Raw genomic sequence first — 288358 nt, forward strand, 5'->3', positions numbered from 1 at the left:
GAGTCTATGATTCTATGTATGGCAGTAGCTAACTCCCCTCTCTCCACTCAGAATAAATGCACGTTCAGAGAAACTGAGTGTGCATGTGCATTCAAAAAGCATGTGTCCTAAAACTATTAAGTGTGTTTGGTCACTTATGAGAGTCTTGTCACATATGAAAACCCAAGAGATAAATTTATAAAGAAAGAGACATTGAAAAGGCAATATCATTAAGAGATCTTTTACTGTTAGAACCAAGCAATTATTTTACAATACTGCTATTTACAGGCATTAACATCACTTGGAAAACAAAGCTGGGTCTGCAATAAGGCACGGGACAATAAATACGCAAGGGGTGGGACAGCCAGGCTTTGTATGAGGGTTCCAAGGCTTTCATTTATCCCTCATAAATAATACAAAGCAAGAAACAGGGGACCTGCCCAGGAGAAAGAATTGTAGGAGGTTGGACAGATGGAGAAATAAATGTGGACAACACAAATCACAACCCAAACAGTACTTCAATGCTTCATCTCACACGGACAGAGAGTGGCTTCTTGCGCTCCTCATGGGAAACATATGACGGGGCAGAGGCCGCTTCCCGATTTCTTAAAGTACCTATAGAAATGTAAACAATTATTTGATCCTTGGCCAGAGTGGGGGGGTCACAACGGTCTCACCGCACCTCTGGATTTTACAAACAGTCCAATAAAACCACTGATTACAACAGCTCTACGCTACGTCAAAAATGCTCTATACACAACTAAAAATGTACAATCTCAGCCTGAGGAAAAAAGCATATATTAACACATATTACAAAACGCCACAGTCTGACATGTTCAATAACTGTGTGGAAGGAACAGGTCAAGCCTCAAAACGGTTACCAAGATCTTAAAGTCTTTAGGCAATGGAGAGTAGGTGAGCCTCTCTGAAGATATCTACTGCGCTCACTGTCTGGCAGCCACATAGTGCCTGTCCCAATCCACACGAGGTAGCACGTCAAGGAGAAGGACTTCTACAGTCACAATTGGCTTCTAGCAGCAGCTAGAAGAACATCTGGCTTCAAAAGTATCCAGTAAGAAAAAAAAAAAAAAGATTCAAGCCCTTGGCTCATTCAAGACATTGATATACCTAGTCTATGACTTGCAGCAGTAATTTCCAGGGCTCATTTTACAACTGGATGGTGGGATACTTGACCGGCGGGAAAGGATAACAAGTTTCATAGCTGGCCACGAAGCTCGATGACTTCTGAGACTAGCTGCTGTTACAGAGCACTGTGCTCCAGTAACCCCAAGAACCTGTGCAACATGGTAATCAAGGGTCACCCCGACTGGGCCACACAAGCCGAGAAGACAGATCCTAGTCCACAATGACAGGAGGGGGGTTCAGCTCTCGGATGGCATGGAGGATCCTCTTCATGTGGCCCACTTTTGTCACACCCAACTCCTGCAAAAAAACACCCACAGATATTATCTGAGATATAATGTTAGGTGATGGTCCAATGCAAAAACAACATTATGGAAGCAGAGAAGCGCACACCTTTCAACTAGCTGCAAAGCACAGTAACAGTTTTGTAGCTTCCAATGAATATTCTTGATAAAAGGCTGGGACGTATCCCATCATATACAGAAGAATACATGTCCCATAGGCTCCCATTGTAAAAAAAAACAAAAAAAAACAACTACATAATATGCTTTTATATGCTTTTTTTCACAAAATACCTCTGTATGGAATAGTCTAAAAAAGATCTATGATGTCTATGGGCCTGAGGTTATAAGGTTATGTCATACTATAGCTGTTAACAGGGCCTATGTATTGACTTTACTATGACTTGAAGCATATATCGGGAGTGACTTGTAACTCAAGGTTTAAAGTGGTCGTCCATCTTTGGAGACATATTAATTACTTAGAAAAAAATGTATTTTTATTACTTAAATCAGTGTATTTAAGGCTAAAAACCATTTTTTACATTTGGGTTTCATTAAAAAAAATTGCACAATTTGCCTTTTACAGGTTGTTTTTCTGCATATTCAACTTTGATGTGATCTGTGGTCATACATCAGCAGAGAGGAGCTCTGCAAAAAAAAGCTAAAAGAGTTTGGTTCGCTAACACGAACAAATACATCTGATAAGTGCTATGTAACATTTTATCAGATAGTACTCGGCCCAAAGTTATACTATGGGGCAGTGCTGATCTGTGATTTACGTAACAAAAAAATCCCCAAAAGTGTTTAACCTCTTTACTAAATGCCATGAGGGTGACTGGATGCGACTCTCGCTCCCAAACATGGCGGCCAAGACTATCTGCAACCAGATGTAACTTGAAAGTTTTACTGCTCAAAATGTTCTGCATTTGCAACAAATTGAAAGCAATCACATAGAAATAATAGAAATACTGCTGTGTTAGCGGGAAGATAAGTGCGTTCAATGGTAGTAACACCGGCAGACAGAAAATCAGCTGCCTGGTGCCATGCATGTGACTGTGTGCATGCAGCGCAACAATGAGCGAGAGGGTGCAGAAAACTGGTAATGTAAAGTCATTAACATACAGGACGTGATAATATTAGACATGCCATAGCGAAGGAGTGAAGACATGTTAACATTCGATATCATGAACTTACTGAAGAGCAATGACCAACAGGAATGACAAATGGACAAAGGTCACATAGGCCTAACAGTCAGAGATGTGCAAGGACAGGAAAAGCACTGGAATGCAGCAGAGCAGCAGAATGTTAAATGAATGGACATACGGAACAAGTTGAGGTTAATGTCAAGACACAAGGAGCCAGGAGAAGGTGCAGCACTCAGAACATGCAGGGGATGGTTGAAAGGAGGGCAATCGACACAGACTAAGCTAGCGAGAGGTACGGGCTGCACTTTGGGTCTGACATCTGTGAGAGATACCTTGAGGTCTCGGCGCTCCAGGTGTAGGAGCTCACAGCCTCGGACGTCATGGCGAGTAAAGACCTCCTTGTACTCAGACAGACTGAGACGCTCCAACCAAAGAGACACCTCCTCCGTCCCCCAAAGATAAGCTGTCAGAAAGAGTCCCTTAGTAAGACACCACATCCCAAAGCAAAGAAAAACCACTTCCCAAGATACAGACAACCCACAGTTCAGAGCAGAGGAATCCAAGGGCAAGGTACAATGATCACGGAGGAGCGCACATCACACGACTGTCTTTTACACAATTTCTATAGTCATGCATAATTCCTGATGGTACATGGGTTATATATCAGGTTGGACAATAATGCAGTGAGCCCACCACCCCCCGGTGGCACAAAACCAGTTCTTTCTCCATGATAATGTTTGGCAATTATACTCATAGAGCCATCCAGTTTTGATTCGATACTAAGTCTTAAAAATGACCTGTCAACAGGTCAAAAAAGGTCAGTTTTTGCCCTTAGTTTATTACCGCTGATCCATGAGTATTTTTTTTCTTTTAAACATCCACCAGAGATATGAGCTTTTATTTAGTAAAATTTTTATGCTTTTTATTAGGGGGCGTGGCTCACAGAATAATTATCCTGAGCACTCTAAAGACACGCCCCAGAGGATCCTGTGAGCCACACCAGCCTTGTAAAGACCATAAACTTATCAATAACTAAATAGGCCCATATCGCTGGAACCGTATGGCAGATTTAAAAAAAGAGGAAGACAGAATACTCAGGAGAGAAGCAGGAATAAAATAAGAGCAAAAACTGCACTCTCTTCACCAGATGACGGATCCTCTTTTAAGAGTTAGATTCTAAGGGCAAACAAAGATTAGCTTATATAAAGATACCTGTATATTTTGGAATATAATTACTAGTAACAGTAAAGTTATTTTATGATTAGGAGGAACACCAACTATATGCTACAACTATGAGTTGATGATTGATCTACAAATATCAGCACTATAGAGAGTATAGTGTCCAGGACTTACTTGACAGATCGAATATATATATATATATATATATATATATATATATATATATATATATATATATATATATATATATATATATATATATATACATACATACACACATACACACAGCTCTGGCAAAATTTAAGAGACCACTTTCAAATGTTCAGTTTGGCTGATTTTTTTCTTTATAGTTATATTTTTGAGTAAAATGTATATTGTTCTTTTAGTTTATAAACTTCTGGCAACATGTCTCCGAATTTCCAAGCAATAAATTTTGTATTTTTTTCTGACAAAGAAAAATGGACAAAATTACCCCCCCCCCAGTGCTTTCAGACCTCAAATAATGCAAAGAAAACAAGTTCATAACAATTTCGAAACAATACTAATGTTTTAACTCAGGAAGAGTTCAGAAATCAATATTTTGTGGAATAACCATGATTTTTAAAAACAGCTTTCATGTGTCTTGGCAGGCTTGCCACCAGTCTTTCACACTGATTCTGGTGCAAAAATTTAAGCAGTTCTTCTTTGGTTGATGGCTTGTGGCTATCCATCATCCTCTTGACTACATTCCTGAGGTTTTCAATGGGGTTCAGGTCTGGAGAATGGGCTGCCCATGACAGGGTTTTGATGTGTTGGTCTCTTAATTTCTGCCAGAGATACAGTATATATATATATATATATATATATATATATATATATATATATATATATATATATATACACATATACACACACACACACTGTATATATATTTCTCGATTATCACAGTGATCTCAGATACGTTATAGTTAACCTACAAAGCTTCTGCCTCAAGGTGCTAAAATTGGAGAGTAGACAAACTTTTAAAACAGAATAATATACCAGCACACAATTCTGATTTCTGTAAATAACAATATATGTGTCCATGTTTAGAAGATTAGTAAACCATTAATCAAATATACAACCTTATTTGCTTGATTGTATTTGAGTTGGCTACTCTAGGTAAGCACCTGTTCAGACCTTATTTATGTTTGGATGTGACGGTCAGTTTTTTAATATTTGTATTAGCCTTCTGACTGAGCACTCCGCCCCTTAGCCTCAGGCGTTTTTAATTGCAACAGGATCCTACCCCTCCATACAGATATAGACTTTAGTCCAAGAGAGGATTCATATTAGGTTCCAAGAGAGATGTAGACTGTCTAAGAGAGGATTGGCATTAGGTCTTGGCAAATGAGAATCGCCTTAACGTGGCTTCCAGGTACACATGAATTGGCCAATTTATGCGCTAAGCATTCTCAATTTTTCATATTTCTATTGCAGTAATGCAATTCAATTTTCATATTAAATGTTTGCAGGCTGTGGCGCTACAGAGTGCTACATTATTTGTTTAATTGTATTTGAGTTGGCTACTCTAGGTAACTACCTGTTCAGACCTGATTTATGTTTGGATGTGACGGTCAGTTTTTTTTATTTTTGCACTGAGGAGAGGCTTTATCAGGCCACTCTGCCAAAAAGGCCTGACTGGTGGACGGCTGCAGTTATAGTTGACTTTGTGGAACTTTCTCCACTCTCCCTACTGCATCTGTGGAGCTCAGTCACAGTGATCTTGGGGTTATTCTTTACCTCTCTCACCAAGGCTCTTCTCCCACGATTGCTCAGTTTGGCTGGACGGCCAGGTCTAGGAAGACTTCTAGTGGTCCCAAACTTCTTTGCTCCTTTTGTTTTGCCCTTTGTATGTCTCTAATAAAACAATTTAAACCTATTCCTAACCCTTTACCCTCTCCTCCCTTTGTCTCATATTTAAAAATTCTCAATAAAGTTATTTGGAAAATGGAGGCCACTGTGCTCTTAGGAACCTAGAGTACTGCAGAAATTCTTATGTAACCTTGGCCAGATCCGTGCCTTGTCACAATTCTGTCTCTGAGCTCCTTGGCCAGTTCCTTTGACCTCATGATTCTCATTTGGTCTGACATGCACTGTGAGCTATGAGGTTTTATATAGACAGGTGTGTGTCTTTACAAATCAAGTCCTATCAGTTTAATTAAACACAGCTGGACTCCAATGAAGGAGTAGAACCATCTCAAGGAGGATCACAAGGAAATGGACAGCATGTGACTAAAATATGAGTGTCTGAGCAAAGGGTCTGAATACTTATGACCATGTGATATTTTGTTTTTTCTTTTTTAATAAATTGGCAAAATTTTCTACATTTCTGTCTTTTCCCGTGAAGATGGGGTGCAGAGTGTACATTAATGAGAAGAAAAAAAACTTTTTTGAATTTACCAAATGGCTGCAATGAAACAAAGAGTGAAAAATTTAAAGAGGTCTGAACACTTTCCATACCCACTGTACATTTTGATTCCTTCTTCTTATTTCATATTTTTGTGGAATTGTTACAACTGAAAAATGGGAATTCTGGAATTTTAATTTTTTTTCACAAAGTTTTTACCGATTGGGTTAGTTCATTTTACATTTTCATAGATCAGACTTTTGTTGATGCAGCAATATCAAATATGTTTATTTTTAATATCTTTATAGTTATTTTTTTTTTTTTTTTTTACTGTATTTTGTAGTCTCTTTTGGAGACTTGAACCGGCATTTGCCTGATTGTCTATATTATATTCTTTGATACAGCTGTACAGCAGCATATAGTAAAAAAAAAAAAAAGAAAAAAATCACCATATCCTATGAAAACCAGACACTGGCTGATTTTCAAAGGAGCACCAACAAGGTAAGAATAGGAAACTTCATCAGACCCCCAAGCTGCAATGGCAACCAATTTTGCGTTCGACTCGCAGTGAGTGGGTGGGGGTCGCATATAATACACTGTAAATGCCGCTGTATCAGATGCAATTAACATGTTATCAGCAGTGAGCAGAGCTCAGGTCCAGACATTGCGGTTACAGGAATATTATAACTCGGTGACACAGGGAACATCTGCAGGGAAAGATGTTGGCTCAGGACTTGAGCCTGCTTCATACACGTGCTCCAGACAAGTGCCGTATATGTTACGCTTAAAGCAAACACGTTAGTAGGATTTTGCTAAATAAACTACAGACACTGTCAAGGTGGCAGTGTTAAACTGATTAAAATGATACCTGCGGTGAAGAAATCCATCTTGAGGTTCAGGGCAGGCTAAAAACCTCTAACAGTGATTACACAAGAACCACAAGATGGATTTCTTCACCCCCGGTAACATTTTAATCAATATAACCAGTGTAGCGGCAACCTGACAATGCCTGTAGTTTACGTAGCAAAATCCTGTTGACAGATTCGCTTTAATGGTAGACACTGAATTTGGTCTTTATTTTTTTCATTGTGGATTTCAAAATGGACATAAAAAATGAAAATACAGAACAAAGTGGATTAAAAATAAAATAAAAAATATGATGCTTTTTCATACGCTTGTCTGACCATAGACTAATGTGACTATAAGGTTATGTAACATGTTTCTGAGATCCTAACAGAAAGCTTCCTACATTATTTTTGCAGAAATTCTTAAAAAAAAAAAAAATATATATATATGAAGACAGAAAAACGCAGCAGTGTGGCAGAGCTCCAAATTTTAACGAAAGTGTGATCATTTCTAGCAAGTTTTTACAATATTTAATTTATTATTAGACAATTGCCACACTATTCTGACATAATATCTCAGTGTGGCTGCCTTTCCTATGAATGCCGCCTGCTGTAGACATTTATATCCCATGGAAACTACACATTTACCAGCTGGCACTGTGCTGCTCCGGGTCTCCTTGTTCCTAGTGTTTTTCTCCTTCTTGAACTTGTTCACCAATCTAAACCGACTGCTACGTCTTAATTTGGAGTAATCGAGAGCACCCTAAGGAGAAATCACAACCATCAGCTACAATCAAAACGAAGCAGCAAAGTGAAATGCCTTCAATGCACAAATGACTGCAAGAAAGAAGAAGACGACTATACTTTAACTAATAAAGTAAAGGGATTGTCTAGCAGAACAAGCTATTACCTATCAACAGGATAGGTGATAACGGATTTATCATTGGGGCTCCACCACGAAGACCAGCACCAGTCGGCAGATCGGAGAATTTTTATCTCCGTGACAAATTGGCATGGAAGTCAGATGCATGGATTGCAAATTCATTTATTTTCTACAGGGCTGCCAGAAAAAGCTGAGAGCAGTGCTCGGCAGCTCCATAGGGAATGAATGGAGCAACGGTTGAGCATGTCACTGTCGCTCCATCCTACTGGTGATAAACATGCCCCAACGGGAATAAAAATCCCCTGTTCTGCCGATCAGTGCGGGGGCCAGCGATTGGATCCTATGGGTAGGTTATAACTTGTTTTAACAAGACAACTAGAATGATGAAAGCTCCTTATTAAAGAAAAATCATAAAGTACAAAATGACAATACTCACTTCTTCTTCTCCCGGCTCCGTGTTCTGGCTCAGCCATGGGATGTCAGCAAGTTTCTGCAGCTCTTGCTCCGTGTTACTGAGGGACGTCATCAGCTGCTCTTTCTGAGGGGGATCCAACAGCTACAAGAGACAAAGCAATCAACATTGCTGTTTGTTGAAGACTGTATTTTAAGCTAGGACTAAAAAATAACATGTGGCACAACAGCAAGTCTCAGACAAGTCATGCACCCCAAAAAATATTTGTGCTTTCCTGTGGTTAATTTAGAGCGGTGATTTGGTTGCAAAAAAAAACAAAAAACAACCAACCAAACTAAAGACAGGGTGCATGCAAATCAGAGACGTAGACAACTTAAGCTGAAATCTAGAGAAGGTAGATCATATGCATTTTGCAAACCTGCAACAGATTCATTTTATTTATTTTTTTTTGCACGGGATGCTCCGTGACCCCACCAGCTATCATTAGATGCCTTGCCACAATACGACATCGTGATATTAATGTTATGCAGTACATGTCACAGGTAGCCCTAGCCTTATGGTAAGTAGCCCATAACTGTAAGAAGTGTCCTTAAAATCAGGTGAGAGTTTGAAATCTAGATGAAAAAATTAAATTATTCACATGAACAAAATGTGGACATTTCAGTCTCCTACTCACCAGAGCCATCTTTCCAGTAAGCAGCAGATCGGTCTCGTTCAGTAAAGCTCGAACATTAGTGACCATTTCCATAACATGTGTGCAACTCAGTCCCTGAAACAAGATAGTACATGAAGCGACTAGGAAATAGATGAACACTATTGCTAATAATAATCATTTTTGGCATATTATTCATTATTGTCTTTGTACAATACCAGGAGAAAAGGGGGCTTCTTTTCAGCTATACTTGTACCTCCCTGCATAGCAAGTACTGACACTGCAGGTCCATTTCCTGAAAAACCATGAGCCGGCTGCAGATCACAGAACGAGTATTATTGTGCAACCCTGGGGTACACAAAACGTTGTGACTCTTCAAAGCATTTTCTGCCAGTATTCTGATGTAAAATCTCTGATGAATCGCCCCCCTATATGTTATAAGGCCCCCTCAACACAAAGAAAACACTAAAGGCCCATCTCCCCTTATTGGGAATATCTATGTCCTCTTTTATGTTTTGAAGATAAAGTTACGAGTAGAGAAGACATTATAGCCCCCTCATTCAGCAGTCTGGAGGTGACGTAGACAAAGCATATATAAAGAGCCGTCTGCCCATGAGAAACATGGCAATAACTGCAATTACAGGCCGTCTATGCGATAGCCAGTAGTACACAAAATGTACCACAAGGTGGCTGCACCGACCCCCAAAGACAAAGCCCAAAAGAAGCAAATTTTTTACAGTGCCTTTTAACATCCTTGCGGGATTTATGTTGAGTTCTGATATCTGATGCTAACAACTCAAGGCCAAAGTTATACAGGAACAAATAACAACCATGAGAGCCAGCATCATGCTGTGTGGCTAAGAAATTTCACCTACAGATACCCTATTAGGAAAATATGGGAAATAAAGGTTGGTCTTCCTTCAATAAACTTCTACTGCTATAATGAATGAAATCTGGCTTCAAAGAGAATTTCAGCACTGGACCATTTTGGAAGGTACAGTTTTTCCTTGGTGAGATTGAGCTGGTGTAGGGAGTTTTACAATGTACCCTGGAGAAAAGATTACAAAATAAGCTCTTTTCCAGAAAAGTGGGCATATAGATCGATCTATAGAGCCTAGAAACATAGTTAGGGGTTAACGTTCTGGTCTGGCCTATATCCCTAGTCATGTTTCAAGGATTTAGAATGGATCGGACATTGACTTAAATGGGTTTTCACACAATATACATTTTCACTAATAGATCTTGCACTAAGAATACTTTCCACAATTGGATGTGTTATTAAAATGTTCCTGTGCTGAGATAATTTTATGAATGCGTCCCTGCTGTGTGATGGCCGTGTCTGACCGTCCAACAACATGGTCTGATCACACCACAGCTCCTGGGCAGGGGAGGACGCAAAATTCACGTATAATAAGTAAGTATACACATGACACCGCAGAGACTTGCTGTTGCTGCTTTGTGAGGTCCCAAATTTCCTTGTTTTATCACAGGAGTGAGTATTTCTGCCACGTCTCCAGTCCTGTGAACTCATCATCAATCAAGTCAGTGACATATAAGCTCAGCGGCCACTGGAGATACTAACCCACTGACTTATGATAGACTTGCATTGGTCAGTGAGCTGTCAGTATGCAGACAGCATACGGACCGATTATAAACTCATCTGAATGAGCCCTAAAGATGGTTTTTGGCAGAAAACGAAATTATTTTTTAAATATTTCCCTAACTCTAAGTATGATAAAATACTTCCTTTTAAATAGACAACAAGAAAATAAATTTTCCAACTCCAAATGTTATACATGCAGGAATTTAGGGACATGGACAAGTGCCTTTAATATGGCCGATCAGAAGAATTCATCATATGTCAACACATGATTTTGGGCCAACAGAGACCCAGCTAACCTGGACAACAAGAACATAGCAGGAATAGCCTACGATTCAGACACAAGTATTGGGCTGTTAATGAGAACATGCGGCTGATGGACAGTTTACCTCGGGGTTCTTGCTGTAGACCTTTTCCATGGCCTTGGAGCTTGCATTCACTGCGTGGGCCAGCTCCTGCTCCATGCTTTCATGAGAAACTGCTATTTCTTTAATGCTGCAAAAATAGAGGCAAGTATGTTTCTTCGTCTATTGACTCTTCTTATGATAAAGCACATTGTAAATAATGTGTAAAGGTTTTGATTGAGTGTAAAGTATGTGAGAGGGCATACCTTAGTTAGCTTCTGTTACCCATCTTGCTTAATTTATCTTTTGCCGTCGAACAGCGAGTATAAACTAACCTCTAGACATCACTGATGCCTTACATATGGGTGAGAACCCATCGCTGACCGGTGTTTCCAGCATGACACGCCAGAAATGCTGGAAGAACGGCCTATGTAATAAGACGTCGCAGCTCAATACCCAGTGGATAGGTCTACAAAGGTGGCGGCTCAGCTGGAGCAGTTTCTCAGTTTCACTGGTTGATGACCAAGGCAAGCGAGAGGAGAACTTCTCCAATTTTAAACCTGGTTTTACTCCAGCTACAGCTGCATTCTGGTCATCTATTAATGATAATATTCAGAGTGCATGAAGATCATGGATGTCTCAATGGTTCTTACCTATCCAAATTACAGTGCTGTGCAAATTGGGACAAAGCATTTTTTTAAGTAAAATCGTAAGTTGGTTACCAGTCAGTGATTCAAACCAGTTTTAACTGCTTTAAACTGGCACTCACACCTGTTTAAAGCAGTTAAAACTGGTTTGAATCACTGACTGGTAACCAACTTACGATTTTACTTAAAAAAATGCTTTGTCCCAATTAATTTGCACAGCACTGTATCCTGGTCTGATGTCCCAGAAAATGGGAGTTCTCTGCTATTGAAGTACATCAGAGATGAGAACTCAGAGATAAGGTGCAGATGGGTTAATGTTGGCCTATTAGTGAGCGCTGATCTCCTACATACAAGTCATATGGCACTCATTTAATGGCCTGACTGCACAGTACTGATGGGAACAGAACGATCATTAATAGGATCATCCTGACCTCATATTATCGCCATCAAATCCCAAATTAGATAATCCAACCATCTGAAGATGAAGAACAAGCGTTTTGCTCATTCATTAGGCTGTTAGCGCATTTCTGTATAAGAACCGCAGTGCCCAGACTGACTTCGAGTTTCCCAACCCTAACTTACACTTCATAGACTAATATGAGGCTGTAAGCTTGGGTCGGAAAACCTGCTGCCAGGATGGGCATTGCAGTCTGTATATGGACCGTGAAATGCGCTCCTTCGATCCCGGGCACAGGGTGATCACCTGCATGTTTAGACAGTGCAATAATTGGGAACAAATGTTTTTATGATCACTTTTATTACTGGATCTTAGCTTGTCTAAATACTGGGCCTATATGGCAACTTAAGCAGCACCAAACTTCACGTGACAAAAAAAAAATCACAGTATGGTGATGCTATATCCCAATATAATGGAAGTGAATGTGGTAGCCTTGTAGCCCACAAGTCATTACCGCAACACACACACTGTAGGTTTGTACTTTTTGTGATTTGTGAGTCTCAGTTATGGCAACTTGGTGGTTTTAAAGCTACCACATTCACTATATTATGACACTATGATTGCCATAAAATCTCGGTGTACCCTGAGCTTTATAGTGGATAATACTTTGCAACTTTCCTTTATACACCAAATGCCACCCAGTGCAATTCTTACCATTATTTTATTGCTGTGTTTACAATACATTTAGTTTTTTGCAGTCTGAGTAATAGGCACCTTTACCTGTGAATAAGGGCACCAGCAGCCTGGCCGAACCGTGAGACCTGAGCAGCTTCCTCTTCAGACAGAGCTTCAGGGCGTAGAGAGGTTGGAGACAGAGCAGTGGACGTCTGACGCAAAAGTTCACACTTCTGCTTATCTTCCCAAGATTTTAATGTACTTTCAAAAGCCTGCCAGGAAAAAGACCTGAGGGTTATGGGTGAAATAAAATAAAACAAATAAAAAAAAAAACATGATATATTCGGGCAGCAGGCACTCGTAAAATTCCTCCCTCATTATCTTTGATCAAAAACAAAGTTGAATTCCTCTTTAAGATGGGCTGGTCTGAGACTTTATCGGACAAAGAAGAAAGCCCAAACTTTTTTTCTTGCGGTTTGGGAGAAATTCATCACAATGAAACATGTAGCCATGAGACCGCATTTGCGGCAACTCCTTTATTGACCAAATGAAAAGAATAAAAAAAACCCATAGGAGTGATGTAATCACATGGTAATATACACGGAGACTTTACCCTGTCCCTGGTGAGGGTCTGAGCTCTGTTCTTATGCGCTATACGGATATAACCAGGGGGCTGGATCCATGCCTCTCCATCCACTTGTACAGGAATGCCTTCATCTCCGAGAACTGTGATTTTTACTGTCCGACACTAGTGGACAATATGACAAAATCAGTCCACAGAACAATGATATGTGGTGCATTTTTAATGATCAGAGAAAAATCCTTCACATCAAAATCATTGAGAAAAATTTGAGCAATCTGGTAAACTTCAACATCTGCAAACTGTGAAACAGATGAACTGTAAACCATTAAAGGTTATTGCCAACCGTGGAAGTCCTCACCTGTTGATAGTACAGGTCATCACATACTAATTACTGAGGGTCTCACTGCTAGGACCCCCGCCGATTCAGAGAATGGTGCTCCTCAGTACCACCTTGCATGAACATAGAGATGGCCAAGCATGTGCACCACCTTTCCATTCATTGTCTATGAGACTGCTGGAGCAGAGTACAGCACTTGGCTATCTCCATCAGTCTCACAGACAATGAATGGAGCGGAGTCACGTTAAGCATTGCCAATGGTCCTCTCAAGTAGGTTTTTTAGGAGCCCTGTTCTAGGGATTGATGAGGTCCCGGCGATCTGTACATTATCACCTTTCCTGTGGTTAGGTGAAAACGTGATAAATTGGGAATAATCTTTTAATTAGGGTCCACCTAATCACAGTAATAGCCTGGACGGTATTGAAGAAAGCTTCTTTATTTTCTTCTTTAGCCAAGCTGTTTTACACATTCATTCACTGACAGATTTTCCCTGGCACTTACTATATCAAGCATTGAGAAGGCTGCTCCCGTCTCACTAAATGGTGGCACACACTGTATTCCTCTGCATGGTGATGCTCTAGGCCCTCTGGATGTGCAGGAAAGAACTATGATGGCAATCAGTGTTGTGGCCCCTTCATTTTCAGGATCAGTGGGGGTCCCAAAGTTCATTTATTGATATGGTAATGCCCAATTAATACTTTAATATGGCACATAAATATATAGAAGACCACAGAAGTAAATAAATTAATGTAACTTTGGCTCTTTAAACCAACACCCTGATACCAATTATTGTATTATTCATTTGGGACTATTTGAGAGGTCTTCTGACTCTGCACAGCAGCGATATTCTAGTATCATATCGCTATGATGAGCAGTGCTCTGCACAGCGCCCATCTGTAAGCTTGCTGATGTTAGATCTGACATCAGCATTTTCACGCATGCGCGGCTACCGTGCTATGTACATAAAAAAATTTTGCTTTGGACGCCTGGCGCATGCACAGTGGCGATGAGGACGAGCTCCCTTGGTCTCCATCTAAATGCGCTTGCGCAGCTATACATACGAGCGCCGACTTTGGTAATGATAACGTCATTCTGGCACGCATCTGGCGCATGTGCAGCTCAGTTGAGCCGGCTGATGAACTATTCCAGCCTACACTAATGCGCCTGCGTGCCCTTTTCTCTGAACACCGTTTACATCATATCCGGCCAAACGGTCGGAGTCTTCTACAGCTGATATTGATCCTCTAATCTAGGTATGTGTACTTAAAACTGGGGTATACGATAGCGGTCACATCTGCTCCTGACGAAGCCACCATGTGTGGCGACACGCATTGTGCTGTCCTGCCTCACGGACCTTCTTGACACTTTGACTGAGATTTCCTCTGGTCTTGTTCAATAGGTATTGTAGGTACCTTCCTTCCACGGGGATGGCACGTCTAGCAGGGGTTGCTCCTATATCTGTGGGCATCTCCTACAAGACTGACACCAATTGTTTATAATTTGGATATACAGGCTTCATTTGTATAACTGTCGGTGTGCTTCTTGGTAGAGGAATAACTATTACATGATGAAGAATGATATTCTCACTATAGTGCATACTACCTGCACCTACTGAGGCTATTTTTCTATTATAATTGTGCCTGGCACCATTTGGAGCTCAGTCATGTATTTGTCTTCTGTACTCACCTGTATTTGAGTTTTGAACTTTGGTACATAGCCCCTATACTTTATATTAGAGGCCATCTCAAGCAGATACAGCTCATATTAAGAAAACAACTCTCTCCGAATATAAAAGCAGCTTGTATTTGGCTGCCCACTCTTCTGCATAAATACATTGATTGCCTAATCTGCACTGTGACTATATTCATTTGTCAGGGAGTGAATTCTTATTGACTTAGTCCAACCATCCGCTATCAGGTTCCAAATTACCATACATATAATATATTGTTTTCAGGTCTGTGGGGCCAGGTCTTCAGGTCTTTTTCAATTGGGCATCCTTGTTTTTAAATGGTTTTAAATTGGTCTGTTTTGTATATCCTAATAAAAATTTGTATTTTTGTACAATATTATTGTTCTGGTGATCTTCATTATAGCATGCCTTTTCCACTTTTTTATACTAACGGCTTTCCATGCTTCAGGTAGACCCTGGTTACTTGTGAGATATTTATGTGATGGTTGCCCTCCAGCTTGTTCTTTATTCTTGAATATTCCATGCCGTGTTACCTGTGCAATGCGATGATGCTGCAGTTTGATGACCCTGGACACCGCCATCTGCATACTGCCAAACACAGCCACAACCTCCAGGATCTTGTCATCAAAAGAAGGAGCAGCAAAGGTCTAAAAACAAAGAAGATATAGTGAACGACTGAAACTACCAAGCCACGATCTTGACGACTCGGACTCACACATGAAACTTACATCATCTTCTTTGTTGCCTCCCCAGAAGTTGGTGCCTCCAGCATAACTGGGAATGTTCAGGACGGCAACACCTTGCAAGCTGGGCAGGGGAATGGGGACCCCATCACACTGCGGGGGACATTGGGGTAAGTGGAGGTAGACACGCACATCCACTGAGAAAGAAAGAGACAGACATCTAAAAGAAGAGAGACAGACACAACCAGTGTTAGGGACAGACAGAGACATGCAAGATGAAGATACACATTGGTAACAAGAAACCAAACAACATAAACCAAGGAGCAAACACAGACATGCAGCGTATACAAGACGTGGAAAGGGGATAAACCTGCCCATCAGCTCCGCTCGCTGCCACACAGTGAGGAATAATGTGTGTGGGAAAGTCACAGTACAGCGGAGTGACGATAAACAAAAATGGTTATAAGGTCTTTCATCGCTGTGAGAAGATCTCAAGAGTGCTTGATGGGGTGACTTGAGTCGCAAATAAAGGTGGAAAACCCCTTTAAGGCAAGGGAGAGACCTATCAGTTAAAGGGATGGGGACAGGAGGAGTACGTTTTCTCTGAAAAGCTGCAGCGTTTCAGAATAAAACATACAGTTAGGTCCATATATATTTGGACAGAGACAACATTTTTCTAATTTTGGCTCTAGACATTACCACAATGAATTTTAAACAAAACAATTCAGATGCAGTTGAAGTTCAGACTTTCAGCTTTCATTTGAGGGTATCCACATTAAAATTAGCTGAAGGGTTTAGGAGTTTCAGCTCCTTAACATGTGCCACCCTGTTTTTAAAGGGACCAAAAGTAATTGGACAATTGACTCCAAGGCTATTTCATGGACAGGTGTGGGCAATCCCTTCGTTATGTCATTCTCAATTAAGCAGATAAAAGGCCTGGAGGTGTGGTGCTTGCATTTGGAAGGTTTTGCTGTGAAGGAAACATCCGGTCAAAGGAGCTCTCCATGCAGGTGACACAAGCCATCCTTAAGCTGCAAAAAGAGAAAAAACCCATCCGAGAAATTGCTAGAACATTAGGAGTGGCAAAATCTACAATTTGGTACATCCTGAGAAAGAAAGAAAGCACTGATGAAATCATCAATGCAAAAAGATCTGGGCGCCCACGGAAGACAACAGTGGTGGATGATCGCAGAACAGTCTCCATAGTGAAGAGAAACCCCTTGACAACAGCCAACCAAGTAAACAACACTCTCCAGGAGGTAAGCGTATCACTATCCAAATCTACCATAAAGAGAAGACTGCTTGAAAATAAATACAGAGGGTTCACTGCATGGTGCAAGCCACTCATAAGCATCAAGAATAAAAAGGCTAGACTGGACTTTGCTAAAAAAACATCTAAAAAAACCAGCACAGTTCTGGAAGAACATTCTTTGGACAGATGAAACCAAGATCAACCTCTACCAGAATGATGGAAAGAGAAAAGTATGGCGAAGGCTTGGTACAGCTCATGATCCAAAGCATATCACATCATCTGTAAAACACGGCAGAGGCAGTGTGATAGCTTGGGCATGCATGGCTGCCAGTGGCACTGGGTCACTAGTGTTTATTGATGATGTGACACAGGACAGAAGCAGCCGAATGAATTCTGAGGTATTCAGAGCCATACTGTGTGTGTTCAAATCCAGCCAAATGCAGCCAAACTGATTGGTCGTCGTTTCATACTACACATGGACAATGACCCAAAACATAAAGCCAAAGCATCCCAGGTGTTTATTAAAGCAAAGAAGTGGAAAATTCTTGAATGGCCAAGTCAGTCACCTGATCTCAACCCAATTGAGCATGCATTTCACTTGTTAAAGACTAAACTTCAGACAGAAAGGCCCACAAACAAACAGCAACTGAAAACCACCGCAGTGAAGGCCTGGCAGAGCATCAAAAAGGAGGAAACAGAGTCTGGTGATGTCCATGAGTTCAAAACTTCAGGCAGTCATTGCCAACAAAGGGTTTTCAACCAAGTACTAGAAATGAACATTTTATTTTCAATTATTTAATCTGTCCAATTACTTTTGGTCCCTTTAAAAACAGGGTGGCACATGTTAAGGAGCTGAAACTCCTAAACCCTTCATCCAATTTTAATGTGGATACCCTCAAATGAAAGCTGAAAGTCTGAACTTCAACTGCATCTGAATTATTTTGTTTAAAATTCATTGTGGTAATGTCTAGAACCAAAATTAGAAAAATGTTGTCTCTGTCCAAATATATGGACCTAACTGTATGTGGCTGCAACCTCGTAGCCAGGGCCTCATTCATGGTTGCTCGTCATTCAAGCACAAAGAATCTGATGACAAGTTCCCTTTAAAGCAGATCTATCACCAGATTCCCAATCCAAGCTGCATGCTTTATTACATACATCTCTTCAGCCCAATAAGGTTGCTGTAATTTACTTTGAAAAGTTATGTCAACCTGCCTATCTCATTCTCTGCTCAACTAGCCTGAATGACAGCTCCTCAGCAGTCCTCCACCCTGCTGCAGAGATCTCATACAGATTAGTGCAAGCTGCAACTGTCAGGCTGGGTAATTAGGCAGAGGCCGAATACACTTGGACTCACATGCTATTTCATATTATAGCCGGACTCATAACTTTCTCATCTGAAGCTCAGGATTATACATAGCTATGGTGATATGGATTTTCAACATAAGTATACCAGTCTCACCAGGACTAAGATCTGTATAATAAAGTATACAGACTGGATTGAGAAATCTGATGACAAATCCATTTTAATATGGTAGTGTCTAGAAAAGTGTGGATACATTATGCTTTGTTTCCTTGCCTCTTCTCTACTCGCCATCCTGGGTAATCTGAGCCAAACTGGTTGAAAAGATTTTGCTAATACAGAAAAGTAGCATTACACTACCCCATATGGCTGGTGTTGTAGAAAAAAAGTGGTAGGGCATGTTGGATTCAATGGTGTTTGGTTAAGGTAATAAACATGAATGCTCAAGCTAGGAGAAATTGTTTTCTTCCAAACGACTATTTCACCCATATTTATAGAATGAAAAAGGGGGGGGGGGGGTGAGATCCACAATGCTGCACACAACTATAGAATGAAAAAGGGTGGTCCCATCCACAAAGCCAGACAAATCTATAGAATGAAAGCTGGTGTCATCCACAATGCCGCACATAGAGCTCTGGCAAAAATTTAGAGACCACGGCAAAATTTTCAGTTTGTCTGATTTTTCTCTTTATAGGTATATTTTTGAGTAAAATGTAAATTGCTCTTTTATTCTATAAACTACTGACATGTCTCCGAATTTCCAAGCACTATATTTTGTATTTATTTTCAGAAAATGAGAAATGGTCAAATTAACAAAATAATGCACTGCTTGCAGACCTCAAATAATGCTAAGAAGTTCATAATCATGTAGAAATAACAATACTAATGTTTTAGCTCAGGAAGAGTTCAGAAATCAATATTTTGTGGTATAACCATGATTTTTAATCACAGCTTTCATGCGTCTTGGCATGCTTTCCCCCAGTCTTTCACACTGCTTTTCGGTGACCTTATGCCACTCCTGGTACAAAAATTTAAGCAGTTCTTCTTTGTTTGGTGGCTTCTGACTATCGATCTTCCTCTTGATTACATTTCTGAGGTTTTCAATGGGGTTCAGGTCTGGAGATTGGGCTCGCCATGACAGGGATTTGATGTGATGGTCCTTCAGTCACATATTGATTGACCTAGCTGTGTGGCATGGCACATTGTCTGTCCTGCTGGAAAAACTAGTCCTCAGAGTTGGGGAACATTGCCTGAGCAGAAGGAATCAACTGTTTTTCCAGTATAACCTTGTATGCGGCTTGATTCATACATCCTTCACAAAGATTAACCTGCCCAATTCCAGCCTTGCTGAAGCATCACCAGATCATCACCGATCCTCCACCAAATTTCACAGTGGGTGCAAGATACTGTGGCTTGTACGCCTCTCCAGGTCTCCGTCTAACCATTAGACGACCAGGTGTTGGGCAAAGCTGAAAATTAGACTCATCAGAGAAGATTACCTTACTCCAGCCCTCTATGGTCCAATCCTTATGGTCTTTGGCAAACTTCAGCCTGGCTCTCTTTTGCTTCTCATTGATGAAAAGCTTTTTTTCAACCTTTACATTGACTTGAGCCCTGCCTCTAGGAGCCTGTTACGAACTGTTCTTGCTGTGCACTTCACCCCAGCTGCCATTTGCCATTCCTTTTGTAGGTCACTTGATGTCATCCTGCGGTTGCTGAGTGACATTCTAATAAGATGACGGTCATCCCGCATCCCGGTCAGTTGAGAGTTATTTTTACCTTCTGCAGGCCTGTAGCTTTGTTGTCCCCAATGTCTGCTGCTTGACCTCGTTGTAATGGACTACCGTCTTAGAAATTTTAAGGATTGAGGCAACATGATACTCACTGTATCCCTCTGCTAGTAAAGCCAGAATTGAGCCCTTCCTTTCCTCACTCAAGACTTTTCTTTTCAACTCCTTTGGCATGGTTTAAAGTTATTTTTTCATTCCTATTACTTTTGGGATATTACTAGCACTTGTTTTGCCATCCAGCTTGTCCTATTGCAAGAGGATTGTGAACACCACAGCAGGATTTTTTATACTTTCCTTTGTTAAGTAAGATTTGGTTCAGGTGATCACCTAATCAGAAGCACATTAAGAAGAATGAGGTGTACTCTGGTTGGAATTCAACTGACACTGGAATGGAATGGATGTCAGACATGTAGAGAAGCTGATTTTTATAAAACTGTGCAGTGGTCTCTTAATTTTTGCCAGAGCTGTATCTATAGAATACAAGTTGGCCGTGTCATCCACATGGCGGCAAATCTATAAAATATTAAAAATGATTTTAAAAGTTTTGATGTTTTCAACTTTTAAACATTTGGGGGAGCAGTTGCCCACATAAGATATGAAAATCAATCGAAGTGCCAGCTCACATAACGACTGCAGTAAATGTGGACAGGATATGATGACATGTCTGATGTCACTTCTCCCATCCATTTCTGGGTGTTTGCAAAAGGAAGAAGGTGTGGAGGATAAAGTTTAGGATCACAGTGGAGAGCCTTTTTGGTGGTGTCTGCAATGTGATGCTGATTTGTCCACTGTGTCACTTTTATGGATGCGGCAATACTAAATATACTCATTTTTGTATTTTTAAAATGTATTTATTTTTAATTGGGAAGAAGTTAGGCAAAGTACTACATCGCTCATCAACCATGCTAAAAAGCTATACGTCTCTCCACAGCCCCCTCCTGTAGTAGATCACTCATCAGCCCTTTCCTGCAGTACATTGCTCTTCAGCCACCTCAAAAAAGCAGTACATTGATCACACATCCCTCCTGCAGTACATCACTCCACAGCCACCTCCTGCAGCACATCACTCCACAGCCCCCCTCCTGCAGTACATCACTCCACAGCCACCCTCCTGCTGTACATCACTCCACAGCCCTCCTCCTGCAGTACATCACTCCACAGCCACTCTCCTGCTGTACATCACTCCACAGCCCCCCTCCTGCAGTACATCATTCCACAGCCCCTCTCCTGCAGTACATCACTCCACAGCCGCCCTCCTGCAGTACATCACTCCACAGCCCCCCTCCTGCAGTACATCACTCCACAGCCCCCCTCCTGCAGTACATCACTCCACAGCCCCCCTCCTGCAGTACATCACTCTACAGCCCCCTGCTGCAGTATATCACTCCACAGCCCCCTTCTGCAGTACATCACTTCACAGCCCTCCTGCAGTACAACCCTCCACAGCCCCCTATTTCAGCACATCACTCCACAGCCCCCTCCTGCAGTACATAGCTACTTACTAACAAAGCACAGTTTCCGGCAATGATTTGACTGTTGTCCTAAGGGGTGAGAGGTTAGAATAGCTTCTTGTATCAGTGCTGCGGCGGCGACTTCTTCCAGTGGTGAGAACAGTTCGGTAGACTGCCATTAGTAGCCAGGCTTCCTGACCTGTTCTCACTGTCGTTGCTCTAGTGCCTGGACCTGCTCTCACCGTTCACCACTGAACAATGTATGTAGCAGTCACAAGAGGGAAATTACAGCTCATCGCATAGCACTGGGATACAGCACAACGGCACCTGGCTCCCACCATAGCCATGAACTGCGTATGACAAGGGGAGTGCGCAGTCTATGGCAAATGCGGATACAGCATTTATTACCCTACATGCCTATGTCTTTTTGTATGCCATATTTGCTGTAAGAGTCAGATGAAAAAAAAAAAATCACGCAGGTTAATTTTTTACAGTTTAAAATATACATATTAACATATTCAAAAATCATTAATAGAGAAAAAAATTGGGATAGACCCTCTAAGTTTTGGGGTGTCTCACACAAACAACTGAATAGTGCAAAGGTTACAGGATCAGAAAGACAATAGGGACAGTGAGAAGAGGAGACGGACAGGTGAGGATGTGCTCCCACATACGAACCTCCAGTAGAACTCTCTGCTCCAGGTTCTTGTACGTTCTCTGTACTAGCTCCTTAGTCCCAAGCACTCCATACCACATCATATTCTTTGTGCGACTTCTGTCAATGATGAATCACATTAAAAAAAATACAACACAAAATCCATTTCAAGGGTCTCTGCTGGACGGCAATATCGCCTTACAGCTAATTCTCACCTACACTTCTTCGGGTGCTCATCCCTTTTATTGTTAAAATCCAGGGATATTTTTGCGTCCAGACCAATCCCAAAGTAATTATTCATCACACACTTTTCTGTGAAACAATCCCTGAGGAACAACATAAAAGCATGGAACATGACCCAAATCACTTATTTTACTGATTTCTTGTTGCCTGTATAGTCCTAATATATTACACAGTCCCATAATCCATTGAGAAAGTCCCAGAGGAAATGTAAATGTCGCAACATGGTGCAGATAAAAGGGATTTTTACAGAAACACGATCAATCATTTTTCTAAATGGATGTAAAGATTTAGGTCTAAGGGGTAACATTTCTCCATGCAGAGAGCGACATACCGGCTCTGGCGTACCAAGGTAAGGAGGCTGATTCACCGTGCAATGCTTGCTCCTCTGGGAAATTTAATATGCCAATTGCCTCTCCAGAGAGGAAGAGGACTTGAACTCTATAGCCCCACCTGTTGGAAGCAGCGATCCTACAAGTCACTATCAACCATTTAATACTGATAGTGCCCTGTAGGATCGCTGCTTTCAACAGGTGTCACTATAGAATTCAAGTCCTCTTCCTCTCTAAAGAGGCAATTTGTAAAGGTTTAGTCACTTAAAGGAGTTGTCCAGCCTTAGGTTACAAGTCTACAGTCACTCTAGGATCTGTGTTAGAGCTGTGAAGATTCTCTCGTGCCGGTGCTCGGCGCTGTGGGCTTATGGCCACAAGTAAGTGATTTGCATATATGGGGCCACATGCTGACTAGACATTCCGCGGCCTTGCTCAATGCAAGTGTATGGTGCCAGGTCAAACACATCTAGTCGGAATGTGGCCGGAAGTATGCAACTCGTGTGTGATGTGAGGACTCACAAGTCTGAAGTCACATACAGTGACTACAGACTTACACCACAATGGCCAGACAACCCCTTTAAGGAGACCAGTTAGCACGTTTTAACAAAAGGAAGTAGTGGCACGGCTGTTTAGGAGCTTGTCCCCCTATAAAAATGACATTTTTTAATGGAGATCTGATGTGCCAGTCATGAGAAATCTAGTCTAGAATCAATACACAAATCATGCTGGAAGTGCACTAAGGGTGTGTCAAAGCACTTGAACTTTTTTCCAAGTGCACTGACACGCCCCTAGTGCATATCCAGCCTGATTTGTATATGACTTGCAGACTGGATTTGTACAAAAAAAAAAGTAACATTGGATGAAAAAGCACCTGTACAGCCACACCACTAGTGTCGTATGTAAAAACTTGCTGATATGTTCCCTTTAAAGTTGTAAAAAATTTTTCTATAATTATCAGTGGCTTTAAGTGGGATCTGAAGCAATTGAACAACATCTTCATGAACTGATATTTGCAATGAAGATGTAAAATTGATGCTAGACTGGGTAAAACTACAATAACGGAAGATAGATTGGAACATTGATCCCATCTAGCAGCCAACAATTATCTAACGTCTAGCACCATGTGGAGTTTGCTACCATTATGAAGCGAGGAGAAGTTATCAAAAATGACAGTTCAAAGATAACAAGGCAGAAAAGATTAAATAAAAACTTCAGCTTAATGTCTGGCTTTATCTGGACACTGCAGTCATTTATCTAATCTCTTGCGGCTCGGTGTCATGACCTCGCTGGTGACAGATATTATGGCAAGAGTGGATCAGGATAGTAAACTTAGTAATCATCCTTCTGATATTCTTATCAGCTGCACTTACAAGTTATCAGGTTCAGAGCTAAAGGAATCCGCGTTAATCAGGAGACGGTTCATGAGAGCGTTCACTGGTAAAGATGTAGTCATTCCCGGTCTGATACCTGAACATAATAAAAGAAGACGTATGACTGCTGGTAAATTCTATGGCCATATAAGACTCAAAATACTTTTCTATTAATGTCTTACCGGGGTACATGTAGTCCCCTTGAGAGTTGGAATTAGGAAGCGAAGCAGTGGCTCCTGCAGACAGACTGACTTTGCTGGAATTTTTTTCTGGCTTGGAACCTGAAATTACACCCAAAATATTGCATCAACAGCAGCAAAAGAACTGGAATCATACTATATTTTAATATCATCAACACTTTCCCATAGTACAGACCTGTATTTTTTCCTAGCTCCTGTTATAACAATATATACTTTGCAATAGAAAAAAGCTTATACATTTCATCAATAAACAGGGATTTTTGTGTACTCACCATAAAATCCTTTCCACTCATTGGGGGACACAGGACCATGGGTGTATGCTGCTGCCACTAGGAGGCTGCCACCAAGTGAATACAAAAAAGTTAGCTCCTCCTCTGCAGTATACACCTACCACTGGCTCCAGCCCAAACCAGTTCAGTGACAAAGCAGTAGGAGATCATAACCATCAAATACAGGTACAACATGTCAAACCAAAGAACAAACATAGCCCTCAGGCCAACAGGGTGGGTGATGTGCCCCCAATGAGTGGCTTGGAGAAAAGGATTTTACGGAGAGCACACAAAAATCCCTGTTTCTCCTTCGCCTCATTGGGGGACACAGGACCATGGGACGTCCTAAAGCAGTCACTGTGTGGGAAAACCAACATAAGATTAAACCCCACGTACCAACTGTCTAAAGAAGCGCTACCGCTGCCTGCAGAATCAGTCTGCCCAGGCCCGCATCTGCTGAAGCCTGAGTGTGGACATTGTAGTGCTTTGAGAATGTGTGAAGGCTGGACCATGTCGCAGCTTTGCAAACCTGTTCCACTAACACCTGGTGCCGAATGGCCCAAGAAGCGCCCACCGACTGAGTGGAGTGTGCCTTGATCCCCGCTGGAATAGGCGCCCACCGACCGAGTGGAGTGTGCCTTGATCCCCGCTGGGATAGGCTTGCCTCTGACGTGTTAAGACTCTTGAATAGCCGAGCGAATCCACCTGGCTATTGTAGACTTTGAAGCGGCTAGTCCCTTCCTGCGGCCCTCGGGGGAGCACGAACAGCGATTCTGTCTGACGGAAAGATGCTGTACGTGAGACATACCTTCTGAGAGCTCTAACGAGATCTAGAGTGTGAAAAGCCTTCTCCACATGGTGTACCGGCGCCGGGCAAAACAAGGGTAGGTCAACGTCCTCGTTAAGGTGAAAGGAGGAAACGACTTTTGGCAAGAAGGGCGGGGACGGCCTGAGAACCACCCTGTCCCGGTGAAAAATCAGAAAAGAGCACGACAGGACAGAGCAGCCAACTCCGAAACCTGCCTGATTGACATTACCGCGACAAGGAAGGCGACCTTGCATGAAAGATGCGTTAGCGAGACGTCCTATAGCGGCTCGAAGGGAGACTCCTGTAGGACACTTGGACCAAGTTAAGGTCCCAGGCGTCCAAAGGCGCTCTATAGGGAGGTACCACGTGGGCGACCCCCTGAATGAAAGCTCTCACCTGTGGCTTGGAAGCGATCCTGCGCTGAAACAAGATGGACAAGGCGGAGATCAGCCCCTTGAGGGAGCTCGGCGCTAGGCCCGAGTCCAGACAGGTCTGATGGAATTCCAAAATAGTGGGAATGGAAAAGACCAGAGGAGGACGACCGTGGTCTCTGTACCAGGCAAAAAAGGCTTTCCAGTTGCGGTGACAGATGCGAACCGATACAGGCTTCCGAGCGTTAATCATTGTGGTAATCACCTCTTGGAAGAAACCATCTTGGGTTAGGACCCAGGACTCAACGGCCCGGCTGTTAAACACAGAGCCCATCAGTTCTGGTGGCAAATTGGGCCCTGGGACAGCAAGTCCGGTCGATCCGTTAGTCGCCAGGGGACGTCGGAGAGAAGTTGCACTAACTCAGCGTACCACACCCGGCGTGGCCAGTCCACAACGACCAGGATCACTGGGACCCCTTCCGTTTTGATCTTCCTGATGACCCTCGGAAGCAACGGCAACAGGGGAAACATGTACGGAAGACAAAACTTACTCTACGGAAGAACCAGTGTGTCCACCCCGACGGCTTCTGGATCCCGGGACCAAGCTACTAACTCGGGCACCTTGGCGTTTAACCTTGAAGCCATTAGATCCACGTCCGGGGTCCCCCAGCGATAGCAGATCTGCTGGAAAACATCCGGATGGAGAGGCCACTCTCCCGAAGCAAGACCTTGACTGATGGCTGAAGAAGTCTGCAGCCCAGTTCTCCACACCCGGGATGTGAACAGCCGAAATGACTGGGTGGTTCCTCTCAGCCCAGCGGAGGATGTGTGCCACCTGGCGCATTGCCACCCTGCTGCAGGTACCCCCCCTAATGATTGAGGTAAGCCATGGCCGTGGCGTATTCCGACTGAATTCGGATGGGGTGACCCACCAGGAGATGATGGAACCGCCGCAGGGACAACCGAATCACTGAAATCTCCAGGACATTGATCAGAAGGAGTGACTCCCAAGGTGACCAACGCCCCTGAGCAGTGTGGTGACGGAAGACCACTCCTCAGTCAAGAAGGCTGGCGTCGGTAGTGACCACCAGCCAGTGGACCGGGAGAAAGGATTACCCCTGAAGAAGGGAAGACTGTAACGTCCACCACCTGAGCGCTTGCTTGACCCGTGGGGAAAAACGGCACAGTCGGTCGAGGGAGAACGGGCTTCTGTCACAGCCTACCAAAAGTGCATGCTGCAGAGGACGGAGGTGTAGCTGTGCGAAGGGATCAGCTTCCATCGCTGCAACCATTTTTCCCAGGACCCCCATGCCGAATTGGATGGAATGAGGAAATGGGCGACGAACTGCCTGGGCTCCCTGTTGAAGGGTTAAGACCTTGTCTCGAGGGAGAATCAACAACCCTTGGGAGGTGTCCAGGGTCATCCCTAAAAAGGAAATCTGCTGAGCTGGAACGGGGGAAGACTTGTTCAAGTTTATCAGCCCCCCCATGCGAGAAAGCGTATTCAACATGATGCGGACGCACTCCGTGCAGGCCTGGAGGGACGGCCCCTTGATCAGGAGGTCATCTAGATATGGCAAAACAACCATTCCCCAAGAGTGCAGAATGGACATGACGGCCGCCATGAACTTTGTGAACACCCTGGGGGCGATGGCAAGGCCAAAGGACAAGGCTGTGAACAGGAAATGTTCCTCGGGGACGGCGAAGCGCAGGAACTTCTGGTGAGAGGGAAAAATCGGAATATGAAGGTAAGCATCCCGGATGTCGATGTAAGCTAAGAACTCCCCCTTCTCCATCGAGGAGATGACGGAACGGAGGGACTCCATCCTGAAGTGCCAGACCATGATAAATTTGTTTATGAGCTTTAGGTCTAGGATGGGCCTCACTGTTCCATCCTTCTTCAGAACCACAAACAGGTTGAGTAGAACTCTTCAAACCTCTTGTTTTCTGGAACCGGAGTAATAACCACGTCTTGACGGAGTGAATCGAAGTCTTGGTAAAAAGACCGAGCCCACGCCTCCACTTTGGGGGAGACGAGAGGGGAAGAACCGTGTCGGGGAGCGAGAAGCAAATTCTATTTTGTATCCAAAGGACACCAAGTCCCTGACCCATTCGTCGTGAACGACAGAGAGCCAGACAAGGTGAAACCGGAGTAGACAACCGCCTACTCTGCTAGTGTTAACAGGACAATTCCACAAGTCATTTGGCCGAGAATCTCTGGGACCTGAATCCCTTGGATCTGGACTGCTTCCACGACTGGTTGGTTTTGTACGAGACCTGAGGACCCCTGTGTGGAGCGTCCCGAACCAGACGAGTTGGCCATGGAGGACCAACCGGGATTGCTGCGAAAAGACCGGAAACATGTCTGCTGCTGGCGGCGAAAAGGTCGCCTAACTTTCTGCTGGGGGGAGACTTACCCTTCCCACCTGTGGCATCTGAGATAAGCTGATCCAGCTTCTCTCCGAACAAATGACCGCTCTGGTAAGGCAGAGAGGTTTGGGACTTCTTGGATGTAGAGTATGCTCTCTATTCCCTGAGCCATAGCGCCCGTCTGATAGATACAGCGTTTAATGCCGCAAGCGCAGTGCAGTTAGCCATGTCCAGGGATATCTTTACCAATTAGTCCCCGGCCAAAGAGATCTGATTGGCCAGATCCGCTGCCTCCGGAGGGAAGATCACTACTCTGTATGGCCCTTTTCAGAGAATCTGCCCAGAATACCATGACTTTAGCTACCCATGTCGTGGCGAAGGAGGGAGAGAGTGCCTCGCCCAAAGCCTCAAAGACCGAACGGGCAAGAATGTCTATCAGGCGGTCCATGGGATCTTTAATGGAGGATCTGTCTGGCAAGGATAGGAGGGTTTTGGAGGCCAAGCAAGATATGGGTGGATCCACTGGAGGGGATTCCAACCAGTGGTTACGGAGAACAGAAGAGAAAGGGTATCTCGCTGCTGTGAATTCGCTTTCTGGTCTACCTCTGGTTACTAGTGAAGGTAGTGGAGCTGGTTATATTGACAGAGGGGTCGCGAGTTCTCTTTCCGGGCTCCCTCTGGAGGTTACTGGAGGTAATGGAGCTGATCTAATTAACAGAGGCCTGCCACCTGATAATGAGGAGGATGACAGGAGATCTGGAGTTTCTGACTGGATTTAAGACAGCGGACTACCTCTATCCCTGCTGGTGATTTTTTTCCTGTCTCCTGAGGTCTTAGTTTCCAGCTCAGTCCCTGCATGCTCAGCTAAGTGTTCTTTTGATATTGTTCACATTTGATCTGATCTGGTTTTGTCTATTTCAGTTTTGTGTGTTCAGCCAGCTCCGGCTGGGGCTGTGCTGAATTTCCATCCTTATGTTACTGCTTGTGCCAGTTTGTTTTTGTCCCTTATTAGATTGGCCTCTTTTTCCTCTGCTTTCAGAATATACCAGAGTGCTGATATAGTGGACGAAGTTTAGGGACTTCAGTATTTTTCTATCAGAGGTGTTGGGCATTTTTTGCAGGGTTTCCTGCGTGATTGCAGACAGAGTCTTTCCTTTCCTGTCTAGTTAGTGTGGGCCCCATCGTTTGCTCAGTCTATTTTCCTACCTGCTTTTGTGTTTTCATCTTGTCTCACCGACAATATATGTTTGGGGGCTATCTATTCCTTTGGGGACTGCTCTGGGGCAGTTTAGATTTCCCCTTTCTTGCTTTAGGCCTATTTAGTTCTCCGGCTGTGTCGAGGCATCTAAGATCATTGTAGGTACGCTCCACGGCTACTGCTAGTTGTGTGGATAGGATCAGGGGTCTGCAGTGGCAGAATTTTTTTTTATATATATATTTTTTCCTCTTTTTCTCTGGGGCCGTAGGATTTTTTTCTTTAATTGAGATTAAGCAATTGTCTGATCATGTTGAGCAGCTCGCTGCTGAAGTGCGGGGAATTTCCACCTATCTCGCTCAATCATCTGCTGTTGAACCAAGAATCCCTACTCCTGATGTGTTTTCTGGGGATTGGTCTAAATTTTTGACTTTTAAGAATAATTGTAAACTATTTCTTGCCTTGAAGCCTAACTCATTGGGGAGCTCTGTGCAGCAGGTTAAAATTGTCATCTCCTTGCTGCGCGGCGATCCCCAGGAATGGGCTTTTTCTCTGACACCTGGAGACCCTATTCTGACTAATGTGGATGCATTTTTTCAAGCCTTGGGGTTGTTGTATGATGAACCTAATGCTACTGATCAAGCCGAGAAAACCCTATTGGCATTGAACCAGGGTCAGGATTCTGCAGAGTTATACTGTCAAAAATTCCGAAAGTGGGCGGTCCTTACTACATGGAATGACGGTGCCTTAGCAGCGTTCTTTCGGAAGGGTTTGGCAGAAACTGTAAAAGATGTTATGGTGGGATTTCCTGTTCCATCTGGTCTTGATGATTCTATGTCGTTAGCCATTCAAGATGATAGGCGTTTATGTGAGCGTAAAACTACACGAGAGGCGTTGCCTCCTTTTGAACGAACGTCTGAACCCATGCAATGTGATGGGGTTTTGTCTAGGGCACAACGTCAGGAGTTTAGAAGGCGAAATAAGCTGTTTTTTTTCTGTGGAGATGCCTCTCATACTATTTCTGTCTGCCCTAAACGAGAAAAACGTTTTGCGCACACATTTGCTGTGGGCAGTGTACAACCTAAGTTCCTTTTGGCAATTACTCTGATCTGCTCCTTGTCTACATTTTCCGCAAAGGCTTTTATAGATTCAGGAGCAGCTTTGAATCTGATGGATTTAGACTTTGATAAACGTTGTGGTTTTCCCATGATACCCCTGCGGACTCCTATCCCTTTAAGGGGTATTGATGCTACTCCTTTGGCGGAGAATAAACCCGTTTTGGACCCAGGTGATAATGTGGGTCGCCCCGGACCACCAAGAAAATTGTAAATTTTTGGTGTTGCACAATTTGCATGATACTATTGTTCTGGGTTTTCCCTGGTTGCAAACTCATAATCCTGTTTTGGATTGTAAATCTGTGTCTGTGGTGAGTTGGGGTTGTCAGTGTGTTCTTAGTGACACTCCTGTTTTCTTCACCTCTCCCCAGTCTCATGATAATCCTGATTATTTGGCTGATTTTTCTGATGTATTTAGTGAGAGTAAGTCTGCGTCTTTGCCTCCTCATAGGAGTTATGACTGTGCAATTGAGTTAATGCCCGTTATAAATTTCCCAAGGGTCAGCTTTTCAACTTATCGGTACCTGAACATGATGCTATGCGATCTTATATCAAGGAGTCGTTGGAGAAAGGTCATATTAGACCATCCTATTCACCTTTAGGTGCTGAGGGGTTTTTTTGTGGCCAAGAAAGTTGGTTCAATAAGGCCTTGTATTGACTATCGTTCCCTTAACAAAATGACTGTTAAATATCAGTACCCGTTACCCCTGATTTCTGATTTATTTTCCAGAATTAAAAGTGCCTGCTGGTTTACCAAGCTTGAGCTCAGGGGGGCGTATAATCTTATTCGCATCAAGCATGGGGATGAATGGAAGACGGCGTTTAATACTCCGGAGGGACATTTTGAGTACCTGGTGATGCCTTTTGGGCTCACTAATGACCCTTCTGTCTTCCAATCTTTTATGAACGATATTTTCAGGGACTTTGTGGATAAGTTTTTGATCATTTATCTGGATGATATTTTGATCTTTTCCAGTGATTGGGATTCTCATGTGGAACATGTCCGGACTGTGTCCCGGATTTTGAGGGAAAATTCCCTGTATGTTAAGGGATCGAAGTGCCTCTTTGGTGTACAGAGGATTTCATTTTTGGGATTTATTTTGTCCCCGTCGGCTATTGAAATGGACCCGGCCAAGGTACAGGCCCACTTCTTTGAAGGCTCTCCAGAAGTTTTTGGGTTTTCCTAATTTCTATCGTAAATTTATAAGTAATTTTTCTGGTATTGTCAAACCACTGACGGATCTAACCAAAAAGGGCGCTGATGTGGTGAATTGGTCTCCAGAGGCAGTCTCGGCATTTCAGGAGCCTAAGCGGAGATTCACTTCTGCTCCGGTTCTACGGCAACCTGATGTCTCACTCCCATTTCAGGTGGAGGTAGATGCTTCTGGGATTGGTGCAGGAGCCGTTTTGTCCCAAAAAGACCCGGTGACTTCTAAAATGAATCCCTGTGCCTTCTTTTCTCGAAAATTCTCCCCATCTGAACGTAACTATGACGTGGCGAATCGGGAATTGATGGCCATGAAATGGGCATTTGAAGAGTGGAGACATTGGTTGGAGGGAGCTAGACATCAAATTGTGGTCCTCACCGACCACAAGAATTTGATTTATCTTGAATCAGCCAAACGCTTGAATCCTAGACAGGCTAGGTGGGCCTTGTTCTTCACACGGTTTAATTTTGTGGTCTCTTTTCTTACGGGCACTAAGAATGTCAAGGCGGACGCCCTTTCTAGGTGTTTCTTTGCGGATTCTCTTATTGTGACCGAGCCTACTACCATTCTAAATGAGGGTGTAGTTCTTTCTGCCATCTCACCCGATTTGAGACGTGACCTGGAGGAATTTCAGGAGGACAAACTTGAACGTTGCCCTATGGGAAAATTGTATGTTCCTGATCAGTGGAGGAAGAGAGTAATGTCTGAAATTCATTGCTCTGCGTTGGCTGGTCATCCAGGTATTTTTGGTACCAGAGATTTGGTGCGTCGGTCTTTTTGGTGGCCTGCCTTATCTCGTGATGTCAGGAATTTTGTGCAGTCCTGTGGGAATTGTTCTCGGTCTAAACCCTGTTCTCGTTCTAGTGGGTAGTTGATGCCCCTGCCGGTGCCCAAGAGGCCATGGACCCATATCTCAATGGATTTTATTTCTGATCTTCCTGTCTCTCAGAGAATGACTGTTATCTGGGTGATTTGTGATAGATTTTCTAAGCTGATCCATCTTGTACCACTCCCAAAGTTGCCATCTTCTTCAGAGTTGGTGCCCTTGTTTTTACAACAGGTGGTTCGGTTGCATGGGATTCCTGAGAACATTGTGTCGGACAGAGGAGTCCAGTTTGTTTCCAGATTTTGGAGAGTTTTTTGTTCCAAACCGGGAATTCAGTTATCTTTCTCCTCTGCATTTCATCCTCAGACCAATGGGCAGACTGAGAGAACAAACCAGACTTTGGAGTCCTATTTGAGATGTTTTATATCTGCTGATCAGGATGACTGGGTCTCATTTTTGCCCTTGGCCGAATTCGCGCTAAACAATAGAGCTAGTTCTGCCACTTTGATGTCGCCCTTTTTCTGTAACTGAGTTTCATCCTCGATTTTCTTCAGGGCAAGTGGAATCTTCGACCTGCCCAAGTGTGGACACTGTGGTAGAGAATGCAGCAGATTTGGGACCAAGTGATGGATAAGTTGTCCCTCTATCAGGAAAAGGCCCAACGGTTTTCCAACCGGCATAGGACCATTGGTCCCCGGTTTAAAAGTGGGTGATGTGGTTTGGTTGTCGTCAAAGAATATTCCTATGAAGGTTGCATCTCCAAAGTTTAAGCCAAGATTCACTGGACCTTATTAAATTTTGAAGATTCTTAATCCTGTTTCATTTCGATTGGCTCTTCCAGTTACGTTTAAGATCCATAACGTGTTTCATAAATCTCTGTTGAAGAGGTTTGTGGAGCCAGTAGTTCCTATGGCGGCGCCTCCTGACCCTGTATTGGTTAAAGGCAATGTGGAATATGAGGTAGAGAAAATACTGGATTCTCGTTTGGCTAGATGGAGACTCCAGTACTTGGTCAAATGGAAGGGTTATGGCCAGGAGGATAATTCTTGGGTCTCTGCTTCTGACATTCATGCCGATAGATTGGTTTGTGCTTTTCACTGGGCCCATCCTGATCGGCCTGGTGGCGTGGATGAGGGTTCGGTGACCCCTCCTCAAGGGGGGGTACTGTTGTGAATTCGCTTTCTGGCCTACCTCTGGTTACTAGTGAAGGTAGTGGAGCTGGTTATATTGACAGAGGGGTCGCGAGTTCTCTTTCCAGGCTCCCTCTGGTGGTTACTGGAGGTAATGGAGCTGATATAATTAACAGAGGCCTGCCACCTGATAATGAGGAGGATGACTGGAGATCTGGAGTTTCTGACTGGATTTAAGACGGCCGACTCCCTCTATCCCTGCTGGTGATTTTTTCCTGCCTCCTGAGGTCTTAGTTTCCAGCTCAGTCCCTGCATGCTCAGCTAAGTGTTCTTTTGCTATTGTTCACGTTTGATCTGGTTTTTGTCTATTTCAGTTTTGTGTGTTCAGCCAGCTCCGGCTGTGCTGAATTTCCATCCTTATGCTACTGCTTGTGCCAGTTTGTTTTTGTCCCTTATTAGATTGGACTCTTTTTGCTCTGCTTTCAGAATATACCAGAGTGCTGATATAGTGGGCGAAGTTTAGTGACTTCAGTATTTTTCCATCAGACGTGTTGGGCATTTTTTGCAGGGTTTCCTGCGTGATTGCAGACAGAGTCTTTCCTTTCCTGTCTAGTTAGTGTGGGCCCCATCGTTTGCTCAATCTATTTTCCTACCTGCATTTGTGTTTTCATCTTGTCTCACCGACAATATATGTTTGGGGCTATCTATTCCTTTGGGGTCTGCGCTGAGGCAGTTTAGATTTCCCCTTTCTTGCTTTAGGGTTATTTAGTTCTCCGGCTGTGTCGAGGCGTCTAGGATCATCGTAGGTACACTCCACGGCTACCGCTAGTTGTGTGGATAGGATCAGGGGTCTGCATCCGCTTAGTTACCAACCTCTCTGGTTTTCTGTGGCTTAGCTTGGTCTTACTTTCCTCCTTGGTGACCCAATCATAACATCTCGCCTCAAGAGGCTTCTGACCTGTGAAGCGTTTGTCTGGCCACTCCCTATGACGCTAGACTATGTCCTGGAACTCGGGTGATTGGCAAACACCCTATGAGGACCTTTGGTCTTTTTGAAGGACACCGTGTGATCCGGGGTACAGGTAGATTCCTCTTTAACCTTTAGAGTCTGGTTGTCGACCTCTATGAGACAATCCACTGTCGCCTGATAACCCGGTGAATTCATGTCGAGGGGCCCGTCAGACTCGTACTCAGAGTTCTGTTCGCTACCAACCCGATGAGGGGTGAGCAAGAAAAGAAGCTCACAGATGCCAAGGTGCCAGAGGGACCGGGAGACGTTATGGGTCCGTTTTCTAGATCCCTGTGTCTGCTTTGACTGAGAACGGCTCCTGGGGGCCAACGGTTCCTGTGATGTAGAGGAACCCTCTAAGACAGGCAGACTGATGCCCCTACCCCTGGAGACTCAATCGCTTTAAATAGGGAAGCCATGGACTGAGACAGTGACAAAGACCACTCAGGGGGACTAGGTACACTGGGATTGGTCACGACGGAGGGCTTCTAAGCACGTTCAGGGTCACAGGCTTCGCATAGTGGAGTATTCTGTCCCCGCGGTAATGCAGCCTGACAGGGGGTACATGAAGTGAACAACACTGTATGTGTTTTGTAAGACCTTTTGCATGCTCTTTAGGGAGAGACATGCTGTACCCGTGCCCAATATGGGACAAAAATGGCTAAATGTCCAAATATATACTGCAGGGATGGCTATGGGTATATAGTAGCGCAGTTCTATAAGGCAGCACAGCTCTGCCAGCGCAGCTCTGCATAAGAGAGCCAGTGGGTATATGGCAGTGCAGCTCTTTTCCAAGGTCCTGTAGCCCTGTGAGCGGTCCTCTTGGGGTCGCAGCCTTGCTGTCAGGTAATCGCTTGGATTAGGCAGCGCTTGCGGTGGGGATCCGGTGCCACAGGTCCAGAGAGTCGCTTCTAATGGAGGTGGCCTGGAAGATGGCGCAACCCTGCCCCACTAAAGATGGCCGCTAGAATACAGGAAGTCACTCTTGAACTGAGCAAGAAGCGCCAAGCAGGTGGGCGGGGCCGCAGGCATGACATGCACTTGTGGGCAGAGCTACCAGTTTGCAGCCTAGAACAGGCCGAAGCCTGGGACTAAATTTCCAGCGCTGGCCGGGGCCATACTCAGGAGCCGCGACGCGCTGTGGGAGCCCTCCCAGCCCCCCAACCAACCCATATACTCACCTCCGTAGAAGAAGAGCAGCGGAGGAAGAAAGAAGCAGAGTTACCGCTATGCCTGCAGGTCAGGGGCTGCAGAATGGACAGTGCAGGCACTCTCAATCCACCATCCCCTTGTCAGGGAGGTGGAGAGGGACTGTCCGCCTCCTTCCATCATCGTTGTTCTATCAGTGGTGATGCAGTGGGGTCTGCATGGACACCAGCGGTGCCTCTGTACATCCTAGGGGTTAACTCCCCAAGGATGGGACAGGGCTGTTGTCCGGCTGTAGCCTGGCTTCAGAAGGGGGTACACGGAGGCGACACTCCATGTTCCCGTCTGCTGCTGGTGCGGGGAGATCAGTGTCCTGAAGAGAACCGTCGTCCCTAAAATAGGCCAGGCCTGGCTTGCACAGTGCAGAAGGGGGTCGATGCAGGCGAATCTCCACGTTCCCGCCTGTTGTTAGTTTGGGGAGATTGGACCCTTGAAAGGATCCGTCACCCCTGTCATCCTTGGAAAAAGTAGTAAAAATAAAAAAAATTAAAAATTAAAAAAAAAATAGAATCGAAAATAAAATAAAAAAATTATGGTCTGAAGACCAGACCCATGTGCCTCCTACGGACACCAAGCATGAACTGGTTCGGGCTGGAGCCAGTGGTAGGTGTATACTGCAGAGGAGGAGCTAACTTTTTTGTATTCACTTAGTGTCAGCCTCCTATTGGAGGAAGCATACACCCATGGTCCTGTGCCCCCCAATGAAGCGAAGGAGAAATTCCCACTGAATAAGATGGGACTTTAACAGCAATCTTTGAGAGTACATTTTCTGGAAATCAACAGCGCTCTTGTGATGATGATGATGATGATGATAATACAAACGTGTACAAAACTATGATGTATGTAGGGAACACCTAATCATCACTTGGCATCTGCAATTTTATCTGCTCTGTGAGTAGGAAGAACCCTTCTAAGACATCTATATGGGCATGTAGTACATAGGAAACTGAGTAAAATGATTGCTTGTTATTTGCGATCTCATGTCTAAGGCCTCTTTCACACTTCAGTTTTTTAGCATCAGTTCAAATCCGCCAAAAAGTCAGACAAGCGGATCCGTTCTCAACTGATGCGAACGGATGGCACAGGATCCGCTTTAAAAGGATCCTGAAAAAAGGAGTTTTTGTGTACTCACCGTAAAATCTCTTTCTCTTAGCCTTTAATTGGGGGACACAGAACCTTGGGTGTTATGCTGCTGTCCACTAGGAGGCGACACTATGCATAATCTGAAAAAAGATTAACTTTGGCTCCTCCTCTGCAGTATACACCCCTGGACGGCGTCAGCCTTCTCCAGTTTTGTGCCAAAGCATAAGGAGGAACGTAACCAAATAACATAACCATGCCTGTAAGAAGGCTACTATGTACGAGCTCAAGAACAATATGAGAACTCAACAGGAAACAACGGCCCGTAAGGGCAACAGGGTGGGAGCTGTGTCCCCCAATTAAAGGCTAAGAGAAAGAGATTTTACGGTGAGTACACAAAAATCTCCTTTACTCTGTCGCCTAATTGGGGGACACAGAACCTTGGGACGTCCCAAAGCAGTCCTTGGGTGGGAAGCAGTGGACGAATATTGTGCTGACAGTCCCCTAGACTTGGGGTACTGCCGCCTGCAGAACCAGTCTACCCAGGCTCGCATCCGCTGAGGACTGGGTATGAACACTGTAGTGTTTCGTAAACGTGTGTAGGCTAGTCCAAGTGGCCGCCTTGCACACTTGTTGTGCCGAAGCCTGATGCCGAATGGCCCAGGAGGCCCCTACTGCCCGTGTAGAGTGTGCCGTGATACCGGCCGGAAGAGGGGAACTTTTAAGTCGGTAGGCCTCATGTATGGTGGACTTGATCCACCTGGCAAGGGTAGCCTTGGAAGCCGGCAACCCCTTGCGACTACCTTCCGTAAGAATGAAGAGGGAATCGGATTTCCGGAAAGGTGCAGTCCTGGACACGTAAATCCGCAATGCCCTGACTAGGTCAAGCGTATGCAGAGCCTTCTCCACTCTATGTACCGGAACCGGGCAAAGGGAAGGCAGTGAAATCTCTTCGTTAAGGTGAAAGTTGGACACAACCTTCGGAAGGAAGGATGGTACCGTGCGGAGAACCACCTTGTCCTGGTGAAAGGCTAGGAAAGGTCGTCTGCAGGAAAGTGCTGACAATTCCGACACTCTGCGTAACGAGGTGATAGCCACTAGAAAAACCACTTTCTGAGACAGAATGGAGAGTGGAACTTCTCTAAGAGGTTCGAAGGGTGGAGCTTGCAATGCTGTCAGGACCAGATTGAGGTCCCACGTATCCATCGGACGTTTGTAGGGAGGAACCAATCGGGAAACTCCCTGGATGAAAGTCCTTACTTGCGGTTTAATAGCAATGCGCTTTTGAAAAAGGACTGAAAGCGCCGACACCTGACTCTTAAGCGAACTTAAGGATAGCTTGGCATCTAGGCCCGATTGAAGAAAACCTAGTACCTTCGGGAGGTAATAAGGGAGTGGGACTTGTCCATGAGATTCGCACCAAGAAAAGAAGGCTCTCCAGGTACGATAATAGAGCTTGGCAGAGGCAGGCTTCCTTGCCCTGATCATAGTTGCAATGACTGCCGGTGAAAAACCTGCCTGGGTTAGAATCCAGGTTTCAAGGGCCATGCCGTCAAATTGAGGGCCCCTGAATTCTGGTGGAAGAACGGACCTTGAGACAGAAGGTCGTGGCGGTCGGGTAGACGCCAGGGGGCGTCTGCCGTAAGTTGGCCGATGTCGGCGTACCAAGTACGTCTGGGCCAGTCTGGCGCGATGAGGATGGTCGGAACTCCCTCTTGCTTGACCTTCCTCACGACCCTGGCTATTAGGGGGAGGGGTGGAAAAATGTACAGGAGTCGGAACTGGGACCAGTCCTGGACCAGGGCATCCGCTCCGAGCGACCGCGGGTCGTGTGTCCTGGCCATGAAATTGGGAACCTTGGCATTGAGATGGGATGCCATTAGGTCCACATCCGGGGTTCCCCATCGTTGACAGATCTGGTAAAAAATCTCGGGATGGAGAGACCACTCCCCCGAGTCCATTCCTTGCCTGCTGAGGAAGTCGGCTTCCCAGTTTTCTACACCCGGAATGTGTACCGCAGAAAGAACCGACCTTGTGTCTTCCGCCCAGCGGAGGATATGAGCCACTTCTCTCATTGCCTGGGCACTGCGGGTCCCGCCTTGGTGATTCACGTATGCCACAGCCGTGGCATTGTCCGACTGTATCCGTATGTGCGAGGCTGCAAGCAAGTGATAAAAGGCTCTCAGTGCCAAGAGAATGGCCCTGATTTCCAGAACATTGATGGGCAATGTCACTTCCCTCGGTGACCACTTGCCCTGTGCCCTGTGATGTAGGTGTACCGCCCCCCAGCCTGTCAGGCTTGCATCGGTAGTCAGGATCTTCCATTGTCCTGAGAGGAATGGCTTCCCTCGTGTAAGCGAGGTTGGTTTGAGCCACCAGTGCAGGGACCTCCTGGTCGATGACGTCAACCTGAACTCCCTGTCGAGGGAGAAGGGGTTCCTGTCCCAAGATCTGAGTATGGCTAGCTGAAGGACCCTGAGGTGAAACTGGGCAAATGGCACTGCCTCTATTGCTGCTGCCATCCTGCCGAGGATTCTCATGGCAAACCGGAGAGATCGAGGAGGACTGCGAAGGAGTGTGCGAACTCCCAGACGGATGGCCAGTGTCTTGTCCTTGGGAAGGAGCACCAGGCCCCTGGTGGTGTCGAATACCATTCCCAGGAATGTTAGAGTCCGAGTTGGGATGGTCGACGATTTCTGTAGGTTGACTAGCCATCCCAGGCGACTCAGAGTGTCTAGAGTGATTGAGACACTGACCTCGCAGTCTTTGAAAGTGGGAGACTTGACGAGGAGGTCGTCCAGGTACGGGACGACTAGAATGCCTCTTGAGTGCAGGACGTCCATGGTGGCCGCCATGACTTTGGTGAACGTTCTTGGAGCCGTGGCGAGTCCGAACGGAAGGGCGACAAACTGGTAGTGGTTTTGGTTGACCGCGAACCTGAGAAACCTTTGGTGGGCGGGAGCAATTGGTATGTGGAGATACGCATCCTGTATGTCTATGGAGGCGAGGAATTCTCCCTGCTCCATGGATGCAACGATGGACCGGAGGGACTCCATGCGGAAATGACGGACCCGTACGTAATTGTTGAGCTGTTTTAGGTCCAGTATGGGTCGGACGCCGCCTCCTTTCTTGGGGACTACAAACAAATTTGAGTAGAATCCTCGGAATCTCTCGTTCGCGGGAACCGGCACCACAACTCCTGATTGAAGGAGAGAGGAAACCGCTTGGTGGAAGACACGAGCCTTTTCTGGTGGTGTTGGAGGAACAGAAAGGAAGAACCGGTTCGGTGGAACGGAAGTGAACTCTATCTTGTATCCGGAAGACACTATTTCCCTGACCCACCTGTCTTCTGTAATAGGCAGCCAGACTTGCTGAAAGAGTAAAAGTCGGCCGCCTACTGGTGGGGTGTCTTCCGGAGGTCTCGAGTCATGATGAAGTGAAGTTCTGAGGTTTTCCTCCCTTGGGTTTCGCTTGGCCTGCTTTCGACTGCCAAGCCCTGTCCGGTCGCTGCTGCGTCCGTGGGTTGTCTCTGCGTGGAGAACGGTTGCGGTTTTGCACTGGGCGCGAAACGGACCAGCCCGAGGAATTCCGAAAGGATCGGAATCGCGTCTGGTTTCTTCGTTTGAACGTGCGTTTCGGTTTTAGTTGAGGGAGAGAGGTACTCTTACCCCCGGTGGCATTGGCTATCATGGTGTCCAACTTTTCGCCGAAAAGTCTACCAGTAGAATACGGAAGTCGCGTGAGGGACTTCTTTGAGGCCGCATCCGCTTTCCATTCTCGCAGCCAGAGGATGCGTCGGATCGTGATGGCGTTTGATGCTATTCCCGCTACACCTCTGGCGGAATCCAGGGCTGCATGAATCATGTAGTCTGCTACCACTGCCATCTGGACCGCATGGTCCGAGAGTTCAGGATTTGAAGCCTGAAGACCCTCCTGTAGTCTTTTGGCCCAAGCTAGGATGGCCTTGGCTGCCCAAACTGAAGCAAACGCAGGGCCCAGAGAGGCGCCTGCCGCTTCGAAAATAGAACGAGCCATGCGTTCTACTTGCCGGTCTGCTGCGTCCCTGAGGGTTGAGCTATCCGGCAGAGAGAGTAAAGTCTGCGCTGCTAGCCTAGAAACCGGAGGGTCCACTTCAGGTGGACCTGCCCATTGTTTGGTGTCTTCCTGTGGGAAGGGGTACTTCGCTTCCAGATATTTGCGATTAGCGAATTTTTTGTCAGGCTGCGCAAACTGTTTGGTAAGTATTTTCTCAAACTCATCGTGATTAGGGAAGACCTTAGGTGGTTTTTGAACACTTTCGAAGCAAATCCTATGTTTTGGGACTTCCGGGGGCGACTCTGGAATTTTTAGCACCCGATGAATAGAAGAAATTATGTCCTCAACTAGCGCTGTATTGCTAGGGGGAGAAGGTACCACGGACCTCACCGTTTCATTATCTGAGTCGGAGTCACAGATGCCCTCCGAATCCTGTGCCTCACTAAGGTGATCCCTGGAGGGCGACCTGGGGCGGGGGTCTTCTGTGGTGGGGGATCCCTGTGGTAAATTGCACTGTCTGTCTGTGGCAGGGGACTGCCCAGGAGACCTGGAATGACGCTGTCTCTCCCTAGAGGGGAACGACCTTGTGCTATAGTGCGACTCAGGTGATCGAGACCTGTGAGTCCGCTTACGTCTGTGAGAGTCGGAAGCAGCATGTTCCTGAGACAAGCTGTCCGTTTGCTGTGTACCGTCCATAGCCGGGGTCCGACTCTGCAGAGCTTGCAGCAATGTAGCAGTTAGGTTGTCTATGGACTGTGACATAGACTGAGACATCTGAGTTGCCCATTCCGGCGTGGCCTGTGACACTGAAGCGTCAGTAGGGACTCCCTGGGGTTCTGACCCAGAGTTCTGGATGCAGACCCGGCAGTGCGGATACGTGCTGCCAATAGGGAGCGTGGCTTTGCAGGCTGTGCAGAATGCATAGAAACATTCCTGCCTGGTTCTCTTCCTTGAGCCCGGCATAGTGCACAGAGGCTGGCTATAAGGGATCGTACAGGGGTGGCTACGCAGAGGGAACCCACAGAAAGCCTTATAGGAAGTATAGATTCACAGCTGAGTAATGAGAACCCAGCTGTGAGCTTACCCCACCGGTGTGCCCCTAGGTCCAGCGCCGACAGATCCAAGTTCTGTGCCCCCCGGAGACCGCTGTGATGCTTCTCTCCTGGATCTCATCCAGAAAAAATGGCCACCGGGGCTCTGAGGAGAGGGAGGAGGGGGAGGAGAGCTGAAAAGGGCGCGCTGGGCTGTGTAAAAACGCGCCCTTTCTGCCTCAATCCGCCCCTTCTATGACACTCCAGTGTGTCATTTTGGTCATCCGGGGGGCGGGCCGGGGGGCGGGGAAAAGGCGGCGGCTTCAGCTAGGCCGAAGCCGCGGTCTAAATTTGAAGCCTGATGCCCAGGAGGGCTCCAGAGCGGCGCGGTAGTCCGGGGGGGGGGCGGATTTGTACCAGACCCCCCCAGAACGGTCGACTGGATAGCGGTGGGGGTAGCAGGGGTAGCGGTTTTTGTATGGGGGGCCCCTGAAGGGCTATGGAGCCGCTGCTGCTGCAGAGACAGGGACGCAGCAAAAGCCCTGTTTCTGCTGTGCCATCCAGTCCGCACCCTCCCCCGGCCCCCACAGGATCCCTCAGCCGGCCTGGGGTCCCTGGAAGCTGCGGAATGCTGCCTGATCTCCGACCCTACCTGAGGCGTCTCAACCTAATACCCCCTGCGGGGGATTAGGGAGGGTGCGTCTGTCACCGTCAGGGGGTCTTCATCCTCGCCTCGACCTCAACCCAGACCCCTTAAGGGTGTTGGGGAAGGAGGGGGGTCTCGACCTCAAACCAGGACCCGAGGGACTGGGGAGGGAGCGACATGGGGAAAAAAACCACCTCAACCTCAACCGGGTACCCCTAATAGGGGACCGAGGAGGGAGCCATGCCGGGAGTCTCGCTGGAGACCCACTTTTCTTCATCTGTATTTCCGTGAAAAAAGGAAAAAAACGGAAGAAAAAAGGTGTACCTCCTTGCGACACTAAGCAAAAACTGGAGAAGGCTGACGCCGTCCAGGGGTGTATACTGCAGAGGAGGAGCCAAAGTTAATCTTTTTTCAGATTATGCATAGTGTCGCCTCCTAGTGGACAGCAGCATAACACCCAAGGTTCTGTGTCCCCCAATTAGGCGACAGAGTGAGAGAGAGAGAGAGAGAGAGAGAGATTGATTTTGTCCGGCACCCAGAAAGAATTTCGGGTTAAATAAGTGTCTGGAGGATCCGCCACAGAAAAAAACGTTGCAAGCTCCGTTTTGAAATCTTTGAGGATGGTGACGGACAGCAACTTTTGCCGGATCCTCACAAAAGACGGATGCAACGGACAGCAATCCGTCACAATCCGCCATTAATGCAAGTCAATGGGGAAAAAAACGGATCCTCAAAAGAAAATTGAGGATCCGTTTTTTTCAAAACCTGGCGGATTGTGACTGATTGTAAAAAACTGAAGTGTGAAAGAGGCCTTATTTCAAAGAAATCCACATTTTTCTTACATGCAAATGAGCTGTTAAGATCTATGAGCCGGACATAGATCTCACCAAGTATCTGCCTCCAGAGATTATATTAAATGAAAGGGGTGTTACCAGTCTGAGACATGTAATAACGGACAGTCTGCTCTTCTGATCTACATGTCTCCCTCTGCTAATGTCTATGATTTATTATAAGCTCCGGAGGCAGATTCTCAGTGTCTGGCCCATATATTCTTAAGTGCTCATTTACATATTTTTAAAAAAGTAGATTTCTTTGGAATAAGACATCAGATCGCAGATATCAAGGAATCATTTTATTCAGCTTCCTATGACCTACATGCCCATATAGACGGCCTAGGAAGATTGAGCATACTGACTGATTCCCTTTAAAGCGTCACTTTGGCTTGCTTTTTTATTTAACCTTTGGAGCGGTATCACGAATGTCTGTTCCCTGCCTGTAGTAAAATACTTAACAACCGCCATCTTCTGATCTTCCCGGGACCGCTCCGCCATCCGGTGATCGCAGATCATGAATTACCAGGAGTCAAAGATAAACGGTCACTAGCTCCCAGTATAAATCTATGAGAGCTTCAATCCGGCTCTTGCATTGAGAAGTTACTTCCGGTCCAACCAGCAAACACTAAAGCGATCCAGCAGGTCGCAACTTGCAAAACGGGACTGAAGCAGCACTTAGAACAGCAGAAGACGGAGACTGGTGTTTTACTACAGTCAGGGAACACACATTACCACTCCAGGGGTGAAATAAAAAATAAAATACTGGAGTGGTGCTTCAATTACCCTAAACAAGCCAGTGCAAAAAACATTTAGATTTGAGAGTCCTCAGTGGTTGATACCTTTTAATGGCTAACTGAAAAGATGGTAACAAATTGCAAGCTTTCAAAACTACTCAGGTCTCTTCATCAGGCACTGACTAATACAATATCTGAAGAATCACATATTTATACACAATATGGCAGGGAAATAATGCAATAGGGCAAAAAACATTAACCATAAAAGTAAAAGAAATACCTCTACTCGATCCTCTTATCCTTGGCAACGCGTTCCCGCTATGCACAATCACAGTACTTGTAATGATGTGTTCCTTGCCATCCTCAGTAGCAAAAGGCAAAAGAAAATCTTCACTACTTGGAGTCTGCGCATTCTGTTCATCAACAGCTGAAAGGAAAGAATCCAACACTGTGAACGTGACAACCTCCGAAAATAAATAGCACAAGAGACCTGGATGCACAATGATAAACTTCAACCATAGACACAAGATCTACTCGACCACATTCCATAGAGAATGGACATATTACTTCTATGTACCAGATTTCCACCCGTTGTGATTCTAGATATTTCTGATTTACCTTTCTCTGCCTGCTCTATTATCTGTCTGATTGCTTTCTTAAGGCTGTTGGCTCTTAGCATAAGCTGCTCCCGTGGTCGAAAAGTCAGTTGTCGTCCAGGGGAAGGAGAGATAGCCGTCAGGCAGGCCACGGTTTCGGAGGATTCCTCTACCTCCTCACTAATTGTAGGTGGGGGCTGAGAAAGAACTGATGTAGCCTGCGACTCCTCATTTAAGGTGTTCAGGAGAGAATCTAGCTTTTCCCTCAGAAGATTGCACTGCAGAAAAAAAAGATGTCTTTAGCGATCATGGAAACCCAGATGATGGACTGGTCGATGTGTGGGAAAACTACAAGATTAGGATGTGGGCTCATCACCAAACACGACTTTCTCTGGTCAGTAACATTATAGGATGACGAGGTCTTATGGTAGAACAACGACGTACCTTTCCTGCCATGGTTTCCGATTCTTCACAGCTCTCGGTCATTCTCTCATAGGCTTTCCCGACACGTGCAACAAAATCTTTTACCGTTTCACACAAGACTCTAAAAGAACAAATAAGTTTAGCACAATAACGTTGTTAATAAATAGCATGAATGCCATTTCTATGAAAGAACTAGCTAAAGCTTTTCCCATTTACCTCATACCAAAGACGAATCTGAGATTTTATGGTCAAGAACATATCTGATAGCTCCTAACAGAGAAGCACTTCAGAGGTCGATATGCAAGTATGTGATACGTCTTTGGTACGAAGTCTTTTGGCCAAGACTATATCAGTGATCTAGTCCAAGTTACAGCAGGTTAAAATGGAAGCTGCATGTGTTAAAGGGGTTTTTGGCCTGAAAAAGAAAAATGTTTGCAATCTATGTGATTGTAGACTACTGAATCTTTACAGTGTGTAATGATCACATTGTCACGCTTCTGATGTATTCACAGTGCGAATGTGTGGTCATGTGACTATACGTACACGATTTACAGACCTGATGTCCATGCTGACTTGTCTCATTAGAACATTTAGGGAAGCACAGGAGAATCAAATCAGCATGTGACCACAAGTATGCAAATCGTGGACATGCTGTGATGTGCACTGGTGCTGTGATTACAGGGGAATCTCAAAAGTGTGTTGCACACTGTCATGATTCAACAGCCTGCAGTCACACAGAGTGAACTCAGACTTTCTGACACCTTTACGAGCCCACACAAAATAGATAAAAGCCATCGAAATTGCCAATTTCTACTGTGCATGTGGAGTCTCCCACCTTTAGATAAGAATTTTATTAAAGAGAGTTTTGACTTCTTTTCACGCGATCCCTTTGCGCCCCTGCCAGTATCTCCCTATAGAGAACATATGAAAGCTCAGCCAAGCAAATCGTTCATGTGTAAGGTGAAGTCGAGAGAGATAGTTGTTGAGCTGACAGTAAGGCTGGGTTCACACGTAGCGGAACTCTCGCAGAAATTACAGCGAGAATTCCGGAATTCCATTCCGCGGGAAAATCGCATTTTAAATTCCCGCGGAAAAACTAGCATTTGCAAGCGTTATTAGCTTGCAGAATTGCTAGTGTTTTCCAAGCGATCTGTAGCATCGCTTGGAGAACTGATTGACAGGTTGGTCACACTCGTCAAACAGTGTTTGACGAGTGTGACCAACTTTACTATTGAGGCTGCCTATGCGGCATCAATAGTAAAAGATAGAATGTAAAAAATAATAATAAAAAAAATATATTGTTATTCTCACCTTCCGACATCCCGCGCAGCCTTCCCGCCTCTCTCCACGCTCCTGGTCCCAGTAAGCCTTTGCGAGCGATTACGTCCGTTCTCGCGGGATCACGAAGTCTCGCAGTCATTCGCACGACGTCATCGCGAATGACCGCAAGAACGGACGTCATCGCGGTAATTCGCGCAAAGGACTACTGGGACCGGGAGCGTGGAGAGAGGCGGGAAGGCTGCGCGGGACGCCGGAAGGTGAGAATAACAATATATATATTTTTTTTTTTATTATTATTTTTTACATCCTATCTTTTACTATTGATACCGCATAGGCGGCCTCAATAGTAAAAAGTTGGTCACACTCGTCAAACACTATGTTTGACGAGTGTGACCAACCTGTCAATCAGTTCTCCAAGCGATGCTACAGATCGCTTGGAAAACGCTAGCAATTCTGCAAGCTAATTACGCTTGCAAAATGCTAGTTTTTCTGTGGGAAAATCACGGGAATTTAAAATGCAATTTTCCCGCGGAATGGAATTCGGAATTCTCACGGTAATTTCCGCGAGAGTTCCACTACGTGTGAACCCAGCCTTAGGGGAACCTGTATTTTAGCATTTGTGGAAGTGCAACTGAAGGCCAGTTGTGGACAAGCGGAATGTGACATAGACTATGGGGCCGATTGTTAAGCCTGGCCTAGCGCACACCAGTCTTAATGAAGGGCTCTCTGGAGATGGGAGTTTCAGATTCATAAAGAGGAGAGCTGCAATTAGTGAATTTGGCTCTTCTTCTCAGTGGTGTGCGTCTCCTTGCGCCTCGCTTGAAACGTTATTCTAGTTAGTGACTGCAGAAACATTTTTTGGAGTCCAAACACTGGCATTCTTCATGAATTGCATGAGCTGGTGCGACCACTCTCTGTGCTGACTCCTGTCCAGCTCTGCCTATTTCAGCGTAGTCGATTCAAACTGAGTTAAAAAAAAAAAAAACACACACCAAAAGTCACATTTTTGCACAAACATTGTGTGGCGTTTCAAAATTTTAATGCCAGTTTACTGGCGTAAAAGCTTTGCTGAATTGGCTCCGTGCACTTTAAATCACTGTGTAAGTCTGGCCAAATTTAAAACTTCCGTACAGATTAGATGACAGTTGGCCAAACCCGCCAAATTCGGAGCCACAGTCAGACTATTTAATGTGTCTGGGGTTCTCTCAATGCTCCCCCACTCATCGACAGATAATAATGGGAGAAGAATCGGATCACAAGAATTTCAACGGCTGATCTTTTTCTTTCAGGACAGATAAAGCTGCTGCCAGAGTCATCTGGCAGCAACTTACCCCTTTTGCCCTGTTGAAATCACATGAATTTTTGGCCGAACAAAGTGCTCATGTGTATGAGGGAGTTGAGAGGGAGATAGTCGTCTGCTGAAAGAGCATTTGCCTGTTAGTTATCTCAGGTGCATGGCCAGCTTTAATGCTGTCTTGTGTTTATTTTGATGATATTCTTTCATATTGGTACCCGATGGTTGAGCATGTGGCGGTTATAAAGGCCTGCCTTAGTTTATCAGCTCTTAAACATGACACTATCTGGCATCACAATTCTTTAGTGACGCTTACTTGGCTGATGAAATCACCACCGAATGCTGGTCTGAGCTGAGAATCTGTGATAAATGAGCAGCAACAGAGTCTTCATAGCCCAAGATTTGCTGCACCTGGATAGAGTAAATGAAAGAGAGATCGAATAATCCATACTACAGAGAAGAACCACAGGACAACAGTGAACACTCACTTCACAGTCCTCACTGGACTCTGTGGCTGTACAAGGATCGGGGGCCTGAGCTGGAAGTTTGGTCTCATACACCATGATGCTCCACCTACAAAATTCAAACCCATAAATGCCTTACAGATTGAGAATCTGTTAAGGAAAACCAAAAGAGAAAAACAAAAAAAAACACAACACAATACAACAAATTCCTCAAACTCACCTATCCAGCATTTTAGTGCCAGCTCTTTCAAGTTTCTCCAGAATCTGGGGGAGTTGAGTGTCATCATCACACGCAGAGCCCCAGCCAAGGACACGGGCCAAGTCATTTCCAGTGCCTAATGGCAAGACTCCTAACTGGCACTGAAAAATAACAATAAGGACTATGTCATCATGGCCTCTTCTTCGTAGTAACAGAATGGATATATATATAGACAATTTTGTGCTTTCCATGAAAACTCATACTTTTATTAATCAAATGAGTTGCCAAACGAATTTAAAATCTAGTCCAGACATTGACAAGGTTCGAAAAAAAAAGTTTTTTATTTGAAATAATAATTTTCTCCTTCAAACTTTGCTTTCGTCAAAGAATGCTCCTTTGCAGCAATTACAGCATTGCAGACCTTTGGCATTCTAGCAGTTAATTTGCTGAGGTAATCTGGAGACATTTCACCCCATGCTTCCAGAAGCCCCTCCCACAAGTTGGTTTGGCTTGACGGGCACTTTTTGCGTACCATACGGTCAAGCTGCTCCCACAACAGCTCAATGGGGTTGAGATCTGGTGACTGCGCTGGAAACTCTATTACAGATAGAATACCAGCTGCCTGCTTCTTCCCTAAATAGTTCTTGCATAATTTGGAGGTGTGCTTTGGGTCATTGTCCTGTTGTAGGATGAAATTGGCTCTAATCAAGCGCTGTCCACAGGGTTGGGCATGGCGCTGCAAAATGGAGTGATAGCCTTCCTTATTCAAAATCCCTTTTACCTTGTACAAATCTCCCACTTTACCAGCACCAAAGCAACCCCAGACCATCACATTACCTCCACCATGCTTGACAGATGGCGTCAGGCACTCTTCCAGCATCTTTTCAGTTGTTCTGCGTCTCACAAATGTTCTTCTGTGTGATCCAAACACCTCAAACTTGGATTCTTCTGTCCATAACACTTTTTTCCAATCTTCCTCTGTCCAATGTCCATGTTCTTTTGCCCATATTAATCTTTTCCTTTTATTAGCCAGTCTCAGATATGGCTTTTTCTTTGCCACTCTGCCCTGAAGGCCAGCATCCCGGAGTCGCCTCATCACTGTAGACGTTGACACTGGCGTTTTGCGTGTACTATTTAATAAAGCTGCCACCAGTCATCTGTTTACTTGACTACAGTAATTACATTTTGCTTACTGCATGTGACCACTGCAGCCAATCACTGGCCTCAGTGCCAACATGGGGTACACAGGAAGAAATTACTGCAGTCAGGTAAAGATATGATCATCAAGAGGACCGGAGAGCCAGGGGAATAAAACGGTCAGAACAGCTTCTTCTGTCATTATTCCTGGATGTATGCATTTTATGACACGACTCAGAAAACCCCTGTATGTATACATACCTGTTTATGAAGATTAAGGGTATCTATTTCAGAAAGGACCCAGCCCACGCTACCATCACCGCCACACACCAATATTCTGAAGGTGTCAAACTTTTGAAACAAGCGTAAACTAAAAGGGGAAAAAAAACAGCACATTAATTTATATATATAAAAAAATCTAAAGTAGAAAAAAAAAGTATGAGAAAAGGGTTAAAAAGTTACTTATTAGACTAATGTCAGTCAACCACACTGATATCAGTAGGTTCCTGCTGCAGTCTAATGTGTTCAGCGACCCCCGACTCTCCACCCCCCCAAATGATGGTGTCAGAGGACAGAAGCATGGGGCACGTCTGATTTCAGACGGCTATTGCTTTAATTCTCTAAAAGATAAGCCACTGCCAGAAATTTCTAGAAGAGGCTCTCTTATAGGAAGCAGGGCACAGCAAGCCCTTGCTCCTGTGTATGGGAGAGTCAGGGGTGATAGCTCTCACCCGAATGATTGGCTGAACTATCGTGGGGCTGATAGCTATCTAAAGTGTATGGGGGCTTCAGTCTCACCCTAGATGAGGCCCTCCATTCATCAGGTCAAACACTTGAGCCGGGTTGAGCAGCTGTTTGAACCGTCGCAGGAATTTCACTCCTTGGTTATCTCCACTCTTTGAATTTACAAAAACAAGCAGAGGACTAGTGCAGGACGGGGGACACGTGGCCTTCCAGAACCCTGGAGATGACAATATCAAAGAGCATGCTTTACGGTGACATATTAGATACAAACTCCAATCCAATGTACGAGGTGTAACACACATACCATCGGAGTCAATGCTGTTGAGGGCCGTTGGTGGAATTACTGACACTTTGCACTGTCCAAGCGGACACCTTTTTGGCAAAAGTTCTTTACAAGAGGAGTGTACCTACAGTACATAGAAACATGAAAATAACAGCAAAACATCAGCTCAATAAAAAGGACACAACTCTGCTGCGTGGCCATTCATTGTATGGACTCACTGACATCTGTGGAGACATCTTGTTTGTACCCTGTGGCTAGAACCTTATAGTGTACTGCACAGACGTGTGAATCCGTCTAGTGCAAAAAAAAAAAAAAAGTAGTCCACTGTTATGAACAATATATTATTTTTTCTTTAAGCTTAAATACATGTAATTGGGGCTAAAAACTATTTTTGCATCTGGGTTTTGTTGCAAAATTGTGCACCGTTTGCCTTTGCCTTCTGTAGCCTCTGTGTTAGGAATCGCTCACACGAGCGAATAGTCGGACAAGTGCAATCCAAATTTTTATCAATGTGATTCAATGAGGCAGAGCACATTTTTTTCTCATGGTGATTCAGCATGAGAAAACAAATGCAGCATGCTGCGAGTGTGTCACTGGGATACTGCAACAGAGTGGGGTCAGACGATCGCAGCGTCTGGTGACACACACCTGTGGTAGGTAGAACGGTGTCACCATCCTATTAGCAGTTCTGGCTTTCTTTGCTCTGGTGCTGCAAGGGGTAAACTGCTTAGTTGGCCTTCTGGAGTTCTCTGTCCTTGGTGGTACCAGCTGTTCTGAGTATGTTACTCCCAGCAGGTAAAAGAACCTTCCTCCTTGCTTCTGATCTTGCCAGTGATAGCTACCACTACCTGTTTTGGAGTTGAAGAAGAGAGTTCAGTGTTTGGAGTAGGTGGCTGGAGAGTTTTTCAGGAGATTGCTGCGTGGAATTGGTTTCCACGTTTATCCTTATCCTCTCCCATTTGGTTTCTTCCTTCCTATTCCTCCCGTTTCCCACTCTGTTGTTTTGAGAGACTATCTGTATGATTGTAGTTTCCTCTTATCCCTGTCTGGTTAATATATTTGCCTTTACACTTCAGCCTCATACATCCCTTAGTGGGGGATGGAACAGATAAGGGTAAGATAGCAGCATAGCAAGGTACAAGACCCCAGCATCTCGACCATCCGGGATAACCCAGGGGAGAGGGATAGCGTAGGGCACTCCTAGTTTGAGGGATCGGGTAGGCACCAACAATCCCTTGTCACTTCATGGCAGAGTAAAACTGATGATCGTATCGCACTTGCTCATTCAAGTCAGTCAATGGAGAACATGGAGAAATGTTGTTATCCATCTTCCCAGCACCTGTGCTGCGATTCTCTCACACTAAAGGCCCCGTCACACACAGCGAGATCGCCAGCGAGATCACTAATTTTGTGACGCCACAGCGATCTCGCCAGCGACATCGCTGTGTGTGACATGTATCAGCGATCGACCCCCTGCCAGGTATCGCTGATCGCACTCGAACGTCCTGGGCCATTTTTTGATAGTTGGTCTCCCGCTGGCCAGCGCGCATCGCTGCGTGTGACAGCGAGAGACCAACGATCAGCGACGCTGGGAGCTGGTTTCCAATGTAAACAGCGGGTATCTAAGAGCCGCGCGGCTCTTAGATACCTGCTGTTTACCTTGGATACCAGCGTGCTCGCTGGTCCTGATCGCTGGTGGGTCTGTCTATGTGACAGCTCACCAGCGATCAGCTAACTATGTCCCAGCGATCCCATCCATGTCGGATCGTTGGTGGGATCGCTGGGACATTGATATGTGTAACGGGGTCTTAAAGCGACACTTGGATCAAACTTTGATGAGCGTTTGATCAGAGCGTCATTAGCATAATTGGCCCAATTTTCTCGCTTCTGTGACCCTGGCCGTACACTGTCTATTGCTGGCTGCAGAATGACTTACCCAAGAGTCCGTCAATCAGCTCTAACTCTTATCTGTCTTTTTCTGAGCCCCTCTCAGTTGATTCATGACCACACACCATGTCAAAGTTTAATATGCAGGGCAACAAAGCACCTGTAAAATCCGAACGGTGCAACATTTTTGATGAAACCCAATTGCAACATTTATTTTTAGCCCTGAATACATGCATAGTATGAAAAAAATATATATTTTCTACAAAAACGGACAGCCCCTTTAAACTATCTGAAATTTCCCTGATGACACCGTCAAGAATAATCTACAATTGTATGCAATCTCACACAGCACCATGCATTATACACATCTAACAAAGAGCACAAGCCACAAAAGAAAATTCTACTTGTCTTGGGCTCTGTTCACAGTTCCAACCTCGTTTGGTGTATGTGTTGGGATATGCAGTGCATACACTGAATGTAGCCACAGGCCCTCATCAGCAAACAGAGGTCAGAACCATGACCTTACCTAAGACTGTGTTTCTCTATTAAAGGACTGTTCTATTGTCCTATCTTCTGGAGCTCACCGATCTTCTGCCTCCCGGATTCTTGCTTTTCTGTAGGGCGGTGCACTCTGGGAGATTGACTGTTTGGTGGAGCGACAAGGTTATGCCGCTGCTCCGGACTGTGCACTCTCCCCAGCTGCTGGCAGAGGCAGCTTTGAGTTTGCAGCATAGGGGGACTGAGGTGCGTTGGATACAGCGATCCAGAAAGCATTCAAGTGGCGAAAGCAGGCTGTAAAGTATACAACCTGCCTAGGCAACTGGCCACTATCACACTACAAGGTGGCTGGTAGCCTAGGCAATGAGCCCGACATTACAAAAGTAAAAACCCCACCATTCTTGAGCACGGAGAGAATTTTTAACACAAGTCAAATTGCAATATAACCCATTTAAGAGCATGAGACACAAACCTTTTATAAGGAGCTGTGCATATAATTTTTAATTGGTAATATAATGTTGCTACAATTAAAACATTAATAAGTCTGAGAACAATTCATTTTTCAGAATCTTGCTTTACTTAAGTCAGGAGTGTTCCTTTGCAATGTACAGGCTGGCCATGTAGAGGATTAGCTGTGTACACAATGTTACTTTGCTCCTGGGCCTGGATAGAACATGCATTTGGCACCGCAGCCAACACGAGACTGCACCTGCACACGGTCTCTGCCATCTTTTTTATATACTGAAGTTTTCAGTTTAGTCATCTTATAAGTAATTTCAAATATCAATGTGGTATTTGTAGGACAACTTATTATTAAAGTGGGTCTTTCACAAATTTGTGCATGTTAAATTGGCCACCTCATGGAATAGTGGCTGCAGATCTGGGTAAAATGTTTTCTTCATTTTTTTAATTTCTCCTCCCTGTTGGGGAAATATGAGCTTGTAAAGTTTAGGCTATAATTCATTTTAATTACATAGGGCATTACCCGAGCTTCTTCTCTGGGGGGGTGAACTTCTGCACCTGCAAAAGGTTGACCAATCATAAGCAGTCAGCAGCATAGTGGGGAAAAAAGAGTTTGCCTCCCACAATAGGTTAGAGCAGGCTAATCAGTGTCAGACTTGTAATGACAGTCTGATCTTTGCACTGATCTGAATGCAGAGCTGTGTGTGATTACAAAGCGTCCGGAGCAAAGATAAGTGTCATTAGTAACATGTTTAAGTTTTCATCTCACATCAGTGAAATGTGGGGGAGGGGCAGTACAGCAGAGCTCTGCCTCATTCAAACACTTCTAGCAGCTCTCCTCTCACAGCACTGTTAGGGTTAGCTATGCTTAATCCTCATCCCCACACACTGGCTGCCATGAGATGAAAGCAAAGAAGTGTTAGTAATGCCTCTGCCCTGCTCCGAGCAATTTGTAGTCACACACAGCCCTTCATCAAGTTCAGTGAGAGCAGACTGTCTGTTATTACATGTCTCATACAGAAGTTAGCCTGTTATAAGTTATTGGGGGCATGTTTTTTCCCCCAGCAAGTTGCTGACTGCTTATGATTGGTCAGCTGCATGCAGGGGAAAGAGTGTGAAGTACAGTATTCAGATGTACAAGACATCTTGTTCTTCGGGATCCATTTTTGTGCTTGCAACGCCATTTTGTTGTTTACGAGTTAAATTTTGTAACTTAACTAGATGAAAGTTCACGGCTGTTATGAAACCAGACTGTTCTAGCTTGTACAAGATATGAGATATGAGATGAGACTCTAAAAGAATGTGCTATTGTTCTATATTCTACGTCATGCAGCTGGGGACATATTCTGATTTTCTTGCAATACTATTGGCTTAAATGTATTACGATTCTATTGGTAGCTGTATACTTTGCATAATTAAGCAGAATGCTATGTAATGTGAGATTCAGTAAAGGGGCTCAGTGATCTGCCTCGATCCTCCCGTACAGAGACCCCCGTCTCCGTGTGGTCATTCCCAGTTGCTAGCAACGCCCTGTAAATTAATTTGGAAATCACTGGCTCAACCGTGAAGGGTTAATTTACCCCATACCTCAACAGCTTGGCGCCCAAACGTGGGGCCCCCGAATAGGGACGCCTCTGCCCCCGGAGGACAACAAGACAAAGGACCCTCGGAGCGGACACAGGTGTTGGAAAATTGGGACTGATCACCCCCCACAGCCCCGGTAAGTTGGCAGTTATACTGTTCAGACTGGCCGTTGGTGTGGTTTTCCTGTGCTTGTTGCTGCAAAGAGGATCTGAGGTTTGTCCCCGTGGTGGGGTGATTCATGGGTGGAATCATATAGAGGTGTAGTCCCGTTGGGGGCCCAGTGCTCGAACCGTACCTCATAAGGGACGGACACCCCGGATTGGCCAGTGATTGTGACTCTCTTTATAGTCAAAATATCCTGAAATCCTGAATTCACTGTTAGTAGTCAGGCGTGGTCATGTGATCGAAGATGGGTAGGATACGTAACTCAGGTATATATATATATATATATATATATATATATATATAACCAGAGGTGTCCGGAGGGATAGTCTGAGACGCCCTACTCCTTTCACTGAGTACCGCGAATTTTGGGCAATCCCAGAGGGGGATTATTGACCCTGTGGAACAGACTGAGACGGCCGCTCCAGTATTGTGCACAACTGAAGTACGGATATTTAGCTCGAAATGAAAGAATCTGTGGAAGGAAAAGAAGAATTTTGTGGCTTGGCACATGAATTGTGTGACGAAGGTGTTAGGAAGAACAGAGGAAGTGAATTCTGATTGTTTCTGTTACTGCTATGTTGAAGAAGGAAAAATTGTCTATTATTATGGCAAGGACGGGATTGTTTGTGGTTCAAGCAAGTGACTGTGGTGTGAGAATGTGATTGATTAAAGAAGGAACTAAGATCCAGACAATGTGTCAGGCAGACGAATAGTTAAAAGTGATGATTTGAAAGAAGAGGTCTCCCTGCTAGATGACAATTGTACAAGGAGACAGAGAGTCGCAGCCCCCACCTTTTCTTTGTTAAACGCTCACAGAATCTCTTATGAGCCACCGCTGCCAGCCTCAGTCCCCGCTAAAAAAAAAAAAAAAAAAAAAAAAGTTTTCAGAAGAATTTAACCCGTCTGTTCAGCGTACAGAGAAAAAAAAACAAAAGCAAGCTAGCAGCCAGCAGCTGCTCCAGCCCCCACCATTGTGCCCAGCGAGGCTGCGAGTTCACAGTCCCTTATCAGTATCAGTGTGCCCTTCATCCCACACAGCAAACTCTGCCCCCCCCAGTCTTCAGCTACTGAGAACCTTATTCCTCAGCCCCTCCCTGCTAATGCTGGCACTGTGCCAGACTCGAACATTTTCAGAGATTGTCATTCCCCTGCTATTTTAATCGGAGTAGATGGTAGACCCAATTAATATTCTTTCATAAACCCTATTTCTGTGGGACCTTTTCCCAAGGTTACTGTTCAGTTCGTAATCTCTCCCACATGTCAAGTAAATTTACTAGGGGCAGATTTATTATCACAGTTCCGCTCTGGAATACCAAGATGATGGTCAGATGGTTCTTAGATTATAAAATCCCTATGTAGATGAAGACAGTGAAGATAAATCTGTATTTTGCATGCCCTTCCCACAGTTATGATGGCCCTGATAGGCTCAGATCCACCCCCAATATTGCCTGAGGATCAATGACTCACCCCATAACTCTCAGAGATACTATCTAAAATCTGGTAAAAAAAATGGGCAAATGATATAGGGAAAATGCCCGTAGAACCAGTAAAAGTGTTTCTCAAACCTGGTGCCTAATCCTCATACTCTTTTGTCCCAAATACCCCAGGATGCTGCTTGGTTTACAGCTATTTATCTTACCAATGCCTTCTTTAGCATTCCGTTTTACCCAGATTGCCAGTTTCTATTTGTATTCACTTTTCAGAGACGACAGTTAATATGGACAGTTATGCCACAAGGGGCCCAAAACAGTCCCAACCAGTTTGCAAAAAAAAAAAAAATATGAGCAGGTGTCTTTAGCCATTTCTGCCATTGTTAGCCTCCTTAAGTATCTGGCAGCACTGAACTGTCGGGTTTCGGCCTCGAGACTTCAGTTCTGCCTTGGTCAAGTGATATTCTTGGGTCACTGTCTCCTTCAGGGTGCCAGACACCTCGCAGAAGAAAGAAAAATAGCTGTCAGCTCCCTTCCTTTCCCAAAAGATGAAACTGAACTCCAGTGTTTTCTTGGACTATGTACCTACTGTCGTCAGTGGATACCGGATGCATCCTGCATAATGTAACCCCTTCACAACGCCTTGAAAGACGGTATAATGAACTATAAGGAAAGATGGCAGTGATGAGGATTACCTCCAATATGATTGTTCCCAACTTCTGACTGAAGAAACAGCTACTCCATCAAATGTCAGTGAGAACCCACTCCCAAGTCCTGATCTGGTGTTATACACGGATGGATCAAGATATGCTGACGAGTTTGGTAGATTCCACACGGGATATGCTGCTACCACAGAGGACATTGTAGTGCACGCAGCTGCGCTCCCGTCCTCACAGTCAGCACAAGAAGCAGAACTCCAGGCTCTGTCTACTGCATGTACTTTGGCCAAGAACAGATGGGCTAATATATACACGGACTCACGGTATGCATTTGGTATTGCTCACGATTTTGGGGCTCTATGGGCCAATCGAGGGTTTATTACTACTGCCGGAACCCCAGTGAAAAATGCTGAAGCTGTTAAAACCCTCATGGACTCGATCAAATTACCTACTCAGGTGGCCATTATCAAAGTTAGGGCGCACGGTCCTAGGAACAGCCCACAGACTGTTGGCAACGCATTTGCGGATATGCAAGCAAAAGCCGCCGCTCTCTTACCCGTTGAACCAACTATGGTGACCACACGCTCTCAGTGTAAACAGTTACAAGAAGCATTGACCCTACAAGAACCTGATGATCTACAACAGACTGAAGTTTTCTGTCGGACCCTGCGAGACCGCTTAATGACGATGCAGAGAATGTCTCCAAAGGAAGAGGTGAAGCAATGGAAGACTGATGGGGCACGTATGAATAATGGTCTCTGGAAAAAGGACCGACTCGTGTGTCTCCCTAAGCGGATGTACCCTGCTATTGCCATATGGGCACATGGGCCTACACATCGAGGAAAGAATCAGGCCCTCGCACTGGTGCAAAAATTCTACTGGGCCCCGGTTCTCCAGTTGGCCGGAAGCATTCCCTGTTACCAACATGACTGCAAAAACCACAGCAAAGAAACTGGTGATGGAAGTCATATGCAGATATGGGGTTCCAGAAGTTGTTGAAAGTGACCAAGGTCCAGCCTTTTCTTCTCATGTGTACCAAGAAGTTCTGACAATGCTTGGATCCACTGTAGCCCTCCATACTCCGTACCACCCACAATCCAGTGGGAAAGTTGAGAGGTTAAACGGCACACTGAAGGGACAATTGACCAAAATGATGCAGGAGACTACGGCTCCATGGCCAGAGCTCCTACCCATTGTACTCTACCATATCCGTACTACCCCTATTGTAAAATATGGCCTGTCCCCATATGAGATATTGTTTGGTGCTAGGCCCCCAGTTGCAAATTTCCAGCTTCAGCAGTTATCAGAAGAGACTGACAGTGCTGTTCAATGAGTTATTCAGCTTAGTAAAAATCTTGCTAACACCCATGTTCTAGTTTCCTCTTCTTTTCCAGATTCAGCAGAAACCGACACTTGTCATAACCTGAAGCCTGGTGATTTGGTAGTCGTGAAGAGGCATGTCAGGAAGCACGGACTAGAACCCTTGTATGACGGTCTCTATCAAGTTCTCCTCATCACCCAACAAACCAATAGCAAATGAAAGGGACATAATGTTTTGGTTTTCCGCATTTTTCATATTATTATTATTATTGGTAGAAGATAAAAGTTAAAGTCAGAAGATATTCAATAACTCAGAGATTAATACGATAAAGACAATGATCGTAATAAGGACAGTTGGTGGTCAGACACCTTCTCCTTTCTCAATCCAGCCAATTGATTTAAGGGAATTGGGGGCTGGATAGCTGGGATCTTATAAAGCTTGTTGCACATTGCTGCCTGTATCCTTGTTGTATATGTGATACTAAAACTTGTTCTTTGGTGTATTTCTGTATGTATTAGGAAATTCTGCACTAAGACAGCTAATGATGATACCAAAGGCGTCGTTGCCCCTGCTCTTCTCTGCACCGATCTCAAAAGGCTACTTGATGAAGATGTTGAAGCCAAGCACATGGCTACCTACAAAAGATCCCCATCACCGTCATCAAAAATTGTTATTCGTAAATTGTAGTATATAGGGGGGACGGGTGCGCCGCGACAGCCATGACTGATAACACGGCATCAGTCATGTGAAGACCAGTACCCCTCGAGCTTATGGCTTGGGATAGCACCTCTGATGCTGCATATGTGTTATCAAAATTTATCTAGGGGGGAATTGTGAAGTACAGTATTCAGATGTACAGGACATCTTGTTCTTCGGGATCCATTTTTGTGCTTGCAATGCCATTTTGTTGTTTACGAGTTAAATTTTGTAACTTAACTAGATGAAAGTTCACGGCTGTTATGAAACCAGACTGTTCTAGCTTGTACAAGATATGAGATATGAGATGAGACCCTAAAAGAATGTTCTATTGTTCTATATTCTACGTAATGCAGCTGGGGACATATTCTGATTTTCTTGCAATACTATTGGCTTAAATGTATTACGATTCTATTGGTAGCTGTATACTTTGCATAATTAAGCAGAATGCTATGTAATGTGAGATTCAGTAAAGGGGCTCAGTGATCTGCCTCGATCCTCCCGTACAGAGACCCCCGTCTCCGTGTGGTCATTCCCAGTTGCTAGCAACGCCCTGTAAATTAATTTGGAAATCACTGGCTCAACCGTGAAGGGTTAATTTAGCCCTACCTCAACAAGAGTACATGCCCCCAGTGAGAAATCTCTGGTAAATCTCCAGAGTCCATAAATTATAACCCAAACTTTACAAGTTAATATCTCCACATCAGAGAGGAAAAAAAAAAAAAAACTATGTTATACTCAGCTCTGCAGCCACTATTCCATAATGTGGACAATTTAGTATGCTCAGACTAGCGAAACATCCTCTTTAAATGTGACTAAAGGGGCATGTTAAAGCTCCTTACACAGCAGGCAATGAACACTTCCTCTGATATTATCACCCAAGTTCAGGGGTTCATAAGCAGCACCCCCCCCCAATGATCAATAAGTCATTGGGGACCTGGGAATATACACTCACTGGCCACTTTATTAGGTACACCATGCTAGTAAGGGGTTGGACCCCCTTTTGCCTTCAGAACTGCCTCAATTCTTCGTGGCAGAGATTCAACAAGATGCTGGAAGCATTCCTCAGAGATTTTGGACCATATTGACATGATGGCATCACACAGTTGGCGCAGATTTGTCGGCTGCACATCCCTGATGCGAATCTCCCGTTCCACCACATCCCAAAGATGCTCTATTGGATTGAGATCTGGTGACTGAGGAGGCCATTTGAGTACAGTAAACTCATTGTCATGTTCAAGAAACCAATCTGAGATGATTCGAGCTTTATGACATGGCGCATTATCCTGCTGAAAGTAGCCATCAGATGTTGGGTACATTGTGGTCATAAAGGTATGGACATGGTCAGCAACAATACTCAGGTAGGCTGTGGCGTTGCAACGATGCTCAATTGGTACCAAGGGGCCCAAAGAGTGCCCAGAAAAAATTCCCCACACCATGACACCACCACCACCAGCCTGAACCGTTGATACAAGGCAGGATGGATCCATGCTTTCATGTTGTTTACGCCAAATTCTGACCCTACCATCCGAATGTCGCAGCAGAAATCGAGACTCATCAGACCAGGCAACGTTTTTCCAATCTTCTACTGTCCAATTTCGATGAGCTTGTGCAAATTGTAGCCTCAGTTTCCTGTTCTTAGCTGAGAGGAGTGGTACCCAGTGTGGTCTTCTGCTGCTGTAGCCCATCTGCCTCAAAGTTCGACGCACTGTGCGTTCAGAGATGCTCTTCTGCCTACCTTGGTTGTAACGGGTGGCAATTTGAGTCACTGTTGCCTTTCTATCAGCTCGAACCAGTCTGCCCATTCTCCTCTGACCTCTGGCATCAACATGGCATTTCCGGCCACAGAACTGCCGCTCACTGGATTTTTTTTCTTTTTCGGACCATTCTCTGTAAACCCTAGAGATGGTTGTGCGTGAAAATCCCAGTAGATCAGCAGTTTCTGAAATTCTCAGACCAGCCCTTCTGGCACCAACAATCATGCCACGTTCAAAGGCACTCAAATCACCTTTCTTCCCCATACTGATGCTCGGTTTGAACTGCAGGAGATTGTCTTGACCATGTCTACATGCCTAAATGCACTGAGTTGCCGCCATGTGATTGGCTGATTAGAAATTAAGTCTTAACACACAGTTGGACAGGTGTACCTAATAAAGTGGCCAGTGAGTGTATATATTTTTTAAGTAATTAATTTTAAGTAAGCTTATGATCCACATGTCTGACTGTCTTCTGTTTGATAGTTCCATTTACTTAGCGGCTCAAAAGCCATTGAAGAAAATAAGCCCATGATCTAAATTAATTTGCCTTTATCAAAGTACAAAAGTGATCAAATGGGAACCAAATCTACTGACTAGGAAGAGTTAAAAGGTGGAAAAGTGGGTTAAAATGTAAGCAAATGATGGTGTGATGCAATGCAAACACGAAAAAAATATAATCTTGTCACCTGAGAAGGTATGTATAAAAGACGGCAGCTGTGGATGTACTTTTATTTTACTTTGTTTACATAAAAAAACAAGAGACTCACAGATATAATACAGATTCAGCTGGTTTCTGACTGCTGTCTATAAGCTAAATTTATAGGGCTGGTACTCCTGTGACCTCACCACCCATCATGCTCCTAACTGTGACACCACCCACAGCGTTGGAGCTGTAAAGGGGACACGTCAGGTAAGTTATAACAGTGCCTCTTATGCGGTCACCGCGTTTAGGATTTCGGAATTAACATGTGAACAACTGACCTATATCCTATATCCTTAGTCATGTCATGAGCAGAGCCAACAGCAAGACAATGATGCTCTTCCTGAAGCTGAGCTGGCAGCATCACCACTCAGACGATGCACCACAGCTCCGGCATCGGCCATTCTTAACCCCAGAACTACTTTGCCTGTGTATCTGTAGATTCCAGTGATCAATTTAGAGGGTTGGTACACCTGTGATGTCACTGCCTGCCAAACCATCACCTGTGACATCATCAAATATGGCAAAAAAACTAGGGCTTTAAAAAGAGACATTAGTGATAAGGTTCCCATACACACTAGATGGCTGTCACATGAAGTATGCTGTGGGCCAATCATTCACACGACAGCCATCTTGGCCGCCTCTCCCATACAGAGGAGAGCTCGTTTGGCCAATCGCTCCTATGTTCTCTATGAGAAAACTGTTGTCAAACATCCCTGCAGGTGGCTTATCTCTGGGAGGACAAAGCGATTTGCAGTCCAAAATTGGACATGCCCAATTTACATCTTCTCCGATTCCCCCATGTCGGCCGATACTAGTCTAAGGGCAGAATCAGACTGCCGTATAACGTGTGTGAGAATCGCATCGCACTACACGGACTGGCCAGCACCTCTCCTGACCAAGACAGCGTGATGGATTATTATGCAGCTGTCAAGCTCAGGTCAGGAGAGCCGACAGCCAGTATGAGGTTTACGATGCGATTCTCGCCCAAGAAATACGGCAGTCTGTCTCTGCCCTAATGTATAAAGGGCCGTTTACATTTAGCGATGCACCAGCGATCCGACCAGCGAACTGACCCGGTCAGGATCGCTGGTGCATCGCTAAATGATCGCTAGTGAGCTGTCACACAGGCAGATCTCACAGCGATGCAGCAGCGACGCAGCGCACGATACTCACCTTTCACACACAGCGATCCTGACATCCTCCCGCCCGCCTCCACGCGTCGCTCGTCGTCACAGCAGGAAGCCTCAGCAGGAAGCTGACGACGAGAAATGGAGCCGGACATTATCGCACGATCAGCGATGGACAGCGGGGGAGCCGGTCGGAGGTAAGTATCACACATAGCGATATCGCTAGCAATATCGCTGTAACGTCACAAAATTGGTGACGTTATAGCGATATCGCTAGCGATATCGCTATGTGTAAAACCCCCTTAAGGGAGCTGTATACACAACAACAGAACACAATATAGCACAATCCTTCCTTGTACTGGGATTTTATCCCATAGAAACTTACAACGGAAGTAAATAAAGATATCCGGTCCTATGTAGAGAAAGACTTACCGCTGCCTTGCACCAGAGGCATTGCCAGTCTTGCAGACGGAGCACACTGCCACACGTCTTCTCACACACAGTGCATTTTGCACTAACCGGTAAATTGCCTTCAAGCCATTGATGTGGCATGGATACCTACGGGAATGCGAGAAGCATGATCATTAATAACGTAAAAGACATTACAACAGCCATTATATCCATGTACTATATACTCTGCATTCTGAATAGAGGGAGGAGAACTATGAATTACCCCAAGAGTGGCCATAATTTATCAAGAAACCTGAAGATGTACAAGCATTAATCCTTAAACAGGGTAGAGAAAAAGATTAGACTAAAATATGGTATGCACAACCACAAGTAAAAAATGAAAAAACCTTTATTACACCTCAAACCAAACAAACATTAAAAACAATTAAAAACAATACGTGATGGTAAACCAGCACCCCCCTATAAACAGTCAATATGTGGAAATCCACCCTAAATAGCAGTTTTTGCAGGCTAATGAAGAAAACACGTGGACACCTAGATGGCTCATATGATGTAATACATGCATGAACAATTATATGATACAATCAATATGATAACAATGGCTGCTATAAGCAAATGTTGTATCTCATCAATTGCGCAGACCTGGCAATGATTAGCAAAATGAACAACCACATGTAATTAGCCCTCAAATATGCAAAGCCTGGAACTGTAATAGAGAAATATAAAGCCGCATGAAAATACTATAGGTCTCAAGCTCCATAGCTGAAGTCAACTGTGTGTGAAAATGGACCTAGTCCCTCTATGTGTACAATCAGCATAAAGTGAGTCACTGGAGTCTATAAGAAGCTGGAGTAGACCTGATAATCACGAGGAGAAAATAACCATACGACCTGATAAATGGCGATCTGATCCAAGTGAAACATAAAAGGCATAATAGCCCAAGAGGAATGCAGACAAACCCAGTCACAATGCCGGTTCTGAAGGCTTATAATAAAGCCATATGGATGCGCAACTGTTGGAAGGAAGAGGGGGTGTGGGGATAAAGCCCCATGCGTATCGCTGAGCTTGGCAGCTTCGTCAGGGGAAGTTACTTTATGCTGTCTGTCTGTCTGTAACAGAAATCCCGCGTCTCTGATTGGTCGCGGCCAGGCGGCAGCGGCCAATTAGCGACAGGCGCAGTCCAGAATTTGAAGGACGCACGCCACCGCTACCGTTGGGAGATGACCGGCGCTAGCCGGTACCCAAGGTCCGGAGGAGAGGAGACTCCTCCGGACCCTGGGTACCATAAACCTGTCAAAAATAGAATTAAAATAAAAAATAGTGATATACTCACTTTCCGACGGCCCCCAGACTCTTTGTTTCCTCCTACCACGCGCTCGGCATTTCCAGCTCCCAGTAATGCTTTGCGCGAAAGACCGCGGATGACGTTGCGCTCTCGTGAGAGTGACGTCATCTCCGATCCTTCGCGCTAAGCATTACTGGGAACGGGAGATGCCGGGCACGTGGAGAGGAAGGAAAGAGTCCGGGGGCCGTTGGAAGGTGAGAATAACCTTTTTTTTTATTCTTTTTTACATTCTATCTTTTACTATTGATGCTGCATAGGCAGCATCAATAGTAAAAATCCACACTAGCGGACAAAAAAGATTACTCCTTTTTCTCCAAAATGAAGCGAACCACAATTATATTAAAAACGTGTAACTTTATTAAACAAAATACAGACATTTAAAATTGGCTACATATTCATTGTTTCCTGATAACATACCCCAAAAGGGGAAAAAAACAGCAGACAATAACAATGGAGCTTCTAATCCATACGCATATCCAAAAGAACCTCCATTGTTATTGTCTGCTGTTTTTTTTCCCCTTTTGGGGTATGTTATCAGGAAACAATGAATACGTAGCCAATTTTAAATGTCTTTATTTTGTTTAATAAAGTTACATGTTTTTAATATAATTGTGGTTCGCTTCATTTGGGATAAGGAGTAATATTCATGCGAATTGGCCATATTGTAGAATACCCGATGCGTTAGAATCGGGCCACCATCTAGTACATCATATGAGCCATATAGGTGTCCACGTGTTTTCTTCACTAGCCTACAAAAACTGCTATTTAGGGTGGATTTCCACATATTGACTGTTTATACGAGTTGCTGGTTTACCATCACGTATTGTTTTTAATTGGTTTTACTGTTTGTTTGGTTTGAGGTGTAATAAAGGTTTTTCTCTCTACCCTGTTTCAGTACTGTTCTACAGACTAGGTTTTGCACGCCATTCATAAATTATTCTAATCTATTGATAGTAGTGCGCCCCTATTTCATCACATTTGAAGTATTAATCCTTTACTAAGAGTCCTGTAGTTTTCTCCTGTAAAAATCAAGGCGTCATTTCTTACACTGTATAATGCTTCACTACCCTATAATATGGAACTCCTGTCAGTCATAAAAGGAATCTGTCAGAAGGTTTTTGGTAAGTAATCTGAGAGCAGCATGAAGTAGGGGCTGAGACACTGGTTTCAGTGATGTGTCACTTATTAGGCTGTGTGCAGTTGTTTCAATACAATGAGTGTTTTATCAGCAGGAGATTATCACTGCGGGACTACAGCTTGGGGGCCAAGTAGTCCAGCTACACCACCAGCGATGATTAGCAGCACAATGTCAATAGATAATGTACACAGAAAGCTGTGGTGGGGTTGGGATTAGATTTTTGAGCTCTTCTTCATGCTGCTTCTAAAATTTCTGACTGTATCACAACGGCTGCACCCAGTAAACTAAGTGACACATCACTGGAATCAGATCAGGGTCTCTTTTCCTACATTATGCTGCTTTCAGATGAGGTAGCAAAGATCCGGAGAAAGATTCCAATTGAAGATGCATATATGGGTCCTTCCTCACAAGCAGATAAACTACCTATAGTAAGAGCTTAGCACAATACCAGGTGAGTTTGGAATGAGCGATTGTTTGTTCCATGCGGTGTTCAATAATCTTGGTGACAAATGCCATGTAAACAAGAGAGCAGTGGGGGATGGGGAGCTATGGCTGACCAGCAATATTTTTAGGGTCACATAAAAAATGTGATCATTGCCAAACCAGCACTTTGCCGATTGATCGCTGTGCCGATTTACACTGTGTAATGATGGGAACAATTCTTTATCGGACTGATGATCGCTGTCCTGTGTAAGAGGAGATATCAGATTGATAGCTACCGACCGCCTTCTGGGACATGATCTATCCTGAGAGCGGGGCCCGGACTCGCCCCTTGTGAGTGGAGAGGTGACCGTGCAGGCACAGCTCTCTGCCTTCACTTCTGTGGGAGTTTTGAAATAACATGGCTTCTACTGACCGCAAATAATACTCACCCCATCCTCATCCTCAATAATGTCCTTTCCAATAGAAGCCAAGGTGGTCCATTTGCAGTTATTTGTGGCCCTCACTGCGCAGCGTCGGTGAGACTTAAACTTGCAGACTGCTCACATGGAGAAAACAAAAATAAAACACACATAATAGGCAGTACAACCAACATTTCACAAGCTCTAAAGTATATGTGCATAGACAGTGGCTTGCAAAAGTATTCTGACCTCCCACCACTACTCACTTACACCCTCTTGGCATTTTTCATGTTTTGCTATCTCACAACCTGGAATTTCACGCTTTTTTGTTGTTTTTTTAGCATTTGCATCAGTTCCTGTAGACAACATGCCTACAACTGTGAATTTTTTTGTTTTCTTTTCACTGTGAAACAAACAGGACAAAATAACTGAAAACTTCAGTGTGCATAACTATTCATCCCACTAAAGTCGGTACTTACAGCTGTAAGTCGCTTTGGATAAGTCTCTATGAGCTTTCCACATCTTGCCACTGGGACTTTTGCTCATTCCTCAAGGCAAAACTGCTCCAGTTCCTTGAAGTTAGATGGTTTTCTCTGATGAACAGCAGTCATCAAGTCTGACCACAGATTCTTAAATGGATTAAGATCTGGGCTTTGACAAGGTCACTCCAGAACATTTACACGTTTCCTCTTAGGGTACCGTTAAGGTACTGTCACACTTAGCGATGTACCAGCGATCCCGACCAGCGATATGACGCGGTCAGGATCGCTGGTACATTGCTAAGTGGTCGCTAGTGAGCTGCCACATAGGCAGATCTCACCAGCGACATCGCTGGGGACGGGGATCGCTACTTACCTGTCACACCAGGCGATCCTGCGTCCTCCCGCCCGGCTCCACGTGTCGCTCGTCCTCACAGCAGGAAGCGCCACAGGAAGTGGACGACGAGGAATGGTCCAGCAGCTTCCCGCGCGACCAGCGATAACCAGCGGGGGAGCAGGTCGGCGGTAAGTATCACATGCAGCGATATCGCTAGCAATATTGCTGTAACGTCACAAAATCGGTGACTTTACAGCGATATTGCTAGCGATATCGCAGTGTGTAACGGGGGCTTTAGGCCGGGGTCACACTGCGTTATGGCAGTCCGTTAACGCAGCCATTAACCCCCATTATCGAGCGCATCGAGACGCATGCCATAATCGGAATGCGCTAGCGATGTGCCTTCGTTCAGTGACAGAGCCTCGAACGCGGGCTGCAGCGTCCGAGGGTCCGTCACCGCTAGCGCAGATGAAGCATCTGCGCTAGCGATATAGCATAACGCGATCGCGTTATGGTATATAGTGTTAACGCAGCCCGTCGACACTATGCGTTGAACGGGCTGCCTAACGCAGTATGAACTTGGTCTTAACCCTAACTTGTTTGGAGATCTCCTTGGTCTTCATGATGGTGTTTGGTTAGTGGTGCCTCTTGCTTAATAGTGTGGCAGCCTCTGTGGCCATTCAGATAAGGTAAAGTGTATATACTGACAGACCAAGTGACACTTAAGCCCCCATTACACACTGCGATATCGCTAGCAATATCGCTGTAAAGTCACCAATTTTGTGACGTTACAGCGATATTACTAGCGATATCGCTGCATGTGATACTTACCTCCGACCGGCTCCCCCACTGGTTATCGCTGATCGCGCGAGAAGCTCCTGGACCATTCCTCTTCAGTCACTTCCTGCGGCGCTTCCTGTGGAGCCGACTAGCGACGCGTGTAGGCGGGCGGGAGGACGCAGGATCGTCGTGTCTGACAGGTAAGTAGCGACCCCCGACCGCTGCTATGTCGCTGGTGAGATCTGCCTGTGTGGCGGCTCACTAGCGACCACTTAGCGATGCACCAGCGATCCTGACTGCGTCATATTGCTGGTCGGGATCGCTGGTGCATCGCTAGGTGTAATGGTACCCTTAGATTGCACACAGGGGGACGTCCTGTCACTAAGCATGGGACTTATGAAGGGAATTGCTTGCACCAGAAATTTTTAGGGGCTTCATAGCAAAAGGGGTGAATACATATGCACATGACAATTTTTAGTTATTCAACTCAGGATGTAATATAATAAAATAGGTTTAAAAAAAAAAAAAAACAAGGGGGTGAATGCTTTTGCAAACCACTGTATATACACACAGTTTATAGACAGTATATAAGCATGTCGTAGGTCAGACAGCCACGTCCTTATCATGGAGAAAACATGTTTCTTTTAAAATGAGAGCGCCCCATTTCATAATAAAAAGAAAATGATTGCCACCATCTATTTCAAAAGTTTTAGACAGGTGTGGAAAATATGCTGCTAAGTAATAATCCTGTGAAAAATAGAAAACCTGCTCACAGGTAGTCCTCCATATACATGAGCTCTGTATAACTCTGTCCCCACCACTGATTGGCAGCTTCCTGTGTACACTGTACAAGGGCAAAAAGCAGCCAATCAGTGGTGTGGGCAGAGCTATACACAGCTAAACAATCAGAGCACTGCTAGATCTGCAACAGGTAAACAGTGATTGTGTCAAAATGACGGCAAGCAACCCAGTAAGTGATACATTGCTGGAATCAGGGTCTCTGCCCCTACATCATGCTGAACTCAGATGTGGTAGCAAAAACCAGGTGACTGATTTCTTTTAGTGATGCGCACTGACCAATTATATTCTGTGCACACAATCTGCCATTGTTCTGGGAAGCCAGATTTAGAGGGCATGGCTGTCAGGAAACAAACGTTTCTAGGAACGCATGTTAGTAAAAGTCTTGCAGTGTACATGGCCCATGCTGCACAAAGTCATTGACTTAACGTACAGTCTTTTATGACAGACACACCTCACATAGCTGTGAAAACGAGAGCTTATCTTAGCAACGGCGGGCAATTAACATCCATACTGATAGCAGTTAGATACACATCAATACGGCTGCCATGGTAGTGGGGATTATTGTATTTTACAATACAACCTGGGCAATCAGTCCCATTATATGTTAAATTCCTGTACTCAATGCCGCAAAGCCGCCCACGTTTGCTGGATTCAGCAGAACTGTATGACTACCGTATGTGTATCAGGGCCTCACAAAAGATCGGGCATGTTGACCCAATCAGGGAAGAGAAAGCAATGAAAAACACCATCAAGTAACAGGTGGCAATTATACCCAATGCACCCCAAGTCACATGCCCCAATATACATCTAAAAACTACTTTAAAGGCCCCCACAGACATTAGACCAATGTCAGCCATACTAGTTGATATTGACAGGATTTATGGGAGATGATGATCACACCAGCCCCTAAGGAAACAAATCTACATGGCGAAACCTGGGGTCATTGGTCTAACATACATTCCTCCAGAGCTACTGCACCCTGGTGAACTCATTACCTCCTGTAACCTGGGCCATTCTATAAAGGATTCCCTTTATACAGTGTATTCCTATGGACTGACGGAGCAGCTCAATAGTTAGAGAAATCAATCAGTAGTGCTACAAGAAGTGTCCGTGTAATCCTGGTCTTATACTGGAAAACCTCACCTTCTGAAAGTCACAGCGATCTGATAATTCTTCCGGAAATAATATAACACGCCATTGTCCTGCAAGTTTATGAGCAGAATAAAGGGCAACTTTTATTGCCGGCCAAGCTCTACCTAAGGCGCTGCAGACACAAACCAGGGAAATCAGTTCCTCTCTCTGTGAGGCCGCTCATCGTGAGTCATTCAGATTTGTAATATAATAGACAATTGTTGCAGAACACCTCTAGGATAACACTGATCAGATTACAGCTGGATGAAGATCCATCTATAAGGGTGTGTGCACACGCTGCGGATTGTGATGCGGAATATTCCGCGCGGATTTGGTAAAACCGCAGGTCAAAAGACCTGCGGTTTATCTGCAGATTTTTTGCGGTTTCCCCTGCGTTTTGACTCCTGCCATGGAGCAGGTGCCAAACCGCAGCGGAATCTGCACAAAGAATTGACATGCTGCGGATTTGAAACCGCAGCAGCACATCTGTGCGGAAAATTCCGCACCGTGTGCACTGCGGATTTCATTTTCCATTGAATATAATGGTACTGTACACCGCAGGACCAAATCCGCTGCGGATCCGCAGCAGAATCTACAGCAGAATCCGTAGGGTGTGCACACACCCTTAAGGCTAAGTGCACACGTAGATTGTCCTCCTGCGGATTTTTCCACGCAGATTTGAAGAAATCGGCAGGTCAAATGACCTGCATTTTTCCTGTGGATTTCTTCCTGTTTTTGTGCGGTTTTCTTGCGGTTTTCTACTTCGGTTTTCCCCCTGCGGATTTGGAGAATGGAGCAGGCGGAAAACCGCACAAAAGAAGTGACATGCTGCATTTTTTGTACCGCACAAAAACCGGGCGGAAAAAAAAACGCAGCTTCTGCACAGCGGTTTTTTTTTTTTCAAATTTATTTACATTGTACTGTAAATCACTTTGCGGATCCGCAGCGTGTGCACATGGCCTAAAGGGGAGGTTACACCACCCGATTTACAATGATAAATGACTGCTAATCGGTAAATATTTACCAATCAGTGTACACACAGGCAGACCGCACTTCACACGCGCACTGAACAATCTGTAATAGATCGCTCGGCCCATGCAGGCTGCCACTATTCTCCACAGTGTGAGTCCTGTTTACAAAGGACAATATGATTTTGAAAATTACTTCTTTTTTAAAAAAAAAAAAAAAAAAAACAAGCTTAAAGATCATACCAGCTGACAAGCTGGCATTTTGTACGCATGTTGGGTGATTGGCAGCCTGTTTACACTGCTTGATTGTCAGGAAATCGAGCAGTCCTAGCTATATAAGGCATATAGGAACCACGACACATTTATAATTAGTAGGTCGACTGTTCAATAATGGCTAAATGATCGTTCTGCAGAAGCAGACATATGTGTGTTAGCCCACGCTGGTCACTACACTTGGTCAAACTGGTCATACATGTTCAATAACCGTGAAGAATAAACGATTTCTGCCTCTCTCACAAAGAACTTTTGTGCACAAGCAACTATCGGATTGAAGTTTTAAATCTGGTTGACTTCTTCCCAGATGATGTCACCGGTTGTCTTGAAGACTGTTAAATGTCACCCAAAGAACAATTGTTTTGGTTCAAATCAACCATTTTGCTGAAATTTAGATTTGTGAATACGGGCACCTAAACAAGGTGTACTGACATCCGAGTCACTGTTTTCTCCAGTGGTAAGTGGCGCCATGTGTGTGGCAGTCACTCGTCTCCCTTACCCAGATATCACGCACATTAGGTTGAGCTCAGTATGTGTGTAAGGCCGGGATCACACATGCGAGAAACTCGGACGAGTTTCGCATGTTAATACCTGGCACTGCCGCCGGCACTCAGATCGGAGCATGCGGCTGCATAGCAATACATGGAGCCGCACGCTCCGCTCCCGAGTGTCAATGGCAGTGCCGGGTATTAACATGCAAGACTCGTCTGAGTTTCTTGCATGTGTGATCACGGCCTTACGAGTAGTAGTGTTCGTTCTGTTGACAGCTATGTGAAGTCTATTGCTAATTTTAGTACTTTCTTATGTGGGTTATTATTTTACTATGTGGCATGTTGTGGCAATTACCACTGTGGATTATGGTGCGTCCGCAGGACACTTGCCAGCTTATAATTAACATATAGTTGCAGCAGTCTCTGTAATGTCCCATTACTGCTGCGTTCTCCCATCCCTGGCCTGTGGCAGTGACTACACCACTATACACACAGTAATCCCAGCTAATTACACAATGCTAGATAAACAGGGCTCGTTATAACTGCATAATCATCAATGATAATTACCAAGACCCTTTTAGGAAGTTAATATGCTAAAAACATGACAGCCAGAGACACTTCCCATCTGACACCGAAGAGCTGACACTTCGAAACCTCATAGTAACAAGACAAATCAACATTACAGAAGGGATTAAGGCTGACATACCTTCACAGGAGAGTCCATGGGAGGTGACCCCGGAGAGGGCTTCACGGCACACGTTGCAGTAAGTGGGTCGGGCATGGGAACAAGCGTACCAGTTGTGCATTCCGGAGAAATGGTCCATACTGTACTGGGCAGACTGGAAGCATGAAACACAAAGAGCAGTTGATCCTGCAGGCAGTGTGCACTGGCAGGCACAGCAGGTCAGATCAGTGCCCAGGGGCAGGCCTGCCCACCAGGATTGTTATGCAAATTACAAGTAATACTACCAAGAGGGAAAGACACTTCCTGATTTTTACAGAAGAAAAATGTAGAAGGACAGACCAAAGACTGACGGGCATGATTCTGACGTATGAGGTCCCAGACAGCCACCCGTACATATAAATTCCCAAGATGTCGTCTTCTGTCAGGTTATTACATTTCCTATATTTGCTAATTAGATTTGCTTCTGAAAAATCCTAGGGACAGCTAAATTCTCCTTCAATTTAATCTGTCACCAGGTTTTTGCTAAGCCATCTGAGAGTAGCATAATGTAGGGGCAGAGACCCTGATTCCAGCGATGTATCACTTAGTGGGCTGCTTAGCACAGTTTTTTATAAAATCACTGTGTTCTCTGCTGCAGATCAGATCTCTGAATTCTCTGCAGACCCGCCCACAACACTGATTGTCAGCTTTCTGTATATACTGTGCATAGGCAGAAAGCTACCAATCACAGAGCTCATTAATGCAGAGGGCTTAGGCTGAGTTCACACGTGGCTTTTTTTCGCGTTTCCGCGGTGGTTTTAACCGCGCGATTTTGCCGCGAAAACGCGAAAAATAAGCATCCCATGCATTCCTATGGGATTCTGCAATGCTGTGCTAATGCTGCGGTTTTTACCGCGGCGGAATCGCTTCGCGGTAAAAAACGCAGCATGCTCATTATTTTGCGGAATCGCGGCGATCCCGCACCCATAGGAATGCATTGTTCCGCTTACTTTCCGCATGTGGCTGTGCACACCATGCGAAAAGTAAGCAGAACAATTGCGGATGGTACCCACGGTCCGGAGGAGAGGAGACTGTCCTCCGGGCTTTGGGTACCATATTCCTGTAAAAAATAGAATTAAAAATAAAAAATATTGTTATTCTCACCCTCCGACGTCCCGCGCAGCATTCCTGCTTCTCTTCACGCTCCCGTTCCCAGTAGTCCTTTGCGAAAATGCCCGCGATGGCGTCCGATCTCGCGGTCATTCGCGCGACGTCGTCGCGATCCCGCGAGAACTGACGTCATCGCGGGCATTTTCGCAAAGGATTACTGGGAACGGATGCGCGGGACGTCGGAGGGTAAGAATAACAGTATTTTTATTTTTTTTTTACATTCTATCTTTTACTACTGATGCCGCATAGGCGGCCTCAGTAGTAAAACATTGGTCACACCCGTCAAACACTGTGTTTGACGAGTGTGACCAACCTGTCAATCAGTTCTCCAAGCGATGCTTCAGATCGCTTGGAAAACGCTAGCATTTTGCAAGCTAAATACGCTTGCAAAATGCTAGTTTAAATGCGATTTTCCCGTGGACTGGAATTCCGGAATTCTCGCGGTAATTTCCGCGAGAGTCCCGGTACATGTGCACTTAGCCTTAGTAGTTCTCTAGTGATATAATCACTGTTTTATAAGCAGGCAATTATCAAAACGGCAGCAAGTGATACATCACTGGAATCAGGGTCTCTGTCTCTACATTATGCTGCTTGGAGATTTGAAGGCAAAATGTGATTGACAGTGTTCACTTTATTTTAACATGATTTGGAGGCACTTACTAATATATAGTACAGGTTCTCTTCCTGTATTTGTTAAGGCACCCTTTCTGATAAACCCCTGAGGAAGCCCCCTCCTGTGACGATACGCATTGGTCTTCATTCCCATACGATGCTTTTCATATGAGCCAGTTCACACTATGACTTATGCAGAGGGCACATTACTGCAGGGTCACCGATTACTTCTTTGTACTCTTTTGATACTGCATTATCTATTATCTGTACTCGTGCATTGCTGCATTGTACCTCTTCATTACTCCACAATACTTGACATCACTTTATGGGCAGATTTTGGCCTAAAGGCCCTGTCACACTAAGTGAGATCGCTAGCGAGATCGCTGCTGAGTCACTAGAACTGTGACGTTATAGCGATCTTACCAGCGAGATCGCTGTGTGTGACAGTGACCAGCGACCCTGCCGGTATCGCTGATCGTGCCCGAAATGTCTGGACATTTCTTTGGTCGCTCATGTCCCGCTGAGTCGCTTGTATCGTCACGTTTGACACCTAGCCTAACGACCTCGTTAGCAACTCAGAAGCAAGACAAGGTGGGGATTAGCGTTCCCGACATCGTTACAAAGGTCGCTATGACACGCTAGATCGTTGCTCCGTTGTTGGGTAGATTGGACTGTCTGACATCTCAATAGCGACCACATAGCGATGCGGCAACGATCCCTGTCGTGTCGTATCGCTGTCGAGATCGTTATAGCGTCGCTAGGTGTGATGGGGCCTTAAGAAACAGGTTGACAATACGAGCATCTTGAAATCTTTTTCGTCTTTTTTATTTGCTATATGATAAAGAATCATACTGTTAAAGTGTAGGAAGTGTGACCGATCTGTTGTTTGAGTCCTTCCATTTTTTTTTAAACTGGGTATTCTATGAATTTTCGTTAGCGCTTCATCAATACACAGCTCCATTTGTATTTTTTTCTCAGCCTTCCTCACAGACTGCACAGTTCTCCTGTTCTCAGACTGACCGCCGATGGAGGATCATGTGACCAGGCCTGTCCATCAGCCTGCTCCAATTGGAAAACAGCTTCTACATGTGCAGCCTTTTCTAATTGGAGGAGGCTGAAGGACCGGTTCGGTCACATGATCCTCCATAGGCGGTCATTCTATGCACCTGAAAGCTGCGCACACGTGAGGAAGGCTGGATTAATAAACAGGAGGAGAACCTGGAATACTTAATTAAGTGCCACACAATAATGTCTACAACATGTCTTAAAACAAATTGGTCAACCCTTTTAAGGCCCCCTACAGAAAGATGGAGAACCTGACAAATATCTGATATATACAATTGCCTCCTGACTCCCAATAGATAATGGGAGGAATATTAGGCAGCTGAAATACCCGTTTATTCTACTAGGAGATAAGCGGCCATCTTATGTGTGCGCCAGCGGTTACCACTATTTCCCCACTTGAAGGACAAAAGCTCAGCGAGCTGCACACAGATGTACGCTCCCACGTGCACGCTCATGTCAGCTTGTCTTCTCAATAGTGAGAGGGGAATGATCCTCTGACAAACACCTGTGGCGACAGATTATCTCCTCTGAGATCAACGGATCGGGCATTTTGGGATCTTCAACAGCCCGAATTTTCATCCTCTGAAGATATGTTGTAGGGGGAACTTAGGACACCACCATATATATCAGAGGTCATTGGCACCTGCCAAAATTGGCAGGTTGAGCCCATATTTGTGTATGGCCACCACTGGATTTTGTTCCTAGCTTCCCCAAACTCCTAAATCTGTTCAGGTATTAGGAGATATGGAAAAGAAATGAACACATTGAAAACTTTACAGATTTAGGAGCTAATAATAATAATGGGTGACCATCTATTTTTGTGGCAGTTATAAGGGCAGTAATATTAGTTATCGTTCAGTTTTCCCAGAAACAAGTGCAACTAAAATCCGTCTACGGCTATGTTCACACGCAGCGTTTTGATCTGTAGCGAAAAACGGCTCTTTTGGCATTAGAAACGCTGTTTTCAAATTATTGTGTGTCTTTTATTTTTTTTACATGTGTGATTTGTCTACATGTTAAATAAAGTTAGTTTTATGCAGCAAAAAAATGCAGCAAAAAACACTGCAAAACCGGCTTGCTGTATTTTGTTGCAGCATGTTTGCATTTTCTCATTGCTTTCTATGGCTGCAAAAATGCTGAAAGAATGGACATGCTGCAGATATATAAAAAAAAACATTACAGTTCTCAAATTCAAACTAAGGCTATGTTCACATGCAGCATTTTTGCAGCTTTTTATGCAAATTAAAAGCTGTTTGTTTCAGGACCAGCAAAAACTATGAGATTTCAGAAATGTCATGAACACGCTTGTATTTTTCCTGACTGAGCAAGTGAACAACGGCGTTTTTTAAATCTGCAGCATGTAAATTCTTTCAGCATTTTTGAACCATAGAAAGCAATGAAATAATGCTGCATAAACAAAAGATTTTAGTGAGCAAAACTAACCATTAAACCCTTACTGTAGACAAAGCACGTGTAATCCGCACCCATAAATACCCTGCAAAATACGCTTCAAAAACAAAGCGAAAACTAAACAAACGAGGCGTTTTGAAGGCAGCGTTTTTACTGGCATAAGAGCCAATCTTTGCTGTGTGTGAACACAGCCTAAGTGTATGCAGGAGACTTCTGAAATCGGAAATGCTTCTGAAGGTATTGTACAACGCAGATGTGCATGAAAAACACAGCAAACAAAATACTGCAAAAAAGCTGCGTGTAACATGGCCTGAGGAGAATGTCTGACAAACTGACAGAAGAGAAAACGGCACTAGTGTAACAAAGGTTGGGATGACTTGTCTCTTATCTGTTTATAATCACTACTGAATCACAATAATGAATGTGTCCTGGGCAGGTGAACGACCCAGCGTCACGTGAAATATTCCTGCAACGTACACATCGTTTAGACCATGTTCACACGGTAAGTATTTGGTCAGTATTTTACCTCAGTATGTGTAAGCCAAAACCAGGAGTGGAACAATCAGAGGAAAAGTATAATAGAGACGCGTCACCACTTCTGTATTTATCACCCACTCCTGGTTTTGGCTTACAAATACTGAGGTAAAAAACTCACCAAATACTCAATGTGTGCACGTGGCCTTAATCTGGGCTACATGGTGACACCTGTCGCGCGACCAACGTTCGCCAAGTGTCCCTGCTACATTGCAGAGCAATACAAGTGATTGGGGTGAGCTCGAGGGTATGGCAACCGAGCCAAGCAAGTAGCCAAAACTCTCACAAGGTTGGACATCTTACAACTCGCTCGTCGTGGTATACTCGGGATCGAAGTGCAGCGCCGTTCGTTTGTATTCCTGTGCGATTGCGACTTAGCAGCGACAACTACACAACTTTGGTCACATGACAGGTGTAGTGGCCAAAGTCGCCGTGTAGCTCCAGCCTTAGGAAAGCTGCTGACACATCAGTACCTCAAACAGTTCCCGGTTTTGCACAGACTTCAGCGCCGCCATCCATTCCTCCATGTCTTTTCTGTTGTCTGCGCTCAGTATCAGCTTGCGAAAGGGAGTGAACACCTAAGAAATAGAAGACAACGGAGAATAACAGACTGAAGTCGGGCAAAATGCAAAGGTGAAAAGCGCAAAGTAAGGAAGGAGGAGACAGCAATTGAAGCCACTGTTTGCTAAGGGCATGGAAGCCCCATGTGCACAGTGGCGCTGGAAATACAAACAAGGGCTTGTCCATAAACCTAAAATGCGGAGTGAGTGTGCGCCCGTGTGTGTGTCAGCACCAGTGTGCTCGTTCACTGCTACACACAAACTCTCATTACTTCCCATGCTACTTGTTGTGCTTCCTGCATTTCACTCGTCCAACTTTAGAGTCACAAAACCACACACAAAAATAGTAATGGAAAATTGTAAAAGGGGGGCGCCGGATCATTTCTTACTAATGCACTATATCACCGGGATGAATGTTAACCCTTTAAGGATCGGGACAGTTTTCCACTTTTGTACTTTTGTTTGCGATCCCATACACAATGTCTTCAGCTCCTTCTGAAATCAGCAGGATCGGACAACTTTAGTCTAATGTTTCTGGGAGCCGTAAGTGTGCTAGTTTCTTTGACAATTTGGGGAAGATTATTGAGGGTGTTGTAGAGTATAAAAAGGTCTGACATTTAAAATCTGTCACCAGGATTTCACCCCCCCTCCCCCCACAAACTGTTTGTCTGTGCATGTAGATCTTACAAAGACAAGGCCAGCAATACCTTTACATGGCCGGCCTGTTCCTCCATTACTGAGAAATCAGTGTTAGAATTGATATGCAAATGAACTATTTGTAGATCTGAAGCCTCTGTCACTCCAGCTCTATTCCCTGTCCAGCACCGCCTCCTCCTGCTTGACTGAAGGCTACTTTTCCTGATGTCCTGAAGTCATACAGCATAGAGGCTAACAGTCAGCAGGAGGAGATGGCACTGGGCAGGAAATAGAGCTGGAGTGACAGATGCTTCAGATCTACAAACAGTTATTCAGCCTCATTTACATAAATACAAACACTGACTGCTCAGTAATAGAGGAACGGACAGGTCATGTAAAGGTATTGCTGGACTTGTCTTTGAAAGAGCTACATGCACATGTAAACATGATGACAGATTACCTTTAAATTGGTACAACATACGGAAGAATTTATGGACAGTAAGATCTAAGAGAAAAGAATGACAGAACACACTTTTTTAATGTATTAAAATCATATTACTGTAAAAGGGTAGGGAAAAATATGTTTAAGTCTAGCAAGACTGTAATCCTTGTAGTTAAAACAAAGAGATCCTTGCTTCCCCACTCTCTAAATATAGCACCAAACACACAGGATTTACAAGAAGTATTTACTCATGTCTTATTACACAAAGGAGACAGTATGCCCGGTGGGAACCTTTCCCAGTAATTGTCACTTACAAGAATAGAAAAGGCAGCTCGGCTTTGTGTCCGCAGCATGCAGGGTGAACACTTCAAAATCAACCAGGTCCTACACCCCGATGGATCTGCCGCTCCTGACAGCAAAGCAGAAAATCTCAACAGGACCCCCGCGCACCCAGTTATAAGGCAATGGGGTGACTCTGGAGCCATTGTATGTCAAATTTGGCAAATCATTGTGAACTCCATGACACTAATGTGAACAGAGCATTGATGGCATACATGGGCAAAAGGACACTACCAATTCTAAAGGAAACATGTAACTTGCCAGCTACAAAAGTGAGCAGGCAAGTTAGAGGCTTTCTTATTGTGCTTAATAAAAATGTAAAACATACCCTTCCTCTTACACAAAACCTGTAGAAAAGCATAGTCTTACTGACTTCAACTTCTAAAGGGTAAAACTGCTTTTGGTTCACATATCAGTCTAATATATCCAGGAATTGTCCTGATTCTGATGCTCTTTAACTTGCCATCCACTCTTTTTGAGTGGAGGTTCCTCTTTATCAGCATTGTAGGAACTGGAATTCCTTCCACTCATTTTTCAGCATGTGTAGGTCTGACCAATTCACAATGGCTTGCCTACCTCAATCTAAAAGGCTGCCTCACTAGCCTGTATGAAATGTGACAGACAGGAGAGCAGGAGCAGAGACCAAGTCTCGCTCCCACTTCCTGTAGAGACAGATTACACTTAACAACAGGCAGTGGACAACAAGTTATAGAGAAGAGAAACACCTACTGCTTGGCACTTGGGCATTATTATTCAGGAGTAAGACATTGTTAAATTAAGTGGTTTGCAAAATGTCTACTTATTATATCTATCAAATAAGATCAAATCTGAAAGGACAGACCATTTACTGCAAAGCATATCTACTTACTGGGGGACACTGTATACATTATTGATTATTCATATATGGGGAAGTCATCCCAGTGGTAGAGAGTGTGGCTTCATCTTTTACTCAATTTATTTTAGGAGCAGTATATTTCCATAAAACATTTTTTTTTGTATTTAAAGGGAACCTGTCACCATGAAAATGCAGTCCAATCTGCCATTTTGGGTCCAGTGGGTGGCCCTGTTACAGCTTTATTTGTAGTGTAGGTACAGATAGCTGTCAACCACTGATAGGACCGCCCACTGGACCCAATATCCCAGAAAAAGCAGTATACTAATGATGAAAACACAGGTTATAGTGAATATTCTCTCACAAAACTATATAGATAGATCTGCTCCGCCCTCCCTGCTCAGTAACATGGGGCCTGCAGAGTGGATAGCATTTTCATGGTCACAGGTTCCCTTTAAGAATTTTCAACCCTTGACCCAAAAACTAAACACATGAATTATGAAACACATGTTGGTCGCTTACTTCTACTAAAGTCTGGTTTTACATGTCTATTTTTGTGGTCTGAGGAAGAGAAGTGTCTTCTACAAGTGCATGACCAACAAAAGATTTCCAACTGAAGATTATAGCTCCTCCGCTACAAGAGACACGTAACCTCCCATCAGCGAACAGATTCAGTTTTATTAAAACATAAAGTAGAAAATCTGTGTGTTGTGTGACCGGACCCTTCTTCAGGATGAACTCTAGTATCAGGATGGGAGCAGTAATCACCTAAAAATACATATAAACAAGCGCCAATTCCAGCTAAAATTCAGTTCTGGGGGAGCTCAGAGTGCATCTTTTAGCATAATCCACTAAGGTGGGCACATAACTATTAGTCCCCCCAATTTACCATTACACCTGCTTGCTATATGGAGTTACACGATGCAGCGCTATTCTTCTTTTCTCTAAGAAACAAGTAGAGATAGGGTATTGTCAGCTACCCACTATTATCATTTATTTATATACCGCCAACATATTCCACAGCGCTGTACAGAGATTGTCATCACTCACATCAATCCCTGTTCCTACTAAATTCCAAATAACCTATAAGTTTAGGAGTGAAGGTGTAAACATATGCAAAGGAAACCACTGAGCCCCTCACCACCATCTATCCCCCCACGGAGCGCCGATAGGCTGCCACGGCAGATGGCGACCTACTGAATGCCCAGTGACAACCCTGGTTGGACTTAATAGGAGACCACGGTTTTTATTATATTGCAATAACGTGGTACTGCAGTATGCCATATAAGCAATCAAACAATCACAAGTTCAAGTCTCCTAAAAGGACTAAAAAATAAAGTTAATTTTTCTTTTTCTTAGGCATGCTTGAAATGTGACCATCACTGCTGTTGGTGAGAAGTGTTTTCCCGAGCAGCTGTCATGTTACTACTGTATGGGACAACAAGGAGGTTTAGAAGACGGCGCTCCATCACAAAGCATTATGTGCGCACATCCTGAACATAGCTATGCCAATAGGTCACATAAGCTACAAATCTCTCTAACAGAGGACCCCAGTGCACCTCTCCTCCACTAATAATGGCCGATTGTACCACTATGTGAATAATTAGTCCCCTTATTACCTACGGGTGGGTGGACCGGTCACCAAATATTACAGCATTTTACTTGCTAACTGTACCCGCTCAGTTCTGGGCACCAATTTATAGGAAAGATGTCCTTGAGCTAGATAGGGTACAAAGAAGAGCCACAAAACTGATAAGGGGCATGGAGGATGTTAGTTATGAGGGAAGATTAAAGGGGTTGATCAGGCTTTGAGTACAAATCTGCAGTCACTGTGTCTGCACCTGTGAATCCTCACAACAAGCATAGTGCGCCTCGTCAGGATTCTCCAGTGGCGGCACCAAGAGCTGCAGGAGGCTGACCACAATAATGTGATTTGCATAGATGTGGTCACATGCCAAATAGACCTTGCTCAATAAACGTCTAGTCGGAATGTGGCCGGGGGTATGCAAATCCCATACTTACAGTCACATGACCGCCCTCTCCTAATGCCAGAGAATCTTGACAGAGCACATTGTGCATGCTGTGAGGATTCAAAAGGCTACAGTCACAGAGTGCCAAACCTGGACAACTCATTTCAAGAATAAAGGTGCCGTCACACTAAACGATGCACCAGCTATCCCGACAACGATACGACCTTGTCAGGATCGCTGGTGCCTCGCTACATGATCGCTGGTGAGCTGTCAAACAGGCAGATTTCACCAGCAACCAGGAACAGCAAGGACGCTGGTATCCAAGGTAAATATCGGGTAACTAAGCGCGCGCGTCACTTAGTTACCCGCTGTGTACCTTGGATACCAGCTCCCAGCACCAGCACGCAGGTATCCAAGGTACACAGCGGGTACCTAAGCGACTGCTTACAGTGCTGGGAGCTTGCTGATCGTTCTCCCGCTGCCACACACAGCGATGTGCGCTGGCCAGCGGGAGACCAACGATCAAAAAATGGCCCAGGACATTCGTGCACGATCAGCAATACCCGGCGGGGGGGGGGGGAGGCGGTCGCTGATGCGTGCCACACACAGCGAGATCACTGTTGCATCACAAAATCAGCGATCTCACTAGCGATCTCACTGTGTGTGACGGGCTTTTACACTTATTTAGTTTAAGAAGGGACCTTTTATAGGGACATGATTAAAATAACAAATAATTAAAAAAATAAATTTCTGAAGGTTTGGTTTGGTCCACTGGATCAACAATTGGGATCACGAAAAAAAGTTTCACTCTTTTGGGGCAAACTGGATCATGCACTTTTTCTTCATATACCCCTTCCCTTCATCCTTTCCTATCTCCCAGTTGAACTTGATGAACATTTGTCTTTTTTTTTCAAATGTATGTAACACGCGGCCTCATTGTCCTAATATTTCCGCAAGAGAAATTTCCAAAGATAATATATGTTAAATATATAAAATGTATTTAAGTTTAATTGCTGCTCAGCTTGTAAAAAGTTCTGCAATTACTGTGAGATTTATAGGCAGCAGGCTTGTGAAGAATGCCCTGCTATGCAGTCCTGTTACAACCTAGCTATTAACCCACATCCTGCCCTCCAGAGCATCGCTCTGCTAACCACACGCCGAAAGATATACCAATGGTGTGTACTGACGAGCTTTAAAAATAGCAATAAAGCCGCTCCCTTAAGTTCCTTCACCACTACTAACACAGAAAAATTACTAGCGTTCCGGTTATATAATGTTTTATTCAGTTTATGTGCTATTTTAGGATATATATCACTATACCTCACCGGACGGCATTGGCATGTTGAATTTTAGAAGCTTTTTTCATTTTACCAAAAAAACAACCAGCAGCAACATAAGTGACCTTCCTCCTAAAATAATTCACTAGCAAATGCCTTCACTTTTGGATGAGTGGGGTCCAAGCTTTGGGTGACAATAGGCAATTCAGTGCTGTGGCCTCTTTACTCTTATTACTGCACAGCAGAGTTCTCAGCCACCGAGATGTGGAGCCCCATTTATGTGACCCAGGGAAGGCCTCCACCCTTATGATAAAAGCACTACAAAGGGACACCTGCAATGACCCCATACCCTTTTACTGGGGCTTGGGAGAAGTAGGGCTGTGGAGTCGGTAAGCCAAACCTACGACTCCGACTCCTCAATTTCCCTTACACCGACTCCGACTCCACGACTCCAACATATATTGCTTATATTTAAGTGAAAAATGTATAGTACAATGTGATCATCAGACATTTAATCATTTTTATGATACAATAATCAAGACATTTAGATAGAACATAATATATATTGTGGTGTAGTGACCACTGTGTCCGCTAGAGGGCGCTGTGTGGGTGTCCCAGGACGAACGGATAGCCTTGTCTAGAATGGTAACAGGAGCAGGGTGCTAAAGGATCGTTATGTATCTCAAGGTGGGTGGCCTTGGGATGGAGGCTTGCTTATGTTCTGATCAGCAGAGCTGATCTTTCGTTCCAATGTGTCAGGGAGAAGTCTCCAGGTAACTGGTGAGACAGGCAGGACCAGTTACCTACAAACCCACCCAGGGGGTGTGTTTAAGCACGCTATTGTAAAGCGTGTATGAGTGGTTGAAGGACCTGTGATGAAGGACCTGTGATGAGGTCATAGCCATGTGACCCGGTGGGCATGGCTACGGACCATATAAGGTGGCCAAGGTAGGTCACATGGAGTGACTGCAGGGACCCGGTTGGTCCGTTTTGGAAGGTCCCGTCTGAGAGAGATGGGGCTGCCTTCCTGACAGCAAGTGAACGCTGTGTTTCATGGCTGCACGTGCCTGATAGTTCCCTGGAGGGAATGGACGTCTGCAGCGTGGTGAACCGGCCATGACGTAAATCCGGAGAGGGGATATAACTGTGAGGCTAAGAGAGCATGCGTATGGCATAACCTGTGTGACCACAGGGATAACAGAGGGAAGCTCTGTCATGGACGCTATGCTGTTGATATGAACTTTATGTTGCTGGTCATGGCTTATGATGCCTAAATAAACCGCATGGACTGTGATTGTTTTTATGTAAAACCTGTGCCGGATGTGATTTATTGGATGACAAGAGAGTATCCCCTAGCCGAATGACAGCGCTACCTTACAATATCTATTGGAATACAAATTTAGAACACAAAAAACTGTAATAAATTGTAAATATGTAATACACTATATAATACTGATTACACATATACAGTACAGACCAAAAGTTTGGACACACCTTCTCATTCAAAGAGTTTTCTTTATTTTCATGACTATGAAAATTGTAGATTCACTCTGAAGGCATCAAAACTATGATTTAACACATGTGGAATTATATAATTAACACAAAAGTGTGAAACAACTGAAAATATGTCATATATTCTAGGTTCTTCAAAGTAGCCACCTTTTGCTTTGATTACTGCTTTGCACACTCTTGGCATTCTCTTGATGAGCTTCAAGAGGTAGTCACCAGAAATGGTCTTCCTTCAACAGTCTTGAAGGAGTTTCCAGAGATGCTTAGCATTTGATGGCCTTTTTGCTTTCACTCTGCGGTCCAGCTTACCCCAAACCATCTCGATTGGGTTCAGGTCTGGTGACTGTGAAGGCCAGGTCATCTGGAGTAGCACCCCATCACTCTCCTTCTTGGTCAAATTGCCCTTACACAGCCTGGAGGTGTGTTTGGGGTCATTGTCCTGTTGAAAAATAAATGATGGTCCAACGAAACGCAAACCGGATGGAATAGCATGCCGCTGCAAGATGCTGTGGTAGCTATGCTGGTTCAGTATGCCTTCAATTTTGAATAAATCCCCAACAGTGTCACCAGCAAAGCACCCCCACACAATCACACCTCCTCCTCCATGCTTCACGGTGGGAACCAGGCAGTCCATCCGTTCACCTTTTCTGCGTCGCACAAAGACACGGTGGTTGTAACCAAAGATCTCAAATTTGGACACATCAGACCAAAGTACAGATTTCCACTGGTCTAATGTCCATTCCTTGTGTTCTTTAGCCCAAACAAGTCTCTTCTGCTTGTTGACTGTCATCATCCCCTGAGGAAGAAGTAGTCCTTACTTCGAAACGCGTTGGGAATAAATAATCAATCTTTCACCGTAAGTGGGATTCTGTATTTTGTCAAGCAGCGCATGGAAGTCCATAAATTATTTCCATAAGAATTGATGTATCAGCCAGGGCTGTGGAGTCGGTAAGCCACAGTTGCGACTCCGACTCCGACTCCTGGATTTTATCAGGCTCCGACTCCTTCATAAATGGCCAATTCATAACAAATTTACTGTTGTAAAATATTAAACATCGTGCTTATTCAGTTTCTCACCATCATATAAGTAATCAGACCACTTAGAGCAAAAACTACATTTATTAGAATACAATTAGAATATAGCAAATAACTTTTATAAACTTTTCTAAACTGTAAGTAAATATGCAATAAACACTTTTATGCAGTTAATAAGAAGAAATCTATAAATTTGTCCTCAGAAAAAGTATTGCCTCTGTCAGATCCTCCTTCATGGATGCCCTCAAATCTGATCTAATTATTTTGAGAGCAGAGAACAACCTCTCTACACTAACTTGTGTTGGTGGCAAAGCAGTAACCACTCGGGCAACATCTCTGACAATGTCAGGATACAGTGGAATCGCTTGTTGCACTGTTATTTTTGATGAACGGTCAAATTTCTCAATTTCTTTTAGTGCACATGAAAAATTCTGCTGAAATGTACTGGCTGTGTTCCTTGATGGGGATGACTCTTCTTCTATGCGGGAACGCTTTACACGGTCCTTGTGATCCAAATATTTTTCGAAATTAAATTCTTCATCAGTTGATGATGAGGGTGAAGATGTGGCAGGACGACCAAATTCTTCTTGTTCCTCCTGACTGTTCTGCAACCCTTTCATCCTTACTGCTATTTCAAACAGAGCTTCTTTTCCTTTACTTAGCTGTTGATCATCTAGAAGAATCCGATGCATTGGGTCTACATAAACAGCTGCCAAAAGAATGTTATTTTGTAATAGTAGCTCCTCTCTCCGTTTCATTGATGTAGCAATGCCACTTGCAATTAACCCTCCTCTTTGGGACAGGCGAAACATCAGGTTCTTCCACTCCTTTAAGAAAATACCTGGAGTTAAGTCCTCTGCTTGTAATTTTTTAGTCACTGTAAATGGGTGCTCTAGCAATTTTTCCAGCTCAGTCACCTGATTCCACTGACTTTCATTTAGCGTCAGTTGAGGGTTAGCCATGTCTACAAGAAAGGTTTTCAGTTCAACCAAGCGCTGAATCATTAAGTACTGCCCCATCGTGTGGCTTGATCAATAATTGCCCCTTTTCCAGCACGTCTCTTCAAAATTGAGTCAACTTTAGGGGTTCTGGCAACAGTAGCCAATTTTCTCACCTTGCCAATCAGTGAAGCAGCATGTCCTTCTTGCAGACTGTCTCTTATAGCCAGCTGTAGCGTATGCACAACACAGCGCATGTGATGAATGAAAGAACATATTGACACAGTTTCAACAAGATCATCTAAACTATCATGTTGCTGTTCATCTGAAGCAACTTCAGTTTGCTCCTCAGTTACAATACTGTGTTCCTCTATTTCAAACATTTCTGTGTCAGTGGACCCAGAATGTTCTTCTACCTGCTGGTCACCATCATTACTCTCATTCATTAGCTTAATAGTACTTATCATATTTGAAGCATTGTCAGTTACAACAGAAAGAACTTGCTCTTTTTTAAGTTCATAGTCTTGCAGAACCTTTTCCACCAAGACCTGGAGAAACTCACTGGTGTGATGAGCTTTGGTTTCTTTTACTGCCAATGTCTTGGTAACTATTTCATTTTTGTCACAAACAAATCGGACATTGATGGCAAAATAGTTCACTCTGTGACGTGTGCAGGCATCCATTTTAAGAAACAGAAAGCGTCCCTTGAGAGTTTTTTTAAGTTCTTCCTTTTGTTTAAAAGCTTCTTCGATTACTAATTTTCTAATACTCTCTCTCTCCAGAGAAACACCAAGCTTGCGGGCCATTTCCCCATTCAGACACATAAAAGCTGGTCGTGAAAATAATGAAATAGGCACACTATCCTTTACAACAAGCTCTATGATCTGTTTTTTAAATGTATCTACTGTCATTGTCACAGTAACTTTGTCACTGACAAAATATCTTGCAACTGATGGCTGCAAAGTTCTCTGCTCCTTTGTTTGGCTGGAAGAGCTGGGCACTGGTTCATTGGTTTGGATGCAGTCTTTCTCATCCACTGCTTTCAGTACTTCTGGATGAAAGCGCTGTAAATGTCTCTTTAGATTAGAAGCTCTGGTAGGAGCATTTTTATCTTTGCCTGAATATGCACTCATCTTGGCTTCACAGCATTTGTTTTCGTCTGGATCATTTGTCATACACTGACAGACATAATGTTTTCTATCTTGAGTGATGGTGAAATGTTCAAATACATCTGATTTAATGTGATGCTTCTTTGACATTCTCAGGTTTTTAATTCTGCATTCACAATCCAAATGACAATTGTTTTTCCTAAAAACAATTGTACAAAATTATTGCCAGGTCGTACAACTGATATAGTGGTCAGTAATACTGTTATTATTCCTCATGTACTCACAGTTAACTGATGCAAAGTTTGTTGAAAGGATAATACTTCTTACAGTCTTCCTCTTCTGAGTAGCAGGCAGCTGTGAGATGCTTGGAAGACGCACACCTAGTATGATCTAGTCTAGAGGAGGAGCTTTACTACTAAGAATTTGCAACACATTTTCACTTTCAGTTTCATACATTGTAAGTAGGGGGTTTGGGGCAGCATGAGGTTAACCAAGTATAAGATTAGATAAGGGCAGTGGAGAACAGTGACACACAAGAAGTAAGAAATGTCTCTATCTCCAGCAGAACTGCTTATCACTGTTGTTCATAGTTTGATAGAACATACAGTGCCTACAAGTAGTATTCAACCCCCTGCAGATTTAGCAGGTTTACACATTCGGAATTAACTTGGCATTGTGACATTTGGACTGTAGATCAGCCTGGAAGTGTGAAATGCACTGCAGCAAAAAAGAATGTTATTTCTTTGTTTAATTTTTTTTTAAATTGTGAAAAGTTTATTCAGAGGGTCATTTATTATTCAACCCCTCAAACCACCAGAATTCTGTTTGGTTCCCCTAAAGTATTAAGAAGTATTTCAGGCACAAAGAACAATGAGCTTCACATGTTTGGATTAATTATCTCTTTTTCCAGCCTTTTCTGACTATTTAAGACCCTCCCCAAACTTGTGAACAGCACTCATACATGATCAACATGGGAAAGACAAAGGAGCATTCCAAGGCCATCAGAGACAAGATCGTGGAGGGTCACAAGGCTGGCAAGGGGTACAAAACCCTTTCCAAGGAGTTGGGCCTACCTGTCTCCACTGTTGGGAGCATCATCCGGAAGTGGAAGGCTTATGGAACTACTGTTAGCCTTCCACGGCCTGGACAGCCTTTGAAAGTTTCCTCCCGTGCCGAGGCCAGGCTTGTCCGAAGAGTCAAGGCTAACCCAAGGACAACAAGGAAGGAGCTCCGGGAAGATCTCATGGCAGTGGGGACATTGGTTTCAGTCAATACCATAAGTAACGTACTCCACCGCAATGGTCTCCGTTCCAGACGAGCCCGTAAGGTACCTTTACTTTCAAAGCGTCATGTCAAGGCTCGTCTACAGTTTGCTCATGATCACTTGGAGGACTCTGAGACAGACTGGTTCAAGGTTCTCTGGTCTGATGAGACCAAGATCGAGATCTTTGGTGCCAACCACACACGTGACGTTTGGAGACTGGATGGCACTGCATACGACCCCAAGAATACCATCCCTACAGTCAAGCATGGTGGTGGCAGCATCATGCTGTGGGGCTGTTTCTCAGCCAAGGGGCCTGGCCATCTGGTCCGCATCCATGGGAAGATGGATAGCACGGCCTACCTGGAGATTTTGGCCAAGAACCTCCGCTCCTCCATCAAGGATCTTAAGATGGGTCGTCATTTCATCTTCCAACAAGACAACGACCCAAAGCACACAGCCAACAAAACCAAGGCCTGGTTCAAGAGGCAAAAAATCAAGGTGTTGGAGTGGCCTAGTCAGTCTCCTGACCTTAACCCAATTGAAAACTTGTGGAAGGAGCTCAAGATTAAAGTCCACATGAGACACCCAAAGAACCTAGATAACTTGGAGAAGATCTGCATGGAGGAGTGGGCCAAGATAACTCCAGAGACCTGTGCCGGCCTGATCAGGTCTTATAGAAGACGATTATTAGCTGTAATTGCAAACAAGGGTTATTCCACAAAATATTAAACCTAGGGGTTGAATAATAATTGACCCACACTTGTATGTTTAAAATTTATTAAAATTTAACTGAGCAACATAACTTTTTGGTTTGTAAGATTTATGCATCCGTTAATAAATCCTGCTCTTGTGTGAAGTTTGAAGGCTCTAACTTATTTGCATCTTATCAAACCTGCTAAATCTGCAGGGGGTTGAATACTACTTGTAGGCACTGTATATATTTGAGTAACATTTATAAAATTCATATGAAAGTTCAATTATGAAATATTAATACATTTTTTTTTAACGCTGGAGTCGGTACATTTCTACCGACTCAGACTCCGACTCCGACCAAAACTAACTCCGACTCCACGACTCCGACTCCACAGCCCTGGTATCAGCGGTCACTCGGTTTGACCTTTGGATGTGCAGCAGATGACCACGAATCCTATGTGCTTGATCTCTCCTACAAATAGGTGAGTGAATTTCTTTCTTGGATAAGACCCTATTGCGCTTTTCTGTTCCTTTAGTATATTGCATTGTTGACTGTCCTTAGCAGTGTTTTCCTAGCAGCTATTTTACCATGAAGGCCTGCTGCACAAAGTCTCCTCTTAACAGCTGTTGTAGAGATGTGTCTGCTGCTAGAACTCTGTGTGGGATTGACCTAGTCTCTAATCTGAGCGGCTGTTAACCTGCGATTTCTGAGGCTGGTGGCTCGGATGAACTTATCCTCCGCAGCAGAGGTGACTCTTGGTCTTCCTTTCCTGGAGCGGTCCTCATGTGAGCCAGTTTCTTTGTAGTGCTTGATGGTTTTTGCCACTGCACTTGGGGACACTTTAAAAGTTTTCCCAAATTTTTCGGACTAACTGACCTTCATTTCTTAAAGTAATGATGGCCACTCGTTTTTCTTTACTTAGCTGCTTTTTTCTTGCCATACCCATAATACAAATTCTAACAGTCTATTCAGTAGGACTATCAGCTGTGTATCCACCAGACTTCTGCACAACACAACTGATGGTCCCAACCCCATTTAGAAGGCAAGAAATCCCACTTATTAAACCTGACAGGGCACACCTGTGAAGTGAAAACCATTTCCAGTGACTACCTCTTGAAGCTCATCAAGAGAATGCCAAGAGTGTGCAAAGCAGTAATCAAAGCAAAAGGTGGCTACTTTGAAGAACCTAGAATATAAGACATATTTTCAGTTGGTTCACACTTTTTTGTTAATTATATAATTCCACGTGTTAATTCATAGCTTTGATGCCTTCAGAGTGAATCTACAATTTTCATAGTCATGAAAATAAAGAAAACTCCTTGAATGAGAAGGTGTGTCCAAACTTTTGGTCTGTACTATATATATACATATATATATATATAGATATATATATATATATATATATATAACACTGTGACTTATCTCAGCTAAGACAAAGCCTAGATCCTCAGGCTACATTCACACCATGGGCGTAGCCAGGATCAAACCTAAGGGAGGGGGCAGAGTCTCATATTGCTCCGCAGAACCTCATACTGCACACCTCAGCTGCTGCAGAACCTCATACTTCACACCCCTACACTTGAAAATAAAGCCTGCACCTTAAGAAGATGTGGTGATGAATGCAGTCTATTTATTCCAACTATCAATTGATGTTGATGTGTTACTGGGTGTCCTTCTGGGCAGCTATGAGGTGTCCCTGACTGGTGCTAAAAAAAAAAAAGGAGTGTTAGTCTGTGTGCTACCCGGTTTTCATTCTTTTTGGTACAGATAAGATATGGATAGATAGAGCAGATTTCTAATCTGCTTTTGCTATTGAAAACATTATCTATGAGCTCAAAAACCGATCAGGTGATGCGGTTTTTTAAAAAGCTGATCGGCTTTTGCAGCTGAAAAACGTATCCTTAAAAAACGCAGGAAAAACGCTGTGTGTGAATGTAGCCTTAGATCAGGAATAGAACAGCCATTTATAGGACATTTCATAACTTTCCCAAATTCCTATGAAAAAATATTCAGCACATTCTGCATTGAACTACTGTACCCAATTTATTATATATTTTGGGAGTCTGAGTCGGTCTATTTTATACCAACTCCAACTCCACCAAAATGAGCACCGACTCAGACTCCACCACTCCGACTCCACAGCCCTGGGGAGAAGGGATTCTTTTTGCTTTTTATCTACTTATCTGTATTAGCTATTGTTATGTTATGTGATCAATAATAAACTCTTGTCTCTTATACTATACTCTGGTTTGGTACTCCAAGTCTCTTTTAGGATACATATTCTAGTGGAGTGTCCAGTATTTGCTTTTTTGGTCAGCTATTGGCATATAGATATGAGATACCCTGGTATCGCTAAATCATGATTTCAGTTTGGATGATAATGATAGTATATATGGTGCAGGAAAGATGTATATCTTTGTACCGTGTTAGCCAGTAGATAGAAAAATATTTAGAATTGAGAGTCCTCAGTGGTTGATACCTTTTAATGGCTAACTGAAAAGATGGTAACAAATTGCAAGCTTTCGAGACTACTCAGGTCGCTTCATCAGGCTAGACTAATACAACATTATTATTATTATTATTATTATTATTTATTGTTATAGCGCCATTTATTCCATGGCGCTTTACATGTGAGGGGGGTATACATAAAAACAAGTACAATAATCTTAAACAATACAAGTCATAACTGGTACAGGAGGAGAGAGGACCCTGCCCGCGAAGGCTCACAATCTACAGCGGGATGGGTGATAATACAGTAGGCGAGGGTAGAGCTGGTCGTGCAGCGGTTTGGTCGATCAGTGGTTACTGCAGGTTATAGGCTTGTCGGAAGAGGTGGGTCTTCAGGCTCTTTTTGAAGAATCACATATTTATGCACAAAACAGCACAGAAATATCACAATAGATAAGACAAGTGACGTAAAGCAGAACTATCATTATGGGGGAGTGATAGACAGTTATGGCAATAAATATTGGACCAGTTCATAAATAAGGAGTGAAAGTTTTATTGTCCTCTGATTGGGGTCTGGTTCTGTGTTGTGTGATGCCCCCTCAAGGTTTTAGGAGCAAATTCCTTAATTGATTTAAAAAGACAAATCCTTGGGACACATTCATTCCTGCATTGAGCGTGTCAAAGGTCGTCATGAGTTTGTACTCACAGACTCTTCTCTCTCTCTGAGACTTGAAGTTACCTTTCAATACCAGTAATTTCATGCCCATGGTGCTGTGATCAGGCATACAAAAATGTTTGGCCACAGGTAGATCCATTCTTTTTTCTCTTATTGTGTGGCGATGAGAATTCATCCTTGTTCTAAGCTTTTGCCCTGTTTCCCCACATACAGACCCCCAGTTGGACATTTAGTACAAATAATTAAGTACACCACGTTAGATGTGATCACCATTTAGCCATTAAAAGGTATCAACCACTGAGGACTCTCAATTCTAAATATTTTAGTATATATGGTGGGAATGTCCATTGGTTTGTGGGTTATGGAAATCAATTTTCTCACTGTACAATAGCCTCACTGGTAGACGAGTCACCTCCACCAGAAATAGGCCTGCTTTCCATTAGTCTAGATTCAATCTCAAAGGTAAAGAAAGATATCCTTAGGCAATTTCTAACAGCTTCTCGGCTAGATATGAATAAACCAAATTAAAGTCCAAATTATAAAGACTTAAAAAGTTTTTATTAATTACACAATAAAAGGAAAACCAGACAAGTTGGACATAATACAATACCATAAAATGTCATAATATAAGGAGATAGTTACATAGTGAACACATAAGCCATGAATAAATACAGTGATCATAAAAATTCCATCAGCAAAAAAAGTGCATTTAGTAAGCAGACACGGGGTCTGAAAACTCAAATAGAGTGCATAGGAAATGTAATAAGATCATAAATACCCGTGATCAGTGGCTCAATGTGTCTCCAGCTCCCTCCAACGTACGTTTCGCCTACCGTGGCTTTCTCAAGGAGTCACTCCTTGAGGAAGCCACGGTAGGCGAAACGTACGTTGGAGGGAGCTGGAGACACATTGAGCCACTGATCACGGGTATTTATGATCTTATTACATTTCCTATGCACTTTATTTGAGTTTTCAGACCCCGTGTCTGCTTACTATATGCACTTTTTTGCTGATGGAATTTTTATGATCACTATATTTATTCATGGCTTATGTGTTCACTATGTAACTATCTCCTTATATTATGACATTTTATGGTATTGTATTATGTCCAACTTGTCTGGTTTTCCTTTTATTGTGTAATTAATAAAAACTTTTTAAGTCTTTATAATTTGGACTTTAATTTGGTTTATTCATATCTAGCTGAGAAGGTTTCTATTGTCTTTCATGAATATCCATATATGCTATATAGTGAGTGATTCTCACTGGTTGTTGGCTTCTTAATTTCGAACAGCTGTTAAGTCAATTATTCCACACCACTGGAAATCCACATAAACGTCCACTTTGGGTGAATGGGTGGAAGAGGTTAACAATATTACGAAAATGGAAAACATGATAAAAATCGCCTCAAAGCTATTCATCGCCAATGAACATGTTGGACATTATTCAGTGAGGGGAAAGACCTGGCAATTTGTTACAAATAATACTTAATGACTGCTGATACGCCTTTTAACGGCGGCAGTTAAGGGTACTTATTCTTATTCTTCAGAAATAAGTGCATAGCGCCCCCTAGCGTTGAAAAATCTCCGGGGTCTTGGCTACATGATTCGGGTCAGTTTTTACCGTCCCCAGTCCCCAACAACCATTAGCTTTTTTGTTATTAAAGAACATAATTGGAATGTTCTGTTTTCAGATCAATGTTGTTAACCCCTTAATGACAAGCCAATTTTTACAAATTTGACCACTGTCCCTTTATGAGGTTATAGCTCTGAAACGCTTCAACGTATCCCGCTGATTCTGAGACTGTTTTTTCATGACATATTGAACTTCATGTTAGTGGTAAAATTTCTTCGATATGACTTGCGTTTATGAAAAAAAAACGGAAAATTGGTAAAAATTTTGAAATTTAAAAACTTAATTTTTGTGCCCTTAAATCAGTCATATCACACAAAATAGTTAAAAAAATAATATTTCCCACATGCCTACTTTACATCAATACAATTTTGAAACAATTTTTTTGGTTAGGAAGTTATAAGAGTTAAAATTTCTCATTTTTCCAACAAAATTTACAAAACCATTTTTTTAGGGACTACCTTACATTTGAATTGAGTTTGGGGAGTCAATATTACAGAAAATACCAAATACCACTATTCTAAAAACTTCACCCCTCAAGGCGAGCAATACCAAGAAGTATATTAACCATTCAGGTGCTTCACGAGAACTAAAGCAATGTGGAAGGAAAAAATTAAAATTTCACTTTTTCCACCAAAAATTTACTTCGGAACCAAACTTTTTTTTTATTTTCACAAGGGTATCAGAAGAAAATGGTCCACAAAATTTGTTGTGCAATTTCTACTGAGTATGCCGATACCCTGTATGTGGGGGAAAGCCACTCTTTGTGTGCATGGCAATGCTCAGAAGGGAGGGAGCACCATTTGACTTTTTCAAAGCAAAATTGGCTGGAATCAATGGTGGGCAGCATGTCGCGTTTGGAGATCCCCTGATGTACCTAATCAGTGGAAACCCCCCAATTCTAACTTCAACCCTAACAGTCCTAATCTCAACCCTAGCCCCAACACCACAACCCTAACCACAATACCACAACCCTAACCCCAACCTTAACCCTAGCCCAATCCTAACCCTAGCTCTAACCCTAACCCTAGCACTAGTCCCAACCCTAATGGAAAAATGGAAATAAATACAGATATAATTTTATTATTTTTCCCTAACTAAGGGGGTCATAAAGTGGGTTTGAATTACTATTTTTTTTTATTTTGATCACTGTGATAGACCCTATCACAGTGATCCAAATGAACCAATAGGAAAAACCTACTATTGTTGCCGGGTGCAGGCCGATAGATCTCAGCAGGTGCACTGCGCGTGCGCCCACCATTTTCTTTGCGGAAGAAGTCGCCAAGGGTAGGGGAACAGGACCGGGGGATGCCGGAGGTGCCTGAAGTACCGGAGGGGAAATCAGGGAACCTTATTTCTCTCTCCTTTGATGTGCTAGATCATATCAGAGGAGAGAGAAATAAATGGGAAAACAAACTTTTTTTTTTTTCGGCGATCACAACACTGGGGACGGTAAAAACCAACACGAATCATGTTCTCCGGGGTCTCAGCTACCCCTGGTAGCCAAGACTCGAGATTTTCCGAAGCTGGGGTGTGCTATACCTTTATTTCTCAGCGTTGTTAAAAAGCGGCGCTAAGGATTAAGTACCCTTAACTGGTTAAAACCCCATAAAAATATTTAAAATAAAAAAGGTGATGTATTACAGAAGGAGACACTTACTGTGAAACTGTTGTTGAGGTTTTTGGTGCTGGACTCTGCCACACTGGCATCCGTAATGTCAATTTCCTCGAATATGATAGACTGTCATCGAGCAGAAGAAAAGATTAGAACTCAGAAGTCATGTTATTTCTTATTCCTAAACACTGTAATGTCAGCTATCTTTATTGCATGCGTCGCTCTATAGCAGACTGTTCTTACAGGTAGGTCAAGCAAACGTCTCTCTCGTACTAGAGCAGCTCTCTGGTCAAGTGCATGACAGATATGCATCCTACTTATTATCTGTGAATGCCAATCAGATGTGCAGGAGTGAGGCTGCGGCTACTCGGACCTATAAAATCAGAGGTTTCTATTCTGTATTCTCAGGCTGGGTTCACATGCTGTGGTCGGATGTGTCTGAAACCCGTGCTAACATGCAGCTTAGTGCGGTAATTGGTTAACTGTTGCACGGTTTTTGCAGAAAATTAGCTACGCCCTACACCACCAATAAAGAGGGTCTGTCACCCCAAAAATCAAATTAATCACTTGTACATTCGTGGCCAAAAGTTTTGAGACTGGCAGAAATTTTGGTTGTCACAAAATTTGCTGCTTCAGTGTTTTTAGATCTTTTAAATCAGATGTTTCTATTTGTCAGCATTTCATAAGTTTTTTACACTTTAGTGACAAATAAATCAAGTTTATGTAAAGACTCAATATTTCTTATTATTTTTCATGACTTCTGCCCCGAGGAAGCCCTGCCGGGCGAAACGCGTTGGGTACAAGCGAGGCTCCCACATGGGTATGAACTTGCCATAGCAACTGTACTGATAAAGGCACTTTAAGAAATGATTAACTGGGTGTTTTTTCTAAGTATGGAAACTCTTTCTGGGACTTTGCTGTCTGCATAGGTTACGATGGTTACAGTGACATTAGTCAAATTCCAGAGAATGCCGAGCATCTGAGAACTTTACCATATAATACGAGACTATTTGCATCTATGCGTCAGCTCCCAGTTATTGTACTTAATTGATACTGCACTTCAGGCGCTGTTGAAATTTTCTATTTTTTGTTGCTTTGACACTCTTTGTATATCTCTTTTGGGTTTTATTTAATGGAGAGTCGCCTATATTTGATATTCATGATCAACCAGTGATCATAATTAGGTATGATATCCCTTGTTGTATTAATTGACAGCACTGCCTGAAATGAATTGTCAGCCCTGCACACACTGACACTGCAGGAGCTGCAAGCACAGAGTCAGCTCAGTGTGTGTAGGTGCATTCTCATACTGCTCACCTGTTTGCAGCGGCCGCTCACTGCACAGAGGATGACACAATATCGGGTTGTTGATGCTGAAAAGACTAGGGGGGCTAGAGAAAACTGACACTGAGTGCCCGTACTCGTTGGGATTCTTGCAGGGTCAGTGCAAGTGCTCTCTCATCTCTCTCCCATCAGCATCGTCCACCCGCTACTGTAAGATCCTGTGTACTGAGTATGCACTCGGCTCCTGCAGTGTCAGTGTGTACAGGGCTAAGAATTTAATTCAGGAAGTGCTACAAAGTGAGAGCTGTCAATCAGCATAATAGGTTTGGAAGATGGTTCAGTACAATGAAGTGACCTCATTTAAATACCTACTAAAACATTTGTTTTTTTTTTACGTAAAACAAAATAAGTAAAATCTACAGTACAAGAATTATTACTATAGAGGCTTTCTTCCATATATGAAAGTATAGGAGGCTTATTTTGACTTTTGGGGATGTCAGGCTCCCTTTAACAATGCAGATAAGACCCGAGCCTGAATAAAGCGGCCACATATGTGAAGTCCTCACTTACTGACATGGATGGAAGTTCTAAAAACTGACTTTAGATTCCAAAACAGGCTTCTTGCTGAAAGGAGCGATCGGTGTGTCACTAAACTAGCTTGTACTCATATCAGGGATTATTGCACAGTCTTCCAACCTTAGTTACTGCCTAGTGAGAATCTGCCATGCACATGTCTGTAAAAAGTATGTAAAAAGAGCCCGAGGCCTCAGGAACCAGAGGAAGCAATAAGTCAAGCCTCAAACTGCAGCACAGGTGCACTGAATCGCACGGATCTGTAATATTGGCCCGTCACACATTTACATACAGTGGGGAAAAAAAAGTATTTAGTCAGTCAGCAATAGTGCAAGTTCCACCACTTAAAAAGATGAGAGGCGTCTGTAATTTACATCATAGGTAGACCTCAACTATGGGAGACAAACTGAGAAAAAAAAATCCAGAAAATCACATTGTCTGTTTTTTTTTCATTTTATTTGCATATTATGGTGGAAAATAAGTATTTGGTCAGAAACAAAATTTCATCTCAATACTTTGTGATATATCCTTTGTTGGCAATGACAGAGGTCAAACGTTTTCTGTAAGTCTTCACAAGGTTGCCACACACTGTTGTTGGTATGTTGGCCCATTCCTCCATGCAGATCTCCTCTAGAGCAGTGATGTTTTTGGCTTTTCGCTTGGCAACACGGACTTTCAACTCCCTCCAAAGGTTTTCTATAGGGTTGAGATCTGGAGACTGGCTAGGCCACTCCAGGACCTTGAAATGCTTCTTACGAAGCCACTCCTTCGTTGCCCTGGCGGTGTGCTTTGGATCATTGTCATGTTGAAAGACTCAGCCACGTTTCATCTTCAATGCCCTTGCTGATGGAAGGAGGTTTGCACTCAAAATCTCACGATACATGGCCCCATTCATTCTTTCATGTACCCAGATCAGTCGTCCTGGCCCCTTTGCAGAGAAACAGCCCCAAAGCATGATGTTTCCACCACCATGCTTTACAGTAGGTATGGTGTTTGATGGATGCAACTCAGTATTCTTTTTCCTCCAAACACGACAAGTTGTGTTTCTACCAAACAGTTCCAGTTTGGTTTCATCAGACCATAGGACATTCTCCCAAAACTCCTCTGGATCATCCAAATGCTCTCTAGCAAACTTCAGACGGGCCCGGACATGTACAGGCTTAAGCAGTGGGACACGTCTGGCACTGCAGGATCTGAGTCCATGGTGGCGTAGTGTGTTACTTATGGTAGGCCTTGTTACATTGGTCCCAGCTCTCTGCAGTTCATTCACTAGGTCCCCCAGCGTGGTTCTGGGATTTTTGCTCACCGTTCTTGTGATCATTCTGACCCCACGGGGTGGGATTTTGCGTGGAGCACCAGATCGAGGGAGATTATCAGTGGTCTTGTATGTCTTCCATTTTCTAATTATTGCTCCCACAGTTGATTTTTTCACTCCAAGCTGGTTGGCTATTGCAGATTCAGTCTTCCCAGCCTGGTGCAGGGCTACAATTTTGTTTCTGGTGTCCTTTGACAGCTCTTTGGTCTTCACCATAGTGGAGTTTGGAGTCAGACTGTTTGAGGGTGTGCACAGGTGTCTTTTTATACTGATAACAAGTTTAAACAGGTGCCATTACTACAGGTAATGAGTGGAGGAAAGAGGAGACTCTTAAAGAAGAAGTTACAGGTCTGTGAGAGCCAGAAATCTTGATTGCTTGTTTCTGACCAAATACTTATTTTCCACCATAATCTGCAAATAAAATGAAAAAAAACCAGACAATGTGGAACTTGCACTATTGCTGACTGACTAAATACTTTTTTTCCCCACTGTAAATAACATCTTCAATTGTAATCAGCAATAAAGTATGGATTTGCTATAATGTTTAATGCAATCTATTGTTCCCTGTTATCAAGCTGTCACAAATTAGACTTACTACGGGGTTGTGCATATTTGGTCCTTCTTAATGGAATTGTAATAGCTTTTCTATTAAAATAAGGAAAAAAAAGAGACCTTAAAGTCCCCACAGCTGCCCATCAACATAGTGCAATGGGTGCGCCTGCATTCAGCCCAGACAGGGAGCAGGATTTCCAGAAAATACGTAAAGCAATAAACACGTAGACTGCCCATATCCATCCATCACCCAGAACAAAGAAATGGTTGCTTTGCAAATCATAACTCCCACGCACATGGATGTAAAACACAGCCGCCCAGCAGGTACATAAAGTGGCTCCAGACTCTACATCTGCAGCTCTGCGCTCCGTCCTCATTAGATTACTTTCTGCACACGATGCTATAATGGCGCTCACTGCTGCTTCATCATTCACTCTTTGATCTGAGGAGCCTTCACATGTCCCTGTTGACCTTTCTGTGAAATGCACTTTGCTTCTTTGATGGGTTTAGCTGCCACTTTTACTGTGTCTTGCCCTTATTTATGACAACTATTACCCAGTTACATTTCTGCCCAAGCACTGCCGCACGGGATGTTCATGTGTATGAGGGCAGATTTTATGCTGCCATTATTCTTCCTAGAGGACAACAACCAGGATGCCTGAAAAATCACAACTGTCTAAAGCATGCAATTAGGGGTTAATTTCTTTATTTTTGGGAGTTGAGATTTTAATGGTCAATTGTCTCCTAAGTCTTATAAATACACATCACTTATTAGGCCATGGGTATACACACAGCTTTGTTAGGCCTCTGACTGCCATGGTAAACCAACAGCTCCCTGCAACCACATTGCAGAGGGGCGAATGGGCTGAAAGAGGGAACCTCCTTCCCCTGTTAGGGGTACTTCACACTAAGCGAGATCGCTGATGCGTCACCGATTTTGTGACGCATCAGCGATCTCGCCAGAGATCTCGCTGTGTGTGGCACACATCAGCGACCGGTCCCCCCGCCGGGTACTGCGGGTCATTTTTTGATCGATAGTCTCCCGCTGGCCAGCACGCATCGCTGCGTGTGGCAGCGGGAGACCAACAATTAGCGAGCTCCCAGCGCTGTAAGCAGACGCTGGGATCTGGTATCCAAGGTAAACAGCGGGTAACTAAGCGCCACGCGCTTAGTTACCCGCTATTTACCCTTGATACCAGCGTCCTCGCTGGTCCTGATCGCTGATGAGTCTGCCTGTTTGAGAGCTCATCAGCGATCATGTAGCGACGCACCAGCGATCCTGACCAGGTCGTATCATTGTCGGGATCGCTGGTGCGTCGTTTAGTGTAATGGGACCCTAAATCTCCTTAGGTGCTGCAGTCTTTATTAACCAGAGATTATTTGTATAGAAGTTTTACAAGAATCACCTGCGAACCATGGCAGGCTCTAACAGTGCAAGACAGAAATGGGTTAAAAGCAATAAACTACAAGACATCTGCAACCCCAATTAGAAGCTTGTCACCGCTTTTTCCAATATTTGTAGAACTGTAAATGAAATTAATCATTGTAAATTCGGTTATTAGCAAACTTTACTAAATGTCAACTGCTTTTGATAAATCGATACAACAGGAATAATTTATATCTAATATCTAATGTAACAAGTGGTTTCTCCAAACTCAACACAAAATGCCACCATTAATGACAGCTGCAGTCTCAGAATTATTTATCTCATTCATGACAAGCGTCTTCTGCACTTAGTAGTACATCTTTGGCTGTTATGACCTGCTGCAAACATGATACCAGCTTCTGGCAGTGTCTTGGCTCCTGAGGAGTCCAAGCCCAGTCGTCATGGCTAATGGCCTCCAGTTCACGAATCTTCAAGGGATTATAGTGGGTTCAATTCGGACAACTATGAAGGTCACTCCAGAATCTTTTGGGACTTTGGCACATTTCTGGAGCATGATGTAGCCCATGAGGTCATGACCATTTCTGCCAAGCCAGGCCACTTTTCAGTGAGGCCACACATCTTTTCGGACCTGGCACATAAAGGCCTGATTATTCTGTAAGACTGGCACTGTGCTCACCTGTCTTAATGAACAAGGCTGCTGAACATTAAGAACCACACGCCACTCAATGAATTTAGGTGCCTTCGGCAGAAAAGAGGGATTTTGGGTTCTTACCGTAAAATCTCTGTCTTGGAGCCTTCATTGGGGGACACAGAATACCATGGGTGTATGCTGCTGCTGCTAGGAGGCTGACACTATGCAAAACAAGAAAATTACACCCGGCAGTATACACCCACCGACAGGCACCAAGCACCTCAGTTGGTGAAAAAGCAGTAGGAGAAGCAACCAAAAACAATGAACATATGTACCAACCCAATAAGGGACTCGAAGACCCAGCACGGTACAACTTAAACAGGGAGGGTGCTGTGTCCAACAATGAAGGCTCCAAGAAAGAGATTTTACGGTAAGAACCCAAAATCCCTCTTTCTTTATCGCCTTATTGGGGGACACAGAATACCATGGGACGTTCCAAAGCAGTCCCGAGGGTGGGAACAGCAATAAAAGGAACGACAGAAGGAAGGGCTTAGGTCGGCCGGTGTGCGACCGCCGCCTGCAGAACCTTCCTACCAAGAGCTGCATCAGACGAGGCCTGGGTATGAACCCTGTAGAACCTCGCAAAGGTGTGCAAAGACGACCAGGTCGCGGCCCTGCAAAGTTGTGAGGCCGAAGCCTGGTGTCGCACAGCCCAAGAAGCCCGAACAGCCCGGGTGGAGTGGGCTTTCACTCCCGGAGGGGGCCGTTTCTCCTGAAGTCGATAGGCTTCCAGGATGGTAGACCGAATCCAGCGAGCAATTGTGGATTTGGAGGCCGGAAGACCTTTCCGGCAACCCTCAGAAATGAGAAGCAGGGAATCAGATTGGCGAAAAGAAGCGGTACTGGCAAGGTAAACACGCAAGGCTCTCACTACATCCAGGTTGTGGAGCGACTTTTCCAGAGGATGAGCAGGCGTAGGACAAAACGATGGAAGGACGATATCTTCTTTAATGTGAAAGGGAGATACCACTTTTAGAAGGAAGGAAGGAACTGGCCTGAGAACAACCTTATCTTGGTGGAGGATAAGGTACGGAGAACGACAGGATAAGGCCGCCAGCTCAGAAACTCTCCTGATGGAAGTAATGGCGATTAGAAAAGACACCTGCCATGAAAGAAAAGACAGAGGGATGTCCTGGATTGGTTCGAATGGTGCCTTCTGGAGGGCGCCAAGAACAAGATTCAGATCCCATGGATCTATCGGAGAATGATGAGGAGGAGCCACATGGGCGACTCCTTGGAGAAAAGTCTTCACTTGCGGTAAGGAAGCTAGATCCTTCTGGAAGAGGATTGCTAGGGCAGACACCTGGCCTTTGAGAGTACTGAGGGATAGGCCCGCATCCAAACCAGATTGGAGGAAATGAAGAATGGATGGAATGGAGAATGACAGTGGAAGAACCTCGTTATCATCGCTCCAACGGAAAAAAGCCTTCCAGTACCTATGGTAAATGCGGGAGGAAGCTGGCTTCCGAGCCTTGATCATGGTCTGAATGACCCGGCTGGAAAACCCTGAATCCTTCAGAATTGCATCCTCAACGGCCATGCCGTTACACTCAGAGACTGAGAATTCTGGTGGTAACGAGGGCCTAGCGAGAGAAGATCTGTATGGTCTGGAAGCCTCCAGGGGACGTCCACGAGCATGTTCACCAACTCCGCGTACCAAGGGCGTCTCGGCCAGTCTGGAGCCACTAGGATGACTGGGATGCCCTCTGACTTTATCTTTTTGACCACTCTAGGAATGAGGGCAAGGGGAGGAAACAGGTAAGGCAGCTGGAACTGGGACAACAGAATTACTAGGGCGTCGCAAACGACGGCTAGAGGATCCCTGGACCTGGCTACAAAGTGAGGAACTTTGTTGTTCATACGAGATGCCATGAGATAGACGTCCGGGGTGCCCCAACGCTAGCATATCTGACTGAAGACTGTGGGATGAAGGGACCATTCGCCTGACGCTAGACCTTGGCAACTCAAGAAGTCGGCTGCCCAATTTTCCACCCCTGGAATGTGAACAGCGGAGATCGCCGGAACGTGACGCTCTGCCCAGCGCAGCATCCTTGCCACTTCTGACATTACTTGCCTGCTGTGAGTACCGCCCTGGTGGTTTTTGTACGCCACAGCCGTGGCGTTGTCTGACTGAATGCGGACTGGTTTGCCTACGAGGAGATGCTGCCAACGAAGGAGAGCAAGGAGGATTGCCCTGATCTCCAGAAGGTTGATGGGCAGAAGAGTCTCCTAGGCGTTCCAGCGCCCTTGGGCCGCTTTCTGATGGTAAACCGCCCCCCATTCTAGGAGACTGGCATCGGTGGTGAAGACCTGCCACCGAGGCGGAAGAAAAGACCTTCCGCGGAGAACTGACGCCGGCAATGCCCACCAAGTCAGCGATTGTCTGACTCTGAGCGGAAGAAGAATGGGGCGGTCCAGAGAAAACGAGGTCTTGTCCCAGACTGACAGGAGGAACAGTTGGAGAGGGCGAGAGTGGAATTGTGCGAAGGGCACTGCTTCCATGGAAGCTATCATCTTCCCCAGGACCCTCTTGCAGGACCGAAGGGACTTGATCCTCGAGCTTTGTAGGGACTGGATCCTTTTGGAAAGGGTTGAAAACTTGTCCCTCGGTAGAAACACCCGGGCTAGATTCGTGTCGAACTCCATGCCCAAAAAGGTTAGACGTTGGGTAGGGCGCAGGATGGACTTCTCCTCGTTGACTATTAATCCGAGGCGGCTGAGGGCATCCAAGGTTATCTGAAGACTGTGAAGACAGTCTTGGCGGGACGAACCCTTGATCAGGAGATCGTCCAGGTAAGGAATGATAAGAATCCCTCTGGATCGAAGGATGGCCCTGACTGTTGCCATCACCTTCGTAAAGACACGGGGAGCGGAGGCTAGTCCAAAGGGGAGGGCCGTGAACTGATACTGATTGTCCTGAATCGCAAAGCAGAGGTATCTCTGATGCCGCAGAGAAATGGGGATGTGGAGGTAGCCATCCTGTATGTCCACAGAGCAGAGAAACTCTCCGGATCTTCACGTGGCGATTGAGCAACTTGAGGTCCAAAATTGGACGAAGAGAGCCGTCCTTTTTCGGGACTACGAAGAGATTCGAGTAGAACCCTAAAAACTGTTCGCTTGCAGGAACGGGAACGATGACCCCTGCAGAAAGGAGGGAGGAGACGGCCTGAAGGAACCCTGGAATCTGTGATCGCTGTCTTGGGGATCGAGACAGAAAGAAGCGACTGGGGGAGAAGAAAACTCGATTTTTTATCCAGATGTGATGATTTCCCTGACCCAAGCGTCGTCGATAATGGATAATCATGCGTCTTTGAAAGAGGAAAGTCTGCCTCCCACCCTGGAAAGATTTCCAGGTGGGGGTGACCCGTCACTTAGATGAAAATCTGCCGGATCGGGAGCCTGAGGACCTGGTGGGCTGACCTCTGGATCTCCAGCGGGGAGCTGGCTTATAAGAAGGCTTTCTCCGGTCTCTGGAAGCAGGATGCCGGTACTGCTGGGATGAACCTTCTGCGGGAGAGGAGGGGCGAAAGGACCTAAATGGCCGAGAAGCCTTCCTGTTAAAGAACCTCTTAGGGCGGGACTGGGGAAGGGAAATGCTCTTTCCACCAGTGGCATCCGAGATTCGCATTCCACGACTTCAACCAAAGAATGCGGCGTATGGCTACTATGTTGCTGTTAGCTCTTGCTACGCACCCAGCCGCGTCCAAGGAGGCAGCCAAAAGGTATTTGCCCGCATGACTAAATTGGTCTGCTAAATCCGCCAGCTCGTCCTGAGGGGCTGCTGCTGAAATGCGTTTGCGCAGAATCTTTGCCCAAGCCGAAATAACCTTCGCCACCCAAGCGGAGGCGAAGATAGGACAGAGGGGAGCGTCGGATGCCTCAAAAATTGACTTAGCCAACAACTCTATTTGCCTGTCTGTTGGATCTTTAAGAGAAGCTCCGTCCGGAAGGGAAAGAACCGTCTTAGAGGAAATCCGAGAAACTGGTGGATCTACGTCGGGAGCTTTGGTTCATTTCGTGACTAGATCTGCATCGAAGGGATATAGTACATCTGAGTACTTGCGGCCTGAAAAACGTTTCTCAGGATGTTGCCAGTGATTGGCTAAGGAAGAGTCGAACTCTTTGTGATTAGGAAAGGTTCGAGATGGAGGCCTCGCTTTCTTAAAGGAAACAGGGCATTCCTGAGGGGGTGCCTTATCCTCCTTTATCTTGAGAGTTTGGAATATAGCCGATATGAGACTATCTACCATATCCCGAGTTCTAGCTATGTTGTCCGCTTCTGAGTCAGATCCAGATTGGGAATCATCGTCTGACCTAGGATCGTCTGTTGAGGATGGAGACAAAGAGCGTAGCCTGGGAGAAGCGGAGGGACCCTGCGAACTGGAACAAGAGCCAGACAGGACCCGCTTCCTAGAGCCCCTACCCGGCTTGTCCGTCTGAGGGTCGCGGTCAGGTGCTGGCGACTCACCGTGAGAGGCGGTCGGCGCACAGGTGGCTGCAGATAGCTGGGGTAACCGCTCTAAGACCTGGACCAGAGATTGAGACACTTTTGTGAGATCAGAGACCGACTGAGACCGCTACGGCCCACTCAGGGGGTGGGGTGCTCTCAACCCGGGGCTAGGAGTGCTCCTGAGGGGCAGACATGGAGGAAGGGCTGCAGGACGGACAGAAGGGAGACGACCGACCTGATACCCACTTCTTTTTACGGCGCGCGCAGGCGTAGTGAATAGCGGTGGGTCCTAGAGCAGAGAGCCCCTGCAGGATTGGGCATATGTCAAAGGGGTAGAAACACTGCCTGATGTGGAACTGCGGATGGGAGCTAATTCTAGCGTCAGCTGAAGCAGCGCCGAGCCTACCGAGGTTCAGATGCAGAAAAACCAGCGTTGTGTCCCCCAGGAAGAAATCTTGTGAAGAGAGAGGCAGGAAGAGACGCTAGCGGTGGGCGGGGCTTAATCGCCAAGCCCTGATTGGAAGAGGACCGAGGAGGGGGCGCAGTAAATGTCCCACTGACAGGGCTGAAGTTAAAGCAGCCCTGTGATATGCTGTAAAAGTGCGCGAAGAAAGCGCGCGCAGGGAGAGGGGAGAAGCTTCCTTAACTTTTTTTTTTTTTTTTTTAAACGAAAGTGAAAGTGCTCCCTCTGCCCTCAGGAGCGACGGCGCGCCCGGAGCAAAGAAACCACAGGGACAGGACCCACAGAGACCGGGAGGCCACAGGGATAGGAAAGTCACAGGGACAGGGCAGCCACCGGGTAGGATGCTGCCTGTGGAGGCCACCGCTGAACCCCCCGATGATAAGCGCGTCTAACAGCGCTTGGAGAAGGAAAACTGGCGGGAAATTCAAAAAGGGGTACTGATCCTGATAGCGTGGTGCAGGGCTGTATTTTAATACAGCGCAGTACTGGCTGTAATGCTGCAGGGCTAGGGTCCATATTTGAGAGCGGGGCTGGAGGGGACATCTGGATCCGCTTACCTGACGTCCTTGAGGAGGATGACTGCAGGGGCCCACGATAGCCAGCAGGCCGCTGGGAGAAACGATCCTCAGTACCCGCACTATGTCCGTATGGTGCAGAAGACGGCCATGGTAGGGGAAACGTCACCGCTGGCGACCGCCGTCTTCCTCTCAGCCCTGTCCCGGGAGAGGGGTGAGGAGGGTACTCGGCTAGGACCGGCCACCGTTATAAGCCCATAGCACCCGAGGGAGATAGGGGAAGGTCCTGCCTGCGGTCCCGAGAGTTGCGATGTGGGCAATACCACATTGCTCGCTCAGCCGCATTAATAGGAAAAGCAGGATGAACTCACATCCAGTTTCATGATGCTGTATCTGAAAAAGAAAGGGGAAATCATTAAAAACACAACTAAAACCTGAAAAGAAAAGGATTAAATGCGGATCTGGGGAGATCCCGGTCCGCCTCCTTAAGACACTAAGCACAAACTGAGGTGCCTAGTGCCTGTCGGTGGGTGTATACTGCCGGGGAGGAGCTAATTTTCTTGTTTTGCATAGTGTCAGCCTCCTAGCAGCAACAGCATACACCCATGGTATTCTGTGTCCCCCAATAAGGCGATAAAGAAAGTTACTCCAGTTAGGGAGTTGAGCAATTTCCGGCGCAAGTTAAGCCACTTTCTCATGGGTTTGTAGGATTGGCTATATCCTCCATGCTCCACCCATATTAGTATATAAGAGCCAAAGTGTCTAAAATGTATATTAAAGATGGTGCCAGTCATGAAAAATTGTTTTGTTTTTGTACACAAAGTACAACAGAATTTGGCGTATTTACGCTTGAAAAATATGCCCTTATACAAAGCCACTGTCCACGACGACAGGGCTAAGCCTTCTTAGGGAAGTTGTCAGAAGCTGGTGTCTAGCTATACATTATGGGCAGCACGGTGGCTCAGTGGTTAGCACTGCAGCTTTGCAGCGCTGGAGTCCTGGGTTCGAATCCCACCAAGGACAACATCTGCAAGGAGTTTGTATGTTCTCCCCATGTTTGCGTGGGTTTCCCCCTGGCTCTCTGGTCTTCTCTCACACTTCAAAGACATACTGATAGGGAATTTAGCGCTGTGTAATATGATGGCGACATAGAAATAAACATCCTAAATAAATGCATCATGTTTGCAACAGGTTATAACAGCTGAAAAGGCTCTACTAAAGACGCCAGTCATGAAGGTGGTCTGAGTCTTCTTAAGTCTGAATTTGGAGAAACCAAACATACTAGATGTTGAGCTATATAAACTGCAGAAAGTTTATTTTCAAATAAACCGAATCTAGAATGGGGTTGAATATTTTTTTATTAAAACTGTATCTTATTGCATAAATCTGAAACATGAAAAGACTTAAAGCTGGAATGGTTTTCATGTTACAACAGTAGATACGTCAGCAATGCATTTGCGCCTTTCTTCCTACACCCCCTGCATTTCTCACCTTTGCAGTCTTGGCATAGTATAGGGTTCGGCCTCGCAATTTGAAGTAGCGCCTTCTCCATCGCTGAAAGGAGCTTGTCTGCTTTTGTAGGTGACCTTCTTTCACAATGGCCTATAAAAGTCAAGGAGACATTGTAAGAACAATGAGACAGCTTTATCACTGCTGACTAATCCTTAGACCAAGCTCAATTAGTCTAGATAGTCCTATAATGCGCCAGATTTATCATAATGGCCCAATCTGTTTAAAGGGAACTTGACAGCTGACACATGCTGCTCGATCCTACAGGCAGCATGTATCAGACTGCGGCTGCATGATTTCAGCCAGGTACGCTTAACTCTCACACGCTGCGGCGGGAAGCCGCCATGGGCCCACCTGTCTGACCGGTCTCCCGTGTGGCTCAGTCCCCAGCTCCCATTACACTCTGTTTTTCGGTGATACACTGCAGCGTTTCAGAGTTAAACATACCGGTCTGTTTCTATATCTTAAGCATTTTCTTGGCTAAATTAATAGTACTTGTGAAAATATGAAACTTTGTAATATATCTTATTAGAGCAATCCGCTTCTTTCTCCTCCGGGACTGAGCAATCATTCTCAGACTTCTCTATTTACAGGCAAAATCTGTCCCCAGTTAAAAAAGACTTTCCCATTACCGAGAAAGGAGACAACAGTTGGTGCTGATAAAGTTCTATGGAGAACTGTAAGTTTCATGAGAACTTGCAGCGGAATGTCTGTAGCTCCTCCCCTTATCGTCCATAGAATTTTAAAAGCTCCAACTGACTTGTACAGTCACCTAAATGTGACCTCCACTCTCCCCATAGGTCACCTTTTAAGACTTCTTGTGGACATGCCAGAAATTTTACAGATAAGACCCCTTTATCTCACATGAGGTTCCACATTTGAGCCAGTTGCAACATAATTTAAGTGAAGTGCATCTTCAGCAGTTCCCGTACATAAATCTAGCACTTGAATAGTTCTTTTGTTCAGTGTGTAATCAATTAGGGTATGTGCACACACTGCAGATTCACCTGCGGGTTTTTTCCTGCGGAACCGCAGGTAAAGTGACCTGCGGTTTTGCTGCGGTTTGGCCTGCGGTTTTGCCCTGCGGTTTGACACCTGGACAATGGAATAGGTGGCAAACCGCAGCAGAATCCGCAGAAACAATTGACATGCTGCGGAAAAAAAAACGCAGCTTTTCCGCAGGTAAAAAACCGCAGCGTGAGCACTGCGGTTTTTAAAACCCATAGGCTAACATGGTAAAGTACCATGTTTGCGGAAATGCTGCAGTTCTGCAGGGCCAAAACCGCAGCAAAACTGCAGCGTGTGTACATACCCTTAGACTGCAGAGAATTCAGCAGATCATGTCAACTTCTGGTTAACTATAGGTTGTCTCAGTCCTAACAAGAATCTGTTCACCGCTGCTTACCTCCAACGTCATGCCAACAAGTATCCTGCATATACATAGCCACAGTCCATGATCAGGTCAGATACATGGCAGAAGAGAGTCTCCTTATGACACAATTCTGGCCCGAATGCCAATAGGCAAGGCTGTGGCATAAGACTTCAGGACGCTTACCTGCCAAGCGCTGATCTTCCAATGCATGGCCATGCCATAAAAATACAAGGAGTTAATGGCAGATATATGTAACCCTATGGGAATTCTTCTTGCATGTAAGCCCATAATGCAGTAAGAACAGAGGCTTAAATGGGTTTTCCTATGTATCAATAGATCTTGGAGTAGTAATAATTTCCTCATTTGGATGTGATGAAATAAAATGTTCCTGTGCTGAGATAATCTTATAAATGTGCCCCTGCTGTGTACTGTGTAATGGCTGTGTCTGACCATACAGGAACATTGTCTGATCACACCACAGCTCCTAGGCAGGGGAGGAAGCAAAAGAGGATACAGACAGGACAGCACCGGATCACAGCTGATTCTTTTGGAGGCAAAACATTTCCCTGCCCGTTTTTAGACCTTTACCAGCCTGAGAATACCAGCCCCCAGCTTTGAGCTTTAGTAAGGCTGGCCGTCAAAAATGAGGGGGACCCCAGGCCGTTTTTTTATTTATTTAAATAATTAAAAAACAGCGTGGGGACCCCTCTATCCTTGATAACTAGCCTTGCTGAGAGCTGAGGGTTGTAGCCCTCAGCTGTGAGTTTTGTCTGGTTGGCTAGCAAAAATAGGGGGGACCCACGCAGTTTTTTCTTTAATTACCGTATTTATTTACAGCGCAGGAGCGACTGATGAATACTCTCATCCACCGCGCCTGCTCTCGATGTAATTGCGGCAGCAGGTGCCGGATGATGGGATCAGTAGTCCCATCAGCTGACACCAGTGACCGGAGGTAAACTTTATACCTCCGATCACAGCTGAGCGCTCTTGCTGTCTTTTGACATCGTGGGAACGTCGGCTCTCTGACCGGCGGGAATGATTTCACCGCCAATCAGAAGTGGTATTTGCCGCGCTGTCAGCACATAACAGCGTGACAAACACCCGGTGATCGGGCAGACGAACTCGAACAGTAACACGGACTTCCTGGTGAAGTCTGTGTTCGATGTCCATGCCCGAACAGTAGGTGTTCTGTACGGACACCGAATTTTCTCTTCGGGTTCGCCCATTTCTACTTATTACTAATATGTTCTCCCCATCTTTGCTTGGGTTTTCTTCGGGTTTTCGGGTTTCTTCCCAAAGACATACTGATAGGGAATGTAGATTGTGAGCCCTAGTGGGGACAGTGATGACAATATCTGTAAAGTGGTGTGGAATTAATGACACTATATAAGTACAATAAATGAGTTACACGTTATTCTGCTCCTGACATTTATTTAAGACAAAAAACACGAAGACGACTTTACTTTCTACGTGATCCTTGTATGTGTGCCATCTAGCACAGACGGATATTAGCCGGCTCGTCACTTGGCGATCCAAGGAAGCAGCTCTGCCTGTGTGTCCCCAGCAATAAACGCTGTCATCTGTCCAGCTATAACAACAAACATGGCCGCTGCGATGACAACGACAGCAAACAATCATGTCCTAAATGTCCCAACAGCAAACATCCTCTGCCTGACAACACCCACTCACTGCCTGTTTCTGACAACCCTTTCTGCATAGCTTTTCCTGTAAGAATTCATTGTCGATCTGTTCCTGACAACACCCACTCATGGTCTGTCACTGCCAATCCCGCGCCACGCTCTGCGTCCCCATCCACCTGGCGGATACTGGCGGCGCCTGTCACAGAGCTGTCACAAGCCTCTCTATTCTTGCATGTCTTAGAAGTGTTTGCCCATTTCTTCCGCTCCCCTATATTCCCTGTCGTGTCCTCTCCTCCCCCGCACGCCTCTGTATTCCATCTTGATATGACAAGAAGCAATGCACATCCCGCGGTACATTTCCCAGGATATATTGTAAACTAATGAAGTAAACAAATGACATTGACGGCGGCCTGCGTTCTCCTAGATGTTCCTTCCTCTATTTAGACAAGTCTGGGAGCTCATACATAAGAGTTCCGCATTTTACACTCTGATGTATGGACACAATGGGCGGTTACATAGTTACAGGGGTTACTCCAGTCCATCAACCCAAACACTGCACGCTCCTAGACCCAACTGATACAGAACGAAGGCCAAACACACCATAAAAAGGAACATTAAACATAGAAAATGCAAAAAGAAATATTCAAGAACTTCTTCCCTTCATAGATTCCATTTCTTTTATCAATAAAAAATAGATGAAATTTTCTGTGTTTGTTTCAAAAGCTCAGTCATCTCCCCTCCTCCTTCTCACTGTCCTCAGTGTGGCTGTAATACAGCTGGCTGCAGCAGGAGCCTCCCCCTCTGCTTGGTGTAAAGATTGCTAAGCCCCACCTCTTGCCTAAGTGGGCAGGGCTGAAAGGGGACCTGTCATGTTGAAAATGGGATCTGATCTATGGGCAGGATATTACAGAGCAGAAAGAGATCAATCAAATTGATAGACATTTATTGTGGGAAATTATTTCCTAAAACTTTAAATTTATTAATTGAAAGCCCCAGTTTTTGTAAGTGTGTGACTCCAGTAGGCGGTCCTACTCCATGATTGACAGTCTTTGCTGTATGATTGTATGTGGGGATATCTGTTAATCACTCAGTAGGACCGCCCACTGGACTCATATACATACAAACACCAGGGTTTTTAAACAAGAAAATACAAGTTATGCTTAAACCTTTCTGACAATCCTATATATGATTCTGCTCAGCTTCTCCTTCTCTGTACCGTGCTGTCCCCAGATCAGACTGCATGTACAGCACCACAGGTTCCTTTAAGACAGCCACCAGCTGAAGATGGAGCTCATCAGCAGGACTACTCTTGTGCTTTCTGTAGGATTTTGACAATACTGACTCTTCCAAGATCCTGCAGTGAGCACTGTGTGAAATTTACACACTCACTTCCAGGTTTACTGTGTGTGTACATGAGAAATAATACTACTTCTGCCAATTATTACGGTATACTATATTTCTCACTAGTTTTCTCATCTGCAAACTTTTTTGGCTGATACATCAAGACTGGCAAAGTGAACACTCGCGCTACACTAGACTTGATGGAGTAAACGTGGCACCAAATTCATTAAAAGGATTACAACATAATTAGTGGTATTTGCAGCACCAAAGCTTCTACTCCGGCCAGAGACTGGAGTAGCATTTCTGGAGCAGAAAAAAAAAAAGGTGCCACTTTTCATAAATCAAACAGACATGATCGTGGTCCATTCCAGCTCCTCCTATTTTGGCAGAGCTGATCCAAAGTGGCGTAAAAATGCCAAAACTAATTTTTTTTTTGTGCAACGCAGCTTAAAAAAACTTGGCTATTCTTCAAATTTTTTGCGCCACTTTTGTTGTTATCTATTGCAAAATCAAGGACAAGATACCTGAATGTAAATTCTTATTTCTATTACAATAAAAATCAAAACAGCATATGTTCACATGTACCAAAAAATGTTTTTGCTTTGAGACTGAAGCATCTAACTGCAAGATCTGCTCTAAAAGGGAGCAAGACGTCCGAGCTCACATAACAGGGCTGACAACCAGGAATACATCACAGTTTTAATGTGGATTTGCAACATTTTTCTCCATTGATTTGAACAGAAGAAAACAATGGTAATAAGTAAAAAAACTCCAGGTAATAAACAGAATTGTGACAGCCTGAGGCTGAGGGAATGACTGAGCGCCAACCACCAACCTTCTCAACAAGGCAACAGTGTGAACCATTTGCTGCAGAAATCTGTTGCATTTTGAGCTGATAAACCCCCTACTTTACCAATCTGTTGTTTTTGTCCACGCATCCACGTCACATTATATATTATTAGGTTCCAATGTTAATCTGTGGCAGTTCTCACATAATGCTACGAACTATGCGTGATTGAAATACGCGGGTACAACTTTTAGCAGTTTTGCACCCAAAGAAATGTATGAAAAAAGGGATATTACTTATATATACCCTTATTCTAAATAACCTTTATATATCAATGCACGCCTGCGCTGGGGGATCGCTTCTGAGTTTCTGTTGTAGATCCAGGGAAAAGTACTGGACAAAATATTTCATCATGGACAAACACTGTCGGAAAACCGATAAATCCTCTATTGGGTCCACCAGGTGCAAGCGCTGAAAAGTAGCACAGACAGGGGCGCAAAAAGGTTGTGACTTTGATGCCAGTTTTAATCAGCTCCAATAAAATAGGTGGAGTTGAGGAAGAACTGGGCCGGGACGTGACTGCGCCCATCAAAACTTATGAAATGTGGCGGCATTTTGACCACCAGAAATGAGAAGCCAGTCTCTCGCCAGCGCTTTTCAGACCTGGTGCACGGAGACAACTCTTAATGACGTTGGTGCCTTCTAGTCTGGCACAACAGGCATAGCACAAGCATGGGCTTCACCAGTTTGGATTAATTAGCCCCATTATGTTTGTCTTTATACTGGACTATCTCTAAGGACCCCCATTATTATTTACACCCAATCCCCTAAAGCCTCATTCACACATCAGTTTTTCCTCACACGTGCTGTGTTTTGCACCGACACATTATAATCTATGGGGCTATACACGTCAGGCATTTTATTTGCTTGCCGATGGTCTACATTATTACACAGAGATGTGCCTCCATTTTGAACTGATTAGCGGACTAAACTCCCCCAGTCTAGAAAATGAGTCCATGGAAAAGACGGAGGGCACAAGGATGTAATCCGAAATCCAGATTTTCATGGACCTCTTGTCAATAAAAGCTTGAGAAACCTGCATCAGGTTTTTTAAATTCTTAGTAGAAAAAGAGGATTGGTACAGTAAAAAATACAGTACTGTGATCGGACTTGCCCTCCGGCTGATAGATGCGGTAGTGCTCAACTTCAACATACATGAGAAATGCATAAATCCTAAGAATCCAGGTAAGTGGCACTCACCATCCATAAAAAACTTTATTTCATAACACCGTTAAAAATACAATGCTGTGGGGCCTCCCATGGAAGCACTTTTGAGAAGCGCAAAACAGTCTCCATCTGCTTGCACCCTGCTTTCCCAAAAGCATTGTATTTTTTACTTCTTTTTTTAATAGAGGTTTTTATGGATGGTGAGTGCCACTTACCTGGATTCTTTGGACTCCATGAGTTTTTTGGGGGGTATATGAGAAAACCTGATGACAAACACATGGTGCCAATTCCCTAACAGACCTTTAACATTAGCAGATAGTCTGCCACTAATGTGTGCCAATCAGCACTCCTCACACTTCCATTTACATGTGGAAACCATCTGCATATAGTTCATTTTCTCCTCAGGTCATCCCTGTTCACATGAGGGATGCTGTGACCAACAATCATTATTAAGCAACCATAAAATATGTGATCAGCAAATGATGGCTGGCATTAATGGATTAGCCAGGCTTAAAGGGGCGGTCTACCTCCTGGACAACCCCTTCTCAGTCACTATGTTTCCCCTTATAAAATATTAACCCCTATACTCACATCCAGACTTACATCCAGTATTGGCACCATTCCAGTGGTGTCAGAATTGGCTTTTCCAGGTCTCGCGTGATATAAGAAAGCAGCTGTAGCTCAGACTTCCTCCGGATGTCTGTTACATCTGAAGGATGAGACAGTGAAGCGGCAGCTAACTGGCATGTTACACACTCCCTGCAGCCAGTGTCAAGAGAGCCCTGGGAGAGCAAGTGCCAACACTGCTGTAACGACGCTGGCACTAGAGGCAAGTTTGGGTGTTACTTTATAAGGGGGCAACATAGTCATTGAGAAGGGGTTGTCCAAGCAGTGAAAAACCACTTTAAGGTATCGCTGACCCATTCCTGTGGATAGGTCATATATGTCAGGTCTGACACCCGGAACCTCCACCGATCAGCCTTTATCAGCTACTATAGTGAGAGACGTACCAGAGGTAATAACAGATGTTGGATCGGATCCCACAGATTTTATATTGATGACCTATATACAATGGATAGGTGATCAACATTATAGCCTGAAAAACTTTTAAAGAGATTGCAGGCATTGGGAAATCAAACTCTGCCAATGTTTTGAGAGAAACATTCATGGGGAATTTTATCTCTCTCTAACTTAATCCCCCCGTTACACACAGCGAGATCGCTAGCAATATCGCTGAAACGTCACTGGTTTTGTGACACAGCAGCGATATCGCTATGTCTGATACTTACCTGCGACCGGCTCCCCCGCTGGCTATCGCTGATCGCGCGGGAAGGTCCTCGATCATTTCTCGTCGGGCGCTTTCTGCTGGGCTTCCTGTGGCGCCGACGAGCGACGCGTGGACGCGGGCGGGAGGACGTCAGGATCGCCGCGTCTGACAGGTAGGTAGCGACCCCCGACCGCTGCTATGTCGCTGGTGAGATCTGCCTGTGTGGCAGCTCACTAGCGACCACTTAGCGATGCACCAGCGATCCATATCGTTCTCGGGATCGCTGGTGCATCGCTTAGTGTAACGGTACCCTAATTCTCACAAATATTTGCACCTGTGTAAATAATACTTACTGTACATAAACCTCACATATACAGAGATGTGCGACGTTACAAACGTCTTCTCTTCCCGGAGGATCAGACTGATGCTTATCACTTTTGCAGGATGCTCCCTCTCCTGTGCTAGCTACTATCTGACCCCCGTGTAGTGCACCCTCTTAAAGAGGCTCTGCAGCAGCTGTGGTATTACTAAGCTACATCTGTATCTCTGCTGAAAAAAAAAAAAACATAACGCACACCTTGGATGCTGCAGAACTTTTTTCCTTTTTAAGGATGTTTACAAATCAGTTATCGAAATTTCTCCTTATTCTTTATACAAAGGTTCTTGCAGTGTAAATGATAGAGGAACACGGTAATTACAGAATATTAGATGTCACCTTGTGCCTTTATATGGTGACTTATAATTGATAGTAGGGGTATATTATCCTATATATGTAACAATTTTCATTTCCCTTACATACCTGACATATTATATAAGACACCCCCTTCTCATTCAGCAGTGTAGACTATGAATAGAACAGAGCACAGACGGCGAGCTCGACAATCTGTGCTGTAAATGAATTAATCCTGTACTGAAGATCTGGAGTGACTGATGAGGGGTGTCACCGCACGCAGACCTAAGACCTAATCTACAAAATTACTTAATAGCTATAAAACATGGAAGGTGACCTAAAATGTCAACATTTAGTACAGGTCAGTGACGGTGGGCATTGTGCGGGACATAACAGACAAATATTCGCTGCAATCATTACTAAGGTTACTTATACTCGGCTATAAAGGTCTGGCCTGATAAATGCAGTTTATTATATGTGAACATGCAGCAGCTGATTGTGCAGGGAGAACATTCAGCCACCTATGCTATGCCTGTAGTATCACGGGATTTTCACACATGCTTACACCAAATCTGGTCCATTTACTACAGGATCCACAGCAGTATCCAAAACTGAAATTCTGCTGCAGATGAGATTCACATGAGTACTCGATGGGGCTTATTCACATATAGCCATTCCACTGGATTTTGTATGCAGAATTAGTGGAAATTAGTAGCATGCAGCAGTAAGAAGAGGCTGCTCACACTTCTGTCCACCCTATCTGATCTAACATTGGAGATACCAGAGATGCTGAGGTAAGAGGCTACTCATGCTGCTGTCCATCATGTCTATCTGATCTAACACTGGAGATACCAGAGATGCTGAGGTAAGAAGAGGCTGCTCATGCTGCTGGCCATCATGTCTATCTAGTCTAATACTGGAGATACCAGAGGTGCTGACGTAAGAAGAGGCTGTTCACACTGCTGTCCACTCTGTCTATCCAATCTACTGCTGGAGATACCAGGGGTACTGAGGTAAGAAGAGGCTGCTCACACTGCTGTCTATCTGATCTAACACTGGAGATACCAGAGGTGCTGAGATAGGGCAGAGTCAGACAGCCGTATTTCTCATGAGAGAATCACATCGTAAAACTCATACTGGCTGCCGGCTCTCCTGACCAGAGCTTGACAGCTGCATAGTAATGCATTATGCTGTCTTGCTCAGGTCAGGAGAGGTGCCGGGCCAGTCTGTTCAGTGCGATGCAATTCTCGCACGAGTTCTATGGCTGTCTGACTCTGCCCATAACAAGAGTATGGTCACACTGCTGTCCACCCTGTCTATCTGATCTAATACTGGAAATACCAAGAATGCTGAGGTAAGGAGAGGCTGCTCACACTGCTGTCCACTCTATCTAATCTAATACTGGAGATACCAGTATTATTTGCTCAAAGCAGATGAGCTTCCTACTACCCACGCTTACTGGCACAGTTTTCTTTTTTTCTTATCCTCGAGATTCTTTTTGCGTGTTTTTTTATCGATCCTCTCTTCCAAGAGACTTTTTTTTTTTATTCCACATAGCCAAATAAGAGCTTGTTTATTTTGCAGGACGAGTTGTAGTTTAGCGACAATCATTCACTTTACCCTACAGTGTACTGGTAAACAAGAACAAAATTAGTGCAGTAAAACTGTGAAAAAAATCCTCACAATTGTCACATTGTTTTTTTGGTTTCTTTTTTACGGCGTACATGGTTTGGTAAAAATGATTTGGCATCATGATTCTTCAGGTCAGTACGATTAAAGGGGCACCAAACGTGCATTTTTTATTAAAGTAGCAAAAAAGAAATCTGTAACATAAAAAAGCTTGCTTGTTGTTCGGAGACCTGTAATATTTTCATTTTTTGCTCAATGGAGCTGTGTGAGGGCTTGTTTTTGTGCTTCAAGCTGATATTTTCATTGATCCCATTTTGGGCTGAATATAATATTTTGATTGCCTCATTTTTTTTCCAGGTCCCCATACCTGTATTGCGTCCCATAGGTATGTTGTGTCCCCCTGTATCAGCCGCCTCCCAGCAGTCCATCATGCCCCAGGCTTGCATCTGGGCGCCGCCTCCCAGCCGTCCATCATGCCTGTCTTGCGTCTGGGCGTCACCTCCTATCCATCCATCATGCCCCTGTCTTGCGTCTGGGCGCCGCCTCCTATCCGTCCACCATGCCCCTGTCTTGCGTCTGGGCGCCGCCTCCCATCCGTCCATCATGCCCCTGTCTTGCGTCTGGGCGCCCCCTCCCATCCGTCCATCATGCCCCTGTCTTGCGTCTGGGCGCCCCCTCCCATCCGTCCATCATGCCCCTGTGCGCCCGCCTCCTCCAGTGTTGTATGCCGGTGCCGTGACAACAGTTCTCGGGCATGCGGAGTGCGCGCTGCCCGGGAACTGACATCAGGCCATCAAGCTTTTAGAGTCCCCTGATCCCGCCCCGCAGTGTGTTATGAAGTATTCACACTGCAGGGCTGGGAATCGGGGGACTCGAAAACACGCAGACGCGATAGCCTGTCAGTTCCCGGGCAGCACGCACTGCGCATGCCCGAGAACTGTTGTCACAGAGCAGGCATACAACACAGGAGGAGGCGGCGGCGCACAGGGGCATGATGGACGGAAGGGAGGCGGCACCTAGAAGCAAGACAGGGACATGACAGACAGCTGGGAGGCGGCTGATACAGGGGGACTCAACATACCTATGGGACGCAATACAGGTATGGGGCCCTATTTATAAAAGTCAATATTTAACTTTTTGGCAACAATGCCAAACAATATGTTTGGCGTAAAGGCAACACAGCTCATCACCCTGAACACACCATCCCCACTGTCAAACATGGTGATGGCAGCATCATGGTTTGGGCATGCTTTTCTTCAGCAGGGACAGGGAAGATGGTTAAAATTGATGGAAAGATGGATGGAGCCAAATACAGGACCATTCTTGAAGAAAACCTGTTGGAGTCTGCAAAAGACCTGAGACTGGGACGGAGATTTGTCTTCCAACAAGACAATGATCCCAAACATAAAGCAAAATCTACAGTGGAATGGTTCACAAATAAACGTATCCAGGTGTTAGAATGGCCAAGTCAAAGTCCAGACCTGAATCCAATCAAGAATCTGTGGAAACAGCTGAAAACTGCTGATGAGAAACGATCTCCATCCAACCTCACTGAGCTCGAGCTGCTTGCCAAGGAAGAGTGGGCAAGAATTTCAAAAGGTGGTGCAACAAAGTATTAAGTTAAAGGGGCCGAATAATATTGCATGCCCCACTTTTCAGTTTTTGTATTTCCACAAAAATTTAAAATAACCAATACATTTCATTCAACTTCACAATTGTGTCCCACTTTGTTGTTGATTCTTCACCAAAAATTTACATTTGGTATTTTTAGGTTTGAAGCATGATATGTGGGAAAAGGTTGAAAAGTTCCAGGGGGCCGAATACTTTCGCAAGGCACTGTATATATCCATAGGTGAAAAACACTGATGAAACAATGATGACACATTGGTCAGTATGTGTCCGTCAGTGTGTCGGTCAGTGTGTGTGTGTGGGTCAGTGTGTGGTCAAGCACTGATGGCACATGGACCTTTTTTTTTTGCGTACACACTTACTATTCCCAGGTATACTATATGGATGACCAAACACGTACCATACAGGTGCCCATACAGATCCAATATGGATGATCAAACAGATGAAAAATGGTCTGTATTTTCTTTTTCTGAATGAACTTAGCCAGACAGTGAGGTCGGAAGCTCACAAACATATAGGGAAATAATAGGAATCAGTTCTCTGACTGTGATGGGTGGTGACGCGGTGTCCGCCGCTCTCCTGAAGTCGCCCTATAATGTGGCACACATCGCTGGGCATAGCCTTTCATTGTAGGGCACTGCGCCATGCTGCAGCATACACCATATTAATGATTGCCTTCTGAGGATCAGGTCTATAAATGGTTAATGATCGGTGCAGGAAACCTTCCTGTCAGCTGTCTGCGGCCACAGGGCGCACACCTCAGCCTGGCACACAGCTGTCACTGGCAGCACACATATGCCACCTGTGCAACTCCAACTCCCAGTGTGCCCGGCTGCATCAGACAGAGGATGCTGGGAGTAGTAGTGTGAGGCCAGCAGGCAGCCATAGCCTGTGCAGGGGCCCCGCCGGACTCCCCGCCCCGCACCTCTCTCCATGGCCTCTGTGCTGCCCGTGTCCCCTCGGATTTCTGCAGCCACCACTGCTGCCTCGTCCCAGCCGCCGCCTCTTACCTTCCTCCTGATCTGGCCCGATGTAGACACTTTCCTGCGCAGTTTCTGTGGCTCGGGCTCCGGCTCGCTATCCGAGGAATCCTCTGCCGGGACCTCGGGAGCCGTCGCAGCCAGGGAGGCCGCCATCACTGCCAAAAGCCGGGGACATGGACACAGGGCCAGCTCCAGGGGACCGGGATCACTATGGGAAGCAGCGACATCTGGCGGCAGCTGCAGCTCTGCAACAGCGACACCTTCCGGGCACTGGGTGTAAGCAACAAAGAGCGAAAGAATCAACGCTCCCATGATGCCCTGCGCGGCTGTGGGTATCTTCCATGTCCTGCTGCATCCATGTCCTTTGTAAATAAAGTTTATTGAAAAGAACGCTTTGTGGTACATACACCTAGCCGCAAATGTATGAAAGTACGCGAAGGTGCGTGTTTGCGCATGTGTGGAGTGGCACCAACACAAAAGTCACTTATCTCATAGCACAGGGGTCATGTAAGCTAAGTAGCCACATCACCAATAGAACTGGCCCCTATGGAGAACACTCGGCAACTGCCTCCTATACAGGAGAGCGGCAGAATCAGAAAGTAGCATGCAAGTAGAGGGGAAAAAAAGCCATTACTCATATATTAACCCTTTCACCACACAGCAGATTTTCACTTTTGATCATTTTTTTTTATTTTAAGCTTTCTTTCTATAGGAAAAAATATATATGTTTGTACCGTGTTAGCCAGTAGCTAAAAAAAAAACAACTAAGTTTGAGAGTCCGCAGAAGCTGATACCTTTTAATGGCTAAAGCTGGGGTCACACTTGCGAGTGCAATGCGGGAAACTCGCACGAGTCTCACACCTCAATACCCGGCACCCGCCGGCACTCGGGACCGGAGCGTGCGGCTGGATGGAAATACATGCAGCAGCACATTCTGGTCCACAGTGCCGGGTATTGTGAGGCGTGAGTTTCTCGCATTGCACTCGCAAGTGTGACCCCAGCCTAATTGAAAAAATGGCAGCAAATTGCAACTTTCCAAACCACTTGGGTCTCGTCAGCCATTAAAGCGAACCTGACAGCAGTTTTGGCCGATATGGCCACCACGTTTCAGGGCTTATTTGCAGCATTCTATAATGCTGTAGATAAGCTCCTGGTCCAACGTGAAAGAAAAGAAAAGCCGGATTACTTACCGGTAATGCTCTTTTAATGAGTCCACGACAGCACCCACTGGAGGTATCGGATCCGCCCATTTGGAACAGGAAACCCTACAGGAAAGATAAAAGGGGCGGTCCGCCTTTCCTCCTCAGTTTTACGTTTCAGAGTACCAGAAGGACCGCCAAGGATTAGGCAATGTTCTCTTATTTTAACATCTTTCTTATCCATTATTTGGTTAATATACTTTAACTATTGATATCTTTTGGGGGGGGAAGTGAGCGGGTGCTGTCGTGGACTCATTAAAAGAGCATTACCGGTAAGTAATCCGGCTTTTTACTCTTCGCCACGACAGCACCCACTGGAGAGATTCCAGAGACCATCACCTGGGTGGGACCACTGTGTCAAGGACAGTCCGGCCAAAGCTTAAGTCAGAGGCTGATGAAAGATCTAGTCTATAGTGGTTATAAAAGGTAGAAGGGGATGACCAAACTGCCGCCTTACATATAGTTTCAATCGGAACATCTCCCTTTTCTGCCCAAGAAGTTGCCATTGCCCTGGTGGAATGCGCCCTGATGTTCCCTGGAGGATCTTCGTTTTTTGCGGAGTAGGCTAAACGAATGGCTTCTCTGATCCATCGGGAAATGGTACTCTTCGTGACTCCATACCCCTTCTTACAGCCCTGAAATGAAACAAATAGGGCCCTACTGTGCCTCCAACTGTTGGACCTGTCAATATATTTTAGGACAGTTCTTTTGACGTCCAGAGTATGGAACTTCTGCTCTTCCGGAGTAGAGGGATTTATATAGAAGGTTGGGAGGAGTATCTCCTGAGATCTATGGTATTTTGTTGCTACTTTTGACAGGTAGGCAGGGTCTGGTTTTAATACCAATCTGTCTTGGTATTCTTGAAAAAAGGGTGGATCTATTGACAAGGCCTGGATATCACCCACTCTTCTAGCTGAGGTCAGTGCTACCAAGAGGGCCGTTTTAAGTGCTAAGTGTTTGAAGGGTATTGTGTTGATCGGCTCAAAGGGGTCTACCGTTAGGGCGTCTAGGACCAGATTTAGATCCCATGTAGGGACGGAGGGTATGTGGATTGGAGCTATTCGTTCACATGCTGTAATGAATCGAGTTATCCACTTGTTGCCTGCTATATTATGGCCATATAGCGCTCCTAATGCCGATATTTGTACTCTTAGCGTATTTACTGCTAGGCCTAAGTCTTTCCCTTTCTGCAGAAATTCTAAGATTGGGATTATCGGAACTTCTGCTGTATGAGGTACTGTATGGAATTGAAGAAATTTTTTCCATATTCTAGTGTAAATTTGGGTTGTGGACTGTTTTCTACTTTGTAGTAGTGTAGTAATTAAAGACTCAGAAAAACCTCTTGTCCTCAATAATTGCCTCTCAAATTCCACGCCGTCAAGTGCAAACTGACCACTTGAGGGTGGAAAAAGGGGCCTTGGGAGAGTAGGTTGGGAGTCGAAGGAAGGACCCAAGGATCTGTTATCGACATAATCTGCAGCCACGAAAACCACGGTCTTTTTGGCCAGAACGGTGCTATTAAGATTATCCTTGCTTTGTCGTCTCTGATCTTCCGAATTACTTGAGGTAGGAGGATCAATGGAGGGAATGCATACGCCAGGTTGAAATTCCATGGAGTTAGAAGGGCGTCTAGTATGTCTGGGTGGTCTGATGGAGATAGGGAGGCAAATATTTTTATCTGCCTGTTCTCCTTTGTGGCGAAAAGATCCACCTCGGGTTGTCCCCATAAGGCTACTATGTCCCTGAAGACCTTCTGATTGAGGCACCACTCTCCTTGCCGCAGAGTGTGTCGGCTTAGGAAGTCCGCCTTTTGATTGCTCTCGCCTCTGATATGAAGGGCCGAGAGGGACAAAAAATAGTTTTCTGCTAAGTTTAAAATTCTTGCCGCTGAGGACATCAGAGTCTCTGATCGAGTTCCTCCTTGTTTGTTTATATAGGCCACGGTGGTGGTATTGTCCGATAGTATCCTGACATGCTTCTGTTGGAGCTGCGGAAGGAAGTTGTATAGATCATAGAACACTGCAGTCAGTTCTTTTAAATTGGATGAGTATTCGCATTCCTCTCTATTCCACTTACCCTGATGAAACTCATTCTCCATGTGGGCTCCCCAGCCCTGGGGACTGGCATCGGTGGTTACGATACAAGATGGGACTATAACCCACGGAACTCCTGAACATAAATGGTCATCATCTAACCACCACTCTAGAGAAGTCAAGACTTCTTGTGACAGGGTTATTTTGCTCTGTAAATGCCCACTATGTCGCTTATCCTCCTGGAGGATCTGGTGTTGTAATGTACGGACATGGTACTGGGCCCACCGGACTGCCGGGGTGCAAGAATTTAGTGATCCTAATAGTGACATTGCTCCTCTCAAGGATACCCGTGGTCTATCTATAGCTGCTCGTATTTTTTGTTTCGTGAGGGTGATTTTTACCTGAGGTAGTAGGCATCTCTGGGTCAAGGAATCTAGTTGAAATCCTAGAAATGTCTGGAGAGATTGTGGATCGAGTCTGGACTTTTGGATATTGATGATCCAGCCAAGGCTCTGAAAAGACGAGATTGCGTCAGTCACGTGTTCGGTACATTGTTTGACTGAATTCCCAATTATTAGGAAGTCGTCTAAATATGGCACAATCAGTGTATTCTTTTGGCGAAGGTAGGCCATCACTTCTGCCATCACCTTGGTAAATATTCTTGGTGCCGTGGAAAGCCCGAAGGGCATGGCCGCGTATTGGAAATGACGAATCCTGCCTTCGACTTCCACTGCGACTCTTAGGTATTTCTGGAATCTATTGTGAATAGGGAGATGATAATAAGCATCTTTTAAATCAATCCCTGCCATTACGCAATTTGGGAACAGAAGCCTTATAGTGGATCTAATTGATTCCATTTTGAAGTTATAATTTTTTATAAACGAATTAAGCTTCTTTAAATTAATAATGGTTCTAAATGTACCGTCTGGTTTAGAAACCAAAAACAGGGGAGAATAAAAGCCTCTACCCTCTTGTCCTTCAGGGACGTCAACTAAAACTTTTTTAGCTAGTAGCACTCGAATCTCGTCTTCGAGAGCCTTTTGCTGAACTGAGGAATTAAGGCGAGTTATAACAAAGAATTCATGAGGGATCTGAAGGAATTCAATCTTTATTCCTTCCCTGATTATGTTCAAAATCCATGGGCTTAATGTAATTTGTTCCCATTTGGTAACAAAAAATTTTAATCTACCCCCAACTGGTGGGTCTAATCTTTTAATTTTTATCTCTCCTATATGTTGGCCCTCTGAAGATGGTACCCTTCTGCTTTTCATCTTTCGTGGCCTATCTATTCGTTCTGTCCGACTGTCTTCTTCTCCCGAATGGCCGTCTCTTAAAGGTTTTCCTATAAAACGGAATGGGAGAATCACTGAAGGCCTTTTTCCTCTCTTTTGCCTTGGCGAGAATTTCGTCTAAGGCTTTTCCAAAGAGGAACTCACCCTCGCATGGGGTTGCACTAATTTTGGATTTTGATTGTGCATCCCCTTTCCAGCTTTTTATCCACAGCGCGCGTCTGGCGTTATTCACCAGGGCTGCCGACCTTGCTGCCAGTCTTAGGGTGTCCGCTGAAGCATCTGCCATAAAGGCAGCTGCACCTCTTATCAACGGGATGGCTGCACGCAGTTTCTCCCTTGATATTCTTTGTTCGATCTGCTGATCTAACTGATCTAGCCATACCAGCATTGATCTAGCCGTACATGTGCTGGCTATTGCGGGTTTAAATACCCCGGTGGTGGACTCCCAGGACCTTTTGAGCGAAGATTCTGCTTTTCGGTCTAATGGGTCTGCTAACAATCCTGCGTCCTCGACCGGAATCGAGGTCTGTTTGGAAGTGGAGGCTATGACGGCATCCACCTTTGGTATTTTAGTCCATTTCAATAGGTCCTCATCAGTGAACGGATACTTCCGTTTTGAGGCTGATGGGAGAAAACCTCTCTGGTCGTGCTTTTCCCACTCTCTTTTGATGAGGTCCTTAATTGCCGGTATCACCGGAAATGATCTCTTTTTTTCTGCCAATCCCGCAAACATAATGTCCTGCGCGGTTTGGGCGCCCCTTTCCTCTTCACACCCCATGGTATTTCTAACCGCTTTTACTAGATTATCCACGCTGTCCAGTGGAAAACATGCGCGTCCTTCCATCTCCGAGGATGAGGATGTGGATGCAGAGCCTGAGTTTAACTCCTGTTCCTCCTCTGACTCTGAACTAACAACGGCCTGTCTCTTATGACTGGACTCTGAGGGAGTGCTGGCGCGGTTGATGGCTTGTATCTCCTCCCTAATTATGGCTCGGATATCTTTAGAAGATATCGTCGACCCCTGCCTGGTCTCTTTCATGCATTGTTTGCAGAGTTTTTTGGGGTAGGAGTCAGGGAGAGGCTCTGAACATAACTAAACATAAAGAATGCGCATTTTTACTTTTTTCTTTGACTGAAGTGGAAGGTCAAAGGAAAGGAGAGAGGGGGGAGGTTTTAGCTTAATAGGTAGAGTTCATACTTTGCACACTCACCCAGTGAAGCTTAATACCGGGTCGGATGGCTGAGACGGTCTGGATCGGGCTTCTGCTGCCTCGCTCCTGCGGGCAGTCTCTGTCCTGGCGCTGCGGTCCTTGGAGGAATTGCCCCCAGCCGAGTCCCCTGCTGGGGCCTGCGACTCCATGGGGGACGACATGGTTCCCTCGTTGCAGCGCTGCAGCGCTGTTTTATCTTCTCCTGTTGTGCCCCCGGAAGTCGCCCTGTGTCAGGGCGCATGCGCCGCGTCATCGCCATCCTACCCCGGAAGTTCAACCATTACTTCCGGGGTATAGGAGCGTCAGGCGCCGGCCGGCACCTGCGCCACCGCTACTCACACGCGCGGTTTGCGCACTCATGGCCTCACCTCCCACGCTGTGTCACCACCGAAAAAAAGGAGGGGGGGGAGGGCTGTGCCTTCGGATGCCAGACCGGTCCGCTCCCTGGTAAGACCGGGCGGCCATACCCGGACCCGGTCATCACCATTATGCCGTCAGACGAGGGGGGAACCGTCAAACGGAGTCTCCCCCGACGCTGCTTCCGGACCGCAGCCCCTGCCGTTCCCGAGGAGACCGCACAGGCGGATGCATGGCCCAGGTAAGATCCTGCAGGATCCTGCTCCATTTGGAACAGGAAACCAAAACTGAGGAGGAAAGGAGGACCGCCCCTTTTATCTTTCCTGTAGGGTTTCCTGTTCCAAATGGGCGGATCCGATACCTCCAGTGGGTGCTGTCGTGGCGAAGAGTAAAAAAGAAGTTTTATTACACTCACCCGGGGTGACAGGTTACATTTAAGGCTACTTTCAGCCTTGCGTTAGGAGGCGCAGCGCAGGGCCGCCGCTAACCTCCGCCCCCGGCCGCGCCTCCTCTGGTCAGCTCCTCCTATGGGCACATGACGCTGCATGCGACCAGCGTACCCTATATTTAGCGTTGGGTACACTGGCCGTCCGCTGGTATGATTTTACCAGCGCGTGCACCCTTTTGATGCTGCACCGAGTGCACAAAAATGCAACAGTGCGTTTGGCGCACGTTGGCACAGCACCAAAAGGGCGCACGCGTCGGCAAAATCATACCAGCGTACCCAACGCTAAATATAGGGTACGCTGGTCGTATGTAGCGTCATGCGCCCATAGGAGGAGCTGACCGGAGGAGGCGTGGCCAGGGGCAGAGCTTAGCGGCGGCCCTGCGCCTCCTAACGCAAGGCTGAAAGTAGTCTTAGGCCGGGGTCACACTAACCAACGCAAAATACGGTCAGTATTTTACATGCGTAATACGGATGAATGGCCCCTAAACAGTGATCCGTATGTCATCTGTAATCAAGGTGTGGTCGCGTATTTTGCGCATGTAAGCATCCGTATGTAATCCGTATGGCATCCGTATGGCGAGATTTTCTCGCAGGCTTGCAAAATGGACATATAATGGAGCCCTATGACAGGTTTTATAACACAAACCAAAGAATAGATATAGACACAGAAAATATATATATATATATATATATATATATATATATGCATTCTATATGTGTCTATATCTATTCTTTCGTTTCTTTATTAAAACTGTCAGTGTGAGTTTACTGTATAGCGCACTGAATTGCCGGCTTTGCTAAAAGACACCGGGTGCGTATTTCTCGCAAGTCACATGTGTGGTCCGTGTGTAATCCGTATTTTTTGCGCACCCATAGACTTGCATTGGCGTACTACGGCCGTAGTACGCTGACAATCGCAGCATGCTGCGATTGGCACGGACCGTAGAATACGGATGAGAAATATACGCCTGGTGCGAGGGACCCCATAGAGAATCATTTGTCTGTGTCTAATGCGTGCTTTTAGCGACTCTCACTCGGCCGTATTCCTCGCCAGTGTGACCCCGGCCTTAAATGTAACCTGTCATGTAAAAAATAAATCTCTATTAACCTGCAGGTTAAGTGTGCTAAAGTTGTGCTGCTGACGAACTGAAAGCCCAGCTATCGGCAGGAAATGAACTCCCAGCATCTTCCGGCTTTCAGCCATAGGGGATGGCTGGTGAGGCTTCAGTCACTACCCAGTACGTGGTGAGTGATGGCTGTAATCACATCCAGGCATTGACTGACAGCTGGCTTTGCAGTGCATCAGTGCTGAACCCGCTGAAGGCTGCTGGGAAGAATAAAGTTCATTTCCTCCCAGTAGCCGGATTTGTAGTGCTGCGACCGCACAGCTTTAGAATCTGCAGATGCATTTTTTGACATGACAGGTTCCCTTTAAACTAACACTGTTTACGCTGTTTTTGATTCATTGGCATATTTATTACAATTAAAGAGGTGGTCCACTATTTTTACATTAATGACCTATCCTTAGGATAGGTCATCAATGTCTGATTGGCCAGACGGAAGTACTTACTTGCGGAGCTGGCTGTCTACTTGTAGTGGTCACTGCAGGGTACCTGGCATCGCGCTCCTGCGCAGGCGTACTTATCTGCCTTGTTGAGGGAAGAGCAATGCACTGCAGTGCACAGGCGCTGGGAAAGGTCAGAGAGGTCCAGCGTACTGCAGTACTTTGCTCTTCCCTCAACGCAAGTCTGAAAGTAGCCTAAGATGTTTATTGATCTGAATCTGTGGATAATGTTAGCACTATAGCAATAAAAAAATCTATATTATTATTGATCAGCTTAAGGCTATGTGCACACGCTGCAGATTCACCTGCGTTTTTTTTCGCGCGGAACCGCAGGTAAAGTGACCTGCGGTTTTCCTGCGGTTTGGTCTGCGGTTTCACACCTCTACTATGTTAAAGGTGTGAAATCGCTGCGGAAACCGCCCAAACAATTGACATGCTGCGGTTTGTAAACCGCAGCAAAACCGTGCGGAAAAAAACGCACCGTCAGCACAGCGTTTTTGAAAACCCATAGGGTTTCATTGTACTGTACTTGGTCTGCGGAACTGCTGCGTTTCCACAGGGCCAAAACCGCTGCAGAAACGCAGCAGAATCCGCACCGTGTGCACATAGCCTAAGAAGTATACAGTAAGTTGTTAAAAATTGTATTTCAAGGTTACTCCAATAGAAGGGACACATGTGGCCATAAGCAAAACACACATCATTGCAAAAAACTGGGACCAAGAGAAATAAACAATTACATAATTCAATCACAGTACCCCAATAAATTTCATACAACGGTAAGCCCAAGAAGTTGAATGCAACATGCATATGTAAGGGATTGGGATAGAACACCCCTTTTATTGCCTCCTCCCCTTTAAGAGCTGTGATGTAAATATATTGTTATGATTTGGTACTGCTACACGGCTGTGTATTACCGACTGTCTTATTGGTATTGCCACATTATGTGTTACCATACTGTACATACTGTAAGATATTGTGCTTCATTATGTCGTTTGTACTGCTGTATAGATTAGGGTAAGATAGTGCTTCCTTTGGGTACATTAGAGGAGGGCACTTGTAGCATAGAGTTCATAGATATGGGGAAGTGTAATTTTGGAACGGGCCACTAGATGGGGGCATACTATTGGGCTTTGTTAGGTATAGCAGTAGGAAGTTTCTAGATGATTTTGTAAGAGCACACACATAGTTAACTGTAGGAGGAGCTGCTATGGGTTAAGTAAGCGTAGAAGTTATGAATTAGTCAGAAGGGCACACACGCCCGACAAGTCCACAAGGGCCCTAAGCCCCGGACATCATAGCAGCTACGCAACGTTGTTTAAGTGAAGAAGCACGGGAACAGTCAGACGGGTGCTGGATAAGACCGGAGACTTTCCCTTCTGGGTGATGACACTCTTGTCTGAGCAAGTCTATGCTAATGCCCAGGTACTCTTGTACTTGGCTCGGGACCATCTGAGATTTTGGCAGATTTAGCAGCCAACCTAGGCTGGTCAGTGCCTCCATAGTCCTGTTCAGCTGATCCCTGCAGTGAGAAGGGAAGTTGCCTATCACTGGAAAGTCGTCCACGTATGGGACTGTAAGTACGTCCTGCTCCCTTAAATGTGCCATGACTTCCGCTATGATTTTTGTGAAGAGTCTCGGAGCGATGGCCAGCCCGAATGGGAGAGCCTTGAATTGGTAGTGCCTTATCTCTCCCCTTATAGTGACTGCTATCCTGAGATACTAGCGGTAGTCCATGTGTATGGGGACGTGATAGTACGCGTCTTTTAAGTCGAGTACCATCATGTAACAGGCTGGAAACAGCATTTTTACTGCAGATTTTATTGTTTCCATTTTGAATGGATGGATTATCAGGCACTTGTTTAACCTTTTCAGATTTATTATCGCCCTGAATGTCCCATCTGGCTTCCTCCTTAGGAAGATAGGGGAACAGAAGCCTTGTCCTTTTTCCCGGTGGGGGACCTCTTGTAGCACTGATTTCTCCATCAGGGTCTGAATCTCTTGTTGGACTGCGTCTTGCTCTTCCACTGACAGTCTCTGCGGGGTCACTACAAAAGAGGGTTTGGGTGAGGTGTGGAAGTTTAATTTGAGGCCTGCTTTTACCACTTTTAAGATCCAGGAACTGTTTGGGCCACTTCTTCCCAACCTGGAAAAGATATCAATCTTCCTCCTACCTGGGAGACACCTTCATTGGGGTTGTTTCTTGTCCGCTGGTTTCCCGAACATGAACCCTTTTCCTCTTCTGTCCTCCCACTTATCCTGGGAGTTTTTAGGCGGGTTTTCCTGCTCCGAAAACGTTTGAAGGGGAAATTGGACTGATTGGGAAAAGACTTTTTATCCCCTGCTTTGTCAAGGATATCGTCCAGTGTGGGGCCGAAAAGGAATTCGCCTTCACACAGGGAATGGAGCAAAGTTTGGATTTCGTCTGCAGGTCCCCCGTCCAGCATTTGACCCAGAATTCTCTCCTTGCCGCATTCGAAAATGAAGCTGCCCTGGCTGCCAGTCGGATTGAATCCGCGGATGCATCCGCCAGAAAGGCCGCCGCTCCTGTCATCAATGGGACGGAGTCTAAAATCGCGTCTCTTGGGGTTTTGTTCGTCAGTTGGTCCTCCAACTGATCTAACCACACCATTAAGGCTCTAGCTGCGTCTGTGGCGGCTATGCCGGGTTTCAGTCCTCCTCCGGCTGCCACCCAGGAACCTTTTAGGAATGTTTCCGCTTTTTTGTCCATGGGATCCTTTAATGTTCCCATATCCTCAAACGGCAGAGCGAATTTTTTCGAAGCTTTTGCTATAGCTACATCCACCTTTGGCGCTTTCTCCCAATATGAACAGCTTGGGTCTTCAAAGGGATATTTCCTTTTTGGATCCAGGAGGCCCTTTTTTCCGGCCTTTTTCCATTCTCTCTGCATTAGTGCTTTAATTTTCTCGTTCATAGGGAATGATCTTCTCTTTTTTTTGTTCTAACCCACTGAACATGGCGTCCTGGATGGTTCTTTTGGGTCTGGTGTCTACCAGCCCCATAGTGGTTCTAACTGCTTTTACTAAATTATCCGTTTCCTCAATAGGGAAACAGCTGCGACCCCCCTCTTCAGAGGATGAGGAGTCGGATGCTGAACTGTCTGAGTTTGATGTTGAAGGTTCGCTCTCCCTATCGCTGAGGTCTGACTCTGGGTCCCTGTTCTTAGCCTTCCTATGCTTTTTCCCTGGAGGGATTTGACGGTGTTTTCTACCTGGTGTTTGATTAGGGCCCTAAGGTCGGAGGCGAACCTTGGAGATTCTTTACAAATCATGTGATCAATGCACGCTTGGCAGAGCCTTTTCCCCCACCCCGTGGGAAGCTCCTCTTTACAAAGTGGGCAAATCTTGTGGTTGGCCTTCTGCGTGCACTTCTTCCCCTAAAAGAGAAGGGGGACAGGCCCTAGCTACAGCTTGTACATTCATGTATTCCACTTACCCACCAGACCGAAGAAGGATACCGGATCTGGAGGGACCACCGGGTCTGCAGGAGCCTTGTCTTTTGGGGCCACTGCCCCACTGGACTCCTTGCTGCGCCAGGATCGAGAGCGGCTGCTGCTGCTCTGTCGCTGTGGCTGGTCCTTGGGATCCTTCTTACAGCGTTGCTGCTGTTGTGGTGATTGCCGCTGGTGCCCTGTGTCGGAGGACATGTCCAGCTGCGGTTGCTCCTCTGGAGGCTCAATCATGCTCCCAGGAGATGCAGCCATCTTTTGCCTGGTGGTTTCTTTAAATATCGCCGCTCCCCTTCCGGCCACTGCCACTTGGGGGGAGCGTTTTTTTTTTTCCCCGGGTGTGCGCCGCCACTGCATCCCCTACCCAGTACTCCGGGCTCCCAGAGATGCTTTGCGCCACACCCGGCGTTTGACGTCATCTGGCGCCTCCCCCCGCACGTGTGCCGGTCCCAGAGATGCATTGCGGTGGTGGCGACGTCACAGGGCTTGCGCGTGCAAGCGATGCTGCTCCCAGGGATGCATTGCGTCGGCCCGGCTCCACCGGACACTCCCTGCGCCGCTGTCCCTGGAGCGTGTTTCAGCAGGCCTCTGCCTGGCTCTCCTCACGCGCCCGGAGCCCCACATTCTCCTGGAAGAGGTGGTCTTCTGGAATGCCTTCTGCCGCCCCCCCCGCACACCCTGGAGGCCCGCTGACCTCTGGTGGTGGCGCCTCGGGTCACCACCCCAGCCGGGACTGGGAACCCCCGCTGTCATCCCCCAGGCTGGTCGGCCCCGACATCCGACGACGACTGGTGGGTCCGTAGGATCCTTATGGGGACAGGAAACCAACTGATGCGGGAGAGAGGTACCGCCTTTTTATCTGTAGGTTTCCTGACCCCGTGGGGCAGATCCCCCTCTCCGTGGTGTCGTCATGGGGGAAAGAGAAAATAAAAATATTATACCACTTAATATATTACATTGCTAGTATTATTTAATATTACAAAGTCCAGAAATAGAAGGCAAGCACCATCACAATAGTCCACACATCCGAACCATCATACGTGTATAAAAGAGACGCAGCCGGCAATACAACAGTTTTACCCTTAGGTGCACATTCATGGAAAAGAAGCTAATCCACATAGCAAAAAATAGTAGAAAAGAGCGGCACTCACCGGGTAGTGTAGTCAAGGCTTTATTATAAAAAGCATATCAGCGGGAGAACGGGTGCAAAAAGGAGATAGCAACGACGATCGTTTCGCTCTGCAAAGGCGCTTCAACAGGTAACCTGATTGACCGGCCCAAGTCTGGGAACTTGTTTTCAGTCTTATGGCGCCGTGCAAGAAGGTTCCCCCGTCAAGGACAGGAAACCACTGATGTAGAGAGGCGCTCCCCTTTTAATCTTGAAGGTTTCCTGTCCTTGGAGGGCAGATTCTCTCTCTTGTTGGCGCCATCATGGGTGACAGAAAAAAATCCACCTTCATTTATATAATATTGTACCTGAAATAGCGCAGAAACTAGCAGGTGTCCGTCTTCACTCGCCACTGAGCTGTAACAGACTGAATGCCACCAACCATTAATTTTCCTCAAATTCAAATCTTTCAGTCCTATTACTGTTACGGGTTTTATTGTTACTATGGTGACAGATGCAGTAGCTAATTTAAAAGGAACACAATGCTCATTTTTCACAAAAGTGCATTTTATATACGATTGTTATAGTATTAAATGCTACACCGGGGTCATCAGATTTCTGATTCTGAAAGATACATTTATAATTATTAAAACCAAAAGCACAGTCCAAAATTGACTTTAACCCCTTAAGGATCGAGTAACTTTTCTTTTTAAAGGCTTTATCTTTCATTTTGTAAACACAATGAAAATATTAAACAATAGCTACCATTAGAATAAAGTATCATCAAAGTCCACTGAAGCCAGCTCAATGTCTGACTTTGGATCAATATAATGTAGTTGCATAGAACGAATTAACAACCAAAGAATCATATCCACACATTCAATATATACATCCTTATGCAGAACAGCTAATCATACAGGCCCCATGCCCATCACCCCCCCAAAATCTAAGGCAACTTTCATTTATGTTCTTTTGTTTTTTCTTCTGACAGCCATATGAGGACTTGTTTTTTTTTTGTGGACCACTTGTATGACAACATTAATTTGACCACATAATGTACTGAAAAAAAAATCTAAGAGATGAAATTGTGAAAAAAGGAATTCTGCCATTGTCTTTTATGGCATTTGCTGAATTGTAAAAAATAATCTGGAAAAATTTAATAAATTTTTTTAGTTTGTGTCACCATTTTCAGAGTCCTGTAACAATTTTATTTTTCCAATGATTGAGCTGTGAGAGGTCTTGTTTTTTTTTGTGTGTCGAGGATGGTTTTATTAATAACAATTTGGGGTACAGATGACTTTTAATCACTTTTTATTGGATAGTTTGGGAGGTGAAGCAACCGTAGTTCTTGTTTGCATTTTTATAGACCAAACTTCTATGGATGCAACGATACCGAATGTATTTTACATTTTTATTTCTTTATTGGAACAGAGTAAAAAGGAGTGATTAAAATTTTTATATATTTATTTTCACATTTTTTTTTACTTTATTTTTTCCTGTACTTTGTAGTCCTCTTTGGTGACTTTAAACTGGGATCACAAAGCAGTTCTATTTCAAGATAATTTTCAGTTTAATTCACAGCCGACATAATAGGATATACAGACCTAAATCCATCCAACGTTTCCAACATTGCCTTAATTAAGGGTATCTGTAAGAAGAATCCACTACACCGCCACTGAAGCACACCGACGGATTCTTCTTACAGATACCCTTGATAAAGGCAATGATGCTGAAACTTTGGATGGATTTATGTCTGTATATCCTATTACGTCGGCTGTGAATTAAACTGAAAATTATCTTGAAACAGAACCGCTTTGTGACTTATTGGTCATCGTTCTGCAGTATTACTTCATTTTCCTTCACAGCACCATCTTTGCATCTAGAGTGCACTTTTGATCTATTTGACTATAAACTTGGATACTTTGATCACTTGTTCTATGTTCTGCAATAACACAGCATTGCAGTATATAGTGTAAATCAACAGCATGTGGCTTCTGTAGGTGCCCAGCTTCCATGGTAAACCATCAGTACCCCTTGGGGGCTGATGACCACTGATGCCCACCTGTGTGGACCAAGCTCAGCTCCCGAGCCTCCTCCACCCGTGTGGACCAAGCTCAGCTCCCGAGCCTCCTCCTCCACCCGTGTGGACCAAGCTCAGCTCCCGAGCCTCCTCCTCCACCCGTGTGGACCAAGCTCAGCTCCCGAGCCTCCTCCTCCACCCGTGTGGACCAAGCTCAGCTCCCGAGCCTCCTCCTCCACCCGTGTGGACCAAGCTCAGCCCCCGAGCCTCCTCCTCCACCCGTGTGGACCAAGCTCAGCTCCCGAGCCGCCTCCTCCACCCGTGTGGACCAAGCTCAGCTCCCGAGCTTCCTCCACCTGTGTGGACCAAGCTCCGCTCTTGAGCCTCTTCCACACACATGGACCAATCTCCGCTCCTGAGCCTCCTCCACACATGGAACAAACTCAGATCCTGAGCCTCCTCCACCCATGTGGCCCAAGCTCAGCTCCCAAACCTCCTCCACCCATGTGGACCAAACTGAGCTCCCGAGCCTCCTCCACCCGTGTGGACCAAGCTCAAGCTCCCGAGCCTCCTCCACCTGTGTGGACCAAGCTCAGCTCCCAAGCCTCCTTCACCCATGTGGACCAAGCTCAGTTCCCGAGCCTCCTTCACCCTTGTTTACCAAGCTCAGTTCCCTGATCCTCCTACACCTGTATTAACCAAACTCAGCTCTCGAGCCTCCTCCTCCACACACATGGACTAAGCTCAGATCCTGAGCCTCTTCCACGCATGTTGAACCTTCCTTGGACATGCCAGTACATCCATTTGCACAAAGGCTTAAATGGAATCTGTAATTTTTCTTTTTTTATTTCTTGATTGAATAAAATAGTCTTTAAAGAAAATCTTATTAAAAATCAAGGGGTAGTCAACCAATCTAACTTGGTTTGTTTGTGAAGGGGGCCAGTAGGGCACAAAGGACCCCCAAGAAGACCTCTATTTAAAGCTGTTATCACAATTTGTAGTAATGAGCAAACCTTTTGGTATTTTATTCTGTAAGTGGTTAGGGCAGCATCAACATCACACTATATTCACCTTAAAGGGGGTTTCCCACGAACAAAGTTAATTTTAATCAAAGGATCTTGGAATAATAACAATTTCCACAATTGGATGTGATGAAATAAAATGTTCCTGTGCTGAGATAATCTTATAAACGTGCCCCTGCTGTGTACTGTGTAATGACTGTGTCTCACCACGCAGGAACATGGTCTGATCACACCACAGCTGCTAGGCAGGGGAGGACACCAAAGAGTATACAGATAGAATCCACTGCGATCCCATGATGTGCTTTCTGTGAGGTAAAATCTTGCTTAAAAACTGGCTGGGAAATGTTTTACCTCACAAAATGAATCAGCTGTGATTCCATGCTGTCTTGTCTGTATATTCTTTTGCATCCTCCCCTGCCCAGGAGCTCTGGTATGATCAGACTATGTTCCTGTATGGTCAGACATGGCCATTACACAATACACAGCAGGGGCACATTTATAAGATTATCTCAGCACAGGAACATTTTTTAACACATCAAATTGTGGCAATTACTATTATTCCAAGATGTATTAATATGTACTTTGTTTGTGGGAAAATCCCTTTAAGTTAACAATAGTGCCTATGGTCCATGGTCAATAATAACCTAACCCTAACAAACTTGTTATTTAAGCTTTCTACACACATTATGTACAATAATTCTGTGTATACATCATAAAAATAGATTGAAACATTAGGAAACCGTCAACTAATTTCATTGTATCCGCTAACACGTTCACTTCAAATTTAAATGCTGGTGGTTTGATCAGTCAGCTGGGGGGATTGTCTTGTATGGGTTCATAATGCCTTTTGGATCCAGCATTTGTTTAAGCTGCTGCATGATGTGTACCGCTCCTCCGGACTTGCTGTAATAAATGTGGTCCCTCTTTTTGAATCCCAGTCCATGCTCAGCACTGATACTGCCATGGTGTTTAGAGGTCCATTCATACACAAAAGGCTCCAGGGCTGACTGTAAGGCGTCAGTGTGAGACGTTGCTGTGATGTTTAAATGCAAATTTCCATCACCTGTAGAACAAACGTGAAAAATTCTATCAGAGTTCTAGGTCGATGGCTAATTATTTTAAAAATTAAAAAAAACTGTTAACTTGAAAAGTTATAGTTTCCAATACATCAGGTATACTATAAGTCAGGCTTTTTGACAAGTCCCCATGGTTACAATAGGCAGGTAAATGTCCCACCATGAACAACAGATGGTGAATCATCTCCCATTCATTCTAACACACAGAGACCCAGTATGGCCGCTGGCTGATCCATGTGTGGTTCACCATGAGCCATCAAAGCCACATTCCCCTGTTCTATAAGAAAAGTAATGTAGCCATGTCCAAAATAATTACCCATACTGAGAAGCCTTTCACGGCTAAAACTTAAACGAGTAGACAAATTTATAAGTGCACGTGAAAAATCAGTCACCCCGAAAATTACTGCAGTGAGGTATCTCACCTAAATGTCCATAACCAACTACACCCTGAGCAGAGGACGCTAAACGAGCCCTTGTTTCTTCAACAAGTGCATACAGTTTCTCCACAGGCATCGATAGGTCGTATTTGAAGACGTAACCATCGAGGGCTAGAGCCTCTGTGATACGTTCCCGTAGGGCCCAGAGAGACTGTGAAGGAGGAAAAAGTGAAATACTGAGGAAAAAACACAAGAGTAAACAAAAAGTAATTTGCAGAGAACTTGTCACCAGGTTTCCTCATTTCAAACTAAAGCCACCACCCCAACTGCTCTATTACTGCAGTCCATCGACCTGTATTTAAGCACCCAACTCCCCCTCCTTATGTTAAAAATATCTTCAATACTTCTGGCAATTGGCAGTCCAAAGGGCGCCTTTGTCCTTTTCTCCTCGCCTCCTCAATCACTGTAGCTGCCGTCTTCCCGGCTTCATTGATATGGATGACGAGTCCTATGTCTTCCACAGATAATGGCAAATCTTGTACCTACACAGCTGAAGCTTAGGCCTGCACTAGCACTCTATGCTTTGTCCTACTAAGGGCAGAATAAAGTCCTATAATGCACCAGCAGCCATTAACCCAGAAGTGAAATGGGTGCCTGCACATGCGCAGTACGGAACTTTGCTCTACCGTTAGTTGGGCAGAGGATTGAGAGCCTGCGCAGGTCTGTGCTTCATCTCCACAAGTACAAGATCCGCATCAATTTGTGGATAACATAGGACATGTCATCCATATCAATCAAGTCGGAGGGACGGTTGGTGGAGGGATTGAGGAAATGCAGAGAAAAGGACAAAAGACACCCTTCAGACTGGACTGCACCATATGCCACAAGTATAAGAAAGCATTTTTTTTTTTTATATATGGAGGGGGAGTTGGGGACTTAGATAGAGGTCTATGGACTGTGGTAATAAAGCAGCTAAGGGTGGTGGCTTGACTAAAGTCAATTTTATAGAACTGATTAAACCTATTAATAATAATAATAATAATAATAATAATCCTAAACATTTTTAACATGTTTTCTTTTTTTAAACCAAAGTAGCCAGAGAAAACCCAAACACAAACAAGGAGCGTGTACAAATGCCATGTTGCCCTTTGTATAATGGAACACAGTGCTGCAAGATAACAGTATAATGTGAAGATGCACCATTTTTATAACTGCTAGATAAGTACTATTAGTTTTTGCAGTGTGTATGCAGTGGAGGCAGCCAAAATCTACCAACACATATCAGAATATATCACTCTGACATATGTAACTTTGTGACCGCACATCCTCTAAGATAAATCTATGCGTTTCACCTGTTTATTACCTATAGTCCTGTTTATCTGTGACGCCTTAGATAAAGGTGTTGTTCATTACTTAGATCATCAATATAAGATTAGTTGGGGGCTCCGACACCAGCATCGATTATCTGTTGTCCATTCCCGAGGTGGTCGGCTGTAAGCGCTGAATGTTATCTGTTGTCCGTTCTCGAGGTGGTCGGCTGTAAGCGCTGAATGTTATCTGTTGTCCGTTCTCGAGGTGGTCGGCTGTAAGCGCTGAATGTTATCTGTTGTCCGTTCTCGAGGTGGTCAGCTGTAAGCGCTGAATGTTATCTGTTGTCCGTTCTCAAGGTGGTCGGCTGTAAGCGCTGAATGTTATCTGTTGTCCGTTCTCAAGGTGGTCGGCTGTAAGCGCTGAATGTTATCTGTTGTCCGTTCTCAAGGTGGTGCGCTGTAAGCGGTGAATGTTATCTGTTGTCCGTTCTCGAGGTGGTCGGCTGTAAGCGCTGAATGTTATCTGTTGTCCATTCTCGAGGTGGTCGGCTGTAAGCGCTGAATGTTATATGTTTTCCGTTCTCGAGGTGGTGCGCTGTAAGCGCTGAATGTTATCTGTTGTCCGTTCTCGAGGTGGTCGGCTGTAAGCGCTGAATGTTATCTGTTGTCCGTTCTCGAGGTGGTCGGCTGTAAGCGCTGAATGTTATCTGTTGTCCGTTCTCGAGGTGGTCAGCTGTAAGCGGTGAATGTTATCTGTTGTCCGTTCTCAAGGTGGTCGGCTGTAAGCGCTGAATGTTATCTGTTGTCCGTTCTCAAGGTGGTCGGCTGTAAGCGCTGAATGTTATCTGTTGTCCGTTCTCAAGGTGGTGCGCTGTAAGCGGTGAATGTTATCTGTTGTCCGTTCTCGAGGTGGTCGGCTGTAAGCGCTGAATGTTATCTGTTGTCCATTCTCGAGGTGGTCGGCTGTAAGCGCTGAATGTTATATGTTTTCCGTTCTCGAGGTGGTGCGCTGTAAGCGCTGAATGTTATCTGTTGTCCGTTCTCGAGGTGGTCGGCTGTAAGCGCTGAATGTTATCTGTTGCCCGTTCTCGAGGTGGTCGGCTGTAAGCGCTGAATGGAGCTGAACAGCATATCTCCTTACACTTGGCAATGGACACTACATATTGAACTGAGCTCTGCTGTTGCTCTGTATACATGTGTACACCCAGCCAGTGGATAGGATAGCAACTGATCAGTAGGGCTGCCAGGTGTAAGACCCCCATCAGTCGGATACTGATGACCCATACTACGGATGGGTAATCAATACAAAAGAAGTGGAAAACCCCTTTAGGGTGCCTGCTTTTTGACCTGGAAACCTTTATGCTAATTTACCATTAGAAGTCTATGGCCACGTACGTCACATTTGGCACAGTCACACGTCTGGACCCCGAGAGCGTCCTAGGCTATGTTGGGAGGAGAAATTTTAACCCCGCGTGTTCCAATTCACCAAACAATTTTGCCCCTATCTACATAATGGGGAAAAAGTGTGATGTCATAATGGCTGCCATGGCGACGCTGATGTCATCATAGGTTGCAAGCCCCGCCGCTCATTATGCTGTCATAATGGTTGACTATGGGATGGATGATGTGTGATGGGTATATGGCCACTGGACTATGGGATGGAGGATATGTATGACGGGTATATGGGCACGGGACTATGGGATGGCAGATATGTATGATGGGTGTATGGGCACGGGACTATGAGATGAAGGATGTGTGATGGGTATATGGGCACTCGACTATGGGATGGCGAATATGTATGATGGGTATATGGGCATGGGACTATGGGATGGAGGATGTGTGATGGGTATATGGGCACGGGCCTATGGGATCGTGGATATGTATGATGGGTATATGGGCACGGGACTATGGGATGGAGAATTATAATTTCTATAACTAACCACAGTTAGTTACTATGCCGGGGCAGCGTTGGGCTCTTCAGCTAGTGTATAATATAAAAATTTATTAATTGGACGCAACCCTGGCACCCAGAACACATGCTTGATAGTAGTCCCCTACTCCAACTACTCCTCCAAACACACGTATGGGACAAGAATCTTCTCATTTACTTTACCAAGTTAGACTTAAGTCCCTAAATTGAGATCTGAGGGACCAGGACTGTGGCCAGTGTGTAGTCCATATAGCAGGATATAAGGACGTCCTATATACATTACATATTACTATATTCATATATTAATTCAAGATGAGCCAATATAAGGGCAAACATTGATAAACCATGATTCATTCATACAAAACAAACGAATTTGCACATTACACATTATGACCATACTGCAGATTGTGACCGTACCATTATTTTACCCTGGTCGGTTGCTACTGTTCCTGAAGTTACAAATCCGGAGTCTATTGCCTTCTCCAGAAATATATTGAGTTTCTCTTCATCATGCTTTCCACAGGATCCAGAAGTCTCTACCAATACGTAGAATGCATTGTCTGCAGTCAAAACATACCAAAATTAATCCAAAGTCAATTACACCCAATATCACCACCGGTGAATAAGTTACCATTACCGACCTGGTAAAGGATTAATAAGTCTCAGATGTGTTTGCACCATCCTCATGGACTCCGAATCCATGAACTCACAAGCAGACAGAATCTCTCCAAGTTGATCTCTGCACAGTGTGAACACCTGCAGAACTTTACTGAAATGTTCGCATCCTGGAGAAAAGTGCAATAACCGCTATTCATTAAAAACAGTCAATTGCAATTTTCAAGCAGCCTATGAATGGCTGAATCCCAATGAAAAAAATAATAACATACAACAACATAGTAAACTTTGGAAATTGCTCAGTCAACTTATAAAAAAATAGTTCTTCTTGTACACGTGTTAGCCATGTAACTATCCTTGTAAATACCATCTGAGTGCAGTTCAATTTTCAAGGAATATTAAGACAGGGTGGAGGATCTTCAAGTTTAAAAATAATGGGACTAAACTGATGAAAATCAAATGAAAATTGTGTGAAACTCGGTACATTTTTCTCGTACGTGGAAACAAAACTGACGTGTGAATGAGGCTTTATAGAAACCTGGCAGAAAGCAGGGGTCCAACACTACCTGGCCCCCTTTATCTCTGAATAACGATATGAGAGGAGAAATTTGGCATAAGAAGACATTGCCCACCAATCTCATTTAGTTTTCCCAAGCATTTTTTTTTGTTTTGTTAAAGAGGAATTTGGAGCAGATTCGCTCGAAAAATTCCAAAAAAACATGTGGTACTTAAAAGGGGAACGGACAATTTTAGATCAGAATAGAGGTTCATGAGTGGAGGGGCAACTTCTGTAAAGTTCAGATGTCCCTAATAAGAAATTTAAAAATGTTTTTTAGTTTTCTTAAATTGCCTGCTCCACATTACATGCTTGATCATTTCTTAAAAGGGAACAGGTCAGGATGTGTTAACATATGGATATAGTGAGATAGCTTTACAGACACTTGTCCCCAAATAAAACTGATACTTTTTAGAATCCGAAGGCCCAGTAATGAAAAGTATGGCATAGAAGTCATGTGCAAATCAGATTGGAAGTGCAGTGTGGGCGTGTCAGTGCACTTTGACGGTTTCTTCCCATGACATGGACACGCCCCCCAGTTCACTTCCAGCTAGATTTGCATATGGCTTCTTCCCTAGATTTGTAATGTAGAGTAATGTTCCTTTGACATGGTGTAATCACTGATAACCTATGTTTAATGATAAGTTTATGTAAATTGGAATTGCCATGAAACACTTATCAAAATTGTATAGAACAACATAAGTGATGGAATAAAACACCTTACCTAACAGGGCCACATTTACTGCACTGGGTTTGCGTGGGCACAAAATAGATAAAGCGGTTATGATGCCTAACGTTCCTTCAGAGCCAATGAACAGCTGCTTCAGATCATAGCCCGTGTTATCTTTGCGCAGAGAGTTGAGACAGTCCAGGACAGATCCATCAGGAAGGACCTGATAAAAAGGACAAGGAAAAAACTATAGAAAAAGAAAAGAAGAAGATACCTACTGTGCGAAACGCCTCTTAAAATCGCTTACGGCTTCTAGTCCCAAGACTGTCCCTCGTAAGGATCCATATCGCAGAAGTCTGAGGCCACCAGCATTTGTTGCCAAGTTGCCCCCTATGTGACAGCTTCCCTTTGCTCCTAGATCTAACGGCATGGTGTAACCCCGTTCTCCAAGATACTGGTTTAGCAACTCTAAAACACAACCAGCCTGGCACACGAGGGAACCTAAAACAAATACACAACACAGATGTACAATAAGCCTTCCCGTAACACAACCAACTTAGTTATACTCCTGGCTGTTCCTAAGTGACCACAGAGTCTTAAAGCTCCTGCAGAGACTAGGGTCTACCCCTGCCCCGGACTCCCCTGCTCTCCCCATAGATTAACCACTTCACTCTGCAGCCAAATTTAATTTTTGACTTTTTCCTCTCCTTATTCAAATAGCCTTAACTTTTTTTTATTTTTGTACTGACAGACAAAGGAGGGCTTTTTTTTTTTTTTTGCTGGACAGATTGCAGCTTTGAATAACACAATCCATTTTACCATATACACAAACAAGTCCAAGTGCAGTGAATTAGTGGAAAAAAAAAATGCACAACTGCCATTGTTTTGGGGGTTTCAGGATTACGGTATTAACAGTACAGTAAAAGTGAGCTGGAAACATGATTCCCCACCTTAGTATGATTATGAATATACCAAACATGTATAAGTTGGGGGTGGCGGGGTTACCATTAAATTGGTTTTAAGAAAAAAAAATCCGAATTCTTCGGGGAAAAAAATATGTATATTATATATTTATGATTTGTATCACCATTTTCTGAAAGCTGTAACTTTTTTAGATTACCAGAATATTGTCACCTGATGAAGACAGTTTTTTCTGTCGAAACGCGTTGTGGACCAATTTTATCCTAGTAAATGAGCAATTTTTAAACTTAATCCTGTCCTTTGCGGCCCCTTGGACCGGGCTTTTTACTCTTATTCCAGTACTTTCCCTCATCTGAGGCACCCGGCTGGAGCAGCATTGGTTTTTTACCCATTACTTGGAAACGTGCAGCTGGCGCTCCCGCTGACTGTTTTCTCCACTCTTTTTTTTTTTTTTTAGATTACCATCTCTGGAGCTGTATCAGGGCTTGCTTTTGGGTGGCGAACCGGTGTTTTACATATGCAATTTTGGGCTTCATAATAGGTTTTGATCAATTTTCATTGCATTTTTTTTGCATTATTGCGGTGACAAAAAAAAAAAAAACAAACAATAGTTTTTAGTCTTTTCCTTCTTTACCAATTGGTTTCATTTTTTGCTTTGATAGATCAGACTTTTCTAAATACAGCGACATCAAATATGTATTTTTTTTATTTTTTACATTTCCCTAGGAATTTCCCTCTAGGAAAAAAGGGCAATTAAAATTTGTTTATATTTTAGGGAACATGTCAGGTTAAATAATACTATTGACCAGCATAATCTTCAGGTTAACAGCATTCGAAAGGTGAACTTTATTTCTCCCGGGAGCCGCCAGCTTACAGTCGTCGCTCACAGCACTGAGAGGCGGATATATCCCAGCCGCGGCACTGACTGACAGCCAGCACCTGCCCTGTGCGTAGTGGGCCCTGCTTCTGAGGCTGCGCCAAAGTCCCTGACGTGATAAATGTCATGCAGTGTGAAGGGGTTAAATCAATTAGACTACATAGGTAACAACCATTTGGTACAAAATCTATGACAGAGATTAACTAGAATCCCATTTACAGGATGATCAATCTGCCTGTACAGAGAGAAATCACTTACCGGAAACATCATCAAAACTGATCACTTGATCCATGAGAGCGGTAGAGATGAGGATCTCATCAAACACAGGGACACTGCCTCCTACTAAGCTTGTATTTCCTCCCTGAGGAGTAACAGCAAGGCCCCTTTTATTACAATATCTGCAGGTTCAAGGAAAGGAATAATGAGAATATAGAATAATAATAATAATGATGATGATGATGATGATGAATGCCATGGGTAGACATCAGGATTTGCTTTTCACTTCTAAACTCATAGTTTCTTTACTCTCCGCACAAGCACAAAATCTTTGGTTCAATGTGATCAACGCAAAGCTCCAACATATATAACATACAGTTACTAACGGTCACGCTGTACATGCAGTCTGATTTCAGGACAGCATGACGAAGGAGAAGTTGAGCAGAAGCATATATAGTAGGATTGCCGGAAAAGATTCTGTATAATTTGTATTTTATTCAGTAAAATCCCTGGTGTTTGTACGAATGCGAGTCCAGTGGGCGGTCCTGCTAGTGATTGACAGTTATCTCCGCACGCATAGTCATACAAGGAAGTCTGTTAATCACTAGTAGGACCGCCCACAGGACTCATATACATATAAACATCAGCGATTTCAATTAATAAAAATTCAAGTTTTATTGAAATTTTTCCCACAAAAATGAAATGTAAATTTCATCAGCTCCTCCTGCTGTACAACTGCTGGTTGCAGATCAGATACTAGTTTCAACATATCAGGTTTCCTTCAACTGAATTTAAAAACAATAAAACAAAAAAAAAAAAAAAAAAGATTGCCGGTTAAGGCCGGTTTCACACATCCGAAATTCACAGTCCGAGCACACTTTGCAACGTACGGACCGGCCCATGTGTCCGGACTCAAACTCAACAGCCTCAAATATGTCTATGAAGTTGTTGAGTTTAGGTCAGGAGACCAGCGACCCAGACATTAATGTTCATTCTCGGGCTGTGACTATTGAACACAGACAAACATAAGACACCTTTTTTTCTTAAAATACTGTGTGATAACCATGTTAGTGTGAACCTTAGCAACTGGGGCATCAGAAAGTAAAATCATTATGCTGTTTAAATCTTTTGGGAGATCAAAAGCAGCAAAAAAGGATTTTGGGGGTATGTTAAAATCAAAAGAAAAGTCAAAGAGGCTATAGGATTTTTACAGGATGAAAAGGGTGAAAATCAAAAATGATGTTCAGAAGGCCGAACTTTTAAATTCCTATTTTGCATCTGTGTCCTCTAAGAAAGCAATTGTAACATCAACTGATCTTCCCAGTGCCATGGAAGGAATAAAAGAATCCACACTATCAATAAACAGAGAGATGGTGGGGGAACAGTTAGCTAATTTAAATGAATTTAAATCTCCTGGTCCAGATGAATTACATCCTAGGATAATGAAAGAGATAGCAGAGGAAATTGCAGAACCACAAGCCAGAATCTTTGAAAAATCCTGAAGAACAGGAAAAGTCTCAAAATTGGAAAAGGCCAAATGTTGTCCCTATTTTCATAAAAGGAGGAAGATCTGGCTAGTCCCGTGTTTGAGACTCTTAAATGAGGCTCCATGGACTTTATTTGCATATTCGTATTTCCCAGGGAGCAATGCACCTAGGATTTCACTGATTGAGCACCTTTGCCGGCTGCCGCAGTGTTTACTTTGATTGGTCTCCCTGAGGTCAATGATTGTTTCGTGATGTTGGTCTACTAGGCATTGCTCCCACCTGGCCAGAATCCTACTCCACACTGATGAGGGGCAACACCCAGAAACAGCTGTCTGTGGATGGATACCTGACCTTGGTATTTCCCTTGTCATATCTGTAAACTCGTAAAGAGCAGCATATTGACTTAAAGGGCCACTTAATATGGTGGTAATGGTGGTTTCCGAAAGGAGCCACTCCTTGGCTGGGTCCTTCCCTGTAGAAAGATCTGGCTAGTCCTGTGTTTGAGACTCTTAAATGAGGCTCCACGGACTTTATTTGCATATTCGCATTTCCCAGGGAGCAATGCACCTAGGATTTCACTGATTGAGCGCCTTTGCCGGCTACCGCAGTGTTTTCTTTGACTGGTCTCCCTGAGGTCAGTGATTGTTTCGTGATATTTTCATAAAAGGAAAGAGGATGGAGCCAGGAAATTACAGGCCTGTGAGCCTTACTTCTAGATCATGGAAGATCTTTGAACAAATTATTAAACAGCATGTATATAAATTCTTGGATAAAAATACAGTAATTAACCAAAGCCAGCATGGGCTTGCAGCAAATGAGTCATGTCAGACTAATCTAATTTCTTTCTGTGATGGAATAACTAACTGGGTGGATCAGGGAAATGCAGTAGATATAGTATATCTCAATTTCAACAAAGCATTTGATAAAGTATCTCACATTATCCTTATTGAAAAAAATCACCAAGTATGGGATTGACAAGGCTAAAGTTAGGTGGACTCATAACTGGCTCAGTGATTGTACTCAAAGGTAAAAAGTGGTTGCACATCCTATTGCACAAGTGTTAATAATAATAATAATAATAATAATAATAAATTTTATTTTTATAGCGCCGACATATTCCGCAGCACTTTACATTTCAGAGGGGATTTGTACAGACAATAGACATTACAGCATAACAATAATCACATACAGTAGATTATAACAAATACCAAGAGGAGTGAGGGCCCTGCTCGCAAGCTTACAGTCTATGAGGAAAGAGGTAGACACGAAAGGTGGGTGGTAACAGTTGCCCTGATTGTATGGACCAGCCATAATGTTAAGTGTGTAACAGTACAGACACAGAGGGCTAATGGATGCATAAAGCATGTGGGAACATGATGCTGGGAACCTGGTTATGGTAAAACTTTTGGCTCTGCCACACAGGGATAGGTTAGGTTAATGTGTTGAGGCGATAGGCCAGTCTGAATAAATGCGTTTTCAGGACACGCTTAAAATTGTGGGGATTGGGGACTAATCGTATTGACCTGGGAAGTGCATTCCAAAGAATTGGCGCGGCACGTGTAAAGTCTTGGAGACGGGAGTGGGAGGTTCTGACTATTGAGGATACTAACCTCAGGTCATCAGCAGAACGGAGGGCGCGGGTAGGGTGGTATACTGAAACAAGGGAGGAGATGTAGGGTGGTGCTGAGCCATGGAGGGCTTTGTGGGTGAGGGTAATAAGTTTATACTGAATTCTGGAGTGGATGGGTAGCCAGTGTAATGACTGGCACAAGGTAGAGGCATCGGTGTAACGATTGGTGAGGATTATGATCCTGGCTGCAGCATTCAAGACAGATTGGAGAGGGGAGAGTTTGGTAAGAGGGAGACCGATTAGAAGAGAGTTACAATAGTCGAGACGAGAATGAATAAGAGAAACAGTAAGAGTTTTTGCAGAGTCAAAAGTAAGAAAAGGTCGAATTCTAGAAATGTTTTTGAGGTGCAGATGACAAGAGCGAGCCAGTGATCGAATGTGGGGGGCAAAGGAAAGCTCGGAATCAAGTATGACCCCAAGACAGCGGGCATGTTGCTGGGGAGTAATAGTGGAACCACACACGGAAATGGCAATGTCGGGTGTAGGTACATTAGTAGCGGTAGGAAACACCAGGAGTTCAGTCTTTGACAGGTTCAGTTTCAGATATAGTGAGGACATGATATTAGACACAGCGTTTAGACAATCGCCAGTGTTTTCTAGAAAGGCTGGCGTGATGTCAGGAGAAGAAGCGTATAATTGGGTGTCATCAGCATAGAGATGGTACTGGAAACCAAATCTACTGATTGTTTGACCAATAGGGGCAGTGTACAAGGAGAAGAGGAGGGGGCCTAGAACCGATCCTTGAGGAACCCCAACAGTAAGGGGAAGGTGAGAGGAGGAGGAACCGGCAAAAGAAACAGTAAAGGAGCGGTCGGAGAGATAGGAGGAGAACCAGGAGAGAACGGTGTCCTTGAGGCCAATGGAATGGAGCATAGTGAGGAGGAGCTGATGATCCACAGTGTCGAATGCTGCAGAGAGATCCAAGAGAATTAGCATGGAGTAATGACCATTTGATTTAGCTGTTAGCAGATCATTAGAGACTTTAGTGAGGGCAGTTTCAGTGGAGTGTAAAGAGCGGAAACCGGATTGGAGAGGGTCGAGAACAGAGTTTTCTGAGAGATAGCGGATAAGACGGGAGTGGACCAGGCGTTCCAGGAGTTTAGAGATGAAGGGAAGATTAGAGACAGGTCTATAGTTAGCGGCACAGTTTTGGTCGAGGGATGGTTTTTTAAGTAGTGGATGTATGATGGCATGCTTAAATAAGGAGGGAAAAATACCAGAAGAGAGAGAGGGGTTAAATATTTTAGTTAGGTGAGGGGTGACAGCAGGGGAAAGGGACTGGAGGAGATGTGACGGAAATGGGTCACTGGTGCAAGTAGTTGGGCGAGAAGATGCAAGGAGCCTGCTTACTTCTTCTTCTGTGACTGGTTCAAAATCAGAGAGTGAGTTAGATGCAGTGGGGGAGGGAGGACAGTGCATGGTATGAGGGAAACGTGTTTGCACCGTGTGCCAGGGTTGTCGCCGTCTGTGTTGTGGTGTTCTATTTATAGGGGGTGCAAATTCATCCAGGGCACTTTGAAGTGTTTCATTGTAATGCTTCAATGCAGAATCAGGACATGAGAGGGAGGAGATAGGGGCCAATGAAGACTGCAAGTTCTTCAGAAGTTTCTGGGTGTTAATGGCCTGTATGTTTCTATAAGTCTGGACAGTGGGGGTGACCTGAGCAGCCTGGCAGTTCTTTATAGAGAATGAAAGAAGATTGTGGTCAGAGAGCGGGAGAGGGGAGTTTGCAAAATCATCCACTGCACAAAGCCGAGAGAAGACCAAGTCGAGGGAGTTTCCGTCTTCATGCGTTGGAGAATTAGTAAGCTGCGAAAGGCCAAATGAGGAGGTTAGAGATAAAAGGTGAGTAGCAGATGGGGAGAGGGGAAGAGCAATGGGGATGTTGAAATCTCCCATGATGAGGGTAGGGATGTCACAGGAGAGAAAATGTGGAAGCCAAGTGGCAAAATGATCCAGGAACTGATGGGAGGGGCCGGGAGGACGATACACCACCGCCACTCGCATGGAGAAGGGGGTGTAGAGTCTGACGGCATGGACCTCAAAAGAAGGGAAGACAAGTGAGGGTACTTGAGGGATAACATGAAAGGTACATTTTGGTGATAGGAGCAGACCAACGCCTCCACCAGCTCTATTGTCTGATCTTGGGGTATGAGAGAAGTGTAGCCCCCCGTATGAAAGAGCAGCAGCAGCGGTAGTATCTGACTGCTGGATCCAGGTTTCAGTAAGAGCCAGGAGGTTAAGAGAATTAGAAAGGAAGAAGTCATGAATGAAGGAGAGTTTGTTACACACTGAGCGAGAATTCCAAAGTGCACAATTAAGAGAGACAGATGGCATGCAGGGAATATTAATAAGATTAGAGGGGTTTCTGAGTGTAGCAGTGGGGGGGTTTGACTTTCTATAACATGGGGGACCAGGGTTGGGAGCAATGTCTCCTGCAACTAGGAGAAGGAGGATAGAAAGAGTGAGCAGATGGTTAAGTGATTTGTGAGAGCGTCTCTGGTGTTGAATGGTGGGACTGCCTGGATCTGTGCAATTTAACAATGTGAAAAGAGCATGAATGCTATACATAGGAGAGGAAAGAAGCGAGGGGCCAATATGGATGGAGTGTGGAGAGTTAATGCCAGGGCGGTGGATGTGTGTGAATGCAGCGGCCAGGATATAAATTACACAAATGCATATGGTATATATTTGTTGTACTCCAAATGTACAGAGAGTAGATGTATATAAATGTCTTACCTGTCTCCTGCCCTGTCTAACTGCCATGTTATAACTGCCAAAAGTACTTTGATACATGTACTTCGATTACATGTGCATAAATGCCACCCCTGCATAAATGCTCCCCCTAGCTAGGTCTGAATATATAGGAGGTTAAGGCTAAGTTTTTTTTTTTTGTTTTTTTTTGGCTCTCTCTTCTCGTTAATCAATCACACTAAATTGAGACACCAGGACCCAATAAAATGTTGTGGTCAAATAAACACATGTCCAGCACTACATGGATCATAAAGCACTTTGAAAAGTTTCTTGACCTCACAACATAAGGGGACAAGCAGAGTAAGTTGAAAAAAACTATATACCAGATATAAGCTTGCAGAGTTGAAAACACATAGATAGCATTCAGGATTAACTGCTTGCTGACATTGAATGGAGACACAGGAGTGGATTCAGAGCAGAGATTGGAAAAGCTGTTTCAATTGGGGAACCACAAGGCTCTGTCTTGGCCCCAGTGTTCAACATTTTTATAAATAATCTAGATAAGGGAGCTGAAGGTAAACTATGGAGAAAAGATTCAGAAGGATCTAGATAAGCTTGAACAATGGGCAGCAACTCATAGAATGGTATTTAACATGGATAAATGAAAGATTGTACATCTGGGCAAGAAAAATGAAAATTACATTTACAGAATGGGAGGAACAGTAAACAGCAGCACATTTTAAAAAGAATTGGGTATACTAATAGATCACAGACTGCACATGAGTCAACACTGTGATGCAGCAGCAAAAAAGGCAAACAGTTCTAGGATGTATTAAGAGAAGTATAGAGTCTAAATCACATGAAGTAACTATCCCTCTCCTTCTTGGTTAGGCCTCATCTGGAATACTGTGTACAGTTCCGGGCACCACATTTAAAAAAAAAAGACAGACATTAGAATATAGGAACATGTTCAGAGAAGAGCTACCAGGATGGTGAGCTGACTGCAAAGCATGTCTTACAAGGAATGGTTAAAGGATCTGGAAATGTTTAGCTTGCAAAAAAGACTATAGGCCCCGTCACACTAAGCGACTTACCAGCGATCCCGACACGGATATCAAGGTGTCAGGATCGCTAGTAAGTCGCTATGTGATCGCTGGTGAGCTGTCACACAGACAGCTTCACCAGCGATCAGCACAGCGATGCCGAGCACCCGGCATCGCTTGCCATCGCTGTAAAAAATAGAATCAAAATAAAAAATATAGTTATTCTCACCTTCCGACGTCCCGTTCAGCCATCCTGCCTCTCTCCACGCTCATCATCATCATACCCAGGTGCTTGGTTATCAGCCTCACTACCTTCCTTCACCAGAAGAGGGAGTTCATCAGACCTCAATGGTGAAGGGGAAAATGAACTCACAACACTCCACATATGGACTATTGAATTACTATATTGATTATGGCTTTTTGCGGACTTTGCATGTAAAGAATTTTTTATATAATCCTTGTTATCTGCAGATTTTAGGAACTATCCCTCCGGGAAGCTTGTTTTATATATAAGGAAAGCTCCATATATAGATTATTGAATTACTATATGTGCATATATTTTCTCATGAAATTGATTGTACCTGATATATAGGCCTTTGTCTTTTTGCATTTATTGCCCCGAAAAATATTGCATTGCACTTCAATGCTTTTTAATTGATTTATAATAAAATTCTATTGTTTTCATGGCATATAGTTTCCGCTTTGTTTCTTTTGTATATAGAAGTGTTATGTTTCATGGTAATCCTGTTTGTCATGGTAATGAAACTCCTGTAAAGTCATATTTACAGTCTAGAAATGTTAGTCTAATTCAAGGCCTTGTGGTTAGCGTGACAATTGCAAGATTTCCACATTTTTAATACCGACGTAGCACTTTGTTATGGAAAATTTAAAAAAATAAAACAATTTACCAATAGATCATTATCTCATGACACAATCTCTTTAACCCCTTTAGGAGGTTTGCACATTACTGACCAGGCTAATTTTTACACTTCTGACCAGTGTCACTTTGAGGTAATACGGTAACGCATCAACAGATTCCACTGATTCTGACAATGTTTTTTCGTGACATATTGTACTTCATGACAGTGGTAAAATTTATTCAATATAAATTGTATTTGTGAAAAAAAAAAACGAAATTTTTCAAAAATAAGGAAAATTTTACAATTTTCAAATTTTGAATTCTTATGCCCTTAAAATCAGAGAGATGTGTCACACAAAATAGTTAATAACAACATTTCTCACATGTCTACTTTACATCAGCACAATTTTTAAACAATTTTTTTCATTTGTTAGGAAGCTATAAGGGTTAAAAGTTGACCAGTGATTTCTCATTTTTCCAACAAAAATTCTAAAAAAAAAATTTTATTTTTTTTTAGGGACCACCTCACGTTTAAAGCGACTTTGAGGGCTGTATATGATAGAAGATACCCAAAAGTGACACCATTCTAAAGACTGCACCCCTCAAGGTGCTCTGCTGAAAACCACATTCAAGAAGTTTATTAACCCCTTTCCTACACTAGACGTACTATTCCGTCCATGTGAACTGGGACCTAAGTCCCAAGGACAGAATAGTACGTCTAGCTCGATCAGCTGCGCTCACGGGGGGAGCGGAGCTGATCGCGGCCGGGTGTCAGCTGATTATCAAACACGATCGCAGTGTCAAAATAATTTATAAAAAAAAAAAAAAAATATTCCCTAAAATTCATTTTTTGAAAATAAAAAAAAACAATAAAAGTACACATATTTGGTATTGCCACGTCCGTAATGACCCGCCCTATAAAACTGTCCCACTAGTTAACCCCTTTATTGAACCCCTTAAAAAATAAAAATAAAAAACGAAACAAAGAATAAATATCATCATACCGCTGAACAAAAAGTGCAATAACGCGCGATAAAAAAAAAAAAAAGACGGATATAAATATCCATGGTACCGCTGAAAACGTCATCTTGTCCCGCAAAAGACGAGCCGCAACACAGCGTCATCAGCTAAAAAATAAAAAAGTTAAAGCTCGCAGAATAAAGCGATGCACAAATAATTATTTTTTATATAAAATAGTTTTCATTGCATAAAAGCGCCAAAACATGAAAAAAGACAAATGAGGTATCGCTGTAACCGTACTGACCCGAAGAATAAAACGGCTTTATCAATTTTACCGCACGCGGAACGGTGTAAACGCACCCCCTAAGAGAAATTCATGAAACGCTGGTTTTTGTTCATTCTGCGTCACAAAAATCGGAAAAAAAAGTGATCAAAAAATGTCACGTGCCCGAAAATGGCACCAATAAAAATGTCAACTCGTCCCGCAAAAAATAAGACCTCACATGACTCGGTGGGTCAAAATACGGAAAAATTATATCTCTCAAAATGTGGTGATGCAAAAACTATTTTTACAATAAAAAGTGTCTTTTAGCGTATGACAGCTGCCAAACATAAAAACTGCCATATATAGTAAATCAAACCCCCCGTTATCACCCCCTTAGTTAGGGAAAATAAAATAAAAAAAATGTATTAATTTCCATTTTCCCATTAGGGTTAGGGCTAGGGTTAGGGTTGGAGTTAGAATTGGGGGGTTTCCACTATTTTGGCACATCAGGGGCTTTCCAAACACGACAAGGCGTCCGATCTCAAGTCCAGCCAAAAAAGTCAAATGGCGCTGCTTCCCTTCCGAGCTCTGCCATGTGCTCAAATAGTCGTTTACCCCCACATATGGGGTATCAGTGTACTCAGGACAAATTGCACAATAACTTTTGAGGTCCTGTTACTCTTGGGAAAACAACAATTGGGGGTGAAAAGATCATTTTTGTGGAAAAAATATGATTTTTTAATTGTACGGCTGTACGTTATAAACTTCTGTGAAGCCCTTGGGGGTTCAAAGTGCTCACCACATATCTAGATAAGTTCCTTGGGGGGTCTAGTTTCCAAAATGGGGTCACTTGTGGGGGGTTTCCACTGTTTAGACACATCAGGAGCTTTCCAAACTTGACATGGCATGCAATCTGAATTCCAGCCAATTTTGCAGTGAAAAAGTCAAACAGCGCTCCTTCCCTTCCAAGCTCTGGCATGCGCCCAAACAGTGGTTCCCCCCCCCACATATCAGGTATCGGCGTACTCAGGACAAATTGCACAATAAGGCCTCTTTCACACTTCAGTTTTTTGCATCAGTTCAAATCCGCCAAAAAGTCAGACAAGCGGATCCGTTCTGAACGGATGGCACAGGATCCGTTTTCAGACGGATCCTGAAAATGAGGAAATTTAAAGGGGAGAGAGAGAGAGAGAGAGAGAGAGAGAGAGAGTGAGAGAGTGAGGTTTTTTTTTTTGGTCCGGCAGCCAGAAAGAATTTCGGGTTAAGATAGTGTCTGGAGGATCCGCCAGAAAAAAAAAACCTTGCAAGCTCCGTTTTGAAATCTTTGAGGATGATAACGGACAGCAACTTTTGGCGGATCCGCAAAAAAAACGGATGCAACGGACGGCAATCCGTCACAATCCGCCCATAATGCAAGTCAATGGGGAAAAAAACGGATCCTCAAAAAAAAATTGCGGATCCGTTTTTTTCAAAACCTGGCGGATTGTGACTGATTGTAAAAAACTGAAGTGTGAAAGAGGCCTAACTTTTCCAGTCCAATTTCTCCTTTTACCCTTGGTAAAATAAAAAAAATGAACCTGAAGTATTTTTTTTTGTGAAGTTAAATGTTCATTTTTTTTTAAACATTCAAAAAATTCCTGTGAAGCACCTGAAGGGTTAATAAACTTCTTGAATCTGGTTTTGAGCACCTTAAGGAGTGCAGTTTTTAGAATGGTGTCACTTTTGGGTATTTTCTATCATATAGACCCCTCAAAGTGACTTCAAATGTGATGTGGTCGGGGGCGTGGCCTGCTTGCTAATGGCACCGGTCACTTAGCTGCTGAGCTCCAGCCACTTCGACTCCTAATCGGCTCATTGCGGCACCAATCTCTCTGCACACGGGGGGGGGGGGGAGTGCTGCGGAGGTATCCAGGATCGTAGCATGCCAAGGGGAAAATCCCAGAAGAAGCCGTCCCCGGCGAAAGTTACAGACTTCTTCTCCAGCACGGGGCGAGGGAAAATGGCGGCAGCATCCTCCTCCACAGCTTCCTCACGCTCATCCAGGAGGGGATCCACAGCAGGCCCAGACTTGGACACAGACGCTGCAGATATACCGCTTACCAAAGGTACAATGCAGAAACTGCTCAGTGCCCTCCGCTCATCACTGCAGCAGGATTGGAAAGATATGGTGGCTGAGCTGAGGGGAGATATCACTGCCATAGGCAGCCGTACAGCACATATTGAATCTAAAATGGGGGAGCTGACAAAGTCACACAATAGCCTCATTGATGCCAATGCAGCACTGGAGGAACAAGTGCAAAAGCTCCATACCAAGGTCTTGGATTTAGAGGACAGGTCCCGCCGAAATAATATAAGAATCAGAGGAATTCCAGAGGCCATACCAGACAAGGGGCTGCAGAGTTTTCTGGGCTCCTTGCTGCAGGAGCTGCTCCCAGACCTGACTGCAACTGATTTCCTGGTGGACAGAATACACAGAGTCCCTAAGCCTAAATCCCTCAGTGCTGATGTCCCTCGGGACACTTTAGCTCGCCTGCACTTTTACAAGACCAAAGAAGCCCTGCTGCAAGCCCTGAGAAAGAGACCCCCTCTGTCTGAGCAATTCCGGCACCTGTCCATTTTTCCAGATCTGTCTGCAGGAACCCTGGCAAAAAGGAGGGAATTTGCTCCTTATACCAAAGTTCTCAGGGATGAAGCTATATCCTATAGATGGGGTTTCCCTGTAAAGATCCTGCTTTTCCGAGCAGGAAATACCCACGCCTGCCATTCCCCACAGCAGTTGGCAAAGCTCCTATCCTCATGGAACTTGGCAAATCTCCCGGCCAGATCTCCAAGAGCTACAGGATCATCCCAACAGGATAAAGTGAATGAAGATTGGTCCGTCGCGTGAGTTATGTGATATGTTTGAGTCGCGGCTGAGACTTAGTTGCTACTTTTAAGGTCCGCTGGTTCTGTTCAACCAGGACCCTGAACCCCCATGGCGGTAAATTTCCACCATACCGCAGGCCCCTTTTTTGGGCTTTTTTCTTTGTGGACTGATGCTCCCTACATCAGTAATGTTAGTGATGTCAATATTGTTAGTGTTATCTCTTTCCTGCCTGACCTTCCTTTTCCCCCTGCAGCTCTAGGCAAGAGACTTTTTTTTCATGTACAATGGTACTGAACTGTATGTCTATAAATGTTAGGGGTCTGAACTCGCCAGCCAAGAGATCCATGTTATGGCGGGAAGTGGTTAAATCCAAATGTGATGTAATATGTGGTCAGGAGTCTCATCTCCTCCAAGGGGACTCGCACAGGTTAAATAATGCTAAATTTCCTTTCATACTGCTGGCTTGTGGAAAAAAAAAAAAGGCTGGAGTATTCATTTGTGTAAAAAATACTGTTGCGTTCACACTACATTCACAACATTTAGACCCTGACGGTAGATACGCCATTATTAATTGCTCCATAAATGGATCTAAGTATACTATTGCAACCGTTTACGCCCCCAACTCTGGTCAGATCAGCTTTTTGCGGAGGTTTCTTTCCAAGCTTTCATCCGTTAAAGAGGGTAAGCAAATAATCTGCGGGGATTTTAACATGGTAATGTCCAGCACTCTGGATTGCTCCAATACTGCTGTAAAGAGGAAGGAGATGAGCACAATAATTTCAGAAAGGCATCTCCATGATATATGGAGATACCAACATGCAAATGAGAGGGACTACACATTCTTCTCGCCTCGGTTCTCCTCTTACAGCAGATTGGACTACTTTCTGGTTGATAGCTCACTTATTATGGATTGCTCAGATTCAAAAATTGGACTTATAGCTTGGTCGGACCACGCCCCCATATACCTGACATTTCAGGAGCAAAACCGCGTGCCTGTTTTTACCCGGTGGCGCATGAATGACTCCCTCCTAGCCTGTAGACAAATCTCTGAGGAGTTGCAGGCCGACCTCGCAGAGTTTTTTAACTTTAATGATAACAAGGAGGTGACAGAGGAAATGCTTTGGTCTGCACACAAGGCCTATATTAGGGGGTCATTCATCAAAATTGCCACTAGGGAGAAGAGGAGGCGTCAGGCAACTTACAAAGCTCTACTGTCCCACATAGTACTTTTGGAAGCCCACAATAAATCTGCCCCAAACTTGTCGACATCTGACGAACTCAGGAAACTAAGAACACAGCTCCGCCAGGTGTTGATGGCAGACTATGAGAAAAACTTAAGATCCCTCAAACAGCGGTGCTATGTGATGGGTGACAGGGCGGGTGCCTTACTAGCCAGGAGGGTTAAAAAACGAGAAATGCAAAATAAAATTGAATACCTCGTGACGGGTTCTAATGCCACAATACGCAACCCAACGGAAATAGCCAACGCATTCGCTGACTTTTACCAGTCTCTCTACAACCTTAAAAATGACCCCACTGCCCCAAAGCCTACCCAAACGGCAATTAATTCCTTCTTAAACAATATTAATCTTCCTCGGTTATCTGCAGTACAGCTGGAGCAACTAAATTCCCCTTTTTCTCTGGAAGAGGTTCGCCAGGCGGTGACCACAGCCAAAAGAAATTCAGCTCCAGGCCCAGACGGCCTCACTAACTCCTATTATAGGCAATTCACTGAAACCCTGTCTCCTTTCCTCCTGAGACTTTTCTCCTCTTGGCGAGCCACAGCAGATATTTCACCAAATAATCTAGAGGCCATTATAACTACCCTGCCAAAACCAGGAAAACACCCTATTTCACCAGGAAACTTCAGGCCAATATCCCTCCTAAACTGCGACTTAAAATTGTACGCCAAAATAATCTCAGCTAGAATACATAAAGTTCTTCCATCACTGATTTCCCCGGATCAAGTGGGGTTTGTGGCGGGGAGGCAGGCGAAAGATGGGACGAGACGTATGCTGGATCTGATTGCGGTAGCTGAGGGGAGGAAAATCCCCAGTGTATTCCTGTCCCTGGACGCAGAGAAGGCGTTCGACAGGATGCACTGGGGATATCTGAAATCTGTTCTGGCCAAGTTTGGTTTCAAAGGCCCCATACTTAATGCCATAATGGCGCTGTACTCTAACCCTAACGCCAAAGTTCTGGCATCCGGATTTATATCTCGGAGTTTTGAATTAACCAATGGGACACGCCAGGGGTGTCCGCTCTCCCCTATCATCTATGCCCTTGCTATAGAGCCTCTGGCGCAGACTATCCGTGAATGCCCTCGGATCTCGGGGATTCGAGTGGGGAGTATAAATCATGTGGTCAGTCTATATGCAGATGACGTGATTTTATCTTGCACTAATGTAGAGGTGTCCCTACAACACGTAATGGAGATCCTGTCCTCCTTCGCTCAAGTCTCGTATTACAAGCTTAATATTACCAAGTCCTTAATTTTTCCGCTCTTCTTGCCAGCCTCTACCAGAGCCACTCTTTCTCATCTTTACCCTTTCAAATGGGAAGACGAGGGAATCCCCTACCTGGGTATTATACTGGCCCCGCTACACTCCGTGATCCGGAAAAATCTGCTGACCCTGCACACCTCATTGGATAAAGAACTTACTCGCCTTTCTCTTCTCCCGCTCTCTTGGGTGGCGAGAATGCAGACTTTTAAAATGATCTGTCTCCCAAAAATTATCTACTTACTTCGGTGCCTGCCCCTAACAATTCCGCAACGGTATCTCACCAAAATTCATTCGCTAATGAGTAAATTTATATGGGCTGGGAAAAAACCTAGAATAGCCCTGAGATGTATGCATGCCCCGTTCAGTGGTGGAGGAATGGGTATTCCTAATATTCTAACATATCACAGAGCTGCTATCCTGGAACCGGCTCGAGATTGGTGGAAGAATGATTCAGACTTGAGATGGTTACAGATTGAGTACACCTGGGCACAGGCCCACTCCCCTAAACAATTCATAGACTCCCTGCTCCTAACCCCTTCGCCCCCCGGCGATCTTCTACCCACCACAGCAGCTCTAAAGAAAGCTTGGTCCTTATGGAGCAAGCCAGTGTCACAGGCTCTAGGTCCCAGCCTTCCCCTTAGATCGCTGGAAGCCTTCATTCCGAATTTGAATCTTGCCGCCTGGACACGTGGAGGTCCAATTACCCTAGCAGATCTCTATAGAGAAGGCGTCCTACTCCCGTACTCAGAAACGTGTGTTAAATTTAACCTCCCCCGACACAGTTTATTCCAGTTTTTTCAAATACGTCACTTCCTTCAGTCCGCTCCTCACCTATCGGTTCCCACAACAGCCGACCACGCTGCAATTAAAAAATTCTTTCAAAATAGCAAAATCAAAGGCCTTTCATACATCCATAACCTGCTAAACTCCCCGGAACCGGACAAACAATTGCCGTATATGCTCAAATGGGAAAAAGATCTAGCCTCTCAGCTTCCGTCGCAAGAATGGTTCGCGGCCTCAAAATGGATCCACAAATTCTCTTCATGTCTCAATCACATAGAGCAATTAAAAAAGGTTCATCTGCGGTGGTACAACTCCCCTACTAAACTGGCTTCTTTTTCCCCACATATGTCACCTTTGTGCTGGAGGGGATGCAACCACAGGGGCACCTTGTGTCATATGTGGTGGTTTTGCCCTAAGTTATCTAACTTCTGGCAGGAGGTGTTCAATCTAATCCATGAGGTTACTAGTCTCCGTCTTTCCCCAAACCCAACCTTAGCGGTGCTACACATTGGCCTAGATGGGATCCCGGATCTTTTAAAAAATATCATTTCTCACATTCTCATAGCCGGCAGGTACTGTGTGGCATACAAGTGGAGGTCGGTGAGCCCCCCTACAAAAACAGAACTAATTGAGAGGACCAACCTACACTGGCTATACGAAACCAACTTGACCCCCAATCTAGAGAAGAGAACGGTGAGACTTAAACAATGGCATCCGTGGGCCACTTCCCTTTATGCAACGGCCCTCCCCCAGATACAGACACCTACACCATAAATAAATTGATTGTGCCTAAGAATGCCATGCATGTAGAGCTGCTTCCCCTTCCCCCTCCCCCCCCCCCTCTCCCCGCTTCTATGTTCAAGTTGTTGTTGGAAGGGGTATTTAATGTCCCAGATTGATATTCTAATAATGGCTCGAGGTTATTCCACCTCTTGCTACTCATTGCTCCTGTTCTTGATGTTTTTGTATGAGAAGTTTGTATTTTTTCTGAAAACTCAATAAAAACCTTTATGATAAAAAAAAAATGTGATGTGGTCCGTAAAAATAAAATGTTGTTGTAAAAATGAGAAATCGCTGGTCAACTTTTAACCCTTAACTTCCTAACAAAAAAAATTTGGGTTCCCAAATTGTGCTGATGTAAAGTAAACATGTGGGAAATGTTACTTATTAAGTTTTTTGTGTGCCATATCTCTGTGATTTAAGAGCATAAAAATTCAAAGTTGGAAAATTGCGAAATTTTCAAAATTTTCCGCCAAATTTCCGTTTTTTTCACAAATAAACGCAAGTTATATGAATGAAATTTTACCACTAACATGAAGTACAATATGTCACAAGAAAACAATGTCAGAACCATCGGGATCCATGGAAGCGTTCCAGAGTTATGGCCTCATAAAGGGACAGTGGTCAGAATTGTAAAAATTTGCCCGGGCATTAACATGCAAACCACCCTTGGGAGTAAAGGGGTTAACCTTTCAGGTGCTTCACAGGAATTTTTGGAATGTGGAAGAAAAAAAATTAACATTTACTGTATTTTTCGGATTATAAAATGCTATGGATTATAAGACGCACCCCAAATTTTGAGAAGAAAAATATGATTTTTTTTTATAAAATGGTGTTGCTTCTTATAATCCATGTGTTTTATTGCTTACAAGGGGTGGTGGCTGAGGTGAAGTGGGGTTCCCAGGGTCGCTGCTGGTGGAGGCTTGTATTCACTATCCAGTTTGCTGAAGCTTATACACTCCATTTTTTGTCCCCATTGGTTTAGCTCTATTGTGCCTTCTCTGTTCATTCGCCCATAGATATATCCCAGAGACTTATTTTTGCACTGTGCACTTTACAATTTATTATTTGGGATATTTATAAATGATGATGATTATGGCAATGGTTTTCTTAGAAGGCATATTCTAATTTTAAACAATAGATACATACTTTTATAGTGAGGACTTATATTTGAGTGCTGTCCCATCCTGTTCTTGAGACACTCTGCTTGTTTTTTGTATCTGGTTTTTATATTTTGAATTTAAATAAATATGATTGTTTTAAGGATCTCTTCATTTTGCCCCCTTAATTATAAGTAAGGACTTGGTATTTACTGAAATATTTGAGAGGCAGAATGAAAAAAAAAAAAAAAAAAAATCAACTGTAGCTGAAGAGTTTTTATTTAATTTTACACCGTCCCTCCTGCAATATAAGTGATTAAGCAACTTTATTCTTCGGGTCGGTGCGATTACGTCAATACCATATTTATATCAGGTTTTTATGTTTGGCAGCTGTCACACATTAAAATACCCTTTTTATTGCAAAAAAATAGGTTTTGCATCACCATATTTTGAGAACAATAATTTTTCCATATTTCGTCCGACAGTCATGTGAGGGCTTGCTCTTTATGGGACGAGTTGACATATTTATTGGTACCATTTTCAGACACATGACTTTTTTTTACCGCTTTTTACTCCGATTTTTGGGGGGCAGAATGAAAAAAAAACAGTAGTTCAGGAATTTTTTTTCTGGCGTTTTTACGTTGTTCTGCCTGTGGTAAAATTGATAAAGCAGTTTAATTTTTCAGGTCAGTACGATTACATCAATGCCACAGTTATATCTTTCTTTTATGTTGTGGCACTTTTACATAATAAAAACTATTTTATAGAAAAAAATATTTTTGCATTGCTTTATTCTGAGAGCTATAACTTTTTTATTTTTCCGGTGATGGAGCTGTATATCCGTCTTTTTGATTGTGTTCTATTCCACTTTTAGTTCGGCAGTATGATAAAGCATTATTTCTGGCCTTGTTTTTTTAGTTTTTTTATGGTGTTCACTAAAGGGGTTAACTAGTGGGACAGTTTCATAGGTTGGGTGGTTCCGGACGCGACAATACCAAATATGTGTAATTTTATTGCTTTTTTTTTTTTCTTGCATACAAATATTTATTTATGGGTATAATATATTTAGATTTTTTTTATGTATATAGTTTTACAATTATTTATTTAAAAACTTTTTTTTTTTTTATTTTAACTTTTTTACTTTGTCCCACTATGAGACTATCATTTTTTGCAGGCTGATCGCTTGTATAACACGGGGATGCCACCAGCACAGCACTGCACTGACAAAGTTGCTGATCATGGTCTGAGCATGATCTAGCAACTTTGCTAGCTCTGGTCACCCGGATGTAGTCATGACCATATCAGGTCACCATGGCAACAATAGGGACCCCACGATAATGCTACAGGGTCTCCGATCCAAGGGCAGAGGGGCTGTCTTTCCAATGCCTGCTTCCGGAATGCTGCAATCGAGTTTGATCAAAGCCTTTAGAGTGAGGGAGCTGTGTGGGACCGCTCCTGGCACTGAGTGGCGGGTGTCATCAGCTGACACCCAACAGCGATCGCACGCGCACAGCCCGTGAGCGCACAAAATTGCCGGGACCTATCCCTACAGTCCAAGTCAATAAGACCTAGGTCACAGGGACGTATAGATATGTCTCAGGTTGAAAAGGGGTTAAGACACTTACAACCAGTAATATTTAGTAGCAATTATCTCTACATGTAAAGCCTGAAATTGAAACATCATCATGAAGTGCATACCAGAGCAGGTCAGTCCATACATAGGTATATGGCACCTTATATCCATCATAATACAATCATACTATCCCTCACCAAAGGGGTGGGGAATATTTTTTCCGCCAAGCGCTATGTGGATATTTATACCATCCTTTGGGGGTCATACAAGTTGTGCGCTAACTCTGCCCACAAAGTACGTTGTTACGCTGGCACTGTTGTCAGGATATATTCTTTCATTGCATGTTCCTCAGTGTTTAGTAGTGAACACTGCGTGCGTGTGCTCACAGAGCAAGAGGAAATAAATGGGCCAGCAAAATACAGTGGCGGCCCAAGCACTGCGGTTCTGGGGAATCTGCCCTTTGGGGCTGGATAAAAGGTCATTGAGGTCGGGTAAACGACCAGTGGGCCTGAGGTCCCCAACCCTACCTCATCACATCACAGTTAGGCTGGGTTCATACTGCGTTAACGCAATCCGTTAACGCTGCCATTAACCCCCATTACCGAGCGCATCGCTAACGTATGCCATAATCGGCATGCACTAGCGATGTGCTGTCATTCTGTGAAAAAATATATAAAGTGCTCTCAGTGAGAGAAACAAAATAGGAATCTTGTGGGTATGATACCTTTTAATGGCTAACAAATAATAGTGAATGTACCGTAAGTCTTTGGCTCCGATTTTCAAGGACCGTCAGAAATGAGAAGGTGGAGAAACTTTTCACTCTGACCACCATCACACTCAAATCAGTCCGCTTTTCTCGTAGTGAGTAAAACAGTAGGCCAAAAGAGCAGTCATACCATATCTATATACAGTATATCTAAAATAGAAACACATACTTGAGGATCATAGAAACCTCTTCTGTAGTCCGAGGCTTTACCAGTACTTTGCTATGACCTGAAAAATGCATATACAGTATTAAAAAATAGAAAAACCTTACTTATGTACTTACATGTACATGTGTGTGCTGTATAGATTTTCTTCTACATCTTTATAAATGCTAAAAAGTTCCTACATTCTGCCAACAGTAAGGAACTCCTGTACCAACCTGCCAACCTGTAGCATCAATCTTCAGGCTCAAGCTATGTAGCAGGCATGTATTGGGGGAATTCTGTGATGACCTTACTACTGAGCCACAGGATGGCGACAGTGTTAGTATGGCGTTCTACAGACAACTTGTGGACATTAGATATTTCACCCAATTGCTGCCCCATATTTAACCCTTTTGAGGAATAAATAAAAAAACGTAAACCTTACCTCTCACTGTTCGTAACCAATCAATGTTATGACTTTTCAAGTCGCCTTCATCTGTGAAAACTCTACCAGGGATTATTTCCTGAAAGTGCTGGACATCTGCTACTGAGACTTCTGCGAAAGGCAGACGGGACACTTTGTACCTTTCCGCTGTGAGTGGGGGGTCCTTTGCTTGACTCATAAATCTATAGCTCAACATTAAGGGGATTTGCCCCCATTGTGGCTCACCCAGGATCCTTCTTGCATCCCACAATTTTCTCGAACCCACCTTGAGGCCAAAATAGCTCATGTTTAACCTGTAATAAATGCACATCAGTTATTACATCATGTACATAACTGTTATGATTGGGTCACCGAGGAGGAAAGCAACACCAAGCTAAGCCACAGAAAACCAGAGAGGTTGGTAACTAAGCGGATTGCAGACCCCTGATCCTATCCAACTAGCAGTAGCCGTGGAGCGTACCTACGATGATCCTAGACGCCTCGATACAGCCGGAGAGCTAAATAAGCCTAAAGCAAGAAAGCGGAAATCTAAACTGCCCCAGAGCAGACCCCAAAGGAATAGATAGCCCCCAAACATATACTGTCGGTGAGACAAGATGAAAACACAAACGCAGATAGGAAAATAGGCTGAGCAAACAATGGGGCCCACACTGACTAGATAGGACAGGAAAGGAAAGACACTGTCTGCAATCACGCAAAAAAACCTGCAAAAAATGTCCAACACATCTGATAGAAAAATACTGAAGTCACTAGACTTCGCCCACTATATCAGCACTCTGGTATAGTCTGAAAGCAGAGCAAAAAGAGGCTAATCTAATAAGGGACAAAAACAAAGTGGCACAAGCAGTAACATATGGATAGAGATTCAGCCCAGCCCCAGCCGTAGCTGGCTGACCACACAAAACTGAAATAGACAAAACCAGATCAAATGTGAACAATAGCAAAAGAACACTTAGCTGAGCATGCAGGGACTGAGCTGGAAACTAAAGGGGGTTTTACACATAGCGATATCGCTAGCGATATCGCTATAACGTCACCGATTTTGTGACGTTATAGCGATATCGCTATGTGTGATACTTACCTCCGACCGGCTCCCCCGCTGGTTATCGCTGATCGCGCGAGAATGTCCGGCTCCATTTCTCGTCGTCCGCTTCCTGCTGGCGCTGACGAGCGACGCATGGAGGCGGGCTTGAGGACGTCAGGATCGCTGTGTGTGAAAGGTGAGTATCGTGCACTGCATCGCTGTGAGATCCTCAGGTGTGGAAGCTCACTAGCGATCATTTAGCGATGCACCAGCGATCCTGCCCGGGTCGGATCGCTGGTGCATCGCTAAATGTAAAGGGGCCTTAAGACCTCAGCAGGCAGGAAAAAAATCACCAGCAGGGATAGAGGGAGGCGGCTTGCCCTCCTCATTATCAGGTGGCAAGCCTCTGTTAATCAGATCAGCTCCATTACCTCCAGTCACCACCAGAGGGAGCCCAAAAAAAGTGAACTCGCGACCCCTCTGTCAATACAACCAGCTCCACTACCTTCACTAGTAACCAGAGGTAGGCCAGAAAGCGAATTCACAACACAATTTTCCTTACCCACATAAAGGGTTTTTCCTATCTTCACGAAAATGGGTATCACCGCATAGTGCTGGTAAATACAAGCAATTTTGCAATTGACTGCTTATTAAAATTTTCAGCCGTTCTTGAGATATTAACACTTGTTTTCTTTACAGCATGTTGTCTTGGCAACCAACCACCGCTGAGAAACTGCAGAATATGCTCAGCGTTTACAAGCTCATTTCTATGGAGCTTTCAGAACACTGTTTTGAAGGTGGCCAGGATTATAGGACAGCACGTTACTTCCTAATCCCTGCCAGTTTTAGCTTAACCCCTTAATGTCCAATGACGGACACAGTCCGTCATCAGACATCTCCCCTGCTTTGATGAGGGCTCCGGCGCTGAGCCCGCATCGCATCAAAGCCGGGACATGTCAGTTGTTATGAACAGCTGACATGTGCCCGCAATAGGCGCGAGCGGAATCGCCGTACGCCCACGCCTATTAACTAGTTAAATCCCGCTGTCAAACGCTGACAGCGGGCATTTAAATAGCACTTCCGGCCGCCGGTCCGGAAATGACGTCATCGCCGACCCCCGTCACGTGATCGGGGGTCGGCGTCATGTTGCCTGGACAACCAGAGGTCTCTATGGTTGTTCCAGGCATATGGCTTTCAGCGCCACCCGGTGGTCGGCGCTGAAAGCACAGCAGTAAATCTGCTACATATGGGCGATCTGCTCATCGCCCATATGTAGCAGAGCCGATTGGGTTGCGCATGCTTCTAGCCTCCTATGGAGGCTATTGAAGCATGCCAAAAGCAAAAAAAAAAAAAAAAAAAGTTTAAAAATAAAAAAAAAAAATTAAAAAACCTAAAAGTTCAAATCACCCCCCTTTCGCCCCAATCAAAATAAAACAGTAAAAAAAAAATCCCACATACACATATTAGGTATCGCCGCGTTCAGAATCGCCCGATCAATAAAAAAAAGCATTAACCCAATCGCTAAACGGCGTAGCGAGAAAAAAATTCAAAACGCCAGAATTACGTTTTTTTGGTCACCAAGACATCGCATTAAAATGCAATAACGGGCGATCAAAAGAATGTATCTGCACAAATGTGGTATCATTAAAAACGTCAGTCCAGCATGGAAAAAATAAGCCCCCACCCGACCCCAGATCATGAAAAATGGAGACGCTACGGGTCTCGGAAAATTGCGCAAAATTTTTTTTAGCAAACTTTGGAATTTCTTTTCACCACTTACATAAAAGAAGACATAGACATGTTTGGTGTCTATGAACTCTTAATGACATGGAGAATCATAATGGCAGGTCAGATTTAGCATCTAGTGAAGCTAGCAAAAAAGCCAAGCAAAAAACAAATGTGGGATTGCACATTTTTTGCAATTTCACCGCACTTGGAATTTTTTTCCTGTTTTCGAGTACACGACATGGTAAAACCAATGGTGTCATTTAAAAGTACAACTCGTCTCGCAAAAAATAAGCCCTCACATGGCCATATAGATGGAAAAATAAAAAAAATTATGGCTCTGGAAAGAAGGGGAGGGAAAAATGAAAATGCAAAACCAAAAATACCCCTGGTCATTATGGTGTTAATGCTTACAAACTAGAACGCGGTGGTGGTCGGCCTCTTAGGCCGGGGTCACACTGGCGAGGAATACGGGAGAGTGAGAGGCGCTAAAAGCACGCATTAGACACGGACCAATGATTCTCTATGGGGTCCCTCGCACCAGCCGTATATTTCTCCTCAGTATCCTACGCTCCGTGCCACTCGCAGCATGCTGCGATTGTCAGCGTACTACGCCCGTAATACGCCAATGCAAGTCTATGGGTGCGCAAAAAATACGGATTACACACGGACCACACATGTGACTTGCGAGAAATACGCACCCGGTGTCTTTAGAAACCCTGTCATAGGGCTCCATTATTTGTCCATTTTGCAAGCCTGCGAGAAAATCTCACCATACGGATTACATACGGATGCTGACATGCGCAAAATACGCGACCACACCTTGATTACGGATGACATACGGAGCACTGTTTAGGGGACATTCATCCGTATTACGCATGTAAAATACTGACCGTATTTTGCGCAGGTTAGTGTGACTCCAGCCTTAGGCAACGAACCGCAAAAAACCTTAACATACCAAAAACGGCTGCAAATTTTAATAAGCAGTAAACTGCAAAAGTGCTTGATTTTACCGGCTCTGTCCAATATCGCTCATCTATGAAGATGGTAACAATGTAAACACAACACGCAGAGCTATGCGCCCTGCAGTCAGGAACATGTCATCATTTTTACACACACTGGTCATCTCGTCAGAACTATAAGTACTGGAACAAAAGAAAAACAAAAAACAACAGATTAAAGGCGCCTTTTCCAGTATTAATGTAGGTAAATTGTAAAAAAAAAAAAAAAAAAAAACCTTTATGTATAAGCTCCACACAATTTTAAAAACCTCTTGTGGATGGAAAACTTCTCATTTACCTGCAGAGGTTAAAACACGTCGTGATCACGTCCATCTGATGAATGTGTAGATTTTGCTTTGTTAATCCTCTCTAGCGTTAATCCTAGCATGGCTTCCAGTTTTCTACCTTGTTTCGCAGCATATTATAAACTCGCATTTGCAGCGCCTCGGAGCTGCCGTACCTTTACCATCACATTTATCTGCATTTTCGGGTAAATCTCGCAGTAAATTGGCCTGTATGTAGGGGCATTCTTGGAGTTAAATCAGCACGTAACACAACACAGCAAAATCAGTAGTAAAAAATTTGTAAGTGTGAATAGACCTTAATTCTATGATAATCCAGAATATTTTCCCTTCTGATATGGCGTTCTCGTTTTCATTTGATTCTCTGTGTGTGAATGCACCCAGGACAAAGTTTGCGTACTTTGTGCTATTAACTAATCATTAGACCAGAGAATCTGCAGACAGCTTCTGAGGATCTGCAGTCCTATGTAACAACCACATTCTGTGCTGTTACCATCAGGTCAGCTTCCATGATGTCCTGCAGAGCTCACATGTGAGAACGATCACAGCTCCATACAACTAAGGAAGAAACAATGAAACACAACGAAACCATTACAGCCCAGCCAGGCCTAGTATATACCTGCTCACTCTGTGCTGGCTCTCTCCGCCTTCCTGTCAGCGATGCTATCGTACTCCCCCTGCTGTTGAGAAGATGGATAACATTGTCAATGATAGAGGTGGCCATCTTTGTTAATGGCAAAGTACACAATTGTTATCTATTTAATTTTTTTTATAGTATGACTCCAAGAAAACATTAATTAAAAAAGGCACTCTGCTATACAAAAAAAAAAATCACATTGACACATGCTACATCTTTAACCCCTTCACTACCAAGGGTGGTTTGCACGTTAACTACCGGGCCAATTTTTACAATTCTGACCACTGTACCTTTATGAGGTCATAACTCTGGAACGCTTTCATGGATCCTGGTGATTCTGACATTGTTTTCTCGTGACATATTGTACTTCATGTTCGTGGTAAAATTGCATTCAAATAACTTGCGTTTATTTGTGAAAAAAACGGAAATTTGGCGAAAATTTTGAAAATTTCGCAATTTTCCAACTTTGAATTTTTATGCCCTTAAATCACAGCGATACGGCACACAAAAAACTTAATACATAACATTTCCCACATGTTTACTTTACATCAGCAGAATTTTGCAACCAAAATTTTTTTGTGCTAGGAAGTTATAAGGGTTAAAATTTGACCAGCGATTTCTCATTTTTGCAACACCATTTTATTTTTAGGGACCACTTCACATTTGAAGCCACTTTGAGGGGTCTATATGATAGAAAATACCCAAAAGTGACACCATTCTAAAAACTGCACCCCTCAAGGTGCTTAAAACCACATTCAAGAAGTTTATTAACCCTTTAGGTGCGTCACAGGAATTTTTTGAATATTAAAAAAAAAATGAACATTTAACTTTTTTTCACAAAAAAAATACTTCAGGTTCAATTTTCTTTATTTTACCAAGGGTAACAGGAGAAATTGGACTGCAAAAGTTATTGTGCAATTTGTCCTGACTACGCTGATACCTGATATGTGGGGGGGAACCACTGTTTCGGCGCATGGCAGAGCTCAGAATGGAAGGAGCGCCGTTTGACTTTTTCAATGCAAAATTGGCTGGAATTCAGATCGGACACCATGTCACGTTTGGCGAGCCCCTGATGTACCTAAACAGTGGAAACCCCCCCAAGTGACCCCATTTTGGAAACTAGACCCCCCAAGGAACTTATCTAGATATGTGGTGAGAACTTTGAACCCACAAGGGCTTCACAGAAGTTTATAACGTACAGCGGTACAATTAAAAAATCATATTTTTTCCACAAAAATGATCTTTTCACCCACAATTTTTATTTTTCCAAGGGTAACAGGACCCTAAAAGTTTTTGTGCAATTTGTCCTGAGTACGCTGATACCCCATATGTGGGTGTAAATGACTATTTGGGCGCATAGCAGAGCTCGGAAGGGAAGCAGCGCCATTTGACGTTTTTGGCTAGAATTGAGATCGGACACCATGTCGCGATTGGAAAACCCCTGATGTACCAAAACAGTGTAAACCCCCCACAAATGACACCATTTTGGAATCTAGACCCCCCAAGGAACTTATCTAGATGTGTGGTGAGAACTTTGAACCCCCAAGGGCTTCACAGAAGTTTATAACGTACAGCAGTACAATTAAAAAATCATATTTTTTCCACAAAAATGATCTTTTCACCCTCAATTCTTATTTTTCCAAAAGTAACAGGACCCTAAAAGATATTGTGCAATTTATCCTGAGTACGCTGATACCCCACATGTGGGTGTAAACCACTATTTGGGCGTATGGCAGAGCTCGGAAGGGAAGCAGCGCCATTTGACGTTTTTGGCTGGAATTGAGATCGGACACCATGTCGCATTAGGAAAGCCCCTGATGTACCAAAACAGTAGAAACCCCCCACAAATGACACCATTTTGGAAACTAGACCCCCCAAGGAACTTATCTAGATGTGTGGTGAGCACTTTGAACCCCCCAGTGCTTCACTGAAGTTTATAACGTCCGGGCGTGAAAATAAAAAAATCGTATTTTTTCCACAAACATGATCTTTTAGTCCCCATTTTTTTATTTTCCCAAGGGTAACAGGAGAAATTGGACCCCAAAAGTTGTTGTCCAATTTGTCCTGAGTACGCTGATACCTCATATGTGGGAGAAAACTACTGTATGGGCACACGTCGGGGCTCGGAAGGGAAGTAGTGACGTTTTGGAATGCAGACTTTGATGGAATGGTCTGCGGGTGTCATGTTGCGTTTGGAGAGCCCCTGATGTACCTAAACAGTGGAAACCCCCCACAAGTGACCCCATTTTGGAAACTAGACCCCCTAATGAACTTATCTAGATGTGTGGTGAGCACTTTGAACCCCCCCAGTGCTTCACAGAAGTTTATAACGACCGGGCGTGAAAATAAAAAAATCGTATTTTTTCCACAAACATGATCTTTTAGTCCCCATTTTTTTATTTTCCCAAGGGTAACAGGAGAAATTGGACCCCAAAAGTTGTTGTCCAATTTGTCCTGAGTACGCTGATACCTCATATGTGGGAGAAAACTACTGTATGGGCACACGTCGGGGCTCGGAAGGGAAGTAGTGACGTTTTGGAATGCAGACTTTGATGGAATGGTCTGCGGGTGTCATGTTGCGTTAGGAGAGCCCCTGATGTACCTAAACAGTGGAAACCCCCCACAAGTGACCCCATTTTGGAAACTAGACCCCCTAATGAACTTATCTAGATGTGTGGTGAGCACTTTGAACCCCCCAGTGCTTCACAGAAGTTTATAACGACCGGGCGTGAAAATAAAAATATCGTATTTTTTCAACAAACATCATCTTTTAGTCCCCATTTTTTTTATTTTCCCAAGGGTAACAGGAGAAATTGGACCCCAAAAGATGTTGTCCAATTTGTCCTGAGTACGCTGATATCTCATATGTGGGAGAAAACTACTGTATGGGCACACGTCGGGGCTCGGAAGGGAAGTAGTGACGTTTTGGAATGCAGACTTTGATGGATTGGTATGCGGGTGTCATGTGCGTTTGGAGAGCCCCTGATGTACCTAAACTATTGAAACTCCCCACAAGTGACCCCATTTTGGAAACTAGACCCCCCACGGAGCTTATCTAGATGTGTGGAGAGCACTTTGAACCCCCAAGTGCTTCACAGAAGTTTATAACACCTGGGCGTGAAAATAAAAAAAACATTTTTTTCCGCAAAATTATATTTTTGCCCCCAGTTTTTTATTTTCCTAAGGGTAACAGGAGAAATTGGACCCCAAAAGTTGTTTTGTAATTTGTCCTGAGTAGGCTGATACCCTACATGTGGGGGTAAAACACTGTTTGGGCACATGGCAGAGCTTGGAAGGGAAGGAGCACCATTTGACTTTTTCAACGCAGAATTGGCTGGAATTGAGATCAGACGCCATGTTGCCTTTGGAGAGCACCTGATGTGCCCAAACAGTGGAAACCCCCAATTATAACTCCAACCCTAACCTCAACACACCCCTAACCCTAATCTGAGCCCTAGCCCTAACCCTATCCCTAACCCTAACCCTAGCCCTAACCCTAGCCCTAACCCTAACCCTAGCCTTAACCCTAGCCTTAACCCTAGCCCTAACCCTAGCCCTAACCCTAGCCCTAACCCTACCCCTAGCGGGAAAATGGAAATAAATACATTTTCTTTTAGTTTTATTATTTTTCTCTAACTAAGGGGGTGATAACGGGGGGTTTGATTTACAATTTATGGCGGTTTTTATGTTTGGCGGCTGTCGCACGCTAAAAGACGCTTTTTATTGTAAAAATAGTTTTTGCATCACCACATATTGTGAGCTATAATTTTTCCATATTTTGACCCACCGAGTCATGTGAGGTCTTATTTTTTGCGGGACGAGTTGACGTTTTTATTGGTACCATTTTCGGGCACGTGACATTTTTTGATCGCTTTTTATTCCGATTTTTGGGATGCAGAATGAACAAAAACCAGCTTTTCATGAATTTCTTTTGGGGGGTGCGTTTACACCGTTCCGCGTGCGGTAAAATTGATAACGCGTTTTTATTCTTCGGGTCAGTACGGTTACAGCGATACCTCATTTAGGTCGTTTTTTTATGTTTTGTCGGTTTTTTGCAATGAAAACAATTTTATATAAAAAATAATTATTTTTGCATCGCTTTATTCTGCGAGCTATAACTTTTTTATTTTTTTGCGGATGATGCTGTATGGTGGCTCGTTTTTTGCGGGACAAGATGACGTTTTCAGCGGTACCATGGATATTTATATGTGTCTTTTTGATCGCGCGTTATTGCACTTTTTGTTCGGTGGTATGATAATAAATCATTATTTTTTGCTTCGTTTTTTATTTTTATTTTTTAAGGGGTTCGCTAAAGGGGTTAACTAATGGGACAGTTTTATAGGGCAGGTCATTACGGACGCGGCGATACCAAATATGTGTACTTTTATTGTTTTGGTTTTTTTTTATTTTCAAAAAATGGATTTATTGGGGAATATTTTTTTTTTTTTAACTAATTTATTTAGCGATTTTTTTTAAATTATTTTTAACACTTTTTTTTTTTTTTTTTTTACTTTATTACCTTGTCCCAGGTGGGACATCACTGTCCTGTGACAGATCGCTGATCTGTCACATCACAGATCACTGTGACAGATCAGCGATCTGTCACAGGCACTGCTGCAGACTTCCTCATGCCTGCGCTTTGCAGGCACTGAGGAAGCCAGCTTCCTCAGGCCCCCGAAGGCCCCCGTCGCCATCTTGGATTCGGGGGCCTGGAGGAAGGGAGTCCCCCGCAGCAGCGCTGCACATTGCGCTGCCGTGGGGGGCTCAGGGAAGCACGGAGGGAGCCCCCTCCCTGCCGATGCTTCCCTTTAACCCCCGGTACACCGCGATCGCGTTTGATCGCGGTGTGCAAGGGGTTAACGTGTCGGGGGCGGTCCGTGACCGCCCCTGACACATTGTGCCGGGTGTCAGCTATGATAATTAGCTGACACTCGGCCGCGATCAGCGGCGCTCACCACGTGGGCGCCGCTGATCGCGATGACGTAATATTCCGTCCATGGTAATTAGGTCCATGGTCACATGGACGGAATATTACGTCAATTGTAGGTAAGGGGTTAAAACATCATAAAGGCATTTTTCAAGTATTTACAGGACGGGTTCTATGACATTACTGAGGCCATGTTTACACGTTCAGTATTTGGTGAGGTTTCAGTAGCACAGATGAACCATCAGAGCACGCTAACCTACATGAGTTGATAATTTTACATAGTTATCTAATCTATTCTAGAGCTTTTGTTAAAGTAGTTTTTGAAACGTCAGAATATAATGCTCAGCATTTGCTTACAACTTGCAGGACATATTGCTTTTGTTCTTCATCTTTTGTCAGAAGGTCGTTAAAGTCGGTCACTTCCTACCTCTTTTAATTTTTCTTTCCTAACTTTTGGATTTACAACCCTAGCGTGCTCTGATGGTTCATCTGTGCTACTGAGCAATTTATTAGCCATTAACAACTTTTCATTGTCTGTAATGGTGGGATCAAAAAACGATAATCCCACCAACTCTGCATTCAAATACCAAAAATGGTTCGAAAATTTGGTCAGGGCTATTTCTGCAATGTTGTTGTCACATTCTTTATAGTCTAACAGACTATGCAAAATACCTAAATCTTAAAATACCTCAATTTGGATTTTTTCAAACTTTGAGCGACGAGCGGCACGGGTTAACGTCGTTTGATCGAGCTCAAATTTTGGCTATGTCAATATCTGGAAAGGGGAATCATTTTGTGGGGTCCAGACGGACAAAATTCCGTCATCGATTTTTTGCGGTCACCCTAGTGCACACGTTGTGGATTGTGCTGCGGATTTTGCTAAATCAGCAGGTAAAATGACCTGCGTTTTACCTGCGGATTTAGTGCAGATTACCTGCAGATTTTGTGCAGAATTCACCTGCGTTTTTACACCTGCGGATTCCTATAATAAAGCAGGTGTAAAACGCTGCGTAATCCACTCAAAGAATTGACATTCTGCGGAAATGAAAAAAACAAGAGGAAAAATGGAGTCCAGATCCATCATAAACAGTGCAAATTTTATTAATGACAGACAGGCACATGATAGAGAAACAGGACAGTGAAAATGGTAAAATAGACAATTAATTGGTAACCCGGAGCCAATAAGAAAAAGACAAACCAGCAGCCAAATGTAAAATGATAAGTATTAAGTTACTCAGGACCACTGCAGAAAAATTGTGCAGATAGATGGTACTGGAGAATCTCTGCTAAGGATGATCAATCCTGTGGTATATTGCACTATGCCCAAATAACCAAATAGCAATATACTAAAATGTACATAGATGGTGCTGCAGTGGAGAGTGCAGCCCCCACCGACCAAAAAGTCCAATAGCTTGCACAGTTGCCTTTAGATAAGTTATGTCAGCTGAGGCAATCAAAATCCACCACAGAACCTGTGCTATGCAGTAATTAGGACAAGTGCCAAACAGTCAAAGCAAAAAGCCACTATATAAACATGTTGCTAACATATTGCACAGTGTCCATAGAAGAAAAGAGGGAAATGATCAGCGTGAACATACCCATCATGTCCTGGTAAGTTAAAGGCGCCGGCTTGTGTTCCCCTAACGTGCGTTTCGCACTGTAAACCGCTTCCTTGGGGCGCCTAGTTACCAGCTGTGTATCTTGGATACCAGCATGCTATCGCTGGGAGCTGGTATCCAAGGTAAACAGCGGGTAACTAAGTGCCGCGCGCTTAGTTACCCGATATTTACCTTGGATACTAGCTCTCAGCGTGAGCATGCTGGTATCCAAGGTACACAGCGGGTAACTAAGCGACACGCGCGTTTAGTTACCCAATATTTACCTTGGATACCAGCGTCCCCGCTGGTCCTGATCGCTGGTGTGTCTGCCTGTTTGGCAGCTCACCAGCGATCATGTAGCGATCCTGACAAGGTCGTATCGTTGTCGGGATCACTGGTGCATCGTTTGGTATGACAGGACCCTTAGACTGTCCCGGTGAGTCATAAGGAGCCGGGTAGCTCAACTTCCACCTCCCCCACTGAACCGAGTCACACTATGGCGGTGTCACAGACTATCTCATTTCACGTACATCGCTCCGGAAACGCAGGACCTCGCCTAGGAGAACCAGGATACGCCGCTTCCGTCAGGAGACAGTGCCTCAACTTTCTTCAGGATCAGGCCAGAGACTTCACACGTCACTTGCGGCGCCACCGTGGGATTTCAAGCTTCACCTGCCCAGAATCCATTGGACTGATAAGTTTACCCGTGTCATGAACATTTGTTCTTATCCTGTTACAATACTCAGTTTGACTACCCTCATAACACTTACCCTTCCTGCGTGGAGTACCCCCTGTAATAAACCCTTTAACTTTTGTTCTGCCTCCTGCTCGTCACTGCATCCCGCGTTCCTGCTATCTTACACTGACACCAGTGAATATTTCAGCTCGATTTGCATCCTCAGACGCACATTCAGCTGAAATATATTGCAGAGCAGGGGATCCGCCAGTTCAGCTGCAGTACATAAAGCTGGCCAATTTGCATCCAGCAGGTGACCTCAGTGTGCCCATGACTGGGGAGCTTATGGCAGTGACATCATGCGCGACTGTGGGGACGGCGAAGTCAGCTGGTGGCTCCTGCGCTGGTGGCAGAAGAGAACACCGCATAGTGTGGGAGCGGAGAAAGGGGACTAGAACTGTGTTTTTTCACGTGTTGCAGAACAAGACAAATTATCAGAGGAAGGGGCATATAGCGCTATGCTCGGCATGGTGTCCCCTCCTCCCTCCATGCAGGGACGCCAGCTTACTCACCAGCTCTTTGTCGCGGTCCCCGGCATGCTCCTGCCTCCTCTGTGAACTGGCTGCAGTACCGGTACCCTGCTGTTCCTTATTACGTAACCTCCTCTCTATTTACAGTATGTGTGGTGCTATCTTTTATTATATAGTGTCCTGTTATATGGAGTGACATCCTTTATTATATAGCGTCCTGTTATGTGGAGCACCGTCCATTATTACATAGCGTCCTGTTATGTGGAGTGCCGTCCATTATTATATAGCGTCCTGTTTTGTGGAGTGCAATCCTTTATTATATAGCGTCCTGTTATGTGGAGCGCCATCCATTATTATATAGTCTCCTGTTATGTGGAGTGCCGTCCATTATTAAATATTATTATTTATTATGGGACCATTTATTCCATGGCGTTTTACATGTGAGGAGGGGTATACATAATAAAAACAAGTACAGTAATCTTAAACAATACAAGTCACGACTGGTACAGGAGGAGAGAGGACCCTGCCCGCGAGGGCTCACAATCTACAAGGGATGGGTGAGGATACAGTAGGCGAGGGTAGAGCTGGTTGTGTAGTGGTTTGTTCGATCAGTAGCTACTGCAGTTTGTAGGCTTGTCGGAAGAGGTAGGTCTTTAGGTTCTTTTTGAAGGTTTCCACGGTAGGCAAGAGTCTGACTTGTTGTGGTAGAGCATTCTAGAGTAGGGGGTGTTGTGCAAGAGAAATCTTGTTTGCGATTATGGGAAGAGGAGATAAGAGGAGAGTCGAGAAGGAGATCTTGTGAGGATCGGCGGTTATGTGCAGGTAAGTACCGGGAGACAAGGTCACAGATGTATGGAGGACACAGGTTGTGGATAACTTTGTATGCCATGGTTAGGGTTTTGAACTTGAGTCTTTGTGTAATTGGGAGCCAGTTTAGGGATTGACAGAGGGGAGAGGCCGGGGAATAGCGAGAGGACAGGTGGATTAGTCTGGCATCAGAGTTTAGAATAGATTGGAGGTGTGTGAGAGTGTTTGAGGGGAGGCCACAGAGCAGGAGATTGCAGTAGTCTAGGCGGGAGATGATGAAGACATGGCCTAGGGTTTTTGCAGATTCTTGGTTGAGGAATGTTTTTGAGTTGAAGTTGTCAGGAAGTGGAAAGGGCTTTGATATGTGGCTTGAAGGAGAGATCAGTGTCAAGGATTACCCCGATGCAGCGAGCTTGTGGGACTGGGGAGAGTGAACAGCCATTTACTTTAATGGATAGGTCCGTTTGAGGTGGTGAGTGAGATGGGGGGGGAAAGATGATGAATTCTGTTTTGTCCATATTATGTTTTAGAAATCTAGCGGAGAAGAAGGATGAAACAGCAGACAGACATTGTGGGATTCTGGTTAGTAGGGAGGTGATATCTGGTGCAGAGAGGTAGATCTGTGTATCATCAGCATAGAGATGATACTGAAAGCTGTGAGATTCTATGAGTTGTCCGAGGCCGAAGGTGTAAATGGAGAAGAGCAGGGGCCCTGGGACTGAACCTTGTGGGACTCCGACAGATAGGGGGCGAGGTGAGGAGGTGGTGTGCGAGTGGGAGATGCTAAATGTCCGGTCTGTTAGGTATGACGAGATCCAAGATAGGGCCAAGTCAGTGATGCCAAGAGATGAGAGGATCTGTAGTAATAGGGAATGGTCCACTGTGTCAAAGGCAGAGGACAGGTCCAGGAAGAGGAGGACAGAGTAGTGTTGCTTGGCTTTGGCAGTTAATAGGTCATTGGTGACTTTAGTTAGGGCAGTTTCAGTGGATTGAAGCGGCCGGAAGCCAGATTATAAGCGGTCAAAGAGGGAGCAGGAAGAGAGGTGGGAGGATAGTTCGAGATGGACGTGTTGTTCCACTAGTTTTGAGGCATAGGGGAGAAGTGATATGGGGCAATAGCTAAATAGAGGATGGGTCAAGAGAGGGCTTTTTGAGGATAGGTGTGATTGAGGCATGTTTAAAGCTTTAGGGGAAAACACCAGTTGTTATTGCTAGGTTGAAGAGATAGGTTAGGGTTGGGATGATGACTGTGGTGAGGTTTGGGATGAAGTGGGATGGGATCGGGTCAAGTGCACAGTAGTTATAGCGTCCTGTTACGCGGAGCACCGTCGTTTATCATATAGCATCCTGTTGTGTGGAGTGCCGTCCTTTATTATATATTATCATCTCATCATCTACAGCACGATCCCTTACATCGAGTATTCATTATTTTTGTTATTCACAGAGCCCTCTCTTTATTACAGAGTTTTCTGATGGAGCAGCATCTGACCAGAAGACCAGTCCGTCAGCCTAATCCATCACAAAATGAATTAGACTTACCTGTAATTCGGTTTCTAGGAACCTTCCATGACGGTATCCGAAGGTTGCCTCTTTGCCCTGATGGGGGACAGGAAACACAGAGAGGTTAAAAGGCCCTCCTACCTCCCACCGACTTACAACTGAGATCATAGCACTGGTTTTACCTTTCAATTCCCTGATTTTTATCCAGGAGTATAGGGTGGGAATTAGTGCTGTCGTGGAAAGTTCCGAGAAACCGAATTACCGGTAAGTCTAATTCTATTTTCTCTAGTCACCTTCCACGACGGTATACAGAGGAATACCAACTAATTTGGCACTAGGGAGGGACAACGGCCTGGAGAACTTTTCGGCCGAAGACTAGATCCCTACTGGATGTTACGTCCAATCTATAATGTTTTGAGAAGGTATGGAGTGAAGACCATGTTGCTGCCCTGCAGATCTGCTCTGGGGATGCACCTGCTTTTTCTGCCCAGGAGACTGAAGTGGATCGGGTTGAATGGGCCTTGATCCCCACTGGGGGAGGCATATTTTGAGTGATGTATGCTTCCGTTATAGCTTTTTTATCCAATTGGCTATAGTGCTCTTTGCCACTTTTTTCCCCTTGTTTTGGCCTGAGGAATGGACAAATAGGTTCTGGTCGACTCTGTAAAGACGGGTTTGTTCCAAGTAATGTAGAACAATGCGTTTGACGTCCAGGGTATGAAACTTTTCCTCTTTAACATTTGCTGGATTTAAGGCAAAATGATGGTAGGACAATTTCCTGGGATCGGTGGAATTCAGAGACTACCTTCGGAAGGAAGGGTCGAGACGAAGGATTATTGAGTCATCTCTAACGAGCAAATAAGGCTCCCTTATCGATAGGGCTTGTAATTCGCTATCTCTCCTGGCTGTGGTTATGGCTACCAGGAACACTGTTTTGTATGCCAGGCTTTGAGGAGAGCAGGAAAATAAGAGTTCAAATGGTGGACCTGTGAGCCCCTGGAGCACCAAGTTCAGATCCCATGGAGGGACTATTGTTTGTTTTTTGGGATTCATTCTGGTGGCCGATACCATGAATCTTCTGATCCAGCGATGACCTGCCAGATCCTGGTCAAAAACAGAGCTGAGAGCTGAGACCTGGACCTTCAGGGTGCTAGGTCTAAGGCCGATCTCTATGCCCCTCTGTAAAAAATCCAAAATTTGTGACATATTTGGCCTGAGCGGATCCGGTAAGTCAGGTAGACAAAAAGATGAAAACCTTTTCCAGATTTTGTTGTAGATGGCGTTAGTTACTGGCTTCCTGGATTTTTGTAGGGTGGCAATAACCGGGTCTGACAAACCCTTGTATCTCAGTACCTGGGCCTCAGTAACCATGCCACTAGATTCCACTTCTGAGGATTTGCATGAAGAATCGGCCCCTGCGAGAGGAGGTCGTGTTCTAGTGGTAAGAGAAACGATCCGTCCACCTGCATCTCGGTGATCAAGTTGAACCAACTTCTCTTTGGCCAGAACGGGGCTACCAAAATAGTCGGGATCCGGTGTTCTCGTATCTTCCTCAGAAGAAAAGGTCGATTTCCGGTAGGCCCCATCTGTCTACCAGCAATCTGAAGCTTTTGCTGTTTAGACTCCATTCTCCCGGATGGATGTCCTGGCGACTTAAAAAATCTGCCTGTATATTGGAGGTACCTTTTAGATGGACCACTGTCAAGGATAACAGGTGTTTTTCGGCCCAACAAAATATTCGAGCGGAAACCCTTTTCAGGTTGCTGAATTTTGTACTGCCCTGGTGCTTAATGTGAGCAACTGTGGTCATGTTCTCCGAATATATTTGGATGTGATGTCCCGAAATCTGGTGACCAACCGCCAGAAGTGCTTCTCCCACAGCTTTCAGTTCCCTGAAATTGGACAATTTCCCGCTCGTTGTCTGATCCCAGAGTCCTTGAAACGGAGTATGATTTACCATCGCCCCCCAGCCCTTTCTGCTGGCATCCGCCGTGACTGTAGTCAACAGGATCTGGTTCCAATTTACGCCTCTGCAGAGGTTTCCGGTGTTCATCCACCATGCTAGGGAGGCTCTTACTCGACCCGGCGTGTAAACTTTCTTGTTCAGAGTATCGGGATGACCGTTCCAGTTTTCCAAGATATGAGTCTGAAGGGTTCTGGAGTGAGCTTGAGCCGAGGCTACTGACTGTATAGACGCTGTCATAGAGCCCAAGACTGACATGCCTTCCCGGAGTGTAGGGGACCTCATGTCCCTGAATTTTCTGACCTTTGATATTAAGGTTAGACGGTGGTCGTCCGGAAGGAAGGACATTTGTTTTGCGGAGTCCAACAGAACCCCCAGGAACTTCCTGGTCTTGGAGGGCTGCAGCTGAGATTTTTTCAAATTGGGGATCCATCCCAGAGACCCTAACGTATCCAGGGTTTTTGACACTTGGGCTTCCAGGGTCGCCTCGGTGGAAGCTACTATCAGTAGGTCCTCCAGGTAAGGCACTATACAGATGCCCTGGCTTCGGATAAATGACACTGCTTCTGGCATTACCTTAGAGAAAACTCTTGGCGCTGAGATGCCAAATGGAAGGACATTGAACTGATAGTGCTTCACCTGACGACTCCCCTGTATCGCAAACCTCAGATACTTCCTGTGTCTTGGGTGGATTGGAATATGAAAATAGGTGTCCTTTAAGTCGATGGTTGACATAAGGAAGTGCGGCCCTATCAGGGGGATGGCTGACCTTACGGATTCCATCTTGAACTTTCGGTATTTTACATGCCGGTTCAGTCCCTTCAAATTTATGATAATACGGGCCTCGCCTGATGGTTTGGTTACCAGAAATAATCGAGAGTAATGGCCCTGACCCCACTCTGATTCTGGGACCGGGGAGATTGTGTTTGATCCCATGAGGTCTCTGAAGGGGGTTTTACACATAGCGATATCGCTAGCGATATCGCTATAACGTCACCGATTTTATGACGTTATAGCGATATCGCTAGCGATATCGCTATGTGTGATACTTACCTCCGACCGGCTCCCCCGCTGGTTATCGCTGATCGCGTGAGAATGTCCAGCTCCATTTCTCGTCGTCCGCTTCCTGTTGGGCTTCCTGCTGGCGCCGACGAGCGACGCGTGGAGGCGGGCAGGAGGACGTCAGGATCGCTGTGTGTGAAAGGTGAGTATCGTGCGCTGCATCGCTGCTGCATTGCGGTAAGATCTTCAGGTGTGAAAGCTCACTAGCGATCATTTAGCGATGCACCAGCGATCCTGACCGGGTCGGATCGCTGGTGCATCGCTAAATGTAAAGGGGCCTTTAGACCTAGTCGCATTGTTGTCTGGTCTTTTGGGGTCGGATGGCAAGTGACTTTTAGGCCCTGTGGAGGGGAGGAGATGAGCTCTATCAATAGGCCCTCCCTGATGACGTTGAGGACCCAGTGAGAATTGGTGATGCATTCCCACTGATGTATGTATTTTGAGAGTCTCACCCCCACCGGGTCGGAGTCACTGCTTCTCCGGTTGGGCCTGCTGCTGCTGTGGGACAAGAATAGGGCAGCACGGTGGCTCAGTAGTTAGCGCTGCAGCGCTGGAGTCCTGGGTTTGAATCCCACCAAGGACAACATCTGCAAGGAGTTTGTACTCCCTTTGTTTACGTGGGTTTCCTTCGGGCACTCCGGTTTCCTCCCACACTCCAAATACATACTTATAGGGAATGTAGATTGTGAGCCCCATCGGGGACAGTGATGAAAATGTGTGCAAACTGTAAAGCGCTGCGGAATATGTTAGCGCTATATAAAAATAAAGATTATTATTATTAATGCTTTTCCCCCTACCCTTCGCGTAGCTCCATCTCCCTGCTTTGCCTTTGCCTCTTGCTTGGGAGGTTTGAGCCTGTGGGGCACGAAAGGGCCGTTTTTTGAAAGGTTTTTGTTCTGGGAGGGCTTTTTTCTTGTCGGTGGCTTTCTCCACTATTTCATCTAGGGCCGGCCCGAAGACGTATTCACCTTTAAAGGGTATGCCACATAATTTGGCTTTGGAGGTGATGTCACCGCTCCACATCTTGAGCGAAAGCGCTCTCCTGGCTGAATTGGACTGTACCATAGATCTAGCGGCCACCCTAACGGATTCCATGGAAGCATCTGCTAAAAACCCCGTAGCTTTATGCAGAATGGGTAGGGAGTCTAATAACTCGCCCCTGGAGGTACCGTGACTTGTGGGTGTCCAGTTCCTCAAGTCAACGAAACAAAGCCCTAGCGACGCAGGTGGAGGCGATGTTAGCCTTTATCGTGGACATAGATGTCTCCCAAGATTTCTTTAGGAAACTCTCTATTTTTCTGTCCATTGGGTCCTTCAATTGTGAAGAATCCTCAAATGGGAGCGCAGTTCTTTTTGCGACTCTCGCCACCTGGATGTCGACTTTGGGGATGTCCCATTTTATAGAATCGCCTTCGAGAGGAAACCTATGTTTAATTTCTGAGGGAGTGCTAAGGTGTTTTTCTGGCAGTTCCCACTCCTGCGAAATCATGTCCAATATGTTGGCATGCACTGGGAATCCTATGCGTTTTTATGTTTTAAGCCCACCAAACATTTGATCTTGAATGGACTGAGGCTCTGGTTCTTCTAACCCCATGGTGCTGCATACTGCGGATACCAGCTCCTCCGTATAGTCAGAGGAGAAGAGGTATTTTCTAATCTCAGCAGGCCTGGGTGATACGGGTTCCTCCCATCTCCCAGAGGACGATGTATGAGACCGGTCGGACTCAGAATCAGTCTTCAACCTGTGTTTTCCTCTCCCTTGCTGGAGAATGGGATGGTGGTGGCGGAGTAAAAGCCGCTAGGGAAGACTGCACCTCCTGTTTGAATAGGGAGCGAATCTCGTCCAGCAGAGACGGCTGCTCCGCTCTAACTACTTTGTCGGTGCATGACCGGCAAAGTTTTTTTTATCCCATAAAGAGGGCATTTTAATGTTACAGATCGGGCATTTTTTTCCTGGTTGCGGCTTTAGGGGTAGACGTTTCTCCCTAAAATAAAAGTGGGAGACAGGTCAAGATAAAAAAGGGGGCCCCCTAGTGAAACTACCGCCCCACGGACCCCTTTCCTGCAACACTCACTGTAGCAGGGGCAGCGCTGGGCTCTGCAGATGCAGGGCATGAAGTACTATCCATACTGAGGGATATCTGTCTTACCTAGTGTAGCCTTCGGCAGGGTTTTTATGCTCGGAGCCAGCACCTGTCCTCCAGCGTTGCGGTTTCCCCCCCCTCCCCCTCCTGGGTCCATGTGCCGGTGTTGGGAGCAGGCACCATGCGCGGTATGGGGGCGGCCAATAGCTGGAAGTCGACATCCTCCTGGAGCGCCGATACCGGAAGTGACGCGAGCGGTCCCCCAACGTCACTTCCGGGACGCCTAGGTGCCGCGCTGGAGGGGGAGAGGACCGGGTAGCTCCGGGAGGCCCCGGCCGGGGATCACTGGCCTGCTTTGCCCTCATGGGGGCGCGGGAAGGCCAGAGCAGGTCCCGAGGTCACCACCAGCGGAGACGACGGGAGCAGCTTAGCAGGAGGCATGGAGCGACCACCGCTGCCCGACATTTTGACAGGTAACCCCTGTACTACGCAACTGTTGCCGCCGGCCACCACAATATGCGGACCTCTCCCTGCCCCATGGGGAACAGGAAAGACACTGGCAGGTGGGAGGGCCTTTTAACCTCTCTGTGTTTCCTGTCCCCCATCAGGGCAAAGAGGCAACCTCCGTATACCATCGTGGAAGGTAACTAGAGAAAAGAAGCTTTCCCAGGCTCCATCAGCCATCATTTCAGTTTATATCTAACAAGAGAGGACGATATGTAATAACAGGGAGCTATAAATAACAAAAATAACGAGAATCCGATATGTATGGGACAGCGCTGTATATAACAAGAGGGAACTATGTAATAAAGGGTGGCAATATATATAATGAGCTGAGACTGTAACAAAAATATATATACAGCTCTGGCAAACATTAAGAGACCACTGCAAAATTTTAATTTTGTCTGATTTTTCTCTTTATAGGTATATTTTTGGGTAAAATGTAAAGTGTTCTTTTATTCTATAAACTACTGACAAACATGTCTTTGAATTTCCAAGCACTAAATTTTGTATTTATTTTCAGAAAATGAGAAATGGTCAAAAGAGCAAATAAATGCAGTGCTTGCAGACCTCAAATAATGCTAAGAAAACAAGTTCATAACCATTTAGAAACAACAATTCTAATGTTTTAGCTCAGGAAGAGTTCAGAAACCAATATTTTGTGGAATAACCATGATTTTTAATCAAAGCTTTCATGCGTCTTGGCATGCTTTCCACCAGTCTTTCACACTGCTTTTGGGTGACCTTATACCACTCCTGGTACAAAATTTAAGCAGCTTTGTTTGATGGCTTGTGACTATCCATCTTCCTCTTGATTACATTCCAGAGGTTTTCAATGAAGTTCAGGTCTAGAGATTGGACTGGCCATGACATGGATTTGATGTGGTGGTCCTTCATCCACACATTGATTGACCTAGCTGTGTGGCATACCTGAGGGAGATAGAGCAGCTGAGACTGGACCAACTGCAGATTAATAATCAGCTGAAGAATATAAGATGGCGTCCGCCTGCAACCCAAGATAAATGGAACAGAAGGGCCCTCCAAATAATGGAATGGCTGACAGCCAAAGACGTTCAGCAAGATTAGGAGGCCGAGAATCTGCAAATGGCAGTTCTACTCTCAGTACGAGGCTGGGAGACTTGGACAGTAGCCCCTGTGATGTACTAGATGGGTCAGACTCAGACCAGACAGTAAGCTCCACTGTAAGTGGAGCTTATGACCGCACCAACCATGGGTGGACTGGTAAGGCATTGTCCGGGACGGTGATCCCAGTGCGGTAGCTTCCCTGGGAACCAGGACTGACAGGAGCTCCAGGAAGGTAACTCCAGAAAGGGGGTTATAATAACGGCAGAGAAGTATCTACCTTTGGAACAGACTGTCGGTGTTTATGTTCTGTTGATATACGTAATTAACTGTTCGACGTGGGGTCACCCACAGTAACAGGTCAAAGTGAGAAGTCCGACGTGTCTAGTGACTGTGAGGTAAAGCCGTAAATTATGAAGTGCTATGGACTATGTGAGGTCTGTGAAGTGTAAAATGGCCTATGGTGCGGTTTATGATGTCTGAATAAACCGGATACTGTGAGAAAACCGGTCCTGTGTGCTTTAATCCTGTTGCCAAGCGAGTGTCCCCCAACACATGCAGTAAGCACTGTCTTACAATAAAATATATATATATATATATATATATATATATATACACACACATACACAGTGTATATATATATACCTACACACACACACACACACACACACACTTCAAACATGGCAGAGACCGTTTTCCAAGAAGCAAGTTTGAGCCTTCCTGGGGATCGTGGGATACTACAGGAGGTTCATCCCGTACTTCGCTATGATGGCCCGCCCCTGACTGACCTCCTAAAGGGGAAGAAAAAAAAATAAATCAGTAAGTCAAATGGTCTGAGGCAGACAGCCTTTAAAGAAATGTAAGGAGCTCTGTGTAAGCAACCAGTTCTGGTGGCCCTGACTTTAACAAAGAGTTTATTCTCCAAACAGACACCTCAGATGTCGGGGTAGGAGCAGTCCTTTCCCAGGAGATACACAGGGAGGAGCACCCTGTTCTCTACCTGAGTAGGAAGCTATCCTCATGTGACAGGAATTACTTGGTCATAGAGGAGTGCTTTGCCATAAAGTGGCTGGTGGACACATTTCGGTACTATCTGGCAGGACGTAAGTTTAGGTTGGTATTCGGGCATGCCCCACTCAGATGGTTGAGGGAAACAAAGGGGAAAAATGCTAGGGTCACTTCCATGTAGAGCATAGAGTAGGGAAGCTACATGGCAATGCCAATAGCCTCTCGAGAATCCCTTGTCTGGTAGGGGAAAGTGCCAAGCCCCACGGCTTTAGGCAGAGCTATGTAGTGTGGCTAGTGGTTGCATAGTCGATGGGAGGTATGCGTCACAGAGATGGCTGGTCTCTGTGATGTAACCCGAAGTATTTTCTCTAGTGCATGAAAGCACGAAGAGGTTCGTTTGTTGCACTTGGGTCCTGGTTGCGTGTAGCTATGAGAGATGGGTGGGTCTGGCTACCCACATCTCACCTCTGGGTGTGGTTACAGCCTATATATTGGAGGCTGTTTGGCACATGTCTGTGTATTTGGAGGGAGAAGTCCTCCTGTGTATTTGACGCCAGGACCGAGCTTGAATACTGGACACTAACCCAGTCTGTGTGCTCACAGGTCGGGCTGAGCAGAGCCCTGCTAAGCACATTTTGTGTTTTGCCTGATCATAACAGCTGTTTATTTTCTGTTTTCCTTCTGGGGTTGATGTAGCAATAAACCCACATGAACTTTGAAAGGAACAAGTTCTTCTGTCCTCTTCCTGTCGCACCCGAGTGAGTACAACCCCTACAAAAAAATACACAACAAATTTGTTTGTTTTTTTTTTTTTACAAATTTGGTTCTCCATCTACTTTTAGGACTTATGTGAGAATCTGATGTAGTTTTATGTCAAGTATATGTAGAAATTTGGGAAATTAAGAACCTTTACGAAATTTTCAGAAAGTGGTCTGGTTAATCCAGTGACTATAGGCAGTGGAATTTAAAAAAAAAAAAAAAATCAATTTATTTTGCACACATTAAAATACTTCATTGCAGCACGTTGTAGCCACAGGGCCAAACTTTAGGAAAAACAATCCTACACGTTTCAGCAATAGGAAGCCTTATTCCATGACTAAGGCTGCCTATAGCTGAAACGCATTGGATTGCTGTTTCTAAAGTTTGGCCCTGTGGCTACAACATGCTGCAATGAAGTATTTTAATGTGTGCAAAATAAATTGATTTTTTTTTGTTTTTTTAAATTCCACTGCCTATAGTCACTGGATTAACCAGACCACTTTCTGCATCAATTCCCTTTTGCCTGGAGCCAAAGGCAAATCCGAGCGCAAGTGGAAAATCCAATATCCAAGAGGACGATGAGGAATGGGAGTGAACTGTATTTTCTCTTTTTTTCCCCATTTACAAACTTTCAAGCCCAATTACACATGTTCTAACCACGCGTATCACAGTTAGTACAGAAACCCATTATCGTCCATGATACCGTTTATAAAAAAAAACAAAACGGAGACGTCAGTTTTTGAACAGTCAAGGATCTAACTTGTCCATCTAAATCAATGGCTCCATGCATTTATTTTTCCCTTTAAAAACAGAATGGTCAGATTAATATGGGATCTTTTGCAAGATTGAGTCTTTCCCCCTAGTAGTAAAAAATAAATATTGACGGACAAATGTTGCCATATTCATGACCATGAGTATTTACATTTTTTTTAATGGAAATAACTTCAGGAAAAGAGCTCCTATAAAAAAACTGCACAAAATTAACTGAACTTTTTTTTTTTATGACTTAAAATTTTAGTGTCTAGTGTGGAGAGGATTCCATCAGAGTTGACATACAGATTTTCTTTCCAATTAGGCAATTTTTTTTTTTATTTCTTTGGGGGAAATTCTGTTTATTAAATACATATAAAACACACACACCTCATGAACAGCCATGCAGATTTCAGACCGAAATAGGAAAAAAAAAAAATATAGTTTTTCTAAGCAGATCGCTCCAAGAAGAAAAACAAATACATTTCTGTATTAACAAATAAATGGAGAGTAAGAAAGAAACGAGGGAGGGTCGGTGTGCATGAAGATTACATTTCATATCGGTTTAATAAATCCACTCGATCATCCTTGTAGGTGGTTACATGAGACGTTCTCATCTCCAACAGAACATTTATACCAGTCAAGAAGTCTTATAAATTAAATATTTCTCAAGACGGGTGAAACATACAGAACAGATTGTAACCACCCACCTATAATACCTGCAGAAATAAAATACAAATAGTTTACATTCTGTTAACAGGACTAGAATACTCATCACATAATATCACACCGGAACTTTTAAATATATCATCACAATAACGGCGACATTCAGACTTCTAATACACTCAGATTTTAGAACAAAAGGATGAAAGACGGTCACTACTCCAAGTGCCCGTACGGGGACATGTGATGTGCCATTTATTTCATGAGAAAACTAAATGTGTACATGGTGGGTTCTGATGGTTTAGGAATTGATGTGGGTCCCGGCCATTTGGCCTCTAGCTGAAATCAGAAATGTTCTCTCTAAAGTTTCTATTTGGAAAGTTAGGGAACTGCGGCCATAGAAATAGAAAGTTTAAAACTATTTTGCTGCTTCAGCTCTGCTCATAATTATGCTACATTTCCATCAGGGTTTTCAGAAAATAGATACCGTAGGTCATAGTGAAATGGAAGCCACAACGCTGGTGTTAACAGATCCTTACTACTTAAAAAAAAAAAAACACCCCACAGTTTTCAAAGTTTACAGGCTTAAATGGAAGAGCATAGCATTTGCCATTTGGCTAACATTCCCCACAAATGATGAAATCACAAAGAAATATGCAAGCAAAAATGCATACAGGAATAAAGCAAAATAGCTACAATTATACAACATTGTGTAGATTTTACTCATGAAATGTAAAAGAAACCCCATTTCTTAATGTAAACTCAATCAAAAATTAAAAGCACTTTCTACTGCTATCATGTCTCTGTTGTGAAACAGAGGTGGTTTTGGCCTTGCAGACTGACCAGTGCAAAGTATAGAGAATTAGGAAATGATGCTAAAGGGCTATTCCTATCTTCATAAGTGGATATTGTTAGAAAGCCCTCTCTTATTGCTTATTAAAATTTTCAGCCACTCGTTTACACCTTGTTGCTAGACCACGTGCCGTGCTTACAAGCGGTTTTCTATTGAGCTAAAGGGCTAGTTTTCACAAGCACTAACTGACAATATTCATATATGAAGATGGAAGTAATCCTTTCATATCTCAAGATTCAAATACTTCCCTGTGTTAAAGGATATGTTTAACACCCTGTACATATTTTCATGCCTTAGTAAAACCAACTCTAGAAATAACTATTGCTGTCTGGCAAGTTTCCCATAAGGGTATATTCTCACTGATTTTGAAGCGGATCAAATTCGAAGTCAACATCAATGAACTCCATGTGAACCTACCCAGAACGTAAGTTCTGCTTGTTCGACTAAGCATCTCATCGCCCTTTCCCGTATTGCAGCAAGTGGCTACCTAACCTTCATTAGCCTAAAAGATCATTCACTAAACACCACCATTATCATGAGAAATATTTCCATGGTTTCAACATTATAAAAAGTAATACATTTCTAGGTCATATAATATATTGCACTTCCCTAGCCAGTCCATGTAGATGTGGGAAAGGCAGAAAAACAGGGTTTTTTTTGTTTTAAAATAAAAACACAGAATAACCAGATTATAAATACTAAATTAAGCCACAGCATGCTATGAGTAGATGGTCACACATTGCTGTTTCCTTTTTTTATGCTTTTTTTTTTTCCAATATTTGCTTTGCTGGGAAAAAAAATTTCCAAAGAAAATCAATTTTACACACTATTGTTCCAGACGCACCACTTGCTGTACAACATGATGAACTGGTTACAGCTGAAACATGCTCGAGTTTATTAAAATCAAAACTTACACAATTGTTTGATAAAAATGATCAGAATCAGAGGCTTTTATTTTGTTACAGAGGTTGTATCAAGTACATGAGTTATTCCCAATCGATCGGATGGGGGATAAGATATTGGATCATTGGGGGTACTAACAGTCAGACCCCCAGCGCTGAGGCCAGATATTATTTTAGGTCTATATTGGAAGGTCTACATTATTAAAATGTTTTAAAATGCAGGTTGTTCTAGGTATATTTTTATATTTCAGCATTTTTCTAAAAAAAAGACTTCATAAATGCATAGACAAAAAGGTCACAAAACATATTTCAAAGTATCCAAAATACCACTATGTATATAGCATGACTTTTTAACATGCATTTTAAAAACACAGGAAAATAAAAACTACTGGTAATTGTGCATAACGGATTTCATACAGAAATGTAAGCGTGCTCTCATTCATAGGATTCTGTATCTCCCATTTTTAATAACAGGAAACCTGTTCAGGACATCTCATGATCGGAGTTCTAAAATGTCAAAATTGATAAAATGTCACTTTTTCCTAAACAAAAAAAGGTAATTAAAATTACAAATATTAAAATGTAAATATAACTTATATAAAGGTCATCTGATTAACCTTACATAACACCTCACTCAGACAGTCCTACTAAACTGAACTTACAGCCCCAGAAGAAGTTATGGCGTTTGACCCAGTAAAGGCATGGGTGGCCTGAAATGTGTACTGTTGAATGTGGGCACAGTACACCAGTTCGAGCGAGGCCTTAAAGGGGTTGCTTCAAATCTTTTATACCGAGGACCCGACCTAGTGATAGGCCATCAATATCAGATGGGTGGAAGTATGGCAACCGGCACCACAAGTGATCATCTGCTCTTGGTCTCAGATGATAGATGGAGCTGTGTTCAGCTCCACAATTTTCTATGTAGCAGCCACAGACCCGTGCTGCACATCCATTATTTTTAAAATGAATAGAATTGGATCCGCAGTACCTGGCAGCTGCTGCTGCTGCACAAGGGACAGAACTGGGTTCATCAGCTCCACAACTTCTAACTTCTGGCCAGCTGCAGAAACAGCTGATCAGTGGGGGCGTTGGACCCCTACCGATCTGATATTGATTACCTATTCTCCTCAATGACAACCCTTTAAATTGGATTACCAGATTTCACAGTGCAAATAGCATACATTATTAAATATCAATTTCTTTAGACTAGAAGATACACTTTTCTCTCTCCTCTTGCCCAACACTGATCAGTCTGATCAGAATACGGCAGGAGAGAAAGCTGCCTGAACCTGCACATCAATAAAACAGAACTCATGCTGCAGCTCCAGAGTAGATGAAGGTCACTTTAAAATGTAGTAGTGTATACACAGTGTAGACTGCAACAAAACTTTATTTATATTTACACACAGCAAGCTGAGTGGGCATGTAATGTGCATGCGTGCATGCTGCAGGGAGTGTATATAATGTGCAAACACTGACAATAGATCCCTTAATTCATTCTACCCTGTTGCATGAAAATTAGCAATACTAACCTCTCTACTTCTTTACAACACCAGGGAAGTTCTAATTATTAAGAAATATGTATTTCCTATTCTATGCCATTTAAAGATGGGGTGCGTCTTATAGTAAGGTACGTCCCATAGAGCAACAAATACGGTAGGTTTCTAAGATCTGATGGGGCTCATGTACTTTGAGGATTCTAGAGCCAATTGAATCAGTAGTTTCAATTTTGAAGTCCGGCTGGAGCTGAACTCAAAATTACCATTTTAATATTAAAGCAGGAAAACTTTTACAAAGATTATACAGTCATTTTTACATCGATTTTGACACTAATATCATCAAGTCTAAGATTTATTTTACGTATGCACTTTATAATGTAAAATCTGGAGACGGATCCGTTTTATACAGAGGATCTAGAACATGTGCAATCGTCAAAATAGAAACTATGAAATGTGCGGAAAATAGGAGGCATCGAGGTATAGAATATATGACTTTACTTCAAACCATTTCTACGTGGAAGCCCTCTAAATAAATGATTTAACATCTTTTCGAAAGAACAACAAACTTGGCAAAATTCCTATTGCCCACGATAGCTGATTTATACATATAATCTGATCGCCATATAGATATACATCTTTTGTATTTACATGTAAAAATAAAACTGGCACTCTAATACAATATAGAGAAATCTTATAGTGGGGCAGCTACACCCAAGACCCCCAGAAGCAGTGTAATACATTAATTTATTGGCCTCTATAATCAAATATATTATCCACATCTTTTTCTTCTCCGTATACCTCTATTTAAAATATATTTTAATCAGATTGGATTTAGATCTTTGGTGCATTACAAATTAACCAAGGGAGCCAGGTCACATATGTTAGAACAAAACACTACCACAGTCACATGGCAGCCCAACATACCACAATTGTGCTACCATTTATAGAAAATTTCCCATTCCTGGGAGCCATCAGCTTTTCAGCGAGCTCCACATGTTTGGGGAGTCAATGGCGCAAGTGGATTGTCAACACTACGTAACATCACTATCGCGGCTGGACCATGTGGATTAATGTTCTGGAAGTCAGACTCCGATGTGAGACCGAATGCTACTCAACTTCCTTGTACTAAAAATTATAGCACAAAATAGAGAAATTACACTAAGAATACGCCAGGATAACATTATCAGAGGCCACTCTCGAATAAGACACAATATGTGTATGCGCTTGTGACTGCATAATTACATTGTTTTACAATGATAACATAAGTTTACACCTGAACTATGTCAGAACTGAAAAAGTAAGGCTGCTTTCACGCTCCGATATTCATGGCCCAAGTAAAGATGATCATATCTAGACCATCTGTGGATCTCCGAACCCAAACTCAACAGCAGCTTTGGTTTATACGAGGCTGTGGAGATTGGCAGGAGACACGCGGCTGGTCCAGACATCGCAGTTCCTAATTAGAGCTTGAATGTCAAAAGTGTGAAATAGTCTAAGAACGCTATAACATGGGCTGTACAGTGCCTCTCTTTGCCCGATGTCACATATACTGGCAACTCTCTGATACCTAGCAAATTCAACACATGGATCAGACACCACGGGCACGGTATTTGCTGGGCACCAGACCAAAGTGACATGAAGCAGTTTATCTACAAGCTGGATATCAGAGTGTGCAAAAGAAAGATTCTGCACAACCTCTTTATTCACACACTATATGAAAGACAATGTAATGGAACAACCCCCCCCCCCAAAAAAAAAAACAAAAAAAAAAAAAACACAACAACAACACACACACACATATATACAGCTCTGGCAAAAATTAAGAGACCACTGCACAGCTTTATAACAATCAGCTTCTCTACATGTCTGACAGCTATTCCATTCCAGTCTCACTTGAATTCCAACCAGAGTACACCTCATTCTACTTAATGTGCTTCTGATTAGGTGATCACCTGAACCAAATCTTATTTAACGAAGGAAAGTATAAAAAAAAAACCCTGCTGTGGTGTTCACAATCTACTTGCAATACAACAAGCTGGATGGCAAAACAAGTGCTAGTAATATCCCAAAAGTAATAGGAAATGAAAAAATATCTTTTAACCATGCCAAAGGAGTTGAAAAGAAAAGTCTTGAGTGAGGAAAAGAAGGGCTCAATTCTGGCTTTACTAGCAGAGGGATACAGTGAGCATCATGTGTTGCCTCCATCCTTAGGGCAGCACGGTGGCTCAGTGGTTAGCGCTGCAGCTCTGGAGTCCTGGGTTTGAATCCCACCAAGGACAACATCTGCAAGGAGTTTGTATGTTCTCCCCGTGTTTGCGTGGGTTTCTTCCGGGCACTCCGGTTTCCTCCCACACTCCAAAGACATACTGATAGGGAATTTAGATTGTGAGCCCCATCGAGGACAGTGATGAATATGTTAGCGGAATATGTTAGCGCTATATAAAAAATAAAGATAATAAAGATTATCCTTAAAATTTCTAAGACGCCAGTCCATTACAATAAGGTCAAGCAGCAAACACTGGGGACAACAAAGCTACAGACCGGCAGAGGGCGAAAACGACTCTCCACTGACTGGGATGACCGTCATCTTATTCGAATGTCACTCAGCAACCGCAGGATGACATCAAGTGACCTACAAAAGGAATGGCAAATGGCAGCTGGGGTGAAGTGCATGGCAAGAACAGTTCGTAACAGGCTCCTAGAGGCAAGACTCAAGTCATGTAAAGCTAGAAAAAAAGCCTTTCATCAGTGAGAAGCAAAATCTCCGAAGTTTGCCAAAGACCATAAGGATTGGACCATAGAGGACTGGAGTAAGGTAATCTTCTCTGATGAGTCTAATTTTCCGCTTTGCCCAACACCTGGTCGTCTGATAGTTAGACGGATACCTGGAGAGGCGTACAAGCCACAGTGTCTTGCACTGTGAAATTTGGTGGAGGATCGGTGATGATCTGGCGATGCTTCATCAAGGTTGGAATTGGGCAGGTTAATCTTTGCGTATGAATCAAGTTAATAAAAGGTTATCCTGGAAAAACAGTTGATTCCTTCTGCTCAGGCAATGTTCCCCAACTCTGAGGACTGGTTTTACCAGCAGGACAATGCGTCATGCCTCACAGCTAGGTCAATCAATGTGTGGCTGAAGGACCACCACATCAAATCCCTGTCATGGCCAGCCCAATCTCCAGACCTGAACCCCATTGAAAACCTCTGGAGTGTAATCAAGAGGAAGATGGATAGTCACAAGCCATCAAACAAAGAACTGCTTAAATTTTTGTACCAGGAGTGGCATAAGGTCACCCAAAAGCAGTGTGAAATACTGGTGGAAAGCATGAAAGCTGTGATTAGAAATCATGGTTATTCCACAAAATATTGATTTCTGAAATCTTCCTGAGTTAAAACATTAGTAGTGCTGTTTCTAAATTATTATGAACATGTTTTCTTAGCATTATTTGAGGTCTGCAAGCACTGCATTTTTTTGTTATTTTGACCATTTCTCATTTTCTGAAAATGAATACAAAATTTATTGCTTGGAAATTTGGAGACATGTCAGTAGTTTATAGAATAAAAGAGCAATTTACATTTTACTCAAAAATATACCTATAAAGAGAAAAATCAGACAAACTGAAAATTTTGCAGTGGTCTCTTAATTTTTGCCAGAGCTGTATATATCTATATAATGCTGCGGCTTTTAAAGGGAAAAGTATAGGTTAAATAGCCGCCGAAAACCGAGCAACAAGGGAGACCAGTGGTGGCTTCTACCCGCTGTCATTCCAGGGGACTGGGAGCAGAGAAGCCGCCAGGGACCAGCTTGTCTGACTGGTCTCCTGTGTGGCTCTGTCCCTAGCAGCTTTCAACCTATATTTTTCTCTGAAATGCAGAAGTTACACATATATGGTTTAAATCAAACAGTCAGCACCTGATACATGCAATTCACGGACAGCATGCCCAAACAAAAAATGTACAATTAACACAGGGTATACAATCTTTTCCAAATTAATGTATATATTTATTATTATACACATCATAGAAATCCTGAATTTCAACATTAAAGATATACTCATTCCAGATTGCCGGATTAGGCTAGTATTATACAGGTACCGAGTGTGGTTGATTAATACACAGCACTCTTCTGTATAAAATAGCAAATAGTGCAAATATAAATGCAAAGCTGGTTTTTAAACAACCATAATATGGCTGCTTTTTAGGGTTCACATAACAGCTGCAATATTTGGATCCCCAATCACCCTTTTAACCGAAGATTGATCACTATAAGGATTTACGGCTCAAGCTAATTCCCCCTCTGTAGAATAAACGATTGAATCTCGGCACATTTAAGGCAACGCAAATTTGGCTTATGTAGAATAATCCACAATGTCTGCAATCACTTTCAGTTTAGTATGCCAAGAAAACCTATAGGGTTAAATTCATGTAGGAATATAACTATTACTCAATTTTTTTTTCTAATGCATTTTTCAGGCTCTCTATAAGAGCCAGTATAGGGGGGGGGGTGAGTGTCGGCCACACCAAAAGAGGAGCATTTCAGCAGCGTCTTTTAATGCACAGTGGGTATGAATTTTCATAAAATTATATCCCTTCTTCTAGGACTGTTAAATGCACGTTTTTGCGCACACAATTAAAGAAAAAAAAAAAAAGCCAAAACCGCAGCAGTTATACATTGTGGGAACATGGCGTAAAAGTCCAAGGCTGCATGCTCGAAGCAGGGCTGTAGCAATACAGATACATGCACTGCTCTAATTTTACAGTCAGCACTTGCGCATATTGTGTCTTACAGAGCGTCCCTATACAATTAATTTACAAAATTATCACATTTTATTTTCATAGTGAAACATGCGTTCACTTAACCATACATAGAATTCATGGTGTGGTGAAGCAGAAATCATGGAGTAAGACATGCCCAGTTTACTTTTGCTTTCCCTTCCAGTAACATAAAATGGAAAAAAAAAAAAAAAAAAAAAAATTAAAAAAAAAAAAGAAAATTATAGCAGTACCAATCCAAATGTGCTACTTTTCTCTCCCTAGGAAGAGGGTTGTAGATCTGGTAAGAATCTGTTGCTTCCACCTTTAATCTTTAGGAAGCCGTCCAGTGGTAATAAAAACGATGCAAGAACTAAAGTATGTGGTAGTAATAAGGACGAATCTGATAAAAGTTGTGGTGTTGTGTTCATTTCTTTCGCTCCTGAGTGCAGCGTGGACAAAACCTAGGAGAGGAAAAAAAAATTACTATGAAAAAGCCAATTAAAAGGGATTATTCATTTACAAGTGAAAGAAAACTCCATCCACACAAAATGGGTTTAGTTGCAGAAACTAATCTTCCCCATGTAAATTTACTGTACTCGAAGCTGGAAAGGAATAGGAGACATTAACCGTAGGAAGAAAGCAGCTGCAATATTCACTTTTTCTATCTTGATATATGTCAGATAGAATTGTAAAAGCGAGTGATCCCCATAGATATAGACGTATTACTCCACGCCCACTATGAATAGTCAGAAGAAAATGACTAAATAGTAGCGCCAATACTGAAGGTTGTGCTGCAGCTCATATATTCAGTAATACCTATGAGTATGTGATTATTAAACAACTGGTAATAAATATAAAAATGATGAACTTACCACTTTCCTTTTGGTTTAGTGGTGAGATCGACACAGGCAAAATGGAACCATTCAATGGGACACTAAAGACACAAATAATTCTGTGAGACTATGATCTATATCTAAATTAATAGATATATTTTTTTTCTTTGCCTGTCAGACACTAGACTAACACTAATGTGCATTTTGGTATAAAATTGGTTACAAAATTGCAGTGACATGAGGAATCCTTACATCTGGGTTATCGCAGCCAATCATTTCTCCATAGGACACCTGGTGACACAGGCAATATGTAGGCTCATTGGGGTCCACCGGCATATCAAGAACATCGGAAGGATGCACAGATAGGACTGCATCTGAAAAGACTGGCCTGTAGGAAAAAGCATAACCTAATTAAAATGGCCATAAATCAGAGAGTGATTCAAAACCTAATGAGAAAAAGCAACTCTACATACAGTTAATCGAACATTAAGTCACAGGAAGTCAGAACTATGGCTGACCTCTGACTTCCTGTTCATGTTCAATTTGTCTGATAGTGGGGACAGTAACGCCGGCGCTGATTGGGCACAGGGCCCACGTGATGTAACAACCGCACGTGATCCCAAGGGAAGTGGGTGCCAACACCAGAGAGGAGTATAAGAGTTTATATTTTAATGGATGCACTCATTTTCTTTAAGGGAAATTTGTCAGAAGGATTTTGCTATGTATTCTGAGAGCAGTATGATGTAGGGGCTGAGACTCTGATTCCAGCAATGTGCCACTTACTAGGCTGCATGTTGCAGTTTCAATAAAAAAAAAAATCACTTCTTTATCAGCAGGATATCATCAGAGGACTAGGTGTCTTATGCCTACTAGGCAACTGCTCTGTGACTCCTACCCCCCCCCCCATCTCGGACTAGCAGATTTCTGCCCATGCAGTGCACAAACCTCTCCATCAGTGCGCAGTGTGTATCACAGAAGTATGTATCATACAAGTGTGATCCTCAGAATTAATCCAGAATGGAACCAGAAGGGAACTGGATACAGTCACTGTAAACAATGTTTGTCTATTTTCACGCTCACCCCTATAATCCTTCACTTTCTATTAACCCTCTAATCCCTACACCAAGTAAGGAACTATTCATCTCTCCCTCCATCTCATCTCCTCCTCAGAACTGTTCCTCAACATACGATCCTGTCTCCAAACACAGACAGCTCCCTCTTACCCCCTCCTGCTCCCACCTGCTAACACTTTCTCTGCTCCTGTTCACTGGCAGTGATATTGCTCCAAATCCTGGTCCTCCTCACTACATCCCCACAGTCATTTCTACCTCCCATACATGCTCTATCACAAGTTTCCGTAACCGCTCTAACCTTATACCCATTCACCCATCCCCCGCTTCCCCAGTCCCACAAACAGGAGCTCTATGGAACGTTCGCTCTGTCTGCAACGAACTTTCCTACATCCATGATCTTTTCATTACTAATAAACTTTATTTCCTCGCCATCAATGAAACCTGGCTCACCCCCTCTGACACAGACTCTCCAGCTGCACTTTCGTATGGTGGATTCCACCTTTCCCAGCAGCAAGCATGGTGGAGGAGTTGGGTTTCTAATATCAGATAATCGCCCCTTCACTCCAATCCCACTGCTACCCTCTGTTACCCTCCCTTCCTTTGAGGTGCACTCTGTGCACATCTATTCCCCCTCCAACCGGCTGTCATTTACTGACCCCCCCCCCCAGGGCCAGCCACCACCTTCTTCAACCACTTCACCACCTGGCTACTTCATTTCCTCTCCACTGACATCCCCACTATCATCATGGGCGACTTCAACATCCCCATTGACACTTCCCTCTCAGCTGCCACTAAGCTTCTTTCTCTCACTTCCTCCTTCGGCCTCAATCAATGGTCTTCTGCAGCCACTCACAAACACAGCCACACATTGGACCTCATCTTCACCCACCTCTGCTCCCTATCTAACCTCTCTGACTAACCTCTTCCTGACCACAACTTACTTACATTCTCTTCCCTCTCCTCCCCAGGTCCACAATCCCCACTCCACAAACATGTACACCCTCGCAGAAATCTTAAACACCTCAATCTACACTCACTGTCTGAATCCCTTCTCACTCTTACAGACATAAGTTCCCTACACAATGCGAATGCATTAAAGTAAATGGCTACCCACTCTCCCCAGCTCTACAAGCTAGCTGCCTCGGGGTAATCCTTGACTCTGATCTCTCCTTTAAACCACAAATCCAAGCCCTTCCAACTTCCTGCCGACTTCAACTCAAAAACATTTCACGGATCCACAAATTCCTCAACCAAGAATCTGCAAAAACCCTAGTCCATGCCCTCATCATCTCCGGCCTTGACTTCTGCAACCGCCTGCTCTGTGGCCTCCCCTCTAACACTCTCGCACCCCTCCAATCTATTCTAAACTCTGCTGCTCGACTAATCCACCTGTCCCCCGCTATATCCCGGCCTCTCCCCTCTGTCAATCCCTGCACTGGCTTCCCATTATTCAAAGACTCCAGTTTAAAACCCAAACCAGGACATACAAAGCCATCCAAAACCTGTGTCCTCCATACATCTGTGACCTCGTCTCCCGGTACTTACCTGCACGCAACCTCCGATCCTCACAAGATTTCCTTCTCTACTCCCCTCTTATCTCCTCATCCCACAATCACATACAAGATTCTCCCGTGCATCCCACCTACTATGGAACTCTCTACCCCAACAGACTCTCACCTACCATGGAAACCTTCAAAAAGAACCTGAAGACCTACCTCTTCCGACAAGCCTACAACTTGCAGTAACCACCGATTGACCAAGCCACTGCATGACCAGCTCTACCCCGCCTACTCTATCCTCACCCATCCCTTATAGATTGTGAGGGTCCTCTCTCCTCCAGTACCAGTCGTGACTTGTATTGTTTAAGATTACTGTACTTGTTTTTATGTCTATCCCTCCTCACATGTAAAGCGCCATGGATTAAATGGCACTATAATAATTTATAATCTGTGGTGTAGGCAGTAGATCTGCAGCAGATAAGTGATTGTATTAAAATGACCGCAAGCAGACCAGTAAGTACACATCGCTGGTATAAGTGTCCCATCCACTATATCATGCTGCACTCAGATTACATGCCAGAAACCTTCTGACAGATTCCCTTTAAGGGATTAATTTGGCTTACCCTCCTTTTAATTTCTTTTTCTTCACTGTATCTTCTTCAGATACTCGGCGGCCTCGAGATCCACGCTTATCCTTCTGACCACGATTCTCTGTTCAAAACATAGTAAAATAGGCCCCAAAAAAATCTTAAATCTAGACACCTATTTATGCACAAAAACTGGCAGAGCCAACTGTTGGAAATGAGAGCCTCACTTTTCACACCACGTCCAGACGAGCTGTCAAACTCTGCCCCTTCTATTTTTTCTTTGAGGTCAGCTTCAAATCGCGCCAAATCAGCATCCAGACGCCTGATGTGCTTATCCACCTTTAATTACATGAAAGACACAAATTGCCTAATTCTGCCTCTATTGAAAACATACACGTGCTCGGTTAAAGAACAATGGATGAACAAGTGTGGGGGTACACCCCACTTATAAGCGACATCTTGGCAGCGATTTGGCCCACATACACGGGTTTGTAAGGCAAAGGCTGAATCTCTATAGTCTTGTGGAAGCTATTGTGTCATCTGGAAATAAAAATAGCCATATACAGACTCCTATATTTGTAGTTTAAAAGGAACCTGCCCTTTGGTGAAGGAGAGGATGAATGCCATCATGTTGTATGAATGCATCAAAGCCACCAGGGATGATAAGTGGTACGCTTTCTTTAAAATATGGAATTGAACTCGAATGTACAATTGAACCTGGCCCTATGCCTATCCCCCTGATATAGAGAGTTTTGAGGGGTCTTGGAGAAGTGGTTGAAGGTCATTGAGGAGGGTTTGATTGCTCGATCTTAATAAAGTAGAATAGAATGTTATCCTTGCCTCCATGCTATTTAACCTAACCCAAACTTATGTCTCATATATGGTCCAACCTGATTATTATTTTAGCGTTATTGATACCGCGATTGACTGTAAAAGATATCTGCTTAATGTACATCACACTGTGGCTTACTTGCTAGATCCCCTTTTGTGTTACCCTACCCCTTCATCTGTCCTGTCTCCCTCTGTGTAAAAGTTGTACTGTTATCTTTGAAGCTGACACCTGCATATCCCCTGCGTGGGAGAATATTCTAATACAGTTGTATACTTTGTGTCATGTTTCTAAATAAGATTTATTGAAACTAAAAGGAACCTGCCATGAGACTGATGCTGCCCAGTCACTCCATATTATAGAACCATTCCTGGTCATCTCTTACAAATACCGCCATGTGAACTTGGCCTTGGAGGTAGCCTATAAGGATAACGTGCTACCAACACCCATGTTCCCAGGATTTAATACATGGATTCTTACACCAAAGCCTCCTTTCTCACCATTTCATAGGTCTGCATGGCCAGCTGCACTTTGTCATCACTGTACTCTTTGCACTTGCTGTAAGCATTCTGGATACGCTGCAGATGCTGCACCCTCTGTTCAGGAGTGAAGTCGCGCACCTTAGAGATATACTCACTGGCCAATGCATCGATCTCTTTCTTTTTATCTGTAAATAAATATTAAAATGAAATAAATACAGCTTTAATTCATGAGTAATGTGTAAGCTTCAAGGGAAAATGAATTTACTCAACAAAAGAACGGACCAGAGGCTTAAAGGGAATCTGTCACCTATTTTTTCGTATATAAGATGCGGCCACCGCCATCAGGGGCTTATCTACAGCATTCTGTAATGCTGTAGATAAGCCCGATGTAAACTGAAAGAAAAGAAAAACGAGCTAAGCCCTCGTCACACACAGAGATCTCGCGAGCGAGATCGCTGCTGAGTTACAAGTTTTGTGACGCAACAGTGATCTCACCAGCGAGATCGCTGTGTGTGACACTTACCAGCGACCGCCCCCCCCCCCCTGCCAGGTATCGCTGATCGTTCTGGAATGGCCAGGACATTTTTTTGATCGCTGGTCAGCACGCATCGCTGCGTGTGGCAGGCGGGAGACCAGCGATCAGCGATCTGGCGCTGGTAATTAAGGTACACATCGGGTTTCTAAGCGGCGCGCAGCACTTAGAAACCCGATGTGTACCTCAGTTACCAGCGCGCTGGTGCAGGGAGGTGGTAACCAAGGCACACATCGGGTTTCTAAGCGGCGCGCGGCACTTAGAAACCCAATGTGTACGTTGGTTACCAGCTCCCTGCACCAGCGCGCTGGTAACTAAGGTACACAGTGGGTACACGTTGTTACCCACGTGTCACTGGTGCTGATCGCTGGTGAAGTTGCCTGTTTGCCAGCTCACCAGCGGTCATGAAGGGACACACCAGCGATCCTGACAAGGTCATATCGTTGTCGGGATCGCTGGGGTGTCGCTATGTGTGACGGGGCCCTTAGATTATACTCACCGGGGGCGGTCCGGGTCCGATGGGTGTCACTGTCCGGTCTGGCGCCTCCCATCTTCTAGCGATGACGTCCTCGTCTTTGCTTCCCGTCTCGGCTCCGGCTCCGGCGCACTGCTCTGCCCTGTTGAGCGCAGAGTACTGCAGTACGCAGGCGCCGGCAAAAGTCAGAGAGGTCTGCGCCGGAGCCGTGACGGGAAGCAAAGAAGAGAACGTCATCACTAGAAGATGGGAGGTGCTGGACCAGACCGCAACACCCATCGGACCCGGATCGAACCCCCAATGGGCGAGAATATATAGGGATTTTTGTGTACTCACCGTAAAATCCTTTTCTCCAAGCCAATCATTGGGGGACACAGAGACAGTGGGTGTTAAGCTACTGGCCACTAGGAGGACACTAAGTAAACCAGAAAAAAAGTTAGCTCCTCCCTTGCAGTATACACCCTCTCGTTGGCTGAGATTTCTCCAGTTCGGTGAAAAAAGCAGGAGCATAAACAGTCAACAATAACCATAACTAAGTCAAAGCCTAAGAATGCTACAGTGAACCAATAGGCTAAAACAGGGTGGGTGCCGTGTCCCCCAATAATTGGCTCGGAGTAAAGGATTTTACGGTGAGTACACAAAAATCCCTATTTCTCCTACGCCTCATTGGGGGACACAGATAGTGGGACGTCCTAAAGCAGTCCCTGGGTGGGGAGCATACATCTGCTAATACCCCATGTACCACTGAGTCAACAGTGAGGTACTGCCAATTGCAGGTTGCATCCGCAGAGGCCTGAGAATAAATTAGGCAATGTTTGTAAAGGTATGCAGGCTGCATCAAGTCGCAACCTTGCGGACAGGCCTGAGGATGAAATTGGCAATATTTTGTAAAAAGTATGCAGACTAGACCAAGTCGCAGCCTTGCAGACCTGTTCTGCCGAGGTCTGGCGCCGAATGGCCGACGAGGCACCCACCTACCAGGTAGAGTGTGCCTCAATCCCCACTGGGACAGACGCGTTCCTGATACAGTAGGACTACTGAATCGCCAGGGGAATCCACCTGGCTAGCGTTGCTTTGACACGGCTAGACCCTTCCTATGCCCCTCTGGAAGCATGAACAAGGCATCTGACTTGTGGCAGGGAGCCGTCCGCGAGATGTACCGTCTCAGCGCCCTAACCACATCCAGGGTGTGGAGGGCCTTCTCAATGTGATGGACTGGAGCCGGACAAAAGGAAAGGCAAAACAATTCCCTCTTTGTGATGGAAGAGGAGACGACCTTGGGCAGGAAGGATGGGGACTTCCTGAGAACTACCTTTTCCTGACGAAAAATTCAGCAACGGAGAACGGCAGGACAGAGCTGCCAATTCCAAAACTCGTCTGATTGACGTAATTGCCACTTGAAAGACCACCTTCCAAGAGAGGACGGACAGTGACACGTCCTGCGGCGGTTCGAAAGGAGCCTCCTGTAAGGCCCCGAGAACCAGGTTAAGGTCCCATGATTCCAATGGCCTTCTATAAGGAAGCGCCACATGGGAAACTTCTCTGAATGAACGTCTTGACCTGAAGTTTGGTGGCAATTTTTCGTCGGAAAAGCACTGACAAGGCCGAAATTTGGCCCTTGAGCGAGCTGAGCGCGAGGCCTGATTTTAAACCACATTGAAGGAATTCCAATATGGCCAGAATGGAAAAAACACCAGAGGTGATCGACTATGATCCTTGCACCACGAAAAGAAGGTTTTCCAGGTGCGGTGATAGATGCACATGAACACAGGCTTCCTAGTACTATTCATGGTGGAAATCACGCTGTGAGAGAACCCAGCCTGTGCTAAAATCCAGGATACAACAGCCACGCCGTCAAAGACAGGGCCCCGGAGTTCTGGTGGTAAATCGGGCACTGCGAGTGTAGATCCATGCAATCTGGAAGTCGCCAGGGGACGTCGGCAACTAGTTGTATTAGTTCTGCATACCATGCGCGGCCTATCTGGCGCGACAAGGATCACTGGTACTCCCTCCGCTCTGATCTTCTTGACGACCCTCGGAAGCAAGAGAAGAGGAGGGAAGATGTACGGGAGCCGGAACCAGTGCCATGGCAGAACTAGGGCGTCCGCCCCGATGGCGCATGGATCACGTGATCGGGCAATGAACCGAGGAACCTTGTTGTTTAGTCTTGAGGCCATGAGATCCACATCCTGAGTCCCCTAACGATAACAAATCTGTTGAAAAGACTTCCGGATGAAGAGACCACTTCCCCGAGACAATGCCTTGGCGACTGCGAAAATCTGCTGCCCAATTTTCTACGCTCGGCCCAATGGAGGATGTGACTCGCTTCGTGCTCGGCCATCCTGCTCCGGGTACCTCCCTGGCGGTTGATATACGCTACAGCCGTGGCGTTGTTGGATTGAATCCAGATGTGACCTGCGAGGAGATGGTGGAAACTCCATAGAGCTAATCTGATCGCTTGCATCTCCAAAATGTTGATGGGGAGACTGACTCTCGGGTTGACCAATGACCTTGTGCAGTGTGGCGACGAAAGACTGCTCCCCAGCCGAGGAAACTTGCGTCGGTGGTTACTACCAACCATCTTACAGGGAGAAAAAACCTGCCTTGATTCAGGGAGGACCTCAGTGTCCACCACCTGAGGGATTGCTTGACCCGCAAGGACAGAGGGATCCGACAGTCCAGGGAGAACGGGTTCTTGTCCTAAGCTAACAGCAACGCATTGTAAGGGACAGAGGTAGAACTGTGCAAATGGAACTGCTTCCATCGCTGACACCAACTTTCCTAGAACTCGCATGCCGAAACAAATGGAGTGAGAAAACAGTTGCGCTGCCCGTTGTAAGGCTTAGGTCTCTCCTGAAGGGAGAATGACCAACCCGCAGGAAGTGTCCAAGATCATCCCTAAAAGGGGGAATCTGCTGAGCTGGTTTTGGGAAAGACTTTCCAAAGTTTATCTTCCACCCCAGGCGAGAAAGTGTATTTACTGTTATCCATGGATTCCTCGCAGACTGGAAGGGACGGACCCTTGATGAGCAGGTCGTCCGGATATGGTAACACCACCAATCCCCGAGAGTGGAGAATGGCCATGACAGCCGCCATGACCCTGGTAAAGACCCTGGGGGCGGTAGCGAGTCTGAAGGGCAAGGCAACGAACTGAAAGTGTTCCTTGTGAATTGCATGAAGGTAAGCGACCTTGATGTCGATGGATGCCAGGAACGCTCCTTTTTCCATGGAAGCGACAAGTGATCGGAGAGATTCCATTCGGAATCACCGTACCCTGACAAACTGATTTAACAGTTTGAGACCTAGAATGGGTCACATCGTCCTGTCCTTTTTTGGAAACACAAAAAGGTTTGAAAACAATCCTCGGAACCTTTCGCGATGAGGGACCGGAATGATGACACCGACCCTTAGCAGAGCCTGAACAGCCCGATGGAAGGCGCTTGTCTTTTTCCTTGGGGGGGGGGGGGGGGGAGAGGAAAGGAAAAATAGGTATTAGACCTACCGGTAATGATGTTTCCAGGAGTCCATCCTGACAGCACCATGGAGGACATCCTCCTCCTCCTTACAGGGACAGGAAAGCACACGAGAGGTTAAAAGGCCATGTCCCACCCCCTTTCCCTCAGTGATTTGACAAGTACCACAAGGTGGATGATACTAGAAACGGTTTAATGAAACGATCATGTTACAGCATATGACATGACATAATACATTGCAGTATAACACAACCGGGAGGGAACTACCTGTGCTGTCAGGATGGACTCCTGGAAACATCATTACCGGTAGGTCTAATACCTATTTTCCAGGACGTCCACCTGACAGCACCATGGAGAGTACCAAAGCACCTCCTCAGGGTGGGATTACCGCCTGGAGAACTTTTCTCCCAAATGCGGTTTGTTGACCAGCTAACACATCTAGTTTGTAGTGTTTGCAGAATGTATTAAGACTAGCCCAGGTTGCCGCTCGACAGATCTGATCAACTGACGCCCCCGCCCGCTCGGCCCATGAGGCCGATACCGCCCTCGTAGAGTGGGCTTTTAAGGAATCTGGCGGGCTGGTGCCTTCAGCTTGGTAGGCATCCGAGATTACTGAGGTAATCCAACGCGCGATGGACGCCTTAGAGGCCTTCTTCCCTTTATTCCTACCTCCAAAGAGGACGAACAGGTTCGGGTCGACACGCCAACTATTGGTGGCCTCTAGGTATTCTATAACTGCGCGCCTCACGTCTAGCGAGTGGAGCCGCCGCTCCTTCTCATTTCGGGGATTATCGCAGAAAGAGGGTAACACTACCTCCTGGTTCAGATTTCTTGTAGAGGCTACCTTCGGGGTAAATGCCGGGTCTAACCTTAGGATTATACGGTCCTCTCTTATCTGGAGGTATGGGTCCTTAGTGGATAGGGCCTGGATCTCCCCTATTCTTTTGGCCGTGGTAATGGCTACTAGGAAGGCCGTTTTACGAGTGAGAGCAGGGATGGCTATCTTCTCACTAAGGGCGAAAGTGTCCGAGCAGAGGAACCGAAGTACCAGGCCCAGGTCCCATGGCGGGGTGAGCTGCCTAATCGTGGGGCACAGGCGCTGTGTGGCTTTTATAAACCTTCTCACCCAGGGATGTGCAGCTAACTGGTAATCGAAGAAGGCGCTCAAGGCTGAAACCTGGACTTTTAGAGTGCTGGGCTTGAGGCCTTTATTAAAACCTGCCTGCAGGAAAACTAGTATGTTAGGGAGATCAGGGGTGCCTGCCACGAGCTCGGACCTGCCACCCTCCAGACAGAATCTTTTCCATATCTTCCGATAAATTGCCGATGTCACCGGCTTCCTACTGGCCTGTAGGGTGGATATGACCTGCTCCGACAATCCTTTTGCCTTCAGGATGTCCCTCTCAGGATCCAAGCCGATAGATGGAGTCTTGCTGGGTCCGGGTGGTGGATCGGGCCCTGGTAGATGATGTTCTCCCACAGGGGCAGTTCGACTGGATCTTCTACTGCCATGGCTCCTAGAAGGGGAAACCAGCTTCTCCTCGGCCAGTATGGCACTATCAATATCACTCTTGTGTGGTCCTCGCGTATCTTCCTGAGCACTGCCGGTATGAGGGCCAGTGGTGGGAACGCATAAGAGAGGGATTCTCCCCAAGTCTGACTCAGGGCGTCTACGCCTTCTGGGTGGTCCATCGGATTTAGGGAGTAGAATCTGGGAACCTTCGAGTTCTTCCGGCTTGCGAAGAGATCTATACTGGGGGTCCCCCAGCGCTGACAAAGCTGGTCGAAGATTTCTACGTTCAAGTCCCACTCTGTCGGGTAACATAGTAACATAGTTATTAAGGTTGAAGGGAGACTTTAAGTCCATCTAGTTCAACCCATATCCTATCCTAACTTGCCCTAACATGTTGATCCAGAGGAAGGCAAAAAAAACCCATGTGGCAACAAGTAAGCTTCACATTGGGGAAAAAAATTCCTTCCTGACTCCACATACGGTAATCAGACTTGCTCCCTGGATCAACGCAATATTAAGGAAACTAGTGTATATACCCTGTAATATTATACTTTTCAAGAAAGGCATCCAGTCCATTCTTAAATTTTAGTAGGGAATCACTCATTACAACATCATATGGCAGAGAGTTCCATAGTCTCACTGCTCTTACAGTAAAGAATCCGCGTCTGTGAGTATGCTTAAACCTTCTTTCCTCCAGACGTAGAGGATGCCCCCTTGTCCCCGTCACAGGTCTAAGAGTAAAAAGATCATTAGAAAGCTCTTGGTATTGTCCCCGCATATATTTATACATTGTAATAAGATCACCCCTAAGCCTTCGATTCTCCAAACTAAATAACCCCAAATGTAATAACCTGTCTTGGTATTGCAGACCCCCTAGTTCCCTAATAACCTTGGTCGCTCTTCTCTGCACCCGCTCCAGTTCAGCTATGTCTTTCTTATACACCGGAGACCAGAACTGTACACAGTATTCCAAGTGTGGTCGCACTAGTGACTTATATAGAGGTAAAATTATGTTCTCCTCATGAGCATCTATGCCTCTTTTAATGCATCCCATTATTTTATTTGCCTTTGCAGCAGCTGCCTGACACTGGCCGCTAAATGTGAGTTTGTCATCCACCCATACACCAAGGTCTTTTTCAGTGACTGTTTTGCCCAGTGTTTTACAATTAAGCACATAATTATACAACTTGTTCGTTCTACCCAAGTGCATGACCTTACATTTATCCCCATTAAAGCTCATTTGCCATTTATCAGCCCAAGCTTCTAGTTTACATAAATCCTCCTGTAATATAAAATTGTCCTCCTCTGTATTGATTACCCTGCAGAGTTTAGTGTCATCTGCAAATATTGAAATTCTACTCTCTATGCCCCCTACAAGGTCATTAATAAATGTTAAAAAGAAGCGGGCCCAAAAATGACCCCTGTGGTACCCCACTGCTAACCGTGACCCAGTCTGAGTGTGCTCCATTAATAACCACCCTTTGTTTCCTATCCCTGAGCCAGCTCTTAACCCACCTACACATATTTTCCCCTATCCCCATTGTTCTCATTTTATGTATCAACCTTTTGTGTGGCACCGTATCAAAAGCTTTTGAAAAGTCCATGTACACCACATCCACTGCATTCCCTTGGTCCAGTCCGGAACTTACCTCTTCATAAAAGCTTATCAGATTAGTCTGACAGGAACGGTCCCTTGTAAACCCATGTTGATATTGGGTCATGAGGTTATTCTTCTCCAGATACTCCAGTATAGTATCTTTTAGAAAACCCTCCAGGATTTTACCCACAGTTGAGGTTAAACTTACTGGCCTATAATTTCCAAGTTCAGTTTTTGTCCCCTTTTTGAATATTGGCACCACATTTGCTATACGCCAGTCCTGTGGTACAGACCCTGTTATTATGGAATCTTTAAAGATTAAAAATAATGGTCTATGACTGTGCTTAATTCCTGCAGTACTCGGGGGTGTATCCCATCCGGGCCCAGGGATTTGTCAATTTTAGTGATTTTTAGACGCCGCCGTACTTCCTGCTGGGTTAAGCAGGTGACATTTAACAGAGAATTTTTATCCCTGATCATGTTATCCGTCATGGGATTTTCTTGTGTAAACACTGTTGAAAAAAAGTCATTTAGCATATTGGCTTTTTCCTCATCCACCATTTCACCCAAACTATTTTTAAGGGGGCCAACACTATCATTTTTTAGTTTCTTACTATTTATGTAGTTAAAGAATATTTTGGGATTATTTTTACTTTCTCTGGCAATGAGTCTCTCTGTCTCAATCTTTGCTGTCTTGATTTGCTTTTTACAGAATTTATTTAATCTTCTGTATTTAGTTAATGCCTCATCACTACCCATTTGCTTTAATTCGCTAAATGCTTTATTTTTGTCCCTTATTGCGCCCCTTACAGCTCTATTTAGCCATAGTGGTTTCTTCCTATTTCTCGCATGTTTATTCCCATACGGTATATATTGTGCACAGGTCCTATTCAGGATGCTAATAAACGTCTCCCATTTTCTTTGTGTATTTTTATGTCTCAGGATATCGTCCCAGTTAATTCCACCAAGATCATCTCTCATCCGTTGGAAATTTGCTTTCCTGAAGTTTAGTGTCCTTGTAACCCCTCTACTACACTTATTAAAGGATACAGGAAAACTTATTAATTTGTGATCACTGTTACCCAAGTGACCCCCAACCCTTACATTTGATATGCGTTCTGGCCTGTTGGTTAATATTAGGTCTAGCAGTGCCCCCCCTCTTGTTGGGTCCTGAACCAGTTGTGAAAGGTAATTGTCTCTCATAGTAGTCAAAAACCTATTACCTTTGCTGGAACTGCAGGTTTCTGTTCCCCAATGTATTTCAGGGTAGTTGAAGTCCCCCATAATAATGACTTCTCCTTGAGTCACAGCTTCATCTATTTGCTTTATGAGGCTATTCTCTGTTGCTTCCATTATTTTTGGAGACTTATAACAAACCCCTATCAGTAATTTATTATTTTTCACCCCTCCACTTATCTCTACCCATAGGGACTCTATATTTTCATTAGATTCATATATATTATCACGAAGGATGGGTTTTAAGGATGATTTTACATATAAACACACGCCACCCCCTCGCTTATTTGTTCGGTCATTTCTGAACAGACTATAGCCCTGTAAATTAACCGCCCAGTCGTGGCTCTCGTCCAGCCATGTCTCAGATATCCCCACCATGTCATAATTATGTTCCAACAACATTAACTCCAATTCCTCCATTTTGTTGGCGAGACTTCTGGCATTAGTATACATGCACTTTATGTATCTCTCTGTACCTCTATTCTTTCTTAAATTATTAACTGTTCTAACCCCACCCCCCATGCCACCCCCAATTTCATTATTTGTGCCCAGGTCTCTAGCTGCACTGTCTTCCCCTCCTATAAAAGGAATACCCTCCCCCCCGTCCCTAGTTTAAACACTCCTCCAACCTTCTAGCCATTTTTTCCCCCAGCACAGCTGCACCCTCCCCATTGAGGTGCAGCCCGTCCCTAGTGTAGAACCTGTAGCCAACTGAGAAGTCGGCCCAGTTCTGCAGGAACCCAAACCCCTCCTTCCTACACCAATTCCTGAGCCACTTATTAACCTCCCTAATCTCCCGATGCCTCTCTGGCGTGGCACAGGAAGTATTTCCGAAAATACCACCTTGGAGGTCCTTGCTTTAAGCTTACAGCCTAATTCCCTGAAATCATCTTTAAGGACCTTCCACCTACCTCTAACTTTGTCATTTGTGCCAATGTGCACCATGACCGCTGGATCCTCACCAGCCCCTCCCAGTAATCTGTCAACCCGATCAGCGATGTGTCGGACTCGAGCGCCAGGTAGGCAGCACACCGTTCGACGATCCCTGTCTTTGTGACAGATTGCCCTATCTGTTCCCCTAATAATTGAGTCTCCCACTACCAGAACCTGTCTGGCCTGCCCTGCTCTCCTATTTCCCCCCTTACTGGAGCAGACACTCCTCCGGCTTTCAGAGGACATGCCTTGCTGCAGCAGTGCTACGCCTGCACTAACACTCCCCTCATCTGCCAACTTAGCAAACTTATTGGGGTGTGCCAGATCAGGACTAGCCTCCCTGGTGCTCTTCCCTCTACCCCGCCTTCTAACTGTCACCCAGCTAGCTGCTTCATTGTCCTGCAGCTCCAACCTAGCATCCCCCCCCTCATCTATCCCATTGAGCGTCTGCTCGGTGAGCAGAAGACTCCTTTCCATATTGTCTATGGATCTCAGTGTTGCCAGCTGCACATTTAGATCCAGTATCTGGGCTTCCAAATGCACAATGTGCTCACATCTTGCACAGCAGTATGCACCCTCGACCGGCTGTTCAAGGACTTCATACATGCGGCAAGACGTGCACTGGATGGCATTGGCAATAGTGGAGCACATCCTAATGGGGATTGCACCAGACAATAAGATAAGCAAAAATAAATAATAATAAAAAAAAAGTATTAATATACTATAACAGCAATTCAGTAAGACCTCCCTTGGAAACTCCCTGAATCCAAAGTCACAGAATCTCAAGTCACACACTTACCACAGTTCGCACTTACGCTCAGGTCACACTCAGCTCGTTCACACTCGCTCAGGTAGAAGATTTAAAAGAGTTGTTTTTTTTTTCCCCCTTTCACCAGCACACCACCTTGCTGCTCAATGCACTTCCAAAAGGAGTTGAGCCCCAACCAGCTGCCCCTTATAAACCCTTAATTACTGTATGAACTCCCACCCTTAATTAACCCCTTGTGAATATAGTTACACTTCAAGATTTAAATGCAATATAGTTAACCCTTAAAACAGATAGTAAAATAAGAGATTAACCCTGTAGAGAGAAAAAAAACAAGCCCCCAAGCCCCCCAAAAATTGAACAGGTAGAAAGCACTCAGCAACCTACAATTCAGCAACTCACACAGGTATTTGTTATAGGTTTTCCAAACAACTCTTCACAGAATCTCAAGTCACACACTTACCACAGTTCGCACTTACGCTCAGGTCACACTCAGCTCGTTCACACTCGCTCAGGTAGAAGATTTAAGAGTTTGTTTTTTTTTCCCCTTTCACCAGCACACCACCTTGCTGCTCAATGCACTTCCAAAAGGAGTGGATCTGTTGTCTGCTCAGGTAGTCTGCTACTTCGTTTTGGGAACCCTCTAGATGTACCGCAGTCACGGATCGGACTGTTCGTTCTGCCCACGTGAATATCTTTTCCGCCAGTGCCTGTAGTGGTTGATGTCTGGTTCCTCCCTGGTGTTTCAGGAATGCCACTGTCGTTGTATTGTCGGATAATATGCGGACATGACGACTCTTTAGTACCGACCGGTTTCTCCGCAACGCTTCCCAGACCGCGAAGAGTTCCTTGAAATTGGAGGATCTGGCCTTGATGCTTGCTGGCCACTTCCCCTGGAAGATCTTCCCTTCTATGTGGGCTCCCCATCCCCACGCACTTGCGTCTGTGGTGACTACCACGTATGGAGAGGTTGTCCAATGCACGCCCACCTGAAGGTTCCTGGACTGTGACCACCAGCGAAGGGACTCCTTTACTCGTCCTGAGAGCCTTAGGGGTTTGTCTAGCGACGCCTAACTCCTGTCCCACCTCGCGAGGATTTCTCTTTGTAACAATCGTGAGTGGAATTGGGCCCATCGGACGCACTGGATGCAGGCCGTCATGAGGCCCAGGACCTCCATTGCTTCTCTTATGGAGCATTGACGCTTCAACAGGCCTCTGGTTCTGGCCTGAATGGTCTTCTGCTTCTGCTCGGGTAGCCAGGATATTCTGTCGGCTGAGTCTAGGAGGACTCCCAGGAATACCTTTCTGGTGTCTGGTGTGAGGTCCGACTTCTCCCAGTTGATCACCCAGCCCAGGAACTCCATTACGGTAGTTGTTCGGATCCTGTCTCAGATGAGCGCTTCTTTGGATCTTGCCACCAGTAAGAAGTCGTCCAGGTACGGAACAATCACGATACCCTGATCTCTCAGGTTGGCCACCACCTCTACCACCAGTTTCGTAAAGATCCTGGGAGCTGAGGCCAACCCGAATGGAAGACCCTGGAACTGGAAATGGCAGGTCCGGGATGGTAAGCTGATCGCGAACCTTAGTAGGCTTTGGGATGAGGGATGGATAGGAATCTGATAGTATGCCTTTTTTAGGTCTAGGGTGCACATAACTGCGTCCCTGTCTATTAGGGGAATTGCGGATCGGATTGATTCCATCCGGAACCTCCTGTATCTGACCCAAGTATTCAGTGGCTTCAGGTTTATGATGGTGCGGGCCTCGCCGGATTTCTTTGTGATTGCAAACAGGGAAGAGTAGTGCCCTCTCCCTCTTTCTGACGGTGAAACTGGTATTATGACCCCTGAATCTAACATGTCCTGAAGATCCGACCACATTGCGGAGTCCTCCCGGACGACGGTGGGGGCAATATATCTGTCGGGGGGAGGAGAATAGAGCTCTATCCTGTAGCCTTCCCTGATGGTTCTGAGGACCCACTGATTGTTGGTGACTCGGGACCAGTTTGCTGCAAAGTGGCGAAGTCTCCCCCCAATGCCTATGGCGTCATTGTCTCCTCGATCTAGATGTTGATGCAAATGGGGGACCTCTGTTCCTCCCACTTTGGCTGAAGGAGCCTTTGTAGGAGATTCTATTAGACCTCGCCCGACCCCTAAACTCCGTCTGTCCTCTGAAGAAGGAGCCTCTCCGAAAGGACTGGGGCCGCCTGGGTTTTCCTTCCGGGAATCCCTTATTCTTATCGGACACCAGCTCAAGGATATTATCAAGGGCTGGACCAAACACCCTCAGGCCCGAGAAAGGGATGGCATATAGCTTTGCTTTAGAAGGGTTATCCCCCGACCAGGATCTAAGCCAGACTGCTCTCCGGGCCGCATTAGAGAGGGAGCTGTTTCTGGCCGCAAACCTTACTGATTCCGCCGACGTATCCGACAGGAACGCCGTGGCTGATTTCAAGAGAGGAAGAGATGCTAGTATCTCTGACCTCGGGGTCTTGTTGGTTAGGTGTTCCTCCAACTGCCCCAACCACAAGAACATAGACCTGGCCACCGAGGTGGCTGCTATGTTGGCTCTAATCAGGGCCGCCGACATCTCCCATGCTCTTTTTAACAAGACGTCCGCCTTTCTATCCAATCGGGTCTCGAAGACCTGATGAGTCCTCGGATGGGATAGCCGTCTTTTTAGTAACTTTGGCGACTGGGACGTCGATTTTAGGGACTTCTTCCCACGCCCGAGTTTCCTCGGGATCGAAGGGCAGTCTATTTTTAAAGTCTCGGGAGAGTGTCAACCGACGCTCTGCTTCCTTCCACTCCTCCTGGATCATTGCTTTGATGTGTTCGCTTACAGGGAACACCACCTGTTTGCGGGACACCAGTCCTCCAAACATTAAGTCCTGTCTGGACTGTGGCTTAGGGACTTCTTCCATCTGCATGGTATTTCTGACCGCGTGTACCAGCTTGTCCGTATCCTCCAGTCTGAATAGGTACTTCCTGCTCTGATCCTGTCTATCCCCCAGGATCTCGCCTTCTTCCTCCTGGTCTGAGTCCCGGAAATCGGATTCCTCGCTAGGGCTCGCTTCTGATACTGGGTCTGGTTCCCACCTTGGACGCTTGCGACTTGGCCCAGGGCTGGGGGACTGACGCCGGGCTGTAGAGGCCTGAATCTCTTCCCTTATCAGCGACCTCATTTCGGAAAGGAGAGATGGCTGTTCCTCGCCTATGACCCTGGAGGTACAGGGACCGCATAGGGTCTTGCTATAGGTGTCCGGCAGCTTTGCTCTGCACACCGGACATCTGACCGATTTGGAGGTGGCTTTTGCCGGGTCCTTCCCCGAGGGGGACTCTGCCGGGATTCCCTTTTCCTAATAACATAAGGGGCACCTATTCAGATCTGGGCTGTGGGGATGGGTGGGGAGGGTGGTCTGCGCTATGCGCACTTACCCCTCCACCAGCTGCAGCGTTGCCTTCCATCCTGCTCCAGGCTCGACCAATGCAGTCACACAGCCTAGAACGACCTGTGGCGACTCTGGAGAGCGCTGTGGTCCAGGAGCGCGCGCGCCCTGGATTTGAAACCGGCGTCTGACGTCACCGGATGTGACGCTGGTAAGCCGCGCCTCCATTTCCTGCCGGGCTTCTGCGCGCGACCGCGCCCGGTTCCCCGGTGCCGCCGCCTGCAGGGAGCCGCCTCCCCGCCTGCTATGGCGTTCTGCTGGAGGCCTCCCAGTGCTGACCTCGCCAGCCGTCGGCGCCGTCCTGCGGGTACTCGGCCCGCCGCGGGGCCCAGCCCGTCTGGCCTGGCAGCCCCGATTGCGCCCTCTTCTGTCGGCGCCCGCTCGGCCAGCCGCCTGCGGGGAGCCGACCCGTCCTGGAGCCGAGAGCCCCCCACCGGGAGGAACGGCTCCCTCCAGGAGCGTCGTCCTGCTCCTGGCCTTTGGAGCCGAGGGACTCCCCATCGGGGAGTTTCGGCCCCGGGACCTCTTGACAGGGGAAGGATTGGACTGGCCGCACGATCCCCTGAGCCCCTCCGGTAAGCTCTCGTGTGTCCCTCCGTGCAGGGACAGGAAAAACACTGAGGGAAAGGGGGTGGGACATGGCCTTTTAACCTCTCGTGTGCTTTCCTGTCCCTGTAAGGAGGAGGAGGACGTCCTCCATGGTGCTGCCAGGTGGACGCCCTGGAAAACAGAGTTGGAGGGGGAGAAGAAAATTCTCTGTCTCGTATCCGGAGGATACCAGCTCCCTGACCCACTTGTCGCCATTGGGTAGATCTATGAGATTTGGCTCCCCTAGATCCAGAAGCCCTAGGCCTGGGTTTCCAAGAGCAGTTAGATCTGTATGAGACCTGCGAGCCTCTGTCTCCGCGCGGGGACCGGCCTGATCCGGAAGAGAAGGACCAACCGGAATTGTTGCGAGAAGATCGAAAACGGATCGGCTGTTGGTTGCGAAACAGCCGAACAGCCCCTATTGTTGAGGAAGGAATTTACTTTTTCCCCCGGTAGTATTGGAAATGAGTTGGTCCAGTTTCTCTCCAAAACAACGACTCGTTTGAAATGGGAGAGGAGACAACGATCTATTAGGTGTGGCATCCGCCCGCCAGCCGCGGAGCCATAGGGGTCTTCTAATGGAGATCACATTAGCGGCAGTTTGAGCCGCGCAATTGGCGGCATCAAAAGAAGCGTCTACTACAAAGACAGCTGCGTGAATTATCTGCCTGGCGACAGTGGTTGCCTCCGGAGGATGATTGGTGCCTTGGAAGGAAGTAATCAAGACTTCTACTCAAGCGGCCACTGCCTTAGTGACCCAAATTGCCTCGAGAGATGGAAGAAAACGCTGCTCTTGAAGCTTCAAAAAAACTGAACGGGCAAGGTAGTCAATTTGACAATTGGAGGGGCTTCTGACTAATGAACCCTCAGAAACAGATAGGAGCATTTTAGAAGCAAGACGCGATACAGGAGGGTCCACCGGAGGGGACTGTAACCAATCCCAAATTAGGTCTGGATGAAAAGGGTATTTAGCCTGAGTAGACTTTTGCCCTGTGAACCGCTCATGTGGCCGATCCCTATGTTACTGGACGGCTAGTAAATAACGTGCGCACACGCTAGGTTCCCTTAAATGACCCAGAGTGTGCCGGAGTGGGAATATTTTCTTCATCCAACCTCAGAATCCTGTTGACTGATTATATAAGAGAATCAAGCGACTCTTGATCAGTTGGGGGATTCTAAGGGGCTGACGTGTCAGATTCGAATTCTGAGCCGTGCTGGCTGTGAACCTCAGGAGAGGGCGAGCGAGAGACAGGAGTTGCTGAGGCGCTGACCGTCCCTTGGACGAGTATGGTCCCTGCTGGGGGACTGTTCCCGGCCGACGCTAGAGCCCTCCGCGGGAGGTAAGGACGCTTTCTGCCTGGGTCAGAGACTCCACCGACCGTGACAGGGGCGCAGCCCAGTCAGGGTTACTAAACGCGGGAGGCCCATCAGCAGCGGCGGCGAGGGACATTAGAGCGCAGGTCAGGGCGCAGTCCGTGTATAACGGATTAGTCTGTGCACTGGGTAAGGCAGACTTGCAAGTGGTACACACAGTAAAAAACTCAGTGTGCCTTTTTAACAGCCCGTTTAGCCTCCTTAGATTGAGGCATAGCGCTCCTGAAAGGGTTAACGGCAGAGTGTCTGCAGCTGCAGGGAATGTGCCGTGAAGGGGTTAAGCATTAATCTGAAGGCAGATGCAGCTTACCCGGTCCTGTGCTGAGTCCCCCGGGAGGAAAAAACGGTGGCCTTGTGGTGTCACCCAGTATCCGGCTGTACAGAGCAGGTATGCGCCGGGGGTGGAGAGAGGGCGGCGCTAGTTTATATTGCGGCCTAGCAGGCCGGAAAAGCCGGGGACTAAATTTTTGGCCTACCCGAGCGCCGGGGCCGCCGCGATGGAGCGCCGGGGCACCACCGCAGGACCCGACCCCATACCTCCACTCCAGTGCTCAGGCAGGTCGTCGTTGTCCGGGGTCTTCTTGTCTCATCCTCCGGGCGATGTAGCAGAGCTGGAGGAGGTCTTAAAGGGGTATGCTCAATCGATCCACCCTGTGGTAGGGGGATGGAGAGCTCTTGGTCTGGTTCAGGGCATCCGAAAAAGCGCTGCTCAAGTCCTTCTCCATGCACTCCTGTGCTACGTCCTGTTGTGCTTGCCCTCCTATCCGTGGATTACCGACCGTAAGGGAACCATCGTCAGAGGAATCAGCCCCATTTGTCGCAGGAAAGTGTACGGGGAGGTATACTCCACGTGCTTGCCTGTTGTTGGTTCGGGGGAGAGCGAGCCGTAGAAAGGAACAGTCGCCCCCTTCACTCCGTTAATTAAAAAATAAAAATTTACAGAAAATTCAAAAATAAAATAAAAACAGTGGGGTCTGAAACCAGACCCAAGTGCCTCCTACAGATACTAAGCAAAGAACTGGAGAAATCGCAGCCAGCGAGAGGGTGTATACTGCAGGGGAGGAGCTAACTTTTTTCTGGTTTACTTAGTGTCCGCCTAGTGGCCAGCAGCATAACACCCACTGTCTCCGTGTCCCCCAATGAGGCGTAGGAAAAAACTTGTTTTTCTTCTCTTTCAGGTTACATCGGGGGCCGCATCTTATATACGAAAAAAAATAGGTGACAGATTCCCTTTAAATTGCTGCAAAATGTAATTATTTTTCATTAAAATCTTATTTCCGGTTGGGGTGCGGGATTAAAGATTTCAAGGCAAGGTATTCACCAATATCATAAGCCTGGACAACACCTTTAAATGAAATATAAAGAACTTACCTTCTGTCCTCTGATCTAGATCGCTCATAAGTTGAAAATTTCTTTGGAGTTCACATGGTAAATTTTCTATACCTTTACAAAAAAAAAAAAGTTTTATTAATAAAAAAAGTTTGACTTCTAGGAAAATTTTGCTTACGTATGGACGGAACCCGCAGAACCACTGATGATGTCATGTTCCAGTGTGTAACCAATCACAGCCATTAAGCTACTGAAAAACTGGATACAGTCGCTTCTGGCAAACACCAGCCTTAGTGCAAATATCCAACTTCATTACCATTCAGTTTTAGATAAAATTATATATTTCAGAAAAATCTAATTGTGAAAACACAAATGTACCTTACATTAGTAAGAGGACCCCCACTTCCATCCTCCCACCACGGGGTGGTGGAGCGGCTGCTACTAAAGGGAGGTCTACAATCAGTACTTCACTAAGAATTAGGGGACTAAGAAGCAAATCCATTACACCATTAACAACAGATCTCTGGTTACACCTTCATAAGGGGTAGTATTTCGGAAGCTGAACAGAAATATTGCCACTATTAATGTGTCTTCACATCAGTCCCAGCCAGCTATGGGAAGAACATGGGTGAGACCGGGCGCGAGTACGCCCATCTGTCAAATTCACGAAAAGTTATATGACACTTTAGTTGGGGCTATGGTTGACAGTGTGTTTGTTGAGTCTGTACTGGTTGCCTTGAGGCAACAAATATAATATAGGGTTTTGTTTTTTAAATACACCCAAGTAATCTGAAGTATTAACGACTAAATGAGGGACAGTGTAATAATGAATTAATCTCATGTATGGTTATATTATCCCGAAAGAGCTATTAGGTGACTGGTTTAAATATATGTTGTGTGAGGCAGTGACCCTTTACAGCTAGGGGGCGCTGTGTGCTTCCCCCAGCATACACACAGAGGCATATTGAGGTTATGGGAATGCACTGCGGTCACAGTCGTAGCTGGGATTGCAATGGTGAAGCAGTGACCCATGTAACAGGTAGGGGTCGCTGCGTTGTCTCCCCAGGATATGCACGGAGGCGTATGAAGGCCAAAGGTGTGCATGGCAGTCACGGGCGTAGCTGTAACTGCAATGCAAACTGATAATAAAAGTGTTAGTCTAGGACATGTTAGTCTCCAAGACAGAGGTAGGGAAAACCTGCTCTGGATGTTGTATTTGAAGTAGACTGCAGGATAGTAGTTTGTGCAGTCTGTTCCATTCCGGACCCAGGTTTTCCATGTGGCTGAAAGCCACAGGTTGCTATGTTAAAAACCCTTCAGGAAAGGGTTAGTGAGGTCTTAGTGAGTCTCAGGGGTGCCAGGGCCAGAGTGAGGCCTGGCAACCCATAGCGTACGCAGTGGTGCTGCCGTCGACGATGACTGGTCACGGATGTGGACAGGTCGTGTGGCAGGAGGTAGACTCTCCTGTGCCACAGCTGCAGACAGGAGGATGTCAAGGTCTGTGTACAGCTGTGAGTAGAGACTGTGATACAGCGGTGCAGGACACCCACGGGAACTAGTCAGAGGAGGACTAGTGTGTGTCGTGACTGCAGACTAAAGGAGGCTGTAAGAGAGAGACATTGGCACGGCGTGCAGTCACCCATGGAAACTGAACAAGGTGAACTCCGGCATGTGTAGGGACTGTGATACAAAGCCATGTACTATGTAGAATTATTGACTGGTGTGAACTGAACACTAATATTATTTGCACTTGTGGGAACTGGACTTTAATGCTGTGAGGAAACACATTAAAGGGACTTTTGTGTTTGAACTTTTTGGGTCACTGCCTCTTCACTGCATATGGTGCTACCACTGCCTTACAGTTGTAATATTTATTTTGACCACTAGAGGCCGCATCATGCTACCCTATGCTTCATAGTGACCCTGCGCACTGTGGATATTGTAGTATCGTTTCCACCGCTAAAGGCTCGTTCACATGTAGCATTTGTGCAGCAGAATGACATTTATAAAATCTCCGTCACATGGTGATTTTTTTTTTTTTTTTTTTAATCCATATGTCATTTATTGCAGCAATTTTGCACAGTTCTTTCTTTAACGCAATTTAATTGAAAATGCATAAAAAAGCAAGATGGCAAAAAACCACCATGTGAACATACCCTAAGGTGGCATTATTCTCCCAAGAGTCTGACACTGCAAAGAATTGCACTAGGTGGAAGCAGTAAATTCGGAAGTAATGTTGCCGACATAGCTATGATAACACACACAGCCCTCAGCCGATTGGAAGTTTCTACTTAATTATAGTCATTTCATTGGTGGTTTAATGTTTTGGGCCCTCGTGTCCAGATAATAATTGTGGCTTTTCATTGAGTTACCAGCATGTAAATATACAGAGCATTTGTCACTAATCGTGTGGATAAGAAGTGGATTGGATAATAGTGATGTATAGGTGTATAAAGGAAATGTAGTGCACATGCATCACTGACAACAACCACTGAGGAAGAGGACGGCAACAACTGGGCCCATGGAGAAAGGGGGCCCGCTGAGGAAGAAGACAACCACAACTGGGCCCATGGAGAAAGGGTGCCCGCTGAGGAAGAAGACAACCACAACTGGGCCCATGGAGAAAGGGTGCCCACTGAGGAAGGGGACAGTGACAACTGGGCCCATGGAGAAAGGGTGCCCGCTGAGGAAGAAGACAACCACAACTGGGCCCATGGAGAAAGGGTGCCCGCTGAGGAAGAAGACAACCACAACTGGGCCCATGGAGAAAGGGTGCCCGCTGAGGAAGAAGACAACCACAACTGGGCCCATGGAGAAAGGGTGCCCGCTGAGGAAGAAGACAACCACAACTGGGCCCATGGAGAAAGGGTGCCCGCTGAGGAAGAAGACAACCACAACTGGGCCCATGGAGAAAGGGTGCCCGCTGAGGAAGAAGACAACCACAACTGGGCCCATGGAGAAAGGGTGCCCACTGAGGAAGAGGACAGTGACAACTGGGCCCATGGAGAAAGGGTGCCCACTGAGGAAGAGGACAGTGACAACTGGGCCCATGGAGAAAGGGTGCCCACTGAGGAAGAGGACAGTGACAACTGGGCCCATGGAGAAAGGGGGCCCAATGAGGAAGAGGACAGTGACAACTGGGCCCATGGAGAAAGGGTGCCCACTGAGGAAGAGGACAGTGACAACTGGGCCCATGGAGAAAGGGTGCCCACTGAGGAAGAGGACAGTGACAACAGGGCCCATGGAGAAAGGGTGCCCAATGAGGAAGAGGACAGTGACAACAGGGCCCATGGAGAAAGGGTGCCCAATGAGGAAGAGGACAGTGACATCTGGGCCCATGGAGAAAGGGTGCCCAATGAGGAAGAGGACAGTGACATCTGGGCCCATGGAGAAAGGGTGCCCAATGAGGAAGAGGACAGTGACATCTGGGCCCATGGAGAAAGGGTGCCCAATGAGGAAGAGGACAGTGACATCTGGGCCCATGGAGAAAGGGTGCCCAATGAGGAAGAGGACAGTGACATCTGGGCCCATGGAGAAAGGGTGCCCAATGAGGAAGAGGACAGTGACATCTGGGCCCATGGAGAAAGGGTGCCCAATGAGGAAGAGGATAGTGACAACTGGGCCCATGGAGAAAGAGAATGGCGCGCCGCTGAGGATGGTAACAACTGGGCACATGGGTGCTTGCTGATGCCTATTTCAGCTAGATTTTTGTCCTCAGATGCACATTCACTTGAAATGTATAGTGGCGCAGAGTGCTGCAATGGCTACTACTGTGAGGGGGTCACAAGCAGAGACAACACTACTGTAATTTATTTTTGTGGATCATGCTTCTATGGGGGGGGGACAAAATGGAGGTACGGTCGCTGCGCAGGGAACCAGGGCAGTGCTAATGAATGGTGTAAAAAGTGTGGAGCCTACTATAGAAGTGAACAGTTATAGATATGCGGGTTACTGTCTGCAGAGATCGTGGCACAAACTACTCCTAGTGGTCTGTTCCACATGAAGAAAAGCAAAAATGAATTCCTTCATTTGAATGTGTCACTGAATGTACCTGTGCTGTACATAGAGCTCCTGTGTGTAGTGTCACTGGTGGGTACATTAGCACTGTGGTTTGTTACTGATCAGTATGGTGGTATTATTCGGTCACTATGTGGTGGTAGTATGTGGTCTGGTCATGGTGTGGGGGTAATTAGCTCTTGTATCAGATAGGATTAGTGTAATAGTCTTGGTGTAGTGGAACTATTCATCAACACAAGCGATGATCATGGTGATCTAGATGAGGGGAGGTGGAGTCAGATGCTTCTGATTGATCACACAGATGGTAGTTGGTGCTGATAAAATTCTATGTAGATGGGGAGGAAGGAGGAGCTCTGCCTCTAGCCCTTCCCCCTCATCTAGAAATAATCTTATCAACATCGACTGCCATCTCCTCTCTCAGTGATGTAATCTGTCTTCACTAAATACAGATTTGATCCCAGAATGGAGACTTTTGATAATGACTGATCGGTCCTGGCGGAGGAAGAAGCAGAGTTCTCTGATCAGAGATATTACAGAGTTGCTTATAATCATGTGTATTATTGATGAATGAAATTAAACTGATGCTTACTCCTAGAGAGTCAGAGCACAACAGCGCCACTCACCTAGTTGTGGCCGTTCTCAAGTACTGCAGGTCAGCAGCTGGCACAGTAAGAGGAGCGGAGCTGCAGTACCCCATAACGGCCACAAGGGAGCCGCTACCAGCTGATGATAATGGCGTACACAAAGGACCCGTGTAGCACCGCAGCCTGTGGCTATGACCTAGCCAATACAGAACAGTGGCGCAGTAATTGACACTAAACACTTTTAATAAAGTTTTACTTGTTCAAAAACATACGTCATCACGCACCACTGTCTGCAAGGAGTGCGCGCCCGCAAGGCGGTGACGCACTTTTAATCACCCGCTCGGTGGATTCTTATTAACCCCCAGTTCTCCCTCACGTAACGCACTAACACACCCGTGTACTCAGCCCGTTCTCCTGCCCCGCACCCGTACTCACTGTCCAGGTAGTGTTCGAGGTACATCGCAGTCGCCATGTTAGCAAAGTGCGAGCGTTTCCTTCCTCAGATCTGAATCCCGCTCAGCGACTTGCTAGATTATTCATGAGCAGTGCGCTTCCGGCGACTCGGATTGGCTGCCAGCCTATTTAATATTCATTAGGGTAGACTGCCCGCGCTCTGTGCAAGGGGATGGGGCCGGGATTTCTCCTTCCCTTAGAACCCGCCCTCTCTAGGAGCCGTTCACCTTGGTGATTGGTGCGTTGTTAGGGCAGTGCGCAGTTCCTATTGGCTGATAACTGTTGCACAGGGGTTAGTGCGGCCTGCTCACTCTGTGAGATCATTGGAGCGCGCCAAGTAGGGCCACTTCTCATTGGCTCACGAGTGTGTGCGGGAATTGTGAAGGGACAGGGCCTGACAGTGACCGGAAAATGGCTGCACGCCGCGGCGCTCTCATTGTCCTAGAGGGTGCGGACAGGGCGGGAAAGAGCTCCCAGGCCCGAAGACTGGTGGAGGCGCTGAAGGAGAACGGTTACCAGGCCGAGGGCATGCGCTTCCCAGGTAGGAGCCCCTGTGCCCGCTCACTGGGAGGCGCCCACAGGATGTGACTGTGTTCCAGCAGGGCTCGGCTGCAGTACCAGACACGGCCTGGGCTCGTCGGTGGCGCTGTTTGTACATGAAGCAGCCATGGTTTCCAGTGCTGGACCCCCCCTCCCCCATGGCTTATTCTGCTGCTCCTCTCCTTGCTGTGGTGAGGAGTCTCTGAGTGGTGGTTGTTATATTGGGGTCTGGGTGGTCCCCTGGTGTCTGTAATTGGTGGAGGGCGAGTGCTGTAGGGTTATTATACCCCACCGAGTGACCACTGCCGGTGCGTGTCATCCCCACGAGGGGTTACTGGGAATGGAGAGGTATTCGGGAGGAGCGGAGCTGCTGACATTCACGTTTGGGAGTAATCCGTCTTGCAGCAGTTCTGGGAGTGGAATGTGCCTTATTCTATTATCAGTGCCCAGATTGTAGTAAATGTAGGGTGTAAGACCTAGGGCTAGTGATCGCTTCTGGTCACTCATGTCACCACACGCGCCATCATGTTGTATGATGCCTTGGTGCAGAGAGAAATGTAAGAGAAAAAAGACCAAGCAAAGAATGGCTTGCACACCAATTAAATCTGATAACACATAATAACCGTAGAAAAATGCTTTATTGGAAAACACAACACGAGTATTAAACAATTAAAAAGGACAAAGGAAGTCCATGTAACACCCCCGCATGTAATAATCACATACAGCTACAACCTATTATGGCTGTATGTGATTATTACATGCGGGGGTGTTACATGGACTTCCTTTCAGAGTCGGTAAGCCAAACCTGCGACTCCGACTCCTCAATTTCCCTTACACCGACTCCACGACTCCGACTCCCACACATATTGCTTATATTTAAGTGAAAAAAAACTTTTTGACAGTTAGAGTGATCAATGAGTGGAACAGGCTGCCACGAGAAGTGGTGAGTTCTCCTTCAATGGAAGTCTTCAAACAGAGGCTGGACAGACATCTAACTGGGATGATTTAGCGAATCCTGCTTTGAGCAGGGGGTTGGATCAGATGGCCCAGGAGGTCCCTTCCAACTCTACGATTCTATGATTCTATGAAAAATTTATTGTAGTACAATGTGAACCTCAGACATTTAATCATTTTTATGATCCAATAATCAAGATATTTAGATAGAACAGAATATATATTCGTGTACTACCCGGTTTTCATTCTTTTTGGTACAGATACGATATGGATAGACAGATATGGATAAATGGATAGAGCAGATTTCTAATCTGCTTTTGCTATTGAAAACATTATCTATGAGCTCAAAAACCTTTCAGGTGATGCGGTTTTTTAAAAAGATGATCAGCTTTTGCAGCTGAAAAACGTATCCTCAAAAAACACAGGAAAAACGCTGTGTGTGAATGTAGCCTTAGATCAGGAATAGAACAGCCATTTATAGGACATTTCATAACTTTCCCAAACTCCTATGAAAAAATATTCAGCACATCCTGCATTGAATTACTGTACCCAATTTATTATATATTTTAGGAGTCGGTCCATTTTATACCGACTCCAACTCCGACTCCACCAAAATGAGCACCGACTCCACGACTCCGACTCCACAGCCCTGCTTCCTTTGTCCTTTTTAATACGTGTGTTGTGTTTTCCAATAAAGCATTTTTCTACGGTTATTATGTGTTATCAGATTTAATTGGTGTGCAGGCCATTCTTTGCTTAGTCTTTTTTCTCTTACATTTTATGGTTCACTCCATGCAAGGCTTTTGCACCCTCATAGAACCCATTTATTGTTTGGTGCACCCCACACCTTTTTATACAACATATTGGTGCAGAGAGAAGACCAAAGAGAATTTCAGATGACAGGCAAGCGGCAAAGTGAAAATTATTTATTTATTTTTTTTTTGAAAACTTGAGGCAAATTAATTTCACTTTTAACAAATTCACTCACCCCTATTATATGTCCTGTATGTCTTAAATAACACATGGAAACCTTGTATATGTAATGGTAATGATTCCCTGCATACATCATAGTATACGGTTTGTATACTGTTCCTTGGCCTCAGGAGTGGAGCAGATGCACAATATACACTACAGGATAGAAGAAGCTTGTCTGGTTCCTGGGGTTCATACCATTAGGCCTCCACTTATCACTAGAACTAAAGTCCCCATCCCCCAGATTTTCCTCAGTCTACAAGTGCAGTGAGGAGGGATTTAAAGGGAATCTGTCACCCCTTTTTTCAAATATGAGCTGCCGGACCGCCATCAGGGGCTTATCTACATCATTCTGTAATGCTGTAGATAAGCCCCCGATGTAACCTGAAAGATTAAAAAAAAAAAGTTAGATTATACTCACCGGGTTGCGGTCCGGTCCGATGGGTGTCGCGGTCTGGTCCGGCGCCTCCCATCTTCTAACGGTGACGTCCTCTTCTTTGCTGCCTGTCGTGGCTCTGGCGCAGGCACGCCGCTCTGCCCTGCTGAGGGCAGAGCAGAATACTGCAGTGCGCAGGTACCGGACCTCTCCCGGTGCCTGCGCACTGCCAACAAGTCAGAGCAGTGCGCAGGAGCCATGACAGGACGGAAAGAAGAGGATGGCATCGTATGAAGATGGGAGGCATCGGACCGCAACACCTACCGGACCGCCCTCCCCCCGGTGAGTGTAATCTAAAGGTACTGTCACACTTAGCGATGTACCAGCGATATGACGCGGTCAGGATCGCTGGTACATCGCTAAGTGGTCGCTAGTGAGCTGCCACACAGGCAGATCTCACCAGCGACATCGCTGGGGACGGGGGTCGCTACTTACCTGTCACACCAGGCGATCCTGCGTCCTCCCGCCCGGCTCCACGCGTCGCTCGTCGTCACAGCAGGAAGCTGATGACGAGAAACAGTCCAGGACGTTCTCGCGCGATCAGCAGCGGGGGAGCCGGTCGGGGGTAAGTATCACACACAGCGATATCGCTAGCAATATCGCTATAACGTCACAAGTTATAGCGATATTGCTAGCGATATCGCTTAGTGTGACAGTACCTTTTCTTTTTTTTTTTTTTTTTTTTTTCTTTCAGTTTACATCGGGGGCTTATCTACAGCGTTACAGAATGCTGTAGATAAGCCCCTGATGGCGGTGCCGGCAGCTCATATTCGAAAAAAGGGGTGACAGATTCCTCAGAGTCTTCAGGGAGGATTCTGGGTGGCTTAAATGTCAGAGAACCGTGTCTGCACAAGATGTTGCTGTAAATCTGTTTGATTAATAATAGATTATCAATCTGCAAGTTAATTGCAATTTTTCCAACACAAATTGTTTAAATCAGTGATAAAAACAGCACTAATTTATAATAAAACATCATGTAGTGTATGATTGAGTAGACCGGCCCAGTGTAGACAGCAGCCTGTCCACATTACATGAGGAGACTGAAACGAGGAAGAGAATATACACTACATAACAGGAAATCTAAAAACTAATTATTGCAGACTGCAGCTATATCTGCCCTTTGTGCATGCTCTGAGCAGTAATTCTGTGTCTTGTTTTTAGAGCGAACAACTGAAATTGGTCGACTTGTTGGTTCCTACCTTGAGAAAAAAAGTAACATTGAAGATCATACGGTTCATCTGCTGTTTTCTGCCAATCGCTGGGAACATGTGTACGATTGAATTGGTTTTTGGTTTTTGTTTGTCATTTTTAAGTAATAATGGAGAGTGGTTAAAATGCAGCCAAATTTTTAAGTTATTAGATTTGGGCAGCCCAAGTTGCTCATGGTGTAGATTTTCACTATAATTTATAACACATTGTGGATTAAATTTTAGTACGTTCATCTGACTTCACCTCCTCTGCTAAATCACAATCACTGTTAGAAAAGGTAGTTGTGGGAAAGTTTCGTATTTTTGCACACGTATGCATAATGGGGCAGCTGTATTCTGCTTTACATGGTTATGCAATTTACTCCTGACAACATACAGTGTGATGAAGTTGGTTTGTCCTCATTAAAGGGGTTGCACCACAAAGTACATTTTAATCAATAGATCTTGGAATAAAAATAATTTCCAAAATGGGATGTTTTAGAAAAAAAAAAAATGTTCCTGTGCTGAGATAATCTTATAAATGTGTAATGGCTGTGTCTGACCGTACAGGAACATGGTCTGATCATACCACAGCTCCTGTGTAGGGGGGGATGCAAGCGTACACATCCAATTGTGGAAATTGTTATTTATTCCAAGATCTAGTGAGTCAAAGGGATTTTCCCAAGAACAAAAAAACATTTAACTAAAGCTGAATTGTTGCGAATGACATCAAGCACCTTTCTAATATACAAGTACTTTTTTTTCCAATCCCTCACAATTAACATATTCTACACAGAGAAAAAAGTTGGAGCACTCCTGAAAATCAGTTACACCAATTACCGTGTGTCCCTAGCCTTTCTGACTTTAGTACGGTAATAATGTTTTTGGGTTTTGCATTAGAAAAAGAAATATGCACATCTGCACCAGAGCAGGTGTCCATCAGTGAGCTTCCCTAGATGTTCAGAATGTCTGTGCACAAACTCACAACCTGCAGTTATGATTTCCTTAAGATGACGCCTATGTATTTTAATTCTTTTGTTTCCTGTTTTACAGTCCACTAATAAAAGAGAAACTGCGTAGCGGAGTCACTCTTGTGGTGGATAGATATGCATTTTCTGGTGTCGCGTTCACAAGTTCAAAAGAGGTAATGTAAAGTTAGGTGGGAAACCATACACATAAATATATTATGTTCCATAAATGGTGAAATGTTGTCCTGGTAGTGATCTGGGAGCAGACTATCATAATGGGCTATATTTATGTATTGTCAACAAACTGCCTTGTGTCGTAGCAATAGAAACGTCATGTGCGACCAGTAGTTAAAGCCTCTCTATGCGGCCGGGAACATCAGGGACACCATAGTTAGATTTTTTTCAACACAGCAAGGTCCATTGTTTTTTTTTTTTTGTTTTTTTTTGTCTGTTTTTTTTTTAATATATTTTAAATATCCAGTTGTGAAAATACTGAAGTATTTATTGGGTAAACGGCACTTCTTGAATTCTTGAGACAGCCCATTTAAAAGGCAGTCATCTTTCATGTAAACTTTTCACCTACTGGAGTTATGAAAATGATCTGTCTGTAAACATTTGTTGGCAATATTGGACATCCAGAAAGTCAATATCCAAAACGACTTGCATTAACTATTGTTTAGATGAAATCTGTGGAGGGATTAAAAGAAACCAGTCACCAGAAAAAAAACGCTAGTAACCAACCTGGAGATATGGTGTTATTCTGCAGGTTAATAGTGTTCCTAACCTGCTCGCACTCAGCTGAATGCTGCGGGGAGAAAATTAACTTTATTCCCCCCGGCAGCATTCAGTTTCAGGTTTCAGTCCTGGCGCTGGTTCAGTCACTTCCGGTAATACAGAGCGGCAGCTTTAGCCGTGCCCCCTGGCCCTGACTGACAGCCAGGCCCTAATGCAGAGCCAGTGTCCGTTCTTGTTTACATTCTGTGAGGCTAGGTTCACATTGCGTTAACACAGCCCGTTCAACGCATAGCGTTGACAGGCTACGTTAACTCTTTAGCATAACGCGATATGCGTTATGCTATACCGCTAGCGCAAATGCTCCATCTGTGCTAGCGGTGACGGAGCCTCAGACGCTGCAGCCCGCGTCCGAGGCTCCATCACTGAATGACGGCACATTGCGAACGCGTGCCGCTTTACGGCATGCGTCGCGATGCGCCCGACAATGGGGCTGAATGGCAGTGTTAACGGAATGCGTTACACCGCGGTGTAACATATTAACATGGTTATTAAGGTTGAAGGAAGAATTTAAGTCCATCTAGTTCAACCCATATCCTATCCTAACCTGCCCTAACATGTTGATCCAGAGGAAGGCAAAAAAAAACCCATGGGGCAAACAGTAAGCTTCACATTCGGGAAAAAAAATCCTTCCCGACTCCACATACGGCAATCATACTAGCTCCCTGGATCAACGCAATATTAAGGAAACTAGTGTATATACCCTGTAATATTATACTTTTCAAGAAAGGTATCCAGACCCCTCTTAAATTTTAGAAGGGAATCACTCATTACAACATCATATGGCAGAGAGTTCCATAGTCTCACTGCTCTTACAGTAAAGAATCCGCGTCTGTGTTTATGCTTGAACCTTCTTTCCTCCAGACGTAGAGGATGCCCCCTTGTCCCCATCACAGGTCTAAGAGTAAAAAGATCATTAGAAAGGTCTTTGTACTGTCCCTGCATATATTTATACATTGTAATAAGATCACCCCTAAGCCTTCCATTTTTCCAAACTAACCCCAAGTGTAACAACCTATCTTGGTATTGCAGTCCCCCTAGTTCCCTAATAACCTTGGTCGCTCTTCTCTGCACCCGCTCCAGTTCAGCTATGTCTTTCTTATGCACCGGAGATCAGAACTGTCTGAATGTATGTTCTAAGTTTGGTCGCACTAGTGACTTATATAGAGGTAAAATTATGTTCTTCTCATGAGCATCTATGCCTCTTTTAATGCATTCCATTATTTTATTTGCCTTTGCAGCAACTGCCTGACACTGGCCACTAAATGTGAGTTTGTCATCCACCCATACACCCAGGTCTTTTTCAGTGACAGTTTTGCCCAGTGTTTTACAATTAAGCACATAATTATACATCTTGTTCGTTCTACCCAAGTGCATGACCTTACATTTATCCCCATTAAAGCTCATTTGCCATTTATCAGCCCAAGCTTCGAGTTTACATAAATCCTCCTGTAATATAAAATTGTCCTCCTCTGTATTTATTACCCTGCAGAGTTTAGTGTCATCTGCAAATATTGAAATTCTACTTTCTATGCCCCATACAAGGTCATTAATAAATGTTAAAAAGAAGCGGGCCCAATACTGACCCCTGTGGTACCCCACTGCTAATCGTGACCCAGTCTGAGTGTGCTCCATTAATAACCACCCTTTGTTTCCTATCCCCGAGCCAGCTCTTAACCCACTTACACATATTTTCCCCTATCCCCATTGTTCTCATTTTATGTATCAACCTTTTGTGTGGCACCGTATCAAAAGCTTTTGAAAAGTCCATGTACACCACGTCCACTGCATTCCCTTTGTCCAGTCCGTAACTTACCTCTTCATAAAAGCTTATCAGATTAGTCTGACAGGAACGGTCCCTTGTAAACCCATGTTGATATTGGGTCATGAGGTTATTCTTCTACAGATACTCCAGTAGAGTATCTCTTAGAAAACCCTCCAGGATTTTACCCACAGTTGAGGTTAAACTTTCTGGCCTATAATTTCCAAGTTCAGTTTTTGTCCCCTTTTTGAATATTGGCACCACATTTGTCATATGCCAGTCCTGTGGTACAGACCCTGATATTATGGAATCTTTAAAGATCAAAAATAATGATCTATGACTGTACATAATTCCTGCAGTACTCGGGGGTGTATCCCATCTGGGCCCGGGGATTTGTTAATTTTAGTGATTTTTAGACGCCGCTGTACTTCCTGCTGGGTTAAGCAGGTGACATTTAATGAAGAATTTTTATCCCTGATCATGTTGAGCTATTTTCACACATCCGGTTTTCGGCTTCAGGCGCGTTCCGGCTTCATGCCGGATCCGGCAAATATTATGTAAAACCGGATGTGACGGATCCGGTTTTCTGCCGGATCCGTCTTGCGCATGACAGCAAAAACCGGATCCGTCTCATCCGGTTCATCCGTCTTTTGATCCGTTTTTCGACGGACTACGCCGGATCCGGTTTTTAAAACCCACCCTTGTGGCCTTCCGAACGGGATTGGCTACTGGAAAACTATATATACCGTGTTCCCAGAGCCCTTCTTTGACAGGTTGTGGAGGAGAAAGTGCAGTTTGGAGAGAAGAGCAAGTGACTGGCGAAGATGGATGTTGTGATTGGAAATATCTTGAAGAATTTGGCGGATTTTACAGCGGAGGCGAATCGTTTGAGGGTGATTGTTCTGCAGAAGGAGAGAGCGAGACAGCAGCGCTTCAGGCTTCGTAGACGACGTTTGTGTATACACCCCATCACAGCCAAGAGAATGACGCGTGGGGTCTATTCTACACTCTGCATGGACCTTAGACGAAACCCTGAGAAATTTTTTGCCTATCTTAGGATGAAAATGGATAATTTTGATTACTTGGTGGAGCGCATTGCACACCTCATAAGAAGATCAGACACCTATTGCCGCTTCTCTGTTTCACCTGCAGAGCGTCTGATGGTGACTTTAAGGTAAGCCACATTTATTGGATATGCTCGCATCAGAGCACACTTTCACTGCAATCTTGTTGGTGGTAGTTTGTATCTACAAGTGTTATAGCTGACTTTTGGTATGTATGGCTGGTTTCACATTCGCGTTAAAACAACGCTGCGCCCTGCGTCGTTAAGCCCCGCCCCATCCGGGATCACCGCCTACTTTCGCATTTGCACGCATGCGATCGGCGCACCCTATCTTTAGCATAGGGTGCGCAGATCATGCGCTGCCAGTGTGAAAGTAGCGTGCTGCGCACTTTTCACGGTGCGCCGTGCGCGCCGAAATGCAGCATGTTGCATTTTGGCGCGCACGGCGCACCGTCAAAAGTGCGCAGCACGCTACTTTCACACTGGCAGCGCATGATCTGCGCACCCTATGCTAAAGATAGGGTGCGCCGATCGCATGTGTGCAAATGCGAAAGTAGGCGGTGATCCCGGATTGGGCGGGCAGGGAGCCGGCTCGGGGCGGGGCTTAACGACGCAGGGCGCAGCGTTGTTTTAACGCGAATGTGAAACCAGCCTAATGCTGTTATTTTAAACAAATTGATTGTTTTCTAATTCCCCACAGATTTCTTGCATCTGGAGAATCCCTTTCGTCACTGCATTTCCAGTACAGACTCGGGGTTTCCACCATATCTGGAATAGTGAAGCACACATGCCGTGCACTGTGGGACACCTTAGCTGAAGAGTTTTTACCAGAGCCCACAACAGAGAGGTGGATTGAAATTTCTGAAAAGTTTCTACAGATATGTCAGTTTCCGAACTGCTTGGGCACTGTGGACGGGAAACATATCCGCATTGTAAAGCCAGCAGGATCAGGATCGGAATATTTCAATTACAAGAAATATTTTTCAATTGTCCTCATGGCCATCGCTGACGCGGAATACAAATTTATTGCTGTTGATATTGGGGCCTCTGGCTGCTCCAATGACTCAAGTTTTCAAACTGTCTTCCATGGGGCGTAAACTGTATGGAAACACCTTCCAGTTCCCATCCCCTACACCGCTGCTGCAAACATCTGGTCCACCTATGCCATTTGTCTGTGTAGGGGATGAATCCTTCCAGCTGTCAGAACACCTTTTGAAACCGTATGGTAGCAGAGGATTGTCAAGAACAAAACGCATTTACTCTGTCGCCTAATTGGGGGACACAGAACCTTGGTGTTATGCTGCTGTCCACTAGGAGGCGACACTATGCATAATCTGAAAAAAGATTAACTTTGGCTCCTCCTCTGCAGTATACACCCCTGGACGGCGTCAGCCTTCTCCAGTTTTTGCTTAGTGTCGCAAGGAGGCACACCTTTTTTCTTCCGTTTTTTTCCTTTTTTCACGGAAATACAGATGAAGAAAAGTGGGTCTCCAGCGAGACTCCCGGCATGGCTCCCTCCTCGGTCCCCTATTAGGGGTACCCGGTTGAGGTTGAGGTGGTTTTTTTTTTTTTTCCCCATGTCGCTCCCTCCCCAGTCCCTCGGGTCCTGGTTCGAGGTCGAGACCCCCCTCCTTCCCCAACACCCTTAAGGGGTCTGGGTTGAGGTCGAGGCGAGGATGAAGACCCCCTGACGGTGACAGACGCACCCTCCCTAATCCCCCGCAGGGGGTATTAGGTTGAGACGCCTCAGGTAGGGTCGGAGATCAGGCAGCATTCCGCAGCTTCCAGGGACCCCAGGCCAGCTGAGGGATCCTGTGGGGGCCGGGGGAGGGTGCGGACTGGATGGCACAGCAGAAACAGGGCGTTTGCTGCGTCCCTGTCTCTGCAGCAGCAGCGGCTCCATAGCCCTTCAGGGGCCCCCCATACAAAAACCGCTACCCCTGCTACCCCCACCACTATCCAGTCGACCGTTCTGGGGGGGTCTGGTACAAATCCGCCCCCCCCCCCCCCCGGACTACCGCGCCGCTCTGGAGCCCTCCTGGGCATCAGGCTTCAAATTTAGACCGCGGCTTCGGCCTAGCTGAAGCCGCCGCCTTTTCCCCGCCCCCCGGATGACCAAAATGACACACTGGAGTGTCATAGAAGGGGCGGATTGAGGCAGAAAGGGCGCGTTTTTACACAGCCCAGCGCGCCCTTTTCAGCTCTCCGCCCCCTCCTCCCTCTCCTCAGAGCCCCGGTGGCCATTTTTTTCTGGATGAGATCCAGGAGAGAAGCATCACAGCGGTCTCCGGGGGGCACAGAACTTGGATCTGTCGGCGCTGGACCTAGGGGCACACCGGTGGGGTAAGCTCACAGCTGGGTTCTCATTACTCAGCTGTGAATCTATACTTCCTATAAGGCTTTCTGTGGGTTCCCTCTGCGTAGCCACCCCTGTACGATCCCTTATAGCCAGCCTCTGTGCACTATGCCGGGCTCAAGGAAGAGAACCAGGCAGGAATGTTTCTATGCATTCTGCACAGCCTGCAAAGCCACGCTCCCTAGTGGCAGCACGTATCCGCACTGCCGGGTCTGCATCCAGAACTCTGGGTCAGAACCCCAGGGAGTCCCTACTGACGCTTCAGTGTCACAGGCCACGCCGGAATGGGCAACTCAGATGTCTCAGTCTATGTCACAGTCCATAGACAACCTAACTGCTACATTGCTGCAAGCTCTGCAGAGTCGGACCCCGGCTATGGACGGTACACAGCAAACGGACAGCTTGTCTCAGGAACATGCTGCTTCCGACTCTCACAGACGTAAGCGGACTCACAGGTCTCGATCACCTGAGTCGCACTATAGCACAAGGTCGTTCCCCCTCTAGGGAGAGACAGCGTCATTCCAGGTCTCCTGGGCAGTCCCCTGCCACAGACAGACAGTGCAATTTACCACAGGGATCCCCCACCACAGAAGACCCCCGCCCCAGGTCGCCCTCCAGGGATCACCTTAGTGAGGCACAGGATTCGGAGGGCATCTGTGACTCCGACTCAGATAATGAAACGGTCAGGTCCGTGGTACCTTCTCCCCCTAGCAATACAGCGCTAGTTGAGGACATAATTTCTTCTATTCATCGGGTGCTAAAAATTCCAGGGTCGCCCCCGGAAGTCCCAAAACATAGGATTTGCTTCGAAAGTGTTCAAAAACCACCTAAGGTCTTCCCTAATCACGATGAGTTTGAGAAAATACTTACCAAACAGTTTGCGCAGCCTGACAAAAAATTCGCTAATCGCAAATATCTGGAAGCGAAGTACCCCTTCCCACAGGAAGACACCAAACAATGGGCAGATCCACCTGAAGTGGACCCTCCGGTTTCTAGGCTAGCAGCGCAGACTTTACTCTCTCTGCCGGATAGCTCAACCCTCAGGGACGCAGCAGACCGGCAAGTAGAACGCATGGCTCGTTCTATTTTCGAAGCAGCAGGCGCCTCTCTGGGCCCTGCGTTTGCTTCAGTTTGGGCAGCCAAGGCCATCCTAGCTTGGGCCAAAAGACTACAGGAGGGTCTTCAGGCTTCAAATCCTGAACTCTCGGACCAAGCGGTCCAGATGGCAGTGGTAGCAGACTACATGATTCATGCAGCCCTGGATTCCGCCAGAGGTGTAGCGGGAATAGCATCAAACGCCATCACGATCCGACGCATCCTCTGGCTGCGAGAATGGAAAGCGGATGCGGCCTCAAAGAAGTCCCTCACGCGACTTCCGTATTCTACTGGTAGACTTTTCGGCGAAAAGTTGGACACCATGATAGCCAATGCCACCGGGGGTAAGAGTACCTCTCTCCCTCAACTAAAACCGAAACGCACGTTCAAACGAAGAAACCAGACGCGATTCCGATCCTTTCGGAATTCCTCGGGCTGGTCCGTTTCGCGCCCAGTGCAAAACCGCAACCGTTCTCCACGCAGAGACAACCCACGGACGCAGCAGCGACCGGACAGGGCTTGGCAGTCGAAAGCAGGCCAAGCGAAACCCAAGGGAGGAAAACCTCAGAACTTCACTTCATCATGACTCGAGACCTCCGGAAGACACCCCACCAGTAGGCGGCCGACTTTTACTCTTTCAGCAAGTCTGGCTGCCTATTACAGAAGACAGGTGGGTCAGGGAAATAGTGTCTTCCGGATACAAGATAGAGTTCACTTCCGTTCCACCGAACCGGTTCTTCCTTTCTGTTCCTCCAACACCACCAGAAAAGGCTCGTGTCTTCCACCAAGCGGTTTCCTCTCTCCTTCAATCAGGAGTTGTGGTGCCGGTTCCCGCGAACGAGAGATTCCGAGGATTCTACTCAAATTTGTTTGTAGTCCCCAAGAAAGGAGGCGGCGTCCGACCCATACTGGACCTAAAACAGCTCAACAATTACGTACGGGTCCGTCATTTCCGCATGGAGTCCCTCCGGTCCATCGTTGCATCCATGGAGCAGGGAGAATTCCTCGCCTCCATAGACATACAGGATGCGTATCTCCACATACCAATTGCTCCCGCCCACCAAAGGTTTCTCAGGTTCGCGGTCAACCAAAACCACTACCAGTTTGTCGCCCTTCCGTTCGGACTCGCCACGGCTCCAAGAACGTTCACCAAAGTCATGGCGGCCACCATGGACGTCCTGCACTCAAGAGGCATTCTAGTCGTCCCGTACCTGGACGACCTCCTCGTCAAGTCTCCCACTTTCAAAGACTGCGAGGTCAGTGTCTCAATCACTCTAGACACTCTGAGTCGCCTGGGATGGCTAGTCAACCTACAGAAATCGTCGACCATCCCAACTCGGACTCTAACATTCCTGGGAATGGTATTCGACACCACCAGGGGCCTGGTGCTCCTTCCCAAGGACAAGACACTGGCCATCCGTCTGGGAGTTCGCACACTCCTTCGCAGTCCTCCTCGATCTCTCCGGTTTGCCATGAGAATCCTCGGCAGGATGGCAGCAGCAATAGAGGCATTGCCATTTGCCCAGTTTCACCTCAGGGTCCTTCAGCTAGCCATACTCAGATCTTGGGACAGGAACCCCTTCTCCCTCGACAGGGAGTTCAGGTTGACTTCATCGACCAGGAGGTCCCTGCACTGGTGGCTCAAACCAACCTCGCTTACACGAGGGAAGCCATTCCTCTCAGGACAATGGAAGATCCTGACTACCGATGCAAGCCTGACAGGCTGGGGGGCGGTACACCTACATCACAGGGCACAGGGCAAGTGGTCACCGAGGGAAGTGACATTGCCCATCAATGTTCTGGAAATCAGGGCCATTCTCTTGGCACTGAGAGCCTTTCATCACTTGCTGGCAGCCTCGCACATACGGATACAGTCGGACAATGCCACGGCTGTGGCATACGTGAATCACCAAGGCGGGACCCGCAGCGCCCAGGCAATGAGAGAAGTGGCTCATATCCTCCGCTGGGCGGAAGACACAAGGTCGGTTCTTTCTGCGGTACACATTCCGGGTGTAGAAAACTGGGAAGCCGACTTCCTCAGCAGGCAAGGAATGGACTCGGGGGAGTGGTCTCTCCATCCCGAGATTTTTTTACCAGATCTGTCAACGATGGGGAACCCCGGATGTGGACCTAATGGCATCCCATCTCCATGCCAAGGTTCCCAATTTCATGGCCAGGACACACGACCCGCGGTCGCTCGGAGCGGATGCCCTGGTCCAGGACTGGTCCCAGTTCCGACTCCTGTACATTTTTCCACCCCTCCCCCTAATAGCCAGGGTCGTGAGGAAGGTCAAGCAAGAGGGAGTTCCGACCATCCTCATCGCGCCAGACTGGCCCAGACGTATTTGGTACGCCGACATCGTCCAACTTACGGCAGACGCCCCCTGGCGTCTACCCGACCGCCACGACCTTCTGTCTCAAGGTCCGTTCTTCCACCAGAATTCAGGGGCCCTCAATTTGATGGCATGGCCCTTGAAACCTGGATTCTAACCCAGGCAGGTTTTTCACCGGCAGTCATTGCAACTATGATCAGGGCAAGGAAGCCTGCCTCTGCCAAGCTCTATTATCGTACCTGGAGAGCCTTCTTTTCTTGGTGCGAATCTCATGGACAAGTCCCACTCCCTTATTACCTCCCGAAGGTACTAGGTTTTCTTCAATCGGGCCTAGATGCCAAGCTATCCTTAAGTTCGCTTAAGAGTCAGGTGTCGGCGCTTTCAGTCCTTTTTCAAAAGCGCATTGCTATTAAACCGCAAGTAAGGACTTTCATCCAGGGAGTTTCCCGATTGGTTCCTCCCTACAAACGTCCGATGGATACGTGGGACCTCAATCTGGTCCTGACAGCATTGCAAGCTCCACCCTTCGATCCTCTTAGAGAAGTTTTACTCTCCATTCTGTCTCAGAAAGTGGTTTTTCTAGTGGCTATCACCTCGTTACGCAGAGTGTCGGAATTGTCAGCACTTTCCTGCAGACGACCTTTCCTAGCCTTTCACCAGGACAAGGTGGTTCTCCGCACGGTACCATCCTTCCTTCCGAAGGTTGTGTCCAACTTTCACCTTAACGAAGAGATTTCACTGCCTTCCCTTTGCCCGGTTCTGGTACATAGAGTGGAGAAGGCTCTGCATACGCTTGACCTAGTCAGGGCATTGCGGATTTACGTGTCCAGGACTGCACCTTTCCGGAAATCCGATTCCCTCTTCATTCTTCCTGAAGGTAGTCGCAAGGGGTTGCCGGCTTCCAAGGCTACCCTTGCCAGGTGGATCAAGTCCACCATACATGAGGCCTACCGACTTAACAGTTCCCCTCTTCCGGCCGGTATCACGGCACACTCTACACGGGCAGTAGGGGCCTCCTGGGCCATTCGGCATCAGGCTTCGGCACAACAAGTGTGCAAGGCGGCCACTTGGACTAGCCTACACACGTTTACGAAACACTACAGTGTTCATACCCAGTCCTCAGCGGATGCGAGCCTGGGTAGACTGGTTCTGCAGGCGGCAGTACCCCAAGTCTAGGGGACTGTCAGCACAATATTCGTCCACTGCTTCCCACCCAGGGACTGCTTTGGGACGTCCCAAGGTTCTGTGTCCCCCAATTAGGCGACAGAGTAAAGGAGATTTTTGTGTACTCACCGTAAAATCTCTTTCTCTTAGCCTTTAATTGGGGGACACAGCTCCCACCCTGTTGCCCTTACGGGTCGTTGTTTCCTGTTGAGTTCTCATATTGTTCTTGAGCTCGTACATAGTAGCCTTCTTACAGGCATGGTTATGTTATTTGGTTACGTTCCTCCTTATGCTTTGGCACAAAACTGGAGAAGGCTGATGCCGTCCAGGGGTGTATACTGCAGAGGAGGAGCCAAAGTTAATCTTTTTTCAGATTATGCATAGTGTCGCCTCCTAGTGGACAGCAGCATAACACCAAGGTTCTGTGTCCCCCAATTAAAGGCTAAGAGAAAGAGATTTTACGGTGAGTACACAAAAATCTCCTTTTTAATTACCGCCTCACAAGAGCAAGAAGAATGGTTGAATGTGCCTTTGGTATTCTGACAGCCAAATGGCGGGTCCTATTGACTGCGATCAACCTCAAGACAGAAACTGTTGACGAGGTGATCAAAGCTTGCGTGGTACTCCACAATTTTGTTAACTGCAAGGAACCCATTTGCATTGAGGACACCTCTGAAGAAACCACCTTGCAAGATTACCAGAACATTACCACTAGAAGTTCTGTGATGGTTTCAGTAATGAGGGACAATTTTGCACAATGCTTTGTCACCTGAAGGCAGAGTACACTGGCAGGATGACAGTGTGAAAGATTTGTGTACCTTCTGTACCAACAGTATATACCTTTGCCAACCAAAGTTGGCTACCTTGTCATGGTTTTACTATTTTTACCTTTAGGCCACAGGTGTGTACCTGGTTGTGTTTTATGCAAAGTAATTCACCTTTTAACAAAAGTTGTGTACATTGTTAGGAAATCCCCAACAATATACACAACTTTTTAGGTGAAATACTTTGCTTCAAACACAACCAGGAACACAACTGTGGCAAAAAGGTAAAATTTATTTACCTTTTACCCACAGTTATATACCTGGTTTTGTAAACCTTTTTACCTTTTAAATACCCAGTGTTTAATCTTTTTTTTTTTTTTTTTTTACCATCTTTCGCCGCAGAAAAATGACAGACAACCAGTGTAAAACCAATATTTAACTTTTATTGAAAGTTTTTTGTTTTTTTTATTAAACTGTTTTTTTATTTAAATAAACTTTTAATAAAGTTTTTAAACCATAAAACTTGTCATTTTTATTAAAATACACACATTTATAAATTTGTGTACTGTGGGGTGGAAATACTGCTGGAGGGGCTGCGGGACACTTCGACACTGGGAGTGTGGAGAGAGGACTGGGATCGTGGTGGGGAAGAAACACTAAGAGGTGAAGGTGTGGAAAAAGATACAGAATGGGTGGATATGTGGGAGGCAGAACTGGTGGTGGGTGGTGGAGTGGAGGATTGGGCAGGGACTGTAGGAGCAGATGATGTGGATGGAAACTGGTACGGGGCAGGTTGCTGGTATGTAATAGGAGGGGGAGGATGGAAAGTGGGTGGAGGGGGTGCAGGTGGAGGAACTACTGGAGTGGGAGGAGGAGGTTGGGAGGTAACGTGCTGGAGAGCACCGTGGCATGAATGCATTACATGCATCTGCTGGGTAGGAGATAGCGTTGTCATGCGCTCCACCACAGACCTGAAAAAGGTGTGGTTTGGCGAAGATCTTGCTTCTGAATGCATGGTTTGCAGAAGTGTCTTTAACTCCAGAATGCCGGAGTTGATCTGCTGAAAGCCTGTGGAGATTTGCTATGACAAGACTTTTAGACAGTTCTGGAAAAATTCATTCAGATGCAAGAACTCTGGCGCATAAGTCTTTTCCTGACCCCTCTGCCGCTGCCGCCCAGTACCCGCAGGTGTACTAGAGGTGGCAGGGGCAGAAGGGTGGGGTAAAGGGAAAGCGATCTCCTCACCAGCAGCTCCCTCTAATGTAGTCGGCCACGATGCTCCTGCGCTGGTGGATGGGACAGATGGGTCGAATGTGTGGGAAGGTGCAGATGTACTGGGGCGGTCGAAGTGTCCCTCGGTGACGGTCTCCTCAGGGATCGCCTCAGAAGGGTCCAACCGTGCAGGCCCCCGAGTGCTGCTCACCGTGCTGTGGAATAAAGAGAAAAAAAACAATTAAAATAGTGATATGGCATGGCCCTGGCTGGAAAAATTTTTTTTACATCTAAACATTTTTTTTACATGTGGTGTGTAATATTTACCTTCTGGTGACCATTGTATCCCGGAGGAACGACAGGGCTCGTGCGTACTTGCTCCTGCGTCTTCCAGATCCACTCGGGGCCCGCATCTCTTTATTGAACTCCTTCTTGAAACGATCCCTCACAGACCGCCACCGCTTCACAATTCTCTCCCCTGAAAAGAGAAAGGACAAAGTGGTTAGTATACAACATCAGTGTTTCCCAAACTCCAGTCCTCGTGGTCCCCAGGGGTCATGTTTTCAGGATTTCCATAGTAAATAGAAATCCTGAACACATGATCCATGGGGACCACGAGGACTGGAGTTCGGGAAACACTGGTTTACATCAAGCAACCGGTACTGTATATACTTACGCTCTTTAATCTGGGCCCGAGCATCGAGGTCCTCCCAGTGGTCCACAAGGAGCGAACAGATTTCCTCCCAGAGCCGTCGGGTAACTATCAGGTCAGCATGGCGGCGGTCAGCCATATTCCATAGCGGCTCCCTTTCTCTGACGAGATCGATTAGCTGGTCCACATCGATTCCTCCATCCTCCCCGTCAGAGTCGGGAGCACGCTGTGAAGGCTGTTAAAGTAAAAGAGAAAAATAGCAAAATTAGGCACCACACTACATGAAATAAAAAGTGTACAAAAAATTAACAAAAATATTATACTTACACGCTGGTGACCGCCTCGTTGCTGTCGCCGACGACCCTGGGAGGCACTGCGAGGACCTCTTGGCCGAGCACCAGATTGGGAAGACTAGAGAAGAAAAGAAAAAAAACTTATGTGTTTGGATGTTGGCATATTTGTTTGCTGTGTGATGTCTGCGGTACATTGTTTTCTATGTGTTGTGTGTAGTGTGATGTTGTGTTTCTGCGTTTGATGAAAAAACTTACCAATTGTGAGCCCACTCCAGGTGTCTGTCCACCCCTTCCTTCTTTTTCTGGGAGCTCCTCTTCAGCTTGTGATTCCTGTTTTGAAATAAAAGCCAATGAATAAACATATATTACAGAGATGATGGATTTTGGAAATAAGAACTTACCGTCAAACGCTGACGATGCAAGGGAGGGCTCCCAGAAGATGTGCTGTCCTCCTGCTGGCCAGACTCCACTCCTGTGGGTGGTGGTGCTGCTGCCGCCAGTGCTGCTACTGCTGCTGCTGTGGCATCTCTTGGGCTGCTGTTGAATAAAGAGAAACAAAGGGCCAATGAATATCTTGATATTCCATGGCCCTAGTTTTGAGGAATGGGGGATTTGATAATTACCATCTGTCATCTGCTGGTAGACTCCCCTCAGGTTGTTCTGCCTGGTCACGCTCCATTTGGGGTCGTGGTGGTGGTGGTGGTCCAGTTGTCTGCTGCCTTCTCCTGCGGCTGGTTGCTGTCTTGGGTGGCATGTTGGGTGTGACTGAGGGTCCCACTGTCATGGTTTTATATGTGTACTGTGGGCAGGGCTACTGAGCATGCTCAGACACAAAAAACCGGGTCCAGCCACCGGATCCGGCGTTTGCCGGATCCGGCACATTGCGGCGCTCATAGACTTTCATTGTGTGAAAAAGCCGGACGCACCGAATCCGGCGAGTCCGGCTTTTTCGCCGGAGACAAAAAACCGTTGCAGTAGACGTTTTTTCCAGACGCCGGATTGCAACAGTTTGCCGGATCCGGACGAAACGCATGGCCATCCGGCGCTAATGCAATTCAATGGGTGAGAAACCGGATCCGGCATTGCATTTCGCCGGATCCGGTTTTCGGCAAAAGAGCTGGATCGCGCCTGACGGCAAAAAACTGATGTGTGAAAGAGGCGTTATCCGTTATGGGATTTTCTTGTGTAAATACTGTTGAAAAAAAAGTCACTTAGCATATTGGCTTTTTCCTCATCCCTATCCACCATTTCGCCCAGACTATTTTTAAGGGGCCAACACTATCATTTCTCGTTCACCTTATTGGGGGACACAGAGACCATGGGTGTATGCTGCTGCCACTAGGAGGCTGACACTATGCACAAAAAAAGTTGGCTCCTCCTCCGCAGTGTACACCCCACCGACCGGCAGGCGAATTCCCCAGTTTAGCTTAGTGTCAGTAGGAGGTGGACACGGGTCTTTTATTAGACCCATATCTACCTCAGTGTGCGTCGTTTCTTTACAGGTTCCGGAGGGATACGGAGTGAACAGTCACATCCGTACTCCCACAAAGAGACTATGAGTACGGCGTGTACTGCCACCCCGTATCCTCATAGGTCTCCGGAGCAGGACCAGGAGCCTCGCACAAGTAGGTGCCAGCCGCACTGACGGTCCTTGCCCCCCCGCCTCCCACCCTCTCGCCTACCAGAGCCTGAAGTTTGGATGAGGCGCGGATTTCATAGAGACAGACAGCGTGGGATTTTCAGGTACCTCCCCCTCAGTCTAGGCGGTCCCCCGGCGTTTTCTCTTGGAGCGGTCGCCAGGGGGACCACGTTAGGGTCCTTGCGCAACCCGCATCCCCCCACGGTCTCCGCATCCATGCAGGCCCCGGGTTTTCACGGGCCTCGTTCTGCGCTTCTCCCCCTCCCTTTTTCCATCTCGGCAGGGGTGGCGCAGGAGTCGGGTAGCTCTGGGCAGGGACGTGGGCCGGTGTTGCGGCTCGCTTCCGCGCCGACCCCTGCTGACAGGCGGCCGGCGCTATTAATTTAGGCCCTGGCTTCTTTCGGGCCTCCCTCTGCGTCGCGGCCACGCCCCCTGCCCCTTTCTTCTAAGCGGGCTTTTCTCCCGCCCGTCTTAGGCCCTCCCAGCCCCCTTTCCTTGCACCAGCCTGCCATTGGTCGGCGGGCGGTGCTGAGGGGATCTCTGCGGCGAGCTCCTCCCTTCTTCCTTCTCTGGGAGCACGCTCTTTCCTCCGGGGGTCGCCATCTTTTCAGCCTGCCAGCCGGACCTCATTCCCTGCCGAATATCGTCCACTTGGTTCTGTTTCAGCCGGTTTGGCCTGGCGCATCCTGCAGACAGATCAGACAGCGTCACCTTCTTGGGACACCGGACCGTGAGTAGCTCTGCATTTGCAGACTGACGCCCTTCTCTGCCTTCTGTCCCCCAACCGGCTGGCACTGCCTCATTTTTCACTATGTCTAACGCTAAGTCTGATCGTACCCGCTCTGCGGCTCCCCCTAGCACGCTAGTGAAGTTCTTTGCCTGCTCGTCCTGCAATCGCAAACTTCCCTCAGGTCAGTCCACTCCCCTCTGCCTGGACTGTAGCAATCCAATTCAGCCCGACGCCGCTCAGGAGCCATCCATAACTCCAGTGGTGAGTGAGCCCCCCCATGCCGGGCTGGGCCTCCTCTCTATCACTGTCGGTGGCAGACCTCACCAAGGTGTCTCAGTCCCTAGTAGCCGTTCTGGATAAGTTGCCCTTGGGAGCTTTGGCGGGACCCAGCACGTCTCAGGACGTCCCATCTGAGCCAGCCAGCGTCAGTCGCAAGAGGCCCAGGCAGGATCTCCAGGCGGAGTCTTCTCCTCGTCCTACCTCACCCCACGGTCCCCAGCAGTCTCCCTCTCGGGCCTCGTCTCCCGAGTCAGGCGAAGCGCTTTCGGAATCTGAAGGGGTTTTAGAGCTGGATTCGGACCAGGATGCGAGCATGACGGTTACGGTGCAGAACCTCATTGCCGCGATTCACCATACCTTCGACATCACTGACGCCCCTGCGAAATCCTCAGATCAGGAGGTTTCGTTCAGACGGGCGGAAACGCCATCCAGGGTGTTTCCCTTCCATTCAGAGTTTGGAAAGATTTTTACCAAGGAGAGGGAAGATCCGACCAGACGCTTTCAAAGAGGAAAGCGTCTCGGCGTGCTCTATCCGTTTGCTAAAGAGCTCTTGGATAACTGGTCCGCTTCTCCCTCAGTGGACCCTCCCGTGTCCAGACTTTCTACCAACACGGTTCTCCCGTTGTCGGGTGTGGCGTCTCTGAAAGATTCTAACGACAGGATCATAGAATCTCTAGCAAAGTCTGCCTTTGAAGCGGCATCAGCGGCGGTATGTCCAGTCTTTGCTTCATCTTGGGCAGCAAAGGCCGTAGCTACTTGGGCAGAGGATCTTCGTCAGGGCATCCTGGATAAAGCTCAACCCGAGCACCTGGCAGATCTCGCCAATCAGATTTCCCATGCGGGGGATTATCTGCTTTCTGCTTCCCTGGATGCCGCCTCCTGCGCGGTTCAGGCGTCAAGCAACGTCGTGGCGATCCGACGTACAATTTGGCTCAAGGCCTGGCAGGCGGACTTGTCCTCTAAAAAGTCTCTGACTAATATGCCTTTTCAGGGAGTGCGCCTCTTTGGGTCCCAATTGGACCAGATTATTAAGGACGCTACCGGGGGGGACGAGTTCTCTTCTCCCTCAATCCTAGCCTCGCAGACCTCCTCCAAGGCGCCAGTTTCGTCCCTTTCGGACTTTCCGCCGTTTCAATGAAACGGCGGAAAACCCTTCCAACCAGCAAAGACCACAAGCTCGCCAGGAAAGGAAGAAGATTTCTTTCAGACCCACTCCGTCATGGCGGTCGCACTCTTCCCAGGGCCGATCATCCAGATCTAGATCTGGACGGTCTACTTCTGCATGACTATCGTCCGTCTCCAAGGGGTCCTTTTCAGTTGGGAGGTCGACTCCTTTTCTTCAGCGACGTCTGGCTCGCCTCAGTGGAGGACGCTTGGGTCAGGGACGTTGTGTCGACAGGATACAAGATCGAGTTTCCTTTCTCTGCCACGGGATCGTTTCTTCCAATCCCATCCGCCAAGAGATCCGGCCTTAATCCCGGGATTTGTTTCGGCCATCGCCTCTCTTCTCAGTTCCGGGGTAATTGTGCCCGTTCCCGAATCCGAACGATTCACAGGGTTTTATTCGAACCTGTTTGTGGTGCCGAAAAAGAACGGGGCAGTCCGACCCATCTTAGATCTCAAGCTACTCAACAAGAGAGTCCGCCTTCGACATTTCAGGATGGAGTCGGCTCGCTCGGTCATCGCTTCCATGGAGGAGCAGGAATTCCTGTGTTCGATAGACATTCAGGATGCCTATCTACATGTGCCCATGTTTCCCAGACATCAGAAGTTCCTGCAGTTTGCGGTTCGCCACGAACATTACCAGTTTGTCGCGCTGCCTTTCGGGCGCGCCACCGCTCCCAGAGTCTTCACGAAGATTATGACTGCGTTGATGGCCCTGTTGAGGATCAGAGGTCTCGTTCTTTTTCCGTACCTCGACGACATTCTGATCAAAGCTCCCTCCTTTCAACAGGCCCACCTAAGTTTGACGATCGTTCTAGACACCCTGTCCAGTTTTGGGTGGATCGTCAACAGGAAAAAAATCCTGTCTGGTCCCGACTCAACGCCTTGTGTTTCTGGGCCTTCTGTTCGACACTCGTTGGTCAAGGGTCTTTCTCCCACAAGAGAAGATTCTTTCCCTGCAGCAGGGTGTGCGATCATTGCAGTGCGCGCGATCTCCGTCCCTCCGGACAGCCATGAGGGTCCTGGGGAAGATGGTGGCGGCGAATGAGGCAGTTCCCTTTGCCCAATTTCACGCCAGACCCCTTCAGCAGGCCATTCTGTCCAGGTGGAACAGGTCGGCTCTATCTCTGGATCGTCCTGTTCGTCTTTCATGCCGGATCAAGCAGTCTCTCAACTGGTGGTTGACGTCTCCCCTCATTCTCTTGGGTCGATCCTTTCTTCCCGTCCACTGGCAGATTGTCACGACGGATGCCAGCCTCCTCGGCTGGGGGGCAGTGTTCCGCAATCACACTGTTCAGGGTCGATGGTCGGCTCAGGAATCCGCTCTGCCAATAAATGTCCTAGAGATACGAGCGATTCATCTGGCTCTCGTCCACTGGGAAAGGTGCCTCAAGGGTCTGCCGATCAGGATTCAGACAGACAATGCCACAGCGGTGGCATATATCAACCGCCAGGGAGGGACACGGAGTGTCTCGGCCCTGGCGGAGGTGTCCAGAATTCTTCAATGGGCAGAGATATCTGTTCCTACGATTTCCGCGGTTCATATTCCCGGCGTGGACAACTTGGCCACCGACTTTCTCAGTCCCGAGGGTCTCGCAGCGGGAGAATGGTCCCTACATCCGGAGGTGTTTCACCTGCTCTGCCGTCGGTGGGGAACCCCGGACGTAGACCTGCTGGCGTCTCGCCTCAACAGAAAAGTCCCTCAGTTTGTCTCCAGGTCCCGGGATCCTCTGGCGGTGGGCGCCGACGCTCTGGCCGTTCCCTGGTCGCAGTTCAAGCTCCCCTACCTGTTCCCTCCCCTGCCTCTTCTTCCCAAGTTGTTGAAGAAAATCAAAGCAGAAGGGATCCCAGTCATCCTCATTGCCCCAAATTGGCCCAGAAGGTCTTGGTTCGTGGACATTGTCAACCTTCTCGCGGACGCCCCCTGGCATCTTCCCGACAGGGCAGATCTGCTGTCTCAAGGCCCGATTTGCCACCCCAATTCTCGGTCGCTCAATTTAACGGCGTGGCTGTTGAGACCGAGGTTTTGAAACGGGCAGGATTCTCCGATCGAGTAATTCATACCATGATCCGTGCCAGAAAGCCGCCTTCTTCCAAGATCTATTATCGTACTTGGAAAGCCTATTTCTCCTGGTGTGAAACCAATGACGTCGCGCCCATGATTTTTTCACTCCCTTCTGTTCTGGCGTTCCTTCAGGCAGGGCTGGATGCGGGGCTTGCCCTCAGTTCTTTGAAGGGTCAAGTTTCGGCTCTGTCCGTTTTATTTCAGAGGACGCTGGCCTCCCGGCCCCAGGTCAAAACCTTTCTTCAGGGGGTGGCCCACACGGTTCCTCCGTACCGTACTCCCGTGGATCCTTGGGACCTTAACCTGGTCCTTGAGGTTCTGCAAGGTTCTCCTTTTGAACCGCTCAGGGACGTTCCCCTTTCTTTCCTCTCTTGGAAAGTGGCCTTTCTGGTGGCCATTACTTCCATCCGGCGGGTGTCGGAATTGGCGGCTCTTTCTTGCCGCTCTCCCTTTTTGGTGCTTCATCAGGACAAGGTAGTTCTGCGGCCTCCGCCCTCTTTTCTTCCGAAGGTGGTATCCTCGTTTCACCTCAACGAGGACATTGTTCTGCCATCCTTCTGTCCGAGTCCAGCTCATCCTCGGGAGAGGTCCTTGAACAAGCTGGACCTAGTCAGGGCATTGAGAGTCTATCTAGCTAGGACGACGTCCTTGCGAAAGTCGGACTCTCTATTCATCATTCCTGATGGGGCGAGAAAAGGGCACCCGGGCGAGAAAAGGGCACCCAGCCTCAAAGGCCACTATTGCTCGTTGGATCAGATCGGCAATTTTGGAGGCATACCGGGTCAAGCATCGAGTGGCTCCTCCAGGGATCAGAGCGCACTCTACCCGGGCGGTGGGTGCCTCCTGGGCGGTGCACCACAGAGCTTCCGCGCTGCAGCTTTGCAAAGCTGCAACGTGGTCTTCGGTTCACACGTTTGTGAAATTCTACAGAGTCCACACCTACGCTTCGGCGGACGCCAGCCTAGGTAGAAGGATTCTGCAGGCTGCGGTGGTGAGTCCACTGGCCTGATGGAAGTTTGTTTCCCACCCCAGGGACTGCTTTGGGACGTCCCATGGTCTGTGTCCCCCAATAAGGCGAACGAGAAAACAGGATTTTTGGGTTGCTTACTGTAAAATCTGTTTCTCGGAGCCTTCATTGGGGGACACAGCACCCTCCCATGTTCTACAACTCCTGTTCTTATGTTGTTTGTTGGTTACAGTTGAGTTGTTTGTTCTCAATCTATTCTGTTACTTCTCCTACTGCTTTCTCACTAACTGAGGAATTCGCCTGCCGGTCGGTGGGGTGTACACTGCGGAGGAGGAGCTAACCTTTTTTTGTGCATAGTGTCAGCCTCCTAGTGGCAGCAGCATACACCCATGGTCTCTGTGTCCCCCAATGAAGGCTCCGAGAAACAAACAGATTTTACGGTAAGCAACCCAAAAATCCTGTTTTTTTAGTTTCTTACTATTTATGTAGTTAAAGATTATTTTGGGATTATTTTTACTTTCTCTGGCAATGAGTCTCTGTCTCAGTCTTTGCTATCTTGATTTGCTTTTTACAGAATTTATTTAATCTTCGGTATTTATTTAAAGCCTCATCGCTACCTACTTGCTTTAATTCTCTAAATGCTTTATTTTTGTCACTTATTGCACCCCTTACAGCTCTATTTAGCCATAGTGGTTTCCTCCTATTTCTAGCATGTTTATTCCCATACGGTATATATTGTGCACAGGTTCTATTCAGGATGCTAATAAACGTCTCCCATTTTCTTTGTGTATTTTTATGTCTCGGGATATCGTCCCAGTTAACTGCGCCAAGATCATCTCTCATCCATTGGAAATTTGCTTTCCTGAAGTTTAGTGTCCTTGTAACCCCCTACTACACATCTTATTAAAGGACACCTGATCACTTGTGATCACTATTACCCAAGTGACCCTCAACCCTTATATTTGATATGCAGTCTGGCCTGTTGGTTAATATTAGGTCTAGCAGTGCCCCCTCTTGTTGGGTCCTGAACCAGTTGTGAAAGGTAATTGTCTCTCATAGTTGTCAAAAGCCTATTACCTTTGCTGGAACTGCAGGTTTCGGTTCCCCAATGTATTTCAGGGTAGTTGAAGTTCCCCATAATAACTTCTCCTTGAGTCGCTGCTTCATCTATTTGCTTGATGAGGATATTCTCTGTTGCTTCCATTATTTTTGGTGACTTATAACAAACCCCAGCAGTAATTTATTATTTTTTCCCCCCTCCCCTTATCTCTACCCACAGGGACTCTACATTTTCATTAGATTCATATATATTATCACGCAGGATGGGTTTTAAGGATGATTTTACATATAAACACACACCTCCCCCTCGCTTGTTTGTACGGTCATTTCTGAACAGACTATAGCCCTGTAAATTAACCGCCCAGTCATGGCTCTTGTCCAGCCATGTCTCAGATATCCCCACCATGTCATAATTATGTTCCAACAAAATTAATTCTAATTCCTCCATTTTGTTGGCGAGGCTTCTGGCACTAGTATACATGCACTTTATGTATCTCTCTGTACCTCTATTCTTTCTTAAATTATTAACTGTTTTAACACCCCCCCCCCCCATGCCACCCCCAATTTCATTATTTGTGCCCAGGTCTCTATCTGCACTGTCTTCCCCTCCTATAAAAGGAATACACACACACACACACACACACACACACACACACACACACACACACCCCCGTCCCTAGTTTAAAGGGAATCTGTCACCCCTTTTTTGAGATATCATATAATGATATCATTCAATTGTGTCACATAAGGATTCTCTTAGTACTTTTGCGTCCCCCTGACCCCACACCTTTCATGCATAAATACCTTTTTTATATCGGTTCAGATGCATGTAAATCGCCGCTGGGCGGGGCTTATTCACCTGCCCCCCCCCCCCCCCCCTCCCTGTCTTGCTCTACGCATTTCTTCTTGTAAATAAGCTCCGCCCATCGGACCGGACAGCGGCAGTTTACATACATCTGAACCGATATAAAAAAGGTATTTATGCATGAAAGATGTGGGGTAAGGGGGAAGCAAAAGTACTAAGAGAATCCTTATGTGACACAATTGAATGATATCATTATATGATATCTCAAAAAAGGGGTGACAGATTCCCTTTAAACACTCCTCCAACCTTCTAGCCATTTTTTCCCCCATCACAGCTGCGCCCTCCCCATTGAGGTGCAGCCCGTCCCTAGTGTAGAACCTGTAGCCAACTGAGAAGTCGGCCCAGTTCTGCAGGAACCCAAACCCCTCCTTCCTACACCAATTCCTGAGCCACTTATTAACCTCCCTAATCTCCCGTTGCCTCTCTGGCGTGGTACAGGAAGTATTTCCGAAAATACCACCTTGGAGGTCCTTGCTTTAAGCTTGCAGCCTAATTCCCCGGAATCATCTTTAAGGACCTTCCACCTATCTAACTTTGTCATTTGTGTCAATGTGCACCATGACCGCTGAATCCTCACCAGCCCCTCCCAGTAATCTGTCAACCCGATCAGCGATGTGTCGGACTCGAGCGCCAGGTAGGCGGCACACCGTTCGATCCCTGTCTTTGAGACAGATTGCCCTATCTGTTCCCCTAATAGAGTCCCCCACTACCAGAACCTGTCTGGCCTGCCCTGCTCTCCTATTTTCCCCCCCTTACTGGAGCAGGCACTCCTCCGGCTTTCAGAGGACATGCCTTGCTGCAGCAGTGCTACTCCTGCACTAACACTCCCCTCATCTGCCAACTTAGCAAACTTATTGGGGTGTGCCAGATCAGGACTAGCCTCCCTGGCGCTCTTCCCTCTACCACGCCTTCAAACTGTCACCAAACTAGCTGCATCATTGTCCTGCATCCCCCCCCTCATCTATCCCATTGAGCGTCTGCTCAGTGAGCAGAAGACTCCTTTCTATATTGTCTATGGATCTCAGTGTTGCCAGCTGCACATTTAGATCCAGTATCGGGGCTTCCAAATGCATAACATGCTCACATCTCGCACAGCAGTATGCACCCTCGACCGGCTGTTCAAGGATTTCATACATGCGGCAAGACGTGCACTGGATGGCATTGGCAATAGTGGAGCACATCCTAATGGGGATTGCACCAGACAGAAAAGATGAGCAAAAATAAAGTATTAATAAAATATAACAGCAATTCAGTAATACCTCCCTTGGAAACTCCCTGAATCCAAAGTTACTGAATCACAAGTCACACACTTACCACAGTTCACACTTACGCCCAGGTCACGCTCAACTCGCTCAGGCAGAAGATTTAAAAGAGATTTCCCCCCCCCTTTTACCAGCACACCACCCTGCAACTCAATGCACCTCCAAAAACAGACTGCTATAAAATGTGAACCCAGCCTAATAGAAATTTCTTTGCTACGTTTTCTCACAATCTTTGTTTATATGATTTTGTAGTTGAAAATAACCTTTGAGAATATTTTCTTTTGGTCTCTAAAGATTTATTGGATTATTGCTTCAAAGTAAGCTGTCACGAATTGCAATATTAGCTTGTTGATATTTTTGTAGCAAAATGTTGAGCTTTTCTTTCATCCTTTTATTTCAGAATTTTTCTTTACATTGGTGTAAGCAGCCTGATGTTGGCCTTCCGAAACCAGATCTTGTCCTCTTTTTGAACATAACTCCTGAGGCAGCATCTAAACGTGGGGAGTTTGGAAATGAACGTTATGAGACCAGTGCCTTTCAGCAAAAGGTGCAAAAGCGCTATGCTGAACTAATGGAAGACAAATCTCTGAACTGGAAGGTGAAGGAAACTTATCCACATTATACATCTAACGTGTACACCCAAAATGGTGCAAGTGAAAATCCTCAACCCTCAAGACACTTGCCTTGTTACTGCTGGGTTCACAGAAATATGAATGTGTATTTTTGGTCTGTGTGTGTATATTTGTATGACTTAATGATGGGTCTGTTGCTGGCTGGTTGTAGATTTCACTCAATTCACTAAAATGGGAGTGTATGCATACAAAATACGTTGATTTTTTCATGCGTCAGCACACTGCTACTAATGAGTACATGAGCTCCAATATTGCTGCAAATGTTAAAAATTTAAAGGTATTTAGTCAGCGGTTTTTGATCAAAGAGTGCAAAAGCCATCCAACCATGTCAAGGTGACCTCTTCATATGGCTGGTCCCTATTGCTAATGTTTTACCTATTTGCCAGCTTCGTGTGAATGGGGAGTGAAAAGGAAATCAAGTATAGCTCACAATTAAAACCGTATGTGGTTATAATTAAACTCTAATATTGTTGAAAACATAAGAGTACTTAGTAAGTACCTTTTTAATTGTTTGCAGCAATATTGGAGTTTTTCTATTCATTAGTTGCAGTGTGCTGATGTGTCTTGGACCTGTTACAGTTATCCTAATTTCTGCCTCATTATAGTCACAGTTGTGTTTTCTTGGCTTTCAAGAATAAGTGTTAAGGCCCCGTCACACTCAGTGAGATCGCTGACTTTGTGACGTCACAGCGACATCGCTGTGTGTGACACACATCAGTGACCGGCCCCCCTGCTGGGTATCGCTGATCGTGCAGGATCGTCCTGGGCCATTTTTTGATTGCTGGTCTCCCGCTGGCCAGCACGCATCGCAGCGTGTGGCAGCGGGAGGCGAATGATCAGTGATTCTGCACGCTGGTATCTAAGGTAAACAATGAGTTTCTAAGAGCCACGCGGCTCTTGGATACCTGCTGTTTACTTTAGATACCAGCTTGCTCACTGGTCCTGATCGCTGGAGGGGCTGTCTAACTATGTCCCAGCGATCCCATCCATGTTGGATTGTTGGTGCGATCGCTAGGACATCGTTATGTGTACCCGGGCCTTTAGATCTCTTCTGGGGGAGAATTGATCTAAATATGGCAATGTAATCTAGGATATTTGGAGCAATTACATGTGGATGCCATATAAAATGGAAGCAGTGATGATCTGCTGAATATATTGTGAATGATTCCACCAACCATAAATGGATCATGGTGACTTACCAGGCTAGGTTGCCCCAAAATGCATTTATTGCGGAAGTCCTGCATTTATACTTTGAGAGGTATTTACTGCTGCAGATATTATTGGGTGAAAGGTGTGGGAAAGCCGAAGGGGTGAAACTTGCACCCACATCCGCCTTGATAATTGACAGGCTGTGGATTTCAAACCAGCAGCTTGTTAATTTATGTGTTGTGGATTTATTTCGCAGCATGATTTATTTATTTTTTTTGTTTTGTTTAAATTTCATGTACTTTAAAAGGCAGATTTTTCACAAGCAAATATACAGCAGAAAATCCGCTCCACAAAAAATGCAGGTTGTTACAATTCCAGCAAAGTATCTGGTATTTATAGAAATCTCATGCCACAATGTTTGTTTTTTTTAAGTAGCGTAAGCTGACCTGCCTAGCATTCTTGAAAACTACTTGTTAGTTTTTTTTGTGGTAACGTGTTTATTTACAGATTTTCCCTACAGACTTGATTTGAGATGAGGAAAACCTGCATGTAATCAGCAGGAGTTCATCATTGATTTGATATCAAAACTAAGCTATGAAGTTTAAGAAAAAAAAGCTGTTTTGTTTAAAACATGACAGACCAAGAGGAGACAAAACCTGCAGCATGAAAAAATGCATGTAAAGTAACCACAACCTCATTTAGCTAATTGGTGCAGAAATGGTGTACACAATCTGCAACATCAAAACATCTCAAATACTCATCGTGTGAATTTGGCCTAAGGTCTGATGAGCTTATGTCACTTTGCCATCACTTTGATAGGAAGAATAAGCTGAAGAAATATTTATCTCGGAATAATGCTCATGGTTGGTGTTTTTGTGCCTTTCAGGTCATCGATGCAGCACAGAGTATGGAAGATGTGCACAGTGATATAAAGCAATTGAGTGAAGCAATCATAAAAGAAGCCAGGGATCAACCCATTGGGAAGCTGTGGGTCGAGAAATGATGTGATCAGATCTGTAGGATTTTCATTTCATGGACATAAGACAAGGGCACTTTAACTGTAAAGCTGCTGGATGTTATAGAATACGACTAACACAATATCCTTATGTTGTGTGCAAACTTCCCTATCTTCTGTAAATTTTATTTCTTAGTTTTAGAAGTAATAACCATGTGATTTTTAACTTTGAATATTTGTGCAAGCTGTGAATATAATTTATCATTCATTGATGTTTATAAATTATAGGAAGGATATATCAACTCTACTGATGGCGTTAGCATAATGTCCAATTCCGTATATAGTCCAGTTTGTGTATTTGCATAGTATAGAGATACATGTGCATGCATTGTTGCTGTTCAATCAAATGTATAATCTATGTAAGCCTTGAATAAATATTTTATGGTAATGGATCTTTTCTATACGTTCTGAGCAGTTCAACATGTTCTTTGGTTATTGAGTTTCAATAAAGCAATTTTGTTTTCCCAAAATATCAGGAAAGTAAGGGTGGTTTTACGCTGCCAGAAAAAGCTGTGACGCACGTGTCCAATTGCGGCTCAGTTCACACAGCTCTGCAGATCCTGTTCTTGTAATCGGTGCAGGTCTAAGCAGACAACCTTTCCTCCCCCTCACTTCTGCGTTTAAAAGGTTAAAAACTGCCTAGATTATATTAGATGGCATTCGATACAATCTTTTACAAGCCAAGAAGTTGCAAAAAAACTGCTATGGGGGAAGTCACACAAGCAGAAAATCTTAGGGCTCTTTCAGATGTCAGTGTGTCTGGTTCCTGCGGTGACAGTTTTTACACTTACCAGAGACACACAAGTAGACTCATTCAAGTGAATGGGTCTGTGCATGGACCGTGGGCAAAATACACTGACATGCCCGTTTTTTAACAGCAGCATGGGCCGCAAAACGTCCCGGACATGGATGATATCCGTGTGTCATCAGAGTGACCTGTACCAGCGCCTGGGAAGCAGTGGTACAGTTAGCACTGTTTCCCAGTGCCGGGTGCTGAAGACCATTCACATCAGTGTAAGCAGGGGAGACTTGAGTAATATTCAACTGATAACAGTGAGAACAGGTGGCGGCTGTTGGGACTACTACTCTCATCAGCTTACACCTGCTGCGGCTAATAACAGCAGGCAGCGGCTGATGAGAGTAATGATCAGCCATCGCCTGTGCTATAAATAAATAGACCGGCGTGGGTTCCCCTGTTTTTTTTTTTTTTTTCATAAACATCCAGGCGAAACTGACTGCTGCAGCCTCAGCTGCCAGCTTCAGCAAGGCTGGTTATCAAGAATAGAGAGGTTACCACACTTTTTTAAAGTTATTTAAATAAATCATTAGGAAAAAAAAAAAACTGCATGGGCTCACCCCCATTTTTGACAACCAGCCTTGATAAAGCAGAAAGCTGGGGGCTGGTATTCTCAGGCTGGTAAGGGGCCATGGATATTGACCGACCCCCCCCCCCCCCAGCCTAAAAAAGGCCCGCTGCTGCCCAGAAAAGGCACATTTATTGCACCAATTCTGGTGCTTTTGCCTGTCTTTTTCTACTTACCCTGTAGCAGTGGAAAGTGGGTTAATGTTTGTGGGGTTGATGTCACCTTTGTAATGTCTGGTCACATAAAGCCTACAGCTTAGTAACAGAGAGGCATCTATAAGACACCTATCCATTACTAATCCTATAGTTGTATTGTAAATTAAGACCCAGCAAGTATAAAGTCTTTTATTAGAAATAAAACAAAACACACGTTTCCAATTTTTATTTAAAAATAACAAACAGTTATACTCACCTAATGCCCATTGCATTGAAGTCTCCTATAATAAAAAAAAACAATCATATTCTTCACCTATCCGACGTTCTGTCCCATGCTGTAATCCATGTCTGGGGATAAATAGTTTTCAACCTGGATGGTGCAAAGATGTGACCGTTCAGGCTGAGAACCACTGGTGAATGAGCTGCTGCAAGCGCAGCGTTAGTGACCGGTGGTGACATCATCGTGGTTACTACCGGTCAGTGAAGCTGCGTTCCCAGCCAGGCTGAACTGTAGTGCCAAGATGTCACTGTCCAAGCTGAGAACCACTGATTAATGAGGCAGCAGTGACCTCATGGAGGTTACCGCATGTTAGGCTACGTTCCCAGCTAGGCTAAACTGCGGTGACTTCAGCAGCGTGAGAAAAAGTCAGAGTTCAGCTCAGTGAGTTCACCGCAAATGTTTGATAGAGATTGTTTACGATGACATAACTTAGTACTTTGTAGCATAACCTCTTTATTTATTGCACTACACAGACTGCGCATTGAAGTAAATGGTGGTGGTGAACCTATTGCACGCAGAGCGCCCTCTATGGGCAAGCACGCCGCTCCCTTCCGATGTTCAAATGTATTTACGTCTTTCAGATGCTCATACATTTAAACAGCGTTGCGCCGAGACCAGGTCAGAGGAGCATCTGTCATTCTGATATGCAGCAGAGTGATGATGTCATCACACTGACATAATCACCCTGCGCCGCAGAGACAGGGAAGGCACGGGCAAGATCGTCGGGAGGAGCCGGACATTAAATATATCATTGCTAAAGAGGGCATCATTTTGACAGGCAGTGTGGGGATGGGGGGGCTGTTTTATTGAGATGAACCATGGGGGTGTGTATATATATATATATATATTTGCAGAGGAGCAGTGTGTGTGTATATATTATTTACTCTGTCGCCTCATTGGGGGACACAAAACCATGGGTGTTATGCTGCTGTCCACTAGGAGGCGACACTGCATAATCTGTAAAAGATTAACTATGGCTCCTCCTCTGCAGTATACACCCCTGGACGGCGTCAGCCTTCTCCAATTTTTGCTTAGTGTCGCAAGGAGGCACACCTAAAGATTTTTTTTTTTTCACTCTGTTTTTTCCCGGATGACAGATGAAGAAAAGCAAGTCTTCTGTGAAACTCCTGGCATGGCTCCTTCCTTGGCCCCCTATTATGGGGTGCCCGGTTGAAGTAGAGATGTCTGTTCCCAATGTCGCTCCTTCCCCAGTCCTGCGGGTGCTGGCTCGAAGTTGAGAGCCCCCTCCTTCCCCAATTCCTTTTAGTCTTGGGTTGAGGTCGAGGCGAGGAAGAAGCCCCCTGATGGTGATAGCGGCACCCTCCCTAATCCCCCTCTGGGGGTATTGGGTTGAGACGCCTCAGGTAGGGTCTGTACCTCGGTAATCTGCAGTTCACTGTATCCAGGGACCCCAGCCCAGCTGTGGACGCCTGTCGGGGGTGGGGGGGTGCGGGCAGGCATGGCACATACAGAGAGGGCTCCCTGCGCCCCTGTCTGCGGCAGCACCGGCTACATAGCGCCTCAGGGGGACCCATCACAGGGCCCCGCTTCCGATTGTGGTCCCACTGCTAGCCTGCCTTTCAATCCGGGGGGGTCCGGTTAAGATCCGACCCCCTCCGGGACTACTGCGCCGGCCTGGAGCCCTTCCTGGGCGTCGATATCTAATTTAGGCCACGGCTTTGGCCTAGCTGAGGTCGCCGCCTCCTCTGCGCCCCCCCCCCCCGGATGACAAATATGACACTCTACAGTGTCATAGAAGGGGCGGATCGAGGCAGAAAGGATGCGTTTTTACACATCTCTGCGCGCTCTTTCTCAGCTCTCCGCCCCCTTCTCCCTCCTCATCCTCTCTGCGGCCATTTCTGACGCAGACATCAGCAGCACCATGCCAGCCGGTCTCCGGGGGGCACAGGACTGTGGATCTTCGGCACTGGACCTAGGGGCACACTGGTGGGGTAAGATCACAGCTCGGGTTTTTTTGCTCGGCTGTGAATCCGGATTCCCTGTAAGGCTCTCCTATAGGTTTCCCCTGCATATCCACCCCTGTAGGGCTTTCCCATAGCCTGCCCTTCCGCGCTCTGTGCACTATGCCAGGCTCAAGGTACAAGAGAACCAGACAGGACTGCTTTTATGCATTCTGCACAGCCTGCAAACCACTCTCCCCAGTGGCAGCACGTACCCCCACTGTCGGGACTGTATCCAGAATACTGGGTCAGAACCCCAAGAGGCTCCTACCAATGCTTCAGCGGATGCTACCACGCCAGAATGGGCTACCCAGATGTCGCAGTCTATGACGCAGTCCATAGATAACCTAACCACATTACTCCAGGCTCTGCAGGGTCATATCTCGGCTATGAGCGTTACCCAGCAAAGGGACAGCTCCACTCAGGGACAGGCCGTTTCTGGCTCTCACAGACGTAAGCGGACCCACATGTCGCGTTCCTCTGCATCATCCCATAGCACACGGTCATCCCCCTCTAGGGAGAGACATCGTAGTTCCAGGTCACCTAGACCGTCCCCTACCAGAGACAGACAACGCAGATCTCCACAGCAACCCCCGACTACAGGAGACCTCCGCCCCAGCTCACCCACCAGGGAACGCCTCAGCGATACGCAGGATTCGGAAGGCATCTGTGACTCCGACTCAGACAACGAAACGGAGAGGTCTCTGGTCCCTTGTCCCCCTAGCAATACAGCGCTGGTTGAGGACATAATCTCTTCCATCCATCGGATGCTGGACATTTCCAATCCAACCCCGGAAGCCCCAGAACACAAGATTTGCTTTGAAGGTGTTCTGAAACCACCTAAGGTCTTCTCTAACCACCCGGAATTTCAGGCGATCCTTACTAAGCAGTTTTCGCAGCCTGAGAAGAAATTCACCAATCGCAAATATTTGGAGGCTAGGTACCCCTTCCCACAAAAGGACACCAAGCAGTGGACAGATCCACCTGAAGTGGACCCCCCCAGTCTCTAGGCTAGCAGCACAGACCCTCCTCTCACTGCCAGATAGCTCAACCCTCAGGGACGCAGCAGACCGGCAGGTAGAACGCATGGCTCGTTCAGTTTTTGAAGCGGCAGGGGCCTCCCTGGCCCCCGCGTTCGCTTCAGTTTGGGCGGCCAAGGCCATTCTGGCTTGGGCCAAAAAATTGCAAGCTGGCCTCCAAGCTTCAAATCCAGAGCTGTCGGACCAAGCAATTCAAATAGCAGTGGTATCAGATTACATGCTTCATGCAGCCTTGGACTCCGCAAGAGGTGTAGCGGGGATAGCAGCGAACGCCATCACAATTCGGCGTATCCTCTGGCTGCGGGAATGGAAAGCGGATGCGGCCTCAAAGAAGTCCCTCACGCATCTCCCGTACCTCAGTGGACGGCTTTTCGGTGAAAAGTTGGACACAATGATATCCAACGCCACTGGGGGTAAGAGTACCTCTCTCCCTCAACTAAAACCTAAATGCACGTTTAAACGGCGTAATCAAACTCGATTCCGATCCTTTCGGAATTCTTCGGGCTGGTCCGTCTCGCGCCCAGCACAAAATCGTAACTGCTCTCCACGCAGGGACAACCCACGGGCGGCGCAGAGGCTGGACAGGACCTGGCAGTCGAAAGCAGGCCAGGCGAAGCCCAAAGGAGGAAAACTTCAGAATTTCGCCTCATCATGACTCACGAACTCCGGAAGACACCCCACCAGTAGGCGGACGACTTCTACTCTTTCAGCAAGTCTGGCTGCCTATTACAGAAGACAGGTGGGTCAGGGAAATAGTGTCTTCCGGATACAAGATAGAGTTCACTTCCAGTCCACCGAACCGGTTCTTCCTCTCTGTTCCACCAAAACCGCCAGACAATGCTCGTGCCTTCCACCAAGCGGTCTCCTCTCTCCTTCAAGCAGGAGTTGTAGTACCGGTTCCCACGACCGAACGCTTCTGAGGGTTCTACTCCAATCTATTCGTAGTCCCCAAGAAAGGAGGCAGCGTCCGGCCCATAGTAGCCCTAAAACAGCTCAACAAATATGTACGGGTTCGTCATTTTCGCATGGAGTCCCTTCGGTCCATCATTGCGTCCATGGAGCAGGGAGAATATCTCGCCTCCATAGACATACAAGACGCATACCTGCATATACTAATTGCTCCCGCCCATCAAAGATTTCTCAGGTTCGCGATCAACCAGGACCACTACCAGTTCGTGGCTCTCCCATTTGGACTCGCCACGGCTCCCAGAACGTTTACCAAGATCATGGCAGCCACCATGGACGTTCTACACTCCAGAGGCATAGTAGTCATTCCTTACCTGGACGATCTCCTCATCAATGCGTCCACCTTCAAGGACTGCGAGGTCAGCGTCTCAATCACAATCGCCTGGGCTGGTTAGTCAAGTTGCAAAATTCATCGACTAACCCGAGTCAGTCCCTGAACTTCCTGGGGATGCTATTCGACACCTCCAGGGGGCTGGTGCTCCTTCCCAGGGACAAGGCACTGGCTCTCCGTCTGGGAGTTCGCATACTCCTCCGCAATCCCCCCCGATCTCTCCGGTTTGCCATGAGAGTCCTCGGCAGGATGGCAGCAGCAATGGAGGCGGTGCCATTTGCCCAGTTTCACCTCAGGCCTCTTCAACTAGCCATCCTCAAGTCCTGGGACAGGAATCCTTTCTCCCTCGACAGGGAGTTCCGGCTAACATCGTCAACCAGGAGGTCCCTACACTGGTGGCTCAAGCCAACTTCACTTGCAAGGGGAAAATCCTTTCTCTCAGGTCCTGACCACCGATGCAAGCCTGAGAGGTTGGGGTGCGGTGCACCTACATCACAGGGCACAAGGCAAGTGGTCACCAGTGGAAGCGACTTTGGCCATCAACATCCTGGAAATTCGGGCCATCTTCCTGGCATTGAGAGCCTTTCTTCACTTGCTGGCAGCCTCTCATGTCAGGATACAGTCGGACAATGCCACGGCGGTGGCATATGTGAATCACCAAGGTGGGACCCGCAGTACCCAGGCGATGAGAGAAGTGGCACATATCCTCCACTGGGCGGAAGACACGAGGTCGGTACTCTCGGCGGTCCACATTCCGGGTGTGGACAACTGGAAAGCCGACTTCCTCAGCAGACAAGGAATGGACTCGGGGGAGTGGTCTCTCCATCCCAAAATTTTTCACCAGATCTGCCATCGCTGGGGGACCCCGGACGTGGACCTAATGGCATCCCATCTCAATGCCAAGGTCTCCAATTTCATGGCCAGGACCCGCGACCCGCGGTCGCTCGGAGCGGATGCCCTGGTTCAGGACTGGACCCAGTTCCAGCTTCTGTACATTTTTCCACCCCTCCCCCTGATCTCCAGAGTCGTGAGGAAGATCAAACAAGAGGAGTTCCAACCATCCTGATCGCGCCGGACTGGCCCAGACGTACATGGTACACCGACATCGTACAACTTACAGCAGACGCCCCCTGGCATCTCCCCGACCGTCAGGACTTGTCACAAGGTCCTTTCTACCATCAGAACTCGGGCTCTCAATTTGATAGCGTGGCCCTTGAGACCTGGGTTGTAACCCAGGCAGGGCTCTCACCGGATGTCATTACGACCATGATCAGGGCAAAGAAGCCAGCCCCCGCCAAGATCTATTACCGTACCGGGAGAGCTTTCTTTACCTGGTGCGAATCTCGCGGACAGGTCCCACTCCCTTATTTCCTCCCAAAGGTACTTGGTTTTCTTCAATCGGGCCTGGACGCCAGGCTATCCCTAGGCTCGCTTAAGAGCCAGGTGTCAGCGCTTTCAGTGCTTTTCCAAAGGCGTATTGCTAACAAGCCACAAGTAAGGACTTTTCTCCAGGGAGTTTCCTGATTAGTTCCCCCCCTACAGACGTCCACTGGAAACGTGGGACCTCAACCTGGTCCTGACAGCATTGCAGGCACCACCTTTTGAACCCCTTAAGGAAGTCCCACTCCGCATTCTGTCGCAGAAGGTGGTTTTTCTGGTGGCAATCACCTCGCTACGCAGGGTGTCTGAATTGTCAGCACTCTCCTGCAGACGGCCCTTCCTAGCCTTTCACCAGGACAAGGTGGTTCTCCGTACAGTACCATCCTTCCTTCCGAAGGTTGTGTCCAACTTCCACCTCAATGAGGAAATTTCACTGCCATCCCTTTGCCCGGTTCCGGTTCATAGAGTGGAGAAGGCTCTGCATACGCTTGACCTCGTCAGGGCATTGCGTATATATGTGTCTAGGACTGCACCCTTCTGGAAGTCTGATTCCCTTTTCCTTCTTCCGGAAGGCGTTCACAAGGGTCTGCCGGCTTCCAAAGCTACCCTTGCCAGGTGGATCAAGTCCACCATACAATAGGCTTTCCGCCTTAACAATTCTCTTCCGGCTGGTATCACGGCACACTCTACGCGGGCAGTAGGGGCCTCCTGGGCCATTTGGCACCAGGCTTCGGCACAACAAGTGTGTAAGGCGGCCACTTGGACTAGCCTACACACGTTTACGAAACACTACAGTGTTCATACCCAGTCCTCAGCGGATGCGAGCCTGGGTAGACGGGTTCTGCAGGCGGCAGTGCCCCAAGTTTAGGGACATGCTGGCACAATATTCGTCCATTGCTTCCCACCCAGGGACTGCTTTGGGACGTTCCATGGTTCTGTGTCCCCCCAATGAGGCGACAGATTAAAGGAGATTTTTGTGTACTCACCGTAAAATCTCTTTCTCTTAGCCTCTAATTGGGGGACACAGCTCCCACCCTGTTGCCCTTAACGGGCCGTTGTTACGGTTGAGTTCTCATATTGTTCTTTGAGCTCGTACATAGTGGCCTTCTTACAGGCATGGTTATGTTGTTTCTGTTATGTTCCTCCTAATACTTTTGCACAAAGCTGGAGAAGGCTTACGCCGTCCAGGGGTGTATACTGCAGAGGAGGAGCCATAGTTAATCTTTTTCAGATTATGCATAGTGTTGCCTCCTAGTGGACAGCAGCATAACACCCATGGTTCTGTGTCCCCCAATTAGAGGCTAAGAGAAAGAGATTTTACGGTGAGTACACCAAAATCTCCTTTTTTTTTTTTTTTTTGCAGAGTGGCGGTGTGTGTGTTTATTTTTTGCAGAATGCCAGTGTGCGTTTTGCAGTTGGGCAGTGTGTGTATTTTTTTGCATAGGGGCAGTGTGTGTGTTTTATTTATTTATCTATTTTGCAGAGGGGCTGTGTGTGTGTGGGTGTGTGTGTGTGTAAGGCCGGGGTCACACTGCGGTTTATCTGCAGATTAGCCTGCCGTTTTGCCCTGCGGTTTCACACCTCATAATGATAAGGTGTGAAACCGCAGCGGAAACCGGACAAAGAATTGACATGCTGCGGATTGTAACCCACAGCAAAACCGCGCGGAAAAATCCGCAGCATGTGCACTGCGGGTTTTTTTTCCATAGGAAATAAAGGTACTGTACAACGCAGCAGAATCTGCTGCGGATCCGCAGCGTGTGCACATACCCTTAGGGAGTATTTTGTATGTTTTGCCTGATGTCTGATTTAGCCTTAGGTTAAATTGCCTTGTTAGCACTTTGTGATAAATAAGTGGGTTTTGGGTTGCTGTTTTGCCACTCGGTTTCTAAAAGGTTCACGATCACTGCACTAGGATATTGAAGACATCTTGAGGGATCTTTCTCCATTCCATTTGCAAATCTTCTAACATTTCATCTTTATTGCTATAGGTACGGGCCCCAACCCGCTGACCTAACTCATCCCAAATGTGCTCTAGAAGGTTTAAATCAAGTGATTGGCTTGGCCATTGCAATGGGTGAACATTTTTTCTTTGCTTACCAATTTTTTTACTAGATTAGATGAGTGCTTAGAATCATTGTCTTGCTGGAATTTTCAGCCCCTGCCTACTTTGGTTTTACCATGTGGTAGCATGACATTCTCCAGTATATCCTTGTACATGGTAGCATAAATATTTCCATCAATTAGCCCTCTGCATAGAATGTCATATGCAGAATAGCATCCCCAAACCATGACATTACCACCACCATGTTTCATTGTAGGTGTTTGGTACCTTACATCAATACGTTGGCCAGTTGAGCGGTATATTTACAGTGCATGCCATTATTACCAAACAGATTGAACATTAGACCAATCAAAGTCTTCAAAGAAAAACGAATGTAAAAAGGTAACAAGGAGGACTAAAGAGAGCCATTTGAGCATACAAAGAACTTTATTACCACTATATGTACAGAGATAGAAAGGAAACATCTGAGGGGCAAGCCCAAAAACATCCTGAGCCAGAACAGATCAAGGAGAGATGGAAGGAGTACATAGAACCTCTATTAGAACGACTCGGGGAAATGGGAAGAAATTAGACAAGGTAGAGAGGTGAAAATCCTGAAAGATGAAGTTGTTGCTTCATTCCAGTAGAGTTAATAAAGTCTTCTGAAGCAGCAGTTGATCTGTGTCAGCAGATATGGACAACTGGTAAATGGCCCAAGGACTGGACAAGATCAGTGTTTATTCCTATTCCGAAGAATGGAAATGCTACCAACTGGAAACTCACTGAGTATTGTATTCATACCAGCACAATACTACTGCACAAAAATAGAAAATATAGGACTTGCACACCTTTAGTATTAAATGAATGCACAGGTGCCCAAATACGCTATATGGCTAATATACTGATATATACATACACAGTATTTTAACAGTAGCTTCCCTGCAGTGGAGCGGGATCACAAGAGGCGGGGGTCGCTGCTTCAGGAGGCCGTCGGCAGCAGGAGCGAGGTGATGGTGCAGTGCCTAGGATCTCAATCTGCGCATGTGCCGCCTCCAGGGGCCAATTTTCCTGAAGCCCACTGCAGTGATGTGATATAAATAAAATGGATTCTGCTCACCGGCCCAATTTTCCTGATGCCCACTGCAGTGATATCATAGAGAAAATGGATTCTGCTCACCGGCATCAACACCTAATGATCTTTTTACTCTTAGACCTGTGATGGGGACAAGGGGGCATCCTTTACGTCTGGAGGAAAGAAGGTTTAAGCATACTCACAGACGCGGATTCTTTACTGTAAGAGCAGTGAGACTATGGAACTCTGCCATATGATGTTGTAATTAGTGATTCCTTACTAAAATTTAAGAAGGGCCTGGATGCCTTTCTTGAAAAGTATAATATTACAGGGTATATACACTAGTTTCCTTAATATTGCGTTGATCCAGGGAGCTAGTCTGATTGCCGTATGTGGAGTCAGGAAGGAATTTTTTTCCCCAATGTGAAGCTTACTGTTTGCCACATGGGGGCTTTTTTTGCCTTCCTCTGGATCAACATGTTAGGGCAAGTTAGGATAGGATATGGGTTGAACTAGATGGACTTAAAGTCTCCCTTCAACCTTAATAACTATGTTACTATGTTACCTTCTGAGATCCTAGGTACCGCAGCATCACCCTGCTCCTGCCAGCGCCGGCCTCCTGGAGCAGTGACCCTGTCTTCTATGACCTCGTTCAAACTCTGCCTCCCCCCCAGTAAGCTCACTTCATATTATAAGACACCCTCCCATAGGGTAAATCAATGTTGGAAGCAATCAAGCCAGACTTGTCACTGGAAGCAAGGATCACCAAGCTACGATTTGACTATTTTGGACCATCATACGTAGATAGCAATCACTGGAGAAGGACATCATGGTCAGAAGAGTAGAAGGAACAAGGCTAAAGGCCCCGTCTCACATAACGAGATCGTTAGTGAGATCGCTAAAACGTCACAGATTTTGTGACGCAACAGCAATCTCGCCAGCGATCTCGCTACATGTGACACATAGCGGCGACCGGCCCCCCCGCTGGATATCGCTGATAGTGCTCGAGTGTCCTGGGCCATTTTTTCATTATTTGGCGTCCCGCTGGCCAGCATACATCGCTGTGTTTGATGGCGACGAGCGACTTCGTTGGCGACTCAGAACTCAGGGACGCAGGCGTGAGTCGTCAGAAAAGCTGCTGTGTGACAAGGTACCAACGATCGCCGAGGTAATTATACGGATCGCTGCATCGTTGCTGCGACCTTGAAGAGATCTGCCTGTTTGGTAGCTTACTAGCGACACACCAGCGATCCTTACCAGGTCGTATCGTTGTCGGGATCGCTGGTGCGTCGCTATGTTAAACGGGACCCTAAGAGAAAGACCAGCAACCTGATGGTTTGATACTATCAAGATAATAGCAGAAAAGACCCTGGTGGACCTAGCTAGGCCTGCACAAGATCAATCTTCCTACAAGTCGTTCATCCATCACGTCGCCATGGCCCAAGATCAAGCCAACGTCTGTAAAAAAAAAAAAAAAAAAAATGCATAAAGATACACTTAGCACTGCTCACTAAAAGAACATTCTTTATTAAATGTTAATTAAAATACAAAAACAAAAATAAAAAATGTTATATGAAATTAGGGTAGAAAAAAGGCCCCCAAAAACATGTGTAACAAAGTTTTACAGGTATATGCACAAAACAGATGGATCTGGATTGTATTGCCATTTGCAAAATTATGGCATCTGTTTAAGCTCTATAGAAGATACCGTAACTAGGTATGGTGGTTGGTCAGTGCCATATGAGCAAATCGCCGATCTAACATGTTTTAAACTGTGAAAATGAAACATGAATTTTTAGGAGCTGGAACACCCCTCTCTTCTTCAGTTATAAGACATGTCTGGTCCGGATGAGGTTCGGTGCTCCAGTGGCTGTTGGTGAGCTGGCTAGGGCTTATTGACCTTTTTTTTTTTCTTTTTTACCGTAACTAGGTGCCTTTATTTTTTGAAGAAAGCCATCTGTGCTTCACCATCACTTTTGGTGAAAATAAGATATTTTATTTTCGGGCCTCAACTGGGGTGTATTCTTTTGGTAGGACCATGTAAAAGATTGGGTTACATGCACAGGTATGGCGCAAAAGGCAACATTTTTTCTCAAATACATTTTTGGAGAAATAACGTTTTTGGGCTCCAAGTAGAGAGAATTCCCATGGTAGGACCCTGTTCAGGGTTGGGCACAAGAGGACATTTTTTGAAATAAAAAAAATCTTGGTCTTTTGTGAATGCAATTTTATTTAACCAAATGCAATTTTTTTTGTAAAAAAAAAAAAATAGTATTTTATGTTTTGACTGGTGTGAAATCCCCCTGTAGAACACTACGTAGGATTAGGCGCTTCACATGGACTGGGAACAAAAAAGGCTATTGTGTTATTTTTCATCACTAACTCATAGGGTTGCAGGTGGTGATCAAAGTAGTAATCAAGCCCTGACTATATCTCACGTCATCTGAACACAGAAAGGCGCATATAAGGTTGATAGAACACACAAGCCAGATTCATCTCCTGATTCATTAGAAGACTAGTGCCTCTTTGTAGCGCCTGCTTCCCTGCATGCCTCTCCCCTTCTCTGGCTGGAATGCAGACTCGCCGCCGCAGCCCCCCTCCCGCACTTCCTCCTCCTGCTACTGCTGCCCAGGGTCTATGCACAGCTCGCAGATCTCCTGGCACTGTGCTTAGGGCGCGCGTGCACGCATTCCCGCTCTCTTAAAGGGAAAGCACACACCGTCCTAAAGTGCTATTTAAGGCACCTCCACCGGATGGGAGGTGCCTGAGCAACGTGTTCACTCTGCCTTGTTGCATGCGTGGTTATTTTCAGGTATCCTGTACCTGCCTGTCCCTGCTTGTCTGTGCCTACCTGTACCTGTTTCTGTTTTCCCATACCTGCTGTGTGTACCTGTATTAGTGAATTAGGAAAATGAAGAGGAAGATGAGTACAGGACATAAAAGGTATTGTTACGATCGCAGACGCAGCGTGGCTTACAGCCAACGCTCCCATGTCGTCGAGCTATAACGACGACGGGGTATGCGTCCCAGGCGGTCGTGGAATGTGGACCCACTGGACCACAGGGGGGACCCGGACCTACCCGGACTAGGGAAGGGTAGGGACCAGGGTCTGTGGCAGCTGAGCTTGTGGACAAGATGGCCATAAGCAGGACTAAAAGACACCACACAACTTCAGGTATGAAGAAAAAATAAAGTTTACTGAAATAAGGCTAAAACATAGAAACACCAGGTTCCGGAATATGCACATCATGAAGGAAACCCATCTCAGGTTGACAGGCGAAGCAGGAGGTCATCATGGGTTGAAGCAGTCCAGGGTTGTCTGGCACGGGCTTACCCGGGGGGACCGCACATGCGGGTGGTCATGCAGCGCAGCCGATCCACACACGCATGTACGGCAGCGGAGTAGCACAGGCACAGCAGGAGAACGTCAGACGCCGACCACAGGCGGACTTCAGATGATGGCAGAGGTCATCATGGGTAAGACCCCAGGGAACCAGCAGGACAACAGAGCAGGACTCGGATAGCGCAGGTCCAGGAGTGGTGGCACTACAGCACCGGGCATAGGCTGGTCAGATCCAGGACTCGCAGGTGGGACCGTCACCAGGGAGCAGAGCTGGAAACTCCCGGAAACCATGGAGGATTCCATCCAGGAAGGAGAACGGGACCGGCTTAAGAGCACAACTTGGACCACCAGGACCACGGACTGGATATCTGGACACAGGCTGGACATCAGAACTCAGAGAGACATCCGGACATCAGGAACACGGAGTGGACATCAGGAACACGGAGTGGACATCAGGATCACGGAGTGGACATCAGGATCACGGAGTAGACATCAGGAACATGGAGGGGACATCAGGAACACGAAGCGGACATCAGGAACTTGAAGTGGACATCAGGATCACCGGGTCGGACATCGGGACATCAGGACATCTGGTGGACATCTGGTAGACATCTGGTGGACATCAGGACATCTTGACGTCAGGTGGACAACAGGACATCAGGTAGACATCAGGACATCTGGACGCCAGGTGGACATCAGGACATCTGGACGCCAGGTGGACATCAGGACATCTGGATGCCAGGTGGACATCAGGAGGACATCAGGACATCCGGAAACCAGGTGGACATCCGGACACCAGGACATCAGGTAGACATCAGGATGCCAGGTGGATATCAGGATGCCAGGTGGACATCAGGAAGAGGTCATCAGACACCGGACATCAGGCGGTGGACGACAGGCTCCGGATGAGAGACCACGGTCATCAGGCTCCGGACATCTGGAAGCGACCTAGAAAAGAACCCAAGCGGTCTGGTGCAAACCCTGCCGGGTTGGATAGGAGCTGGCAGGGAATTGCAACGAATCCCCAGCTGAGTACTGAGTAGCAGAAACTCAGCGAACACACTGGACTCCTACTTCCTAGATGAACCCAGGTTAGATCACGGAAAGTCAGGTAACAAAGAGTCTCAGTCACAGGGTTCAAGGCACGGAAGGACCTCAGGAACATCACACAGCACAGTTCAGACAGGGTCAGGTAAAGGAGCAGATCCAGGGTCCAGGATTCAGGAAACACATAACATAAACAAGGCCTGGATATGCAGCCTCCAGAAAGGGCGATCTGGGTATTACTGCCCCCAGAGCAGGCGGAGAAACAAGACACAATTCAGACAGGCCTGGATATGCAGCCTCCAGGAAAGGCGATCTGGGTATTATGCCCCCAGAGCAGGCCAAGATACAAGACACAGTTAACAGAGGAAAAAAGAGCAACAGCTCCCCCAGAACTGAACAGAATCAGAGCAGGAGCAGAACACAGACTCATATGGCAAGGTTCAGGAACTCAATGCGAAGCTCTGGCAACGCCCCAAAAGGGTGGGACCTTTATATAGGAGCTGCTGGAGCAGCAATTGTAGCACACACCCTTTCCTGATAAAAGGAAGGGAGGTGTGGCTGCGCATGCCCTAAGCAAGACAGAACATAATCAGCAATGCAAAGGACACCTGGCAGAAGCTGAAGCATGAACACATGTGGTAAGACACGCAATGTGTAGCAGACCTATTAACCCACGGGTGGCTGCCAGGGACCGCACACACGGGTGGTCAAGCAGCGCAGAGGAACCACGCACCCATGTACGGCTATGCGGCGGTGCAGGACACTGGGCAGCATCCACACAGATAACAGACAACAGCATTCCAGCACATTAGATGGAAAAAGAGCGAAGGGTTAAAGCAGAGATGCAGAGTAACGCCGTGAATCAAGGTACAAACACAGCGGCATTACAGGTATCCCTTATGTAGCAGTAAATATCTATTGAAATTCAGGGAAGTCCAAGAATAAAATCCTGGGACTCCAGACTTGCAGAAACTTATCTTTGAACCATTGACTTCAGCGGTTAGGTCTTCCATTTTATGAAAATGGTTCACCCCCTGAAATCATTGAGCTAAAGTTGGAGATTGAGGCGATTTCCATCACCTAAGGATACGTACGTTAGTGGCTGTTAAACAAAATCTCAATAACGCCTTTTTCTGGGATTTGACACACCATGGGAGAATGGACAGCAAGGCCACTTGAGGAGAGTTGGCTACCCCACTACCGCTTTTAGCTCAATAAACAAAGAAAAGAGTCCCAAAATGGTTTTAATTTGTCGTATCCCCATCATATATGTAGCATAGTACTTCTCTCTCTGTATTTTTCCAATCAGCCTCTGAGATGTCAACTCCTAATTCCTCCATCTATTTTGGTCTATTGGTTTTGCCACTTTGTTTCAATAGAGTATAAATATGGGAGACTATGTGCAGGCAGTGAATTCAAGAGGAAAAGCTTTTTAAATTGGGCAAGGGTAGAAGAATAAAACTTTGCCTGCCAGATGAGGAGAGGAAGGATTTTAATAACTGGAAATGCTCCAGTCACGAAGGAAGGTCAATAATATCAGAAATTGTCAGAGAGGTGAAAGTGGGTAGTGTTGTGCCTTTGAGAACATGAAAAAGAAAGCCACAGTCACGACATACTTTATGGGCAGGGTTAGCGCGCAATGCCCTCCCGACCCACAGATAAAGAGATCAGCTACAGCCTATCCGTCCTTAGTGATATCTATGTCCCCCAGCGATGTAAATGCCCCCAGCCCTCTCCAATGATGTATATACCCCAAGCCAAGGCCCCAGTGATGTATATGCCCCCTAGGCCATCCCTAGTTGTATGCCCTCCAGCCCTCCCGAGTGATGTATATGCCCCCAGCCTAGACCCCAGTGATGTATTTGGCCTCTAGCCCTTCCCTAGTTATATGCTCTTCAGCCCTCCCCAGTGATGTATATGCCCCCTAGCCCTTCCCTAGTTATATGCCCTTCAGTCCTCCTCAGTGATAATTTTATTATTATAGCGGCAACATATTCCGCAGCAATTTACATTTTAGAGGGGACTTGTACAGACAATAGACATTACAGCATATGGATAATCACATAGATCAAAACAGATATCAAGACGATCGCAAGCTCACAATCTATGTGAAAAAAGGGGAGACACGAAAGGTAGATGGTAACAATTGCTTTCATTGTTCGGACCAGCCATAATGTAAGAATAATAGAATCGTAGAGTTGGAAGGGACCTCTTGGACCATCTGGTCCAACCCCCTGCTCAAAGCAGGATTCGCTAAATCATCCCAGACAGATGTCTGTCCAGCCTCTGTTTGAAGACTTCCATTGAAGGAGAGCTCACCACCTCCCGTGGCATCCTGTTCCACTCATTGATCACTCTAACTGTCAAAAAGTTTTTTCTAATATCTAATCTGTGTCTCCTCCCATTTAGTTTCATCCCATTGCTTCTAGTCTTTCCTTGTGCAAATGAGAGTAAAGATGATCCTTCTACAATGTGACAGCCCTTGAGATATTTGCAGACAGCTATTAAGTCTCCTCTCAGTCTTCTCTTTTGCAAGCTAAACATTCCCAAATCCTGCAACCTTTCCTCATAAGACAGGGTTTTGTTAGCGTGGGTGGTCTGGAGCAGGAAACTCCGGGAGTGGACCCTCTGGACCGTGGCACCGAGGGACCCCGGGTGAGCTGCCCGGTGGAACCGACCCCTATACAGGGACCGTTAGGAGCAGGCCCAGGGGTTCGAGTACCACGGTAGCCGATACCGAGAGGGGCGGCTCGGGATGGACCGGAGTAAGACTGAGACTGGAGCGAGAAGGAATGACAGGAGTAGGAACACTGGAGACAGGACTGGAGTAGGACGGCAGGCACACTGAAGGCAGGACTGGAGTGGGACGGCAGGAACACTGAAGGCAGGACTGGAGTAGGACGGCAGGAACACTGAAGGCAGGACTGGAGTAGGACGGCAGGAACACTGAAGGCAGGACTGGAGTAGGACGGCAGGAACACTGGAGGCAGGACGGCAGGAGCACTGGAGGCAGGACTGGAGTAGGATGGCAGGAACACTGAAGGCAGGACTGGAGTAGGAGGACAGGAACACTGAAGGCAGGACTGGAGTAGGAGGGCAGGAACACTGAAGACAGGACTGGAGCAGGACAACAGGAACACAAGAGACAGAACTGCAGAAGAGAACAAGGAACACGGGTAGCAGGACTGAGAAGCTGCTGCGAGGAGCAGCCGAGACAGGAACTGCAGGAGCAGAGTGCACACGATGAAGCGAGGCCAGAGTGTTAGGAAACACAAAGATCAGGCGCCTCCCTCAGGGAGAAGCGGCCTGATATGGCCCCGTCTGGTCAGCCATTGGTCCAAAGGTGCTTCCGGGTCAGGGCACAGCCGGAGCATAAGAAGCAGGAAGGAGGCGCGGCTGCGGCCTATGGCGCATGTGCATAGCATGCAGGGAAGGCATCGGTCGCGAGCCCGTCTCAGGTGACCGCCGCGGCCGTCGGGTGGAGAGAGGCTGCGGCGTGGGAGCGGAGACTGGGTGAGTATGGCGGAGTGGTGTAACAGGTTTGCAGACCGGTCACCATTCTGGTCGCTCTTTTCTGAACTTGCTCCAGTTTGTTGATGTCTTTTTTTAAAATGTAGAGGGCAATAAAGACTTCACGTGACCTAGACTGTGATCAGGTGTTCATGTAATGCTTTATGAACTGGTTATCAGCCTAAGTATGTAACAGTACAGACAGAGAGGGCTATTAAATGAATAAAGGATGTGAGAACATGATATGAGAAACCTGGCTATGGTAAAATTTTTGAATGGGCATCACAGGGATAGTTAGGTTAATGCACTGAGGCGGTAGGCCAGTCTGAACAAATGCATTTTAGGGCACGCTTAAAACTGTGGGTAGTGCATTCCAAAGAATTGGCGCAGCACATGAAAAGTCTTGGAGACGGGAGAGGGAGGTTCTGATTATTGAGGATGTTAACCTCAGGTCATTAGCAGAACTGAGGGCATGGGTAGGGTGGTAGACTGAGACGAGGGAGGAGATGTAGGGTGGTGGTGAGCCATGTAGTGCTTTGTAGATGAGGGTAATAAGTTTATACTGGATTCTTGAGTGGATGGGTAGCCAGTGTAATGACTGGCACAAGGTAGAGGCATCGGTATAACGATTGGTGAGGAATATGATCCTGGCTGCAGCATTCAAGACAGACTTGAGAGAGGAGAGTTTGTTAAGAAGGAGACCGATAAGTAGAGAGTTACAATAGTCCAGATGAGAATGAATAAGAGAAACAGTAAGAGTTTTTGCAGAGTTGAAAGTAAGAAAGGGTCGAATTCTAGAAATGTTTTTGAGGTGCAGATAACAAGAAAGAGCCAGGTCTGTGGTGAATGAAAGCTCTGAATCAATTATGACCACAAGACAGCGGGCATGTTGCTGGGGAGTAATGGTGGAACCACTCACGGAAATGGCAATGTTGGGCAAAGGTAGGTTAGCAGAGGGAGGAAACACAAGGAGTTCAGTTTTTGACAGGTTCAGTTTCAGATAGATGGAGGACATGATGTTAGAGACAATCACTGGTGTTTTCTAAAAAGGCAAGCGTGATGTCAAGAGAAGAAGTGTATAATTGGGTGTCATCAGCATAGAGATGTTATGGGAACCCAAATCTACTGATTGTTTGACCAATAGGGGCAGTATACAAAGAGAAGAGGAGGGGGCCCAGAATTATGTATTTGCCCCCAGCCCAGGCCTCAGTGATGTATATGCCCCTTAGCCCTTCCCTGTTTATATGATCATTCAGGCCTCCCCATTGATGTATATGAACCCAGCCTCCCCAGCGATGTAGAGTATTAGCTTCCCAGTGATGTATATGCCCACACTGAACACTGTATGGGCATGCATTGAAGGATTACATTCTCACTCTGGCCAGTGCCAGCTTGAGGATGTACTTTGTGGGCGGAGTTAGCATCCAATTCACTCTCAACCCACAGATGTAGAGCAGCGGCAGTCCCACTGTCCCCAGTGATGTCTATGCCCCCCAGCCCTCCTCAATGATGTCTATGCTCCCAGCGATGCATATGCCCCCCCACCCTCACCCAGTGATGTATATGCCTCCCAGCCCTCCCCAGTAATGTATATGCCCCCCAGCCCTCCCTAGAAAAGCACATGCCCCTCACCCTCACCCAGTGATGTTTATGCCTCTCAGCCCTCCCCTGTGATGTCTATACCCCTCTGCCCTCCCCAGTGATCTCTATGCTTCCAGTGATGTATATACCTCCCAAGTGATGTATATACCTCCCAACCCTCCCCAGTTATGTACACACGTGATCAAAATTGTTGGTACCCCTCGTTCAATGACAGAAAAAAAACACAATGGTGACAGAAATAACTTGAATCTGACAAAAATAATAATAAATAAAAAATCTATGAAAATGAACAAATGAAAGTCAGACATTGCTTTTTAATCATGCTTCCACAGAACTAAAAAAAAATAAAACTCATTAAATAGGCCTGGACAGAAATGATGGTACCCCTGAAAATAATATGACAAAAGGGACATGTTAAATCAAGGTGTGTCCACTAATTAGCAACACAGGTGTCTACAATCTTGGAGTCAGTGAGTGGGCCTGTATAGAGGGCTACAGAGACTCACTGTGCTGTTTGGTGACATGGTGTGTATCACACTCAACATGGACCAGAGGAAGCAAAGGAAAGAGTTGTCTCAGGAGATTAGAAAGAAAATTATAGACAAATATGTTAAAGGTAAAAGTTATAAGACCATCTCCAAGTAGCTTGATGTTCCTGTGACTGCAGTTGCACATATTATTCAGAAATTTAAGCTCCATGGGACTGTAGCCATCCTCCCTGGACGTGGCCGCAGGAGGGAAATTGATGACAAATCAAAGAGACGGATAATACAAATGGTAACAAAAGAGCCCCTGAAAAACTTCTAAACAGATTAAAGGTGAACTTCAAGCTCAAGGAACATCAGTGTCAGATCGCACCATCCGTCATTGCATGAGCCAAAGTGGACTTCATGAGAGATGACACCATCTAAAATATAAAGCACAAGTGTGTGCATGTATGTGTGTATGTCCAGGATTGGCATCCTCACCGTCGCAGCTACAGCCACACAATTTGGCACAGTCACACGTCTGGACCCCGAGAGCGTCCTAGGCTATGTTGTGAGGCGAAATTTTAACTCCGCGTGTTCCAATTCACCAAACAATTTTGCCCCTATCTACATAATGGGGAAAAAGTGTGTGTGTATCAAGCCCCGCCCCTCATTATGATTTCATAATGGTTGCCATGGCTACGCTGATGTCATCATAGGTTGCAAGCACCGCCGCTCATTATGATGTCATAATGGTTGACTATGGGATGGAGGATGTGTGATGGGTATATGGGCACTGGACTATGGGATGGAGGATATGTATGACGGGTATATGGGCACGGGACTATGGGATGGCGGATATGTATGATGGGTATATGGGCACGGGACTATGGGATGGAGGATATGTATGATGGGTATATGGGCATGGGACTATGAGATGAAGGATGTGTGATGGGTATGTGGGCACTCGACTATGTATGATGGGTATATGGGCATGGGACTAAAATTTTCAGGTGGATGACTGCGCTGACTTTAGTCTTGATAAAACACAGTGGACCTACACCAGCAGATGACATGGCTCCCTAAACCATCACTGATTGTGGAAACTTCACACTAGACCTCAAGCAGCTTGGATTGTGTGTCTCTTAACTCTTCCTCCAGACTCTGGGACTTTGATTTCCAAATGAAATGCAAATTGACTTTCATCTGAAAACAGCACCTTGGACCACTGCACAACAGTCTAATTCTTTTTCTCCTTGACCCGGGTCATGAGTTTCTTGACACAAGAAATGTGACACTTGTAGCCCATGTCCTGGATACCTCTGTGTGTGATGGCTCTTGAAGCAATGACTCCAGCAGCAGTCCACTCCTTGTGAATCTCCCCCAAATTTTTGAATGGCCTTTTCTTAACAATCCTTTCAAGGGTGCGGTTTTCCTGGTAGCTTGTGCACCTTTTTCTACCACACTTTTTCCTTCCTCTCAACTTTCCATTAATATGCTTGGATAGAGCACTCTGTGAACAGCCAGCTTCTTTAGCAATGACCTTTTGTGGCTTACTCTCCTTCTGGACATCTGTCAAGTAAGCAGTCTTCCCCATGATTGTGGATCCTACTGAAACAGACTGAAGGTACTGTCACACTTAGCGATGCACCAGCAATCCCGACCAGCGATATGACGCCGTCAGGATCGCTGGTGCATCGCTAAGTGGTCGCTAGTGAGCTGCCACACAGGCAGATCTCACCAGCAACATCGCAGGGGTCGGGGGTCGTTACTTACCTGTTAGACGAGGCGATCCTGACGTCCTCCTGCCCGCGTCCACGCGTCGCTCGTCGGTGCCACAGGAAGCCCAGCAGGAAGCTGACGAGAAACGGTCCAGGACGTTCTCGCGCGATCAGTGATAACCAGCGGGGGAGTGGTCGGAGGTAAGTATCAGACATAGAGATATCGCTAGCAATATCGCTATAACGTCACAAAAACCAGTGACGTTATAACGATATTGCTAGCGATATCGCTTAGTGTGACAGGCCCTTAAGGGACCTTTTGAAACACTTAGGAAGCCTCTGCAGGTGTTGTTTGCTAATTATTCTAATTTACTGAGATAATGGCTGTAAGCCATAATCATCAACATTAACAGAAATAAACACTTGACACAGATCACTCTGTTTGTAATGACTCTATAATATATGAATTTCACTTTTTGCATTGAAGAACTGAAATAAATTAGCTTTTTGATGATATTCTAATTTTATGACAAGCTCCTGTATATGCCCCCAGCCCACCCCAGTGATTTATATTCCCCCCAGCCCACCCCAGTGATGTATATGCCCCATCTGCCCTCCCCAGTGATGTATATGCCTTCCCAGCAATCCCCAGTTATGTATATTCGTCCAAGCAGTGCCTATGCCCCCATTCCTCCCCAGTGATGCCTATGCCCCTCAGCCCTCCCAGTGATGTATATGATCCTATCTAGTGAAGAGCGAGTATACTGGTTGCTCGGGTGGTCTCCGAGTATTTTGGCGTGCTCGGAGATTTAGTTTTCGTCGCCTCAGCTACATGATTTGCGACAACTAGTCAGCCTGAATACATGTGTGGAATGCCTGTTTGTTAGGGAATTTTCTCATGTATTCAGCCTTTCTACAAGTCGCAAATCATGCAGCTGAGAGGAGGAAAACTAAATCTCCGAGCACGCCAGAATACTCGGAGATCACCCGAACATGCTCGGGGAGACCCAAGTAACGATGCTACTCGCTCATCACTAATCCTAGCGTCTCTTGTGATGTTTATACTGCAATCTCAGTATGTCCTGTGATGTATCTGCCCCCAGCATCTCCTGTGATGTATATATAGCAGTCCCAACATCTCCTATGTGATGTATATACAGCAGTCCCAGCATCTCCTATGTGACTGCACTCCAGACGGATGCAAACCTGGTTTGCAGTTGTGAGAAACAACATGCTCAATATCACCTAACATCATACGTTTCACCACAGAGAAGCAGCTCCAGCCACCTCATTAGGGGTGAGTTAATTGTGTAGCCAAATATAGCAGTTTTTTCAAGATGATAATTTTGAGTGGCCCCCGAATAATAGTGGTAATTTCCAAATAGCCCTTGGCAAAAAAAAAGGTTCCCCAAAATCCCCACCCCCTGGTGTCCGCAGTCCAGTGTATCTCAGTATTATTACTCTGATGGGTCAAATAGTACCATTTTCGGTTAGCAAAGTTGGTTGTTGCACCCCGCTATTTGATTACATCTGTAACCCTGTTGTTACTGCTGCTATCTTCAGTTTGTTCTGTGGTACAACACAGAACTATTTACATTTATGAATATTTTTCACTTTTCTTTAAAATTAACCTGCTAGTAGTATATAGTTGATTTACACAACAAACACGGTGCTTGAGCTGCAATTGTCGAAAATAGATTGTGTTTCTTGTCTCTATCTGGGATCAATATTTAACTATACAGGTTACTCCTGAAACGCGGTGGATTACTCATTATTGTTATTGGTACTCTAGATTAGATCTGCCAGTGTAATCCATAGCTAGATCCAGGGTTAAAGCACTACTTCAGCATTTTTATTTTAGCACTGGAGTGGTGCCACTAATGTAAGTTCCTCCTAATAGCTGTTCCAGTCCCGCACCACTATCTTTTGACTGCCTTGAAGTCAGAGTTAACGGTCACTAGATCTCGTTCTGGCCCTCTTAGACTTACATTGAGTTGTGACTCTCCCAATAATCACTGGAGCGATCGGGTAAGTTATAATCTGCAGGAAATCAATCGGAACGGCGCTGATAAGAGATAAAGATGGAGGCTGGTAAGGGGCAAGGAACTAACATTACTGGCATCCCTCCAGTGGTAAAATAGAAAAAAATGCTGGAGTGGTGCTTTGAGTTAATGCCTCTGTTCTAGGTTAAGAGCAGCATCAAATAGGATTAAAGGGGTTGTCAGGTCTAAATTGATAAGGGTTACATAGCGTCATCACTCGATGGGACACGTCCTCACTCAAGAGAAGTGTACGGACCGAGACCATACCTAATAGACGGGCTCTGCTTGGGAGTATGCATAAAGCATACATTACCGCTGTTCCCGACTCAGAAATCTGCAAATCCTAAGAGGACTTAGTGCGTGCGTTGGGGATATTCAGAAGTCTGCAGTCACACAGAGTGACTGCAGACTTATCAATTTAGACGGGACAACCACTTTACAAATTAAAATCAAACTGGCTTTGGTTGGAAGCATAAGCAATAATGAGTGTGAATTCCCAACCTAATGGTGCAGCGGGCTTCAGAGTCTATTGTACAGCTAAGAATTTATTGGACAATACATTTGTGCATGGTTGTAGCCTCTCCCTGGGATCTCACCAGGGCTATTATTGAAGTGCTAATGAATGTAATGTTTAGTGGTTGTGATGTGACCATCTGTAAAATGTGTTTCCTGGAAACATGCAATGTGCACCTTGTTACATAGATGGTAAAAAACGTGCACATTTCTCAGGTGCGTTTAGGTCTTCAACATTAACAGACTCGATTTGGCCTTAGATCTGTAGTAGTGACCTTTTCAGGAAGACCATGACTATGCAGGTTATTTGGTATCTTTATCAATATCATTGAAGTGTTGTGAGAAGACAAACATTTGGGATGCATTTTCTTGTAATATGGCTAGTGAGACTGACACATTCGTTCATGGATTGAGGCGATTGGTCTACTCCATCTAATCTACCAAAAAGTGAGCAAACCTCCGCACAAAATGGTGCCAATTCTGATTTATACTCTTCCACAATTTGTTTAGCATGAAGTGACATGTCTGATTTGGTCCGTAGCTTGTATAACTGGCCTGTTGTCTCGCTGAAGTGTGAGGAACCCAGACTTGGAGGGTCCAGGAAGAGTAATGTTTTTTTTTATCCAATCTTTTTTATTGGTGTTTAAACATGACAAACAAAAACCGACATAAAAAAACATCAGTGCTACAACATTAGCACATAACATGACAGAAGAAGACATAAGCATTAACATACAGTGGCATTTAAAAGTTTGGGCACCCCTGGTCAAAATTACTGTTATTGTGACCAGTTAAGCAAGTTGAAGATGGAATGATCTCTAAAAGGGCTAAAGTTAAAGATGACACATTTTTTTTCTGTATTTTAGGCCAAAAAAATTATATATTGTCATTTTTTACATTTTAAAAATTACAATAAGGAAAATAGGCCAATGCAAAAGTTTGGGCACCCTGCATAGTTAGTACCTAGTAGCACTCCCTTTTAAAAATATCACAGCTTGTAAACGCTTTTAGTAGCCAGCCAAGAGTCTTTCAATTCTTGTTTGATGGATTTTCATCCATTCTTCCTTGGAAAATTCTTCCATTTCTGTGAGATTCCTGCGTCGTCTTGCATGCACTGCTATTTTGAGGGCTAGCCACAGATTTTCAATGATGATCGAATCGGGGGACTGTGAGGTCCATTGAAAAACCTCTAGCTATCGCCTTTTGAGGTAGTCTATTGTGGATTTTGATGTGTGTGATCATTATCCATTTGTAGAAGCCATCCTGTTTTCAAATTCAGCTTTTTTACACATGGTCTTATGTTTGCATCAAGAATTTGTTGAAATTTCATTGGCTCCATTCTTCCCTCTACCTGTGAAATTTTCCCTGTACCATTGTATGCAACACAACTCCAAAGCATGATTGATCCATCCCCATGCTTAATGGTTGGAGAGATGTTCTTTTCCTGAAATTCTATGCAATTTTTTCTCTGCACATACCTTTGATCATTGCGACCAAAGAGTTTTATTTTAACTTCAACGATTCACAGGACTTGTTTCTAAAATGCATTGGGCTTGTTTAGATGTTCTTTTGCATACCTCTGATGCTAAATTTTATGGTGAGGGTGCAGAAGAGGTTTTCTTCTGATGACTCTTCCATTAAGGCCATATTTGATAAGGTGTCTCTGAACAGTAGAACAATTACCACAACTCCAGAATCTGCTAAATCTTTCTGAAGGTCTTTTGCAGTCAAGTGGGGGTTCTTATATGCCTTTCTAGCAATCCTACAAGCAGCTGTCTCTGAAATTTTGCTTGGCCTTCCAGACCTTATCTTGACCTCCACTGTTCCTGTAAACTGCTATTTCTGAATTACATATTGAACTGAGGAAAGGACAACTTGAAAACGCTTTACTATCTTCTTATAGCCTTCTCCTGCTTTGTGGGCCTCCACCATTTTCATTTTCAGAGTGCTAGGCAGCTGCTTAAAAGAACCTATGGTGGCTGTTTTTTCGCACAAAGTTAGAGGAGGCTATGTGTTTCTAAACCTGTGGAATCTGCATCAGCTGGCTTTTCCTAACATTGAGAGTGATCAAGCCATATCCCTTACAGGCTAATTAAGGTCTGAAATCTTGATCAAGGTTATCTGAGCACACAAATCTCCAAAGGTGCCCAAACTTTACCATTGGACCATTTTTCTTTTTGTAATTTTTAAAATGTGAAAAAATGACAATGTGTATTACTTTTTAGCCTAAAATACAAAACAAATGTGTCATCTTTAACTTTAGGCCTTTTAGAGATCATTTTATCTTCAACTTGCTTAACTGTTCACAATAACAGTAATTTTGACCAGGGGTGCCTAAACTTTTGCATGCCACTGTGCAGTAAATGTCTTGCATTAAAATTAAAACAGGAAAAAAACCAAAAAAATTCAGGCTTATCTCCCGGAATGATAGTGTAATAAGTCTCTTGCCATCGGATGTATTTCAATGGTAGGACCCAAACCCCACACACTTAAACAGTAGAACCTGTTTTCAAACGTATGTTATACATTACATGACCTCGACACATTTGAATACCGGCTTTGCAGCGAGGGATCCCATATACACTGAGTCTTCTATTTTGCAGAGGCGGTTTGTGTAAGGGCTAAAGCTGGAGTCACACATAGCAATCTCGCTAGCGAGATCGCTGCTGAGTCACAACTTTTGTGACGTAACAGCGATCTCACCAGCGAGATCGCTGTGTGTGACAGCGATTAGCGAGCGGCCCCCCCTGCCGGTATCGCTGATTGCTGTAAGAAAACTCTGGACATTTTTTTCGTCGCTGATCTCCCTCTGGCCAGCACGCATCGCTGCGTGTGACAGACGGGAGACCAGGGATCAGCTGTAAAAAATAGAATTAAAATAAAAAATATTGTTATTCTCACCTTCTGGCGTCCCGCGCAGCCTTCCTCTCTCCACGCTCCGGTCCCAGTAATCCTTTGCACGAATGACCGCGAGACTTCGCGCTCCCACGAGACCGTGACTCTCGCGGTCATTCCGCAAAGGATTACTGGGACCGGAGCGTGGAGAGAGGCGGGAATGCTGAGCGGGACGTCGGAAGATGAGAATAACAATATTTTTTATTTTAATTCTATTTTTTACAGGATGGCCAGCGATGCCGGGCGCTCGGCATCGCTGTGCTGATCGCTGGTGAAGCTGTCTGTGTGACAGCTCACCAGCAATCACATAGCGACTTACCACCGATCCTGACACCTTGATATCGGTGTCGGGATCGCTGGTAAGTCGCTATGTGTGACTCCAGCTTAATTCATGCTCACAGTGAAAGTTAATTTTTTCAGTTACTTCTGTAATGGTCGGAACTGTAGCACATTTCCATTTAGCCGCCACTAGCAATCTAACTGCTATCAGTATGTGAGATAAGGCCCCCCTAATCATATGCGGAAACTCCTCTGTTCCAATATGTAAAATTACCAGGCTAGGAGACAGCGTCAGGCCTACCCCAAGGACTTCTAGTATTAATCTGGCAATGTCCTTCCATAGATTATCCAGAGTTGGACAGTCTCACCACATGTGTTGTGTTCTAGTGTCCCCGGAAGCCCACATCTCCTCCAACATAATGGGGATTGGTCCGGGCCAAAGTGAGCCACTTGTACCGGAAACCTATACCAACGAAGGTGAATTTTTTTCAATTGTTCAAGATGGTTAAGACATGATGAGACCTGTAACACCTCTCCCAGAGCATCTCTCCAAGCCCCCAGCTCCAGGGATATGCCCAGTGAACGATCTCAGAGAGACATATAAGGAACTTTTAATCATAGAATCATAGAATCGTAGAGTTGGAAGGGACCTCCTGGGCCATCTGGTCCAACCCCCTGCTCAAAGCAGGATTCGCTAAATCATCCCAGTCAGATGTCTGTCCAGCCTCTGTTTGAAGACTTCCATTGAAGGAGAACTCACCACTTCTCGTGGCAGCCTGTTCCACTCATTGATCACTCTAACTGTCAAAAAGTTTTTTCTAATATCTAATCTGTGTCTCCTCCCATTCAGTTTCATCCCATTGCTTCTAGTCTTTCCTTGTGCAAATGAGAATAAAGTTGACCCTTCTACAATGTGACAGCCCTTTAGATATTTGTAGACAGCTATTAAGTCTCCTCTCAGTCTTCTCTTTTGCAAACTAAACATTCCCAAATCCTGCAACCTTTCCTCATAAGACAGGGTTTGCAGACCGGTCACCATTCTGGTCGCTCTTTTCTGAACTTGCTCCAGTTTGTTGATGTCTTTTTTAAAATGTGGTGCCCAAAACTGGACACAATATTCCAGATGAGGTCTGACCAAAGAGGAGTAGAGGGAAATAATGACTTCACGTGATCTAGACTGTATGCTTCTGTTAATACATCCTAGAATTGCATTTGCCTTTTTTGCTGCTGCATCACACTGTTGACTCATATTCAGTCTGTGATCTATTAGTATACCCAAGTCTTTTTCACATGTGCTGTCACTTAGCCCTATTCCTCCCATTCTATATATGCTTTTTCCATTTTTATTGCCCAGATGTAGTACTTTGCATTTCTCCCTGTTAAAAACCATTCTGTTAGTTGCTGCCCACTTCTCCAGTTTATTTAAATCTTTTTGAATCCTCTCTCTCTCTTCTCTAGTATTAGCTATCCCTCCTAGCTTTGTGTCATCAGCAAATTTAATCAGTTTACCCTCAATTCCTTCATCTAAATCGTTGATAAAGATGTTGAACAATACAGGGCCCAGGACAGAGCCCTGTGGTACCCCACTTGAGACATTCTTCCAACTGGATGTGCAGCCATTTACGACCACTCTTTGGGTCCGATCACTAAGCCAGTTATGAATCCACCTAACAGTTGCCTTGTCCATTCCATACTTAATCATTTTTTCAATAAGGATTGTATGAGAGACTTTGTCAAATGCTTTGCTGAAGTCAAGATATACTATATCTACAGCATTTCCTTGATCCACCCAATCAGTGATACCGTCATAGAAGGAAATTAAGTTAGTCTGACATGACTTATTAGTTACAAACCCATGCTGACTCTGTTTAATCACTTCATTCTTATCCAGGTATTGACATACATGTTGTTTAATAATTTGTTCAAAGATCTTTCCTGGTATAGAAGTCAGACTCACCGGCCTATAGTTACCTGGGTCCACCTTCTTCCCCTTTTTGAAGATAGGAACAACATTTGCTCTTCTCCAGTCTTCTGGCACTTCTGTTCTCCAAGAATTTTCAAAGATTATAGAGAGGGGTTCAAAAATTTCTTCTGCTATCTCCTTCAGTACTCTGGGGTGTAATTCATCTGGACCTGGAGACTTGAATTCATTTAGGCTAGCTAAGTGTTTCCTCACTATCTTTCTGTTTATAGATATCCTGGATTCTTCTATTCCCTTAATAGGACAGTGAATAACAGTTGATGTTACATTTCCTTTCTGAGAGAAAACAGATGCAAAATAGGAATTTAAAAGTTCAGCCTTCTCAACATCCTGTCTTACCATTTCATCATTTTCATCCTGTAAAAATCCTATAGCATCTTTGACTTTTCTTTTACTTTTGACATATCCCCAAAATCCTTTATTATTGCTTTTGACATCTCTTGCAAGCCTCAATTCATTTTCAGCTTTAGCTAATCTGATTTGTGCCCTGCAGGTTCTGCAGACAGCATTATATTCTTCTTTAGATATGCCTCCCTCTTTCCATTTTATAAACATTTTTTTCTTCCTTTTTAGCATGTGCTTAAGTTCTGTGTTCATCCATCCTGGTTTCCTTAACTGCTTCCTATTCTTCCCTCTTTTCGGAATTGTTAACAACTGTGCTTTGAGAATTTCATTTTTCAAGATTTCCCATCCTTCCTGGACATTTTTGTCTTTATATCCACATCAGGATCATTCAGAGTCTTGTATAGGATGGACACTCCTTTGGGGCCGGATTCTGGTATTAAGAAATATCCATTAGCTCTGCGATCTATTTTGGAGTTAAAAAAGGGTGATTCCGGTGAAGTTGACAAAAGATGGCGTATCTGTAAGTATTGATAGAA

The 288358-nt window shown here is 45.5% G+C and overlaps 5 protein-coding genes across 12 annotated transcripts; 1 reads left to right on the forward strand and 4 right to left on the reverse strand.

The window, feature by feature from the left end:
• Positions 1-204: 204 nt before the first annotated feature.
• On the reverse strand, positions 205-122031 carry DGKD (diacylglycerol kinase delta). Of its 4 annotated transcripts, none has more exons than XM_073581169.1 (30): positions 121748-122031; positions 109158-109268; positions 96482-96562; positions 77937-78041; positions 72715-72847; positions 66779-66885; positions 63445-63570; positions 50745-50847; positions 50495-50657; positions 49958-50066; positions 48581-48720; positions 48385-48469; positions 48213-48307; positions 45343-45442; positions 44921-45176; positions 44583-44729; positions 24419-24517; positions 24237-24333; positions 22510-22620; positions 22318-22411; positions 15889-15996; positions 15694-15807; positions 13164-13298; positions 12656-12822; positions 10877-10982; positions 8912-9004; positions 8260-8379; positions 7589-7703; positions 2881-3011; positions 205-1422 (listed from the first exon to the last, which is right to left on the reverse strand). In XM_073581169.1, exons 1-30 carry the CDS (start codon positions 121871-121873, stop codon positions 1336-1338), a joined length of 3564 nt encoding a protein of 1187 aa, XP_073437270.1. In that variant the 5' UTR covers positions 121874-122031; the 3' UTR covers positions 205-1335. The 4 variants fall into 4 exon arrangements, with proteins under 4 accessions (XP_073437270.1, XP_073437269.1, XP_073437272.1 ...); XM_073581168.1 differs by having other exon boundaries at positions 22318-22414; positions 121748-122029; XM_073581171.1 differs by lacking the exon at positions 2881-3011 and having other exon boundaries at positions 22318-22414.
• A 1690-nt stretch (positions 122032-123721) lies between these two features.
• On the reverse strand, positions 123722-126090 carry LOC141095262 (uncharacterized). 2 transcript variants are annotated; one of them, XM_073581173.1, is made up of 3 exons: positions 125600-126090; positions 125354-125464; positions 123722-124906 (listed from the first exon to the last, which is right to left on the reverse strand). In XM_073581173.1, exons 1-3 carry the CDS (start codon positions 125807-125809, stop codon positions 124268-124270), a joined length of 960 nt encoding a protein of 319 aa, XP_073437274.1. In that variant the 5' UTR covers positions 125810-126090; the 3' UTR covers positions 123722-124267. The 2 variants fall into 2 exon arrangements, with proteins under 2 accessions (XP_073437274.1, XP_073437273.1); XM_073581172.1 differs by having other exon boundaries at positions 125354-126090.
• An 11158-nt stretch (positions 126091-137248) lies between these two features.
• On the reverse strand, positions 137249-170651 carry D2HGDH (D-2-hydroxyglutarate dehydrogenase). Of its 3 annotated transcripts, none has more exons than XM_073581175.1 (11): positions 170557-170651; positions 169934-170147; positions 165886-166178; positions 165468-165525; positions 146031-146170; positions 144282-144475; positions 144029-144197; positions 142775-142918; positions 142551-142693; positions 138939-139104; positions 137249-138503 (listed from the first exon to the last, which is right to left on the reverse strand). In XM_073581175.1, the coding sequence occupies exons 2-11, from the start codon at positions 169966-169968 to the stop codon at positions 138244-138246; spliced, it is 1602 nt and encodes a 533-aa protein (XP_073437276.1). In that variant the 5' UTR covers positions 169969-170147; positions 170557-170651; the 3' UTR covers positions 137249-138243. The 3 variants fall into 3 exon arrangements, with proteins under 3 accessions (XP_073437276.1, XP_073437275.1, XP_073437277.1); XM_073581174.1 differs by lacking the exon at positions 170557-170651 and adding an exon at positions 170236-170540; XM_073581176.1 differs by lacking the exon at positions 169934-170147.
• Positions 170652-194217: 23566 nt separating this feature from the next.
• Positions 194218-226253, reverse strand: ING5 (inhibitor of growth family member 5). Its single transcript, XM_073581177.1, has 8 exons — positions 226098-226253; positions 221104-221175; positions 203816-203982; positions 202714-202825; positions 202523-202610; positions 199580-199715; positions 199367-199428; positions 194218-198955 (listed from the first exon to the last, which is right to left on the reverse strand). Exons 1-8 carry the CDS (start codon positions 226132-226134, stop codon positions 198919-198921), a joined length of 711 nt encoding a protein of 236 aa, XP_073437278.1. The 5' UTR covers positions 226135-226253; the 3' UTR covers positions 194218-198918.
• Positions 226254-226409: 156 nt separating this feature from the next.
• DTYMK (deoxythymidylate kinase) lies at positions 226410-257876 on the forward strand. 2 transcript variants are annotated; one of them, XM_073581178.1, is made up of 5 exons: positions 226410-226656; positions 230179-230287; positions 231258-231348; positions 255089-255286; positions 257356-257876. In XM_073581178.1, exons 1-5 carry the CDS (start codon positions 226527-226529, stop codon positions 257470-257472), a joined length of 645 nt encoding a protein of 214 aa, XP_073437279.1. In that variant the 5' UTR covers positions 226410-226526; the 3' UTR covers positions 257473-257876. The 2 variants fall into 2 exon arrangements, with proteins under 2 accessions (XP_073437279.1, XP_073437280.1); XM_073581179.1 differs by lacking the exon at positions 226410-226656 and adding an exon at positions 226718-226846.
• Positions 257877-288358: the final 30482 nt, after the last annotated feature.

The sequence above is a fragment of the Dendrobates tinctorius genome, unplaced genomic scaffold, assembly GCF_039654945.1.
Source record: "Dendrobates tinctorius isolate UK_male_01 unplaced genomic scaffold, ASM3965494v1 ptg000069l, whole genome shotgun sequence".
In the NCBI taxonomy this organism is placed as follows: Eukaryota; Metazoa; Chordata; class Amphibia; order Anura; family Dendrobatidae; genus Dendrobates; species Dendrobates tinctorius.

Coding starts and splice junctions, on each gene's coding strand:
- DGKD (XM_073581168.1), bottom strand. CDS start 121,873: ATGGCGGCCTCCCTGGCTGCGACGGCTCCCGAGGTCCCGGCAGAGGAT. Junction 50,067..50,494: donor AATGGAGGGCCTCATCTAGG/GTGAGACTGAAG, acceptor TTCCCCTTTTAG/TTTACGCTTGTTTCAAAAGT. Junction 24,334..24,418: donor AGGGGACTACATGTACCCCG/GTAAGACATTAA, acceptor TATTATGTTCAG/GTATCAGACCGGGAATGACT.
- LOC141095262 (XM_073581172.1), bottom strand. CDS start 125,809: ATGGAATCAATTAGATCCACTATAAGGCTTCTGTTCCCAAATTGCGTA. Junction 124,907..125,353: donor AGAGATGCCTACTACCTCAG/GTAAAAATCACC, acceptor TTCCTTCCGCAG/CTCCAACAGAAGCATGTCAG.
- D2HGDH (XM_073581175.1), bottom strand. CDS start 169,968: ATGGACGTGATCACGACGTGTTTTAACCTCTGCAG. Junction 166,179..169,933: donor ACGTGTTTTAACCTCTGCAG/GTAAATGAGAAG, acceptor CATTTATTACAG/GTTAAACATGAGCTATTTTG. Junction 165,526..165,885: donor TTGGTTACGAACAGTGAGAG/GTAAGGTTTACG, acceptor TGCATTTTTCAG/GTCATAGCAAAGTACTGGTA.
- ING5 (XM_073581177.1), bottom strand. CDS start 226,134: ATGGCGACTGCGATGTACCTCGAACACTACCTGGACA. Junction 199,716..202,522: donor AAAAAGAAATTAAAAGGAGG/GTAAGCCAAATT, acceptor TTTTTCCTACAG/GCCAGTCTTTTCAGATGCAG. Junction 199,429..199,579: donor TTGGCTGCGATAACCCAGAT/GTAAGGATTCCT, acceptor TTGTGTCTTTAG/TGTCCCATTGAATGGTTCCA.
- DTYMK (XM_073581178.1), top strand. CDS start 226,527: ATGGCTGCACGCCGCGGCGCTCTCATTGTCCTAGAGGGTGCGGACAGG. Junction 230,288..231,257: donor GCCAATCGCTGGGAACATGT/GTACGATTGAAT, acceptor CCTGTTTTACAG/TCCACTAATAAAAGAGAAAC. Junction 231,349..255,088: donor CGTTCACAAGTTCAAAAGAG/GTAATGTAAAGT, acceptor CTTTTATTTCAG/AATTTTTCTTTACATTGGTG.